Here is a 268,686-nt window from a genome sequence, read left to right as displayed (position 1 = left end):
CATCAACAGCGTACATTGAGGACGTCCTCCGTTTGTGCCGCCGAGTTGATGCTGAAATGGCCGAAGACGAGAAAATTCGCCACCTCTTCAAGGGCATCTCGCAAGAGCTCTTCTCCGTCGTGGCTCCGAAAGCACCTGCTACAACAGAGTGCTTGATAGCGGAATGCCGACAGTACGAAGAGCTTGATAGCGCACGGATCTCCAAAAAACCATTCGAGCGACTCCCTGAAGTGTCCCAGGTAACAACTCCCGACACAAACCTTGCTTCGCTCATCCGCACCATAATACGCGAGGAGCTTCGTACCTTCGTCGCACAGCTACAACCGTCTAGTGACGAACACCAAACAAATACTGACGTACATGGCATAAAGGACGCAATTCAAAGCGAACTGCGCGCTGCTCTGGGGCACGTCTCGCCAGCAGCCTCTCCTTACGCACCAGCAGCACCCGTCCCAACTTCGATCTGCGCTTATCAGTCCATCCCTGCCACGTATGCCGCACCAACCCCTCCATGGACACAACCACAACCAAGGACCAACATCTGGCAAACGCCAGATCAGCGACCTGTGTGTTATTATTGTCACACACCAGGACACATCCTCCGATGTTGTCGCCGTCGACTTAACAACACGGCTCGCACCTCGCCGACCAGTCGTGTATACTCCACAGACTATACTGACTACCACGCTACTCATCGCACTCCGCCCATCGACGAATTTTCTTCACGTTCCCACACGTCCACTCCCCCCGGTCATGAACAATTTCAAAACAGTCGCCGTCCCTCTCACAGCCCCGAACGTTCCCCACCGCCACGACGTGGCCGCCCATCATCGCCGTACCCGCCGCGACGCCGTTCTGTATCACCCTTCACCACCGACGCTCCCGGACCTTCCCAACAGTCAAACTAGATAAAGCGGTCTGCAGCTACGTTGGAGGTCAGGCTGCACACTCATCACTATCCGCAAATCCTCCTCATTTAGGATCAACATCAATTGTACTCAAAATTAGAAATCTCAACTTCACCGCCTTAGTCGATACAGGAGCCGCGAAGTCTTGCATTCCTGAACACATCCGCCGTCGCCTGCACGCAGTACTTACTCCGCCGTTACAAGGACACTTGACGCGCATGGGCAATGGCGATTTGGTTCCTCCCCTCGGATACTGCACCCTTACAATCCGGATTGGTAACAACCGTTACGTTGTTATGTTCATAGTGCTTCCTACCTGTATCACCGACATCATCCTGGGATGGGACTTTCTGTCTTCAACAGAAGCACTCATTGACTGTGCCAGCCGTGAATTGCATCTCAACTCTTCAGATACTGCCGAGGTTGCTGCTGATGGTTCGCTCCTCGCCCTGGTAGCCGACACTGACATACTGCTGCCTCCGTACGCTGCCACTGTCGCCACACTCGTACCGACCCTACCCACCGCAGCAACTTCTGGTCTCATTGAACCCATCTCTACGCAGCTCGTGACCAAGGGCATAATCATTCCCTATTCGCTTGCTACACTCACGAGTGGAAAACTTCAGTTATGGGTAACCAACTGTTCTTCCGAAGCCCAAATCGTTCCTTCCGGAAGTCGTATCGCTACAATGCACTCAACAGTGCATCACCAATTTGCCAGTCTCCTCCCCACCACTTCAGACGCGCTCCCTACACCACCTGATTTCAGCAAGCACGTGGAAAAAATGATCGACCCCCGCCTACCACTGAACCAACGACATATATTAGCCCGTCTTCTTGCAGACTACGAAACCCTTTTTGACATTAACCCCGGAAAGTTGCCGCAAACTTCGCTTATAGAGCACCGAATTGATACTGGCGATTCATCACCCGTTCGAAGCCGACCGTACAGAGTTTCCCCAGCCGAACGCCGAGTAATTCAGACACACATAGATGATATGCTCCAAAAGAAAGTAATCGAACCATCTTCTAGTCCATGGTCTTCACCCGTTGTTCTTGTTAAGAAGAAATACGGCTCTTGGCGTTTCTGCATTGATTACCGCAAACTAAACAAAGTCACAAAAAAGGATGTTTATCCACTGCCCAGAATTGACGACACTATTGATACGCTCCAAGGGTCTTCATATTTCTCTTCCATGGACCTCCGAAGTGGTTACTGGCAGATTCCTGTCGCCAGTCACGACAAGCCCAAAACCGCATTCACTACTTCAACTGGCCTGTATCACTTTAATGTGATGCCATTTGGACTTTGCAACGCTCCAGCCACCTTTGAGCGTATGATGGACTCTCTACTACGCGGCCTTACGTGGAACATCTGTCTGTGCTACCTCGACGACGTCGTCGTGTTCGCCCCGACTTTCGACGAGCCCCTACACCGGCTGCGTATGGTCCTGCAGTGTTTCCGAGCCGCCGGTCTACAACTTAATTCCAAGAAATGTACGTTTGCCGCTCCACAAATCAAAGTACTGGGTCATCTCGTCAGTGCTTCCGGCATCAGCCCAGACCCCGACAAACTCCGAGCTGTGGCTGAATTTCCTGTACCACTGAAAGTGAAAGATGTCCGGGTCTTCCTAGGATTATGCACTTATTTTCGAAAATTTATTTGTGGTTTCTCTGACATCGCGGAGCCTCTCAATAATTTACTAAGGAATGGTGTACGCTTTCAGTGGACCAAGGAGCAGCAGGACTCGTTCGAGTCCTTAAAAATAGCGTTGACCTCTGCCCCCATCCTTGGACATTTCGTCGAAGGCGCAGATACAGAAATAAGAACAGACGCCAGCGGTCACGGTGTGGGAGCGGTTTTGGCCCAGACCATTCAAAATGAGCAGCGAGTAATTGCGTATGCCAGTAGAACTTTGACTACCTCTGAACGAAATTTCTCAACGACCGAAAAAGAATGTTTAGCGGCTATATGGGCAATTACAAAGTTCCGCCCCTACCTATATGGTTCACCATTCCGCATTGTGACTGACCACCATGCCCTCTGCTGGCTAGCAAGCCTCAAAGATCCAATGGGCCGTCTTGGACGGTGGTCATTAAAGCTTCAACACTACACTTTCACGGTCGTCTACAAATCAGGTAAACGCCATCTCGACGCTGACGGTTTGTCCCGATGTCCACTTTCCACCGATCCTATACTCCCATCACGCATCGGCACAGCAGACCCAGCAGCAGTCCTCGACAATGTCGACATACGATCGGCACAGCTGTCCGATGCGTTGTTGAAACCTATTATTGACACCCTCCACGGCACTCTGCGATTCCCAACCCGTCGTACAGAGCGCCGCGCCCGCCTATTCACTCTTCGTGAAGGTGTTCTTTACAGACGCAACTATGATCCCCAAGGACGACCGTGGCTGCTCGTCGTGCCACGTCATCTTCAGAAAGAACTCATTCGAATCCACCACGACGACCCTACAGCCGGACACCTCGGGTTCTCCAAAACATATTTCAAAATTCGGGGAAAATACTTCTGGAACGGAATGCAACGCACCATCACGCGATATGTTCGCGCGTGTCACCTATGCCAGACCAAGAAAAAGCCTACAACAAAACCAGCAGGATCACTACGGCCCATCCCTCCGCCTAACCGCCCGTTCGAACGCATTGGTATTGACTTTCTTGGCCCATTTCCACTCTCGACCTCAAATAACCGTTGGGTAATCGTCGTCGTCGACTACTTCACACGCTATGCCGAAACAAAAGCCGTGCAAGCCGCCACAGCCTGCGAAGTAGCTACCTTCTTCCTGCACTCCATCGTGCTTCGTCACGGTGCCCCTCAGTACATAGTCACAGACCGCGGTACTCCATTCTTAGCTCACTTGCTTCAAGAACTCCTCCATCTCACTAAGTCCGTGCACAACATCACGAGTGCGTATCATCCACAAACAAATGGCCTTACCGAACGTTTCAATCAGACTCTAGCTCATATGATCTCCATGTACGTCGCAGACGATCACAAAAATTGGGACGTCATTCTTCCATACGTCACGTACGCCTATAACACCAGCCGCCAAGCCACCACAGAATACTCCCCTTTCTACCTCTTATACGCAAGAGAGCCACTCTCAACCTTGGATACCGTTTTACCCTATGTTGATGACACTGCACATGACGACCACACCGACGAAGTTCTTTACCGCGCAGAGGAAGCAAGACAACTGTCCAGGATTCATACACTACAGACGCAGCAACATCAAACCCTTCGTCATGCCGAAACCCACACTGATGTCGCGTACCAAGTAGGCGACGAAGTTCTTCTCTGGACGCCGCTACGATCTCCTGGGAAGAGCGAGAAACTTCAAAAACGCTTCACTGGCCCCTTCAGGATCTTACGACGCCTCTCGTCCACCAACTACGAAGTTGCTCCAGTTTCGGCCCCTCGTGATCAGCGTTCAAGATCAACCGACATAGTGCACGTCGCACGCATCAAGCCCTACTACCGCCAAGCACCATAAACACACGTGCCGGCGGTCCAGCACTTTCCTCACCGGGAGGGTAACTGTTAGGAAAGACGACAATGTGACGCGAGTGGCGCGCTCAAGTGTCGGCCGCAGAGTGCCCGCGCGATTCGATTCAGACTGACTTCGCCTGACTGCGCTGCGGCACTGACCGTCATCTACAATCCTCCGATCATCTCATTAAACCTGCACATCGTTGCCTCACAATATATATATATATATATATATATATATATATATATATATATATATATATATATATATATATATATATATATATATTGTGAGACTTGAGAAGGGTTGATTTAATGGGGTGATAGTTGACTGAACGATGGCCGGTCTCTGACGAACTGACTTCTTCTTCCTTCACCACAGTTACTCCTCCGTGCAGAAAGCGCCGGAATCCGGCGTTAGGTTTGCAGGACGGTGGTAACGCTTGAGGCGTGCAACATGAACGATGTCAGTTTGTTTTGAGCGATGGTCCGAGTGTGAGGAAACCGGGGCGACCTCGTAGTTGGTCGCTGAGATTCGGCGAAGTATTTGGTATGGCCCCTTGAACTTTTTGAGCAGCTTATCGCACTTGCCTGGCACTCGAGACGGTGTCCATAAGAGTACCTCTTCACCCACTGTGTACTCAACCGGAGTATGAGTGTCGGCATAGCGGAGAACTTGCTCTTGCTGACACCTTAATGTGTAAATGCGCGAAAGTTGGCGAGCTTCCTCCGCACGACATAATATATCTTCAGCGTAACTATCAAGGGATGTGTCATCAAGGTAAGGCAAGAGGGTGTCCATCGTTGACAGAGGTTCACGTGCGTGTAAGAGATAATATGGAGAATAATTGGTGGTAGCTTGGCGACCAGTGTTGTATGCGTATGTGACGTAGGGCAGAATTGTGTCCCAATTGTCGTGGTCCTCTGCGATGTACATCGAGATCATGTCGGTCAATGTATGATTTAGGCGTTCGACGAGGCCGTTGGTTTGAGGGTGGTAAGCGCTTGTGATATGATGGACAGTGCTCCTGAGGCCACAAAGCTCATTGAGGACTTTTGCGACGAAGGGAGTGCCACGGTCGGTAATTATGGCTTGCGGGGCTCCGTGCCGTAGCAGGATGGAGTGCAGGAAGAAGTCAGCAACTTCAGAAGCTGTAGCGGCTGACACTGCTTTAGTTTCAGCGTATCGGGTAAAGTAATCGATGGCCACTATTATCCATCGGTGGTTCTGTGCCGAGCAGGGAAAAGGGCCTAAGAAATCGATACCAAGGCGTTCAAAGGGATGATTTGGCGGTGGAATGGGTCTCAGGACTCCAGCAGCCTTGGTCGAGGTTTTTTTCTTCGTTTGGCACTGGTGACATGCCCTGACATATTTGTTAATTGAGCGGTGCATACCATTCCAGAAGTATTTTGTGCGTGTTCTGAAGTACAGAGCGCGACACTGTTAGCGCGAACAAGCGATCGCCGGTTTTTCCAGTTTTTCTCTTTGAAACCAATGGATGTCATCCAAGTTATTATTTCTACAGAAAGAGCTCATTTAGTTCTATACTGTAAGCGATAAAATTTTGTGCTCGCTAATACCTTTTAGATGTAAAATGCGAAAATGCGCCGATGTCGTGTTCGCGCTAACAGTGTCGCGATGTGTACGTCTTGGCGAATCCCAGATGACCAGAGGTTGGGTCATCGTGATTTGCTTCAATGATTTCTTTTTGGAGACGGCGGGGGATGACGAGTAGCCAAGGTCGTCCTTGTGGCTCATAATTTCTTCTGTAGAGGACGCCTTTGTGAAGTTGGAAGAGCCGGGCGCGACGCTTGATGCGCGGGGTGGTGGAAGGCGTGCTGATTCCTTGAAGATAGAGAATTAGTGGTCTTAGTGCACCATCTTCCAGCTGACAGGAGTGTATATTGACGGTATCTAGCGTGGCCGTGGCAGTAATATCGAGTGTAAAGGAATGCCTCGGACCAGGTATGCTAGAAGGAAGTGGACATCGGGATAAACTGTCAGCATCGAGATGTTTTCTGCCTGATTTGTATACAACTGTAAAATCGAATTCCCGTAGTTTCAACGACCATCGGCCAAGTCGTCCCGAGGGATCCTTGAGGGTAGCTAACCAGCATAGTGCATGGTGGTCTGTTACTATCCGGAAGGAAGAGCCGTAGAGGTATGGCCGAAACTTTGAGATTGCCCAAATGACGGCCAAGCACCCTTTTTCCGTGGTAGAAAAGTTTCTTTCAGACTTGGTAAGAGTGCGGCTTGCATATGCGATGACGCGCTGCGTGTCGTTGATGACCTGAGCGAGGACAGCCCCGATGCCATGGCCGCTGGCGTCTGTTCTTATTTCAGTATCCGCACCTTCAATGAAATGACCGAGGATAGGAGCGGATGTTAGAGTTTTCTTGAGTGTGGCAAAAGAATCCTGCTGGGCCAGAGTCCAGTTGAAGGGAAATCCAGTACGGAGCAGCTGGTTAAGTGGTTCGGCAATATCTGAGAAAGCCCGTATAAACTTGCGAAAATATGTGCATAGACCCAGAAATATCTGTACATCTTTTACTTTTTTCGGGACTGGAAATTCGGATACTGCCTGTATTTTCTCAGGATCCGGGCGTACTCCCTCAGAATTAACGAAATGGCCCAAAACACGAATTTCGCGGGCGCCAAAAGTGCACTTCTTGGAGTTTAGTTGCAACCCAGCGGCACGGAAGCAGTCAAGGACCTGGCGGAGCCTTTGTAAGTGGTCGGTGAACGTGGTTGAAAAGACGACAACATCATCAAGATAACACAAGCATATGTTCCACGTGAGTCCTCTCAGCAAGGAGTCCATCGTGCGCTCGAAGGTCGCAGGCGCATTACAAAGGCCGAACGGCATTACGGTGAATTGATAAAGACCTTGGGATGTGATGAAAGCAGTCTTGGGTTTATCGGTATCGGCAAGCGGAATTTGCCAATAGCCACTGCGCAGGTCCATTGATGAGAAATAAGAGGAGCCTTGTAGAGTATCGAGCGTGTCATCAATTCTGGGTAGCGGATAGACATCTTTTCGGGTGACTTTGTTGAGTTTGCGATAATCGACACAAAAGCGCCAGGAGCCGTCTTTCTTTTTTACTAGCACAACCGGAGAGGACCACGGGCTGGATGATGGCTCAATAACGTTTTTCTTAAGCATTTCATCGATCTGTTGTTGAATGATTCGACGTTCAGCGGCGGCAACCCTGTATGGTCTACTCCGAACGGGTGGTGAGTCGCCAGTGTCAATGTGATGCTGTACAATTGGTGTACGTGGCAGTGTATCTGTGCCGAAGTCAAACGTGTGACAGTACTGCGTAAGGAGTTGAGCTAAGGTTCTCTGCTCTTGTGTCGCCAGGTTCGAGTCTATCATGCTTGCGATTTGTTGAGAGAAATCGGTGGAGATCGTGGGAGCAGGACTTAATCTTGTGTTAGACAGCGCCGTGAAATTGTCTTCTGTATGGGCGTTAAAGTTAGCAATACGGCTATGACGAGGAAGGATTTGGGGCTGGGACAAGGCGTTAGTGATCCATACATGAAGTTTGCCTTTTGTTACTGATGCAAGAGAATAGGGAATTACAACACCTTTTTGGACAAAAGTAGTGGGAAGTGGCTCGATAAGACCGAATGATGTTTCGAGAGTCTTGCTTGGGATAAGGACAGCTGCAACGGCTGTCTTCGGTGGTAGGACCAAATCCTCTTCAAGTTGGAGGACAGCGAGAGTCGAATTGAGGGGAGGGTGGGCATAGTCAGAATCCGTCAGGTGAAGTTCACGGCTAGCACAATTAATAAATGCGTCAGCGGACGACAAAAAGTCCCATCCTAGGATGACATCGGCGATGCAGCTGGTGAGCACTGTAAATATTACGGTGTGATGACTTTGACCAATGCGTATAGGAAGGGTACAATAACCAAGCGGTTGAACAAGGTCACCGTTTCCCATACGCAGCAAGTGTCCGGCGGTTGGAGGTGTGAGCACCCGATGCAAGTGAGAGCGAACACGCTCTGATAAACACGACTTAGAAGCTCCGGTGTCGACTAACGCGTTAAATTTGTGTCCTCCGATCTCCACTGTAATAGTCGACGGTACACGGCAGGAGGATTTGCGGCGTATCGTGTAAGTGCAGCCTGACCTCCGGTGTCGATGCAGGTTGCTCTCTTCAGTTTGACGGCGGCGAAGTCGATGGTGCGGCGTCGTTGAGGGGCGATATAGAGCGGCGACGAATTGGATACGGGGACAAGGATCGGCCACGGCGGCTTTGGGATGTGAAGACGGGACTCTGGGAGCGGCGAGTGGAGGGACGGTCGTTGTCTTCATAGGTCGGTGAACGGCGTGTTGGGAGGCGAGGGAGCGTAGGGCCGTCGGTGGTTCGGCATTTCCGGAAATACGGCGCTGTCGTCAGGACCGTCAGTGCGGAGAGTACGGCCGAATGTAGAACGGTGATAGCCAGCGTCATGCAGCCGCCGACGGCAGTAGCGCAGGATGTGGCCAGGTGTATGGCAATAGTAGCATATAGGTTGCTGGTCCTCGGTCCTCCAGATGTCTGTTCTGCGACGCGGTTGATTTCGTTGAGCTGGCGGGTGCGTAGTGGGGAACGTCTGGTAGGCGCACAGCGAGGTGACTGCGGGTGCCGCTGGCGAGTAAGCAGGTGACGTGGTCGTCAAGGGGTGCAATGCAGCACGCATCTCGTTCTGGATTGTAGTTCGAAGACTTTGGAGTTCTCCGTGGGACTGCAGACCATCGTGAGCTGTCCGTAGCTGCGCCTTAAATTCTTGCAGCTCCTCGCGAATGATGGTGCGTATCAAGGTAGTAAGACTGTTGTCCATTGGAATGCTGTGGGCCACTTCGGGAAGGCGGTCAAAAGGGCGTTTTAAAATTCGTGCGCCGTCGAGTTCCTCATATTTTCTGCATTCCGCAACAAGGATGGTGACGGTTGCAGGGGACTTCGGGGCGACGGTCGAAAAAAGCTCGTATGACAGTCCTTTCAGCAAATGACGGACCTTGTCGTCCTCGGTCATCTGGGGGTCTACTCGCCGGCAGAGGCGTAAAACATCCTCGATGTAAGCGGTAGCGGACTCGTCTTTAATTTGGTAGCGTCGGAGCAATTGGTCCCTGGCCTGCTGTTTGCGATGTTCTGGTTTGCCGAACGCTTCGGCAAACGGGGCCTTGAACCCATCCCAGGAGTTTATGGTGTCCTCGTGGTTGTCGAACCAACGGAGCGCCGTGGCTTTCAGAAAAAACACGACGTTTGCCAGTTTGAAGGAATCGTCGCAGTTGTTGTGGTGACTCACCCGTTCATAGTTTTTAAGCCCGTCATCGACGTCCTCATCTGAAGTTCCTGAAAATGTTGGGTGGTCCGCTGCGTGATGGGTTGGTCGGTGTCGTTCCCATTTTCTTCGGGCATAGTAAGTCGCGCAGTTCGGCCACTGCGAAGCTCCAGGATGTTAGCGAGAGGTGAGGAAGTTGTTCGCACCTCCACCAACCTGTGAGACTTGAGAAGGGTTGATTTAATGGGGTGATAGTTGACTGAACGATGGCCGGTCTCTGACGAACTGACTTCTTCTTCCTTCACCACAATATATATATATATATATTTATTTATTTATTTATATATTATTTATTTATTATGTGCTCTCTCCCGTGGTGAAAAGCGATATACTGAAAGTATGCTAATTATGCACTTTTATAAAAGACGTTGCAAGTATCCCTAAAGCACACGGTACCCCCAAAATCGATTTCTTTCCTTTTTTTACAGTAAAAATAAATTACGCGTTATTGAACGCTCATTTTCTGCCCAAATAGAGCCCTAAGGGTTCTAACTAGATGCCAGTATTTCAGCAAAACTAACGGCTATCTTACTCAAAAGTATATGTGAATTTAATTTTAACTTTTTAAATGAGATGACGGTTAGTTCAGAAACCGTGGCATCTGGTTCAAACAGCATCTGAGCAAAAAAAAAAAAAAAAAACGTTCAGCGGTGTCTAGATGTTTTTGTTCAAAAAAAAAAAAAAAACGCTTTTTATTTCTTTTCGAGAGGGGGTTAGCGTAGCACGTTGTACACTTCCAGGTTACGAGAAGTATATAGAACATTGACTTTTCATATCACAGCTTAGTTGTCAGACTGGGTCGACGCGCGGACATATCGCGGTTAAATTAAGAGGTACACTAAAGGTATGTTAAACGTATACTTCAGACACCATAAAGCATATTAAAAATATACATTATTTTTTATACAAATGTACAAAATCGGTACGCTATTTTCGTATTGCTCTTTACGAAGGGTTCCTTTTCTTGCTTAAACGGATAGCAAACCTGCACATCAACTGTGCTTGATGTTCTTGTATTTCTGTATATAAACTCAAAACAACTACAACTTGAATATGGGTCATTGCCTTTTACTCTCACATTCTTTCCCCACCTTCTGTTCAACATATTGGCAACAAATGAAGATCTCGCAAAATCGACGCGTTCCTAACGGCGTAGTGTCGTTAAAAGTGCCTTGGGTACCAGAATTGTAAGCAGTGAGAGAGTGCAGGCGAGCTGGTAATCAATCGACATCTTGTAAACCCTGAGATGGGGAACGATTGGCCACCGTTCGGTTTTTCCATTTGCCAACCCCACTTCACGACATCCCGTTACGACCAAATACAGTAATGGCATTGTCGCATACGTGGCTATTCTTAAGTTTAGAATACTTTAAGGTGTTGCCTACAAAAACAAACAAAACGCTGTTGCACTTCTTTTTCGAGGGAAAAGAAGGGTAAAGGGGGGGGGGGGGGGGGTTGCTCCTTAAGTGCCAGAGAGTTTGCACGCATGCAAACAGGACTACACTCTAAAAAAATCCTTGCGCGTCTACTTACCCGTAAAACACTCGAAGAGCCATTCTCTGCGATCTGCGAAATCAGCTCAGCGAATGATGAGGGGGAACATCCGTTTAAACCTCAAAATTAAGTCTGCGCAATATTACGCAATGCAAAGCGTCGTGCTAACATAGCGTAATGCCACAGGGCATACTTCATTCTTAGGTCTAAACAAATGTTCCGCCTCATCATTCGCTAAGCTGATTTCATAGATCGCAGAGATTAGTTCTTTGAGTGTTTTGCGGGCAAGTAGACGCGCAGGCATTTTTAAGAGAGTACGAAGGCACACATAGAAGTATACTGGGCCGGGCATCCAGTTCCATCCTCTCCTCAATGGGCTTCTTAAATTATCCGTGAGCCGGAAGGATCATGATCCACATTGGGCTGGTAGCCAAGGCCGCCAGAAAAGTATGGGACCCGGCTGGCCGTACCTCCACCAACTTCTCCCTAAGACTAAACAAACCCTTGAAAAAAACGCTGCTCTGGAAAAAAAATTAAAAAACACGTATAGCACAAAAAAAAAAAACTTCTACCACGAAAAAAAACTATTTACGCCGCCAGACGCCATTTAGGTGCAAAATAGGGAGGTCGCTGCCCGCTAAGCCCCGCCCCGTGCTTACAAGGGGCTTACATATCTAACTGAATGGGGAAATGATTGACGCGAGAAAGGTTGGTTTCAAATTTGTATCTCCGTGCCGTAATAATATTTTAATCGACTATTTTTTTTTTTTGTTTGAGAAACAAATATTATAGACATAGTCAATATCGTTTTCAAAAAATACCCCAAGACTGCCTTTCCACTTCGGTTTCAAATATGGAGGTAGAAAGCTTCTGGAAGTGACATGACGCCACTAGAGGGGAAGCCTGAAGTGTGGAGGGACACACCCCAACGATGATCCAAACCGAAAGACGCAAAGGAGAGCCATCTCCTTCTCGTCCCATTTCGTCCAATAGGGGCTGCGTGCGGTTGCGGTCCTGGTTTCGGTTGCTATTGGCTGACAGCGGTCCTGGTTTCGGAACATGTTCCCCCCATCACCGGAGAAGACCTCGATGTGTTGCAATCTTTTATTGATTTTTTTAATAGTGAAATTGAAATCGACCGCGTATCGTCATTATTTAGGGGCTTCTAGGACGTTTAGAGCCAACAGAGTGCCTTAGTGGCATATTTAGGCGATATCAGAAACCTTTTCAGGACCCTTCTAAAAAGGCCCCATGAAACGATTTCTCTGCTTTCGCTAAGTACTACTCAGAATCACTTTTTAACATTAATAACCGAATAAGCTTGCCTTAGTTTTTCTTTCTAAGTAATGGTAGTCGGCAAATAAATTCGGGAAATATGAGCATCGTTTATTATACCTCAACTCGGAGCTAGAACAAGCGGCCACGTGGCCTGGAACCTATCCTATGCCGCCAACATTGGTTCTATAGATCTTAATTCGGGAGGGGGGGGGGGGGGGGTCCAACGGCATCATTACCCCCCCCCCCCCCCCCCCCCCAATGACGAAGCAGGGTGTAGTCGGCAGTACGGACGCTCGCGCAAAGATTAGGGAGGCGCTGTTCAGATAAAACAGAAAAGCTGTAATGTCAATTTTCAAAATGGAGCAGGCTTCATTTACAGGAATACGGGCATGGTCGATCACTGTTGTACTGTCGTGGTAGTTGCGGCCCATCAACTTTAAAAGCTTCCTCACAGCACACAACTCCCTCCTCTTTTTGAGGTGCCACTGCATTACTAACGCGTGCCGGCCAGACGAAACAAAAAGATAGCTATACTGTCACAAAACATTTAACAACAACACACACACACACAAAGAAAACAATCTCGACGCTGAAAAATTAGAGCAAGCACTAGGCAATATTCCAAGCCGCCATTCAAATGGTCAGGACTGCGGAAGTTGAAATTCGGATGCCGCGAGTAGCAAGTCGGCAACGTCACCGCTCTAACATTCGCGCTGAAAGCACGGAAGAGCATTTTAAGCGTTCCGTGTTCCTTCCTATCGTTGATTACCTGATCACACAGATGGGAGATTGAAAAAGCGCCGGCGTACGTTGTAATTACTTTCGACGCTTCTGCCTGCAACATCTTGAAAAGCGGGGCAGGTCTCGGCACTGACGAGTTTTTGGAGCTCTATTCAGGCTTAATTTCAGTTCCTGCACTCCAATGTGAGCTGCTCATATGGGCTGCCAAATACAAGAGGGAGAAACGAGAAACGAACGTCACGTGTGCGATACAGGCGGTCGTCTCTGTCCGGAGGCCCTATTCCCAAAGGTCCATCGTCACCTCAAGATCCTAGCAACTCTGCGCGTAACAACGGCGGAAGCTGACCGCTCGTTCTCTTCACTACGGCGGTTGAAAAAATACCTGAGAGCGTCCACTTCGAATAAACGACTGCTCGGTCTAGCACTTTTGAATGTGCACCGCGACATTGAAGTTCAACCGGTGTACATCCTAGATATTCTTAGCCGCGAACGCAGGCGGCTGCATCTTAACATGTAGGCGCTTGACATAAATGAAATGATCAAGAGTGCCTGCAAATTGCTTTCTGAAATAACTAGTCACAGTTATTTTTTTTATTCGCGGTAATTTGTAGTCGAAAGCACGTAATTCTGATCAGTGCACAAGGTGTGCGTGAGCGCAACGCCACGCGTTGCTTACAGCGCAGTTGTCTTTACAAATCATCTAATATTACTTACATCACTGGCATTGCTTTATATTATCCCCATGTGTTCGTTTTATTATGTTCGCTCTGGTTTGATTGAACTGTGTGTTTTAGTGAGGATAGTTTGTTATGCTTGGCCTTGAAATTGCCACCCTTCACCCCAGAAATGTTTCAAAATATCTGTTCTCTATTTATCTGAGATCAAATTCCGCATTTCGTCAAATAGACATGAATGAAGAAATATTGCCTATTTAATTTATTTGAGCATTTTCTACACCACAAACACTTTTCCCGAAAGCATATGGGTTGAAGATAGTCCGCGCTCCCCCTCTGCTACATGCCCCGTGCAAAACTGACTGCGTGAGCAGAAGAGCAAGCGGGCCCCCCCCCCCCCCCCCCCCCTTTTTACCTACGACACTGCACTGAGGTCGGCAAAGTAGAAAACGCGTGCTGAGCTCGAGGCATTGTTAAAAAGCTTCTGACACGCCAAAAAAAAAAATTTTTTTTTTCATGCTAGGCGTTGAAATGGCATATGTCAGGACATTACAAAAAAAACTGTTTCACTATAGAGGTGCGTAGTTTTTTGTTTTTTTTTATAAAAATAGAAATACGAGGCCCAGTTCAAAGTTCCCGCCAGTGCACTGTGACGTAACAGTGTACCGTAAGGTGTCGGGGCGGTCAGAAGAGAGGCATCGGCGGAAGTCACGTGAGTTGTATCCCTCCTCGTGCCTACCGCGAACGCGTGTAATATTTTTTAAATATTTTTGTTGTTCTCCGAACCTCCACGAGCGATCCAAGCAGACAAGGTTTCCTTTATCTGCTTTTCATCGCTTAATGTTGCTGTAAAGGTAGAAGAAGAGGAGTCAGTGAATTGACGTGATCAACTACGATGCCTAGAAGGTGCTGTGTGAGGGACTGTCCCGGTATTACAGCAACTGAAGAGATAGATCACACTGCATGCATTTCCGAGGGACGGCAGGCATCTTCAGCCTGGAGAGTATACGATGATTCGACGACCTCGGTGTCCGAACCTTCAGCAATGCAATTGGGCGTGTCGTACGCAAGCAATCCTAATTTCTGCGAGCGTTCTAATTTTTTTTTTCAAGACTTGATAGCTTCTTTTGCGGCCAGTATAGCTCCGTATCATCAGACTGATCGCATGCACTCGTACACTGGCTTGTACTCGCAACGCTTTCATCATTGACCTTACTGACCCTTTTTCCTCAACTTTTACAGCACGCAAACTAATCAAGGGTGCAGCGATAAAGAGCTAGTGGAACTGAAACTTCGTTTTCAACAATCGCTTGTACAAAGAGCAGAAAAAAAAAGCCTTAGGCACGGTCGCGGAGAGCACGAGGAGTGAAACTCACGTGACTTCCTGCGAACCCACTTTTAGTGACGTAGGTCGATGCCTCCCTTCTGACCGCCCCGACACCTTGCGGTACACTGTTACGTCACAGTGCACTGGCGGGAACTTTGAATTCGGCCTCCTATTTCTATTTTTATAAAAAAAAAAAGTACGCAACTCTTTAGTGAAACAATTTTTTTTTTTTTTTTGTAATGTCCTGACATGCCATTTCAACGCCTAGCACGAAAAAAAAAATGTTTTTTTTTTGGCGTGTCAGAGGCTTTTTAAAGTTAGGTTATTCTTATCACCACAGTGCATGGTTGGACACGAGCTACTGCCCGAGTGACACCCGAGGCATTGATTGTTACAAGCCTAAGTCGAGTGCTCGCGCAGTTCTAGTGTCGAATCAATTAGCCGCGCTCGATTGTCATCAGGCGGGTGGTTTCGGTCCCACAATCATGTCATCATGCTTTGCGAAGGCAAGACTGAGAGAAATAGTCCCCTTTTATATTGGCAATTTTACCGCGACAAAAGAAGCTTCTGAATCCGTGGTAGTATGCGCGAATATACTTGAGTGAGACTAGGACCAGCACTCTTCTGCAAAGTGAGGAATATTCCAACCCGATATCGTTTCTTGACCCTTTTAAATTTTTTTTTTTGTTTAACCTTAATTTAATTGCGGCATAACTCAAAACCGCCAATTTTATGCCATGCTCATTATTTACCTTGGAAAAACCTCTCTTCAGCATTAATTTCTTGCCTCACTAATTCAGGGCATCTTCGGAATTCACCCCTAAGGCCGTGGCATTGTTAGGCAGTAAAACGACCACGGCTCTTTCATTCTCCCACTTTTTGTTTCCACCCTCCAAATAATTCGATAAAAAAAAAAAATCGGGAATTCACTCGACGCCAGAAGGGGCGAGAATATTGGACCCTGTATACCTCATTAGCATTATTGATCACGAGAGTCGAGCGTCCTTTCAGACTTAGTGAAGGGGCTTTCTGTCAGAGGAGCAAATCTTCGACGCCTCGTAATTTCCGGCGATTCACACGCGCCCACTCGTCGAGTACAATTATAACCCTCGGACTTTTCTGAGGCTGTCTCGCTTGGACGCCGTTGACGCGAGTCGACTTCTCGGAACAAGACGCCCTCAAACTGTTACTCAATCGAGCACGCGTGTGTCGATCAACTTAGCAGTTGGGACGGGAGACACTCCTGCACAAAAATCTGGTCGACATTAATTCTCTGAGCCAGCCAAAGCAGCTTTGAGAGTATTTTGGTCGGCTAAAATGGGTAAATTTACGGGACAATTTACAGTCATAAGTGGTCCCGAGCACGAGGATAAGCAACTTAGGCCTTAATTAAAGGACATCTCCGGCCTAGAAATAGCGATGGTAGGTCTTCACGCCTCGCACAAGTTTACGTACCTTTAATTACGCTGCTAAATTGTCAAACCCAAATATCTAAGATTTCATTCAGAAATTAATCCAAAAAGCTCAAATTTTAATAAACGCATATTCGTTTCGTCATTCGACGAAACTCGTGGCGCAACAAGATGCTATAGCCACTAATTGTGACGTCACACATTTTTCGGTTTCCGTACGCCGTTTCAGCTTAACTCCGAGCGTGGCCAAAGCCACGAGTGGCCGGGGCCAATCAAACGCTGGCGATAGGACGCGACTCGTCCACATTTCGTAGCAGTACATCACTCTGCGCGGATTCTGCGCAGAGGTGCAGAGGAGTCGAGGGCAGACATTTTATCTGCTACGGGAGTATCAACAGCATCGTCTGCTACATAATTAAAAATGCCCTTTTGCGTCCTGGAATAAAACTCTGGTTCAGTGCGGTGGCTGCTGAGCACAAAAGCGGATCCAGAACTCCATTTTTTTGTGTTTTTTTTTTTTTTTTTTTTTGGGGGGGGGGGGTTTGTAAGGATACTATTCTCCCATTCTCTCTTGTGCACCTGGGAGTCCACTCATGTCCAATTGCCCTCTGAGAAGGGGGGAAGGCGGGGGAAGAAGGGGGGGAGGGAGGGGGAGTTGACTTTGCTTGGGGGGCCCGGCCGCCCCCGTCACCCCTCCCCGCCTTCCCCCCCCCCCCCCCCCCCCCCCCCCCCCCCGCCCCGTTGGATCCGCCCCTGGCTGGGAATCGCGGAGGGGGCCGCCGCACTGCCGGCAGAGGAAGGCCATGGCTGGAACACGGAAGTTGGTAACGCTCGGTGCCCAGACGGGCCTTCTTCTCTGCCGCGGTGCCGTCCGGAGTCCACGGGAAAAGTGGACTGAGCGAGCTCTCTGGGTAGACTGCCGCCCTGTCTCTGATTTCGAAAAAAGTGACGCGCTCTGTCCGCAAACGCAACAGCAACAAAACCATACCGCGTCCCTCCGGTCGCGTTGGATTACGCGTCTTCTCGGCGCTCCACCGACACCGCTTGGCTTTGCCTCTGACCGCCGCCTCGACACCTGATTTTGAGCCGCTTTTCATCGGAGATCGTTCCCCGACGTCGGTGGATCAACTTTTCGTCGATTTCCCAACGCCTATTAGCTCCCATGTTCGTTGAACAACTACGCGGTACGACGCGGTTTGGAACTCCTGACAAAAAAAAGTACACGATCTCGCGCCTGACGCCCCAAACGGGTCTTTCTCCTTATTTTGCGTTGTCGGTGGAAATTAGGAAAGCAGAAAACCAAGGGATGTCCAGCAACTTGGCGAGGAAAGCGTCGAACTTGAAGCCCACGATTTGGCCGTTGAGAACACACACACAAAAAAAAAACGCAGAAAAACATGTAGTAGTCGCATCAGTCTTGCCAGCAGGTGGGCGTTTTTGGTAGAAGGGTATTTATTATTATATTATAAAGAACGTGGAACGTAATTTATTTCATTTATTTTTTGATAACCAGTTCATTGCAGGACACAACTGGAAAATTGTCTAATGTTTGCACACGAACCAAGTATTTCTAATATTTTACTTTTGCGAAGTACCTCGTGATGCGTACGAATGCTCTTTTACAAGCGGTGAACCGTCCCCCAGCCTTTGGCTGCGCTCGTAGCTAAGGTGAAACGAAGTATACCAACGTTTGTAGACTAGGGTCGGTTGGGAAAGAGCAAGCACGTAACATGGCGACGGAGCGGGGCCTGGCAGTATGCGGCGAATCGGTGGCGCTGCCATCGAGATAGGACTTAGGACCGGTTGCCAGGTTTTTAATGATAAAGCATTAGCTGTCCCATGGAGCGAAGTCGGCGTTGTCTTTACACGTAGTATGTAACCGTCTGTAGCAGAAAAACAGCACCTAAATTCTCATTTCCGATAAAACACAAAGAAAATCACAGCAACACATATGCCTCGTCACGGAAGCCGGCGGGTGCGCTAAAGGCCAAAGCGGACGCGCTTCAGAAATAAAACACAAAGAAAAGCACAGCAACCCAATGCTTCGACACTGAAGCCGTCGTGAAGCCGGCAGGGTTCGCCGCGACTGCGCTGTGGGGAGCGTGATGTCACCGCCGGAGCGCCGTGTGCGAATGGCAGACGTGGCGCGCTGCTCGTAGAAATGCGCTGTGAGTAGAAATGCTTTCGCATTCCTACACGTAAGAAGTCTTGATTGTCTCTGACGAGTTTGTTTATAACACCTGCCTTGAAAAGCGCAGCCAGCGCGCCCGTAAGACTGTTTAAGCGCACAGATGATGAATACAATTTGTTTATGGGAAACGTGTCTGCACAAGTAGTGTAAGTGCCGGTGTATTATTCCTCGTCTGCTAACGGGAACCGTTCGCATCGCATATCTCTGTATATAGGAAGTACGAAGCACGTACGGTTACTAAGGTTGATCGGCAGTAATATGCGCGACAGAAAACCATCATAGCATTATATGACTTCGAAATTTAAAGTAAACTGGTAGCGTACTAGTGACAGTCGCGCAGACATGCAAGGAGTGGTGGATGCTTCGAAGTCCTCGTTCTTGAATATTTTGCTTGGCGTTTCTGTATGATAAGCACAAGTTCCGCTGAGTCAGCACCATACAATCCGTGCTTCTCCAGACGTTCTGAGTTTTCGAGGCAGTTGTCGATATTGAGATAGATGGCGACAGGCTGCAATCAGCACCTGTTGACAGTTTTAGAGAATCGATGTAACGAAGAAACAATGCTACTTTACTTAAGCTTGAGAGCTGCATCTGATTATCAGTACCTTTCTCGCTGTAACTGCTTGCAAGTGCACAAGCTTGCCCCTTGAGCTGACGGTAATCTTCAAGTCCTTTTTGACAAGTATGGCTATCTTAATCAGCGCACATTCTAAGAAATGCTTGCGCATCTACTTACTCGCAAAACACTCAAAAAGTCCATCTCTGCGATCTATGAAATCCCTCACACCAACGCCAACGCCGTCGATCGCAGATTGGATGGATGGATGGATGAATACGGCTGAGCCCTTTGGATCGGGCGGTAGCTTACGCCACCTAGCCATTTTGTTTTACCATTTAAGCTTAGAATATTTAAATGTGAAATCTATATTCACTCCGCAGTGCAAAGAAAGTGAGGCTATGAAACCCCCTTGCCATCAGTGAATAAGAAAATACCTAGTTTTCTCTCGATTTCAGCCAACATTCACTTAATCTTTGCTTGGTATTCTCTACAGTCTTGAAATCCACTCTCCCTTCGCTGTCTCTAAAACCAAATGACTTCATTAAATCTATGTTGTCTTCGGTAGGCATAGGGTGAAGCCCTTTACAGTAGAGTATCAAGTGCTCAGCCATCTCGTCCTCCTCTCCACAAGCAGTGCACACTGTATCAATTTCCTGGTACTTCACTCTGTATGTTCTGGTTCGCAGAACACCCGTCCTCGCCTCAAACAGCAATGAGTTTCCCCTAGAATTGTCATAAATGCTTTCTTTGGCAATAACTCTTTTGTTTAATCTATAGCTTTCCAGAGCCGTCTTTGTCTGCATTCCCTCTAGCCACCGATCTCTTTCTGTGGCCTTAACTTTCTTCTTAACTGAGACTTGCTCTTCCGTATCTTCGATATAGCCCAAAAACTTTTTTCTTAATTTCCTAGTGCGTTGTCTCCACTTTGTGTCTACACTCCTCGTGTATAAATAGCTGAAAACCTTTCGTGCCCATTGCTCCCCATCCATTTGCCTCAACCTATCCTCAAATTCTATCTTGCTCACCGCTTCCCAGCTCTCAAATGACGCCCATCCCGTGTCTCCTTGTACTCCCTGGTTTGGCGTTTTGCAATGTGCCCCCAAAGCCAGTCTACCTACTCCGCGCTGTTTTATTTCTAGTCTCGCATGCACTTCGGATTTCATGCATAGCACTGCGTTTCCAAAAGTCAAGCCAGGCACCATGACCCCTTTCCAAATCTCTCTCACCACCTCGTACCTGTTGTAATTCCAAAGTGCTCTATTTTTCATTACAGCTGCATTTCTGTTGCCCTTACCTATTATATACTTTTCATGCTCTCTGAGATATTCTGCACCATCACATATCCATACTCCTAGATACTTGTATTTACTAGCTCTCTCAACTGTAATATTCTGTATCTTCAGCCTCTCAACTTCATCCTCGTTAAAAATCATGACTGCTGATTTTTCGCTACTGAATTCTAAACCTAATTCCTCTCCTTCCCTACCACAGATGCTCATTAATTCCTGCAACTCTGTCCTGTTGTTAGCATTAGTACAATATCATCCGCATACATCAATCCCGGTAAGGATTGCTGAATTTTTTGGCCTAGCTTACTGTAAGAAAGGTTGAATCCAAGCACAATCTTCTCTAGTCTATCCTCCAATCCTCTCAGATACAACATAAACAGCAAAGGCGATAACGGGCACCCCTGCCTAGAGCCTCGTCTTATCTCTATTTTCCCTGTCGCCTTTCCTTCCCATGTTATAATCACCTTGCTATCTTTTTAAATGTTCCTTAATAGTGCTGTTAGTCCTTCAGCTAGGTTTAAGTTCTCCATTATGTCCAAGATTGCAAGGGAACGCCAGCGCCGCCTGTCGGAAGCGCTGCAAAATGGGGCAGCCTCCTAAAGGGAGTTTCACAACTGACCCAGTCTACAAACGTTGCCTTCTAGCAACATCGAGCCGCTCTTTCGAGACACCCGAGATGTATGTCGGACAAGCTGGCAGATGTCTCAACGTTTGGCTGCAAGAGTATCGTAATAACGCGGACAAGAATATATCACTGGCCATCTAGTGATTCAGTGCCGAGACTGTGATTGTCATGCCCAGTTCACAAAATGCTCAGTATTGGTACGGAGAAGATCGCGCGACTTGATCATAAGTGTATCAGCGCCCCTTGCGTCTCTTTATCTCAGAAATAAATATACTACTTGGCGTAGTAGTCAATGTGATGAGTGCAAATTTCAAGGGTACTTTAAAGAAAAAAATTTTACCAAAGTCCTGTTTTTTTGTTTTGTTTTAGAAGAAGAAACGTGACTTGTAAGTCATCGCTGTGTTTGTCCTTCTGTGTGCCCTCTCCTTTGGTCCTTGTTTGTAACACGCTGTTGCTGCAAACATGAACCCGAGATGCATTGAGCGACGCAACGTGGCCGACGCGGTGACAACAGGCGGGACCGAAGGAGGCGGAGGAAGGAGAGTCCTAAAGAGACGGCATCCTAACCTTGTTACGTCATGGCTCGCTTGACGGAAGAGTTACAATACGTAAATTTCCAGAGACGTTTCATATCCTTTATTCTCCAAATCGCGAGCTCAAATTTGTGGACATTTCCAAAAGGAGGTACTCATACATGCGACAAGGGTTTTGTATAAAACTAACGACCCCCATTTTAGGCTGTTGGGAGGCCTTATAAGAGGCCACTGATGGCTTCAGAATCTCCTAACTAGCCTTGAACTTAGGGCATTTCATTTCTAATAAAGTTTTCTCCTTCTCCTCAGAATCTCTATATAATTTTACTGTCTCGAGCGCTTCATGATGGTGTTAAATAACAACAAACAAACAAAATATGGGATGCGCAGCAAACTTTTTAAAGGGCGCCAACGCTTCTTTCAATATACTACTCCACATGGGCTCCTCTTGTGCTCCTGCCTATGAAATGGCGTACATGGCGAACAATGTCAGACGATTCAGAAATTAAATTTCTGTAACATTTATTTATAATATGGATTAAACATAATTGCAACGAATGAACCACGCCGCTTCTTTCGAAATATTATAAGTATAGCCCGGAATTTGCAGAGAGAAGTACATGCACCCTCTCCTTGCCATCTGCTTTTTCTCTCCATATGGCGAGCTTCGACTGCTCAACCAGCTGTACTCTGAGTGATCGGAAAACCAGCGACGAATTTGTTAAAACCTGGCAAAATGGACAATTGGGCGAGTAGGTAAGAGTTCATTAAAACTTGCAGCGCGACTGAGACAAGGACAGACAGATGAGAAAACACAAAACAAGCGCTGAACTAGCAACTGATTCTATTAAAAACAAAGCAAAATACACATGATGCTGCTGCTGCTGCTCGTGCAGGCATGCCCTTCCATGGCCCTGGCGCTTTTTCTTTCATTCAACACGAAACCGGTCGAGTTATCCAAGATCCAAAAAGCTGATCTCACTGCTCATCAAAGTAACTGTGGGCCGGCTCACACACAAGGATCTGTTTTGTGTTATGTAGTACGTCTCCATCATTTCTCGGGGTAGTTTGTGCTCGTGTCGGAACATCACTGTCGTGTTGGTGAAAGGGGGTTGGCACCCGCAATCCCGGAAATGCATCGCGAGATGCGTGTAAGCGGTTCCTTTCATAGAACTGTGGTGTTTTCGTAGTCGTATTTTAAGGCAACGCCCAGTCTGCCCTATATACGCAGGAAAACGGAATCTTTTGTATCACGCCTCCCACGCAGGCGACGAAGGGCATTCCGTCTTTGACGCTGCATGCACCCGCTGTGAGACGCTGGATCGTCTTTTCTCGCCGTTTGTTGGCTGCGGAGCACACTGAACTGAACTTGTGGCGAGCGGAAAAAACAACATTCACATCGTATCTCGGGGCGACTTTTTTGAGTCCGTGGGAAAGGCAGTGGATGTACGGTATGACTGAAATTTTGTTCTTCCCTTTCTGCTCGAGGTCACGTTGCTCGATCTTTGAACCTGTTTTAAGGTGTTTCGCAATATTTTCGCCAGTTGAATAGATGACCGATTTAGGATATCGCGAATCCCTGAGCCGCTGAATTTGGGACATAAAGCTGGAACCCAATTTGCGGATGCATGCGCTTGTTGAAGCGAACGCAGCGTATGCGTTGCGTTCGCTGCGCTCAACGTCGGAGTATAACAGAGCCTTAACGCGTTTGATGAGCGCAGTGAAAAAAAAGGCAGCTAACTTTATGTCTACCCACTAATCTATCCAATCAGAGCTCGACGTTCTGACCTCCCCGCGCGCTCGCGGCTCCTCCTCAACCTCAGTTTTCGGCGATTACTCTAAAAGATCTAAAGAGTCTAGTTTCCCTCAAACCACGCGGAGGGGGAAAAAAAAAAGGGGGGGGGGGGGAGGAGCAGTTGCTGCTTTACAGTGGTAAATGACGAGGCTAAAGTATGTTTAGACATAAAACGGAAGTCTGCGCTGTGGCACTGAACATTTGACGTTTCTCCATGCACATGAATGCAGAAAAAGCGGGCATCCTTTTCTCTTTCATTTTTAAACATACTATGAGTTTTGTCACTGACGTAGTTACAGCAATTGGTTGTCCCAAATGTTTTAGGGGAAATAAGGCGCTCCGAGTTTCTAAGAGTGTGGCAACTGAGGCGAGCTGCTGATACATGTTCTGCATACAAAAACTAACAATGCGATTCGACGCAGACATAATGGAAAGAGCCGCGGCCGGTCACTTGTCAATTTTCCCGCAAAATTGAGCTGGTAAACTGAATCTGTGTATAGGTCACGTGACATCAAGCCGTGACGTCATTTTTTTCTCTACATTTAGCGAAGAAACTGGATTAGTGTTGAGATCATGTGACGTAAATGTTCCCGCTAAATCTAGCGGGGAAACTGAAATTGTGTATAAGTCACGTGCGACATCGTGTGACGTCATTTTCCCAGATAAATATAGCGGGGAAAAAAGGTAACTGGAAACGCAACTGAAAGTGGCCCGAAGATCCTAAGAAAGCTAATTGATTTGACAACCGTTTTAAAAGCGCATGCGGACATGTTCAAACCATATACGTGCATGATGCGAACGCGTTTTAAAAACGATTAAACCTTGCCTGCAGACAGTTTCGTCATCGTGCCTTTAGCGAACACGGCGTTTTTTGTACGATGTATGACCCCTGCGGCTTTTGGGCTAACCTTTTCCCTCTCCTTTTTTTTTATTCTTACTGTTCGTCATTTTTCCCGCCTTGCAAAAAGATTTAAAAAAAAAGCCAAGTTAGGTTTTTACAGACTAACGACGACAGCTGCACTGTGCTAACGAAACTGGACGAGTCGCAGATTGCGAACGAGATCTGGGTATACTCTCGGGACAAAATAAATGGGGCCAAAGAATTACCCTTGTTCACGAAAAGGTTGAAGTTCGCGACAGGCTGACAATGAAACATGCGCGATGGCTGACTCGTGCCGCTATCTACGTTGATACAATGAACAACGCAAGGATAAGAAAGGCAATGCAGATTTATTAAAGCTATCTGGGCCTCGTAATTCGCTAACGTGTTCGTTGCCTCCCCCCACGAGCCAGGTGCGTGAGTTTTGTACGTGAAAGTCAACGTAATGTAAAGTATCAGTCACACTGAAGGTTCATGCATAGTTTTATTTACTCATATATAAACCTTTCCTTGTTTTTGTTCAGTCCATGGATCTTTCTCGTGTATTTCAATAATCACCGGCCCACAAGCTTCAATCATCATGTCTCTCTCTCTTTATATATATATATATATATATATATATATATATATATTTTTGCAGATTGTTTTCAAAAAGAAGCCGTGAAAGCTACACTTATGCGGTTTGTGCGAGTGAGTTATACGCCCAGGGGACATTATGTGTGTGGCTACTCTTTGCAATAAGTCGGCTAATTCATTAAAATTCACTAATTAACTTTTTAATTAGTGAAAATATACATATGGTTCCAATTAGAGACTTGCTGAGCGTCGTCCGAAACCCCTAAATAAGTAATTTTCAGAAAGACTTTCAGCGCGTGAGAAGCGTAGTAGTGCACTAAAGTTATCACTCGTGGAGCAGGTACAAGGCTAGCGGTTGCGGTAAGGCGCCCGCGCAATTTTTCCGTCTCTTATCTAGCCCCAGCTTCGTACCTGAACCACGAGTCGTAACTTTAGTGCACTGCTACGCTTCTCACGCGCTGAAAGTCTTTCTAAAAATTACTGATTTAGCGGTTTTGGATGTCGCTCAGCAAGTTTCTAATGTATTTTCTAGAGTATTTTCACTAATTAAAAATTAATCGCAAAGACTAGCCACCCACATAATGTCCCCCTGGGCGTGTGACTCACTCACAAAAACCGCTGAAGGGTAGCTTTCACGGTTGTTCTAAAACAAATCTGAAAGAATAACAAAAAAAAAATGTTACCTACATCTCTAAGGGGGGGGGGGGGGGGGGGGGGTTCTTAATACAAAGACGTTTTTCCACAAATACCAGGAAAAAAAATGTTTTTTTAATCACAAATATTAAAGGAAAGCATGATATACATACGGGAATATTGTAAAAGAGAAGCACACGCTAACAAGAAGGCATAACTTCGCACGGAAGAAAGTTGTAGCTTTAATATAAAAAGGTAGATGACGTTGAATCGGAAGTTCCTTCGACGCCGTATTCTGGCAGACAATTCCAGTCAAGTATCCATCTCGGAAAAAAAATTTTGAACAATTCCGTTCTGCACCCAACCTCTTTTATTTTCGGTTGATGATCTAGCCTCAATGAACTGTAATCGGAGGTATGCAGATCTTTGTCCTTGTCACTGCCTGCAGGCATAGAAGAGACACAGCGTTGTCTGAGGACATGATGAAACAATAATCTCCGGATTCGCCTGAAGCATGTCCGAAGCACGTCTGCAGAGTTTTTGTACGACCAGTGTGACCATCCTATACGAGGAAAGAAACACGCCTCGGACGGTAGAGAGTTTTAGGGAACCGTATCTGCACACTCGATACGGTGCGATGGGCTCCCGGTATACACTGCGCATATGGGAGACTTCTGTGGAAGCGCATGCGCAGTTCGCACCACACTGGAAGTGCGAAAAGGGTTCTTTAAAACTCTTTAATGTCTGCGCACTGTCTTTTGTACGATGTATTAGCAATGTGACCACGGCCTTAGACTCCCAAGTGGGCCTTCGCTCTGCTGCAGTCCATCGAAGTGATCAGATCGTCTGTTTACGCATTTACCTCAAGACAAAAAGTAAGACCATTGTAATAAGTTAGGACTGGTCTACTTACTCCGAATTATGGAACTAATCATCATGGTTTCAGGGTAGAGAGCGATAAGTTAACGAAACGACAGCTCTGAAGTACAATCATATCGATCCTATTTCCGTCAGGTTCGAAGCCTTATGGCAGTCCAGAGGTGATTTAATTAACCGGGGAAGGCGGAAGCCGGGTTCATAAACAGTATAAACTGCCAGCTGTGCTGAGGACCACGTCTTTATCTATTAATGTTTGGCGCTGCGTCCCTCTCTGGTCTTGCGCCAGCTTCTTGGCACCCTCGTCCGTTCAGCGCTTACCTAATTTCCTGCAGTGCGTACCGTGCAAGCGCGTGTGCCGGCGTTCATTTCGCTAATTTTCCCATTCATGCGCAGCGGCTGCACGCGTACGTGTGGCCTCTGCTTTACTCGTGGAGCATCCGGCGTAGTCGCATGCCTGGGATCGATCAAAACACGGCGCAAGAAAAAAGAAGTAGAAAGTGGTTACGGCGCAGTAACGTATACATCGTCAACAATCGCGTGTAGTCGTTCAGAAAGCGTCCTCGGTTTCGAGCACTAGACGCGATCGTCAAATGGCTGAATGGGAGAGCGACTGCTTTTCCATGTCAAAGGCTCAAGTACGGTCGTACCTATACGCAAACGCCTCTTCATGGGTGATGACATTTTGCCTATTTCGCCGGCTGGTCAATTTGTCTTAAATCATTAAAAAATGCGAGCGCATTTTATAGCGTCTCTCGGCTCAAAGGCTCACAGGCAGGTATGGAGTTAACTACTACTCCATCCTTAAACAGTTTCCTTCAACTTCTCGGCACATTTTCCAAGCTACTCTGTCGTCAAGTTCTTCGGCACTATAGTCTATTCAACTGCTCATGCTCATTTACATGCCTCTCAACACAAAACAGTGGTTTAGGTTCTGGAACTTTCAATAGTTCAAATTGAGCCTTAAAACGAGAAGAGGTCACATTCGATGTGTGGTTATCTGCTCTTCACCCGGGTGTATATTTGTCTCGCGATGATGTTTTACCTACCACGATCTATTTATGTGTTTGATTTAGCATGCATTTGTGTCACGTGATCCAACAAAAGGTCCTTTTCACCCTCAGACAAAGAAAATTCAAGGCACCCTATGAATTGCTTTCCTCCCTGTAACGTTAAAAGTGGGCATTCAGATATATACTGCGGTTCATTACCTTTTGTGTTCGGCTAGTAACCGAATTCTTTATTTAGAGGCATGTTTCTGTTGCATGCCTTCGAGTGGTCATTGGTGTATTTAAAGACTAATCATAAAGTAAAAGTCAAAGATGCACACGAAGAACTACTCTGTTAGTCCAATGTCGGAATGCCGACAGGAAACGCAGTAGGAAGCGCCTGTTACCGTACAGTATGCGCCATTATGAATCAGAACCAACTAGCCCAACTCGTAGTCTTAATACGCGTATTATAAATTATCTGCTTCCCATAAGCTTATCATGTCGTATTACACCTGAGACTGCGGTGGAAAAAATCGGAAGAACTTTCAGTAGAAGGAACGACACAGAGAACAGTTGAGACGTTCTCTGTGTCTGTTCCTTCTACTGAAAGTTCTTCCGAATTCTTCCACCGCAGTCTCAGGTGTAATACGACATGATTAGCTACCACCGGCTCGCCTGCACTCTCACCGTCTTTTCCCATAAGCTTGTTATTTTTGATGAATGCGTTATGATGTGAAACGCCTGTGTTTTACACGTGCCGTTGGTTCAATTAGCCACTGCTTTCTGACTGATATCCCCCCTCCTCCCCCCACTAGCAGATCAGAAAGCCAACGCCGGCTACGTTATATTTTATGTTTTTATTTTCGTTTTATTTACTACACTGTGTCACTGGATTGACGCAATCGTGAAGAACCGTGCTCGCGCTGCAGGTCCCAGGGATCCTGGGTTCCATCTCCAACCTTGCCCGTTTCAATTTGGATGGGCATCGTACTGGCGTGCGATCACGTGTATCATTAGGGAGTTTTCGTAGATCGTTTTCGACGTCCCGCAATGCTCTCTGCAACCCGCTGCGATACGCGAAACTATACAGTCAAGGCCATCGGCGCGCAAGCGCAGTAGCGGCTGCACGCCGATGTATATTTCGTTGGATAATGCAAGAAAGGATATTTTAAACTGAATTAAACTATAACCATAAACCACCTGGTTTTGGGGCATGAAGCTTCGACGGAATGTCGTGACGGCATCGGCCTCCGACGGCAGCGCCACCATATCGGAAGTGCGCTAACTAGTACAGGTTGCTCTAGGCCACAACGTAATACCGAAGGTTTGGTGAAGAAAGCCAAAGCACAGTTGGCCACCTTGGATTCACTCCACTAGCGAATCCCTTCCACTCATTCTTTGACGTCACTGGCGTCAGGGGCTAATGCACTAGCTTGTTCAACGTGGCGCGCGCTGTTTTCAGCGTCGTTCTCGCCGACGGGCACGGGCACCTCGAAGTGACCCGGGTTTACGTCACAGAACTGCGCGGGTATCCGCTTTTGTGCGCGGTAGTTTCTGCGTTACGATATGACAGGCACGTAGCCAGGATTTTATTTCGCTTGCTCTGTTCCGCATGCTTCAAAGCTCTATCGGGTTTGTGCACATGACTGACTCTTGCTAAATGTATTAAAACGTCTCGAAGACCCATACGTTCGGAAGAGAAATACGGGAACGACAGGGATGTCTTTCAGCTGTCTGACATTAGCGCGAGTCATCGCGTGAATTTGGAGCGTGCTCGAGCTGCTGTTCTGGAATGCACCCAGGCTTTATTGCACTCGAGCGGCAGGAGTATCACGTCTACCGGTTTGTGTTTGTAGCTCAGTGTAATAAACGCAGCGTACTCGCACTGGATGCAGGCCAACGGGGATGTCCTTGTTAGGTTGCACAAGCTCGAGTTTAGACGCGCTAGTGCAAAGAAGATTGAAATAAAAACTTACCGACACAACGATTCTTGAGTGATTCACGATATTTTTATCGCATAAGGTACATATGAAAAGCGTCAACGAGCGCCACAGTCATACTTTGCATAGAAGACTAGCTAAGGCGGTGATTTTAATGTTGTAAACAAAACCACAGGCAAGCAGCTGTGCGTTATTATACGACGAAAAATTGAAAGTTGAACAAATTAGTTGGAAAGTAAGCGCATATTACTCTAAACAACACATTAAATCTTAAGAATATTCCATTTGCCTTGTATAAAATAAAGTTGTAAATGTATTTGGCGTTAGCAAGATAAAATACACTCACGTTTCCTCAAGATTAAAAAAACAAAAACAAAAACAAAACAAAAACACTACAACGTGTTTCTTTAAGACGAACGAGATATTGCCGCGCACGCAGGTGACCAAGCAGGCAGCGCGCTCGTGGCATGGGATTCCACTTCCGGGCGCCGAGGCGAACGGACGTGATAATCATGAGCTCCGGCGGAGCGGTGAAAACGGCCGCGTCAGGCCGTGGTACGTCTGGTTTTGAAAACGCTGACGAATATAAGATTATCCTGCCCCAACTGCCTACCGGTTATGTTGTCACCAACGCGGTCTTTTTGCACTGCGACGTAAAAGGACGGCCCTATCGCATTCAAGACTTCCGCCTGGAACTTCAACGGCTGGACTTGCTGAAGGACTTGGCCTCCGCTGGGCCACATCAGATGAATCACGTGTGGCTACTGAGGATGCAGTCACCTGCTGCCAAGCAAAGGTTAGTGGAGGCGCAAGAGCTGAAGATCAAGGGGGGGGGCGGTGCCTCGTCATCGACCCGGCGAATACAGCTGTGAAGCTTAAGCTACACTGGGTCCCGTACGACGTGCCAAACGGCCGCGTGAAGAAGGAGCTGGAGCGCTACGGCGAGGTGTCCGAGGTAGCGAGGGATTTTTTCCGGGAGAAGGGGTTCGAGGCTGTCGAGTCCAACACCCGCAGTGTACGCCTGACCCTCATGGAAGGCTACACGGTAGACAGCCTCCCCCACGAGATGCGCCTGGAAGGTTGTAAGGTCCTGGTCGTGGTGCCTGGCCGTGCTCCGCTCTGTCTTCGGTGCCGTCGTACGGGCCACATTCGCCGAGACTGCCGCGTCCCCCGCTGCTCTGACTGCCACCGCTACGGCCACGACGCAGCAGACTGTGTCAAGACCCGCCTCGATAGCCCGGGACCGCAAGTTGGACGACAACTCAGAATACCTAATGGATGGCGTCGAGGCGGAGGAAGCCGTGGGAGGGTCACCTCCAACCGCCCTGCAACCGGCGGAACAGTGTGAAATGTCTGCAACCAAGGACGACGGTAACCCTGATATAACGTCTCCAGAGAGGAACTCCGAGGCCACGACGGAGGGACCAGCCACCCCCGGCGCAGCGGCCACGAAACACCTACCCGAGGAGCAAGCACGACTCGAAGGTGGACCTTCGGCTGCATCGAGCGGCCTTCCCATCGTTGAGAATAACGACGCACCAGTGGTCGACGGGCAGGACAACGCCATGGACTTCACTCAGACAGTCAAGCGTCCGAGGGAACCTGTGGCTGCGCCAGCTAGCACCTGCGGACCGAACCCCTACACGGTGCCTGTGCCAGGGTCTAAGAAGTCGAAGGTCGCGGTGAAGCCGCGTGTCCCGCCGGACGATCGTCGTCGAAAAGACTCCCTGTGAGTGTATGGCTTTTCCGTCTGTACGTGTCTCTAGCGCTGTGCTTTACCCGAGTTCTTTTACTTCTGTACGCGTGACTTCTCCTTTTTTTTTCCGCTCTTACCTCGCTCTTTGTCTGCCCCACCCCCTTTTTTTTTATTAACCGTTCATGAACCTTGAGCAATCTTTACGTGTAGGCACTTTAAACGTGCGCGGCTTATGTGCCAGGCGTCGCCAATACCAGGTGAACCGTTTGTTTATTGAGAAGGACCTGGACATAGTCGCGGTTCAGGAAACGAAAATGGAAAGCGAGGCTCAGACGGAGAGCATGGTACGGCTTTTTGAAGCGAGGTATGACGTGTGCGTCAGCCACGCTAAGGGGACGTCGGGGGGGTGTCTTTTATTTTTAAAGAAGTCAATGGCGACCGTAGAGCAAGTCATTAGCTGTGATGCGGGGCGCTTTGTTTTGTGCGATTTTTTTGTTTCAAATGTCAAGTTTCGCGTGCTTTGCATTTACGCCCCTACGAAGGCAGATGAACGGTTTTTTTTTTTTCGAGTTCATCGAACAGTATCTGCAATCGGATCGCATCGTTATTTTGTTAGGGGATTTTAACTGTGTTTGTGCAGCGGAAGACAGATCGAACAGTATGCGGTTCAGGGATAACAGTACAGATTTCTTAAATGGCATGGTCGATCGTTGTGATTTGGAAGATGTTGCACTTTGCGCGTCGAGTGGGAGAGAGGTGCAGTATACGCATTTTCAAAACGCCAGTCATGCGCGCTTGGATCGTGCGTACGTTTCACTCGACCTTGTTAGAGCGTGTAGGCAGTATGCGGTCGACCACGTCTCTTTCAGTGACCATGCTCTTGTTTCTTTTAAAATTTGTTCCCCTAAAGAGGCTCCGAAGAAGTTCGTGTGGGGTTTATGGAAGTTTAATACCAAGCTTCTTAAGGACGATTGTTTTTCTAAGGCAGTGCGCCAAAAGCTGGGGGAGTTGGCAAGCGCGAAAGGGGAGGCGTTCGGCGTTAAATGGGAATTATTTAAACAGGAAACGAAGATGGCAGCTATCGAACGCTCCAGTTCCTTGAAGCACGATGAAGAAAAAGAAACGCGTAATTTAAACGAACTTCTTCAGAACTTGGTCCAGGAAGAATGCCTTCCGCCTGGTATCTTTTTTAACGAGATTACTAGTATCAAGAAACGCCTCGAGGTTCTTGATACCGAACGGTATAGGGGGGCTATGGTACGTGCGCGGTTCAAGCGGTTATCGTGCGGTGAGATACCCACGAAAAGGGCGATAGGGGTGGAAAAGACTTACGCCAGTAAGAATGACATCGGCGAGATTTTGTATCAAGGGGTTCTGTCACGCGATAAAAAAGTAATCGAACGGGCTTTTGTCGACTACTATAAAAACCTTTTCAGCTACCGCGCGCCCAAAAAGGATGAGTTTGAAGCCTATTATTTACCGTTAATGCCGCGCCTTTCGGATGAATTGCAGGAAAAGTTGGAACAGCCCATTATGTTATGGGAAGTTGAAAAGGCGATCGACAATTTGCAGATCGGAAAAGCGCCAGGACCGGACGGTTTGGGCGCCGAGTTTTACAAAGAGTTTAAAGAACAACTTGCCCCTTTTTTGCACTGCGTCTTTCGTGAAGCGTACAGACTTAATGTTTTGCCTCCATCGTTTTTATGCACGCACACCATTTTCATACCGAAGAGTGACGACCCTATAAAACTTCGTTTCGTAGGTTCGTACCGCCCGATCACACTAACGAACGTTGATTATAAAATTCTGATGAAGGTCTTAGCGGAACGTTTGCAAAGCGTTATAGGAGTTATCGTCGGCCCACACCAGACGTGTGGAATAAGAGGGAGAAGCATAGTTACAAACATACATGTCGCCCGCAGTATTTTGGAGTGCTGTGACGCTATGGTGCGAAGGGTTGCTATGTTACAGGTAGATTTAGAAAAAGCCTTCGACCGCGTGTCGCACGAAATTCTTTTTTCAATTTTAAGCTATGTTAATTTAGGCTCTGTTCTGTGTAATGGCGTGCGCATGGCGTACAAAAATTCTGCGACTAGACTGGTGGTAAACAAGTCTGTCAGCGAGCGCATTCGGCTTTTTTCTTCAGTGCGACAAGGCTGTCCACTTTCGCCTTTGCTGTTTTGTATTTTTCTTGAGCCGTTTTGTTTAAGTATTATTCGGAGTGAGTTCATCCGGGGGTTTCAGTTACAAGCTACTGAAGTGCGTATTTTGTCGTACGCGGACGATGTGGCGATTTTTTGTGTGGACAAAGAAAGTGTCATCAAAGCCATAGAGCTGTCGGAAATGTTTTGTGACAATACATGTAGTTCTGTTAATTGGGAAAAGTGTTTGGGGTTGTGGCACGGCAATTGGCCTTCAACGCCGGTTGTCTTTGAACGTGTTGTATGGACCGAATCGCCGCCTCGCTATCTTGGGGTTCCCCTCGAGTACTACCGCACCAACGACGAGTATTGGCGCGGTCAAGTTGAAGCTTTACGCGAAAAGGCGACCAAGTTGAAAGGTGGGGGGTTATCAATCTTCGCTCGCGCAGCTGTCTGCAATGCGTTTCTTGCAGCCAAAGTGTGGTACATCTTGCAGGTGCTGCACTGCTCGCGAATCAACGTACAACGTATGCACCGTGTCTTTGCAGTTTTTATTTGGTGCTCTGTATGGGAGCGTACGAGCCGCACTAATCTTTTTCGTAGTCTCAAAGCCGGTGGTCTCGGCCTGTCTCATTTGTTTGTGAGGCAGTTGGTCAGCAGATTTATTTTTCTCCGCGACCAAAAAGACCCTTTTTTGCGAACCATCATTCAAGTTCGGCTAAGCAGAGCGATTCCTAGTTTTGTTGTTTCATCGAGCGAGGACTACAGTGTCTGTGTGCGGGGTTTTTTGAAAGAAGTTGTGGGGGCGTATTGTTTTTTAGTCACTCGTTTCTCGCTTGAATACTTGTCCGAAGTGTCACGTAAACGACTAACGACAGATTTGATTGATGTACTTTTTCCCATTCCCACGTATCGTTTTTTGTATAGTGCAGGCCCAGGGCAGGACGTGTTAAAACGTGTCAAAAGAATGCTGGTGCCCCCGAACGTGAAAACCTTCTTTTTCAAGCTGCACAGTCAGACGCTTCCAGTCAAAGCCTGGTTGGTCGAAAAAGGCCTGCCAGTTGCATGGTCTGACAACTGCATCCTTTGCAAAAAGCAAGAGACCGTTGAACACGTCTTTCTAGACTGTTGGGACGCTGTCTTTTTTTGGGATGTCCTCCAAAGGACCCTCAAAAAAGACCTCCCATTAACGCCACATGGCATACGCTACTTAGCTGTAGAAGATGAAAATGGTGTTCCTTTCGACATGCTCCTGCTGCTCGGCCTGCACAGCATATGGCGATGCCGCATGGCTGTGCGACACGCAGATGTTGATGTGCGTCCTGTTTATAAATACTATGTAGAGCACATGTGCTTCTTGAAGGAAATGTTCAAACCACTGCAACCACCCCCAGAGTGGTTGCCTCTTCTTGATGGGCTCTCTGCCCTCAAGGACTTTTAACAGTTCCCGACGTCAGCCAAGTCGGCTGAGGTCTCTTAGTGTCTTATGTGCGTGTGCATGTTCAACTTGTGCGTTTGACCTACATCATGCAATAAAGAAAAAAAAAAAAGCGCGCTCGTGGCATAACGGTTATCGCGCGTGCCTTCCCCGCAGAAAGCCAGGGTTCGATTCCTGGCCGCGAAGACGCATCTTTGTTAACTTTAACGTAATGTTCTAGTAAATTCGAGAACCGTGTTGCTGATTCTAGGTTAGAATGTTCGACACGTCGAACCTTCTACGCCGATTGTTCTAGAAGCCCACGCGTGTACAAAAGGAACTCCGCGTGGCAAGCCGAAGTCAGTTTCGCCCCAGCGTTCGACTCTGCTGTCACGCCGACTTCGACGCCAGCGACGCTCTACTTTCTTCTGTTCCCTTTTCATTTTTGGGCACAATTTCGCCCCATTAAACGTTTAGTTTCTTCAGATATTATCTCCTCATCACTTTTCATTCATGACAATATGCATCAGGTCTACGTGCAGTCCAACAACAAACGTGTCTGTACCCATCGTCCTAACGCAGCGCCGCGTTCCCCCCCCCCCCCCCCCCCCCCTTTTTTTCCACCCTTGTTATTCTTATTCGTTTAGTGTTCGCCATTGAGACAAGTCCTGTTGCAAAATCTTGGCAATGCGAGCATTTTTTTTTTTTTTTATTTTTGTGTTAAGATGTGAGAATTGTACTGTCGTGTACTCTGCGCTCTGTGCCTTCACTCGGAAAATCGCGTCCCGTCGAAACCAGTGCAAGCTTTCTCTACGCCGATGCCATCCCTCCGTTCGTTTAGCGTTCGCCTTTGTGACCCTTGTGACAAGGAGTGACGCAAATTTGTCATGGTGTACGCGTTTCTTCGTGGTGGTGTCACAATACTCCGGTCGCACCACTATCGATGCGATATGCATGCGCGAAATGGCTCGAGTGATGCCATCGCCGTGCTGTCTCACCGGACTCGGCCTGCTTCCCCCCTCGCCTTAATAAATGAAGGATGCCCAGTGGTATGGCGCCTATAAAGCGATATTTATTTTCCGTGAAGCTGGCGCCCTCGTCGAGTCTGGTCGTTGTGATCAGCCGGGGGTAAATCAGGTCAGCAGCAATTGCCTGGTCCTACCAATGTTACGCATGATCCTACCGTCACTTTTGACTACATGAGGTAGGAAATCCACCAGCATCTCGCCTCGTGCGAGATCAGAGAGTAGCCGCCTCGCGAAGATGTCGTCCCGTTCAAAGAGCAGCGAGGTCGCGACCGAAATGAGGTTGTCGATGACGCTGTATCCGCCAAGTCGCGGAGTAGACGACGCGCTACGTGTTGTCATAGCACGCACGACTCAGCCGGCTCCGCAATCGCCGGTGAAATGTTACATCACTCGGGCACTCTGACTAAGCGAGGTAGTAGCGCGTTGACGCCACCAAGTGTCCATGATCATAACCACGGTACGCTTGGCCCTAGGGAGGCCGATGGCGTCATGGCAAGTCAAGGGCGTGCCGGATATCCAGAGACGCACCACGCTCTTCGAAGGCTGATCATGAAGCGATCGTAAGAATCGAACATCCAAAAAAAAAATAATAATAAAGCCATCTATTTGAAAAACAAGTTTGTGATTGTCAATGGAAATAGAGTTGATCATGTTTAACTTATTTCTGAACGTGAGAGGTATATTTTAAGTTTTGATTCAGAATCCCTTGAAAGATCCTAGGCTAGCGGTCGTGCTCTACTGGCTAAATGTCTCGTCTGCAGTGGGTAACAATGTCGCCATATTCTGGCAGACTAAGCTCCTGCTGTCTAAATGGACTAATCTGTTCTTCTTCTTTTTCTTTCTATATTTCTATAAATTCTACAAACTTAAATACATTCGCTTTAAAATTAAATGCCCATTATTCTTCAGCGAAATTCAGACCGCCGTCTTTATCAATCTGTGTAGCGTTATGTAAGGTGCTGGAGCGGAAGCAGAACTGATCGGCTAACGGCTTGGTTCGCGCAAGCGCACACGTGAGGAAACCGCATTGCAAGCCCGCGCGCTCGCACTTAAGCCTCTTACAACGCTGCACAAAGTCAGGGTTGTGAGTACAGCGTGTCTAAAAAAAAACATTTACAAGGTTTTTTGTTTTTGTTTTTTCCACAAAATAAAGCTACGCATTGCCGAACGCTCATTATCCACCCAAAGTCGCGCTATAGCGGCCCGATCGGATCAGATGCAAAAGTTTTAGAACTACCTAGACGTTATGTCGTTAAAAAGTGCTCTTTCTTAAATGCTCAATGCGAACACGGGGCCCGTTTTCGCCCTTCATTCGTTTTAGGTGCCATAGACATCGATGTATTCGAAAAATCCGTCGGCCACCATTTTTCCGTTGCAAATTTCGGAACATAATGTATAACTTTTGAATAATATAAAGGTCAGTGTTGAAACTTAGGCACTTGGTTCGGACCGGTAGCCCTACATTTGGGGGAAAATAATCTTTCGGCGATGCGGAGTTTCTTTTTGCGGTGAAAAAACCTGTGAATTATTTTGGGTGACACTTTGTATATTGCTAGCCACTGGATTATAATTAACCTTTGTTCGTGAAATGATTAAAACAGAAACTGTGCCAATAAACATGGAAGTAACTGGCATTGAAGTTTTTTTTGTTTTTTTTTTATTTACTTAAACAATATTTTAAATCGTTATTAGGAGCGGTTACAAAAAATAGCGTTACAAGCTTAACTGAAAAAGCATCACCCTAAATTCTTAGAACAACCTTGTCAGAAGCGTTTTCAGGCAAATAATTTTGCAAATATTTGTACCGAAAATTCCGAGACTCGCAACAAGACAGCGTCATCTCTTCATTCTGGTCGGAAATGTTCTCCCGGTTATTCGTCTGCCAAGGTGACGAGCGAAATTGAAAAGCTGAGATGCCAGCGCATCTCAGCTTGTGAAGGCAGGTTGTTTGAAGGTTGAGAAACGAAAGTATTTGGACGACATTTGTTTATATCTACTTATTCATAGTAACAAAATCAAGCATGCTCAACACTATATGTCGCTGGCACCTAATGTATTCTGCGGTGCTGGTGTACCATTACCAAAACAAAAGAGAAAAAGTAAGTAAAAAAAGACACCAGCATTGTAGAGGAAACCACCACGTAGGTGTTGGTTTATTCTACACTGTAGCATAAAACCGTACTTTTATAGCGTTTGTATTTAAGGGGCAACGCCGGTCGAAAACGAAACCAAAATAAATGACTGGTATCGCTTTAGTGGCACGAGACATGATCACAGCCAAAATATTACGTCAAAGTAAAGCCGGTAATCTTCTAAAAGCGATTTTCAAAATGCGATCAGCTGCTCTTTAGCGCGCGGCAAGCGGGATAGCCTTTAGTCAAAGAACATTGGTGTAGCACCCTCGTGACGTCACGTTGCAGTGGCGTTGTGATTGAATGGCTGTACCGCGTACCGCAGAACTTCGGTGACGCCACGTCGCGGTCGTACTGCTGATGATCAGTGTTGCCATCCCTCTAGCAGATAGTTTCGCTTTTGCCGTAGCTGCCCGAGACCAAGCTTTCAGTCGTGATATTTATAAAACTACACAGAAAATCTACAATAAAAAAAAAATACCTTGTGGTTCAGGGACACTTCTTTAGCCGAAAACTGCCGTAATCTCAAATTCAAAAATATTGACCGGAGTTGCATTTTAAGAAAATTCTGTAAAAATATAAAGCTGGTAGTTCGTACACTGTATAGATCTGTATCGGACAAACCTAATACTAGCCTGGAAGGACAATTAAACAAATTCTCAACACGCACATATGAGGTTTAACCCTTCCGCTATTCGATTAATGTTAATCTGAATAACAAAAACCGATTTTGCTAGCAGTCCATAATAGTTACATCTATTTTATTCCGTATTAGTCTGTTGCGCGCACTCGTACCTCTTAGACACTTGCTGTCTAGATCGCGAGTGATTTGCTATCGCTTGTGACAACTCCAGTCATCTTCTTTCTAATTCAGCGGTTCCCCCTTCACCTGTTTTTTTTTTTTTTTTTTTTTTTGTACGCCTTTAATGCGCATGTTGAGCAGACTTGACTCTTTTCGTGCTTTGATCAGAAAATATTTTGGAAGCTTTGGTTGGAGTTATGTTTAGCCGATTATATGTTTGCGAAATTTCCTGGGATTTCCCGTTTCTAGTTTGTATCTTAGCGCGATACTTCAGTCAACATTACTTCAGTCAACGAAAGACCCTAATCTAACCAATGTCAATACCAAGTGCGGGGTACATATTGCCATTAGACCCTGCTTTTATGATTCCAACCCCGAGGATAAAAAACACCTCGGGGAAACGGACACCCATTCGAGCGCCGAAAGGCCTAATGTCTGGGTACTGCTGTTTTCAAAGTAGGGCGTTGAGGGATGACCCCCCCCCCCCCCTTTTTTTTTTTTGTGACGTCAGAGAAAGGGTTCGTCCTTATTGATCGACGTGGGGAATTCGTTTGCCCCTTAAGTATTTGGAGTAGGTTATGACGATAATTCAGTTAATGCAAAGGTACAAGCGAGCTGCACAAGAATAACGATAATAATCCCTGGAGAAGGGGAACAAAGAGTGCGAAGGGCAAACACAAATCTCCAAACACAGCCAGTTGTCGTTGGCGAGTGTCTCATGCGTTTCCTCTGAAAAATGATATAACGATTGCAGCGAAAGCTTCCAAAGCAGGATTATCGCTTCCTTCCCTCAATAAATATCAAGATAATTGCATTCCCTTTCGTGCGTTTCGAAAACAAGCGATTATTCGAGTCCTCGAAAACAAACGATTATCGTTTGCTTCCGAGGACTGACATTTTAGTTATTTCGTTTAAAGAGACTCTCAATCCTGACCCACGACAACAAAAGGACGGTTAAAGGCGCCATTTCGCTTCCTTTTTTTTTTTTTTTTTTTGCTTAACAATACTTCATTTAACTTGATCCCGTTTAATCACTTTGTTGCGATTCGATCGGATACGGTGGCAGGTCGACGAGACGGAAGGAATCCTTTAATTCAGTCTAACAGTCATCGAACCACGGGCAGCTATGTACCGTTCAGCCAATGTTGCAGGCGCTACCAAAAAAAAAGGAACAAAATACGGTACTCTTTACTTAAAAATAAAAGAAGCGCGTTACCGACCTACGTCACCTATAAAAAAAAACAAAAAGAAAACGTTACCTTACCTTTACGGTTAAAAAATGACGCACGTTACTTTTCGGTTACTTTTTTAATTATGAACTAACTTATTTTACTATTTTTGACGTTACAGGTATGCGTAAGCGCAATATTTCAAGAAACATCATACCCATTCAGAAACTGAACATAATTACCTTATCATTTTGCGCCATTCCCACTAAATACTCGCGAAAAAAGATACAAAAAGGTGCGAAAATCTTAAACATTTATTTGATTTTGCGCCTAGAAACACTAAAATTATTGAAGTGTAATTTTTCTTAAGTCTTTGGAAGAATATCTAACGAGTGACGTAACTACGTTGAACGTTACTCGAAACAAGTAACGTAATTACGTTACCCGTTACTCTCTTGAAAAAGTAACGAGTACGTTACAACGTTACAGAAAAAAGTAACCGGTTACCGGTAACGCCGTTACTTGTAACGCGTTAACGTTCAAATTGCGTTCAGTCAATGCCAAGCCGGCTGGATCGTCACGTGCTCACACGGCTATCTCAGGATATACTCCAATGTGACGTCCAGCTCTCTGTTCAACTTGAAAATTGGCAGACGCAAATCCTTCGTAACTTCCGTTTTCTGGCCCTGCATAATCACTAATACGATGAGAACAGCAGGAATGTATTTGAGTTGACCCGCCTTCAGCCCGATCTTCCTACCTTCGATAATGCTTCGGCGTCTCGTGAGCCTCGAGCGTGCAGTGTGCACCCAAAGCACGACGGAAGGCATCGAACGCGCGCTGGAGGTCTGGCATCAGAAGGAGGCGCCCTGCCGTTTTCTCATCCTGCCAGGGATTCTAGTTCTCTTAAATATTTTCAATATCAAGACCGTTGCTTCGTTCGTTACTTTATTTGTTTTAAAACATAAAATGCTTTTGTAGGGATCCCCTGCAATCCCAATGTCTTGTTTGTCCGTCGGTCCGTCTGTCCGCTCGTTCGTATATTTCCCGCTAAATTTAGCGGGGAACTAGACGTCACGCGAGCTGGCGCTATGTGACTTATACGCCAATTACATCTTCCCCGCTGAATTTAGCGAGGAACTGTACCACGTGACCTATGCACTAAGTCAGTATCCCAACTAAATTTATAGGGGGAATTCGCGTAACGTGACCTCACGTCACTTGCCCTATACTCCCATTTATTTAGGCGCTAGCGGGGTATTGACGTGACGTTATTTATACCTATGCACCGCTCGTTTCCCTGCAAAATCTTAGCAGGGAGAATGATAAAAACCTAGATCCTTCTACAATCCTGCAAATGACTGTCTTCGCAACACATTTAATTTCTAGATAAAAATCGCTGCCATTCTTTTCTCATATATATATATATATATATATATATATATATATATATATATATATATATATATATATATATATATATATATATATATATCTCGAATTTGCATATTGTGGGGACCACACGTTCTTCGCGAGTAACTCTGTGTCTGTTCATTGTCGCACTTGGGTCAGAAGAGAGTTATAATCTTGACGGGCGTTGAAACGAAAGATGATTAGTTTGTTTTCCCTTCTCTTACCATAATTATCTCAGCCTACACAGTAACGCTCACGCCCCAGGCTAAGATCTCGAGCTCGATAAACGGGGAGGGCGCAGAAGCAGCACGGCATTAGGTAATTAAAAAAAAAAAAAAAACACTTCCGCGGAGCGGTGAAAAACAAGAAAACTACTCTGGTTGATTTGGCGATAATTAACCGTATCGCTAATTTCTCCGTATACCTTTTGCCTTCTCTTCGCTGAAAAGCACGCTAAGATCCGTTTTAAAAGCTTCCGGCAATATTGGACTAAAACTTGGGTTTGGGCGAGTTGGTTCATACTAATTTAAAAGGTTAAAAAGTGCAAACAAAACAGGGACAATGAAGGACAATAGCACCCGTCCTGTCGTCTTTGTGCCTTTATTGTCCTTGTTTTGTTTGCGCTTTTGAACATTTTTTTTATATATTCCAGCTATACTCCGTTTCACCTTGCGTTGCACCGCAATGGATGCTACAAGCCGTCGCAACCAGTCCAGCGCTGTTAACCTGTCACGTGACTACGAGCTGCCTGCGAGCTGTTGCACCTTTCTCGAAGGTCATGTGATACACACATGGTATTGGAGTGGATACGTATTGGATTAAAAACAACGCCTCGCAGCGTCCTCTGTTGTTCATCGTAGGCAACGACGCAGGCATTGCGCGAGACAACTCACAAAACACACGTTTGGTTTTTCTCTGGAAAGCTCTAGCAACGTCACTAATAATCAATGAAAACACTAAGGCCACAGCACCTCGTTCTAATGCTTACAACTATGCAAGACCATCTAATGACCGTCGACGCTTATCATGCGTGTTCTCGTCGCTATGAGAAGCGTGGGTATGAAAGCTAAAAGTGGCACAGCGGACGCAAAGGTTATTTTTCTTTCCTATTTAATAATAGGGCAGTGGTTGCTACGCAGCTTGAATGAAACATGACACGAACGAAAACTCGCGTGACATATATATGTATAAAAGTCTTTTCGATCGTGTCCGCTTTCTTATATATATATATATATATATATATATATATAAGGTAAATATGAAAACAATGGACCGGGAAAAGTTAATAAGTGAAAGAGGCGTACTGTCGGAGTTACTAATTCGAAGTTTATTACGACGTTTCGAGCGGGGACCGCTCTTCATCAGGTAGCGAGTATACAGCTCGCGAATGTTTATATACCCCTAAGAAGAAATTAGAGGGAGTAAAGTGCCGTAGAAAATGGAAACAGCGTTGACAAAACAGATAGATTACACAGAAAGGAGAGGGCACCAAAACCTGACAATCATCAAAAAAAAAAAAAAAAATCGGTTTGCAAAAAAAAGATTATTTACGCTCGCGCAAAAAAAAAAAAAAAAAAAAGTTGTTGGTGGAGAGATTATTTCCTCTCACACAAAAAAATAAAAAAATAAAAATAAATTTACTCCCTCTAATTTCTTCTTAGGGGTATATAAACATTCGCGAGCTGTATACTCGCTACCTGATGAAGAGCGGTCCCCGCTCGAAACGTCGTAATAAACTTCGAATTAGTAACTCCGACAGTACGCATCTTTCACTATATATATATATATATATATATATATATAGACGGAAATAGTATACAGTGTGTTATTTAACTTTTTTTTATTACTCCTGGGTTTTATTGCCGCACTGTTCATTTCGATCAATAGCTGTGTGCGGTCATGTAATCGCTACTGTGTGTTACACGTTAAAAACCTAAGGTTAATAATCGTGCTACAATGTATATATTCTCCATCTATATGGCGGAAACAACAGGGTCTATTTTAAAGGAACCGTGAAATCATATTGGCATCGAATTTTTCTAACTAGCTAATGAGATTTGAATTCAATCAGGACTGCGGGGTAGGGTCTTTAGATTTGCTTGAAACAAAATATACAGCAATATTCAAAACGAAGAAGCGGATCTAAAATGTGTATTTAAATCAAACTGTAAAATTCAGAAACAAATTCCACACATCACTGGGAAGAGGAAGGTTCGAAGAATTTGAAAGCCCGCCAACCTATGCCTGCTACTTTTCAGGATCTGAAATATTAAATTGTTGAAACTGCATTCAAACACTAGTGACCAGCTGACTAGTGTGTGGCAGGAAATTTATTACCGTTCTATTGTTTGTCGCGCAACAGTCAACATGCGTTGACTGTTGCTTTTGTTGTTGTTGTTGTTCTAGAAAGTGCGTGTTCATTCTCGCCCCAAGCGCGCTACGCTCGAACGTTCCCCGCCGAATCTTCGATATAGTGACTCATTCTAGATAAGAGGCCGCCCGCGACCTTGTCGAGTCAGTCTCGCCTCTGCGCTCGATCCTGCGGTTTCGCCGACATTGACGCCCGCGACGATCTGCTGTTTTCTTTTGTACCCTTTTATTTTTGGCACAAGTTCGCCACATTAAACGTTTATTTCTTCTTGTTCATTTTCTGTTTTCTTTTGGTCACCACCCGTGACAATAGTTTCCAATAAAAAGTCTGAAATGTCACAAAGCAGACTTTGTAAAAATCTTAACTGTTTTCTACACTTCAGCCGTTATTTGGAAAATATAGACTTCAATGAAAATACCAATATGTACATAAAAAATAAGAAATGTTAAGGACTGTTTTAGCGTAAAACAGCTAATTTTTATTCTTTTCGTATATATTGTAAAATGCTCCCTCGCAGCCCATAGCAAATTTGCCTCCAATTCAGATTGTTGTAGCAAACGACTTTTAACTCTGACACGAAACAGCTATGAATGCGTAGATATAAAAATAAACTAGCAGGTGGTATAAATGTTCACAACTGTAATATCGATTAAATATTATATCTCGCTTTAAATTTGTTGGCAGCAAATCTCGCGAGATATTTGTTGTCTTACGAACTCAAATTCCTTTTAGATGTTTTTTATTCGTTTCCCGAAAAGTGGACATGAATGAATAAAAACACTGTTTGATTAGTTTAGTTTGTTCTAAAAACAACCAATTAAATAAGGTGATTTTAGTCGTGTGCCGATACCTCCGGTTCTAGTATGCTGGATTCACCGTAACGTTGCTAGTTCGACTAGAAAAAAACAAATGTCATAGAAGACCCCTTAATCGCGAAGTAAAGCAAGATATACCATTCTCAGGTTCCTAAGACTATTCTTAAAAAGCTTCAAGGATATATTTTCTTCTTCTTTTATTTTTTTTTTATTTAAAGAGACAATAGGTGTTTAATTGAAAACAGCGAGGTCAATCAACGCCTTGAGCCTGCTTGCTACGTTGTGAGAGGGATAAGAAAAAAATAACAATATAGGTTACTATAGACAAGCAGTTCGGTTCAGTATGGTCGCCTATTAGCTCAAACGCTTATAGAGTGCTCAACGAAACGCAAAAAGACCAGCAGAGCGCTTGGCCTCGCTAGATTAACTGCATATTCACCGCTTGTTGAGCATCTACAGTTTTTCTAGTATAGAGTAACCGTATGGCTCCGCCTTTTAATTTCTCAAGACATCGCTAGACTAACTGTATATGCGCGAGGACCCGCGCACCGCTGGTCCGTTTCGTTTCGTTGAGCGCTGAACTCCTCTGGCAGAGAGGGGAGTCCGTTTTATTACGCGTAATAACTAACGTGCCGAGGCAAATTTAATTTAAAAAATAAACAAATGGTGCCATCCAAGCGAGCACTAAGTATACGCACGTACAATCAAAACACCTCGATTTAAACTTCGAGCAACAGCTTTGATTCGTGCCTAGAAAACGATCAGACCGCTTACGTGACCCAGCTGCAATCAGTGACAACTTATGAAACACGGAGAGTGGTAAGTCTCGGACATTTTACATCATCACCCGAAGCCGACGAGGCTGCGGAATTAGCCGGAAAAGCGAAACCGCCAGAAGACGAATCGCTATATATAAATTCTTCTTTTGGCGGTTTTTGTTTTTTTTTAGCTAATTTTGCAGTTTTGTCGGCTTCGGGTGATGATGTAAAATGTCCGAGACTTACCACTCTCTGCGTTTCATAAGTTGTCATTGATTAAATGCTCACGCTAGCTGTCTGATCGTTCTCAGCTCAAGAAATAAGCAAGTTTTGTGCGTTACTTATACGCCGCGTGAAGTAGTTAGTACAAGATTTGGACTTCGGAGGAAAAATGCAGTGCTTTTTGGCATTCGAAACGAGTACGTCTTGATAGGATAACATACTGTATTTACTCTAAAATTCACTTACGTATATCTTGACTAGGGTCACTGTATCGGTTCCCAGAGTAACGAAATTTTGAAGGTTCGTTTTAGAACCGCGGCGCGGCGCTGAAACCGAAACCATAGCGCCGCCATCTTGGGTCCACGTGTCGACGGGGGTATGAGGGCAGCAGTGACATGCGTTGAAGCGTGTTGAAAGAGCTTTATTTAAACTGGTCGATGCGCTATACAAAAGCTTCTGTGGTGCTCTGAGTAGCTTCCGTAGATAATTAACATTACATTACATATTTTGCTCTTTGACCCTTTTTTGCTTGGTTGCGATGACAAGTCCGGCGCCAAGAATCGTAGGGACTGCGCTCTGATTGAGGAGCTTTCTGCCATCGCCTCTGTGCGTTTCCAATTGAGACTCTTCGAAGTGATCCTAGAAGTCATTGCAATAAAACGACGCAACATGTTGAGGCAATCTGAACGGAAAACACTGCGATCTAAATGCTATTCAGAACCATTTCACGAAACTATGAAAGCAGCGATTATATAAACTGCATGAAAGATTTCTTCCCAGAGTCACAAGGACCCGCTTTCGCTCGGTACGTCACTCTAACGTGATGCAACCGCGTGCATGCGACCTTCGATGGATTAGCTAAGTTTGCTAAACATCTAAAATTGAGCGACGCGATATGCGACAGCAAGAGATCCGACCCAACACCGGTTTAAGCTTAGCCCGTCGCTTACCAAATCGCAAGAGCGTCGCTCGTGCGAAACCGAACGCAGTTAACGCCTGTTCAACTGCGAGGCAACGAGCGACGCGGAATGAATCAGTTGTGATCGGCACTCGCCTCACAAAGCTTGCTTGTTGCAGTGGGCTCGAAATATTTCCGTTTTACTATAACCAGGGGGGCTATGTGGCGCTTTTTGCACTCCCAGGAGACTATAGCCGCCTCGGTGGCTCCGAGGCGAGAGCGCCGGCCTACGGATCCCCAGGTGGCGGGTTCGAATCCCGATCGAGGTGCCCGCAATGTGACGGAGGCTTATTGCGGAGAAGGCGCCGTGTAACCGAGGTTTCGGTTGCACGTCAAAAGATCCCCAGGTGGTCGAAATTAATCCTCAGTCCTCTGCTGAGACGTACCAGATGCCCGTCGTAAGTTTGGCACGTAAAACCCCCAAATTTGACTTTTTTGAGACTAGGGAGAAGGAAGTGACGTCAACAACGCAGCAAATGCAGATTGGATGTTGATTTTGTTTCTTCTGTCAACATCCAATCTGCGTTTGCTCTAGTCGTTGACGTCACTTCCTTCTTCCAGGTCTCCTGGGAGTGAAAAAAGCGCAACATAGCACCCCAGCCAAGCCTTCTTCCTCCGTCTTGCAGTTGCGTTCTTTCCAAAGGGGATCCGGAAGAGTCTCTTTCCATCCTCCGACCTGCTGCTGCACCCAAAAGCGCAACAAGCAGGCGTTGTGCCACTAAGTACACAACCTCCTTGCTTTTGACGTCGGTAACCGCGTGGAAAAGATGGCGCGCAGCAGAGCGTGCGTGTGTGCGGCTGTTTGCAGGACCCACGATGGTGGCAATTAGAGCCTCTTGAAGCGCTGATGGAGGTGAATCTAGAGGTGCTTCTGTCAAGTGATCGCTACCGCTCAATGATGCTCACCAATCCAAAACATGCTCGGCAAGAATAAGTATGTTGTCGTCAAAACGCAAAAAGAAAAGGAATGCGTTACTTTGGGAACCCGTATACAGTGACTCTAATTTTGACTCTATACACAAGAAAGGAAATTAGAAATGCTCTGCGAAAAGGCGGACTATTTTTTTCTAAATTTGTCTGTGATTAGAGGGATCGCCGGTTTTGGGAAGTATATTTTAAGCACGTTATACTGAAAGTACTACTTCAAGTAGGTTTTGAAAACTTCTCCTTCTACTTTACTTGAAGTACATTATCTGAGTATGTATTTGTACTTCACTTAAAGTTTCTTTTTTTTACAGCTACTTTTTGGGGAAATCACAGCTCCTGACTTTAATGTACATTCCCCAAATTTGAAAACAAACAATCGGCGTATCGTCATGTGAAAATGCGCTATCGTCTTCCAAAACGTCATCTAGTCATTTTGTTGCGTGCGATAAAGGCGGCTTCGAGACCTATACGAATAAAATTCCTTATGAGCGGATTGTGTACAGTTCGATCTTCAACGAGGGTAAAACAACTACTTTGTGTACAGTACACTTGACTCTACCCAATATTGGCCGCTATTTCTAAAAAAAAACAGATGCACCTACGATTACCCCTGGGGCAATGCATACCAGTTTAAAAACACTGCGGATACGGGAATGGAAGGCAATCATAAAAGACTGTGTCAAAATGTACTCGTATATTACTTTGAATCAGGGAAGCCGAACGCGGACGCAGCAGAAACTTGGGCGCGAGTCGTGCCCAATCTGTTCCCCGGCGCTCAATCAAGAAAGGTGAAGCAAAGAATCCACTGCGCGTGCCTTGTGTTGGTAGACACAGAACTTCGGGGAAAACAAGCCAGACGTAGCGCTCCCTGTAGTTCGATCTCTCGTCAATACTCGTTTCAGCTCAAGTACAGACACAGTTGACGCTACGAAGTAATGCGACCAATGAACGAGCATCAAAAGCGCAAGTCACTAGATGTTCCCTGTGATTGATTGGTCCTGCCGTAGCCTCCTCTATACTCACAAAGCCAGGCAGTTCGACGACGGAGCCATAAAGTGCCCGGTCGCAGGTTTGGAGCGCGAGGATCTGGTAGCACAGAGCATCAAAGAGCCCTTTCTACGAGAACCTAGAGTTCCTAGATATGCTCCTTCGAAGGGGGAGCAGAGTTGTGCATTTGTTTTCCCCGCGCCGCCACTCCGCTATTCGCCGAGATCGACCACGTGAGGAGCAAAGCATCCAGCGCCGTGCAAGAAAGCCACCGCTACGGCCGCTCCGCCGACGTTGCACGCGTCCCGGCGTATGTTCCCCTCCTTTCACCTCCTTCTCCTCCTTTTCTGTTTTCCATGCGCGGCGCCGCTTATCGCCAACTTTAGTCACGTGACGAGCAAAGCATCCAAGGGCGTGCAGGAAAGCCGGCGCTACGGCCACCCGCCAAGGTTGAATGCGCAACTCTGCTACCGTAGGTAGCTATACACGTTTGCAAGTCCGGCTTCAGGGCGCTGCCATCTTGCCTGTCTGGGGTGCGCTTGGACCAGTCATAATCCGATTACGAAGCCTTGCTAAGGCGTCGTAATCGGATTATGGCCGCTCCCGAGAGCGCACCCCACTAAGGAAGATGGCGGCGCCTTGAGACCGGACTTGCAAACGTGTATACAGGAACGCTAGGGGAACCAGGACGTCAGCGCACAGCTTTTGCAGCGGCGAGGACCCGAAACACTCTTGTTCGCTCGGGAGAAGTGTGTTTCGGCGTCTCGCCGCGGCGGGGCGCCAGTCAGGTGGCTCTCCTTTTATCCGTTGTCTGCCGCTTCACCTTTTCCACTGATTTCGGCGGCCACTTCCCGTGACGATTTGCCAGGCTTTGTCAGTATATAGGAGGCTATGGTCCTGCGATGATAGAACTAATACCGAAACATGACGAACGCCATGATGGTGCGCTTTGCATACTGTCTGATTGGTTCAATCAGCCGGTAGCGCTGTGTCTCGACTTAAAGTGGCTACCCAACTAACTATATTTTCAGAATCACCGGCCTTTCCGCTATGCTATTTAGTATCGCGAAATTCAGAATAGTTAGTGTGGAATCGGCAAGTAAAAGTGATGCTGAAACGAACAGTCAAATATACCCGTGCTTTTCAGTGTGGTGAAGTCAGGGGAAGAGATGCTTGCAGGTAGATCGGGCAGTCTCAAAATGAACTAGGCCGAGCATTTGATTTGTGCTGTTGCGCGGGTGCTGGAGCGAGCTTCCATATCATTCATTTGACAACATGAAACTCCCTGTAATCACTTGGAAACAAATTCTAAAGTCTAGAGAGTGAACCTCTGCCTTCCCCTGACGTCACTTTTTTATTGTTGTCAGTAGAGACTTGCATTAAAAGAACACGGTGTGGACCAAAATTGTGAATGCAATATCCTAGCGAAAAAAAAAATTATTTTGTCCAAATATTGGGGTTACTTCAGCGATGTTTGTTTGCGTGATTAGCAATTTTTCTGGTAAATCGGGTATTATGCATGAAGAAGACGCCGGGTTCTAGGGATACTATAACAAACTTTCGGCGCTCATTTTTTGGTCTACACGTGTTCAAAGGAGCAGTATCATATCGGACACACGAATATCTTGTTGAAAAGACACGAAGAGGAATTTTAAAACAAATTAAACGATTAGAAAAGAGCACCTTGTAGATGTCGCTAAAGCCTCGTTTGTAATGCCCGTCTAGGAACCTTGATAGGTAATGACGTTAACTGTCTAGCCTAGAACTATTCATGCTTTGAACCTGATGTCATGCCGACAGCACTATGGCCAGCACAAGAAAAGAGGGGAGGGAGGAACCCCCAAATGAACGGGTCTCCCTTTTGTAAGTCCCACACGTCGCCATTTTCCTACAAGATTATAGAAGATTGACCCGTCCCTCAATATTCACACAAAATCAGCTTTTCGGTTAGTTGCGGTGGCCCATCGCTGGCGTGCTTCGACCACTTCGGTGGCTTGAACGGCTAGGGCATCCTGCCGACGTCAGCTTCGCCGCAGCTTTGTTCATCCCGAGACAAACTACATCACGATTGCGCCGGATGTGACATGAACTCCGAGCGCTTGCCAGAGTAGGCCGTTTATAATGAAAAATACAGCCACCAGGCTCAAAATACAAACGTGCGATTCTCATTTACGCATATTGTGGATCATATTCAGCCTATTTCTGAACATGACGGGTATATTTCAAATTTCTACTAAACTGCGATTTGAGATCCTCGTTTTATTATCGTAACTCAATCTACGAGCTCTACGCACCCGAAAAAAAATTAGATTCATGCGCGGCTCATTTACACATTAAAGAAGTGATCAAAGATTGCGACACTTACCGTCGTCGTAGAACGACAGATGGCGCTACCAAACCTTGCTGAATATGGTCGAACGGCGGACGGTGCTCGTCAGCCACTTGAGAGCGATTGGTTCCCGCGTGGATGAGCGAGACTGGTCGGCCACTTGTCCACGCGGGAACTCTCGCCCTCGAGTGGATGACAAGCGCCGCCAGTCGTTCGACTATCTTGAACAAGGTTTTGTGGCGCCATCTATCGTTCTGCGACAATGGCAAGTAATGTTGGATCATTTTCGATATGCAAATCGGCCGCGCGCGATTGTAATTTCGGGTTATTATATTTATTAAAATTGTTTCATACCCCATTCAGCCCGAGTTTCTTGTCTGTGTCTCCCACGTCCCCTGATCCCTCGCCTTGTGGGAGAGCGGACGTCCGAACTCGCCGCTGTGATTATTGATCCCTATTCTATAGGGTAATAGATGGCGCATAGCTGCTTCCCGAGCCTGGTGCAAGTGAAGTCACCGGAAGTTCGATGCTTGTCCTAGAAGTCGGGCGTCTGTTAGACTTTTTTAGCGCATTCAGTCGATGTTTTGGTCTGTGCTTTCTCGTGTCCTTTAGTGGGTTTTAATAATCCCGCTTTGTATTAAATCAAGAGGATAAGCCATTTGAACGTGGAACGGATGCACAGTTTATCAACTAGCATCTAAAAATGTTCACGTCGAATGGCTGCTACTGCGCAACAAGCAGGCCTCTTCAGGTGAGAAGAAAAAATCCATCGCCCTGGACTCTGCTCAAACCAGCACTCGGAAAAGCCGAAGAGCCTGTCAAGCGCTGACTTACGTGGCAGGCCGCTTACTTTCGGTGGCTTCATACCTGTTTGCCCAATCCAGCCCCTGGAAATCATGGCTTACGACCCCGCTACAGGTAAACAACCAAACATTTCGCTGTATAAACATGGTGTCTTGATGTTAAGCCTAGTATTTTAGACTGCTGCGTCTAAATAAAATAACAAGTTCTGTTTGTTTGTTTTTTGTGACTTGAAAATAAAGGTGGACTGTACAAACCACAAAAATAATACTTGTTTTACAAAAAGACAGAACAAAATGGGGAAAATAATAATTATATTAAAATTTTAGCGGTTCAAACCTGTTCGAAATGGTCCGAACCGGCTTGAACCGCTAAAATTTTAGTATAGTTCCCCCGTTTTTTTTTTTTGTTTTTTTTTTCTCTTTTTTGCCGTATGGAATTGAATTAAAACTAAACCAAAAGCCATGAATCCAAACCCGAACCGAAACCAATTTCGGTTCAATCCTCATTGAGGCCACGATTATTTGACTCCTTGCTTCAGGTTAGAAGTTTGGATCAAAGATGAAATCAGATGTATTCCTAAAAGCAATGAACCCGCTTCCCCCCATCCCCCCCCGCCCTCTCCCCCTACCTCCACCACAAACACACACAAGCACGTACACACAATTTACATTACTTGTTGTCATTGCACACAATCTGAGGGGTACGCTTTTAACAAAAAAAAAAAAAAAGGATATTTTTCTTCGCCAATTTTTAGCGTTCTATTTTTATTACATGTTTCCTGTTCGGCCTCGGCCTCCCCCCCCCCCCCCCCCCCCCCCCCCCCCGAACCCCTTATTGGCAGTGCCGAGGTAAGTGCGGACATGAGACTTTCGGTTGTTATTCAAAGGAAATAACACATTGAGAAAAACAAGTTTTTCTTTTAAACCTTGTGAATTTGCTCTGTTGAAGAGAACGTTTATTAGAAAACCATGTTTCAAAACTATCTTTACGTTATTTAAAAAAATCGAGGCGTTTCTGAAGTGGTGTATGATTCGCCCTCCTAAACCCACGTACGTTTGGTCGAAAACAAAATGTTGCGTCGAAACACAAGCACGGGCACACGGAATGCTGGAAGGCATAACTCCTGAAGCCTACATGTAGAGCGAAACAGCCGATATCATTTTATATGATAGGCATAGAAGAGCAAGTAGAAAAAAAAATGCAATAAAAAAAATGCGAGTGCCTGTTTACTGCTGATAACCGCGATAAAGTGTCCCCTTTGCCTCTTAGCTTGAGACGCAGATATATGGTTGATATGACGCAAGCATAAACTAACAAAAAAGACGATCATAAATTTAACTTGTTGTGAACTTCGCTGGAGCGGAAAATCACTCCACTTTTCGCCGAAAGTTGGGAAAGATCTAGTCACAGTTCAGCGGCCACCGTACGGCGAAAATGCAATTTTGACCGAAAGACCGTGCCCTCCGGTAACTGAAGTCTGCCGTCTTGAGTCCTATTTTGCGATGTAGTTTCTTTTTTTCTCTCTCTCAAAATGACTATTTTGTTTAATTGTTGCGCTGTATCAAACTTTCTCCAAGTATAGGGAGCCTGCGGGGACATATCTGTTTCTGAAATGATGTTGGGGTGACTATCCATATTCGTACGAAACGTAAATAGAAAATAAAAGCTACCTGGCAACTTTTCAAGGCTCTATGCTAACCCCTCTTATAAAATTAAAAAAAAAAATCGACAAGTGAACGAGCAACGCGATGCAAGGTGAAAATTGTAATCGCTAGTTGAGCAGGTTTTACCACGTATGCGATCCTATCGTTCTTCAGCAAACATAAACGAAACGGGGAATATTTGAGTAGTACAGTTTAGTAAACACATTTATTATCAGAAAAGCAGGTTCGCCCTTTCGACCTTTAAACATTTTTTGTCTTCCTTTTTACATTATTTTTTTAAAATAAAACAGGTGGATCCGACAACACATCAAATAATAGACGTATTCTGGACTCTCTGTTTGAAAACATGTAAGCGAAATATATGCTGCAATAGACCTATTGCTAAATTGTCCAAGCATCGAGAAAAATGCTGGGAATGTAGGTTAACGCGCAGCACGCGTTCGTCTTCCCCATATAAAATAATCGAAGTAAATAGCCGAAATAAGGCTTTGACGAACACGCGTGCGAGATTCCTTTTGGTTGAGGCTTTTGCTTTAGAACAGTTCGTGCTGCAGACGCCAACACGCGTGGCGCGTAGAACCACATTCTCTGTATTCTCCTTGATGCTCGGGTAATTTAGTCATAAGTCTATCACTGGCGTTTTCGCATTTTTTTTTTTTTTTTTTTTTTAGCGCGCTTGTGTGTTCGTCGTTTAGAGGTCCAAAAGCTTTCCTTCCAATAGTGAAGTCAGAATAATGTCCGTTCGCTTGGCTGGACGAAGCATGAAACGAATCGGTGAAACCTGGCGCAAAATCACGCATCGAGTTACGTCACGCATTGTTAGTTAGGCTCTGCATTCAATACCACCAACAGAACGTTGACATGAATAGGTGGACATAATCAATCTCTTCGTTTACGATCCAGTGCTCCAATTCATTTTTTTTTTATCTTGTTTTTCGTCATTTTTTTTTTTTTTTCTGTTCTGTTTAAGAAGCTTTATCGGGACGACACATGAGGGGAGTGTATGACCGCGGCTGAGCTGAAAACCAACACGAAGAAAAAAATCGTGATGCAATCGCGAGTGCTAAAAAAAAAAACAAAAAAAAAACGCATCAACTGAAAAAAAAAAAAATTTAGTCGAAAAAGTCACCAACATGGAGCAGAAAAGACGGGGGCTACGAGTTAGATTGCAATTCGCTGCAGGTTCCCCCACTGCTGCTGTCTAGCAAATGCGTTTGCCATGGCAACATGGTGAAGGAAACTTTCCACTTTCGGCTGCGCTGTCGCCGCACGTAGCTTTGCTCTACTGATAGCTACGCGCTCAAAGCGCTCAAAGAACGGGATCGATACACTCGAACCTTGGATGTACCTGCGTGCCAACGCTTCTAAATTAAATAATGGTTAATGCACAAATGCCGCGAATATTTAATCGATAAGCTAGAACTTGCTCTGAGCGCGTGCGTTGCGCGATTGCGTGCTCAAGTGTTAGTGCCCACTTAATACCGCATTGTCTCATCTTAAAGGGGCCATGAAACGAATTTTGGGCTGGGATAAATGATTTTAAATTGGGACTTTACTAATCACACATTGTTTAGTCGCCCAAAAGGAAGAGGGTAGAAAGTCGAAAGCCAGCTTTTCGGTACGAACATTTGAAAACATAGCGGACTATTTTGTACCTTCTTTCCTTCGAGAGCTTTCCGCCTTTTCACTATGATACATCCGTGGTGCCAACCTGACGTTAGCCGAGCCCAGCCCACGTATTGGACACGAGAACTGCGTCACTCGGACGTATGCGCTCGTCAACAATCAATCCGTCGACGAATGTTTGGATTCGCGTTCGTGACCAATGAATGCCCTGACGGAAAATATCGTCACAGGCGAATGAAAAGTTCTATGGTGTGCATAAAAAGCACGGTGGAAGCTAGGAGTCATTGCGACGTTGCCGAAGAATGTCACGACGACGTGATTTCACAATTCGCGTTTGAGTTTAGGATTAAAGCTAAGGAGGAAGAAGTAGGAAAATCGTTTCATGGACCCCTTTAAGTGAATTAGGAAACGTACTTTTACGTTCTGCCAAAGACCGTTTAGAGGTAACCCCTGACGTCCATCATTAAAGGCAACAATAGCAGTTAGCTTCACGCTATCGTTTTTTGCAGAAAACAACATGTATCTTAACCCACCACCAGATAGAGTCAGAAGTCACCGAGTGTGCTGCATGTTTTCAGCTGCTCTGGATGTTTATTTAGGAGATTTACCGAGCTCGGAAGGCACGCTGCAGAAAATAGAAAATTTTAGTACATCGTTTCGATGACGCCATAACGATACCCGGTACCCGCCGCCGCCTTTACGCATGCCTCGTATCTTTATCGCGGGTGTCAGAACGATATACTAAAACTCTCCATTATGTTTCCCCACATCTCTCTACTCCGTTTCACCTTACGTTGTACCGCAGCGAAGGCTAGAAGCGCGAGCTCATAACGTTAGCAGCTGCCCTTAACGCACGAGAGCTTGTGCCGCCGAGATGTGCTATAGAGCAGGGAGCTCGGGCTTGTAGCCTTCCCTGCGGTACAACACAAGGTGAAACAGAGTATAGTGTTGTGTCCACGGTGGTTGTGTCTAAGAGTAAACAGACGGAACGACGAGGAAGAAGCGAGCTCGAGCTGACCGACGCGAGCCAGCGAGCCAGCCGAACGCTGACGTCTGCCAATACCGGAATCACCCTGATTGTAAATAGTTGTTTCCATGTGTCCTAAAGGTTTATTCGTAACGACTACGATTACTCCATGCCCTTAGATACACAACATATAGAATTAAGATACAACTAAATTTGTTCTGGTGCCAGGAGACGGCGTCTAGGCATTTATGCAAATACGTATCAAGGTTTTTTTGTGTTTTTTTTTTTTGCAATTGATTTACGAGGAGTTTCCGCAGCTACTTGTTATTCTTCTTCTTCTTCTTCTTCTTCTTCTTCTTATTATTATTATTATTATTATTATTATTATTATTATTAATATTATTATTATTATTATTATTACTATTAAAGGCAGGCGCGGCAGCTCGTGATCTCTTACATGATCGAAGACTATGTACGCACGACCACGTGGTTCACGCGTGGCGTTTTTTCTTAGGCACGTACTTAATTTAAAACAAAAAGGGGTGCTTTTTGCCGAGTATGGGGTGCCTAAAAAAAAAAATGAGGTCAGGAAATCTCGTTGCTATGCCCATACGACACAAGATGAAGTGCATCCAAAATGACATCATTGCTCATTGGTACAGCAGCTGTCTATGTGTCCGGTGTATCCCTCAAAGGGGGCGAATCCGTATACACTTGGTATCGTCACCCACAAACGCGCCCCTTGCTTTCTGATTGGTTATTCGTCGCTCTTATACGTAAAAGCCTGATTCATGCACGGTGCGCTTTTACTTGCGAATAACAAAACGCGTAAACTGAAGAAAATTTATTCTGTTGAAAAAGTCATAACATTTAGCAGAAAAGACGGGAGCTACGAGCTAGTTAGCAATTCGTTGCAGGTTCCCCCACTGCTGCTGTCTAGTAAAGAAATGTGTTTGCCATGGCAACACGGTGAAGGAAACTTTCCACAACGTCAATCACTCGTGCGGAAAGAAAAATAAAAGCATGGTCGAAGCTGCGGTGCTCACTGCCGCATCATGCGAAATTGCGAGTAAAAGCGCACAGTGTGAATCGGGCTTAATGACGACTTCTGATTGGCTGTGAAGCGGCAATAAGGACTCACCACGCCATGGCGCTTCCTATTGTAAGCCGTCGGTGACTGTACACCGACTCTCTGACGCGTCACGCCGCAGCGGTAGCGCTGCTGTTGGTATTGCGCATGCGCAGACGCTTCCTCTCACGCCATCATGGTTTCTGCGCACGCGCATTGCTCACGCATGTTGTCGGCACACGTGGGCTTGCATGTAAACAGCGTGTTGGTCTATAGTCTCTACGTTATACTCGGTTCGCCCTTAAAGGAATTGTCCGGTTAAGTGTTGTCTTTCAGAAAACAATTAATTTATATTGGCATTGCTTTTAGGAAAATTAGCCGCGCAGTATTCAAATTTCAATCCTCGGCCGCACAAGTAATTCAATCTTAAACAAAGCCCAACTGCTCAGATTGCACCTGCAAAACAGACGACGTTTTCGTTGGCCACAGCGGAAGCTCTTTCGTAACATCATACAAAGCGAGCCACGACAGCTCTTGACTGATGTGACAATAAAATAACTTCGTTCTAAGACAGACAAGATTTACGGTATTGAGGGAAGCTCAATTCTTCAACGATCATCTTTTTACGCATCATCAATCATGTTGACCAAAACCAGGACTAAGACAACGCACTCGCCTCTGACGTTACCATGCCTGACGTGGCGTCACAACACGACCAGCCATCCATATTTGCGAAATTTGGAATGAAGTTTCGTATTGATGTTAATAATTGATTTAACGAATATTGGGGCGTCATTTAATAAAATAAATATTGCATCTAACTATATTATATTTAGGTTTTCTCTACGTGACCAGCGCAAAAACTTAGTAATTTCCGGATATCACCGGACAATCCCTTTAAGCTGAGACTACAGCCAATGCAACAAGCGCGAGAGCACGAGGTTGCTGCTTTTTATAGTTCTTCCACAAAACGAGCACTGGCTGTCGGCCATAGCCGTGTGCTCGACTGCTGAGCGCGTAGTGGTGGCGGGCTTCCACAGTTTTTTTGCAACGTGCATTCTGCACCATCGAGACTGTCGGTCTTAGCAGCCTATTAGTGTCAGCTCGTTCTACGAGCGGGCGGACGGGGCCGCGAGGGCACTGCTACAGGCAAATACTCAGCCCTCACAAGGCCCGGTCCTCGCCCGTTCCAAGGGACGTCTTTGATCTAACCCAAAAGAAGAAAGAAGAACAAAGAGCACGAAAAGCGCGCCTTAAAGCGCTACTACCTCCTAACCCCAACCCGATCCCTCGCGGGCTTCCACGATGGGAGCAAGTGGCACTACACAGGCTCCAGACTCGGACTATGGTGACTCCCTTTTGGTGTGCCAAGTTATACAAGCCTACAGATGAGAATGACATAGGTCCTGACCCTGGATGTTTACAGCGCGGCGTCCCTGCGACTTGCTACCATCTTGTATGGTCCTGTGCAGGGACGTCACTAGAACGAATAGCGGCAATTAACACCTTACCACCGCACCTTAGACCAATGACCCTTCGGGAATGGACACATCCGAGAACCTCAGCACCCGCAGAACAAGACCTCATCTTCACATCAATCATCTCCTACCTCCGGTCCTCCGGGATCGGACAGTACGTCTAATCCATCACCATCATCACTACCCCTTTCCCACTTCCCCTTCCCCCATGCCGCATGAGGTTCCATAGAACAGAGGCATGGAAATTAAATAAACGTTTCAATCAATCAATCATGCGTTCCCAACATCGCCCTCAAATATAGCGTCCAGTGAATAAGAGGTTAGCTCGCGCTTGTATTCTCAGTTTAAGAGTGTTGGAGTATAGCTGATCGCTTCTGTCTCAGTATGGTTAGAGTATGGTGCCCCATGTGCAAGCACGTGCAGCTTGCGCGTTGATATAGCTAAGCTTGCCCGCACGAGCGGAGACATGGCGGTGGCCAGTCGCCTTGCTTGCAACTGTCTATAGACCGACACGCGGAGCGGCTCTGTTTACCAACACGGCCGGGAGGCCGCGCATGCGCGGTAGCTATGTGGGCAAAAGCAGCCCGGCTGTCCGTGGTTTCGCCATTGCGCTCTATGGCGTGCGCTCGTTGTTGACGCTGTAGGGACGCTTGTATCTTTATTTGTGCGTCGTATTTCCTCATAACGTATGTCGTATGCTATGCCCGACTATATTTGAGCTCGTTGCCCGAGCCCGAACGGTAGCGGTATCGAAACAAACTGTGCGTGGACGGCGTTGCCTACGAGGATCCGTACGCCGTAAACAAGGCCTGCTGGACTTCCGACGTAAAGTTGCTGCCACGGAAGTCGACGGCTCAGGTCGTCGTTTATTTAGTTTTTTCGCCAAGCCAGTTCACGGCCGACACGGTGCAGGCGTACAAGTCTCTCGAGGTCTACGATTACATTGAGTCGGTTTCCGCACTGCCGGCGGGATCGGCAGACTGTGGGTCTGCGGAAGTGTGTGTATTCATTAATTGATTAAATACACAGAGCGTCTTCAAGTCAAGGTATGATATTTTTCATACCCTCATGACCACAAGGCATTACAACCAGTAAAGTTTGTCCGTTCTGCAGTCTTGGCGGTAACAGGTTACAAGTAACGGCATTACCAGGAACGCGTTACTTTTTTCAGTAACGTAGTAACCTACTCGTTACGTTTTCGGCACAGTAACGGGTAACGTACCTCCGTTACTATTTCAAGTAACGTAGTTACGTTAGTCGTTACTGCTTCCCAAGTCTTAAAGAAATTACACTTCAATTGTTTCCGTGTTTTAGGCGTCAAGCCATGTTTTTCTTTGCGTTTTTTCTCGTAAGTATTTAGGTGAAACCGTGAAAAGAGCTAAAGTAATTATGTTCAGTTTCTGCATAAACATAATGTTTCTTGATATATGACCTGTATCGTCAAAACCGTAAAATATGTTACATCATAATTTAAAAAAGTAACGCAGAAGTAACGTGCCTTACTTTTTATCGGTAGCGGCAACGCGTCCTTTTATTTTTAGATAACGTAGCTCAGTAACGCGTACCTTTGATTTGCAAGTAACGAGTAACGTATTTCGTTACTTTTTTTTGGTAACGCCGCCAACAGTGCCGTTCTGTCGTCGATCCCCTTCTGCTCGGTAGCACGGGCGTATCGAGCCTCCGACGACCGCTTGGGGGGGTGCCCGGGTGCGTTGTGCGCTAACACCGTGGAAACAAAATCCGGGTGGTCTCGATCAGACAACTGTTTCCCTGCACATAAGCAAGCCTCGGGACGGAGATTGAAATGGAAACCGCACTTGCCTCCAAGAAAGTGTTTGCCGCACAAACGGTCGTTCGCGCGAGGCGACCATTCTTTTCGATCCACGGATATTATCCACCTTCTCTGCGTTTCAGAGTCTGCCGGGAACTTGTGAAAACTCACTCCACTGCTTTTCTTGTACATTTTGGCGCAATTAACGGCAACACAGCTTCGCGGCATGCTGAAATGCTATGACGCCCATGCGAAACGTGCGCGCTTTTGCCCACACCCCCCGGCTCCGGCGCGATCGCAGCGCCGCCGCAGCTCCGTGACGTCAAGCCCGCGTGTCGGTGTATACGCGGCGAGAAGTATGGGTATCGCCGCCGATCCAGAGTGAGGATACTTCAACTTCGTCTGCTAGCGCAAGCACGTGCAATGCAAAGCTTCTATGCACTATAGACGACGAAAGCCTACTGACGACTTTCGTCGTCAGTAGGCTGGCGTACGTCCTCCCTTTCCTAAAACTCGGCCTCACGGAAACGAACAAGCTCAACTGTCTCATCAGAAAGTCCTACAAGAGAGCAATCGGCATCCCGGACACCACCTCGAACGAGAAGCTCGCGGCTTTAGGTCTGCACAACACGGTAGAGGAGATCATAGAAGCTCAGCGTGTTTCGCAGCTGGAGAGGCTGACGAAGAGTGCCACGGGCCTCCACATCTTGGCCAGCCTTGGAATCCGCTACGAGAGGCAAACAGGGGAGAAGGCCGACGTACCTAGACGGGTCAGGGAAGCCCTCGTCATACCAAACATCCCAAAGCAGATGCACCCGACGCATCACGCGGAACGCAGAGCGGCGCGAGTCAAGGCGCTGCAGAAACGGCTAAGCATCGCGGAGGGCGTCCTCTATACGGACGCTGCTAGAGCCGGGGGGGGGGGGGGGGGGGGGAGGGGGGGGGGGCGCCATGGTCGCAACAGCGGTCAACCAACAAGGAGAAGTGATCTCGAGCTGCAGTATCAAGACGTCGGAACCGGAAGTCGCGGAGGAGGTGGCCATTGCCCTTGCGATCCGAGTCCGGGGGGCACGCATCGTCGTCAGCGACTCGCAGCAAGCCATCCGGCAGTTCGCCAAAGGAAGAATCTCTACAGCCGCGCTCAAGGTCCTGGGCGACCCCGAGAAGACGTCAACAAAAGTACAGCTCATATGGACACCGGCGCACTCGTCGCTCCCCGGCAACGAGAAGGCACACGGCGCGGCCCGAGAACTCGCTCACCGGGCCGGGGAACCGCTGGACCCTTCTCTGGCTTTTTCTTCGGAGGGTGACAGGCTGGTCACATTCAGGGACATTCTCGATCACTACACTGGCGAGAGGTTACGCTATCCACCCGCGCACCCCTCGCTGGACAAGAGGACGTCGGTGGCATGGCGCCGCCTCCAGACGGGCTCCTTCCCGAGCCCCTCCCTACTCAATAAATGGTACCCCGACAAGTACAAGCCAAACTGCAAGCTCTGCGGCGGCTACGCCAACCTCCGACACATGGTGTGGGAGTGCAGCAAGATCGACCGTAAGTCCCACCCCCTACTGGAGAAGATCGACAACCAGGAGAGCTGGGAAACCCTACTCCTCTGCTCCGACCCCACGGTGCAGAACCAACTAGTCCAGCTGGCCGAAGACGCCGCCAAAACCCAGAGGGTTCAGGCCGCCGTCTGAGGGGTGGCTGGCGGGGCGACCCTACGGGTCTCCCGTTCAGTCATTAACACATGCTTGGGCAAATAAGTATTGTTTACTACTACTACTATGCACTATAGAAATTAAAACACAATCGCGAGGGTAGCACGTGCACTACCCTTAGTGAGGAAAACAGCAGCGCCCCTAGCGAGCTTCTCGCCACGAATAAGTGTTCTCCGAGTCAAAATATGTTTTGCAGGTTGTATTTTTCCTTTCTTGACTGGAGGGCAATTATCTGGTGGTTTAAATTCCATCTTTTTATTTTTGAATAAAGATGTAACGATTTACAGTGAAAAGGTTACGTGAATATGTAAGGAAATTACTTTAAAATTACTACAGCCAATATAAAATGATTAATTATTCCGGTACAAAATTACTAATAACTGGATTACAAGTAATTTCGTTATTGTAGCGGAAGAAGCACTCACGCGTGGATGACATCTTCCTACCACTAAATCTTGGCCGTTTCCTCATCACAAACCCTTACAAATCAGAAACGCTTCGCCGTCAGTCTTTGAATTCCTTTTGGTCACGACGTGGGTGAAATTCAGACCGGCCTGTATTATCATAACCACTAGCGTTTTCTAAAAACAACATCTATCGAGATGGAGTACGTAAGCTCGATCTCGTACGCTCCTTGCATGCTGGCTCGCAAGGTTTCATGGCGCTGAGCATTTCTTGAATACCAAAGACCCCAAAAAATGGCGGCTATACCAAACTCCATGGCGCCTGTATGACAATAGCGCGTCGCCGTAAAGGGCCCTACATTTACGTGTCGGCATACTCCGCCAACGTAACAATAAAACCAGAAGCCTTTTGGGGGAATGCGAGTGCGCTACACTGCATCGCGACCGAGGGTCGTGCCCTTGGCCTGCTCATAACTAAACTCCGTGTCTTTTTGCGATGGACCGCAGGGCACGCCACGAGCCATCAGACCCAATCGAATTCCCTGTGAGTGTCGCGTGACCTTCTGGAAGGGCGCAGTGACGAGCAAGGGCACGTGGTCAGGTGATATGTTCGCAGCGCTAAATTGGCTGCGATGACCTGCAGCGTCCACCGTGGTCCATCGAAAGGTAGAACGGAGTAGAGCTTCGAATGGAGCTCGCCGAAGCGCGGAGAAACGAGGGTACAGCTAGCTCGATAAATGGAGGCCCCCTGCCTTTGACGGAGGAGACACTTAAAAGATCGCCGAGCGGCTGCCGCCGCACACAATCGGGGGAAATCGCGATACGGAGTGATCGATCTTTGATTATCTCCACGCGTTCTATGTGGGCACAAAGACTCCCTTTTGGCTCCAAGCACTGTTATGTCTCTTCTTTTTTTCTTTTTTTTTAGTTCCCTACGTCCTCAAATCTCCACAACAAAGAGAGGGCGGCACAGTTTCGTCGGCTGTTCGTTTCCGAACCTTGACATTCAAGTTTGCTCCTTTCTGATTTCGGTGAAGCTATGCGGGGTTCCGCGGAACAACCAGCTTCCGAGTGTCCTGTATCGGGAAGTGAGTGTGCGGCCACTTTCTGAAATAGCCTGGCGCGGAGGGGAGTGCTGGGCCCGCGGCTCGTCATTAATCTTAGAACAGCCAGGTTTGGTTGTTCCCACAATGTCCTGCCCGGAGCGTAATAGCGCTCCGGGCAAGACGTCTGAGTCGCTCTGTTGTCGACCAACAGGCCTCACGTCCCCACCGTGAACGATTCTTTTGATGACGGGGATGAACGACCTATATAGTTATCGGGATGATGAGGACGACGGGGTGTCTCTTCCGGAGGCACGACGTCCACTATACGTGCTCGTTGCCATCAGTCCTGCTCTGGATGCGCGCGCACGCTCGAAGCTCATGAGACGCCGAAGCCTTATCGAAGGTAGGACGCTCGAGCTGGAGGCGGGACATGTGAAAGACCTCACTACCGTTCTCCTTGTGTCGGTGACGGTGTGTCGGTGTTGGTGTCTAGAACTAGACTTAAGAGGATGTTCACGCAGGTGGCGCTTGTCTTGAGCCCCAACATGCGATCTGGTACGCTGCTTAAAATTTTTTTTAAAAAAGCTCGGCTTTTTTTGCGTTTTTTTTTTTTAATATTTGGTAAGGACCACGACATTTCCTCACTGTAAGTCTAGGCATTGGTGGTTGTGTCTGGCTTTAAATGTTGCGCTACTGCATCCGTTTTCTTGTTGAGACTCTGCAATTTAAACATTAAATTCCACGAAGAAAGAAAAAAAAATCAAGTATCGATACAGCGTCGCGCGAGAAGATATTTATGGCGATGCTCTGAGCTTTCGAATTACTGAGCTAATGACAATCCGCAGCACTTTTTTTTATATCCAAAATGCGGACGGAAGCTTCAGAACGTACGCAGAGCAACCACTGCCTCAAAGTACCACAGCACAGCACAGCACGCAAGACTTCATTTCGGCGAGTGTCAAAGGTGTTAAACTAACAACTACAAAGAAAACAACAAAAAAAAAAAGACGAAGAAAAGGTCCGGAAAAAGTAGACAGTATAAAATATGTGTATCACTCTCCACAACTTTCTGGGAGATGAACACCTCGGCGCATGCACTAAAATGAGTATATTAAACATACAACAACAAACATCGTTATGTTTTCCGGAATATTTTTTGGATGACAATCATAAAAGATCAATAAGTAGTAATTAAACTTTTGGACAGGTAAAGTTTTTATTCCACGGCTCTACTTATTGTTTGCATTTGGTTACGTTCACAGAATTGTCAACTTCTGTTGTTGCTTTTTTTTTTTTTTGAACGAAATATTGTAATGTTTTTTTTTGGGGGACTATAATTGGCCTGGGTATCACAAAACGCAAATAGTTTACATTTTTTTTTATATTTCCCCGAAGAACTTTTATACCACAGAATGTCCCAGTAAGTTGGCCACGTGTCAGTTTCTTACTTTTTTTCTTTTCGTCGAACCACTCGATTAAAATCTGAAAATATTGTTTTCAAGGTGGCTTTGGAACCTCAGTGATATAATTTTTAGTTTACTCTAGTTGGTTGTACCAGATCTTGCCTAAGACACTACACCATAGGGGAGCTTTGTGAGTAGTAAGTCTCGGCGCCACCACTAAGCTGAAAGGGAACTGAAAAAACACGACTATTCTACGTGCATATTCACAAAGTGCCCAGTCGTCCATAGCAATGCCGTGCAGGGTTCTTCGTGTGTTAACTATAGGCTGCGGCTAATCCGTAACGGTATTCCAATTGATAAATAACGAACTAACTATATTTATAATTTCTTCACTTCGTCCAATTCGGCGTGCACATACATTGTGTTTTCCTTCAAAAATGGCAAATCACCGAACACTAAAAATAAAAAAGTAAAAAATTATTACAAGCCATATTCTTGTTCCTATTAAATTTTTATCAAACTTCACGGTACATTATGATATTAGTATCTCATTTACTTCACCCTACGATTCCAAAGAGCAGTTATTTAGCGCTCCCGGTGTATTATCCTGCTTGCGTCCAGCATGAATGCGGCTTCGCAATTTATAGTCCGTTCGTGCAGGATGGCAGGTTTAGTGGTGCGAAATCATGAGCGAAAGAGATGCGCGCTTTTCCTGGAACTTCTTCCGCTTTGGCGAATTCCACTGGTGTGTTTAGAGCGATGCGGAAGCTCTCCACACGTGCGCCCTAAGAGCGCTTATATTCTAGCCCGAGCGCGCATGCGCATGAAAAATATACAGGCCAGATCATGCTGACCAAGACCAGGTAGTCAATGTTTTGCCTCTCGTTCACTTGATTTCCCAGGACACCGAGAGTCTTGACTATCTGGAGAACCATGCTTCGTTTATGTAGATGATAATGACGGAGATGAACAGGACGAGGTGACACCGATACGAATGAGGGCGATGCTGGGAAGTCGCTCTTGGTGTTCGTTATCGTGGATCACATTTTCGTTTTCTGGTGCGAGTGCTCCTACAATTTGCAATCGAGACTACACATCCGGTTCCTACATACGCTATTATTTTGTATCCAGCTCTAAACAACAATTGACAGTGTTTAAGGCACAAAAGATTATCAAGTTTTTCCCAAGTACCGAGATTAGTCCTCATATAATTGATAGTTTAACTGGTAGACCAGCATTCGTGACAGTTCATTGGTCAATCTGGCTGGAGGATGCAAGGCGTTAAAGAAACACTGAAGTTAATTTCAATCTTGGTTGCTGTTTTGCGGTAGTAAAAAAAAAAAAAACAAAAAAAACACGGAAAGTGCAGGATAAATTTACGCTTAATGTTATAAAAATTAGCGTGTTTTGCGAATGCGAGAGGGATCAGGAAGGTACGGTATAATGACTTAAACGTTTAAAAAAAAAAACTTTTTTTTTTTTAATTCAAAAACAAAAATTGAAAAAAAAAATTTTTTTCTTCGGACTTCTTTTTATGTGTCTGAGCTATCCTTCTTTTCACCTTACATAAAGTTGTGCCGCCAAGGCGCATATCATTGTCATCTGACGCTGTGCTGTTCAACTTCTTCGTTTCCAGAAGGTGTTCTTACCACCGAATTCAGAAACCTCACTCAAGCTACACTCAAACTGAAGGGCCCCTCCACTCCCTCGAGGAAGGCGCGAGGGCCGGCGCTGGCCAATCGCGAGGACGGATCCGCCGTCGCGATTGGCCAGCGCCGGCCCTTGAGCCTTCCTCGAGGAAGTGGAGGGGCTTTTTAGTTTGAGTATAGTTTGAGTGAGGTTTTTGAATTCGGCGGTTAGTAATCAGCGCAAAATAACACTCATAGACTCGCTCCGGATGTGCACTTGAGAGCGTATTTCGAAGCGGCACTAACGAGTTTGCATGCTACGAAAAAACGATTTGATAAAACTCGCCCACTATCTCACAAAGTGGTAAGGCAGAGTATGAGGCTCAGTTTTCGAGAGACCCTCAACAGCGCAAACTATTTCGTTCTTTCCTCGAGGCTCAAAAGATTTGTCCCGTGGTTTTGCCCTGAACGAAATGCGACTGTCTTCCATACTTTCTTTCCAAAGTTTGCTTCATTCGTTTTGTTTTTCGTTGTGCCATATACAGTCCTGCATTCGAACGCATTCAGATTCAAGGAGCGTTTCCGGAAAGGATGGAAATGATATCCTTCTTCGAACTTGCCGAGCTCAGATGCTCGGGGGAGGGCTTTACTCGCGACAAGCCTCATTCGAGGATTTGAGAGATGATCTTCCGCGAGGCATGTCTGAACGCATATCTCAACCCACGAAGGTAATCTTTTTGGGTGAACGTAACTCAGTGTCCTCTCAAAGAAGTGCTTCAAACGGTGCTCAAACTGTAAAGCCCTTGTAGCGCCACCGAACAAACACTCGTCGACGGAGAACACTGAGGCAAGATACGAAACGCATGTCAAGAACCACAAAATCAGGGCGGGTTTCCGATGAGCTACGTCTGGTGGAGAACAAAAATCGTGATCTAAATCAGACCAGTTTAACTATGATAATTTAAATGAAACCTTTCTCGCAAAAATAATCTCGAAATTTTTTATTTTTTACTTAGCACTCACTTAACATTTGATGCCTCCTACGTGCAACTGTTTTGTATGTAAATCAAATAATCACCAAACAAGAAAAAAATTATATCAGGCTCAACACGACCGAAAAGCAGCGCTCTTCTGGTCAAATCAAAGCATTGAGCATTCTTTCTGGCTAAAACTTCCTTCGTCAGTTACGCAACATACTATGCGGAGCGCAATTTTGTCTGCTTCTTTTACAAGGGTTGTGGTAACGTCAGAACGCCGAGTTCTGATCAGTTCTGATTGGAAGGATAGTGAGTAGACATCAAAGCAAGCTGCGTTTAAGCCTACCCACTATTCTTCAATCGGAGCCAATTATGACGTCGTTCTGACATCCTTACAACCCCTACAAAAGAAGCAAACGAACTTGCTTCCCGCATTATAAGCAAATGAGTATCCGAAATAGAAAGAAAAGAAATGTTTTTAACTAGCTAGAAATCAAGCTGTTTTTGTTTTAGTGTATGGCTGAGTTTGCATCGATAAAGAAGTTGCCAATTAAAACTTTGGGTTGCATTCATTTGGTCTTCCACATTGTTTTCAGTGATCGTACGGATTGATCAATCAATCTGCATTGTTTAAAACTACATTCAGTGACAAAGATCACAACTTTTTAGCTATTGGGAAATAAATCAAATTAATCTTACTTAAATGAAATAATCTGATTTTATTACTTTTTTTCAAACAAAATATTTTTTTCTCTCTTTTTGGCTAAGACTGCGTGAAAGAACGGTCCAGTTGGTAAAGTAAACATTGATCCTGCCATTATTTTGTAGGACTTTCACTTCAACATACCTAAAGTGTTTTATAAGCCAAACTCCAAGTGGCGATTCAAGTGGACATATCGTCTACGTTACTGTTCATATCTTTTTGCCCATGATGCACCTACATAAACCTTCGTGATGTTGAGGGGAAAAAAACAAACCGCTCATATATTGACACTAGAACGATAAAACGAGGCATAAGCTTCGAGCTTCTTGTGAGAACGACGTCATAAACACTGAAACGACGTCACAGGGTACTCAGCCCAAGCCAATTTGAGGCTGAACCGAAGTCGGTTAATTTCCCTTCATAAATCTTATACGCTGTCAATTTATATTCCTTCGCAGGTTCGTGTCCACGGCAGTCTCAGTCTTTCGCCGGTGTCGCCTTCTGTAATTTATTGACGTACTCCCTCACCGGCGGCGATATGTCCCTTTCGACGAAGGTTCTTCCGCCGTTCTTTGTTATATATCGTGCTTGCAGAGAAGCTCTTTATCTCCTTCCGCGTTATTTTTACTGCCCTGACGTGCACCGTTCGTTGATGATTTGCTTCGCGTTCAATCATTAAACTCGGCTTTGGATTGGGGCCAGCTTCGTCCTATCCGCGACGGCAATCGCCGAGTTTATATTTAAATTAACCCCGAGCGGCGCTGAAGCGTTCCTTGTCTTCCGCAAACTGCTTCCATTGCGTCGGTGTCACGCTCCTCGACATTGGCACGCCCCCAGAAAAGAAAGGCTGGCACGAGAAGTGGTGACGGTGTGGAACGCGCGTGTTCCGAAATGTTTCGCGGGAATTCCTAGGCCCAGTTGCGCGACAGGTAACGTAATGCGTGCATGCAACGGAGCTTCGTCCAACGGCGTTAAGCCGAGGACACACGGCTAATGCATCGTGCAAAAAAAACAGGCTGCAGACATTGGTCATACAAAAACTGTCTGCGGACATGTTGGAAGCATGTATGAAGCAAAGGTGCTTCGGCCATGCTTGGCAGGGGTCTGCAGAAGATTCTGTCATCCCGTCTGCAGATCGTGTCTTTTGTACGATGTGCGAACCATGCGACTGCGACTTTAGTCCGCTTTTTCTCGCATCAGCCAAGACTAAAAGTCTCCATAAAGTCTTTATATTTTCATCGTGCCAGATTCTGTGTCTGAGCCCCCGCTGCGCTCACTCCATTCATCCCGATTATTTCATTTTCTCTCTCGCTGTCTTTCATGTTCAATAGGAAATTGAACCCACGGCCATTGTGAATTGGATAGCAGTGATTGGCTCTCCGAGTGTTGTAAAAAAAAATCTCTACGCGCGGGAAATTTTCCACGCTGTAGAGGTGCCACTCTTTTATGCCGACACGGGGATTGGGGAACTCGAAAAATTAGAAGTGAAGATGGCATACATCGTATGTAACATCCCATTTCAAAAACTTAAACTCCCATTTATTAAAAAAAAAAAAAAAAAAGCTTTTGTAGTTTCTTATGACTTAAAGCCGCAGTCACGATACTCACACATTTTATAAGAGACACGGTGTTTGCTGCAGAGGCACTAGAGAGTTTTAGGGAACAGTTTTAGGGAACAGATGAGCGCTCCGATACGAACTGCGCATGCGCAACCACAAAAAACTCGCATATGCGCATTCCCTATTGGAAGCCTCATCGTACCGTATCGGACGTGCAAAAACGTTTTTCTTAAACTCCCTAATTTTTGTATGACCATTGTTACAGTACCGTCTTACGAAGGGGAAAAAAACGCTTCAGGAGTGTCTGCAGGCTGTTTCTTTAATTCCGAGCATGCTATTGTACCGCCGCGCGGACAGTCCGCCTGGGACATAGGCCGATAAGAACGCCAAATAGCGACTGCCGAAGCAAGGGGCGCGAACATGATAGGCTATGCCCCGCGTGTCTTATGTTGGCAGCGGCTACACGCCATCACGCTATTTACAGACATGCCCGCGTTTTCCCGAAGATAGGTGACGGGGCACTGCGGGTGCCCAGAAACCAGATTCCCGTGATGCGACGGCGTGACGTGAATGGCGTAACGTCAGAGAGTCCAGTCATTTGTCCGAATTAAAAACGCTGGCTAGATTATGCGGGCGCTAAATACCGCCGAATTTAGGGACTGTGCATTCGTCAAGCAGAGCAGAGCAGAAGGGACGTTCCTTTTGTTACAAACAACGTAAAATTTAAAAAAAAAGTTTAATGGGCATATTTTGGCGATTAAAGCTGCAAGAAACTGACTGGTGCATCAACAAATAGCGGAAAAGTTGTATATTTATTCTGACTACTAAAAGAATCATCGGGTGAACCGGAATCAACACATTGTAGCGTTCCCACAAGTCCATCTATCGCGGAAGCAACTCGTATATTTGTATGTGTCTGGAGTGTCTGGGTTTTTGGGTTTTTTTTTTTTTTTCTCTGCTGTCCGCCAGATTCTTCTTTCTTCGTCTTTAATATGTATTAAAAATAATAAATGGAGATGTTAGTCGTTCTAAGCCGTGACCGGCTACTCCATTACCATTCAAGAAAATATTTCCGACATAGAAATTAAACACTTCAAACATATAGATGCAGCTATACACCTCAACAGGGACTTTTAGTAGACCGTGTGTCCCCCTCCGCTACGAAGAAACCGCCACAGCGCTTGCGCGGCGATGGCCATGGCTGTAGTGCTCCGGGTAGCGGAGGGGCATAGCGGAGGGGGAAACACGGTCTACTAAAACTCCTTAATGTCTCCCCCCTTCCCCCTCCCCACCTTTCCTCTACCTATAACGGAACAGAATGAAAAACCGTCTAAAGCTGAAGTCACACCGCCCACAGACCCCACAACACTCAGCCCGCAGACATTGCCCGCCCCAACACGCGGCCCTGACGTCATGCAGCTGCGGTGGCGCTGTCGGCAGCACAGCGCATGCGCAGACGCTTCACTTATTTCAAATTCGGTTACTGCGCACGCGCAGTGCCCACACCTGGTGTGGGCAAAGGCGGGCTTGTTTGTAAACAGCGTGTCCGGAAGCATAACTCCGCTTGAGCATTCATATTAAAAATAGCGCAAAAGAGACGGGACAAAAAGACGAAGAAGCACACAGGACAAAACGCTAACTGGCAACTAAACTTTATTGAAAGCTTCCAACTTTGCTATCGCCATGCACGCGCTTAGTCTCGTTCAACAGAGACAGGGCGTAGCGCCAAATCCGCACAATCATACCGCCCACCGCCTGTTCCAAAAAGTCAGCAAAACAGCTACATCACCCCGCCGCACAATCCGAACGAGAAGAGAATAGAAAAAACGCCGCGTTAATATTGTCAAGTTAGATAGTGTTAATGAAATGGTACTCTTTCTGCTGCATATACACCGATGCGACGCTTATGCAAACGTCTTTGTCACAATCACGTATTTTCGCTGCCTCCAGCAACTCTCGTTCCCTCCTTCCTTTGTTTCGTCCCTCCACCTTCGCACCGTCCAGCTTGGGGGAACAACCACAAGTTCTACAATGCCCAGGTAAGTGGGAACCGTAATTGTTGCCAAGAGAAGCCGCATGCTCTCGAAGTCGACCATTTAAGCAACGTCCCGTCTGCCCTATGTAAACACGGCCACACGTTAGAGGAATCCTGTAAACCACCTCAGTGGCACAAGGTACAAACTTTGTCACGTGTTTCTTGCTACAAACAGGTTTCTTCACTTTCGGCCCGCTCACCATAGCGCACAATTTTGACAATCTGCACGGCGCAGTGAAGACAACGTCCACGTCGAACTTTGATGCTATCCTTTTCAGATTGTGCGACACCTTATGAATATAAGGTAGCACTACAAAATTCTTTGGTTTCCTCTTAGGTACAACGGAAGAGCATTTCAACTTCTTTAGAAGGGATTCCGCAACTCCCTGTATTAAAACCGAGGGAAACTCGGAGTGTTCCAAGCGAAGTGTCTGGAGGTCAAAACTTTCACTAACTACATGCGGACAGGACTTCAACAGAGCCGACCGGAGGCAGAGCGATGCGATGCCCCTCTTTATCAATTTAGAGTGGGCTGAGTCAAAGGCTAAAAGGGCCTTTTTTGTGCGTGGCCTGTACATCCAGCACACATGGTCAAGGGAGTTAAAAGACAACCGGACATCTAAAAACTGTAAAAAACCTTCCAACGGAAGTTCGTAGGTGAAATGTAAATGCTTAGAAGATTTGCTAAAAACTTCCAGAGTAGTCTCGACTAAAGAGACCAGGCTTTGCTCTGCAGGAACACTAACAAAAATAATAAAATCGTCGACGTACCTACAAACCTTCACAACGGGGATGTCAACCAACTCATGCAAAACCGAGCGGTCAAACTTGGCAAGAAAAATCTCACATAGTGTGCTTCTTCGTCTTTTTGTCCCGTCTCTTTTGCGCTATTTTTAATATGAATGTCCATTACCAACTTGCCCAGCAGACCAAGCTTTTACAATCCGCTTGAGCGACGCGACTGGACCGTCGTGCAGAGAGTCGGAACGGGGAAACGTCCCAAGCGTTACCCGCTGGCCGCGCCCCATATGCGATAGGTACGGGCTGCGACGCCAACTTCACACTGACAATGATCCTTGAATAATAACACGCACTGGTTCTACAATAACACACGTGCGCACATACATAGACACATACGATGAAAACACTTGATGAACGGCACTTATGTTCTTGGTATGAAGTGTCACTTCGAGTCTTACCAATTGTCCCCAGATTGTTCACACAGACACAGACATTGCTATATTCACTCATTTTACAACAAGGTTCAATATTATAAACTCGAAAGCTAGTATTTGTCGATTATATCACTGTCTTCCAGAAACCTTTTTTTTTTTTTTGCCTGGAGAGCCTGTTTCTACATTATTTGATTGGGTCGTGGCCCTAGTAATTTACTTACGGTGAAAGGCCTTTTATCCAGGATATCAAGCCACACTTTTAGTTGGAACCGACTGCGATTGAAGCTAGAACAGTTCAAAAAAATGTGTTCAATAGTTTCGACATCCTGACCGCAAGAACATTTTGGGTCCTCAATTCCATTAATTTCGTAGTGAGATTCTCTCGTGACTGCAGCATTCAGTCGCAGGTGGTGAAGCATTGTTTCAAATTTTCTCGGTATATCGCTTGGGATATAAAACCGTAATTCTGAATCCACCACGAAGAGAGTAGACTGCCGTCCTGGCTCATTAAACCGTATGTCGACTGCCATTTCTTTGGAGTGGCGTGCAATTAAATACTTTATGTCTGTTTTGGAAAAGGGAATTCCTCGATTTCTTTCTAAGGTATGTGCACTTGTTGCTAGTTTGTCTGCCTCAATGTTTCCGGGGATTTCGCTATCCCCGGGAATCCACTGCAGCTTTAATAATTGACCGTTACTTATGGCCCGATCGATCATATCAGCTAGCTGGTAGACCAATGCATATGCCGAACTTCTAGTGTTTATCGACGAAAGAGCACCGAAGGCTGCTGTGGAGTCAGTGCAGATAACCCACTGGTTTTAAGGTTCTACGTCCTTTATATACTCCACTGACGCAAAAATTGCATAAAGTTCTGCAGCAGTAGAGGACGTTCTGTGGGACAAACGAATACATCTCTTCACTTCCTTTGATGGAATTACGAAAGCTGAGGTTGAGCCATCATTTGTCGTAGAGCCATCCGTGTATACATGAATCTGGTCTCTGTAGTAATCATGCAAGTATGACAACGCCGACTGAGTAATGACAAATGAGATGTGCTCAGGCTCTTCTTAAGGTTGAGTAGTTCCGTGTTAATATAGGCGACGCGAAACATCCAGGGTGGTCGATCTATAGTCGGAACCCACGATGTGTAATCCGGCACGACGACGCTCGACGATATCAGTGTCGAGGAAATATGTGAGCCCGTCCTAGTTATCAAATTCTCTGCAAGTGCGTGACAATTATGTATGGACAAGCGTAGGAAATGACGTAATGTCTCATTTTCGCGTAAAGTTGGAATAGGTAGCTCGCTTGTTTCTGCTAAAACCAGTGTTCCGCGAGTTGGACGCGGGACGTCCAAGCAGATCCGAAGACTACGGGCAATCATTAATTGCAGTCTCTTTTCTTGTGTTGCAGATAATTAATGGAATGCTGAGGAGTGAATATATAATAATTTGCCGAACTAGGGCAGAATGCAGCGTAATCATGAATTTCGTTGAGGCTCCCTAACGAACTCCAGTAAAATAACGTAAAATGGTGATTCTTTTCTTCACTTTGGCCTCCAGCATATCGATGTGTTTTACCAAAGTGAGGCTTTGATCTAGAATCACTCCAAGAAAGCGATGATGCGAGACACGTTCTAAAGTTTGACCTTGTGTTTTAGCTCGAATCCACGAAGGTGCTTCTTCGTGAACGGAAGCATTACTGATTTTGAAGGCGCAATATCCATACCCCGTTCACTTAAGAACTCGTTTAAGACGTTCAGTTCCGCTTGAAGCTGATCCTGTAAAGTATTTGGGCATGTGCCTGAGGCCCAGATACAAGTGTCATCCGCATATATCGTCACATGGAGTGGTGAAGGGAGGCGACCTGGAAGCAAAACCATGACCGTATTAAATAGAGTAGGGCTTAGTACACTCCCTTGAGGTACGCCGTGTCGGAGATTTTGACTCGTGCTATCTCCATCTGCGGTCTTTACAAACATTGTCCGTTTTGAAAGGAAGTTTTTTTATCCACCGTACGAGTCTCCCTCGAATTCAAAGTTGTATAAGACTATATAGAATGTGGATTTGACTTACGGTATCGTACGCGCGCTTCATATCTAAGAATACAGCTATTGTGATTTTTCCGAGCGTATACGTTCATGTTCTATGTACGTTACCAAATCTAAAACGCAATCCATCGTGCAGCGTTTCGGACAAAACCCTGCTTGTCCTTCCGGTAACACTTTACTTGTTTGTAGCTACCATTGTAGTCGTTGATTAATTCGCTTTTCGAAAAGCTTACCTAGGCAGCTTGTAAGGCTGACCGGTCAAAAGGAGGCTAGGTCCATGGGTGTTTTTCCCGCCTTCAAAAGCGGTATGACCTTAGCGACTTTCCAGTGGTCTGGTATTTCTTCCTTGACCCAGAGAGTTGAACGTGCTCAAAATGAAGTTCAGCGCACTTGGACCGATTTTGTTCAATTCATCCCATCTGATCAGGTCTGGGCCAGGTGACCTACCCTTACATGTCACTCTCAGTGCGTTTTGAAGTTCCCTCATTGTGAAAACACAATCTAGTTACAAGTGACAGGATGCAAACTCGTTATCAATTGTTTGTTTGGCATTGACACACGAGGCAAAATATTTAAATGTCAGAGATGCCGTGCTTGGTCGAACCAATAATTTGCAAAACTCGTCTGTTATTGTTAGTTCTGATACGCCTCTAGATAGAGCCATTTCACGCAGCGGGAACTTTTGAATAGTCGGCGCTTGGAGAGCTCTAATAATGTTCCCCCTTCTCATGAGGTCACTTACAGCCAGTAGCTTAGCACAAAGTCGCCGCCATCGATGTTTCGCAAGTTGCTTAAGTTTACGTTGTATAAGGCCATGAACACGCTGAGCCTCCTTATAGTCCTCTATCCATCCCTATTGGCGGTATCTTTGTTCGGCTCTGCGTCGAAGCATCAACACCTCTATAATAGGATGGAATGGATACCCATCTTGTTGCGCGGTCAAAATTTTCTCTCACAATCGAAGTAAGGTCGTCCTACGTATCAACGCTTTTACAGTTTAGCGTATTCAAAGATCGAAACATACGCCAATTTGTAATTTTAACTGCATCCTCCATTGCGCGGTCTCGCTACCTTTCTGTGCTTGACGAGTTTGGGCAAATGGTCGCTTCCATGGGGTTCTGTATCAACATGCCATGATAAATCCAGGAAAATGTCTTGAGAACACATTGTCAAATCCAAAACACTTAAATTAGCACATTCACATAGAAATGACTGAGAGCCATCATTTAACACGCATAGGTTATATTTCTCTATTACATTGGCAATCAGCTTCCCTCTCCTATAATTTTGTGCGCTTCCCCACAATCTATGGTGCGAGTTAAAATCCCCACATAAAATGTAGGGATCACTAAATTTCGAGGACATTGATGTTAGATCTTCCATTGTCACTGGTGTTACTGGCTCTATATATACGCAGGCTATAATAATTGTGGTCGTACCAAACGTGACCTTGCACGCGACGTATTCTGGCGCTTCAGATAATGATGAACACACAATACCTGATGGTATGCCTTTCCTCACACAGAGCATTGCTCGACTGGGACCATCCCGACGGGATGAGCCATACGTGAGGTAGCCAGCTACCTTAGTTTTTGCATCTGTATGAGCTTCAGATATCGCCAGAACAGGGAACTGGTATTGCGCAACGAGCTCCCTGAAGTCTCCTATTTTACTTCAGAGGGAATTCACATTCCATTGGAATATAGTCGTTTCACTGTACACACTACTGATTACATTTCAGGAACCCTTGTCCCCACAATAAGGGATTCCATATTAAGGATCGCCTTTACCTCTGAGATGTTGACGGCGTCTGGTAGTGATCTGATGGTCGCTTTCACTGTCAAAAACAGTGGCCGCATGAGAAATTGTCGATCAGTTGCTTGGCTGTTTGCGTTGACCTGGGAATCTGCATGGCATGTAGCAGACGGCGTCTCCATTGAGGGTGTCATTTCTGATGCAATGGGTCGTGGAGCCCTTCGGGCACCAGACGCGGTAAGCATTGAAGGTCCTGACTTGCGCTTTTCGGATTGAGTAAGCGGCGCTGACGTCATGGAACTATTATCTTTCTTTTTTTTTTTTTAATGGTGTTTCTCTTACTTGGTTGTCGATGTAGCTCGTCTGAATACGTAGGCTTGGATGTCGACGATTTTGTGTCGTTTAGAGTTTCAGTCTTTAGGTATTCGCACCATCTCGGGATTTGATGGTGGAGATCGTCGAGTAGCGTTCTGCCATTTATAATTTGTTTTCTTACTGCTGCCGCTTTTTTACTGGAGCAGCCGGGAAACGTTGCCGCGTGGCCTTGGCCGCAGTTGGCGCATTTAGGTTCAGCTCGTGAGCTGCACTCTCGATGGTGATGTGGACCTGCACATATTTGCAACAGCAGGCACCGCGGGGGGATCGGTGGCCGAGTGGTCTAGCGCACACCAGCTCGGAGCACCTGGAGCGAAAGCTCGCGCTGCAGAACCCAGGGATCCTGGGTTCGAGCCCCACCCCTGCCCGTTTCGATCTGGATGAGCATTGTACCGGCGTGCGGTCGTGTATCACTACTGCGTGATGTACGTTAAAGACCCCAGGCTAGCGGCTGTACCGCACTGGCTAAATTTCTCATCTACAGCTGGGAGACTCGTCGCCCCTGTGAGGCAGACCAAGTTCTAGGCTGTATAAACACACACACAACCCAATTTTTTAGCGGGCACCGCGGCAGTTCTTGGCATATGTCCAAATTGTTGACATTTGTAGCATTGAAGGGGAGAACCGAAGTACTCTTCCACTGGCTGGCTAGTGAACCCCAAGTATACCTTAGGGGGGGAAGGGGGGGGGGGTGTTATATATGGGACAAAGGGAGTAAGTACAACACCCACCATTTCTGAGAGTGTATATTCACGTGAAAGGAAGCGTCTGCGGATGCGCCATGTCGCGACAGTAGCGCCACCGCAGTGGCGTGACGTCAGAGCCGCTTTTTGATTATGGTAATGAGGGCATACGAATAAGAATCATATATTGAAAACATTCAAGAACAGCTACTGTTCTCTGAAAGACGTTCTAGAACAGGTACTGTTCTCAAAGAAGACCAAAAATGACACGGACGTCAAGTAACAGACTAAAACGCCACATAGAAAAGGAGACGAGAATGTACGTTGTCCTTGGTTTATGGCCAAGGACGCCGTCGCGAACCCGGTTATATAAATTGCATTCAACGAGTACACGTGATCGGGATCGTTTACGGGCAGAAACGTGCTCTGTGAAACGGTGAAGGTCCAAACGATTCGGATTGACATACTGGGAACAAACAGTACATCAGAGTGAAACCGTGAATATATGTTACATTATGTTTCATTGCGCCTAAGTAACGATACGAGGAGCCCATGGGATCATTGTAAGCATATCATGACACTCCGTGTCCCCCCCCCCCCCCCCCAAACCTCTCCATATCCCTCAAAAAAAAAAAAAATTCATAACTGAAGTTGCCCTTAATCAGGGAGTAACAGGCACGTATTTATTCACTTCGTACCAAAACCATGCATCCACTATGGCGAATTCAGCAAAACTGACGGTCCCTAACAGCAAGATCAAAAAGCTGTGGTGGCAAGTTCGCTCGTGAGCCTTCTCGAGCGAATCATACGTTCACGGCGCCTGGTGGTCTAAAGACGAAGCCGTGAAAGTAGGTTTGCAAACACACGATTAAAATGGCTAATAGCGGAGGGTCAACATTAACGGGGGCCATATTAAGAGAACATAACTTTATGACTCTAGTTCACTAGGACATGCGCCAAGCACCAGACACGGAGCTATATCTTCGACTGCCACTGAAACTGATTTTAAGATTGGCAAATCATACAATGGTTAGCTTCGGATTCAAGAATTAGCAAACATGGCTGCTGGCTTCGGCGGAGTGATCAACGAACCCAGCTCGTCGAGCTCGTCTATTTTTATGAGTGCGAGTCGTTCGGCGTTCACCGAGGTGTTTGGACGATCTCCTCAACCGACCTAATTTGCAGCAAACAACTATCGCGCCTTCTAAAGCGCTGCTGGCGCTGTGCGGGTGCTTGAGTTAGCAGCGGGACTGGCCTAAACATAGCGTCCCACTTTAACTATGTTGGTTTGATCTATCTTGTTGTTGTTTTTTTTTGTTTTTTTTTCTTTTGAGCGCGTTAATGCTGAATAAATATATTGGCTATTGTAAAAGCGGCCACGCTGCTCTGTGAATGGAGCGACCGTTGTGAGTGCGACCATGGTTTCAATTCCGAGAACATACCTACACAGGTAAGAATTGGCGAGCGAGTTGGCTGGAGGCAATCGGGCGCTCGGCTCGCATCAAGTTTGTCCAGGTTTGTTTCCGTCATTTCGCTTCTATAGAAAAGTAGCTCTTAATTTTTGCAGCGCACCTGGCAGCGAATATTTTTAGCTCTCGTTTTAATTGTGCATCATGATGCCCACCCACCTTGCTCGCTGATGCCATGCAAAAAATAACGACAAAAACAGCAAAGCTGGAAGGACTACATATTTATTTTGTGGATTGTTGTTAGTGCTCTCGGTCGCTTTTCTGCGCATTGAAAGACGCTGACAGGCGCTTGAATTAGACCGCGGCTCGTGCTTAATGGAACACTAGAACACCACTTTCATGGTCCCGTCTTGCGAGTGTTACAGGCGATTTTAGACGGGGGCGGAATATCAAACGGACGCAGGCAATGGTAGATATCGAAGCGCCACTTTCATTGTACCGTCTTAAGGGCCTTGCAGATGCCGATGGTGGTGGTGGAATAGCAGAGGGTGCCGGAGGATGTCGCGCGTCTGCTCGCATGACTAGCAGACGGTGTCAGACTTCCAGACTAGACGCACCGGACGTCGGGAAGATGAAGACTATAGGCTTCCGAGCATGTTCGGCCGAGCAGCCAAGCCAATCCAGTAGTAATGGAATAGGCCATTGATCTGTGGGTGGGGCATAGAACTGGCCGTGACTTCCACCTGAATTGCGCCTGAACGTAAATATTGCACAAAATTGTTTTCAGTGGAAATAATATCTTACAATAAAACGTATCCCAGCTATGCCCTTCACAACCTGGTGATGGTTTAACATTTTAGACAAAACCCCGAGACTGGAGGGAAATAAAGTACAACACAACAGAAAGTTTCAAACACAGCTAAAATGAATTATATCAGTGTTTTTTGAAGTCCGGCACGCGGGCACCCAAGAAACACGTTGTGACAAACATTTCTTGGGCTTGATGTCCACCAACTTCCCACAGAAAGCACCTTATGTAGTGATCGAACAATGGGTACTGTAAAATTTTACGTTGCTTGTTAAAAAAAAAAATCTTCTTTTTTTTGGTCTGTCTCTTTGAATTTATTGGAAGACAAAATCAACGTTCATCTCGCGTGCCGCAAATCACCAGCACTGAGTTTGCGCAAAAACCAGATTCGCGTGAGATGAAGCTTCTGCGCAAGCGCAGTGCCGACAGCAGCGCCTTCGCAACGGCGTGACGTCACAGAGTTGAATTGGTGCATACACGAGTTGTATGCTTGGCTTGGAACGTTCTGTCAAAGCGCACTCAGCGCCAAGTAGCATCAGCGTTGTAACATGTCGGGCATTCTTATTCGATTAGATTTTTTTTTTTTTTTTTTTTTTTTGTAACGCATGGGATGCTTTATAAATTATGTCAAAACGGAATCTCCTACCTCCAGAAGTTTGTGATTCGTGCGTCGGTTCGTCCATGTAACACTGTATCGCGTGAAGTGACACAGAGTCACGTGACATCACAGTCTCACAGGACACCACGAAATGACGCCATAACATCACGTAACGTTTAATAGCTTCTAAACAAAGTTAAACAATAGCTTCTTAGCTACTGTTTATTTCTGCATTATAGAACTTTGGAGATAAAGGTCACTGCCAGTATTTGTCTTTTTCCTTGCCAGGCGATGTTTGCACTTGGAAGAAGATATTGTCAGGGGCTCGGCCAAGTTAGGTTTGGTATCGTACGATGATGTCTAACCGAAACCCAAACGATCATTCCCGACAAAAACCGAAATGGAGACGTCTATAGACTGCACGAGAACGGGACGAACTGCGTACTTTACCGTGTTACGGCAGTTCCGTTTTGGAGCAGCAAGGGGCAGCAAGGAGGAACCTGCAGTTCCCCATCTACATCAATGACTCGAGCAGGAACTTCAAATTCGTTTTCTTCGTCATTTTTATTCAAAGCAATAGCGCCGTTTTCAATCTTTATATTTCAACGGTGATGAATGCCAATGGATCAGTTTCACTCATTCGGGACAACGAGCAAATATGTATTTTCGGTTTTCAGTGTGGTGACCCGTTGAACTACAAAGGTCTGAATGTACTTACAAGGTCTCACCAAAAACGTCATAAACGTACAGAAAAATTCGAAAAGCCACAAAGGTATTAGTGGACAAAAGTTTTGGGAAGGGTCTTCTCTAATGAAAGACACGTCCCAAAACTTCCATTCAATAAAGCATTTGTTGCCGATCGAAATTAACCATAAAGGTAACAAAAGTTAAGATACACCATCTACCCTTACTTAACCTTTTTAAAATAATGTATATCGAAACAAAAAACCAAAAGGACCGAAAGGGGAAAACGCTCGTACTAATCTAAACTCTTCACAGCTCCGGGCTTCAGAAACGAACGCGCACAATATTGACGTGTACACCGACACAACAGTCGAAAATTTTATCTTCACTCCCAGATAATGATTTATCTACAACTAGCCACCCTTGCCGGGACCTTGTGCACACGGCATTCACATGCCCAGAGTTGCAGAGCAAACCTCGGTTTAGGGTTTCAAGGGTACACAAAAGTCCTATTATTTCGACTACTCACGCTGATCCCTGTGATCAGTTTTGCCCTGCTCTTTGTGCAGTTTGCGTGAACACACGTGAGCTCTTGTTTTCTTTATTGTTGCTCTTCCTGTAGTCTTCTAAAATATGTCTGAGGCTCATTATGCAACGGGCAGAAAAATTAACCGGGTTCTGTTGACGCTAACCCTCTCTCCTCTCTTTCTTTTTTGTAACCCACCGGGCACTCCAAAGAGAGAAGCCATAGTGTCAGTATTGACTTATGAAAACAACGTCGGCTTTTTTCAAGCGAAGATGGACGCTGGACGAGCGATTTAACGTGGCTGGCCTTGCAGCGGTCTTTTTACGAGACGCGCGAATTTGCATGACAAGCTGTCGGACGAGTGGCGCGTGAGCACAGAGCGCGTGACACCATGCGTCTCTTGACGCAGCTGGAGGAATCTTTTCTTTTACGTCGATGCGGTTTATAAACGCACGTCGTAAAGACGTCGTGGACGTTGTTCTCTGTAAAAACGACACAAAAACATACAAAGACATGGCCTGAGAAACTGCTTGAGCAACTGCTTCTATAACGTTTTTTTTGTTTTTTTCGTTTCTTTATTTTGCGAGGAAAAAATATGGAGACGCACTTTTATAACATTGTTTACGAGAAAAAATGTGCGATTCTGTTGACCGGGCAAGAGACCAAGGGTTCACGCGATGACACGCAAGGGCATCTCTTCGTAATCGTTTTCCGTTGCTTATTATAGTTAGGCTTTTGTTTCACAAGGTGGCGTCTAGAGACGAGTAATTTATTCGCTTTATTGGAGTGCCCCTTTTTAGTGAGAAGAACGTACCGCATTTTCCGGGATATAGTCCGCGGACTACGCATGTTTAAAAGTTTAAATTTCCGACTGTGCAGACGGACTATCTACGCGTGCAGGAATTTTGTTTTTCAAAATCGTTCATTATGATGAGACTTGACGGAATTTGTGAATGATAAAGTATGTTAATGATGATTTATGCATAATACGAGCTTCTTTGTGAGCTCAGAAAGCAGACATCTGTCAAGGTGTGCAGTGTATGAGATGATTTTCCGGTCGACTAAGCACCTGGCGCGGACTATGCATGGCATGCGGACTATCTAAGCAAAAACTGTTTTTCGGGTGCGGACTATACCCCGGAAAATACTGTAATTATCAGGGCTTAAGAAATGTAGAAAGGTGTGTATAGCAAAAAGCAGTATATACGGGCATGTTTGATGTCGCCAGTTTCTGGGCTAAAACTAAAGGCAATGCCTGTTTTAACTTGTACTATTTGAGCGTGTTGGTGCTTTTTAAACATTTAGAAAATGTAGACACCCAAGGGACGATACAGACAGGACAATCTTTCAAGATTGTCAAGTCTGTACCGTCCCTAATGTGTCTCCACTTTCTAAATGTTTATAATGCTTGTTTGTTTGTTTGTTTACTTTCGGGGGAAAGGGGAGATATTTTATCTACAGGATATTTCTTTTCTTACTTTTGAGCACGAGGTGCGTCTTCTAACAACTGTTTGCGCATATTTACAATTAAATACATTAACTTTTATGGTGTGCAACTTTTGGTTGCTGTAACTTGACCAAAGCTACATGGCATTCTATGCAACAGTACACGTGCAACAGAGAAGTATCGATGCTTTGTAAATCTACCTAATGTAACCAATAAATATTAATATTATCAGCAGCGTCTGAGCAAACCTCGTTGTTTCCTTGAGTATTTTGATTAAATGGTTGCAATCTTGGAATCCGAGGACGACTGCATCGAAAAGTTAGCGCTGCACACTTGCACTGTACGCAAAACTGAAAGTTGTAATCGTAAACGCCATCAACAGTAACAGGTACAAGGTGCTACGAATGATGGCAGCCGAAATTTATGTTGAACAAGAGCCAAAGGTGTGATGCTGCCACGACATTAGCACGCACGCAGCGTGGAGCTCCGCGTTCTTCTTGCATATTAAATCTCCCGGTTATCTGGGCGCACACGCGTCGGGGAGTTGGCACCGCATCGGCGCTTACCCTGAGCATGTCGAACCTCCTCCTTGGCGGTCTCTTCACGTACAAGTAGCCCTGTTTCACGATGTCCCCGGAGGAGGAGTTGCAGAACGCTTGGTCCGCCATGAAGGAGATCCACACGAGAGGGCAGCGAACGCCGCGCACGTCCTTCGCTTCACCAGTCAAGGATATCCATTCGGAAGTGGCACCACGCCGGCCGGCGCTTTCTGCAGAAACGCCGTTTCTCGCGGGCTGTCGCCGTCATCGATGCGATGCGGACGGCGCGCGTTCATCGACTGTGCGGACCTGTGGACTCTCAATGGGCGTGGTGTGCCTCCTCTCTCCGAAGACAGCCGCATCGCCAGCGCCGCCAGTTCCAAGTGGCTATGCCATCTGGCGGTGTTCATGGTAGTTGCGGTTTGGGTCGCGGCTCTGGCTCTCTGGGTTCTCTTTGACGCCGGGCGGGACGGTTTTACCTCACTTTCGCGCGCGAAGGTTTGCGAAAGGGAAGCGGGGATGATATATTTCTTTCGCTGTTCATCATGTCGGCAGCTCGTCTCTCGTTGTGACTTCTCTGATGCGCGTGGAGTCCGAGTTGGGAAAAAAAGTGACGTAAGACCGTGTCTCCAGAAATAGTGAGGACTCCGTCGCGGGCGCATAAAAATAAAGCCTGCGCGTAAAAATAAATATGGCGGAAGGCGTGAGAAATTCAGTTGGCGGATAAGGTTCCATTGGCGTAAGCAACGCGAAATACAAAAAAAAAAAAGAAATCCTTTCTAGAGAAAACTTAATTTGGACTTGCACTCTTTGTTAGACTAACGAACTTAATGGCGGTTTTCATGGTATAGTGGTTTATCATACTGCTAAGCTTTCCCCAATAACAGAGTTCGTGCGTGTTTCTGTGCTTCTGTACGTGGGCAGAATTTATTATATAACAAAAGTAACACATGTAACTTTATCACTCTCCCAATTGTGAACTGAATTAGGGTGGCGTTGTGGGCCACTTAGTTCGTGATGACACAAGGGCAAACAGCGCGCCAAGAAACAGGCACAATGTAAAAGAAGTGCACACAGGACAAGTGAAAGTCAGCTGCGTGTCCTGTGTGCATTATTAATTTGTCCCGGTTTTTTGCGCGCTGTTTGCCTTGGGGGCAATCGTAAACATTGCTACAATCCCTTACAATTATATTTCAGACATTTTATATAAATCCTTTTTATACTTCAACGACTCCTTCAACGCCCTATTCAGCCACGCCGAATCGACAGTTTTAAAAAGATTTTCTACAACTTTTCTTTCAACCATTATACATTACAGACGCCAGAAAATCTGCAGATTTACATCATCAACCCTCAGTAGACTTTATGCCGCCATATGTCTAAAAAATCTATATGGACTAGACTTGATGGAATAATAAGATGCAGTGTGGAGAAGCTACATCCCACCCAATTTGGAACTTTCTTGCAAAAAAGCTTTGTGTGCGACTGTGTAGAATACCTATCGCTTTTTGCAATGCATTGTATCTGGATATACAGTTCATGAATTCTTAGAAAGGAAGTTTCTTATTAAATATTGGCGAGTAAAAAGTTACGTAATTGTAGTCCTTCTAACTTCTGAGGCGTTCCTCGTTCAAATAGCACCCCTTTCTAGTGCACGGTGTACATAACACGTAGAGAAGTCAACATCTATGTATCAGGACTCATGAGTGCTTCGTGGATTTTTTTTTTTTTTTTTTTTGTATTTAAGTGTTTTCGGGTGTGCACGTGTCATATGGCCAGAGCATGTTTTGGGGCTTGGGATTAGTCAAGTTGTTTTGCAAACAGCGTTTTGCCCCTTAACTACCCCAACTTTGTTTGTTGAAAAATAAAGGAAGTATTATTATTATTGATGTAGTGCGACAAGCCTAAATGTAAGTTTAAGGGTTTATATTTTCGTCTGCGAAAAAAATGACCGATTAAATGACAGATATTTGGAATATATCTGTTTGCTATACAATATCTATCAGGTCTCTACTCATTAAGTTATATAAAGAGTGCAAAGTAACGAAGGAAATAAACAGTGGACACGTTTTCTTCGGAATATGCATAACCTCTATCCGCTGCTTTCTATAGAAATTCTTCAGTCAGTGATTAAAAACTTTGCAGCAGTTCGCTTCCACCTGTGTTCATGACGTAGCAACTGTAATAGCGCCGTGAAACGATTTTTTTTTTTCGCTACATATACTGCTAGGAGTGAACATCTGGCATTTCAGGAGTGCCCGCTGACACACTCGTATGTGCTTGCACTCGCGTCCGTGTGACGCCGCTTTAGATACGAAAACAAGGGTGACAATAAAATGCACATTAAGGGGTTCCCACGGGCAGTCACCGCCGAAAGCCTCCCGAGGTAATAAACCTTTCTCTTGGCAGTCCTCGCTTGGCCTCCTGCGGATAGCGGCGAGGCTAAGCGCTAAGCCGCTGCAATCTTCATAACCAACGAAACAGGCCTTACTTTTAAATACGACATCACATCTTTAGCTTGAAGCCACCCCCCCCCCCCCCCCCTTGAAGAATTCTGGTCGTTACATCAAAACGCATGCTCATGCGCGGCTGTAGACTCTAAAAAAAGGGTATCACTATGTAACCTTTACACCGTTTTGTCCCATATAATGCACCGCAAAACTTCAGTTCGACGTACAGCTCACTATATTCGAACAGACGGCCCCAGATTTCACAAGGGGCTGTCTGTGCGATATAAATTATTAAATAGCTAAAGTATGTATCAAAGACCACAGAAAGAAAACACTGAGGTTTTGCAGTAGAACAAAAAAAAACCCGATTTTTTTTTTTTTTTTTTGTTTTTGTAGTTAGTAACAGGTACATTGACTATTTTAATCAGTTGTACCACACGGCTATCAAGCCTCTCGTGAAAGTTAGTACCGTCAGATCGACGTCAGTGCGCTGTTCGTCGAACTGAAGTTTTGAGGTGTCTTATATGGGACAAAGGGGCTGTGGTCCAAATCTTACTCAAATAGATCCGAGTTGCCCCTGCGGGTTGTGTCACGTGACAACACAGATTGAAAAGTGCTGGACGCGGGGAGGTTTTGGAACGTCAAGGTACAAAACCGCTGCAATCCCTGGAGTAAGATGAAGTAAATTTTGGAACACAACCAGGGTGTAAAAATACACCTTTTCTTTTTTTTCTTTTTTTTAGAGAGTAGGGATGTTCATACCCGTGCCACACGGGCAACTCGAACGCCCTTTACAACGAATGACGTTTGTGTGATCGGCGAATCAGCTCGCAATTTGTCGCGCGTGGAATGCGCCACGCCCGGAGAGCCGCGCGCTGATTGGCCGTCCGCTCAAATGTCATTCGTTGTAAAGGGCGTTCGAGTTGCCCGTGTGGCACGGGTATTAGATAAGCTTGCTCTTTTCTATCTTTAACGCGCACATGCGTGAGTTACGTGACATGGCGCTCACTGTGTCTGCCGCAGTTTTAACAATGCCTCGCAAGAGGAAGGAATGATTTGGTAGTCGTACATAAGCGGCGACGTGCTGAGGATGTTCATATTTATTTAATAAAAACGTGCGAAAATGTGATGCTTATGTTACCGGCTATGCGTAGTGCAAGTTCGCCTGCTTCTAGCGCAGGGATCGTGGTTACGTCAGACCACCAAGCTCTGATTGGCTCTGATTGGAAGGATACTGAGCAGATCCTAAATGCTAGCTGCCTTGAAGTCCACCCACTAAAAAGATAGTGGGTAGACTTCAAGACAGCGGTCATTAAAGTCTGCCACTATCCTTCCAGTCAGGTAGTGGGTGCACCTCAAGGCATCTAGCATTGAGGTCTGCCCACTATCCTTCCAGTCAGGTAGTGGGTGGACCTCAAGGCAGCTATTATTGAGGTCTGCCCACTATCCTTCCAATCAGAACCAATCAGAGCTCGGCATTCCCACCTCACTGCAACTCCTGCGCAAGAAGCGGACGAACTTGCGCGCCACATAGTCGAACTTTTATCAGCGAAATACAGCCTTTGTGAAAGACAAACAAATATATCGCATTTTGACGTCTGCAGGGAAGCGCCGCAGGAAGAAAACATCTGCAATAAAAATAAAATGCTAAACGACTTGTTGCCTTGAACCGGATGTGAACATGGTTAGGGAAAGTGCAAGACGAGTGCGCAGTGTTGTGAGCTACGCCGGAAAATATCACCGCGGTAGTATTTCTATACCCGATATAGCGAAACTTCTTTTACGAGTACAAACACACGTCCTCATAAATACGAAAAGATAAGAGATCAGATAGGAAAACGTCTGAAACACAGTTACGAGTACCAATATTTATCGGGTTCTTGTACTTAGTCCTAAGAATGATTACTGCAGTGGACATGGTGCACATTAGGTATGTCGCAAGCCTGCGAATGCTTGAGTTCGACCAGGTTCAACTTTTCTTTTCAAAAGTCCATCAAGCAACAGGGGCGGCCGCCATATCTTGGGCACGAAATGTGTTATTGGATCCGAGTCCTCACCGAACCCTGACGTCATATTCGTGTTCAATAGATGCTCGGAGCACTTGACCAAACAATGGCTGACTCGGAGAATTGGCGCGACAGCTATTATGTGCATGCCCGTAAATTAAAACGAGCTGACGCAACCTGAGGGTGGAGTAATGCAGCATTTTAGCGATCTAACTATATTATTAAAATATATATTTATGTTTGCTTTTACGTTGTGTAAAGATAGATTTTGTACTCTAAAATGTGAAACATGCTGTTAAGTCATTTTATTTTATTTATTGTTATGATTGTCCTGTAGAAGTTGGACAACACTGTTCAATAAGTATAGAACTTCGTTGAATTTTGTCAAAAAGTTCGAAAGTTTGCCGAACCAGCCGAGCTTTAGGTTCAACAGACGTTCACGATATCCGTAGTGAGCATCCGCACTTAATTCCTAAACATCAAAAAAGCAACTCGACAAGTTAGTGTTTCAACAGAAAGACATTTCACGCAAATAGTAGAGGCCCTCGCCCTGCCATACAAGATACCCCGACAGGAATAAAGTAACTCTTAATTTCTCTCGCGGTACTGCTTTCATTTTAATGCGAAAGCATTAACTGTCCCATGGAGCGAAGCCGGCGTTGTCTGTAGCCGTCTGTAGCAGAAAAACGGCACCTAAATTTCCATTGGCTGCGACGCGCCATGTGGCTTCATAGCAACGGCGTCATCGTTGCTAAGCAGCCAGCCGAACTGCGGGAGGCGCAGCGGGAGTGCGGACGCGGGTATGCGCTGGCCTGACGCTAGGCCTAACGTTAGGACTAAGCTTTGAGGTCTAACCAACGTTATTAGGTTAGCTTAGTTACAAAACTGCTCATAGACGCTGCACGCACGAGCAGTACCACCCCTCACTCACCACGACTCGCCTCCCGTCATTCGATGCGCCGGACGGCTGCTTTGGAAACTGCATTGTAGTCTATGGGATGCGTACGTTTCAAAGCGCAGCGTCTATATGGCGTTCTACCGTACTCTATAGAATACACAGTTCGTAAACGAAAATCTTGATGGCGCTTCGAGCTACGGGAGGCAGACTGAAGTGAGTGAAGGAGGGGGGGGGGGGGGGGGGGGTACCCCCTTCCGCGGACAACTGAGGTAATCTAGTAACGTTGGGTCGAACGTCGTCAACGGGTACCCGCAGCTAGGGCGAAGATGATGATGAGAGGGCGCGTGATTTTAGCACGCGCCGCGCCGAGCTTCGCATTCCCGCCGCTGCCTCACCCAGCGCCGCAACTGCCACCAGCGATCCGGGGCGGTCTGCGTGGCTCACCGCCGCACTCGTTGCCAGCGCTGCGGCCGCTTCTGCTCCTCCTGGCGCCGAGAATGCTTTCGCATTCACCACTCATAAAAAGTGCTTAGGTGTCCTCGGTTTTTTTAGAGCATAGCTCCTAGACGCCCATTTCCGGCTTGAGCGGCGTCGCCGTCGCCGTCGCCGTTGGCGTAACCGCGCGTTGCATTATGGGACGTTTCCCATAATAACGTCACACGTGACGTCACGTGGGACGTCAAGAGGGTCACGAGTGACGTTACGAGGGCCAGGATCGGTCGCCCTCATGACGTCACATGGCTCCTGAATTTGGCGGGAAATGTTTTCACTAAATTTAGCGCAAAAATGTTTCAACTAAATTTAACGGGGGAATTTACGGGGAAATTGTCCCACAATTTCCCGGTAAGTTCCCCTCCGTACTCCGTAGCCTTGCCCCCTCCTTTTCAAGAGCTGCGCTCTAATTCGGCATTACAGAGAATTGCAAACATCTAATATTTTAACAACTCCTTTATATTTCTCTCTCTCTTTCTCACTCTGCGCTCATGAAAAACACAAAGTGGTTTTCGTCTCCGGTCTCATGAACTCAGCTGTAACCTGTGTCCCGCCCACCCTCTGCTCTTGCAGTCTCATCTCAGTCCGAGGGAAGTCAAGTTATTTGACTGCGAACGTTGTTCAACTCTCGAGCAGCGTTATCGAAGGTACAGGGGCCAAAGTGTAACCCAAGCAGTTAGGGAGGAGTGGAAGTATAGGAACTCCCCTTCTACTCGCACCCTCTTTGTGTATCTCAGACGAAGCTTTTGTCCCCCTTCAAGACTAGACTGTCACTCAGAATTAGTACAAAAGCGGCCTTCCTTTCTGTCCCGCCCTTGGCTTCCATAGCAGAAAGATTTAATTAGCCTAAAGTTCCAGAATAACATCGGCTTGAAGATTCACTTGCGCTTTAAGCTGATATTGGGGTGCTAGGCCACAGTAGCTTGGGTTCGGGTGAAAGTGTCAAAGCACGCTGCCATTAATTTATTTTCCTTTCTTTTTTCGCCATCGCAAATATTGGAATGTAAACGTCGAAGCTTTCGGGATCGTATCTTGTTAGTACTAACTTTACTGGGAATCAGTGAGCATCTACCCCTATATTTGTGGCAAGGGAATTATTTTGTATTGCCTGGTATAAAAAAGTTTAGTTCAAAGAGTGGGCCGTGTGGTTCTCTGGAAAAACGACAGAACAAGTATAGTCCAATTTTATTTACATTGTTTTCTCAATTCCGTCATGTCTACACATTGGAATGTATTACTAGTTCGAGCTGTAGAAGCTGCGATGTTACGACTAAAAGACAAAAAAGAGATCTCTTCAAACTACTTAAACCCTTACGTCCACGGAATGATCTTAAAGATCAACGAAAGACTTTAGACGTCCTCGTCTACACTTTTTGCAGCTTCGAAGCCGGAGTCACACCGCGCATACATCATACGAGAAATATCCTTGATGGCCTCCGACGACTCATCTCGTTCTGAGACATGTACAGGTATACCCGTTGAAGGCAATATTGTCGGCTCCACGTGATGTTGAATGATGAATGTAAAGCTCTGACTTGAAATATGTGACTCGAAGCGCACAGGCGTTTCAGAACCCGTTCATTAGGTTTCTGTTGGGTCGCCAGCGCCGTTGTAGCAACAGCTTGTTGACCTTTGTATTTGTATGTTAAGCGCTTTATGTTCCAGTAGTCGCCATGTAAAACAGAATCTTGGCTGACCGGTCCTTACATTCCACCGATGCGTAGAATGCTTCAGGTACTTCGATGCATTGACAGGAACAGTTTAGCAGGTCCCCGGTAGTGGAATGATCTTTGCATCGTTGCCGAAGTTTTTTTGAAAAAAAAAAAAGTGTGCTTTTGATGATATATACTGAGGAACTTCTGTTCAAAAGAAACGGAAGATGTCTACCGTAGATGTTAACGTTGATGTATATTGCCATCCGGGAAAACGTAGATACATGGCAGACCTCCTCTTCGTTATCCTCTTCGTCCGAAAAAAAAATCCTGGATGCACGCGCGGCTTTGGCAGTGACAAGGCTGTGCCTTCCATGGCACATGCGCTGGAGTGTCCATATCGGCCGTAACCACTGCTCGTATTTCCTTGGGCCGGAAAGGTGTCGTAAATTCGACAGTGGTCGACACCGAATGCACAATTCGTGCTAAGTCGATCGACGCGATGGGCGTAGACCATTCGAGCGTGAAACGCTCGGTGCTCCGGACTACTTACTTTTTGCAGAGTTGATCGCAGGTAGTCATACGACAGGGAGCTGTGGTAGATTGTGAAACTTACTCACTTGACTCTTAGAGGAACGGTAAACTGCGCAGTTTATCGTGACAACGGGAAAAGTTCTGCCCGTTTGGCTCATCCAGTTATCTTCCCACTCTTTTTTTTATTGCGTAGTTTTCTAACAATTTCTTTCCTGTTTTATCTCTACCCCTCCGAATGATCGCAATATTTGTTTTTAAGTTCAATGACACTCGTAAATCACGCAGTGTGGTTGTACTATACTTCGTCTCACCCTACGATGGACTAAAGGCAGAAGCTACGAACCGCCAGATCCAATCACGAGCCACTTAGACATTGTGTGGTATTTCGCTTCGAAGCTCGTATCGGTGCCCACGTCTTGGATGACTGATGGGAATGGGCCGACAGTGGATCGGATCGAGCAATGAGTGACTCAGCAATTTTACATTGCAAAGAAAGCCACGGCTTACTGGCTCATTGCAGTGTCGAAGCTATTATGAAAATGAAGCAGCGTTTTTGGGTTCGGAGCATTATTCGTCCAAACCTAACCAATGCTAAGCGTGTCATAGCTTAGCGTGGGATGTGACTGGACCTGGCGGCCCGTGGTTTTGGCCTTTAGTCCATCGTAGGATGAGACGAAGATAGACCTTTCCAATAATCGCCTTCTGCGCGCTGCTATATTTGTCTTCTGGGTCGCGGATGGCGTTCTAAGCGTGCGCAGTAGCTCTCTTTCACGAAACACGAGACGCCGCGCATGCGTCTCAGTGACTCAGCATTTTTCGCCTCGGTAATAAGCGCTAAAAAGGTGTACAGATGACCCCATGACGCTGATCGATGCGACCGGTCACGTTTGCGCGCCCCATCGTTCACATGCCAAGCTCTTTGCCTGACGTAAACATTTTCACAATACAGCGGGATCACAGCCCTTCACTTTCAAGGAACTGACCTTTACCCCGGCTCTCCCTGCGACTCCAGGTCACGGTTGTGCCATCTCGAGTTGGGGTCACACCGCTGATACATCATATACAAAAAGACAACCTGCAGCCACTGCCCGAGGCGTGCGCTTCCCATGGATGATGGTCGTACAAAAACTGTGTGCAGACGTGCTCCAAGCACATATATGTGAGAAGCAAACATGCTTCAAATATGCTTGAGGCGTGTCCGCACATAATTATGTTAGCATGTCTGCAATGAACAGCGCGTTTTCTGCACGATGTGCCAGCAGTCTGACTGCTAATCCACGGGATGCCGAAAAACTGGGGAATTAAACCACTCAGCTGTCAGGGATCACCGGCGGCCTCGTACAGTTAGCCATATGGATAGTTTATCTGCGCATGTTCACTTATATATTAATTTTCCACAATGTGCACAGTCCACTAACCTGGCGAAATTGTTCAGAAGTCAAGGTATACAACGATCCTGTTCCTGTCAGAAGAAGAGCATATATTTTTCCTCTTGAATTCGTGTAAATTTAAGTCCACAATGTTAAGGCGCTCCGAATTTCCACTACGGACAACAAAAACGAAAAGTTATCGAGTTCTACGAACATGCCAAAATAAGCCTCATCTGGTTGTCTAACCTCAATATTGTCGGGGATGGAAAATGGTAGACGGACCAACCTAAAGCCAAAAAATAAACGTGTAGTAAGGCGCATTTGTGCCTGAAACTATATAACAGCTACATCCTGTGACGGCGACGGAAGGGTGACTGACCGATGCAGCTCGTTACGACTGATTTTATGCACGCTTTATGTCCAGGAAGTGTCTAAGCCATGAACGCACGATAGCGATCAATAATGGAACAAACATGGCTGTACTGAGGGCAACGAACGGCAAAAGTTAAGGCAGGTGGAGTTCGAAGCCGCGTACGCTGCCAACTCGAATAGGCCTGCGGAAATGTAACAAAACTACAGGCCTATTTGTTTTGTTTTTTGTGACAATAATGTTCATGTGTGTGCTGTAATGCTATCAAGACATCCTGCACAATTTTTTTTTAATCTTCTGAATATTTTTTTACGCGCACAGCGATATCGATTTATGCACTCTGAATTTGATGACGGCGTTAATTCATGCCTGCTATTACTGACCGCACGTAGAAGTTCGAAAATAAGAACACGTTTATGAAGATGATAAAGTATGATAAAGTATGTAGAAAATAAGAGCTGAACTGCTCTTCCACTTTACTCTGAACGCAGGCGGTAATTAATACTGCGCCTTTCTTGCAAGCTATCAGTAACTTTGATATGTGTAGTTGAGCTAGAGTAGAGTTAAAGTACATCTTGGACGCGCTTTTCTTTTAACACTGCCTCTGTGTCATAGGCCATGAGAGTCGCTATTTTATGTTCCATTTTCCAGTTGCCAAGTCTAGATTAATCTCTAAGCACTGGTTTCCCGGGATACTGTTGCCCTAGACAAGCAGCACTACATCGGCGCGTACAATCAGCGTTGCCCAATTCTGAAATGTAAGCCCCAGCTGCGACCACAGGCCGAGGGGAAAGAAAGCAACCAGCCGTCGGCTGATCGAAGTAAGTGAATCTGGGGTTCAGAAACCAGATATGGGTTACCGGTTTGCTTCCCTCCTTCCCTCAGGAATTGTTCTCGGGACGTACTCCTCGGGGATTGAGTGTTTCTTTCTTTATTATTATTATTTTTTTTTTTTTCAAAAGAGAGAAGAGGGGAATTCTTGGTATTCGAAGACGATGACCGTGGTTGATGCGTGGCAAGACCTGGTCACGGTCACGCGCGACTCCTTTGTCCACACAAAGTTTACAAAATTTCCGAGGTGGAGGTACTGCTGCTGCTGCTGCTGTTTAGAGGCAACGAGAACCACATACAGTTTTTACATATACACCCTAAAATATTCCCCAACCTTAAGGGGGTAAAAATGGTGTTTTCGACTTACACTCATGGCGACACTCTTTAAAAACCAATATTTTGAGTATTACATTACACACTCTTTAATCGCAAAATAGAATGGTGTTGCAGGGAACACCTAGCACTTTAGAAAGATGTAAAAAATGTGTGGAAAAGGGTGTTGCTGTGCAATGCGGTGAAGCAATCCATACACTTGCTTCAAACAGCGCTAGAGGTGGTTGTTTTAGCCACAACATCGAATATGTATTGCCCGCGCGAATTTCTTTTACTTCGGGATGCATTCCTTGAACTTCGCGATATTACACTCTCTTTGAAATATTGATGAGAACAAAGCAACATACTTGTAATCTTACATAGTTGCGAAGGCGGTCCCCTGCGAAGGAGCATCTTTCACTTGTCGAGTACACATGGCTTGCGCGGATGTGCCAACAGCATGACGTCAGTGTCGTCTGATGTGACATCAGCACTGACGTCACATCACAACAAGCATGAATGGCCACCAGCATGATTCGATGACGTCACGGGCAACCGTGTATATAAAGCCCTGGGGCCGTTTTTATTCGTGGTTTCTGTGCACGAGACAAAAGTAACTGGTCTGTTCTGCTGGTAAAAAAAGATATCTAATTATACTAAAGGGTGTTTATTAACACTCTAAGGCTGTTTCTGCAACGACCTTACGTGTTAGCCCTGAGTCAAGTTGATTTAGGTCCTTGAGCCGCGATTACTGTTGTTACAAAAGGCAGTATGGAGGCCCTGTCTGAGGCCAGTTTCCTCCTTGCACGATGCTTATGTCACTGTGATGATACAAAAAAAAAAGTCCACACACATGTTTAAACCATACACGAAGCAAAGGTACTCGGAACATACCTGAGGCGTGACCGCTGTCAAGTCTGCAACACACACCGTATAAGTTCTGCGTGAAACTCCAGGAGACTTCGCCGTCTGCTGGAACCTAGGCACCAGCAACTGCTCATGTTTTTGGCGTGAAGACGTCTTTAACAGCTTTCCGAACCTCCCTACGTTTCTGACTAAGTTCAGTCACCTGTTCACTCTCGAACTGGATCACGTCGGAGGCTACACTCATACAGTGAAGATAAAAATGCCAGTGCAGCCCGTGAAACAGAAAATGCGTCGCATACCATGGAAACCTGTCTTTGAAGAAATCAAACGCATTGAGACCGTGTATGTGATCGAACGCATCAGTGCCTCAGAGTTGGTTTCACCGATTGTAGAACTCTAAAAGAAAGATGGATTTATACAAATGTGTGTTGAGCTCAGAGAAGCCAATAAGGCTGTCGTCATCGACATTTATCCTTTTCCGCATGTTGAGGAACTTTGGAGTGTGCTACACGGCGCAAAATGTTTTCCCGAATTGAACTTGGAGTCAGTCTATCACCAGGTTAAACTTAACTCTTGGTCTCGCGTCTGCACCAGAAGAATTACAACAGATGATGGCTACGGTTCTGAAAGGATTCCATGGAATCCTTATTTACATAAATAACAAGTGTGTTTTTGACATTGCCGAACTCTGATTTTTTTTGTCATCACGGCAGCGGAGAAGGAATTGCTCCGCTTAAACGAAAAGTGCATGTAATAACGCGGCTCCCATTTCGACGAAGAGTAAAAAACAACAGGGCAGGTCCAAAGACAATACCGACAGGAGGCGAGGAGCAAGAACACCGAAGTTCAAAGTCGGACAGTTGGTTCATTTGAATAAGCCGGGCTCTATTCAGAAAGATTCAGCAACATTCAACGGCTATGTTTTTTGTTTTTTTTTTTCGAACAATGTAACTTGTGAGACGCTGGACATTTCCACTAAAAAATGGAAGGGTCTGAAAAGCTTTCAATTTTATGACAGTTCCGTGACCACCCTTGTTCAAAAAATACCTCCATGAGTCAAGCATTGAATGTCGACGTAAAGAAAGCAAATCGTAGCTCGAAATCAGCCGACCATCACAGCTGGCAGCCAACACCTGCACCGTCATGCTGGCAGGACCAACTCAAATTGCTGAATTCAGCTCTATTACCTCTACCAAACCGACAACTGGCAGAGCCACTTCCGCGGCGCGCATCTCCTGCTGAGGGTGTACGTTAAACGGCATTTCCACCACTATCAACGGGATTGGCGCCTGCGTCCAGACCGAACACACGTGGTGCCAGGTCAGAGCGACCACAGCGAGAACGACCTCCAGTGCAACTCGGATCGAAGGACTTATCATGTGAACCATTTTATTTTGGTCACTTCATTCGCCTATAAAGCAAAAGCTTTATGGGCAACACTTTGCAGAGATTTCGCCCTCTTGCCTTGTCGTCGCGGCGCGCGCAGGGAAAATGGAAAAACTCTTCTTGACTGGGTACCTAAATTTACTCGATCTGACTCCGCAGTAACAGTTCCATACCGTGGCTGCCGTGGCGCTTCAAAACTTACTCGCGCTCAGTACTCGATGACGTCAGAACTCGCGTTCCAGGAGCGGATTGTTTACTCCAAAGTAATTACTGATGCTACATTCCTCGATCGGAGGGTAACGTCGGATCAAGTCGAGTAAATACGCCACGTGATCTGTTCGCCGTCTGCTCGTCTGCTTTCTGCGACGACATCCGTCGAAGCTCGTTTCCTCCGTTGACTTTGCTGGCAGACGTTCGAAATTGCAAAATATGAGATGCAGCAATTTATGTGTAATTATTGCGACTTTCTTTTTTCAAGTCAGGAATTGGCTGTGTACCACATTCAGACTGCGCACTTTCCCCGGGAAGGTATACCTATTGTTATTATCAGAGTGCGAGCGTAAACATGGAACTTCTCCACATCCTCGTCCTCGGCGTTGGAGGGAACTTCGTATTCTTACGTTCAAGGCTGAAAATGTTCGAACGCAGTAGATGATGTGGAGGTATTTTCCCCCCAGAGTGTGTGTAATGAGAGGATAACGCTGGTAAAGCAGTGAAGGATTCGAAGATTTTATAATGTGACCAGTTAGCAACCCCATCATCCTCCCAAGAAATTGCCAATATTGCGGTTTAGAAGTTCTCTCTATGATATTTCAACATATTCGTAGCGAAAAGGAACATCAGTTACATAACACTTTTGAGAAAGCCTTCTGCGCTGTACTAGTTGCTACATCGTGTGGAAGCAATTTCTGCAAAACGTGATCGGTGCATATTACGATCAACGAGCTTGAGTCTGTGGGTCGCTACCTGATCGACGCCCGATCGGGACGTGCCTCGCTCGCTCCCCAAGAAGTCACCCACACAGTGCGTGTTCAAAAGAGTTTACTCAAACTCACGTCGTTGAAGAGCCGCTCGTCGCTGTCGTCCCGATGGCCTCCCTGACCGGTCCCTTTTGAAGTCGCCAGCCCAAGACCCCTTCCTTTGTCTCCGTTCCCCTTTTAAGACCTTCCCAAGTCCTTGTCCCGCCGACCGTCCAATCGGGAACCTTGCCGCGAGCCGACCCTCCGACGTCAGCGCTGGGTGAGGGGGCGCTTGCCCCGTTCCTCCCGGAGAGCTCGGACGTTCCGCGACAGGACGGCGACGGAAAACGGGAAGGTCACGGGGAACGAAGGAGCGCCCGACGGTACGGCGGCGGGGACCGGGAAGGTCACGGAGCGCGGGGGAGCCAGGGGGAGGGTCCCCACAAGTCTTACCGTAGAGCGGTAAACCGGAACCCACTGCCTGCAGCGGTAATGGCACCCCCCCCCCCTGGTTGCCGCCATCTTGCCTGTTTGCCACATTAGTGATCACGTGACGTTAAGATGGCTGCACCCAAAGGTGGGCCAGATCAGATTGGCCAGATCGCGGTCAGCAGATGGGCACTCTGGCGCTGCGTTCGAATCTTACTCGAATGGCGCCGAGTTAATCCGGCGGATGAAGTCACGTGACAAGACAGCTGCAACAACGCTGGACGCTGGTAGGTTTCCGAACGCAACGGGTACGAGAACTTCACCGAGGAGTGGGATAGAAGCTGCGTTCGATTTACTTGCACCTCCTGCACCGGTGCAGAAAAGTGTGGGGCGGTGTACTTCTGGTTGTATCTCAATACATATACCGGAAGTAGACAGCCCTACACTTTGCTGCACCGACGCAGGAGGTGCAAGTAAATGGAACGTAGCTTCTATTCTCACTCCTGGGTAAAGTTATCGTACCCGTTGCGTTCGGAAACCTAGCCGCGTACAGCGTTGCTGCAGCTGTCTTGTCACGTGACTTGATCTGCCGAATTAACTCGGCGCCATTCGAGTAAGATTCGAACGCAGCCCCAGACTGCCCATCTGCTGACCGCAACGTTACTAAAACACTCAGTTGGGAAACTCGCCGTCGAAACCTGGGCCGCTGGCGTCCACCGAGACCGAGCTAAATGCGACAACAGCGCCGCTCTTTTTCGTTTGTCTGTACTATGGTCACCTCGAGCTTTTTGAAAGCTTGTTTTTGCGTAAAAACAAACGGAAAAGACTCTTTTTGTATGAAATTTATTGGAGTTTAGTACCAAACGATAGGTGCGTGATGTTTTTATCATCTTTAGTTCGCAAGGTCTTGGGAACAATTAATATTGTTTTTATACAACCATGCCTCAGCGGGCCTTTCAGGTAGCGCGTCCCGACCTAGGTGCATTCTAACGAAAAAACGAAAAACAAGGTGAAGAGACATAAGAGAAGGTTTACCGAAGTGTCATTGTCCTCTTGTCATGTGTGTTTTTTTTTTTTTGTTTTTTTTTTTTTTTGTAGAGACGGCGTTGGAGATGGGGTATATAAAGCGTGTTCGAAATAAACTTTGCAGCTGAGTTTGAGACTTTGCCTCCTCTTTTACTACCTTCTGTTGTGTTCTCTTCCTGCCCCAGTCTCAGGTTCACAATCATGTGCATTTTAACTTCGGTAGTTGAACGCGGCGCGTCCGCTGGGGAGACGGAGGTGGCACCCCTGTAACCTCCACCGCAAGTCACGTGCAGTTCCTCGAGTGGCCGCTGCGGGAGAAATGGTGGCGTTGTGCTCGTCATTAGCTCGGTGCTCGGAGACAGATTGGGGCCATTTTTAGAGCGCAGCTCTTAGGGGCCCGTTCCCGCCTTGAGCGGCGTCGGCGTCGGCGTAACCAAGGTCATCCCAAGGTCACGTGACCCCCAAGGTCACGGGACCCCCAGAGGTCACGTGACCTCCCCGATGACGTCATCGTCACTGATGATGTCACCGGCATCCGCATCGTCATCATCACTGATGACGTCATCAGTGACGTCACTGATGACGTCACCGGCATCCGCATCGTCATCATCACGGATGACGTCATCAGTGACATCACTGACGACGTCACTGACATCCGCATCGTCATCGGAGTCCGCATCGTCATCGTCACTGATGATGTCATCAGTGACGTCACTGATGACATCGTCGGCATCGTCACGTGACCGCCCAAGGTCACGTGACCCCCCAGGTCGCTTCATCCCCCCCCCCCCCAGTACCCTTCCCTCCTCCTCCTCAAGAGCTGCGCTCTAATTCGGTGTTGCCGGGAGTTGTAAACGGCTTTCACTTTTTTTTAGAGCTGTCTTTATGGGGGTTTCCCAACTGAGTGTTTTAGTAACCGCGATCTGGCCAATCTGATCTGGCCGACCTTTGGGCGCAACCATCTTAAGGTCACGTGATCACTACTGTGGCAAACAGGCAAGATGGCGGCAACCGGGGGGGGGGGGTGCCATTTTTGACCCCTGGTTTACCGCTCTAAGTTTACTCAAGCTCGTTGATTACGATGCGTGGAACATATCGTTTAGGGCACCTGGACTAAACTTACAGCGATCGCGCTGATTAATAAAAACAAATTGCCATTTTTGCAGTGTTTACGAGTGACACAATTTGGAGTCTCAAAACTTGTAGATTCTTCTTTCAATATAATTATAACTTTTTTTTTACTGCTTTAAGACTTCGTATAGAAGGATTTAAGTTCTCTAAAAGTGATTTTTTTTATAAACTAAAAAGTTTTGAGTTTTGCACCTTTGACAAAAATAGGTGAAGTTTAAATCGAGCCAGCTGTCGATGTACAATTAGTATTTAAGGCATTAAAAATATAAAATGATAGCTTCTACACAAGCCAATACAATTATTATAATATTGTTAATATATGTATAGTTTATATGGAAGAAACAACACTAAGCTTGAGAAGAAATGCTAAAAATACAAAATTCATTGCCATTTTGAAAAAATACCGATTTTTATTTTTCCCCTTTTTTACGTGAACAGTTCTTTATGTGTTCTAATATATGCAGTTAAAGTTCTTGGACATACTTGGTTTCGTCATATTGAGCAGTGCGTTTGAAAATAAGACATATTGTTACCTCCATTCAAAGATAAAACGATACTGGCCGTTGCCAAATCTTTTACGTAATTATATATATATATATATATATATATATATATATATATATATATATATATATATATATATATATATATATATATATATATATATATATATATATATATATGATTGTAACGTGACCCTAGCATTTACGATATACATTATGTACTATTTAGTAAAAATGAGGAATGACTGGTATTTTATCATTTAAAAAAACAAGTTCATGCACATATCCAGTTCACTTATAAAATCTTAAGATTCACAGCTTTTCTTTAAATAAACTTATTGAAACGTCTTTTTTTTTTTTGTTCATTTAAGAAACATAAAAATTAACTTTTACAAACCTCTATATCAGGCAATGAAGGGGCGAGATAAATTATTGTCAGAAACCCAGTGGGCCGAGTGCAAAGTTTTGCTTCTTTCATGCGGCCGCATTTTCACGTGAGGCTGGCCGAGGCTCGTTTAAATTTTACCATAACGAAAGAGCGACATGGAAGACAAACAGACAACACAGGCTTTGTTGACTATCTTTTTCTTGACTTTCTTTTTATTTGAGGCAATAGCAAATCATACAGATAAACGGAAGAACAGCATAACAATAGATAACATTTTTTTTAGTATTATATATATGCCCACAGTAACGTCTATAGCAGGGGTGGCCAAGCTGCGGCTTAAGAGCCGCATGCGGCTCTTCGCGTGTTATAATGCGGCTCGCGGCTCCCTCTCCTAACCCCCCTCCCCCCCCCCCCACACACACACACACATACACTTCCTCGCGTCCCTCCCGGTCACACGAGCACTTCCCCAAAAGGGAACATGGAACGCGTTTTAAATCGAAAGACAGGTTGCGGTTTGGCAGTCTTGTGCTACAGCTATTTTACGTGCAGTTTGACGGCTTTTCACTCGGATAGATAGAAAGTATTTAGTTCGAGTTTCGTTTATTCCTCTGGACAAAAGTTTAACCCCCCCCCCCCCCCCCCCCTTGCGGCTCTTGGAAGTTTCGTGGTTTTGTTTGCGGCTCTCAGACCGGGTCAGCCTGGCCATCCCTGGTCTATAGCAAGGGTCACAAACACACGGCCCGCGGGCCGCATGCGGTCCGAGACTTGCTAGGACGCGGCCCGCAGGCAACCGGCTACGAGTCCCAGTTTCAATGTCTCAAGCGCTAGAAATTTCATGCACCTTGGTGATCACATCTCGTCGATTTATTTTCGCTCTAACCGCTCATTCACACTGGAAGCGGATCCGCGTTCGCAAAGCGGTTGCGAACGCGGTTCTTTAAAGATCCAGTACAATTGCACGCGCACTCGATGTCATCGAGTGCGCGTGCAATTGCACTGGATCTTTATACAACCGCGTTCGCAACCGCTTTGCGAACGCGGATCCGCTTCCAGTGTGAATGAGCGGTAAGGGTATCTCTGCTCTTTTAAGGTATTAACATAGTTTATACTTATCTGTGTTCATTTGCCCTTTGTTTCGCTTTATAGTTTGCTTCACAGCTTTTTGTAACGTACAATTCCGTTACTATAGGCTGCAAGCGCGATGTATTCCTTGAAGGGTGCATCTCGGCTGCGCGAACTCTCGATCAGCACGAGCGACCGCCAAAGGTAAAGCTACGACCTCGGGATTCTCGCCTTCAAAAAATATCACCATTAAAAAACAAGTATTTGTTCAGGGTGTTGTAATAAAAATAGTCAGGAAAGCAAAAACTGCCAAATTACCTGTTTTATAGAAACATGTCGAGCTTGGTTAATTCCTGAGCAAACTGAGCAACGGGAACAACGGTGTACTTTCTCTTTTGTTCAATTAAAATACCTGGCGGGGCGGTGTCGTTTTAAATATTGTTATCAAATCACGTCAGGGCCGAAGTCAGTCATATAAACAAATAAAATCAAAGGATGTCACTTGCAAGACTATAAATTTTTAAAATGCCTTTTTGATCTACGATAAGTTGTTCATCTATTAGTAAGGGGGAACGGACGTATCCCTTTTTGTTTGTTTTGACGAATTTCCAGGATTCTTGAGGGTTCATTTTTAGTTTTGAATCCAACTCTTCGTAATAACGGGCCTTGGCGCCTTGCACTGTTGTTCTAAAAAGAGTATTACTTTTTTCTAACTTCGCCTTGTCGGAAGCTCCCCCGTGATTTCTATATCGAATGTATGTTCTTCGTTTCCTTTTAATTAACTGCCTCACCTCTTTTGTCACAAAAGGCTTGTTTTTTGTTTTGTTTTGTTTTTAGATGATTGAATTTCAGATGGAACGTGTTTGTCGACAAGGGCGTGAACACTAGATTTCAAGATTTTCCAGAGCTTATCAATGCTTATGTCATCTGCCAGCTCTAAGAAATACTGAAAGAAACGTGCCAGTCATCTTTTATATCGTCGTAATTTCCCTTATCATATTAAAACACTTTCCTCCTTTGGAATTTTGTTTTAGGTAACCGTGAATGAACCAATATGTCGCTGTCGCATTATTATGGTCCGAAATGCCAGGAATCACACAAACATTATCCATGGCACCCTCGGCAAGTTACACAGTAATAAATCTACGATGTTTGAAAATGGCGTCCTCTCCTTGCCGTACTGCGTTAGTTCGAACATTTCTACAATAGAATTATATTTTACATGAAGCGAGTTTTCCGAGCCGACGGCTTTGCCGTCCTCCCAAATTAAGTCAAGGAGGTTAAAATCCTCTCCTAAATGAACATACTCCCGGGAGGTAGCGAGGATAATATGAGTTAGTTCTTTGAAAGATTCCCTGTTCCAACCTGGGGGACGATAAAAGACACCTTATGAAATATGTTTTTTCATTACGACACATCTGACACCACACTGTTTCTATACTAACAATTTGTATGTGGATTGGCGTGGTCTGTATATGTTTATCTACAAGAATAAAGACTCCTCCGACATGTAGGTTTCTATCTTTTCTATATAATGTTTAATTAACTGGAAAAATTTCGCCCGAACGTACAGTATCATCCAACCAAGACGCAGTGCCTAATACAATCGCGGGCTTAACAGTTTCAAGTAGGCCAATAAATTCGTTAACCTTATTTTTAATACTTCGGCAGTTGATAACCATAACTGTTCCCATGTTCAAATTGTTCGTGTTATTTATCTTGGTTTTAGGCCTACCACAAGAACCGAGATATCCAGATCGCATACAAGGGTTTACGAGGTAGTTCGGTGCGTTAATCTTTTTTAGGCCAGATGCCAGATGAAATGCTAAGGGAAGCTCAACAAGGTCCAGTGGTTGTTACAGGTCGACCTCACGGACTCCTTTAGTTTTATAATCAAAGATAAAACATTTGTCATTCATGTGCACTCTGTCCATTTTCAAATTGGAACGGCAGTTTTGGGTTTTTGCGAATTCGACTAGCTTCTTTCTTGCCAACTGGACAGGTCTACAAAAATCCTCACCTACTGCAATACTAGTATTTTTAAGCTTGTAACCGGAACGCAGTATTAATTCTTTCTGCTTGAAAAAACAAAACTTGACTACAATGGACCTTCTCTTATTTGTCTTGAACGTGCCAATGCGATGAGCTCTATCAATTGTTGCCGGATCAAGATTGATGTTCATTTTTTCGGCGCAAAGCTTGGCGATAAGGGTTTCGGATTCCGCCCATGTTTCCTCATCTTTATTTGGCAGACCAAAAAATAACAAGTTCGATCTTCGACAGCGGCTTTCGGCATCATTGCACCGCGAGAATAGTGAGCTCGGCGTGCGCTGTCTCCAATTTGGAATCGTTTTGTGCTGTTTGCGGATCTGACCCGGATGTACCTTTACCAAACCTATAACTGGCACAGTCACCTCCACGGTGAGCCGGCCTGCGTCCAGACCGGACACACGTGGTGACAGGTCAGAGACCACAGCGAGGACAACCTCCAGTGCGATTTGGTGGCATGTGTCACAAGGTGAACTGCTTTGTTGGAGGACACATGATGTGAACAATTTTATCTTGGTCACTTTATTCGCTGTTTCTTTATTAACTACATTATTTTATCTTTTCTCTCTATTTTTTTCTTATTTTACGTTGTATATTTGCATTGGATATCTAAAAATGGGAGCGAGGAAATGTTCCGTCTTCACTCCTATATATTCATTTAAAACCATCGAAAAATTACGCGCTCTTACAGTCGATCGGAAAATACTGCAAAGAAGCGTGCGCAAGAAAAATCGACAAGCTGGCAAGTATCAAACTAATATATTACCCACTTTCAAGAGACTGTATACAATTGATAGGCTTGCCATTTTTATGGTGTCTTTTGCGCACAACACTGCAGTATTTTCCGATCGACCGCAATAGGGCATAATTTTTTAAAAGGTCTATATTCTGGTCACGTCGTCTTCTTCTATACTGTCTATTTTAATCCTTCTTCTTCGTCTTCACCTTTGAAAACAGTCCCGTTAAAGCAGAGCAGTGGATCGGACGTTCCTTCACTACCCGCCGGGTCCGCCGAAGGCTCCTCAAAGCTGATGAAGGTTCATCGGACGTGGCAGCAGGTGCTCATAAAAGATCACCAGGTGTTTCATTGTCTCTGCTCCCTCTCCGCACGCTCTTAACACAATGGGCTCCACCTTAGGGTAAAAGCGTTTGCGGTAGGAAAGAGAATTCCGAGGTCCCCCGCTCGCGCCTCACACAGAAGGCGGCTGCCGCTGCCCAAACTATTGTCGTAAATTTGTGTTTCTGCCGATATGTGTTGTTTTGCACTCTTTACAGCTCCAGCGTAAGCTTGGTTTCGGCCGCTTCGATCCATTAATGTACTATCGCGAAAAGTATGAGCGGGAATGCCGGAGCACGTCGCCTTCGATATATGCTGCACTGCAGCACTAGCTCTTGGACGATGAAACTGTGAAGGGGAGAGGGGCTGCTAGACTGTGCGCTAACTCCTATGTGCACACCCTCGCAGAAACAGCCTCTCCCCCCCCCCCCCCCCCCCCCCCTTTCTCCCTTCTCCATAACGCTGTTTTATCAGCCTCGAGGCATCGAAAACGCGCGCTGCGACGTTCCCGATCGTATGGTTCCTTATAGAACCTCACTTTTCATCACCCTCTCCGTCACCTCAGTTATCTATTTCTTTCCCTCCGGTGCCTCCAAGGGCTCCGCAAAAAAGACGAATTCTTGTCAAGTTGGTATAATCGCCTCGGAGTGATTCCAAGTCAATTCATGCAATGATGGTTTGAGTCATATGATTTTATATTTCTGCAAAAAACTGTATATGTAAGCCATGTCTTTGGGAGGGCTATTTAGTTATATATGAGCCCCGTAGCTAATCTTTTCGCAGATATACAAAATTGAGAAGCTCGAGGCATGGGGAAACGACAATATTTTACATGATGGTGTGAAAACACTAACGGCGATATGAAAGTTTATGTTTATTATGCAAACGTTTCACATGCGTGCAGAAAAAATTATTAAATTACACTCAAAATTGCTACAAATAATAAATGACAAAAACGTCAGGAAAGCCCAATTTAAACAGATTTTAAGAAATTATTTTTATTGAATATCACGGCTTGGTGCATTGGGGTGGTTATTCAAAGGCGTTCGGGATCCGCAGGGTTCGGCAGTCTGGAGCCGCTCGGTCGAGTCCGGGCAGGCTGTGGCATTGTGGCTGCCCTCTTGACACGGACACGGCACTTGGTCTCGCGGGCTCGAAGCTGCGTCCAATCGTCGTTGTGCAGTGGGGGCCAGAGTCGGGGCCAGCTCGCTCATGGGTGCCGGGTCGCTTTCCGGTCGCTTATGTGGCTGCCTCAAGTCTCGGTTGAAGGCGAGCTGCCTCCCAGAAACGTCTCCCCCGTTCCCCGAAGTCTTCCCCTTTCCTTACCCTCGGGAGAGAGCGAGAGAGCGAGAGAATTGCCACCTCCTCTCCCTCCGCATTGCTCGCCGTCTTCTGTGAAGCGGGGTCGCTTGGCTCCTAAAGGCCTGTCCAAACAGGACACTACAAAATCGTCAGGCGACACGGCTCCGACAAATCGTTCGACGCTCCGCTTCCGGCCGTTTGTTTTTGCAGGGGGGAAAGTTCCCCCCACAAAATCTCCCCCTCGCTTCCTCCAGGGCGTCCTTGATCTGCTCATCACGTGGGTCCAGAGAGCCACTCACACGCTCTGTTGGCTGTCGGTCAATCGCTCAAGGCCTCAGCCGTTTTTCAAGTCCCGAAAACGGGAAAGGGAATGACACGAAGGTGTTACTCCTTTTCCCAGCGGGAAGCGAAACGCACGCTTCGACGCAGGAATCTCCCAAATCCACTCAAAGCCGGACCTCTTTGGCCTTACAGCCGAGGCGACGGCGGTAGTGAGGTCAGCGAGCCGCGGGAGAACACCAGTGGCAGGTGGCGTGTGACGTCAAATCTGACGAGCACTGACGTCAAAGAAAAGTGGAGGAATTGAGGAGAAAAGTCGTGATGTTGGCTTGGCCATAAAAATCGTCAGGCGATACGACTCCCGCAAAAATCGTCAAAATTGAAGCGACCGCTTCAATTTTGACGATTTTTGCAGGAGTCGTGCCGCCTGACGATTTTTGTAGTGTCTTGCTTGGACAGGCCTTAAAGGGGCACTTACACTATAAAATCATATTTGTTTTTTATTATCCGAAACGATTGAAAACGATGCCGGAACATTACCCTCAAAATTCGAAACTTGAAAATCTAATATTTGTAAATTAAAAAAAAAAAAATTCCAAATGCCGAATTTTAAGTTCCCGCGCGATCCGCGCCAGTGCAGTGAGTCAAATTTTGTAGTCTCCTGCGACTCGACTTTCTTTCGGACCTCCGCTCCATGCTATGAAGCAAAGCGCCGTTGCCACCGCGACCCGAAGCGAGCAGGAGGTGAGAAGGCGGGATAGAAGGGTGCCGGCGCGGGAAAAAAACCGTCTTCTTCCCCGACTCGCCGATCATGCTCTTCTCGAGCGCCGCCAAGTTTTCCGAGGGATGATACGAAGCGACATCACACCGAACTCAGATTTTTGGTATTTCAAAAAGAGGCCCGTAGGGCGTTCGCAATCGCGTTAAGAACATGTTTTACGATTGCCGTTATAAAATGTTATAGAAATGTCGCCTACAAAGCTTCTAAATTTCCTGATTTTTGACGTCACCGATCAAAAGAAACAAGGAGGTGAGGGCGGGAGATATAAACGCCAAAAATAAAAAGGCGCGCGCGCGCGCTCAAAATCTTTTTCGCGATGCAGCTTTTTTTCTTTTTTTTTTTTGCGTGTCTTTGACTACAATTTGCATTGTTTTAGACAATAAAAAAAAATACTACCTTTGGGGTGTCAGTGCCCCTCTAAGCCGAGTGAGCCAGTCCACGGTCACGGGACATTGTTCCTTCCCCAAATCGGCAGCGATGGCGTCAAGGAGGCTCGCCCTGGCATTCCCACTCGTCACAAGAGTCTAATATGATCCGTTTCACCTTACGTTTAGACGCAGCGGACGCTACGAGCTATCCTAGCCAATCCCGCTCCGTGGATATAGCCCGTGATACGTTTGCCGCTCGTCGCTGTGCGACGCGCTGCAAGGTCAAGGTCACGTGACGCTCACACGGCCTTGGATTGGCTCCGATGACTCGTAGCATCCGCTGAGCCCGACGTAAGGTGAAATGGAGTAATGGCCTACGGCGGTTCTAACAGCAGATGAAGTCCTGTTGTAAGTAGGATAGTTGTAAGTTGCTACATAAGCAATAGGATGTCCGTGGCATCCTATTGCTATGGAGGGGGGGGGGGGGACACTTGGGAAGAGTCTACGATGTTCACAGCCAACATTCTATAGGATTCTGCTACAAAGGTAATAGGATGGTCGTCCTAGGCTCCTAGGAGGAGCCATAGAGCAAGCTGCTGCTAAAACAGACACAAGGGATTGATTTCAAATCTCCTAAAATTTTATTACACACAGACTATTCCGTAGACAAATACAATCGTGCAAGTGATTTGTGAAATGTGAAGAGATCCTGCTAAGCTGTTAAGGCCCGTTCACACTCTTGCGACCGAGTACGACTGGGAGAGACGAGATCTCTTAAAACTTTTTAAATGTTTTTAGAATGACGGAACACACTGGCATTGTGGCGCCATCTATGCGGTGACCCTGGAACTGCATTTCACAAGAGCGAAGGTTTTGCGGGATTTCCGAGGTCAAATGTGCGTAATACCCATAGAAAAACTCGTTTATAACATTGCCAAAAAATTTTCGAGCCAAAAAAAAACAAAAAAACAATGCGCGAGAGATAAAAAAAAAAATATATATGCCGGACCGCCGAGTTTACACTGCTTCCCCATAGATGGCGCCAGTGTGTTATCCGGTTTATGAAGTTTTAAGGAACCCAGGTTTAAGAGGTCGCAAGAGTGTGAACGGGCCTTTAAACAACAGAGAAGATTTCAAAGCAAGCAAGATCTGAGGAAATTCTGCAGGTAATCTGGAAGAGTACCCATAGAAGAACAGTCAATCGTCGCAAAGAAGTAGATTGTAGTGTACTTACAAAGAAATTTTCGGACTGCAAGTATGTAATTCGAGATCTATGTCGACACGGGGACTGCACAACAACAGAGTTTTTCAAGATTCGTACAACGTTGTTTTTTGTTGTTCTTTTTTCTCATTTTCGAGCTGTCAACGCTAATGCGGATGATAGCGGTGCGGTCCTTCAGTGCAGTATACAATTGAAAGAATGCAATGAATATTTATCAATTTGTTCTGTGTGATCAATTCACTGCTAAACCGCCGTCTATATCTAGCTCTTCAAAAATACGCCTTCCAATAGTTCACAGCGCCCTCATCCGGCGTTAAGAGGGGGGTAGGAGGTGAGTCGATTCTGGTTCCGCAACGTATGGGCAACGATTTGAAAACAGTTCCGAAAACTTTGCCGTCCATGTGAGTTACTGTTGCATAGAGAGTATTTCAACAGTTGAATTTCAGGGCTGTACTTTTGTCGCAAAAGCTGTACCGTTGCCAAAATGCAGTCCAGCTTGTTTCTAATTGTTGTAAAACATGTAAGGAACTCCTGGAAAACTATGCCACGAAAGTTGTGGTGTGAAAGAATCTAGCAAAAAAAAAAAAAAAAAAAAAGATAGCGTTGCTTAGATCATGGGAAGCAGTGTCGCGAGGAGCGCTGCCTCGTCATGCAGTGAAAATGGTGAGAAGATGCATGAGGCAACATATTGCAAAAACTGAAGTATTCCTGCAGTCCTGTTGTGGCGCGCAACTTCTGCCTAAACGTTTTAAACAACAGTTCACAAGCAGTGATGTTCAGCGTTTCTACAGTAATTCCACAAAACATCTATAGACCTTTTCACCCTCCGTGGCATGGGCGCTGCCATCTTGGAATCACGTGATGCGGCCGCCATTAGGTTGCTTCAACTCGTCGCTTCGCTCTCCCCTCCGCGCTACTCCGCGTCTTGGCGGATGCGTTGAATTTGTGTTTTTCGTCGCGTTTCACCGCGTTTCTTACCCCACTCTGTAAAGTGTCGCCTAATACTTAGATATTTACCGTGTAAATTGCATTACACGATTATGTGAACAACTTCCGCAGTTAATTTTGTAACACGTTTTGACTATTTTTACTGTCGGCGTGCCGGCTACGTGTGAAGAGGCTATGAGCACATGAATCAGCGTTAGCGCTCACGTACATTGAACACATATAGGACTCTAAGACAGCGCAAAGGGTCAAAGGTCAATAACTTAGGAGAACTCAGGTTTGCTTACTAATAGTGGCGGAACATTCGCAATAGGAAGCACGATGTAAGTATATAATGATCGCGCATTTGGGATCTCAAGTAAGGTGACAAAATGCTCAGTGTAAATAACCACGTGTTTCCTGAAGGCATCGTGTTTTGTATTTATAACAAAGCGAAAACAGTGACTTTTTTGATTATATAGGTGAAATCGTGGACAAGGTAGGTGTCATGTAGTGACAAGGTATATTTGTTGTTATCGTTGTCAGCGCCAATCACCAACGCAAGCCGCGTTCGCTTATCATAACATGCGCAGTGTATATAAACGCTCATACGGAAATAAACTGTTGTTCTGTTCCCACTGCGCTGTCTGAAGGATCTATTACATTGGCGACGAGGATGGGATCCTCAGTGGCTGGCCGTCGAGGCAACCGGACAATACGTTCGCGCCTTACGAGGTAAGGAAGTCCGAGTTGTCGTTGCATCGTGATTGCATACTGTGGGGAAACCGTGTGGTCATCCCGCAAGTGGCAAGAGAGAGGGTACTTCAGTTGCTGCATGCAAACCACCCGGGAATGAGTGCCATGAAAGCTTCAGCAAGAGGGCTTATGTGGTGGCCAAAGATGGACAGTCAGATTGAAGAATTTGTGCGGTACTGTCAGCCGTGTCAAAGTAACCGCCAAAGCGACCCCAAGGCTCCAGTGCATTTCTGGGTCAAGCCAGATCAACCATGGAGTCGTCTACACATAGACTTCGCGGGGCCAGTCAAGGGAGAAGTGTTTCTAATTGTAGTTGATGCGTACAGCAACTGGGCAGAGGTAGAAATCATGCCATCAATGAAATCTTCAGCTGTCGTCACCAGCTTAAGGAAAATGTTTGCGACTCACGGGGTACCAGACGTAATCGTCTCTAATAATGGCACAGCGTTCATTGGTGCTGAATTGCAAACATTCTTGAAATTGAACGGTGTTCGTACAGTGTTCGCAGCACCTTATCATCCCGCCAGTAATGGCAGGGCCGAACGGATGGTAAGAGAAGTCAAGGAAGCTTTGAAGAAACAACAGGAAGGCACAACTCAGTGCAAGATTGCGCGGTTCTTGTTTAAACAACACACCATGCAGCATTCTGTCACGGGAAAGTCACCGGCAGAATTGATGATGGGGCGGAGGTTGAGGACAGCCTTGGACAGACTTCACCCAGATCGTCAGCGTGAACCTGAGGTTCAGGCGTCGCCAACAAAGTGTTTTGCTGTGGGTGACGCGGTCTACGCAAAGAGTTTCAATCCAGGACCCCGGTGGAAAGCAGCTACCGTGGTGGAAGTGCGAGGCCCGGTGTCGTACACGGTCCAACTGGACAACGGGGAGCGCCATCACAGACACCGGAACCAGCTGAGACGAGCCTGGACGGCGCCTCAAGGGGATGCCAGCACAAGGGTGGACTATCACTTCAGGCTCCCACCTACAGCGGGAACGTCGCAGCGGCCGGAGGCGAGCACGGAGTCAGCAACGCAAGCTCCGGCTCCACCACGAAGATCAACACGCAATCGACATCCTGTTGTACGCTATGGCATTAATAATTAACCAAGCGTTCTTTATTGTTTTGTGCATCTAATCGTAGGAGAAAGGAGTGTCATGTAGTGACAAGGTATATTTGTTGTTATCGTTGTCAGCGCCTATCACCAACGCAAGCCGCGTTCGCTTATCATAACATGCGCAGTGTATATAAACGCTCATACGGAAATAAACTGTTGTTCTGTTCCCACTGCGCTGTCTGAAGGATCTATTACATTGTAGGGAACAAACTTTTAATTTTAATTTGTTGTTTTATGCAAGAAATAATGGTACGTCAACATCAGAGAATTTGTTTGTTGACAATATCCCACGAATGTATAGCAGACACGATGTTCTTAATCGTGTCTGCTATATAAACATTCCCCTGATCGGTTTATTTATGAATTCCAAGAAACTATATACTGTGCGTAATTAGGGAAATGCCTACAGTATTTTAATTGTCGAACTATTTTGTTAAGATAACCAGTTCAATTCAATTAATTGATTTCAACGCAAAGGTTTTGACTTCCCGCGTAACAAACTGTCACAGACAGCTTGAGAGTGCCTGGGGTCCACAATATGTGACGCTGAAAAGACTCCGTCTGCATTAAAATCGTACGAATGCAGTGTTGTCGACGGCTATTATAGATTTACCTTTAGCAGCTGGCGACGCCAAAATCTACGAAGCGCATCGGTTCAAACCAGTAAAAAGCTTTCTACACAGGTTCATTGTGAGGCGCCTGGCACTCCACTTCACCCAAATTTAAAAAGAGATCACTTCTTTTGCGGTCTTTAATTCCATCTGGCAAATTTTACGGGAAAGTAATGTCAGGTATCATTTGAGGGGTCTGTCACTTATTTCATACCTTGAGGACGTCGTAAGCAAATCGACATACAAAAAATAATCTATTTCATCGGGCCAATATCATAAAATCTTGTTAATGAGTACTTTAGTTTAAAAAAATTTTTAGTCGGCCATAGGTTGATCTATTAAAATATTTCTCGAGAACTTAATTTATTTAAATAAAACAGGTCGAGAGAATAAGTTTTTTTTTAATATTATCTACTTCATTATAGGAGACTTCCAGTCTGTGAAGTTCAATAATTGGTGTACGAAACCCAAACTGTAAATTTGCCACTTCATATGTTTTTCGTGATTCGGCACATTTTTAATCATGTAGTGGACCTGATTCTTCACTAAGCACTCATGCATTATAGTCTGCTACAATATAAGATGAGCAGTCAAATCTTTGACATGAGCTCGAGCCCTTCCATACCACTCGGAGCACGCGCAGCCAAAGCCCGACGCCTGACGGTAGGCAAGAATTGCGTGCTGGACGCGGAGCTTCTCCAGCTCTTTATTTATTTATTTATTCTAATAACTAGCGCCCGGGGTACGGCGGCCACGGTAATCATCTCTGTACACCAGAACAGTTGTTGCACCGCCGAACCTGGCCGAAATTGACGATTGGACGTAATCAGACGCATCTGGGGTTCATAAAAGCGCTCGCAATTTAGGCTCGAAACCAAAACGCGGTTCTCCAACTGACTCAGCACCATTGTGTCATTTGCTGTGTTGCACAAAAAAGAAATTTGTATCACAAAAGTAAGCAAAAATGGCATGAAACAGCAACACAATCGCGTGCGCGTTGGAACCGAAACCAACAAATTGAAGCAACCTCATGGCGGCGAGTGCACCAGCGCCCTCTACCCGACGGTCAGCCAACTACTGAAATAAAAAGGTCTATACTAACCTACCCCAAATCTGTTGTGTCGTACGGTTGGAACATATATTAAAGTAATGTCTGCAAACTGCATTGTACCAGTATAAACCCAAGCTGTCTCCAAAACTGTCATTGCAACAGTTTGCAGATAGCGCGAAAAATAAAGGACGCTTACAAATCTCTTTAACGCAAAATTAGAGCGCACTCTTGAGGAGGAGGAGGAGGGAAGGACACGGAGGGAAGGGTACGTCCCTCCTCCTCCTCCGCACTTTCCCCCTTTCCTCTCATCCTCGTACTCCTCCCACCCTCCTCATCTCCCGCTGAATTATTTGACGGGTGACGTGACACAAAGTCATGTGCCGTCATTTTCCCCGTTAAATTTAGCAGGGAAACTTAATTGTTTTGAGGTCACGTGACGCCAATTTTTCCGCTAAGTTCAGCGGGAAAATTTTCACGTTAAATTTAGCGGGAAAATCGACGTCACGTGACCTCATAGACAATTCAGTTTCCCCGCTAAATTTAACGGGAAAACTGTGACGTCCAATAATGCAACGCGTGCGATTACGCTGATGATGCCGCTCAACCCAGAAACGGGCGCCGAAGAGCAGCGCTCTAAAATAGACGCTGCGATAACCGTTTACAAGCTGTGTTTCCCGAAAGCAAAAAAGAAACGTTTCCACGTAATCTTCGAATCAGAGGGCCCGATGCTACTGCAATATTAGTAGAATAGTAGCAAAAGAACAATTCTGCACTCTCGCAAACGCATCATGACCATGATCATGACTTTGTTCGGTTATGCTGGTGGAACTTGTGTTGTGAGATAATGTTTCGGCTGCAGTTGTGCTGGTTTTTTCAGGAATATTTAGCAACATGCATCCATTTTGATGCATAAAAGCAATGCGTCGGTAATTGAAGCATTGTGAAGTCACGTGAATGGTGAGGCTGGACGGAGCTCGCTCCCGCCAAACTCCCCAGTCACGTGGACGTGAGAGGTCATGGACGTGACCTCTCACTTAGAGACTAGACTCACCTCTCACGCATCACCTGTCACGTCCATGGCCGCGCTTGCTCCGTGCAAGGGACCTGAAAGGCGAGGCCGGCCGAAGCCAGCCCCCCTACCACTACCATTACTACCACTACCACCACTACCACGACCACCACTACCACCACCCCCACCACCACCACTACCACCACTATCACCACCACTACCACACCTAGCACCACCACTACTACCACCACCACCACCACCACCACCACCACCCCCACCACCACTGCTACCACTATCACTACCCCCATTACTTATTACCTTGCTTACTTACTACTCTTTTGAAGGAAGACAGATTCACCGGTACCGCGAACGACAGTTTTGAAGTAGAGGTCCCACGCCCGTCGTCCGCTGCTATCGCCGTCCAGCCCGCGAGTCCCACGATACGCGATACGACGTCATGGTGAGAATTACGCATTGAACGCACAGAATGCTTCCGGTACTCTGTGCAATTTTCTTTTCAATCAACGTATTTGCAACTTTTTAGAAGCCACAAAAATATGGGTTTCGTGTTTTTTTTTTTTTGTTTTAGTATTGAGTGTGTACCTTCAAAGGCCCACGACTTTGATAAAATTTAGCGGTTGTGTCTAAACCTTAGAAAACGGCCCGTGACAGCGGAGAAGAGAGTGAGCGCGACTCAAACCGGCCAGTTCTCGATCGGCGGTTTTCGGTCGGAAAGGAACCGAATTTCAAGCAGCAAATCCTGTTCTGGGTAGTTAGGTTCTCAAATTGCATGTACGACTAAAAACCACGGCGAGAATAAATACCCTGTCAGTGTACCTGTAAAAAAACGCTGACGCCCCCGATTTTTTTTTCATGCGAATAATTACTGTGTCGGAAGACTACCCAATCAATGTTTTGGTACAGCGTCATGTATATTTTGAATCAAGTAAAAAAAAAACGTAACTGCTCAGAAGAAATACCGAAACTATACAGGGGGTGGTGAACAAATATGGAGGAAGAGAAAGTTACAGGAAGTCACGTGGCTGTGCAACTTCCTTCTTTTTTTAATCAACGTAGTTGCAGAATTTTAAAAGCCACAAACAATAAGTATATTATTTTCTGTCTATTTTTAGTATTGTATGTGTGCCTTCGATTACCCACGAATTTGATTATCTTTGGTGGTTGTGTCTAAACCATAGAAAACGACACGTGACCACGGAGAAGAGAGAGAGCGCGACTGAAACTGGCCGGTTCTCGATCGGCTGCTTTCGGGCGTAAGGAAAACGAATTTCGAGCCGCCAATTGTTTTGTGGCTAGTAGGGCTCTCATATGTCATGTACAAGTAAAAATCTTGGCCAGCTTAAATACCCTGTCAGTGTCCCTTTAAAGGGATATGCTACAATGAAATTTTGGCCCTTAATTTTTTGGTCTATACGTGTTCAAAGGAGCAGTATCACATCGGACGCACCAATATCTTGTTAAAAAAGACACGCAATTAATTTTAAACCCAATTAAACAATTAGCAAAGAGCACCTGGTGGACTTAGCTAGGAACCTTGACAATTCGTGACACTGTCTCGCCTAGAACTACACGCTTGCATGCTTACACATACACACTACAAATACACACACACATACACACACATGCTTTGGTATACATGCTTTGAGCCTGACGTCATCCCGACAGCTCTACGGCCAGCACAAGAGAAGAGGGACGAGAGGATCTCCCCACTCAACGGGACTCTCTTTTGTGTGTCCCTATACAAGATTATAGAAGATTAATCCGTCACTCAAAATTAACACAAAAGCAGCTTTGCGGTTATAGTCAGTTAAAACTCAAGACGGTAAGAGAAGCTCCTTTCACAAGCGTGACGCGCCCGTTTCGAATCCCTCCGCAGTAGAAAGAATAGTTCACTGGAAACGCCCCTTGTTTTGCGACAAGGTGTAAAGTTGGGCGAGTTGGTTGATGGTCATACTGAATAGGATAAAACCCATTCAACATGACTATGTACCGCTTTAATGAAAAGATATTGGCTAGAGAGTGATGCCAACTTGCCTGCGACCCTCACTTTTTAAGAAAGTGACCTTCGCATTCATCGGAGAGGGAACCGAGCTCTGAAAGTAGACTTTGTATCCATCGGAGGAGAACCTACACGCCGAAAGTCGTATTTGTTTCTATCGGGGGGAGAAAACTCTAATCTCCCTCTCGTGGCTTCCACAACGCTAGGCCAAAGTCGAAAAATTAGGCAAATATTTATAGGAAGGCGAGAAACTCCTCTCGCGTTGGCCGCGACGTCACGGGAACGATGGGACGCTATTGGATGCGGAGGTGGCGGAGGGATATATGAACTCCTTTGAGGGGCATTTGCCGCTACCTTCTTGACCTGTAACTTACTATAGTTGCATTGACCCGATCGTTGACGTGCTTCGACTGCTTCGATGGCTGGAACGGCTAGGACATCCTGACGACGTCAGCCTCGCCGCAGCTTTGCTCATCCAAAGACGGACTACGTCACGATTGCGCCGGATGTGACGTGCTCTCCGCTGGCTGCTCTCCGAGCGCTTGCCAAAGTGTGTCTAGATAAGAGACAGAACCGCTAGCCTTGTACCTGCTCCACGAGTGGTAACTTTAGTGCACAACTACGCTTCTCACGCACTCAAAGTCTTTCTAAAAATTACTGATTTAGTGGTTTTCGATGACGCTCAGCAAGTTTCTATTCAGAACTACATGTCTATTTTCATTAATTAAAAAGTAAATTCACGAATTTTAATTAATTAGCCGACTTATCGCAAAGATCAGCCACCTACATAATGTCCCCCTGGCCGTATACACGAACTCATCTCTGTTACGTCACGGCGCGGTGGTGGCGCGCCGGTCGCACTTCCGGTCTGGGACTGTGGGCAGAAGTCCCCATGCCAGACGTGTATTCCTGCGTTGTTTTGAAAGTAACCAGACAAAAACCTGCCTTCTCGTCAAAACGCCGCGACTGGGGCGTACCAAAAGTTTCGAGAAAGGTTTGAAGGTCAGTTTTCGCGTGCTTGGTTCGTCCGAGAATCTGGATATGTGCCGTGAAAAGGGGAAAGCAGACGACGTCGGACAACGATTGCTTGGGCAGGAAGCACTTTCGGTTGAATTCACGGACACTTATGGTCATCAGATTTATTCGTTTCCTTCCAACATGAACGCCAGAAAACCGTCAAGTTGTGCGGACCAACTGCGGACTACGTTTAGTGCGCCTTCAAGTTCAAACGGCCGCCTGATCGTTCGAACTGTCGTCTGCTCTTTCAGACGTTTCTGCTTGTCGTCTGTTCTCTTAGACGACCCCGGCCCGTACACCAAATGTTGGCCCGGTACTTGCGATAAGAAGTAAGTGCAGGCATCAAAAGACTTAAATTCGAAGGTTGGTAAGCAGGCTCGGTGTAAACAGTAGATACAAGGAGATGTTGATCGTTGTTACCAGTGACCATCACCGACTTGTTAGGCCTAAATCACTTGGTCCGATTCTGCTTGCGATTTTCAGTATCAACGTCGACTATCTCAGGTATACGGTTCACGCTTTTGCAGCCCGAGCGGCGTCGCGACTGAAAATTGCGAGCGAAATCGCATCATGCGAATCAGGCTTTAGCGTACATACTGCGGCGTTTACGCGGAATGAATCGCCACATGTCACATTATTCACGCGAAGTTTTGCGGTGTAACGAGCCTCGGTAATTTCGCTGACGCCGCTCAAGTAGTCAGACATCGCCAGGAAAACGTAGAATCAACAATTCGAGCGCGAAAAAGAGCAGGGGAACTCACACCGACGCCGACAACATCACGTTCCAATGGTTTGTTTATGGGCGACGGCGAACTTCTTGCCCACACCCCCATCGCGCATGCGCGGCGCCGGTGGCGTCCGCTAGGGGCGCTCCGGTTTGTTTGTAAACATGAGTTGGTGTATAACTCACTCGCACAAACCGCGTATGTGTAGCTTTCATGGTTTTTAGAGCGCAGCTCTTAGGCGCCCGTTTCCGGCCTAAGCGGCGTCGCCGTTGGCGTAACCGCGCGGTGTATTATGGGACGCGTGACATCACTGGTGATGTCACTGATGACGTCATAAATGACGTCATCGGCATTGTCATCGTCACTGATGATGTCACCAGTGTTCATAACGTCATCAGTGATGTTACTGGTGACGTCACTGATAACGTCATCAGTGACGATGACAGTGACGTCACTGATGACGTCATCACAATGACGCCACACGTGACGTCATCGTCATGGCGTCATCGTCATTGTCACGGGACCTGACAAAGGTCACGTGACCCCTGTGAGGTCATGTGACCTCGGTGGCGTCACATGACCCCTGTGAGATCACGTGACCCTCGCGAGGCGACGGCGACACCGCTCGGAGGGAGGAGCAGCAGACAGGGTGAGAAGGAAAGAGGAGGGGTATACCTTCCCCTCAGTACCCTTCCCTCCTCCTCCTCAAGAGCTGCGCTCTAGTTCGGCGTTACAGGGAGTTGTAAACGGCTTTCATTTTTTAAACAGATTTGAAATAATAATAAAAAGACTGCATATATATATTTCTTCTTTTTTGTTTTAAATTTTTAATTATGGGTTCACTGTTAAACTGGCGTTCTTTAACTTCACTTTTAGGAGTCTTTGCATCTTTGCGGCATTCCTGATTACATGGTTTAGGGAGTGGTACAGTTTTTGTTACGTGTACACTTGGGCTGGACATTTAATCTATTAACCTACCGATTAATTAATTAATGCTTCAATCGCGATTAATTTTTTAACCGGTTAATCGGTTAAATTTTGACAAACAACAAACAGGACACATTGTACGCTTTCATCATGCAGATGTGGACGAAAATATCTTTGAGTGCAAACTTTAGGTGAAATTTTGACCTAAAGCAAGCTGTATAGGGGCGAAATTTGTAACTCCAAACAAGTGTAGAAGGTTATACGTGTCCCAACTACTTCATCGCCGTGTGATTAGCGGAGCAGTCTTTTGTGAACAATCAAAGCTAGGAGTCGCATTGCCGGAGAATATCAACATACCTCTTTGCCTCGGCTGCTGAGGTAGTAACTTGAGCGTGGGTGTCTTGTGGCTGTTCTCAACTACACATCAAGGTTGATTTAAAATCCGAACTTGTGCATTGCTTCTTTTATCACATATTTATCAAACGCAAAAAAAAAAGAATTATTTTAACTTTTTAAAAGTTATAGACTAACTTAACTAGCTAACTTTTTAAAAATTATTATACGTGTGAATAAACGGAATAGATTAATCGATTAATTAATCGATTAAAGGGTGGTGATTAGTCGTGTTAAAATTTTAAATCGACGCCCAGCCCTAATTGCATTATATTTTTTTTTCGTTGCGAAAAACACAACTGCTGTTATCAGCGATTTGCGCTACGACGGCACTGCTTATTTCTGGGCAATATTGTCTTTTTTGCATTCGTAAGTTCAGTCATGGCCTCCGTTCAGTTTATAGCATTGTCATCAGTAAACAACCTCTGCGCATCAGTGTGACAAAATATGGTGGGGCTTTGGGCTCGAAGAAGCTCAAACAACTTTATATCAGAAAAAAAAAGAACAGCAACAACGTTTGTTGATTTCTAGAATTCGCAAAATAGAGGGGTAGTATGGCGTCCATAGAGTGGTGGCGCGAACCTAAGGATTAAATAATAGTAAAAAAAGTTTCGGGTATGTCTAAGCAAAACTTGTTTAAGCAACAAAAAAAAAAAGTGTCTCGGTTAACGACTTTTCTCCTGTTTATGTTCAACTATAGCAAGTGTCTATTTACTTTCTATATAACCAAATATTCAACATTCCTGTTTCATTTACCTTCTTGGGAAAACATATATTGTTTGCTTGATTATGCCGGCGGTGCGGTAAAGGCGGTGTCACACTGCGGAAACAGTCGGAGGACTATGTCTGAGAACACGACGGAAACACGTGTCCGGCTACCCTGTCACATTGCGGCAACAGCAACTTCCGGGAAACATGTCGTTGTCGCCCGGAAACCATCTCCGCCGACTTGTTGTCCGACGGTCGGACAACAGCCTGTCACACCAAGAAAGCATGTTGAACGACACGAAGTACCCCCTCCCTCACCCCTCCTTTCCTACCCTTCCTCTCTTTCGATCATTTGCGCAGTGCGCGAAGTGCAACCGGAACCATCGCGTCGAGTCGGTGCGTCCGCAGCAGGGTGGCCAGTTCCGCTTATTAAAAGCGTATTTGTTAGTGATGGGACGAATCACCAGAGATTCGGATTCGGACAGATTCGGAAATTTCCGAACTTCCCGCGACGAATATTCGGCAGATTCGGAGATTCGTCAGGTTCGTCGCTGGTTGCAGACGGCGGCGTGAACACTTTCGTAAACCTCGCGAACGCGATCAGCTGTGTTCTTTTTTAGGTACTGTTACTGCATATAACCAGATTTCTCTTATTTACTTCAACGTATGGTATGTACTGTACTCTTACTCTAAACCCTGGCAGGCGCCCAGGTCCAGCCGAGCTGATCGGTGTGGTTGGCGTAGGCCTAACCAATGCAAAGTTCCGCGGTGATCGCTAAAGTAAAATGTAGCAAAATGCTGTGTGTTATACATAATGTGGCGCAACGCGCAATAAATATATTTATGCAAGAAAATGATTCGTCTCCTCTAGAGCTGCGTAAGACGCGAGAGCGATGAAGTGTGTTGCTCATCCCAACTTCGACCGCCTACCGACACCGACGAAGAAAAACGTCGCACTGTCGTTTCTCCGTTCTCGGCAGCAAGTTTTGTATACGTGAACTTTATTTGATGAAAAAGAAACAACACAGGGGTGTCCACCGCAACTTTATTGTTCAGAAACAAACACCAACTAATTCAGATACCGTATCATTAAACAGAAAGGTACAAATGCAGTACAGGAGAATAGTACAGCGCAAGGAGTTTTAGATTGTTTCCCGTGTTCAGATAACAATACCGGAGTGGACACACGTTGAAGATAATCGAATCGAACATACTTACTTGTGTGGGGTGTGCTACTATGACCGTAATTATGGGCACGAAATGTGTTTGAACCCGGTCGTGGTTTGAACCACGCACGTATGGCATCGATCTCTTCCGGGGTGGACTGCTGCGAACCTCGGACGAGCACGCTGGACGTCTTCGGTCTCCGGGAACCCCGGAGTACGAGAACGTGACCTTCGCGCAAACATCACCTCGCGCTCCGTCGACCCGCCGCTGCACCGGCTGCACGTCCGCCGAATCCCGCCGGGCTGGGGCGACCACGCCAAGCCTGACGAAATCCACGAGGAACTTATCGCGCTTGCGTTTCGCCGCCGAGGCAGCCGCGGTGGTCACTGCCATGACCCCGCCGACAACGCCGGAGGTTCCTGGTGCCCAACAAACTCTCGTCAAACCGCCTGTCCCACAACCGACTGTCACTGAAGTTCGAACTGGCCGAACCGCCGGGACCGGGGCGATGAAAACATGCGCTTGTATTTCCACGTGCACCAAGCATGCCTATTTTGGTCGTAATCCGGAACCGAAACCAATTTTCCCGCGATGTCTGGTTACCGTTCTCGACAAACATCCGAAATATTATAAACAAAGCGGAACATTTTATTTATTACTATGATATTATATTACAGCAATATTTTGTGCACTTCGTGGAATTTAGTGAATTTAATATCACGAAAAGTTGAAACACTCATCAACGTGATCTGGACACCATGGCAACGCTCCGAATTTTTCCGAACTTTTCCGAATCTCTCGAGATTCGGCTACTTTTCCGAATCTTTCCGAATCTTCAGATTCGGCTCCGAATCTCGATTCGGATAAAGATTCGTCCCATCACTAGTATTTGTGGGCTTCTTTTTTTTCCGAGTCGCTGGTAGATTTTTCCAGTCGCTTGTCTTGCTTTTTGTGCTTATCCGCGTTTTTCTCGCAAATATTGTTATTTTATTGCTCGTCGTGCTCATTGACAGCGCGTTTGTCGTCAAAAACGCGAAAAACAGCTTGACCGTTTGGCGCTGCGGTTAGGTGGCGCAAGCTACCGTCCGGGGCCACCCTGGTCCGCGGCGTTCATCGTGCTAGAGCGAACTCGCTCGCGTTATCTTGTGCGCACTTGCGTTTAGCTCCCGCCGCCGTTTGCCTCAGCTCTTCGGGATGGCGCACGACGTAGAAACTGCTGCTGCGGCTGCTTTGGTGCTTTTATGTGCCGTAGACTCAGACGACGAGATGCCACCAACGAAGAAGCCGCGATCAAAGTGGACCAGCCAGTGGCTGCAAAGAGTGCATCAACAAGGCGCTTACGAGAATCTAATGAGGGAGTTGGCCTTAGAAGATTCAGAAGCATACCGTCGCTGGATCCGAATGGACACTGGCTCCTTTGAGGAGCTTCTCGCAAGGGTTCGACCTTTAATCGAGAAAAGGGACACGAATTTCCGGTTGTGTGTCCCGGCCGGAGAGCGGCTCGCAATTACATTGCGATATCTTGCCACTGGTAAGTTTCGGCCTTGCTTTATGTACGAATTCGTGCTGCTTCAGCAGCCAGGAGTTCCCTATTTTGCCGGCACATTAGCCCGGTAAAATTATTGCCGAAGCAGCCTCCCTTTCTTTTGGGCCGCGTCTACTTTCACGTGTGGCAGTCTGCCGGTGTCAGCAAAATACCCCCCCCCCCCCCCCCCCCAAAAAAAAAAAATAACAATAAATAGAGTAATGCTATATGCACTCCGGAGTGCAGCTCGGACGGAAATTGCTATACGCACTACGTTGGGTCTCGTATAAAACGAATGGTGAAAATCGGTTTCTGCAGCGGTGGTGTAGCGTAGTGGAAAGGTGTTTGCTTTACACACAGCGGACCCGGGTTTGATCAAAAACTAGGAGGTATTGGTTTGATTAACGGTGGGTGCTAATTTTTTTTTTTTTTTTTTTTTTGGTCGAAGCGACGTGAACGCAGGCGGGGGTGTGGGTTAACACGCGTCCCAGTAATACACGCGCCGTCCGATCGGGGTGACCCAAATAACACGAGCTCTTCGCATTTCAGACGGAACTCTAGTGGCGACTATCGTTCCGTCTGGACGGAACGCTAGCCACACTTTTTGCGGTAATACAGTATTTCCTAGGTATGCTGCCATTCCCTCACTGTTTTATGGCTATTTCCTTTTTTCTTTTGCGGATTATGTTTGCTAAAACGACACCAACTGGCGGTAGAAAGGTAAAAATTAACATTGTCACAATCTTCTATACTTATTTTCAGAAGACAGTCAGACATCGCTGCAGTACCACTTCCGGAGGGCGCACAACACCGTGTCCAACATTGTGGCAGACGTATGTCCTGCAATCTACAGTGTCCTCAGGGATGATTTCCTAAAGGTATTATAGACATTCTTTTTTCATAGATTTCCGAAGGATAAAAATTATAAAACGCGAAATGAAGACACAGAAACACGTAAATGCTTGTGCTTATTTGTCCCTGGATTTGTCCACACTTTGATTTCCCAGATTTCTATGGCAATACGTACATGATTGTAATGTTAGGATTGTTCGAGATTGTAGAATGCCTTATCACTTAAAAAAGGGAATCTCAGAAACTTCTTTAGTGCCCCTTTGAGGATTAAGGGCCATGAAAAGTTCAAACTATGTCTGAGGTGGCAGGTATCTCCCGGCTGATTCAAAGAAACAAAGAGCAGTGGAGCTAGTGCAATCGTGTCCCTGCGGAAAATGTCCGTAATCGATCTGGCTTCACTACTATAGCTGCCGAGAGGTTAAAAATGAAGTAGAAGCCCCACCTTTCATGCAAGCATTGTACTCTCTATAACACAAGTGCGCAGGTGCTACTAGAGCATGGTGGAAAACTAGCGCATGTTGGAGGCAGGGCATCTACTACTACGCAAACGGCACTAAGCATTCTAAATGTGAACCTGCCCATTGAGGGTCCGGCACTAATTCACTTTTTTGATCAAAATCTTCGGGCACACGGTGGATAGCGGACGAAGCTGTCGGTTGAAGAACTTAAAGCGCGTGCTTGGGGTCACGAACCGACTATTGCAAACGTGGCATCTCTTGCATGCATAGGGCACCAGTCAAGAAAGCACCATCATGCACGTGAAGGTAGCTTTGGCAGGCTTGAATTTGTGCATGATTGCCTTCATTAGCAAAGGCATATGGCAGGAGCCAGATGCTTACTTGTAGCAGATGAGGGGCTCCCAGGTTTCTCTGACTTTTGCAGTATGTTTAAACACAATGTGATACCTGCCCCCTCCCACAAACTTGCCGTGCATTGAAAATAATCCAAAATGTATCTTAATGGACAACAGACTTCACACGCCGAACCTAATAGAAAATAAAAGTTTCGCCCACAAGTCTGGCTAACTCGTTACACCAAGATGGCCTGTTGGTTAAACCGGTTGTCATCATTATCGGGTCTAATTCTGAAGATAAGCTGACAACCTGATCAGAATAAGCTTTCTCGGGTCAGCCACCCATCCACCCCTAAATGCCCAGCCTGGGTTTGCCATGCAGGTCAATGTTACATCTGTTACGGTTGTAAGTACCTTTTCCTTTTATTTCAGGTGCCCAGTAGTCCTGCAGAGTGGAAGGCTGTTGCGCAGGGCTACCAGGACCTGTGGCAGTTTCCGCATTGCGTTGGTGCACTGGATGGGAAACACGTTGCCCTGGTGCCACCACATGAGACTGGGGCACAGTTCCGAAACTACAAAGGATTCTTCAGCATTGTTTTGATGGCACTGGTGGATGCAGACTTAAACTTCATATTTGTAGATGTCGGCCGAAATGGTCGTATGAACGACAGCGGCATCTGGGGTGCCTGCAAGCTTAAGGAGACTCTGGAGAGGCAACCCTCCATACTTCCGGATGCCGAACTGCTTCCTAGGTCAAGAGACTCGGCACCCTACGTCATTGTGGGGGATGAAGGCTTTGGGCTAAAACCCTACTTGATGAGACCGTACCCTGCAGCTGAGCTCACCACTGACAAGCGGCTGTTTAACTACAGGTAGAGTGCACTATTGTGGATAGTATGAGCCGAGTTATATCCCCATGCTCATTTGGCATACCTACTAGTTTTGGAAGATACTATGGGGCAGATTGGAGATGCAAACAGCGCACCTATGTTTGTATGCGCAAGGGATCGGTGCACATAAACAGAGGCAAAGAAATCAGGCGTAGAGATTCACCCGTAAATTATTACTGTTGGTTCAGTGGTTATGGAGAAGTGGACAAATGTGTGATATAATGCATGTCATGTCACTTCAGCTAAACATACAGCAGTTTGAGACTTCAAGGGATGAAGCATGCATGAAAAAGTATCATGGATAGCACATCATTTTAATTTATGTGCAATCTTGGACTATTCTTTTATATGCCTGATAAATATGAGCTACGGGCTATACACTTGAGGCAACCTCAATAATCCATTTCACTTATATATTTATATATATATATATATATATGGTGAGAAGGGTTGTTTTTGACAAGTGCAGCCTTGAGTAATGTGCAAAAGAAAGGGTGAAGGGGAAGGAGTTTAATTTTTTCATTAAGCTGGAAGGAAAGAGCTGGCAAAAAATTGGGCCAGGAGTCGCAATTAAATCCATAACCTCTGCCTAAGCGGGGCAGCACCTTAATCGATTAGGCCATCCTGAGCCACTGGTTTCGACGGGCTGAAGTTTTGACCAGATGTTTGAGGGAAGTTAGTTTTGATTTCAGTTAACGTGGAATACGTCTGCCAATGGCTGACGTAAGGTCCTGTTAGCTCCGAGTGCTGCAGCAGTGACATGGCACGTCATTTCGGCTCGCAATGTCAGAAAGGCCCGTCTAGGTTGGGGGATCACACGAAAGCACTCCAACATTTTAGTTGCTTAGTTGACACCTGTGCACTTTCTTCTAGGCTTTCACGTGCCCGCCGCACGTCTGAGAATGCCTTCGGAGTGCTTGTGAACCGATGGCAAATCTACCGGTCTCCCCTTCGCCATGACCCAAAGCGAGCCACTGACATCGTTCTGGCCACAGTGGCTCTCCACAACTTCCTCCGGTCAAAGCGGATAACTCGGCAGCTGTATACCCCACAGGACAGCTTGGATGTCGAAGACATCTTGACTGGTGTGTATACTCTGAACCACTTTTATATCCCGCAATGGGATGATCAGCGTATGTATGACACCGCCATAACTTCAGTTCACAGGAAACAGGCTGCAATGCATGAATTGCTCGTGGTATGTCAAGCTGTGCAAGCGCACGCCCACGGCGAGGTTGTTAAGTGCACTATATAGCGCCCTTGGCGCAGAGTAGTGCAGTCCATGGCCGACAGAGCAGCGCGTAATGAGTCTCGTGGTGCTCCTGTTTCCTGGAGGCATCCCCTTCTCTTCCCCTTACGTGAAAATGCATGAATGTCGACGAAACAACGAATTAACATTCTATTAAAATACAGGAGCCGCGCTCACACTTTTCAACACTGTTCTGTCATGAAGAAATGACTCGAAATGACTAAAGGGGCTCAGAAACTGACTAGACAAAAGCTCACCGATCTTGCATGTAAACATCAGAATAAATTTATTTGCTTTCCTTTGCCCCCCCCCCCCCCCCCTTCCCTCCCCCCGCCCCACCCATCTTTCAAGTTTAAATGACTAGGCACCCCATCCATTTAGCGGCCATGGGATTGCTGCTGCTTATGTCCTATCTGGGAGAGGGACATTAGCTGATATAGTTGTTCTAACCTGTAATATGGATGCCCATGTAGTGGTCTTAGTGGAAATTAGCAAAATGCTCATGCGATATAATCTGCTGCGATATGTTATTATGTGGGGCTCTCTGAAGGATAACGTGATAAAGGCATTTCACGGATTCTTCTCATACAACTCTGGAGTCGCTACATACATCAAATAGAAGCTTTTAACTCAGTGAGGCTTCGTCATGGAACATTAATAGACTGGTACGCTTTTGTCCACGTAGATAAAGTCGTGGCGAGTTTTAGCCAAGGGATCAGTGACACACATGGCGTTAATTTAAAGCTCAGTAATATTACTGACGTGCTAGAGTGAGATCCTGTGGCTAAATCTCACATGCATTGCTGTAGCAGCAGTGTGGTCGCCAGGCGGCAAAACACTCTTAAAATTGTGTGTCTCAGTAACATTTCTTTATGGCCCACAGGCAATGTGCGAAATGGATCATGGAGACAGGGGGTGACTCCCGCTGGTGCCATGAGACAGTTCCGAAGAGGCGGAAGCAACTCCAGTGACACTGCCAAGGCAGTGCGCAACTTGTTCATGAACTACTTTGTCAACGAGGGACAAGTGAGCTGGCAGTGGCGAATGATCCCCTAAACAGGTATTTCTTCAAACGGTCTGACAAAATTTTAATATAAAATGGGAAGTCACAAGCACAAACTTAAAATAAAGTGGTGATTTCAGATTGAATCATTGAATAGAACTTTGTTTATGATAAAGCAGGAGCCTCCATTTTAGGTTGCCTGGAAAGACTGCTAGTTCACTACTAAACAATGAATCGTAGTAGTTATCTTGACCGAACCCATGTTCACCTAAGCAACCACTTGTTTGATGAGCATTGCCTGTGCATGAAACGGCGAAATATCATACTATGGGCTTTTGTCTGGTACAGACCCGTCTCGTCAACACATAAAGCAAGAATAGTGATGCTATTTGTCATTGCTTCAAGTAGGAATGCAGCGTAAAAGTAGACTAATGCGTAAATTTAAGGGCCTACAGACACTGTGATAGTGTGTCGCTGCGGCACCGAAGTCAAATATGCGCCTATATATTGGTTGATGCAGGCATGTAGCCAGGATTTTACTTTGTGTGTGTGTGGGGGGGGGGAGGGGGAGGAAGAGGAAGGAAGGCAGGCAGGGAGGATAGGCCCCATGGTGCAAGACAGACAGTCGGCTGGTCCAAGAAGCATGTAGCTTTCACCGTGCTTCCACTTATGGGTGAACAGAGTATGCCCGATGTCAAACAGATTATGCAGATAGCATGATGCCTTATCAGAGACACAGCGGTGACCGATGAAATGAATATGCAAATAACTTCAGGATATGGGAGGACTTAGCACCAGCCCAGTGTGACTTTATTCGTCAGGCGCCACCTGGATAATCTCGGGCCGAGTGTTAATGTTTATGCTATACTTGACGACAGCTTCGTGCGCCAGCAGGCCAGCCATTTGCCTGTGAGGGCCCTGCGGCACATGCCGGAGCGCATTGGCCATCATGACGCCGAAGTCGTCACATTCGTCCTTTTGCTTGGTTGCCTCGACGGCCTTACTCAATGCCTGTGTTGCTGACTCAAGAAGCAGTCTCTTTTCAGCGGCACAGTCATCTGGCTGCTTCCTTTTTGCAGGCACACTTGGGCGTCCACTGGAACTCCCGGCACCGCTTGTGCTAGCTCCGTCGCTTGAGCCTCTATGGCAGCTGCTAGGGGCATTGCCTGGGCTGGGCGCTTGGCTGCAGCTGCTCAGCTCATCTTCCAAATCGAGGCTTGAGGGATCTACAGGATCGCTCCCTTCCAAGTGCCCCCAAGGGCTGTTGTCAGCTCCCACTTGAGAGCTTCGGCTGTCCTGCGAGCATGGTTCAGCCTGCAAGTATGAAAATGCTTGTATAGATGACATAATTTTCTTTATTTGCAACAAATAAAAACACACAGCATATAGTGATTGTTGGCTTCTAGTTTTCTTCCCATGAAACTATTTTTATGAGAAATCTGGTCCTTGTTGAAAAATGTCATCGGCCTTATGGCATTGAGCTATATCTGATGTCCGTAGATTATGATTGGATTATAATTAAGTGTAGTACTCATCACAGCTAAACATTGCACTTTTTACATTGCTTACTCACAGATATCAGCAAGAAACCTTTGCTGTGCCAGAGATGAACGACGTGATAATTAAGCATCTGACAATTATCACACTGTGTGGATGTTTTGTTTACGTATCTATGCAATTTTACAGTGCTTCATCTCGTGCATTGCCAGCAAAACAATGAAGTGTGCCACCAACTCGCTGTAGTTCTCATGGAACCGAGGTGTCCAGTCTGTTGGCACCTTCCAACAGAATCTACACCTACCATCTGTGATTTCATATTTGCTTCTCGAATCTTTAGTGCTGGGCTATTGAAAGGTCACTTCGTAGCTGTGCGAACGTGTACATTTTGCATACAAAAGTAATTGGGACAAGCAATCATTGTCAGTTATGGAGTGAGAAAAATGGGTGACTGGTTACAGCTACTTTTTGTCACTTACATTTGGGGGGACCATGTTTGACTGGCTCTCATGTTGGGGACACGCACTCTGTAGGAACAGGAGGTCTACATAGTGGCCCCATCTGGGCACATACAGGTCGTCGAGACTTGCTCCAGATTTGTTGCTGCCCTTTACCTTTCGGATCTCCCGCTGAAATTGCGAGCGCAGGTTCGAGAACCTGGCTTTCACCGCTGCCCCTGCATGAACCACAAACAGTTATAGGCTACAAAAAACTCTGCAGGGCAATCGGGCACACAAGCATGTTGTCTGTGGCTAGTACATTGTATTTCTGTACTCGACGCTATCGCATGTCAGTAAGCTTTACATGACGTACAATTGTCACCTTGTTCCAGAGGCGAGATAGCAGTTGGATAAGCAGATTTCACCAGGAGAAAACAGAAAATTTGCTTTACGAACGACAGTCCAGAAGGTGAGACTGTCGTTCTCACACCTACCAGTACACGCAAATGTTTGTATGTGTATTTCTCGAAGTTAACAAGCCGCGCGAATCGGGTACAAATACGCATGTGCCAAAGCAGCTGAATATGTGTCGCTTATTATGAGCTGAAGTAAGCTAAGCTAAGGTTTGTAAAACGCAGGTCTGCTGAATTTACGCGAAAACGACAGCGCAAATTCAACACTCCAGGTCCCTCGTTTTATGCATACCTGTAAAACCGGGCCCCAGCACACTCGCGACGTCTTCATAGGCCTTGTCCTTCAGGTCTCGTCGGTGGTAGCGCGCGTCCTTCGCATCCCACAGGTAGCGGCGTTCTTGGATCAACCCGATCATTTCAGTCTCGTCGGCTTGCGTAAACGACACGGCTGGGATGGTCGACGGCATCGTGAGGAAGGTGAGAAGACTGCACTGACTGCACCAACTGCACTACTTCGCTCGACAAAGCAAGAGAAAGAAGCATGGGCTAACGCGATATCGATTGGTCTTCAATTTGAAAGTTTACAACCCGCATAATTAAATATTTAGAAGATACCGCACGTCTCAGCCGTGAAAAAGCACATATGATGTTGTGTTTCCGGCGAAAAAATTCGCTCACCCGCCGACCTGGGCAACATGCGACGTCCAACACAGTTTTCTGCTTGTTTCCGTTGCTAAAGCTGTCATATCAAAGCAACATTGTCGCTGTCGTCCGCCGTGTTTCTCTGTTTCCGCAATGTGACAGGACTGTCGGGCAACAGGGGGAACGCCGAACAAGTTGATCGACTGTTCATGAACATGTTGTGTTGCTGTTTCTGTCGTGTTTCCTCAATGTGACAGCGCCTTAAGTATAGAGGTTCCAAAACAATGCTGATGTTAATTATGAATCCCAATGACAAAACTGGATGCCGAAGTGGGCACCTTCGGAGTTTATAGGATTACAAAAACAGCCACATAATTTTTTGCCATCAATCTAGCTCATACCCATCCAGTGACTTTAGCTCACAGGATGGAGAGAACGTATGGCGTTCCTCGTCCAGAACAGGATGTCCCTAGACTCACCCAGTGGTAGGATGTTCATATACTTGCACAATTCTAGGATGTTCCTCGGGGTATTAGAAATGAAGAAGAAACGCTTCCGAAGTTAGGAGGTCTATAGAACGTTGACGCGTGGTGCTAAGGACGTCCTAGTTACCGTTGACGGCAATCCAAAAGTGACTAAACGGGAAATCAGCATGTCCATAGAAATCCACCCCCATACCATAGAATTGCCATAAAGGCAATATAGCACGGAGGTAACCAGTTCATAGAACGGCAAGATCAATTTTTGTAGGGTTTGCAGCCGCGTTCGATTCAAACTTCGTCACGCACGCGGCGATATGATAAAATACTGCAGTCGGTCTGCGCGCTGCAAAGTTTGAGCAGGGTCACATCGTGACAGAAAGTGCATCAACCGGCGGAATGCATAGCTACGTTTTTAGATGCCAACCATAGGAAACCAGCCTCAGCAGCCCAAAACAAGAACTCGCTCACAGTAAAATCGTGCACGTGTGAGGTAGCTACTTTACACCCTGAAGTGGTCCGACTTTTACTGTATCCGATCTGAATGTAGGCCTACTCAAAAAAATTTTTTATCGAGATATTAAAGGCGTTAAGAAAAATTAAAAAAAAAAGTGAAAGCCCTGTAACGCCGAATTAGAGCGCAGCTCTTGAGGAGGAGGAGGGAAGGGTACTGGGGGGGGGCGGGGTTCAACTAACCAGGGGGGGTCACGTGACCCCCAATGCCGATGATGTCATCACTGACGTCACTGATGACGTCATCAGTGACGATGACAATGCTGATACCGATGACGTCATTAGTGACGTCACTGATGACTTCACAAGTGATGATGACGATGACGATGCGAATGTCGGTGACGTCATCAGTGATGATGACGATGACGATGCGGATGCCGGTGACGTCATCAGTGATGATGACGAGGACGATGTGGATGCCGGTGACGCCATCAGTGACGTCACTAATGACGTCATCAGTGATGATGACGTCATCAGTGATGATGACGATGACGATGTGGATGCCGGTGACGTCATCAGTGGCGATGACGTCATCGGGGGGTCACGCGACATCGGCGGGGGTCACGTGACCTCAGGGGAGTCACGTGACTTCGGGGGGTCACGTGTCCTCACTGGAGTCACGTGCCCCCCACGAGGTCACGTGACCCCGGTGGGGGGCTCGCGCGGTGCATTATGGACATTTCCCATAATGCACCGCGCGGTTACGCCGACGGCGACGCCGACGCCGCTCAAGCCGGAAACAAGCCCCTAAGAGCTGCACTCTAAAAAAAAAAAATACGTTTTGAAAAGAGTTTTCTTCTTCAAATGTGTACAACCGACAGCTTCCCAACGTTTTCCTCTCAGGGCGCCCGAGAAAAAAAGAGAAAGAGAGAGAGAGAGAAAAGACAAACAGGGGAGGGAAAGAAAAAACACAAAGACAGAACTACATGCGAAGATCTTACCATGACACTGTAAAGAAATCACAAAATTAATGAAAATAAAATAGTGAAAGCCGTTTACAACTCCCTGTAACGCCGAATTGGAACGCAGCTCTTGAGGAGGAGGAGGGAAGGGTACTGAGGGGAGGGTAGACCCCTCCTCCTTCTCCTCCTCCTTCTCCTCCTTCTCCCCTCATTCTTTAATATGCTCCGGGGGGGCCACCTGACCTCGATGGGAGGGTCACGGCGACGCCGACGCCGCTCAAGCCGGAAACGGGCACCTAAAGGCCGGTTCAGACACTTGCGTTTGAGTGCGTTTGACTGCGTTGCGTCGAGAACTGAAAGTGAGTCACCGGCAGATCTGTGCTTCGTATGAAACGTGGAATCCAATTCAAGGAACCCTTTTGGCACGCGATATAAGTAGCAGGATGTCCTGGTTTCTCGCAGGCGCAACGCAGTCAAACGCAGTCATCTAAAACGATAATAATAGCGAGACACAAGAAACGCCACACTATCCATGACTTGAAGCTCCAGCAACTTGTACTCAGAAGAGTAACAAGCTATTAACCATGACTTCAGAGATTTTTGACGCGCCGTGATGAACCAACGAGTACGTCTGATCGTCGATGCTTTCGCCAGGAGCAGCCAGACGATCGTAGTCATCTTCTCCCAAAGCTGTTGAAATTCGCCCTACAATACGGCTAATCTGTCGGAGGTCCTTGCAATGTAACCGTTTTTCAAGATCGGTTGGAATTCACTGGACGCCATATTTGAGCACGTCGTTCTCGGCGCACGCTCAGAACGATACCTCATTTATAATGTGCCAACAAGCTCCCCCTCTGTGGCGTGTAATGAATTTTTCGGAGGCGTCGCCAACGGCGCCCGCTCAGCAGCAACGGACTCCGCCATTGCCGCCAGTATAGGCGAAAAGTTTTCAATTTCTCGGGGGTAAAGCAACGGATCCTCCCCTTCCACTCACCCACCCACCCCGGAAAGACGCATTACCAAGTTACAAATGCAATTTCGTCCAGCGAACAATTATTCGAAATAAATCAAATCAAGCTCTAGATACAGGAGCAGTCGAATAAATATACGAGTCTGCTTAATTTAGCTTTGTCACCTTCTTAGTTTTGATCGCAAACATTACTCTATGCAGGTTACTCCGTCCTAGTACTAACTAGCAATTACTATCGTTTTGTTTGTAATAACGGTATTAACATGCGAGGTCCCACATTACTCCTTTGTGTCTTGAATGTCGAAGTTGAAGGGAACGAAGACATTGAGACTGTTGAGGACAGAAAAAATGCAGAAAAAGGGATTGCCTTAAACAAAACAAAAATAAAAAAAACACGCTTACTTGTTTGTTTATTGTACCCTCAAGGCCCGAGGACATTACAGAGGGGAGTAAGTTACAAAAGGAAAATCACACTTAAAAAAAATAAATGACTACCTAAGAAGATAGAAACCCGAACATAGTAACCATTAACTTAGAAAAGTGGTTAAATAACACTTAAACATAAGGGAATCTGTTACATGCACAACTGACGATAAAATGTGGTTCCACGTTTTGGGAATGAACTAGTTAAAAAGTAGTGGTTTTACAAACACGTATAGATCAATTTTGTGTTAGTGATATACGCGTGGCGAGACACATGAGAGAGGAGTTAGTAATTTATGACGCAAGGAAGGATTGCGATAATAAATTTTATGAAACAGATAAAGACGGGATAACTCGATCATGACGTGAGAAAAGGTTAGGTAAGTTTAAATGAGATTTCATACATGTTACGCTTGCAGTACGGTGACAATTAGTAAGAATTATAGCGAAAAGATCTATTTTGAATACTTTCGACTGCTGTTGTAACTAAGTCAGTGCCGGGATTTCATATAGAAGGGGCGTATTCCACTTTAGAGCGGACAAGGGTTTTATAGAGTAATAGCTTGAGAGACACAGGGACAGATGGAAAATTACGTTTGAAGAAGCCAATCATGCGGTTAGCATTGCTTGTTATCTAGCGAATGTGAGGCTCCCATATAAGTTTGATGAAATGTAAATTCCTATGTACTTATACGATGGTGCACGCTGCAACAAAACACTGTTAAGATAGTAGGAAGAAGGGTGCAAGTAAAGTCGAGAAACAGTCATTACAATAGATCCGTTGCTGTTAAGCTGCATATTCCATTTGTTACACCAATTAGAAACACAATCAAGGCCAGACTGAAGAATAGAAACATCAGAGGCGTTAGTCATTTCACAGTAAAGAACGTAATCATCTGCAAATAAGCTAATAGAGGACGAAACGCATGAACGTAAGTCGTTGATAAAAATAGGGAAGAGCAGGGAAGCTAACACCGAGCCTTGAGGGACACCTGATGTCACGGGAGCTGGACTTGAAGAAGTACTATTCACGAACAGAAATTGGGAAATCGGTTACTAAGGAAAGCACGAATCCATAAAAGTACATCCTGATCATTGCTAAGTTTGCTGAGCTAATGGAGTACTAGATTATGTGACACTTTACCGAAAGCTTTAGCGAAATCAAGGAAAATACAATCTACCTGAGAACTACGATCAGGAATATGGTGAAGCTCAAGAGTGAAGGTAAACAGCTGGGTTTCACATGAAAGTGATTTACGTAAGGCATGTTGAGCAGGAGCAAAGAATGAATTAGTTTCTAGGTGTTAAGCGAGGTGAGAAAAAATAATATGCTCAAGACTTTTACACGGACTGCTTGCTGTGGAAATGGGGGAGGGAAGAATGATAATCACGAGTTTTATGAATGGGCACCACTTTACGCACCTTCCAATCGTCAGGTAAACAGCCCAGAGTAAGTGATTGTTCAAATAATTTAGATAGTATTATCGAAGAATACTCTTTTCTGCTTTGTAAAATTATCTTCGTCATTCTTGTCCAGCTCCTCTGCACCTTCGGATTTAATTGCATTATAATTATAAAAATTTAGAATTATTTTCGTCGACTCCTGCGGAGCAGGATATTTTAAACTGTTCAATTATATTTAAAATTCCACTTGTTTGAATTAAGATGGGGGACATGGGCAGAAAAGCACGTTGTTGAAGTTGAGGTAAAGTTGAAGAAATACTGTTTGAAAATGAATCAAGAAAAGTAGAATTGAAAACGTTTGCACAGTCATCGGAGGGAGCAAGTTGGCCTGTTTCTTCCGGTGATGCTGGTTTGCCTCTCCCCCAACCTGATGCTGGTTTGACTCTCCCCTAGCAAACAAAAAACAAAAAAAAAACAAAAAAAAACGAAAAGAAAAGATTTTTTTTTTTGGCCCTTCTCATCGTAATGTTGAGACAATAACCAAGTAGAGAGCTACCATGGGGCCAGGCTGGCTCTCGGTGGGTAACCCGGTGCAGGCGACTCTTGAGTCCGCGATCGTCGATCGCTGAAGCTGCTTCGCTTTCTCGGTCGTACCCAGGGTCGTGCCTGGTGGCGCTTTCGAATTTCGCCCCTTGTTGCCGTCATGGAACAAGAACACATCGCCGAGAAGACTTATGCCTCATTCACACTGGCGGTATGAACCGCGTTCGCGAAGCGGTTGCTAACGCGGTTGCTTAATGATTCAGTGCAGTTTCACGCGCAGTTCGTGAAAAGGAGCAGACCCGCTTATCGGTAGCGATTCGAACGCCAGTGTGAATGCAGCATTAGATGTTATTTTGTCTTTTATGTTCGCTTTCTCTTTTTTTTTTTTTTTTTTACAAGCCGCCAAAGGCATTCCTCAAAGCGGCTTTAAGCGTCAAAAAAGGCATTTCGCTGCTGTCACTTGTGCGAGCGAGCGGATCACTTTTCTTTTTTCATCAGTCCCTTCGTCTTGCGTCTGCTTTCTTTTTGCTTGCGACACAATTGTAAGGTGTCCAAGCTGTCTAAGTTCCTTTTTTTGCTTTTCTCTGTTCATTTTGAAGGGCTAGAGCGTCTTAACCACTTTAACAATCGCCGTCGCCGAGGGAGTCTTTTACTTCGTGTTTCCTGCCGTCTGCAGGCTTGTTTCCTTTCTCGTTGCACTGACTCCTGGGAGACACCTGTCGATACTCGAAAGCACGAAACGGCACACATATGACGTGAATGAGACGTAGGTCCGGGGGGCAAGTGTACCTCCTTTTCCGAGGAGCTCCCGAAAAGGGGGGGGGGGGGGGGGGGGGGGGAGGAAGGGGGCGGCATTTTTTGGGGGTGAAGGCTCTGCACAGGCTGCAAAACTTCAGGGGGACCTCAGGCCCCCGAGCCCGCCCCGCAGTCGACGCCTATGGCCGCGAGGAAATGCATCTCTCGCGGAAAAAATACAAAAGTAAGCCCAAAATGCCTACGATGCCTGCGAACTCTCTAATCTTCAAAATGAATATTCATCATTTTCTTCTGGTATGCTCTTTCAACGAATAAACTGTAATGATATTTCATTTTCAATAGAAGGATGGCGAAGGGTGGAATTTTGGTGATTTACATGCCTCATGGCGCAGCCTGCGACTGACACTTCCCTTAAAGGGATGCTGAACCGAAATCTGGATTCCACAAAACACGGCGGAAAAATCGTGCAACGAGATGCTACAAACACGAAAACATCACTCAAACAGCGATATCTCGAACGGATAACTGTATTTATTTAAAAAAAGAAGGCGCATTTGATAGATATGTTTACGTCTCGTTTCTCCGAGAAGGAGAGGGAACTACCTCACGTCTTCTCCGTCTCGTCGCCTTGAGGGGGCGAAGCAAAAAGAGGAGGAAACGAGATATGTTGACGTCACGCGCCTCGTCGGCCTCGTTCAGTCTGGACCTCTTTTTCCAAAAATACGGCAGTTCATTCGATCTATCGCCTTACTAGTAGCGTTGTAGGGGTTGTAGCGTCCCGCCTACAGCTCCTGCATTGTTTTCTGAAATCCAAATTTCGGTTCGCCATCCCTTTAAGGGAAGTGTCAGTCGCAGGCTGCGCCATGAGGCATGTAAATCACCAAAATTCCACCCTTCGCCATCCTTCTATTGAAAATGAAATATCATTACAGTTTATTCGTTGAAAGGGCATACCAGAAGAAAATGATGAATATTCATTTTGAAGATTAGAGAGTTGTCTAAACGCTGTCTCGGACAGACCGAGACAGCGTTTAGACTACGCTTTAACAACCACAAATCTCACTCTAAAACTAATCCAGGCCTCCCTCTTTCAAAACACCTCCGTCTCCCAGAGCATTCTTTCGATAAATTATCTGTGCCATTACTGGAATCTGGATTTAGATCAAACCGGAAGCGCGAACAGCGAGAGTCATACCTCGTATACAAATTCAATACTATAGAAAAAGGAATAAATGAGAGTTCAGGAACACTTGCATCAATAAGAGCATTAACCTAGACTACCCTTTCATAGTGGTACTGTATTTTCGACTGGAATTGGACCACGTGATTATTCTATTACGACTCCTATATTGTGGATGTTATCTTCTATGGAACAGTGCTGTTCCCGTGCTTTTGTCTTACACGCGTGTTTCATGTTTCATTAACCATATCTCACAAACGTACCCTCTTCCCCCACCCCAACCACGTATCCTCTCTCTCCTTTTTTTTTTTTTTTAGTTGCTTTTGCTTTTGGTTTTCTTGACACGCACGGCGCCTGCAGGGGTGACCGTCGCCGGGATGCATTGACTCGTTAGGGGCCATCAGCCAAGAAGACGTCGCCCGTTCACGGCCTATTGTAGCCACCGTTGGCTACAATGGGCCGTGGGCACTACAAAGTGCTGAAGCGCACTTTGTATTTCGCCGCCCCGCAGGAGGAGCGGGCTCAGGTCTAGTTGTTTGCCATTTGGAAACGCGTACACCCCTCCCCCCCCCCCCCTTTCTCTCTCTTTTTTTTTTTTTTTTTCTTTCTAGTTTTGCACTTTTTTGCCGCAGCGATATGCCCTCACTTCTATGTCATCTCCTGACGAAGCCGAGTCTCTCGGCGAAACTGTCGATTAAACTTCCGCTGTCTGTTGTTTCTCACCGTGAGTTTTTCACTTCGTTATATATATATATATCCAGGTTTATGTTGCAGTTAATGGACCTTTTCCACATACCGACGGCACCAGGCGGTGGCTGCACTAACTAAAAATCGATGAAGTGACCTACCTGCGCTACCAATCGATAATGGGATCTACGCTACCAGTTTCTTCGCTCTCTGAGCAGCGGCGCCTGCCCAACGTGACTTGAAAGAGGGGCATCCGTGGCGTCCACCCAAACGTCGTGTTTTCCTTTCCGTCGACGTTCTTTTTTTGTGTAACACAATTATATATATGCTGCAGTTACGTGTTCTACTCGCTGATATACAGCCTCCTTCCGAATTTCCTCGATTTTTCGTTCCGACTTCCGCCGCTTGGCATCGGGCGCTCGCGCGTGCGCAGAACGCTTCTCGGAAAAGGTCCATTACAGTTGACGGATTTCTGTCTCGAGGACTACCAGTACTCAAGCACCGCATCCAGAGTGGCCGCACTTGGTCATACTATTCTCCATACTCCAGTGGCATGGCTAATACAGCCTATAAAACCCGAATTTTGAGGCGCGTTTGGTCCTCAGGGTTGTTGTACTTCAATAATTATATGTCCACTGCACAATCTTCCCCTACCTTCCTAGGGTAGTAATTTGATGTGGATAGTCTGCTGACGGAATGTTCGATTAATTTCTGTCGACATCACTATACTCTATTTTCAGTTACGATGGAGTATTAGTCCCGAGAAGTTCGCGTGGCGCCCTCTTACGGCAAACCGGGGTGACGTCACGGCGAGGAGAGAATGCTTCCCCCGACTCGCCCCGCTTGCCCTGTGGAGGCTGTGACGACGCTATCTGTCGGCGTGCTCCTTTCTATTTAATTTTTTTTGGCGTGTTTTTCGTAGGAAGTGTAAATTTTTATATGTGCCTTTATTGAGGTATGGCCTGTAGCTACAGCCGAAACTTCAACCAACATTTTAAGCATGGTTGACAGGGCAGGCAACGCATGAATCGGAGCTGGTATATGAAAATAAAAAAATACGGCCACAATTGCAGGAGCATCACTATAGATTTATATCTCGCACAATAAATGCTGCTGATGGTCTGAATGAATTGGCAGGTTATGCATATTATTCTTTTTTTTTTGTATATGTGTTTTTAAACAAGATCGCCGAAGCAGAAAAGCTGCATGCTGCTCGAACAACATGCTAAATACAGTCTGGGCCATGGAGGGAGAATCACAAGAATCACAAGCCCAATAAGTGCAGGGGCAAAGTAAAAAAACAAGGAACATTTATTATATACAATGCTCGCATTTGACCTCTGCTGGATTCCAATAGTATTTCAATGGACTACACGGGTGGTATCTGTGGGTTTGTTTATATCAACCCTCAAGTAATGTATAACAAACCTAAGCGAAGGTGTCTAGCTCGTTATTAGTCCCTTAAGCCCTAAAATTGAGATTTTACTTAAATCGAATTGTCCTGAAGCTAAAATACCAGAAGCTTTTTTCACGCAGACTGTCGCCCTTCACAGGATCCACATTTTCTGCTACTAGTGCTGCATCTACCACTGGACAGACGTTCGAATGGTTGCTTTTAATCCTGTTTTCCTCTGTTGTCAGAGAGTCCAGCTGTTGGGAGTTTGGAGGCTGAGGAAGATTTTGGGGACCTGCAGCAGTGTCTCTTTTAATTGGAAATGACCATTCAGACTAAACGGTGTATTTTCCGAATACCCAAGGCTGGGATAAAAATGTCAGGAAAAAGTATAAACATTCCAAATTACGGCACTATTGCTGTGCATATTTCGGGCAGTTCAATACATATCATACAGGCAACTGGGGCCAATTCGGCCGTCTTTGCTGCTATTATACGAACTAATTTCCAGTAATTGTGTATATTCTAAGAAATATGCCTGCATACGTGTATAAACTATATAATTAATTCACGAAGAAGCTACATTTCTGTAAAACAACCCTATTCCACGAGCACTTCAAAGATAATCAGACACAGGGCCTATCTGCGAACCAGCGCATGCAGAGTGGCAGCGCAAAGTCGGGGTCGCGAGCTAATCTGCCGACCACCCAAAGGCCCATGATATAAATGCCACTTCAAGTGCCTTGAAAGCGGGATGTAATATCGTCCTAAATCATGAACATACAAGGAACAGAATTCCAGCGTTTGAAACACTTGCGCCACCGCCTAAACGATCCATCGCAAAAAATTGCCTTGTGTCGTGTGGACGGCCGGGGCGTTCATCGGCGGAATTGCCTCCGCCGATAGCTTTCGGGATTTGTAACCCAATTTTGAACGTAAAAGGGACGAGCAGGCTTATAAAATGTACGGAAGCACGTCAATATCGGCCTAACTCAACGTCTTGAACACCGTTTAAACGAAGTCCAGCTTCTCGAAGAGCTTGCGGCACACCACGCCGAACCAGGGAACCGGTGCTGGGAAGCCAGCCGATGCGAGATCGCGGAGCGGAGTCATCGCCCTGACGTCACGGTACACCTCACCCAATCAGGGCGCGGCGACCGCAGCGACGCTTGCGTTCGCTCTCGGGGCTAATAGTGGACGTTACGAGCCACTTTGATGAGTTGTACCAACCTTTGTATTACGTCCCCCTTATGTAATACCCGAAAGGGCCCTTAGGTTTAAAATAAATAAATAAAGAAATATCACAGCCAGTTCGATGCATCAAGTGACAAGGCGTCACTACACTCCTCTCAAATGTCACCTGGCATTCACACTGCATTGGATTGACTTGGATGACTCGTAGCGCCCTACATGCTCCATTAACGAACTATATATGAACAGGCGGAACCATAGCAAGCTGTGTCTCCCCCCCCCCCCCCCCCCCCCTCTGAAAAAAAAAAATAAAGGTGAAGGGGTGGAAAGTTTGGTAGCGTCTTTGATCAGCGTTCCGTCGTCGCGCAAGTGATGCCTCTACCGGTGTTTTTAACGCCACTGCACATCGTGAGATGTCAACACAAGGCAGCGGAAGGCTCTGTGCAGACTCAAGAGGCTCCGCAGAGGGAATGTATCTCCTTCCTCAATCATATATGCAACATATATTTCATGGTAATGAAGGCCCATATAAAGTTACATAAGTGGCAAAAATTAAAACAATTTATTTTTTTTTTTGTGTGTCAACAGTTGTTTTTTTCGTACGGATGACATGTTTGTGCGCCAATATCTGAATAAAGATTTCGTATAAATACCTGAGACCCATATCGTTTTATACCTGTGTGTAAAGCAAATATCATAGGAAAATGTCCAAGCATGTGATACAAGTATCTGAAAAATAGAGCCCTGGAAAGTTCGCAGACAATCGCTCAAGGTGTAATCTAAATTATACATGACGCCTTGAGCAATTGTCTGCGAACTTTCTAGGCCTCTATTTTCAGATACTTGTATCGCATACTTGAAATTTTCCTATGATCTCTTTTACACACAGATATAAAATGATATCGGGTTCAAATATTTATGATGTCTGAGAGTTTTTTTTTTATTATTTTCTTTTTTTACAAAATGTAAACGTAACGAGATGAACAAGTTATATTATTTAGGACAACTTACCCGTAGGCAAACATTGTTTTTCAAAATTAATTAACTTCACCTAACCTCAAGTTTTACAATAGCGTACCAAAATGCTCGCCTGTGCAAAAAAAAAAAAAGGTCTTTGCGGTGCGTTAATTTTAAGAATAAAACGCGGTTTGGGCTTTGCGCATGCGTACTGGTTACGACTCTATTTGTTTCCTTACGCAAAGCTTTTGGGTACTCTCTTCTAAAATTACCAGATAGTTTTGTTTTGCGTCCCGCGATTTTCCTGTTTTCCATCCAAAATTATTTTGGAATCATTTATACCATACATTAGGCGCTAACATGTAAAAATATGAAGTGAATTAAAAATGTCGACCCAACATTATACCAAATATATTACCAGTCTGTCGTTTCGCCACCCTCACGACCGTTTGGAATAGAAGCTTCGTAACGTTGCCCGTTCTTAGCAATGCCTAGAGTATTTGCCTAGAGTCCTCCCCCCCCCCCCCCTCCTCTCCACTAACATTACTTATAAAAAAAAAACAAAAAAAACTCGGGTATTTTGTATAGTGCTCCATGGTGTCTGGACGATAATGCGACCAAGTACGGTCACTGTGGATGCGGTGCTCGACTATCTTCTAGTCGTTGATATGTCGTCTGCTTGACAAGTGGAAATGCCGCCCTGCGCAAGCTTCCCCGCAGTGTTTCTCATCTTGTCACGTGATCTACCACCGCGCAGCGAACAGCCAGCGAGGACGCTGTAGGCCGCCGCTCTGCCGCGGCGAAAAGCAGTTCGGTAGCGGAAATCACGCCGTTCTGGGAGCAAAATCGCTGCATCTGAAACGCCCTATACTTTAAACATGCAAAGGCGATTATAATTTCTAAATTAATCTAAACGTTCATAAGTCAGTTCCTAAAAAAAAACACTTGAAACAGACATATTATTTTGCTGTTGTGATTCAAAGAGGGTTTTTAATTCAATAGAAATGTATAAACGTTTGCAAACATGGGGTTCCTGACTGGTGCCCCATACGTGTAAGCATGTGCAGCGTGCTCATGAGCGTAGGCTTGGCAGGCTTGCACTTACACGTGGTTGCTCACGCGAGCGGGAACATGGTGGCGGCCAGGCGCCTTGTTTGCAATCGTTTGTAGGGGGTATTCACTGGCGGCCATAGTTGTGTGCGCGACTACCGAGCTTGTGCTGGCGGCGAGCTTCCACAGTTTTTTTTTTTTTTTTTTGCAACGTGCATTCCACACCATCAAGATTGCCGGTCTTATCAGCCTATTAATGTGAGCTCGTTCTGAGCGTGCGCTCTAAACGGCGCTATCAAAACACAATTGCAAATACAAAGAACAAATTGTCTGACGTTACCGGTGAACGTTCTAGAAGCCACTGATGGCAGAGCAGCTACTGGCCAATGAGCTGCTGGCTCGTATTGTGGCGGGTCTTTCAAAACGATTTCGCTAATGCATATCGCATCGCACTCGTGGGAAGCCCGAGGTAAACAGAAAACCGGTTGTGTCGGCGAAAAGCGAGAACTCCCACAAAGGATGCGAGTGTCGAGGGTACCATTTCTGCGGTAGTTTTTTTTTTTTTTTTTTTTACTTGTTTTGTTTTTAAGTGAGGTTCCGGATGTTTCTGGTTCCGCGGTCGTTGCGCGCGCCTGTCCCCACGCCGCGCCCTTGTGTGACGTGAACTATATGCAGTGTGTAACTATGTATGCTCCCCTATTTAGTTACCCAAATGTGAGGCAGAGGCCTATATATGACTGACTCAGACACAAAGTTAATCGCTGGTTAGCTGTCCTGCGCCACCAAAACGTATATCTCCCCACTCCGTTGCAAAAGAAAAAGCTAATGCGGTAAGGACTTGGGTTACGATATATGTACGGGGTGGGACCGTAAGACCAACGTATTTTCCACGCCTTGGAAAATTCAAATTTCAGACGTACATACCTGAAATTGGGCACTCGAACGTATTTTTGTAAACAGCTTTAGTACTATATTTTTAGGGCCCAGCTCGGGTGTTGTGAAATGTTAAAAATAAAGCAAAATAGGAGGCCATTTCAGCCTGAGTTCTCGTCTGCATACTGGTTTATGAACTCGCTCCCGAGTCCCGGGTGGCTTGCCGAACGCAAAAACGCGAAAAACTAATGATAGAGTCTGGCAATGAGCAAGATAATTGAGATAATTTTATTATTTTAACGAAATATGTGAACTAGAGCCACTAAATAAGCTGCGCTTAGAGTATCGGCACTCCGTTCCCCTACATTGTTGTGGGCGCCGCCATTTTGGCTCGTATGCAGAGCAGACGCAACTCCCGATCGTCATGATTCGAAAGTGCGACTTCCTCAGCATTTGATTCGGTGTTACGAAGGTCATGTAATATTGCTTTGCTCTGCCGCGAACTGTCTAAACATTTGTGGAGGGCGGAAAAGCGTTTCCTGTGATTTCAGATAAAGCTTCAGATAACTGGCAACCATGATTTTAAGACACAATATGGCCAAGTGTCGTTACTCTGAAGCGTAGCTTATTTAGTGGCACTAATGTGAACAATGACACCTGGGAGCGAGCTCACAAACCAGTATGCAGACGGCGAACTTCCGTTATAACTTATAAGGCATAGAAAATGCATAGCCGCTGTCTATGCTCTATTTTTAATATTTTACCACCACTGACTTGACCTCTAAAAAAAAAAAAAAATAGGACATAAAACGTTTTGCGAAACTACGCTCGCATGCCCAATTTCAGGTATCATACGTTTGGAACTCGAGTTTTGTAAGGCGTGCCAAATGTGTTGGTCGTTTCTTACGGCCGCAACCTGTGCGTATAAAAAAAAGAAAAGGAATACTGTTCTCCTTTTTATTTATTTTTATAGTTATGTAGCTCAAGTCACTGAAGGTGGTATTCACTGAGCCTGCATGTTCGATTTTGGCAGGGGCGCCACCGTCGATCCGCCATCTTCGAGGTCGCGGTTTAACGTTTGACTGGCTTGGGTACGCGGTCGCCCATTGGTAGTGTGTGTTAATTTCCTATCGTTGAAGAAACTTCGTTGAAGAGAAAAGAAAAAACAGTTCATCTCGAGGGCGGGCCGTTTTAATTCCTTCGTTGCCGCCTACGCCTAGTACTGTGTGTAAAGACTGAACCGCATCGACGACCCGCTTCGCTGTCGTTCGGTCACTCGCGCGACGAGGCAAACCGCATGAAAGTGACGAGAGCAAGCGACCAAGGCGATGATCGACGATTTCTAGAAATCTAAAAACCGAACTATGCGACGAGCGACCGTGAGAAATCTCCGTCGCTCGTCGCTGACTCTCGTCGCTGTCGCCGTCGCTCGCTAAATCGCTTACATGCGGTTCACCCTTCACTGTCGCTCGTCGCGTAGCTCGGTTTTTGGATTTCTAGAAAACTTAGCGCTCATCGCCATGGTCGTCTGCTTCCGTCGCTTTCATGTGGTTTTCCTCGTCGCACGAATGACCGAACGACAGCGAAGCGGGTTGCCGTCGCTTGTCTCGTTGCTCGCTAAATCGCTTGCATGCGGGTTTTAAATCGTTCAGGCTAATGAAAAATGCGGCGCATTTTCCATTAGCTGCGCACTCGGTGAGCCGCACGGTATGATTCTGCACAGGAACAAACACCGAAGGCACGACTTACGACATGGAGGCGATGGAGCAACGGTTACACGGCCGTAGTGCAGAAAATCCGCTAGAGAAAAAACACTAAGGAAACTAGCAAAACAAAGCAAAGAGTAATCACACCGTGCTACAAAAGCCCCAAAGTAGAAATATAACAATTCTTGCAAAAGGGCTACACTCTTAGAAAAAAGGGAGGAAAAAAGTAGCAACGGCGCGTCTTCCTCCCTTCTACTGACGCGCCCCCAAGCGGACACGAGAAGAACGGAGGAACGAGACGTTTTCCTCCTTCTCCAGGCAGACGGGAGAAAGCTTTCGTCCTCCCGACTCATCTTTTTTCGGTTTCGTTTTTCGAGCACGTCGCGCACGTTGTTTAATAAATAGCTGTTGAGTTGATTAAAATTCAGTGGCAGCGGAGGCCACCTGTAATTCCGTCTTCTAGTCCAAACGTGCAGAACATTTCGGTTGCATTGACGTTTTTACCACTAATTTTATCAAACGAGCAAACGAAGCCGCTAAAAACAGCGAAGTTCCGGAGCAGTGCCAGCAGCGCCACGTACACTGGGGGATGGCCGTCTCCGGAATGCGGGACTCGCGTGGCGCGGAACTACAGTAGCGAAACCACGCGGAACTGTGTCGACGTTTTCGGCGTTATGGAAACAGCAGGAACTGCGTCCAAGACAGGCAGGTTTCGCTGCCGGCTGCCTGGGTGCCTTCCCCCCTGAGTTCGGTTCTGTTTTCCGATGCCGAGTGCAACCGGCGTTCGACGTGGTTCTGTATTTGTGCGTGTCAGCAACATAGCTGCAACATCGTGATGGCAGTGTTGTGGGTTGTGAACAGAAGACTGGAATTATCGCCGATGTGACCGTGTGTTCGCGTATCAGTGGTGCAACAAGATGAGATCGTAAACTGTCGGGCATTGCATGATGCCGTTGGTCGGGCCGTGATCGGAGGGGACGGGCTGTCGCAGGTTGACATTCCGCTTTACATTAAAAAGTTTAATACCACTTGAGGGATTACGTGCAATCGATCAACGTGCGGATGGTCATGTTGGAACGCTGGTCTGAACTGTAGAAGCGCCTATCGCTGTCGTACAGTGGCCAATGTGACTGTGGGAATTGCCTCGACCCCGAGAGCGATTGCGCTCTGGGGCAAGGACTGAACAGTACGACATCGTGACGGAAAGTACGTATATTTACAGTATGGAATTTCGGCATTAAAAAACAATAGTAGGTTAAAACGAAAAAAAAAAAAAAAAAAAAGCTACCCTTTATTTTGCTGTTTAAATATACTACGGTTACTGGAGAAACTGCCCTCCAAGTGGCGCGCTGGGATGAGCGCTAGAAGTTTTCGGGCTCGCCACGGCGTAGCTCCGTACACTTAACACATGCCGCAAGTCGCGGCTTTGACTGCATTCAAGTTGATCGAAAAGCGATTTCTTAGCCCGTGAAGTATCACTTCCAGCTGAGTGAATATCTGCTCTACAGAGATTAATTCAAAACGGCAATTGCAGCTTTGCGCGAACATCACAAATAGAAAAACCAATAGAAATACAGGCTACGGCGTGCCGTGTGGGGAAACAAACTCATGGCTTCGAACCGCATTGGAGCGGGTTGATTTATTGGCTTTCAAATAATTACGGCATGATCCAGCGTTTACTTTTTAATAAGAGATTAATCCCCTGAGCCATTCAAAATACTCTCAGAGGTATGAGATTGCTGGGAAAGAATTAACATGCTGGGAATATTTTTTATTTCTTAGGGAGTCACCGAAAAGTTCCGTACGTTCAAAACTACCAGTATAAAACACGGAAACGCAGAGCACGGGTGTAGTGTTCAGGTTAGTGTGTTGTTCCGTTGTATCGGCCTTTGTGTGTGCCGTGTATGTGCTCCATGTATGTTCGCCTGATGCTTGTATTGTGTGTATACCGTGTATACTGTCTATAGCAGAGCAGAGCCGTGTATTAAGAGAGTTTGGTCAATGGGAGGCGCGGGCAGAGTCAGGGCGTGCGGCAGAGTCGGAAATAGGGCTTGGCATGTTCTCTTGACCAACCAGAAGCCGAAAAGAATCCCCTAGCGGTGGTAGCGGCAAACAGTTCTGATCAAAAGTCTATGTTCGTATATGGTTTTAATAAACGCGTAAGAGTGAAGTGTAGTAACTCTTTGTGGTTGAAAATAAGGTTCACGTGTTGTTTTGATCATAATCATGCAGAAAGATGTAAGAAACGAATGCGCCGCGCAACCCTGTTTTGCGCGGACAGAGTGTGACCGTTCGGACGGCAGATTCCCGGCCCTGGGCGCTTGGCGTACGGATCATGTCGATCGTTCCGCTAGTCGCATCCTTCCACCATCATTTTGGATTAACGTGATTGAAACATCACGTGTACCATATTTTCAGCCATTGAGAGTTACTCCAATGCAGTTATCAGGTTTGTTTCTCGCGACCACCGCCAGGATATTATTTCCGGCTTCTGGTTGGTCACATTCGAATTTCTGAAGACGCCCTGGAACACGCCCAGCCCGCTTTTGGCCAATGGCGCCTCCTCATTCGTCTTCTATACTTCCCAACGAATGGCCAAACTCTCTACATTTACGGCTCTGTAGCAGAGTATCCCCAAGCGCAGTAGTGTCCTAAAAAAAGCAAATTATTTTTTGTAGAACATGAATTGGGCGGTACCTAGCGCCACCTAGCCTAGCTACTTGCAATTAATTACTCTGCTTGACCCCTCCATCTGGTGGCTAGCGATTTAACTTTTCACGCCACGCGATAAACAGCGGCTTCGAGTTTGTTCTTTCGAGGGCGGCTTTTGGTTTCGCGGATTGAGTTTGCCCTTCTCTGTGATATGCGGTTAACGAAGGAATTGTGACTCGAGGAACACCAAGGTAAGACGAAAAGTGCGCGAAGTAACTGGGTATCGGCTCTCTCCGTTTAACATCGCAGTGCTATCGACGAGAAGACTGAGTAACTGTTTTCGAAACGCAAGTTTCTGTACCTGTGGGGGGAATCTGGCTTCGGAAATAAACACAGTTTGCGGAAAGCTCGTGTTACGCTTTTATTTGCTGCTGCTCTCGTCCCGTACAAGAGACGTAGCGTCCTCGTCAAGCCTTATTGGGCTCGATTCGCTCGATTCGGGGCCGCCATAATGAGATGCAAGCGACGGAGGAACTTTGCTCCCTTGCTTCAGGGACGAACGTTTCTCCCTTTCTAAAGGAACATAGGTTACAAGACCGTTCCTCCCTTCAGGGAGGACTGTCCATACCCTTTTTTCTAAGAGTGTACCGCCGTGGGCACGGCGCGCGACACGGAGCGCTGCATGGAGCCGATAGAGCAACGCGGCCGCGGTGGAAATCCAATAGCTTCAAAAACTGACTAAAACACGCACAAAAAATATTTCTACGTTGCTTCAAAAGCACCAAAGTCTAAGAATAACCCCTAGTTTCGGCCAAAAAGACCCTTTAAAGTTGTAAAATGCTGCTAAGCCACGCTGGAAGGTCCGGCTAGACGACTCCCGACACCTACGTGGGATAGAGAGACCTCGAAGATGGCGACCGTGGTAGCCGGTGGCAGCGCACCTAGCGAGTGACGTCAAGTGAATGGAACTTATTCCAAGCGCGGAGCCAAATTTAACTGTACATCCCCAACGTGGATCATTAACAATTTAACAAACAAATGTCTGCGTAAAAATTAAAAGGAAGAGTTTTGGTTATTTGCCTCGTCCACCAGTTTTCGTTTGTTACGCCTTTCCATGTAAACTGTTACCAACGCAAAGAAAGAAAAAAAAACTGTAAGCCACGTTGTTTATACAAATCTTCAATAACCTACCGCTTTCGCTAACAATACGCGATTACACTGTGATACATAAAAATGCAAAGTAACTTGGAGCTGTCGCATGCATAAAACGACGAGCACACTTTCATACAGGTGAGCTTAGACGCTTAATTCATATAATGCAAAGTTATCTGCAACAGTTCGTTACCTTCTCCGTGGTAGGAGTCTAACACATTTGGGAGCCGAAGCCACTTGACTTGCTAGCGTTTGTGGGAAACGCTATTTGCGTGGGCGGATGCAGGTGTTTCCAGAGGGGGGAAGGGGAGGGGGGGGGGAGGGGTAGAGCGTATTATATGTTTAAAAAAAAACCAGCGCTCCCCCCCCCCCCCCCCCCCCCGCTTCTCTTTAAACGCCCTAAAATTTTACACGTGCTAAAATCAAGGGGGGGGGGGGGGGGGTGTTTCCGTTTCCGTCCTCGATGTTTTATATTTGCAGATCACTTTGGTAGGTACTCACTCCTCCCAAATGTCCGAATATTTTTTTTTTACTTCAAAAATTGATTACGTTTTGTCAAATGTGTAGTCTGTGCCCAAATGTAACGCTAACGATTCAGGCCAGATGTCAAATCATCAGGCATTTGAAGGTTTCGTCGGCCGTCATTTCCTCACTGAAAATTTCCTGAAAATCGCTTATAACTTTTGAATGTACAATCAGCCGCATTTCTTAACACCGGCCAGTCCTTCTGTCTCACACCCAAGTTGCCCTTAAACCCACTCGTGAAAATGCCATTTTAGACTTGTTCTTCGCGACTCTACCAGAATATTTGAAAACTGTGTCTTGTCTCGAAGAAATTATTGAACACAAAGCAGTTCTTATTGATTTTAATTAACACGCCTCTAAGTAGTGAATGCTTACAGTCAAAAGAAATTCACGACTATTCTAAAGCAAACATGGGTAATATAAATACTGTCTTAGAACTCTTTACCTCAGAATTTCAAAACAAGTTCGACCTTCGCGCAGTAGAAAAAATTGGCTAAGAAAAAAAAAAATACTAAGAAAAAAGTTAATCAGGTCCCTGCTACTTTCGTTCCTAAAATAAAAATTCCTGATGAACCAGAAAAGCTGTTGCTTTCTAAAGCTTTAAAACAATTCTGAACACGCAAAAAACACGTTTATTTATAAAAGCATGAGCGCGTAATGCTGACCCACTATGGTACAAATACGACAGCCACGCAAAGCTATGCAGGTTGTAAATGAAGGCTGCCAAAAATATTTTTATAGTTGTTATTTCAAAAACTTGCTACTTAGGAATCCCAACAAATTTTGGAAAATACGGAGTCCCCCTAAAAACAATAAAACAACAAGACATAAACACTGCACTACATTAGCCGAATACTCTTTCAATAATAATACTTTTAGGTACTCTTTCTTTCCTTTAGCTGTAATAGATTGAAACAGCCTTGATCCGCTATTTTTTAATATACAAATGTGGATTAGTTCATTCAAGCTCCTGAACAAGATATTCTTAGTAAATTCATGCGTTAGTTCTTTCTGTTATGTTCTGTTTTCTTGTTTCAATATGAAATAAAGTGACGATTTCTTTTTTTTTTTCCTTTGCGTGCCTCAAAAATGGTGTGTGTTGTTTTTATTCGTACCATACCTGCTATATTCCCCTAATGGGGATTCGCAGCATTGTAAACTATAAAAAAAAAAAAATAATAAACATTTCTACTGATGTTTTGAATATGCATGGCAATAAGATGTTATTGTAGTGTGTGCAAACATTTGTAATGATTGGAGATGTTTTCGCCGATGAGTCATTCCCATTACCTGATTGTAGCTTTGCCCAAAATCACTCTGTTTTGGCAAAGATTAAAATAGACCCTGATGGCATCGAAGTCGAAAAGTTTGTAATGTAACATAAACATTGGGCTACAATATTTTTTTCGACAAGCATGCATTTTGATGATAATGCAGTGAATGCAAAGGTGCAAACGAGCTAGGCAAGAACATGATTGTAAACCTGAGACTGGGGCAGAAAAGAGAACACAACAGAAGGTAGTAAAAGAGGAGGCAACAGAGGAGACGTTGCCTCCTCTTTTACTACCTTCTGTTGTGTTCTCTTCCTGCCCCAGTCTCAGGTTTACAATCATGTTCAACTTACACCAGCTCGCCTGCACTCTGACTATTTTTTCGTTTAGGCAAGAATGACGACAGTAATTCCCGGCGAAGGGGAACAGAGGGACAAAGGACAAAGGAGATTTGTGTTTGTCCTTTGTCTCCCCCCCCCCCCCCCCTTTCCCCGTTTCCCTTCTTCAGGAATTATTATCGTCATTTTGAAGCGTGCCTGTCCTAACCAGGTAAAATTTTTTTTCTAGGTTCAGTGTTTTTTTCTTTTTCTTACTTGCACAGCTTTATCAACAATCTATAGATCAAGGCGTTATATTATATGACTGGAGACAAGCCACCGTCAACCTTGTTCACAAATCCGGTAGTACATCCCTGTTTTGTAATAATAGGCTGATTTATCTCACAATGAACTTCCTTGTTGATAACGATTTATATATTATTTACCAGCAGGGGCTATGCATTCACGAGTTCATACAGACGCTCTTTTTCTCTACTTCTCCAAAGCGTTTCACCATGTACCACGCCAAAGTTTCTTTAAAAAAAAATTGGAGTGGCAGTCTAGGAGTTCGCCAAGCCCTGTCTGTCAGTCAAGCCAGGCAAGTTGTCTTTTTTTTATAGATTGAAAAAAAAAATCGTTCAAATTTTCGGGTGAGTTTCTTCATGTGTATGTCAATGACAGAAGACTACTTGACATTAGCCATTTATTAAATCATTAGCATAATTAACTTATACCTTTCTTTTCCCCTCACAACGAACAGGGCCCTCTATCACCTCCGCCGATCCACAAGGGGTCCGCGAAACATCAATGGTTGAGGAGGACCACTGGTCCAGTTTCTCTAACAAATATAACACAAGCAGTTACTCTTCAAATTTATATCTCTGAAATTTCTCTCTGAAATTTCTTTTGTCCTTCGGGTACGACTCTCCCGTGACTTTCTCCATCCTACTCATAGCGTGATCTACAAAAGCGACCTTTTCTTCCGGGATGACCTTTCTGGCCACAATATGAGTGGTAGACAACACGTCAAATCTCGAAGATTTTACATCTAAACAACACTTCGGTCCCTTGGCTAACACTTCCTCCGACTTGCGTGTAAATGCTTCCCCACATGGATTTACAGGAGACTGTCGGGACTTGCACCATACATCACCCCCAAACCACGTTTTCCGAACCCCATTATTTACAATTTTCGAATTTTTTAGACTGTCCATTACATGTCTGCGCTTCACATACCGTAATCGGTCGAACAGGGTTCTTTTGGTGCTGGTCCAAAGACCATAAACCTGAAATGCCTCTCCGTGCAGTCATTAATGAGAACGGAACTTGGCAGAAAGTAGTTTCAACGTTTCTCCAGCGAGGGTTGATATCGCTAAACGTGTTGCCATTTAGTTGTATTTACAAATTAAAAATAGCTCAAACAGTTCGTAAAATCATAGAGTCCAATGAACCCCTTTCTTTGAATTTATTTCGATCTCCCAGGAGACAAACAAGGGTTGCAGCGAATTATATGTTTAATTTACCGCCATGCCATAATGCATATGGACAAAGGCTGATAGAATTTTGTGGTGCTCTAGTTTGGAATGAGATACCCTATTAATTCTATTATTATAAAGTTGGAAAACAACTTTCTGTCCTCCTTAAAACGATTCTTTCGTGATTATGAAATGCAGTTAAGCTAATTACTTCCTAGAACGTGATTTCTTTTTTCTTTTTTTTTGCGCATTGTATGAGTCTATTGTATTCTGCCGCTTTTTGAACCTATATTACGATTGGACCCCTGACTAGCCTGAACGGCTATGGGTCCAAACAGTCTTTGTGTATTTTGAAAGCAAGTTTGAAAATAAAGCATTGAATGAATGAATGAATGAATATATGCATGCCTAGAGAATTCATTGTCTCTCAAAAATTCAAATGAACGGATTGACATGTTGGAAAAGTTTCATGGGCAGCAAAGTTCTGTTTTATCCATGAATATTAAGGACCTTTATTACTCCCTAGAAAAGACTCAGTTGATGCAGAGAGTGAGAGAGGCATTGAAGTTGAATCTCGTAGTTCCAAGCAGGTCCAGGTTATCGGTAGAGAGTTTGCTAACGATCCTCGAGGTTTATCTGAAGTCGACAGTAATCGAATACGAGGGAAGGAAGGAAGTTAAAAAATACGGTGTTTGTATAGGTTCGCCGGTCGCACCGATTTTAGCGGAAGTTTAAACTCCTTGGATCGAGTAGTGCATAATGGACTGCAGGAAAAGTCCCGGGATATGGACGACATCATAGTACGCACAGTAGCGGATGATCTAACAGGCCGTCTGGAACGTGAGATAAGATCAGCGGCTCCGGAATCGAAGTTTACCACGGAAAAACCGGAAAGAGGGAGGGGTCCTAGAGTTCCTAGACTTACGTATTCTTGTGAATCAAGGAATATGTTGCGAATACGGAAAAGAAACTTCTAAACCGGTGTTGCCAAGGATTAGCTGTCATTCGAAGATCGTAAAAGCTGGGGTTGTAAAGTCGTTGGTCAGAAACGCGCTAGACAGATCGTGTGTTCATTGCATCACGGGTTCGGTTGAAAGACAGTGCAAAAGGTTGATCAGTGTAGGGTATAAAGACAGTTTTATCAAACGGCAGTTAGAAATGGTTATCAAAGGAAGGAGAGAAAAGGAACAAGGTGAAAGGACTACATTTGTCGTGATCCCATATTCTCATGAAATTTCGCACAACTTGAAGGAATGCGCGAAAAAGTTTGGAGTAGACACGGTCTTTAGCTCGGATTTTAAACTCAGTAGATTGACACCATTTCAAACAGGTGCGAATAACTGCAAAAAGAACCATCGAGAAAAATCGGTAAATTGCGAGAATGCTACGTGTTGTGTATGAGATACCACTGGAATGCGGGTTTAAAGGGCAGACATCACGATGCATCAACGACTGATTAAGTGAACACAAAATAAACGTGAAGAACAATGCACCGAACTCAGAAATCGCAAAACATGTCCACGAATGTAACGACTGCACTGCGATTTGGTCGGAGACAGAAATCATTCACAAGGAGAGGAATGATGTAAAAAGACTAGTAAGGGAGACGGTGCGCATAAAATCTCTAGGTAATTGCATAAGTCGGGCTTCATACAGTTCGTTCAAAATTCCAAACGTTTTTTAAAAATATATATTTTTTTCTTTTTGTTTGGATGTGTGTACTGTACACCTTTGCCCCGTTTTAGATTCAGTGTGTGTCATCCCTTCATCGCTGGCATTAAGTTTTTTGTTTTTGTTTTTTGTGTAAAGAAAACATGTTTTTTTTTTTTTTTTTTTGGGGGGGGGGGGGGCGGGGGAACTGAAGTAGGTATGATTTTTTTGTTAAATTTTGGGGGAGATTGTAGAGCTATCTTTGTGAGTCGGCATGACTACTTTGTGTATTGGAGGCTTTGGCGTGTGAACTGTTTAGAGCTTGTCTCTTTGTGCAGGTTGTGGCTGATTGGAAGGTTTGGCGTTTGAACTGGTTAAAGGTTGCCCCTTTTGTGTTCGTGGTGGCTGGGACTAAATAAACCTGGTAGCTGAGTTTGAGACGTCGTCCTGTCCTTATCTGTTCCTTCGACTTATTTGTTCACTTCTGGACCAGTATCAGGTTATTCAACATGGTATAACTTCACCAGCTCGCCTGCACCCTTACTATATTATCTCTAATATTTATTTACTTGGCACTGGGGTGATTTGCAAGGTGCATGAGCTTCACCCTATTTATTGACGGAGAAGATACGTAATATTTAGACTCCCGGACAAACTTAAGCCAAGAGGGAAAAGTCTAGGTAACCCGGCGTGAATCACTGAAAATAGAAATTAAACCTAAACACATGACTAACTGGTTTAAAGCCTTATACGCTACGAAATGCTCCTTATTTTACGAAAAGGTCCGTATGTTCACAAAATAACCTTACCTCCTAAGCGTCAGATTCTAAATCGTACTTATCTATATGCACTAAATTTCTGTTTGACATATGAAAATACGACAATTACATATCAAGTTCGGTATTTCAAACTCAAACCTGAAAGGAAAAAGCCCCAGAGGAATTCTCTAACGGTCTGCATTCCCCTTAATTTAAAGGAAGTAAGCGCTGTGCCCGCACTTGTGGATACGGACTTCTAAACTTTTTATAAGTGCACCACTCCAAATTTCATTAATGTTTATGGTTGGATATTGAGATAGCTGCTAACGAGAAATAGAAAACCTTACATAGGCCAAAATTCTGCTCAGCAGAGCGCCTGTGCGAAGTCCCGTTCAAAACGCTCATATCACGAGATTAGAATCTTAATAGCGGCCATAGAAACAATATATTACAATTTCTGTCGGTAGTTCCTGTTAGACTATCATATTACCTAACTGTGAATAAAAAATAAAATAAATAAAAGGTGTTTTTTTTTTAGAAAATCGACTCCAAACTTGCCAGTTTTTTTAAGTATTCGTTTTTCAGGCACATGTTGCGCATTATATATTTATCGAAAATATTCAAATTATGCTCAAAAGAAAGAGCTTACTTGGACCTTTACGGTGATGTAAAGATCATAAAAATATGTTGATTAGGTCACACAGCACAGCTTGCTAAACTTCGTCAAAAGCATATGTCTAGAGTGTTCCCAAAAAGTTATATTGATGTAGCGTAAAACGTAGGGAAAAGGGATGGAGTGAAATATGGCACCCCCGATAAGCTGAAAAAACGTAAGTATCCACCTTGGCTGCTTTCAACGGTCCATAACTTCAGAACAAAAAATCCGACGAACTCGCCGTTTGTGTCTTCTTTTATATTAGGAATTGCCCGATAAGATATGTTATTGTTGTGGTTTTTTCTTTTTTTACGAGAATTAAAAGTTTGATCTAAAATTTGTGTCAGAGATGAAATCGCCCTTAGCGAAAAGCTGCTCCCCCCCCCCCCCCCCCCCCTTTCCTTCTCTCCTCCCTCTCGCACTCCCCGTTAAAGGGATGCTGAACCGAAATTTTGGGTGGAAATTCTTGGTCGCAATGGCAAACATAGCATGTCCTTTACTTCTAAATGACGTTGTTTTGAGCGAGAAGGCGTATAAAATTGAATAAACACGAGAAATACAATTTTACACGACCCCTGGTGAGCGTCGTGGAAAGCTCGCTTCGTGACGTGCGCATTCTCATTCGCCTGAAAAGACAGACGGAGCCAAGCCAAGCCAGGCGCTAAGCCGGGTGGCGTTTGTTATTGTTAGTACCACGCGGGCTCTGCCCGCGTGGTACTAGTACCAGCCGCTTTGAGAACAGCCGCCAAGCGAAGAATCAAGGCGAGCACCAACGAACGAAGGGAATGCGCGGAGGCACCAGGGGCGCTGGGGGCGCCGAGAATGCGCACGTCAGTTCCGCTACGCCTGCTTTCAGAAGGACTCGCTCGCGCCGGCGGCTTCTGGCCGAGGATTCGCTCTTAATTCAAAGAAATACAATAATTCGGGCCCCATCCGTCTGATTGAATATCGTTTTTAGGTACAGTACCATCCCGTGAAGCCCGCTCGGGCAATAATTAGGAGATTTCAAATATCGGTTCAGCATCCCTTTAAGTAATCTGCGACCGAACTCAGAAATTAAACGACACTCAAGAAGAAATTAAAAAAGTACGAGCGCATCCTGTTTTCATTCCCGAACAACCACGGAAGAACGGAAGCGCTTCCAGCGCTCGTTTCGGCCGTGGTTTCGGCACTTCAGCTCGGCATTTGTTTGTTTCTTTTTTTATTTTTTTTAGAGGGAGAGCTTAGTTTCGCTTTGCGCACATTGTTAAAATATACAACAAATACTATAAGAATTACTTTATAATTGTCAACTCGTATTTTATGGTGCATAATCAAACTCAATGGATGGTTTCTAGAGCTTGAAGCATTCATTGATTTATTCGAAACTTCGGCTAAATATGCCTGTTTGCTATCCGTGTTTTGATGTCAGGAATAATGGCGGTTGAAGTGATCTGCGGTGTTAGCGCAGAGAAGTAACGTCCGCTGCTTGGCCGTGGATGGCCGTAGAGTGATCATTTCTTCGAGTTTCCGATGGCGAAGTGAAGACAGGAAAACAAGGTATTTGCTGCCATAGCTTTTATAACATTGCTTTCCGCGCCGTGTTTTCTAACGTACCTCACTGTGTCGGCCGCCACAAAAGGCCTAGAAAGGAGTCGCCGTACCCAGCATTTTCGCGTTGGAGGGTAACCGTTGTTGCAGCGAAAAAGGAACGACGCATGTGTCGATGTCTGTCGCAGCAATATATTTTCTGCGAGTTCATTTTTGAGCTGGTGTTATCGTTTGTTATAGTTATGGTTTGCTTGTTTTGCACGCGATGAAAAAGTCGGCTCTTCTTTTTTTTTTTTTTTCTTTTTTCGCCCCTGCTACGTGGGTCATACCTCGTTATCATAACTTCCGTTTACATTTAATGGCGGTTGATCTATAATATATCTTTAGTCATCAGTGTCTCTTTGAGAACCAGTACGTTTGTCCAAAAGCACGTAATAGCTCTGGACTGGCTGCTGGTACTCGCAGGAACTTTAAACCTCTCCTGGGCAGAACACGCGTGGCGGCGGGAAAGGTGGTTACATAACCATGTCGCGATCCTTGGTTGCCCTGGGCCTGGCTGTTCAGTTCTGGGTTTACGTTCGCCGGTTGCACTATAGAAGATTCGCTGCGGAAGCTAACGCTAAAAGTCTTGATTTTGTTGCGAACTCGAAATCTCGGTAACAAATAAGCACGGCTTCGGACTTGTATCCGGCATTGAATCGAACAAACTGCTTCAGGCAATATTCTTCTTGGCTTCTACTTTGCCGACAGCCGCACTCCGAGCTCGTCGATTACTTGTGTAACTTGGGATGGTCCACGAAATTGCGAGATCCAAAAATCTTTGGGAAGTTAATTCGTTGCTTGAGCCATTAATCGGTTAGCAGCTTGCCACTCTCAATTTTCATACTTAGCGTACAACGCTGTCAGAGCTTGTGGCGCGAGCTCGTGGCATCATATCCGGATAGGAGTCCCTGCAAGTGAGTGGCAAGATTAAGGTGCGCACTCGCTCCAGCAGTTTGGACTGTGTTGTACACTAATGGCTGGTCTGTACATTTGTGTTGGTTGCCTTTCCTGGAACCAAAACGACTGGGACAGTCATGACACATGATGGCTTTACGAAGTTACTTCTTCCATTGCTGGCCAAACTGCATAAGGCGAGCACTTCTCCCTGTGACTTTGTCGTTGCTGTCGCATCGGTCGTTTTGAACACAACTGACTCAACCGTATTAGCCAGGCTTAAGTATGATAGGCAGTGTAGATAGAACCGATAGCCATGTGTGTTGAAGATAAGTGTGGAACCCATCTGTATCGAAAACTGACATGAGTAGAGGATTGTAATAGATTATCGATCAAAAGATAATTGGTTGCCATGATGGATATGACGCAAAGTGCTTGCTTATGGACCCCAGTAGGCGGGTTCGAATCCTGGCTGAAGCACCCGTATCGTGCGACTGGGTCTCATTTACACATCGGGAAGTTCTCGACTGGTCTAAATTAATTGTCTGTCTTTCACTTTCAGCCTCTGTTGTTTGGCTCATGTGACCCCCAAGCTTTTGTTTGATTTTATGGCGATTGAAGTTAATAATACTGAAGTTGTGTCCACTGAGGAAATGGAAAGGTTCATACATTCCTAGATAGAGACAACAATCATGCAGATTGTTGTCTCTGTCTATTTTTGTTTTATTTTTTTCTGTTTATGCATGTTTGTTATCTTTTGGCATTGGAGATCTCAAGAATAATAAGCCATCTGAGACAGATCTTCCTTAATCAAAAGTAATATGATATCTAAAACATAATTATGACCACCAGAACATAGCAAACCACATTTACTCAAAGAAGACTTGAATGCATTGTCTCGCTAGGTTAAACAGCTCCTGTGCTTTCCGGTGTGTCTGATATCACGTTCCTCTGCTTGTCTTCGGGTTTTGGTTTGACCTAATTGTTTGTTGTTGCACACACACAACTCTGTAAATAAAATTATAGGGACAGTGTTTTGGCAGCCTATTCTGGCACCTTGTGCTACAAAGCAAATATTTCTTGTGTATCGAAGGCTCCTTAATGGGGCACAGCAACAACTTTTTGACTGGTTTTTAATTTGCACCGAACCTGAGCGCAGTGAATGTCGTAACTTAATTAAACTTTTCTTTTCTCTAATTTCACTTTATTTTAGAAGTTATGGGCAAATTACAATTACAAAAACAAGCAAAAAATAACCTCCTTCATGACGTCCTTGGTCGCTTGAGTGGCCGTGAACTAGAGGAGGGGTAGTGAGCTCAGGGAGTGCTCGCAGCTGCCACACTCCGTGTCGATGGCTTGAGAGGACACCATTAAGGCATGTTCTGGATAGACTGGATGAAGCGGGCGGGCTCCTAGGGTGGCTCGTATTGCATTTGCTGTGCGATGGATTACTAATTCGGCATGACACTTTATTGGTCACAAACGATCGCAAACACGGGGTAAAAATCAGTTCAGAACGGGAGCCACTTTGCACTGCCAAACGGCAAGCCAAACCTGCTCTCCGAAGGCCTTCGGAATGCTCGGAACCGGTTGAATCCTCGAGCCCATATGACCGCAGCGCTGCATACATCCGGGGCCTTTCTACGCTCGCCGCTCGTCAGTGCCTAATCCCACTACCCCTTTCTAGTTTGCGCCGCCTTTTTCATCGCTTGGTGGCAAGGATGTTGATGGGTCATTTCTTGTTTTCATACTTTATAAACTGCATTTGTTTCTTTTCTGATCTAAAATTGAAACGGTTCGCGCTATTTATATATTGTATTTCGACTAAAAAAAGAAAAGTTTTTAGTGGCTTTGACCAGTAGTAAGGCCAGGACCAAAAATGTTGTGATGTCGTCGCATATGGCGCGCTTTCGGCACCGCAGGTTGCCCCCGTAGGTGGAGGAGGTTTCCGCGTCGTCTGGTTCAAATATGACGCACTGATATTTAGTTACTCTCTCTGTGCCCACTGGCTTGCCCGAACCCCAAGAGATGCTGAAACCGCAAAAAAGGTAGACGCCTAAATATGATTGCAGGGCCTCTTTAAATAATTATTCATGCAAAAGCTGTAAGAATGTGCCCATTCTTTTCTATGTAGGGCCAATGTTAAGATTTGCGTGCACCATGTGGAACGCATCTCAAATCAAACAATGAATCAAGAAACGTGCTGCTTCCTGTGGCAGCACAAACCATTCTTTAGGTGTGAATAGTATAATACAGGCTCCCATACTCCATCCGCTAAGTTGGCAGGGCAGTGGAAGTGACATGCTCGTTGGAGCAATCAACCATCAGTCTTGTGCCACATTATTATGCTCTCTGCACACACTCTACGGTATAGAGGGGTCGGGCGAGAAAAGGCAGACAGTTGTTTGGTCCTGTGTCCATGTTGCTTCCACTTCTCCATAGACACTTTGCACACATGCCAGATTACAGCCGCCATTGCTTACCTTCTCTCGCCTTGCAGAGATACCTAGCCACTGAAGTGGGCATTGACGAGCGTCCACAAAGGCCAATGCTGGGGAGAGGGATACAGTTGAATCTAAAGTGGCTACAACCTGCCCTGCTGTGGTAAAGATGAAGTGAAGTAAACATAAAAAGAGGAAACAATAACTGAAGGTTGGTTATGGCGGCACCCGTGCACGGCTGCTTCAAAACGTCTATAAGCTTAGTGATGAACGGAGTATAGGACGTTATTCTTTGGCATATTATCCGAGGAAAAGCTTTCAGTTATAAAGACTGTTTGTGGTAGAACGAATGGTATGTAGGGCCGTTTCTGCTTTCAGTATGGATGAATTCAGAAAGACAACATGTTAAAAATACCCTAATTCTTTTCCAGAATAGTGCTTCATACATTAATTTGTTTAGTAGAAAGCCTCACTAGAAAAGCTATTTGTGTGTCAAATTAATGCATATCTTTATTGTTATATCTGCCTTCTACAATAATGCCTGAGAGGTGCCTTTGGGGGCTATTTCTTATGTACTCATATCAATGTGAGATTATCCAGAAAAATTCAGTCAATCGGTATGTAAAGTATAGTTTTTATATTCTTGCCTGGTTGCATTGAATTAAGGCACTGTTCTGTTTCATAACGTTCCTGCGAGCGCGAAAGGTTCGATACCTGTGTGTGCGTGGGCCTCTGTTTTTTTTTTTGGGCTTTTGCCGGTCCCAGTGCATCTGAAAGCTGCGTTGGTTTTGTCACCAGGGCTGCCTCGTCATGTCCAAGTTTGGGGCCAAGACTTACGGCCGCAAGCACGACGTCCGCCTGACCCCGCAGATTGACCAGATTGTCCTGGACAAAGGGGACAGCAAGGCAAGCTCTGCCAAGATGTCGGTAGCAGCGGTGCACCGATGGGGCGTCACTTCGTTCACATCTCTGCGCAAGGCAAGCCAGGTGCACCCTGCATCTTTTTTATCAAACAATAATGCCCATAGTCGTCGACGGTCCCTTGTGAAGATGTTCGTTTGTTGTATTACTCGTAAGAGCTTGTCCTTTTATCCAGGTGTAGCTAATTGCATTATTGTTTATGGAGTGTCTACCTCACACACTGACAAACACAAAACTATGACCTCACTTTCGTCTGCAGGCTCTTCGATGGTGCCGCTTGGTTGCAACCATGGCTTGGGAGAGGGGAGATTGATTTTGTTCTATCATACTGTATTTAATCTTTTCTCACTGTTGCCATGATCTCTTAAATATTTTTACATTGGGACATGTAAATGCAGCATGTTTGGGTTTTACTTTTCGATTTAGCTAGTTCTGAAAACAAAATTATCAACGATGCTTTATAAAATGCATGCAAGTTAAACACTATATGACTTGAGGACATGTCTTGTCAAATTTATTTGTGCGTCGTAATATTTCAGGACAGCAATTATATGGTGAGTTTTAAGGTAAACACCTTTTGTGTTATTTGGTGCATTACCTGCTGGCAGGAAAACCTAGATTTGGATATAATTCTTTGTCTCTTGAATTTACAACAACGAATTTTGCCATTCAGTCTGATCTCCACTTTCTTAACAGAAGCAAAGTAGGCATATGTATTGCCGTCATTGTGCCGACGGAAGCTACACGGAACTGACGCAATTGGCCGGATTTAGCAGCCTAACGTCCCCGCTATGTTTAGCAGTATGCAACTACGGGTCCCCTGGTCAGGGGTGTTTGGTGCCACTATGGGTCACATTGTCATATGGCTAGTGCCACATGAGGGCACGCAATCATATGACACTTCTCTGGTCACACGCTGTCGCAGCGCAAAGTTGCGCGATGTGCCATCAAGTTGTCAACGACGTTATTAAATCTACTAGCGTCGAGTCACGGTGTGACGTTAAGTTTTGTCGCACGACCACATCATGGGATGTCAGGTCACTTGGCACACGGCCCGATGGCATGTCACACGTCAGGCGGTCAAGTCCTCAAAATAGTGTGCATGTAGTTAGTTGTCTTTGTGTTGCACCCAGTTTTGCACGTATAACACTATTGCGTTCTGTATATGGGACGTATGGGCGGTAGATTGTAGGAGTGCCTTAATTTTTTCCCACGTTTGTTGCGAGTATTGCAAGAATTTCGTGCCATTGACATAATAAAAGTAAACTCTCGCAAACCCTTTTATTTTTTCAGGCAAATGGCCAGACCGCTGAGGCCAGCGACGAAGAGCCGTTGCCTCTCGACTCGAGGGAGACCCTGTGCACGTCCGCCTTCAACGAAGATCCCTTCAGCTTCGACGGGGAGCAGGAGGAACTGGTCACCTCCGACTTTGTCGTCAGGGGCCAGTCCTCTCGTCTGTCGAGCTCGCTCCAAGATCAAGCCAATTGCGTGCAGAAGACAGCGCCGAAGCCGAAGAAGTTCTTCAAGAGTCGCAACAACACCCTCTCGTCGTCCACCTCCCTTGCCTCCCAGACGTCCGCACGCGCCGTGGCGCAGTTTGACAAGTTGCGGTCTGCATCCAACTCCGTGACCTCCAGGTCCAGAGACGGCAGAATCGAGTCTTCTCAGAAGCCGTGGCCAGTTCCGAGCGACGACAACGTGGACTTCCGCTGTGTCAAACTGGAGAAGATCAGTCGCGCCGCTGCGCTGTCCAAGGACTTTGCTGCGCCGGCCATTCCCCCCGTGTCGGTGCGGCCGCCGAGTTTCGTCGTCCTGCCTCCAGCCGTGCAAGCACCACAGGGTCTGCAGCCAGTCGGGGAGGAGGTCAGGAGGCGCTCGCCGAGTCCCGAAAACGAAACGCCGCCGTTGCGTGGCCCCTCGTCGGCGATACGGACATACTCGAGAAAGAGGAACGCCGAAGCGACAGATCTGTCTGCAGGAGCTGCTCCAGCAAAGATGGCTCCGGTCGTGCCGCCTTCCCACCCGAGTTCGGCGACTTCATCAGACCTCGTGTCCGGATCCAGCAGTGTCGTGTCGCCGACGGTTCCCGAGACGAACTCGGACACACCGCGCGCTAACGACGTCGAGGAATCCGCGGATGACGGCTCCCCAGATGCGAAGCTCGACGACGTAGCCGGGGGTTCCGGTGACGCAGCACCTCTTCTGCCGGAGGACAAGCCCCCGGAGCCAAAGGCATCTTCTTCCAGGTGTATCTTCAAGAGCAAGAGGATATTTCAAAGTCCAAAGAAGGTGAGGTGATGCCGATTGCGGTTCTTTTTTAAAGCGGTGGTGTCATTTGGGAACCCTTTGTGAGCCTTGCTTGCTTATGTTGGTGTTGAGGGAGAGTGTCGTCAGCAAGGCTGCAGCTGCTAGTTTGGTGTCATAGAGCGCACAACCAAGGGCATGGCGCCGCACGGAGTGGAGTCAATGGTGCGCCAACACTCCCCTCTCTTCTCCCCTTCCACTGAGCGGGGGCTGCATAGTAGCAGAACAATTGGTAGGAAATTAATGGAACAATTAGTAGACAAGGATGCATTTCAGAGAAAATTATACAATGCCTCCAAAGAGCTGCTTAGATGAACAAGACGAGAAGTCCCTTATACACTCATAATTTCTTCCTTTCGCATTGCATGTCATTCCAATAGCAAGGGCCCCTAAATTGAAACCTCATCAAGTGGTGTTGCATCTTCATTAAAGCCTTTGATCCGGGCCGGTGGGCTGGGGCGTGCAGGTATTCCGTCTATTGGGGGGGGGAGTGAAATCAGATTATTGCCTCAGACTTAGTGTGGAGCAGAGGCCCTGGAAGTTCGGTTGGTGTGCATGTATTAATGCGTTAGCATTAGTACCTGCATGACAGGGAAAAGCTGATGGCGTCCGCCTGTAGAGAAAACAGTGGAAAATGAAATGTGCCATGTAGAGAGGAGGAGGGTAGTGAAGGACAAAGGCCAGAGGGAGGCGACGTCGCAGGGCGGAAGCTAATGCTTGCAAGGCGGGCAAACGAGACAGAAAAGCGAAAGCAGCATCTTGCTCGGCTGGCTGAAATGTGATGCAAAAGCGGCAATCCTAAGCAGGTCTGCGGCGAAGCGGGCTCGATAAGCTCACTTCACTGGAAAAATTAAAGGAAGATTTTTTGGTGGATCCTTAGGGAATGCGTTCATGACCCTTGGGAAACGCCACACACGTCCCCCTTTGGGAAATGCTAACGCAGAACCCGTAACGAAGCCAAAAAGAGGCAGCAAAAAATAAAGGAAGCAAAAGAGAAAGACAAAACAGAAAGACAAAACAGAAAAATGAAGGGGTCAGCATTAGCATTTCCTAAAAGGGGACATGTGTGGCGTTTCCCAAGGTTCATTCTAATGCATTCCCTAAGGATCCATAAATGAATCTTCCTTTAATTTTTATATAGAATGAACCGTGTCACAGCATTCAGTTATGTGTGTAACAGCTAGGCTTGTGTGCTTTCTGGCTTAGTTTAACAGCCAGGTTGCATGCCTGGCTAGTTTTTTATATATACCAGACAATCAGCTTTCCCAATTTCTAAAAATGTTACACTCTAGTTGTTAATGCTTGATTTGAGTTCGCGACTCTAGAATACTACGAGAAAATTTAGGACCAGTTATATCTAAGCAAATTTTTATAGTGAAAGGTGCTCCTAAGGGAACCTCCTTAATGATGTTGCCTTGTCTTGCTCCGCTTTGTAGCCAAAGGCAGTTTACAAGATGCGGCATTGGCAAACGCCAGATTCCGAAGAGGCCGAACAGGAACAGGTGAGTGTATGTGCACATCCATGCAAAAGAAGCACGGTACTATGTGTATACCCTTTTCTGAATTGCAATTTCACATCGATGCCTGACTACAGGATGCTCAGAGCAAGAGCACGCTTGCTGAAGAATTTGAAGATGACCTTTTTGATGAAGACCGCCTCACAAAGGAAGTTCACCAGCCTGCCAGGCCTTGGCAGGATGCTGTCACTTCTGTCAAATGCCCCCGAAAGGCCAAAGAGGTGGGTCTCCTGTACTGAAATTTATTACACCTTAGGGATATCGCTTTAGGCACCATGTACTTTCTGTTCCATCATGAAGCACCCATTTACAGTGTAGACCGCATATAACGTATGTTGCGGGAGTCGGGAAAATCCGCACTATAAGCGGTACCGTGCTATAACCGAAACATCAATTTTTCAGGCCAAAATACATGCCATGAGACAACTTGCCTTTGTAAAAGAATTTATTTTATGTTAGATGAAAAGTAAAGTTTAGTTTGAGGAAAGTCTTTATTCCACCAGACTAGTACACTTCTCTCTCAGGTGTGTCACACATTTTGAAAGAAATGAGCGACTTTTGCCTGGCGCAGCCTTTTAACGGCGTCGCGGGTTGCGGACGGACGTTGCGAGCGTTCAGGATTGCTAACCCTAATCACTTTTCTCCGGTGATGAAAACGCGTAAAACTTCGCATCCTTTATACGGTACGCTCCAGTATACCTTCAACTTGAGCACAGGCATGAAATGCTCCAAATAAGAAAATTGGGCGATGTTCGAAAACACTAATGCTTAGAAAGCACCACTGTAGTCGAAGTAAACAAACACGAAGACACGGGCGTTTCTGCCGTCTTGAGAGTGCCGCCACAACATCGCCGCACAAGTAGGTGGATTTTCTCTTCTAGTACGTGCTGGGTTATCATAGCGACACACAACGAAAATTCAGTCAAGGATAGCGCTTTTACGCGGAACGATGAGCATCCACCACTCCGTTAAAGTAAACTAGAACGCCGTCTACGTCGACGATCACAACCGACGCCATGTTTGCGGATAGAAGCAGCCGGCCCGCGACCGGCATGCAACGCGCGCGAACACTTCTCCTCGACGGTTGACCTGCGATTGGTCTGTCGTTGCGGTTGTTTTGAACAACATGTGCCACAACCGGTCTCGACGCGCGCGTGCGCTCGAGCGTCGAGATTGGCCGTGCACGTGTGTACGTCCCTCCGTCGCTATGGCAATTGAAGCCTCTCTCTTCGCTTCTCCCCGCTTCTTCGAGCAACCTCCTTGCCCCGCAAGTGCCGCTTGCTGCTCGCGCCATTATCTAGTGTCGCACAGGGAAGCGTGCTCGCTGCCCCGGTTGTTCCGGAAACCGGACTATAACCGGTATTTCCCTTTGCGTGCCTGCATTTTAAGCGGTATGTAATTACATGGAGTTCTATGGGAGGCGAACCGGTGGTTTAAAAAAGCCGCGTTGTACCCGGTCCTGCACTATAAGCGGTTACGTTGTAAGTGGTCTTTGCTGTATTTCACCAGACTAGTACACTTCTCTCTCAAGTGTGTCACACATTTTGAAAGAAATGAGCGACTTCTGCCTGGCGCAGCCTTTAAACGGCGTCGCGGGTTGCGGACGGACGTTGCGAGCGTTCAGGATTGCTAACCCTAATCACTTTTTTCCGGTAATGAAAACTCGTGAAAATTCGCATTCTTTATACGGTACGTGCCAGTAATACCTTCAACTTTAGCGCAGGCATGAAATGCTCCAAATGAGAATTCCGGGTGATGTTCGAAAACACAAATGCTTAGAAAGCACCACTGTAGTTGAAGTAAACAAACACAACGACACGGGCGTTTCTGCCGTCTTGAGAGTGCCGCCACAACATCGCCGCACGAGTAGGTGGATCTTCCCTTCTAGTACGTGCTGGGTTATCATAGCGACACACAACGAAAATTCAAAGTCAAGGATAGCGCTTTTACACGGAATGCTGAGCTTCCACCACGCCGTCTACGTCGAGGATCACAACCGACGCCATGTTTGCGGATAGAAGGAGCTGGCCCGCGACCGGCATGCAATGCGCGCGAACACTTCTCGACCTGCGATTGGTCTGTCGTTGCGGTTGTTTCCAATGAGCAAAGGGTCGCACGCACGTGAACGACACATGCGTGCCTCCTTCCGTCGCTATGGCAACTGAAGCCTCTCTCTTCGCTTCTCCCCGCTTCTTCGAGCAACTGCCTTGCCCCGCGAATGCCGCTTGCGGCTCGTGCCATTATCTAGTGTCGCACAGGGAAGCGTGCTCGCTGCGCCGGTCGGTCAGCGCGGTCGGCGGGCTGTTCCAGAAAGTGCGCTATAACCGGTATTTCCCTTTACGCGCCTGCATTTTAAGCGGTATGTAATTACATGGAGTTTATGGGAGGCGAACCGGTGGTTTAAGAAAGCCGCGTTACACCCGGTCCTGCACTATAAGCGGTTACGTTGTAAGTGGTCTATACTGTACCACAATGCAGCAATGCTGCACTGTGTCATGTTGGCTACGACAAGCACAGCTGACACTGGCACTAGCTATGTTGAGTACATTGCACTTTTTCTTTCTGTTCACCCTTTGGTCAACCTTTTCACTCTACTCACAGGCAGTGTGCTTGACTTGTGTTGTATGTCGCTGATGTCGACATGTTCAGCATGTGCAATGTGAAAAAGCATGGATAACAGTTTGGTCAATCGCGTCCTACCCGGATCCGCAGACTTCGTATCCACATACAAACCACATCCGCAAAGCTTTCAAATAATTATATCCGCATCCGCAGACTTTGTATCTCCATCTGAACCACATCTGCAAAATTCGGAACAGCATCTGAACAGCATCCGACCCTCAATCCGCGGATTCATTCTATATCATGAAATCAATCATGAATAAAAATTAAACAAAATAAAGCATCTGGATGGTATCCTATGAACCGTCTGCTTATCTTTGTACATGACACTTCATGTCAAAATACGGTGAGTCATTTAATCATATCCTATTTCATCATATTTATAAAATAAGCGATCAGTCTTCCAGAGGCACTTTGCATCGCTGGAAAGATGATCACAGTTAGGAGGTTGTTTTGAGAGTTTGTGACACTGACACTTTCTCCAGAAGATGAGCTCAAAAGGAAAAAAAATTGTAATATTTCTTTTTCTTTTTGCTTCTTAAAACCCACTTCAAGAAGATGCATATTTTATAAGCATGAAAAGTAGCAAAAGACAGAACAATAACATTGTGCCATTTTATTTAGGCCAAACAATAAAAAAGTGGGAGCGGAAAGGCGCTTACTTACCGCAGCAAACTACTTGTGTATATAGAGTAAGGCATGGGTACACCACTGAGAAAATATCACAATATTCAATAATGGCAATACCCCCTATCGGTTCAGTTTTAAACACAAACCCTCAACTGCGTGCTCGGAACCATATACCGTATTTACATGAATGTAGGTCGACCCATTTTTCAATTATGAAAATCTGTAGTGGGGGGGGGGGGGTCGACTTATAATCGAACCAAAGCATTCCACTGCCGATAAAATTGAAGGAATCGCGATATCAAGGACACCTTGGCTTATTATGCCCGTGTCCCACTAGAGCGACATTCAGAAACAAAAGACAACGACAAGCCTCAAACCAGGGTCTTTCGCAATTTGAGAGGCTTTGTAGAATAAAAGAGGCTATGCTCAAACACGAGCATCATGCACCTGAGGGTATCTTTGGCAGGCTTGTGATTTCTCGTGCTTATTTCAGGAGCACCGAACGACTAAACACCTGCCAAAGGTACCATCGCGAGCATGCTGCATGGGTTTGAGGATTGTCGCTGTCTTTTGTCTCTGTCTGTCGCTCTAGTGGGACACGAGCATTACGGGTTCAGCCGCCTGTACCTGTTGCATTGCACAATTCTTTGCCTGCAATTTACAAATTCTTTTTTTTTTTATTTGCGCAAACGAGTATTAATGATTGCGATGCGCAAATTAACCCGAATGTACAGCGTTGAACAGCGCGCGGCGCGCCCGGCTTCGGGGGGTAACGGCACTTCTTGTGAGAGCCACTCTGGAGGCCTCTGGGACTGCCTCACGTCTCACTTGGTTCACTCCCCGCGGCTTATTTTCGCAGTTTTCGCACGGTGCACGTCGTTTGATCGAGTGTCAAGATCATGCTGGAGCGCTACGATTTTTTGTATTGACACGCGTGATCCGGGCAGCTAGGTTTTCGGTGTAGGTTTATGCCCATTCTTCAACCAGAAGCAACCAACAAGTGCGCCGTTCGACGCAAGTTCGACCCGTCGAGCGGGTAATGCTCCAGTGGAGTCTGCAATGGCGCGGGATCTTAAATTGAGACAGCAAACAAAGAGGCTTCCACAGGCCAAAGTCTGGATAGGTGGGCATGCCTTTCGGAGTTGGCGATCAGCCTTGCAACGTACGCCGCAAAAGTGCGCAATCGGTCCCTACTTGGACGGACGTGCAACGCGATCGCCAAGCAAGCGCGGAAGATGCGGTTGATGCTGTAATTTGCGAAGTGCGAGATTTCGTTGGACAACGCCGACGGCGTGCTTTGAGAACATAGCAGTGATGACGACGGGACTGACATTACTGACATTACGAGTAAGGGACGAGTTGTAGTCTAGTCAGTCTAGTCGCGGACGTGAGAACAATAGGGAGCAGCTTCAGTTGTCCCGCCTCCAGTGTGAACTTCCGAGTTCCAATAGCGCCTGGATATCTCGTGCAGCTTCAGTTGTCCCGCCTCCAGTGTGAACTTCCGAGTTTCGATAGCACCTGGACATCGCGTGCATGCGCAGCTAAAGGCTAGAGCAAGCCAGAAGGCATCGATCGTGTGTTGGAGGCTGGGCTTTCAAAAGAGATACTTTGCCGTTCTCACGTATTCGCAATAAAATGCACATCTAAAGCTTTTTTTTTTCTTTGCCGATGTGCAATTTCGGGGAGGGCGGGGGGGGGTCGATTTACAATCGTGAAAATACGGTACTTAAAAACAACCGTGTCAATTGTCAAGAAAAAGTAAATGCACACGTATGCAACGTTTCACCTGTCGAGGTTGCTGTGTAGAAGAATCAGAATTTCGTCAACATGGACGGATTCAGACTGGTTTGCCTCTCTAAAATTTTTATTTTCGCTAATGAGAAGCCTTTCTTTGTTGGTGACTTGATGCTGTGATGCACGAACTGCGCCGCAAGAATAAGGTGCGGAAACTCGTACTGGTGCAAGTTCCACCATTCCAGAGGAGCAAAGTCAGTCTCCTCGATCTACTGCGAAAAAGGCCACTTGCAGGTTTCTTCTACTTGCTTGTGGGTTGTACGTTTGAGGTTTTCTTTGCTCAAAGAATGTTTTCCACTCTTCCCCTGCCAAACAAGAACACGCTTTCTCGCTACGATTGATGCTTCTGCATTCTTTACTTTTTCTAGGGACAGCATGTTTGGCGAGATAGAACATTCTAAAGCAATCTTTGGTGAGAATCAAATCTTTCTTGACGTAAAGAACAATTTTCTCCCCGATAGGCACTTTTTATGTAAGAGAGTAGTTTTCTCCCGCAATACATTCAATGATGCATTTCATAGCATCATTCACTTATTCACTCTACACTGTGCGGTTGCACATGTTTTTGGCCGCCTCGACAAAAATGTAGATTCGGACTCGGAAGATATCTGCATCCAATCTGCATCCGCAGCCCCTGGCATCCGCATCTGATCTGCAATCCGCCAAATCTGATTAATTTTTATCCCCATCCGCCAGTTTACTGCGGATATCCGCCGATAATCTGTGGATATGCAGGTCTCTAATTGTGATTGAGACGTGTTTGTTGGAGCAGACTAATCCGCATTCCTGAGCCAAAAATTAGCGGGGTATATTTAATGACCTCTACGAAGTATGTAGATGTATGTCGCTGCATTTTGCGTGCATTTTGAAGTCGGCTTTGAAAACGTAGGAGGGGTGTAGCATATTAGCTTACACTTTCTTTTTCTGTTGCAGATATCGGTCACTTAGAAATCGCTAGATGTCTACCCCCCAAAGGCGAATGCACTTGTGCCACCGGTGTGCCAGCCACTTTGTGCCTTGCCAGAACCACTTTTTTGGTGGTGCATCACATTCATGTCTGGATTACTGCATCCAGCTCATCAGTGACTGCAAAATGACTTCTTTGCAGAGATTTCCATGACCCCAGATGGGTGATAATCACTGGGGGCCAGGTTGGGCCTTACACTTGCGCAACTTAACGTCTGACGGGTCAAACAATGCATTGGAAAGATGGCCCGACTCGATCGAACGCCTGCCATTCACGGCCTCACATGAATGCATGTGATGCCGGGATTGGCCGGCACCCGATCCGGTTGGGCCATTTGTCCGACGCGTCGTACGACTTGTTGAGCATTTGGTTGTGCCTGTGTAAGACCCGACTTGGCCTCCAGTGATTTTCCCCTGTTCTGGACCATCAAAAGCCCTGCAAAGAGGCCATTTTGCAGTCATTGATGTGCTTCAAGCAGTTGTCTAGGCATGGGTGTGACGCTCTACCAAAAAGTTCTTCCAGCAGGGCACGAAAACGCTGCCACACCAGTGGCACAAGTGCATTTGGCTCCGGTGGAATATACAGAAAATATTGGATACATCATTGGACATTGGACGTCTTAAGTGGCTGGTTTCTGCAGCAAAGGAAAGTGTCAATATGGTGTACTACAACAGATGTTCATTGTTCCTGCATAAAATGCTGTAATTGCTTGGGCAGACATTGTTAGACGTATCAAAGCTTGTGAAGCACAAGCATTTGTGCTGCATCCATTTGGGGGGGGGGGGGGGCGTCATATGAGCATTTATACCAGGTGGGCACGCCATGTGGGCTACGGCATGGGGCGAACATTACTCGCTGCAGGTAAAGTTTCAATTTGTTTTGTGATTATGGTAAAGCAAGATTGCACAACAACATTTTACTTCCAGTTGAACATTTGTATCTCTATAACTAAACAAATATTTGAAGGCCAATTATTAACACAATTAAAGCTGTGGTCATACATGATCCCAAGATTTTCCGTATTGAGGGGAGTTCCTCTTTAATAAGAAACTTGAGGCAAAACTTGGTAGGTGGTGTAAAAGGCTGCATTTCTAGAAGCATACAACACCTAAATGCTGAGAAGTGTACTTGAGCGACAAATGCTGTCTTTGGTAAGGATAATCATTGAACTGAAATGCAGCATGGTGAAGTGGTGCTTCCAACAGAATGTTAATAGAAAAGTACCATATTTACCGAGTTTACAGTATCAGGTTTACCTAGTTTACATTGACTGTCTCGCAAAGAAAGCACACATATCTACTTTCCTGTGGAGAACACAAAGGCAGCTGGGAATGGAGTAAAAAAATTACGTGAGTAAGACTGTTCACGTGTAGGAAGGCAAAAGCCAGTCAAGGGTGCTAGGATGACCTCTAGGACAACCTTAAAGGACACATGCAAAGAAAAAAAACATTTTTTTTAGACAGCTTAGATGGAAAAAGGATGTCATAAAACAATTTTACAACGAAGAAACAAAATTTTTAGAGCTATATTTACGGCGCTATACAAATTTGTAGTTGGCGCTCGCGGGAGCCGCCGCTGGTCACGTGGTAGGCCCGCGTGCCGCTGCGCTGCGTCGCCGCCGCACGCTGAGCGTTGTGCGAACGCCGCTTCAACGCGTTTCTCCACGCCGCCGTCGCCGCCGCCGCACAAGTTCGTCTGCTTCGGGGCGCCGCCGCCGTCGTCTGGCCGGCGCACAGGTCTATCACGTCTGCTTGCGCTTTTTAAGAAGTTTCCTTTGGGCTCTAAAAGTTACCTATTTGTCTTCTTTTTTTGTTATACTTCAAACAAAGATTAATAAGTTACTTTTAGAGGCCATAGGAAGCTTCCGAAAGAGCGCAAGCACCACGTGATAAATAAAGACCAGTCACGTGATAAATACAGACCACTTTTCCGCGGTGCCCGCGGGCGCCAATTACAAATTCGTTTTGCGCCGTAAATATAGCTCTGAAAATGATTTTTCTTCGTTGTAAAATCGTTTTATGGCGTCCTTTTTCCATCTAAGCCGTTTAAAAAAATTTTTTTTTTCCTTTGCATGTGTCCTTTAAGCACAACGTCGAGAACGATGCCTAGAGGACGACGTCTAGGATGACCTTTAGGACGACCTCAAGAATGACCTCTAGGATGACTTCTAGGACGACGTCCACAACGATGCGTAGAGGAAGACATATAGGACGACATCAAGAATGGCGCCTAGAGGAGGACACTTAAGGAAACTGTGGCGCAAACGTAAACGTTTCAGTACTTGTCATGTTGCCGACGTGTTTTCGCTCAAGAACATTGAAGGTCGACTGAATGATGAGACATATAAGGCTTTCGCCCTAATAATGAGACTCTTTGACTGCAGAGACAGCCGTGGGTTGGTGACTGACGAGGCACCGATAAAATGGAGGGTCAGAAACAGGATCCATTCCACGATTTGTAACACATGAATGCCATACCTAGTCTTCCAGTTTGTGTGGTTTTTTTTTCTGCAATCCTAACTGGTACTTCATTCTCTGGGTTACTTCTCTCAGTGGCAGTGATTGGCTCTCCACATTCTCTGTGTAAACTTAAATATGCTTTGATCATAGAAAGGGTTGACCCAAAGTCTGGTAAGTATGTATAAGACAACTTACTTAAAGGCCGACATACACTTCGCGCTTTCCACTTCTTCCCGCTTCCTCCTTTCCTATATCCTCTCCGTGTTTTACTTTGCCCCAACTTGACTGGCCTCCCAGCTTAGGAGAAGGGAGCGCTGAGAGGATTATCTTCCCTGCAGAAAACCGAGGTTGGTACGTCGGCCTTTAAGATTGATCTGGGCATTTTCTTAAACTTCATACTTTATTTGATCATGTGCTCTCGAAGTGCTTTACGTGTTTGCGTTAGCAGTTCTAGCTCTTTTAGAAGTGCCACGTCCTGCTGTCCAGTGGCTGACATTTGTCTCCCTCCCTCCTCAGCTGTACACCGTGGTGCGGAATGTGAAGCAGGCCTACCAGTGTCACGAATCGGGGGAGACGCAGGAGTTCAATGACGACATTGATTACCTCCTGGAGGGGGTGCAACCCAGCAATCCGATTGCGGCCAGGTGCCTCAGGTGAGCCCTCGGACCACGGGAAAAGAGACATCGGGGCCGGTTTGGTGATCGTTGCGGGTATCTAAACCGGTGGGCAAAACAGCTGCAGGAGGGATTTCTAGGGTACGGGAGAAACTTTCTAGGGTTTTCAGCCGATCTCCAGCGGACTCAACTCTCGCCTGTCGTTCGCTTTCATTCTTGCTTAATACGACCTCCCCCAGAGATAACTGTAACGTGCTGCTTCTAAAGTACACAAATGCCAGTCGTTTTACTTTCATTTCAGGCCTCCTCACCTCTTTGCTGCACGTTGCAGCCATTTGCCAGCAACGCTAATTACCCTTAGTTTCTTGTCCCTACATAGTGGGTCACGTGACGAGAGAATTCCTCGTGCGGCTATTTTACCTGCTGGTTCAGATACGCACACAGGTCACCAGATCGGCTTTTGGGTAAAAAGACACTTAAACTGCAAGCTTCTTTTTTTTTTTTTTTTTTTTATAATACTTGTTGGGAGAAGTTGTTGATTTTCGCTTGCCTCCGCAAACGGAGCTAGTCAGTAATGCTGCTGCAAAGCATTAACTGATCTGCAAATTGCAAATTGCAACTTTTCCGGACGTACCTTCAACATTTTCTTCACCAAAAAGATGTGATAAAGCAGCCTCCGGATCAGCAACACCCGACTGCTTGGTGCGGAAGGTGATGTGATAATTTCTTTACTCCGTTCACCCTTAACTGACAGTGCGGTGGGAGCTACGCGCTTGCTGATCGATCAGCCGCTTAACCTTCGTCCCATGACCCTGTTTTGTGCATGTCGGTATGGGCAGGAATTTGAACCTGTGGCCAAAGATAGACACATGACTGGCTTCAATGAGCTCATAGCAACCGCTGCACTGTCAGCTTAAAGGGACCATGAAATGATTTTAAAATCGAGTTTCATCCACCGCACGTCGTAAAAAGTGTGAAAAGAAACACAAAAATAGGGAGCCAAAAAAAATTATTTGCTATAGAACTTTTAAAAGAAAACTGGACTCTTTTGCGCCTTCCTTCCTTCGCCTGTTCACTACAATGCATCCGCGGAAATGGAGCACGTCGGCCAAATCCAGGTCGCCTATTGGGTAAGAGCCTACCTCACCAGCACCGCGATCGTAAACAATAAATAGCCGGCGAATGTTTCCTAAAAGTTTTGTTAAATAATATTCAGATCCACATTTTGTAGCATAATTAGAGATGTGTGGCGAAAATTGCCAAATTTGATAATGCTGAGAGCCAGGCGCCATCTATCGTGTGGTAAACGAAGCAACTACTGCGCGTGCGCAGTAGGGTAGGGCCGACAGTTACTTGGGTGGCGGCCAGCGACGAACGTTTATTTTCTTTGTTTTCCTTCCTCTCAAAACTCTGACTGACTGAACGTTTATTTTTCTACGTGTTCTTCCCGCGCGTGCCGACTTCAAGCAGCAAGAAAACAGTACTTAAAACAGATCACGACGAACAAGAACGCTGGATCCACCGACTCCGACGAAGCGTATAGGCCTAGCAGGCATTCCGACTCGGCGCTGCGTTGCTTCGTCGCAAGACCGTCTGCCTACGATCGGCTGGCGTGCTAAATGGAATATGCCCGCGCGACCCTTGTGGACCCTTCCCGTATTATAGTTTGATCACTGACCTCAATTCTAGATTAAGAGGTGAGGTCAATCTCTTCCCCTTGTTTTCCGAGGCAGTGTTGACGAACACTCGTCGAAAAGGGACTCTCGTCGATTCTATCTTCTTGTTTTGTGTGATATAGAGCTGAAATAAACGCCGTATGGATTACCTTCGTAACACGGTATGTACACTTTGTTATTGGTATGCCATTTTTATTCTGACAGGTCGTGGGAGGTATACTTACAACCCCGGTCCAACCTTTCTTTGCCGAGTGTCGCGTCAGTATCGAGTTGCAATCGTAAAAGAACAGTCCTGAAGCGCTTACAAACAGCTCGAATACAAGACTTCCATCAAGCGCGCGCGTCCGCTCCGAGTGTAAACAGGTATTTACGTGGCTCTTGCTGACACTCGTAGTTCAAACGTATCTTTTTTAACGTCGGCTCGCTCCTGCATCTCCGAGGCCGCGAAAAACGCCATCTACGTCGCTTTGCAAACGACTGACACGGGCCGGCCCTTCTGCCAACAATGACGGGGTGGTTGACTTCTGGAGTCTTCACCGGAAGACTCGCTGCACTTCCCAACAGGCATACCGGCGTATGGGTCTAGTCCCATGCTGTCGCTGTAGCGCAACATATCTCATTGAATTTCGCTCAGCTGCGATGCGGCGATGAGAGGCGCCGATTCAGGAAATACGTCGGTGACATCAGCGCAGTAAAACCTACCGGCGCACCCCAACTCGTTGCCGCTTACACTCCCATTCGCCTACTGCCGAGAGAACTTCCGGTTCCGGAAACGGCCTACGTCACGGCTTGTTTTGCGGTCAGTTGGAGAGAATGAAAAAGTCGATATTTCAATCATTTTTTGTGTAGAAGTTAATAAACCGAGACGAAAATGGATGCCTGTTCGGCATTCAGTGAACATTGACGGTTTAATGTAAAAGTTATCTGGAAAAAGCAAAAAGGTCATTTCATGGTCCCTTTAAGGGTGAATGGAGTATGGGCCTATCGGTTTCATGATTTTCACAATTTTACTGTCTGAAAGCATACCACAAACTATGGCATATTTGTTGGCATCAATATATTCGATGGGAAAAACACCTCATAGGGCTAGGTAATGCCTGAAACCGAGGCTTATTGGCCATACCTGCTGCACAACCACGTTCACTTCTGTAACCTCTGTGGGGACGGTGCAGTGACACTTGTGCCGGCAGCCATGCTGGCTTGGTTGAGCTCAGCTTGTTCCGTATTTGCCGCTTAAATAGCTTGGGCACTGTCGTGCACCGTGCTTGTTCCCTCTTTTTGCCAACTACTCGCAGAGATAAAAGCAGTAAAGTGTGCACGGGTGCGATCTAAGCTTGGTCAGCATAATTGCGAGGCACATGCTCCTGGAGTTGCTGGACTTGTCGGGCACAGAAAAAGACCCTACGAATTAACCAGTCCCAAAGGTGAAACTTAGTATTACTGCACATTGTTTCCCCTAAACTTGTATGAGTGGTTGTCGGGATGGCACCTCCTGCTTCGAACTAACCGAAAATTTGAATAAAGTGACTTGGAATTATTGAGAGCCGATTGCACCCCCAGGGTTTGCTGTAGGTGTGTGTTTCTACTACACTTGCATTTGGGCAGCTGTGACATCTTCTAAAGAAAGGAGCTTGCTTTCATAGCTTACACTTTGCTGAGGTAAGACGGAGTAAAGCAGCGTAAAAATTCCGTAGCGTTCCCTAAAAAATGTTAATCCTCTATATCTTGGTAAAACATTTGTCTAACTGGTGCCGTATTTATTGGTTGTGTGTACACATGATAATATTACAAAAAACAAGGTGGCATGAATGCAGTTTTTTTGGTTTCGAGTGAAATCTGATTTCAGCCATTACCATAGAATACCGCGCATCCGCCCGTACCACACTAAGTGCCCATAACCAAATTTGTAAGATCTGAGAAAATATGCACAGTACATTGATATGTCAAATTGATGACCGGACAAGCGCCCATCCCCCATTTTTTCGAGATTGTCTCTAAATTTTGAGTGGGCACTTGCCTGGTATTTTATGAGTATTGGAGTTGGTATTAGCTCTGTTATTTCTTCACGAAACTGGAAAGTGACAGACTTTTGTTTTGAGCTTTTTTTTATAACTGTTTTCTAGACTTTTACAGGAGTCTGGTGTTTCCATTCAAGACAACCGGGTACTTTTTACAATATTTCTGCAGTGCTAGCAAAGACACACAGGCAGACACCCCTCTTTCAAGATTGTACTCTGTTTCACTTTAGGTGTGAGCATGGCACAAGCTACAAGAGCGAGCTTTGGGCTTTCAGCGTCCCTACCAAGTATGCATGCTTGCGCTGTGCAAGCCTTGTTCAGGGTCACATGCTTGTGCTTGGAGCTTCTGCCCCTCTCGCTAAAGCGAAACTGAGTATACGTCCCCTGCACAAGGGCTTGTGCGAGCAAGACATTCCTCGGAGCTATAATCTCGTATCCATGCAACTTGTAGCACAGAGTATTGGCCTCAAGATCGACCTAAAGGTGGCGCTACCGTTGCGCTATCATCATCATCAAAGCGGGGATACGAGAACGGCCGCCCCATAGGCTCTCCACGTTCGCGCGCGAGACGGCGTAGATTCTTGCGTTTATTTTGTCGCATACTATCGGTGGGAAAACAATTCTTGCGGAAAAGGATGCAGTACTGTTCGGTGCTTCAGTGAAAATCGAATCGTGTTGCCAGCGTGCGGCCTAAATTTATATAATCGCTTCTGTGGGTGCGCCGTCTGCTCTACGCAGACGTTGGAAAGCGTGGATCACCACGACTGATGCCTGTCTCCAGCTGAACTGGAATATTTATGTTAAATATTTGTTTCTTTTAAAATGGATGTATTGGTTCATCATCGTGGGAATTAAAAACAATAATAAATTCCAACCCAGATAACATAATCATAGAAGCTGTGAAATCGCAGCTTCTATGATTTTTTAACTTCTATAGCTTTTGCAGCAATATACATATTTAGAATAAAGATAAGTTAGCGCTGTATTGGAAATTACCATGCTATTTAGTTCCTCTGCCCTTTTACTGTGCGATAGTGTGTGTAAGTTTTTTTGGAGTCTGAACAAATCTACTGCGTTGCGATGAGGAGAGAGAGTCTCTTCCAGTTAAATTCTGCAAACTGCACGGTTGACAGGACAACTGAAACAAGTGAAACAAACTCTTCTAATATATATGCCGTGACTGTAATAAACAAGTGTAACCGAGCAGCGCAGCAATGTTCCTGCTATTAAATGCTTTTCTCGGTAGTGTGGGTTCACCCGCTTCAATTTTCTTGGTGAGGGCCGCGGATGTCAAGAGGCTAATACTATAAATTTCTGGCTATATAAGTTGTAGCGGCAGCTCTCGGCAGCGATCTAGCGCTTGAACGGCGAAGGGCCCCTCGATGAGGTAGTAAAAAAGAACAGTGTAAATATTGTAAATAAATATGTAGAGTGTGATTTACCGAGCCTCTGCTCCTACATAATTTTGTAATCAAACACAGTAGACTTTGCAACCCAAACAAACGACGCGCACCACGACAGAGACAGCATCGGCCGCAGCGATACTCTTTTACTGATGAGGGCTAGCGACCTTCACGAGACTTTCCGATCACCCTCCGCCCTCACCCAACGTATATCCGGACTAGGCAGTTCGTCGATTAACTTTCAGATTATTCAAGGAATGCTTTAATTGCAATTTTTTTTTGCCGGATAGTTGGAATCTTGTGCTGGAGAAAGTCAACAAGGAGTAAAAAATGCCTGCTTCAATATTTTTTACGTCTTTATTTCTTTTGTGGCACAGGCTTGCACGGTGAACCACTTCAGCATGCTTGTCATTTCGCCGAGGGTGATTACACTGTTTAAATATAAATAATAACTAAAAAAATACTTCATTTTAAAAGGCTTAATTCCCACGTTCATATTTATGTAAGACTCACAATGTAAAGTTTAGAATGGGAATGCAATATGCCATTTATGGCATAGTAAAACCAGTAAAAAAATGTGTAGTTTTAACCTCTTTCACGCATTATGACCGGCGAAAAATCAGCATACGGATTCATTGATTGATTAGTCTATTAAAGGATAACGATCAGCCTGGTTAATTTTCTACTCGAACCACAGACCCACTCAAGATTCAGTGCTTTATGAAAGCCACGGTTTGTGCGAGATAACAAAAATATGTGGGACCAGCGATTGTATACAAACCAACACACTAAGATTATGGAAGCTTCCGACTTAATAATAATCGCTTTGCTGAATTTTTATCCATGGGAAACGATACAACACAACCTTTAGTAAGAAGAAACGGCAACAAAAACATAAAAATTTAATAAGGAATGTCAAGCTCAGCCTGAAACTGGCTTGCATCGTCGAGATCCATGCTTCCGAGCGTGCCCGTAGCAGACGACGCACGGCGGTATCCCCGCTTTCGCGCGTTTCCGATTTCGGCCGCACGGTGGCGACACGGTTCGATCTCGAGGTGAATACTGGTGATTTTCTTTTTACTGCTGGCTGTCAATGGTGGGTTTTGGAAACCACGATGCAGTTTTGGAACAGTGCTTGTTCCATGAATAATTTGTTACATATAGGCTAAGGGAAACCTTCTAAGGTTAAGTAAAATTGGTCTGCATCATCTTTAGTAAAGGCTGTACTCTCAAATGTCACACCACATTTGGAACATTGCAGGGCAATTCTTGGTGCTTGAGGCAGCTTTTCTCTTAAACAGGGCACCTTGTTTGTACCGAAAGTTTCTATAACAAACATGCCTTTCCTTTTATTGTATCTGTGGGCTTTCTTTTCTTCTAGTGTGGTGAGCTTGGCATCCAAGTGCATGGTGCCAGCCTTCAGGATGCATCTACGAGCCCACGGTATCATGTCCAAGTTCTTCAGTGCCTTAACCGACGCCCCATCTGATCCTGTGAGTTCTGAGGGCGTTTGGGCTATTGTGAGAGATTTGCAGCGGGCCATGCTTAGGTATATTTGCATGCCTGTTCTTAAGGTTGGGAATAGCAGTGAGCCATGCTTATATTTGCAGGAACTGGGGAAATTGTCGAAGAGTGTGCAACTGTTCGGTATTGATGAGGCTTTGCTCATAAATTTATAGGTGAAAGAGCATAAAGGGAGAAAAGCCCTGCCCATTTTGACTTGGATGAGCATCATACTGGCATGTGGTATGATGCTTATACTGAGGTCTTTAATGTGATGCACATTAAAAAACCCAGGTGGTGGTGGTACAGCACCAGCTAAATTTATCATCTACACCTGAGACACCAGACACGCACTGAGGTTGACTAACTTCCGGCTGTCTGAACGTACATGCAGCACAATTACAGTGATGGAAGTGTTGCGCCAATTGCATCATAAACGAAAGTCTGCTGCTTCTTGCACCAAAGTGCCCTTTTTGTTAAGAATTGTGCACACCTGTGTCGAGATAGGTGAAAGCAAAGCGAAAAATAAAAATATTTATTATTGCTGGGCTATAATATTCAGAGAAATGGGAGGAAAACAAAAAACTTTCAGCCTTTCCACTCTGGTGAAGAAGGAAGACCAGTGAAGCTGTACAATGGTGGGAATGAAATAATGGCCGGCTGCAAGTTGGCAAGCCAGAGTGGAAAGACTGGGAAGGTTGCCGCCATCTATGAGGGACAGCGGCAACCAGACAAGCCAGTTGTCTGGTTGCCGCCGTTGCTTATAGATGGCGGTAGCTGTCCGGAGTGTTGTGTCGACATTTATTTGCTGGCGGACACGATCCTGGAGAACCTAGCCCTTAACAGCTCCGCTGTAAAATGGTACAGATATGTATTTGACAGCATCTCTACTCGGAGTACAGTCAAAGGCTCGAACACGTACAACCTCAAGCACACATACTAAAAGTGCAAGTCACGGGACATTTGCTGCACCTGATTTGTGTAGTCGATGAAAGAACATGTACAGGAAGATGGACGTATGCCATGATGTCGAACTCTTGCCGCTGTTTTGTTGGTCCCATCGGCTTGTAGCGTCGACTGCGTTTTAAATTAAGGTGAGACGAAGTATAGAAATTGCTCGTCAACAGCACTGGCCAATGGATGCTCTGGCAAGTGGATTGCCGACGTCCAAATTTCCGGACAATGTCAGCGATATGGGAGCTAAATGTCGCGAGAAAGCATTGCAAAATAGTAGGGTGGTGGCTAATGTGATAAGACAGAACCAGAACGTTGTACTCCGGATGAGGTCACTTGATTATTAGTGCGAAAGCATTAACTCCCATGGAGCGGAGCGGGCGGCGTCTGTAACCGCAAAAAATGCGAAAGAAATGCCCATTCTCCCATTGGCTGAGAAAAACGGCTCCTATACTTTGCGACTTTTCTTGGCATTTTCAGGGAGAGGAGGAAAGCCCGTGAGCTTTATTAAGCGCTCAGAATGGGAGATGGAACGCGTGTCTGTACCGTCCACTGCATTGCCAAGAAAAGTTGTCGCGGAGTATAGATAGTCATTGGCGGCCACTTCACGAGAGCACGCGCTCGGCTGCCGCTCTCGTGTCGGGCGTTGCCAGAGGAGGGGGCTGCAGCCACTTTACGAGAGCTCGGCCGCCACTCTCGTGGCATGGGCTGCGGCCGCTTCTGGTGCTCTCGGCGTCAAGGAACATGGTGGCGCCTGAGGCCTCTATATCGTCGGCGGTCGCAACCTCGGCAGTAGTGAAATGTGGCTGTCCATGCCAGTACACCACAGACGAACTAAGGGAGCGGAAGAACGACATTCATGCTTTTGCATTTACAACTCATAAAAAGTGCTTAGGTGTCCTCAAAATTTCTTCTTTTTATGCCTGCCACATGCCTTCGTGCTGCCTCTTATTAGCACAAACCCGTGTTGGGCTTCACTGCTTTGCAACAGAGTGCTAGGAGTAGCGGCTGACAAGAATGAGCGCTTGGGTTAGTTCGATAATCTCGGAGATTATGCTCATTACTATTAAGGGCCTACCTTCTTTTGTCTTGATGGTAGGTTGATCTTTAATCATAAAAAGCTGCATCAAAGAGAAAAAAAAAATGCTGGTCTAGTACTGGTTTAAAAACAGTTGTCAAGGTAGTTCTCATGCAGCTGTCGATTGAAAGAGCAGCGAACTTAACTTCACAAAAGTCGCAAAGCACTTTATTTCACTAACCCCCAGTTGGTCATGAATGGTTTTGCGCCATGATGCTGCCAGATCTCGAACTAGACAAGCTGAGCTGCTTTGATTGATCTGCCCAAAGTGACGGCCGGTCGTTCAAGGACTGGAATGCTTTAGAGGAATGTATAGCTTGTGCTGCAAATGCTGAAACTTTCTTTGCATTGTTATTTTCTCCCCGCAATAGTGCCTTCCAGGAGGTGCAGGAATTTTCTGAATAAAGAGTAAAGGTGAAGCTTGATCCGCAGATTCGCAATGATTCAGTTTCTACTTTTTTGCTTTTTGCATCTGATGCATCTAGAACACCTATTGTGCTGATTTCAACAGCTGCACTCGATATGAGGAACCGTGGCTGTATGTGAGAAAACTTTGCCGCTTTCCCACACTACGTGTCGTGGCAAGGGCAATGGTAACAGACTGTTCCGCGTGTTATTTTGCAGCGGTGTTGAGCAGATTAAATTGGTATGCATTTCATGCCTTGACAGCACAAATACCGTCGTGCGTAGCACCTCTGAAAGAAAGCCCTGCCTAAGCTATACCAGTGGACAACTTTCTCTGGCGTTTCGGAACTGAAGAGTGCATGTGCACTGCTTCGATCTGCACCCAAGGTGCTCGCGCGCCCGTGTGCACTTAGCTTCGACTGCATAGCCACATAGAGCCGTTCCCGAGTGTAGCGCTCTAGCGGGAGTGGGACAGGAAGTTCACGTCCCGTGCAGTCGTACACCCCAGCTTTGTCCCTTTTATTTTGTGGCTTCCCATTACTTCCGAAGGATGTGCTTCTTCTCTTCCCTCACCCAACACCTCTAAGATAGAGGTACACTCACGCAGTAATGTTTCAGTGCATTTGACTATGTTAACAGGACCCGCATCGAGCTACGCTGCGAGTCACTGGGACATTGTGCTTCTCACAAAGCATGTTAATCTACTCGAGGAACTTGGCACAAGTGTATCGGTGACTTGGGGCTATATCACAATGTAACATAGTCAAATGTTGCTGTGTGAATGGGCTTTAACGAGACCATAGCGTCGTGATTTCTATGTCGCCTACCGGAGGCCAGCCCGCGGCATGTATTTGACGCGAATGTTGTGTTTGTAATCGGCTGAGGCTCGTGTTCAGCTCGGGAGGACTTGAGCTCCAGCCTGTGGAACATCTGGTTATTCCAGTAAAGCTCAGGTTGAGAAGTATTCCGGCTGATTACATGGGAACTCCTTTATTCACTCTGTCCGATGGTTGTCGTCCGCAGTGCCTGTCGCTGTGCACGGCGACTCTGTTTTTTGTGCTGAGCCAAGACCGGCTGACGATGGACCTGGACGCATCAACGCTGTCCCTGATGCTGCAGCTCTTCGAGTCAGACCCCCAGCAGCAGGGCACAGCCAGGCTGCCACTCAGCACCCCGTCCTCGTCCTCGTCTTCCTCTTCCGAGCTCATGGAGAGGCACCGGGAAAAGGTCCAGCAGCTCTGTGAGCAGATGCAGCAGAAGGGGCATGCCAAGCACCTCAACCTAAACAGAGTCAATGTGAGTCCTGCTGCATCACCGCCCTCCGCCTCTGTTATGTTTTCTGGAAAACAAACTTCCTCTGACACGCTGATGAGATGAATCCAGAATTACCACAATGAAAGTGCAAGAACCCTAGCACTTTCTAGTGTTCCACCATTGCTTTGTTTTAACTGGGTGGAACCCACATTATGGTACGCCATCAAAGACATCTTAGGTGGGCAAGTTGGTGACTTGGTGAATTTATGCCGATTGCACAGAAACACTGTTGCGGCTGTTCAGATGGTGGTATTGACATTGGTACTTCTATCGCAGTCCTTGGATGATTATTGGGAGAGCTTTCCCCTAGGGACACACCAAACTGGTAGACGTGCTCTCCTGACACCAGGAAGAAAATCCATTGGATTTGGCAGAAACCTACTAAAATTCTAATATGTCTGCATCCCCCAACCTTATCCTTGGGATAAAATTGGGGGACGCAGAATGTGCAGCATTTTCTTTTACCTCCTCCCAATTTTATGGTGACAACAGTTTTGCAGCAGCAGGAATACTGCATATATTACAACTAAAACCATGCACACGAAAGCCGGAGGAAAAAACGTTCAGCCTTTCCACTCTCGTGAAAAAAAAACAAAGGCTAGCGGAGCTGTACTCAAAAAACTGCCGCAACGCGCACGCGCCCAGCGCACGCGCCCATTTCCCGCTTTTTGTCTGACACGCTGTCGATCGTGGATACGTCTCCGGCGAACCAGAGTCAGTCGCACACGGCGCACATGACGCCAAACGGGTCATCCACGAACTCCTTCCGGAACCTCACCGTCACGCCAGGAACTGTACAGCCGGCGTGGAGTGCAGTCGCCAGGCCTCACGCTTGCGCTTGGCCTCCGTGGCACGATCGTCGCTGGTTCTGTTCTCGGCGGAGGCTTTCCAAGCGAGCGATGTGCTCTTCTTTGGCAAGGGAATCAGCGCTCGACGCAGTGGAAGTCGAGGCGACAGCGGCTTTGCGGTGGTTGCGGACCCATTCGCGCTGCTGCGTACGTCGCGGCTCCTTCCGCAGCCAGTCTTCTTTCCCCGAAAGGGCATGCGGCCGACCCATCCCAAGTCCAAACCGAAACTGATAAGAGCGTAGGAACCAGCGCGCAAAACAGACGAGGACGAAGAAACATGTGACGAGCTCTGCGCCCGTTACGTGTGCTTCTGCTTTGTCGTCATCTGTTTTTCGCGCTGTTTCCTACGATGAATTCCCACCAACGCGCCCAACTATTCATTCTTTTATGATAGCTGGAAAGGTTGCCGCCATCTACGAGTGACGGCGGCAACCAGACTGGTTGTGTGCTTGCTGCCGTCGCTCATAGATGGCGGTAGCTTTCCAGGTAGGTTTGTGTCGACAGGCTTTTGATACCGGACACGATCCTGTGGAACCTAGCCCTTAACAGCTCCACTGTAAAAAAAAGCTGAGCGTGGGGAATAGGGTATCGGGTATTGGATTCCTGAGTGTGAGGTCATTAGTTGAATTCCTGCTGAGCGATGCAGTCTTTTGTAAAGACTCCTAACCGTTCTATCATACTTCTACAGCGATAGCTGTTACGGGCTCTTCCCACTACTGGAAATGACGTCCATTTTTGATGTTGTAGTAGTTGTTGTCTTCGACCTTGATGTTATAATTGAAGTTGTAGGTTGTCCGTCGTCAGACACCCTACAAACCCTTGAAAAAGGTTGCCTGCAGGAATTGATTATCGATCTGCTCTATGTGAAGCGGAGGCGTTGCCATTGAGCTATGCGACAGCGTTAACAATCTGCTCTATACACCGAGTCTTTATTAGTACCCAATGCCCACTGCACGCGCTCTCTAGAAAAAAAAAAAAAAAGTTATCTGCTAACAAAATGTTGTGTCATTGTCAGTGACAAGAGCTAATGCCAGGAGAGGCGCTTCGGAACAAAAAAAGAAACAAAAGTGTTCTGAACAAAAATGTCAGATGTCTATTTTGTTTTTGTAGCACTTAATGCCTACTGCACCCAATTCCCAGAAAAAAGGCATAGCAAATTGCTGGGCAATTGTGTTGAACGTGAAACATGTGGCATCTACACTCTCGGCACTCTTTATTGGTTAGTTTAGCGATTGGCTTAACGCGTGGCATACACACTCGATAGCGATTCCTGGAATGTAGATACGGGCACTAAGCTGGGCTTTAGAAACCTGTGACAGGGTGTCAAATTGCTATCTGTCAGATACAGAGCGGATGCACCACAGGGCTTTCCCGCCAAATTGCACCTCAACTCAAGGTGATGTGTCGTGACATGCTGAAAAGACACTCGCTCAATAATCTAAATGGTCTGGGATTGAACCCCGCCTCATGCAAACACTTCTTTTTAACTCTATGGCCTCTTCCCTTCCCCACCTACTCAAAACCAGTCAGTGTCGAGCCTCGTGACCTTGTTCTTATCCAATATTCACTTTTGGACTTTACAAAATGCCGAAGACCTAGTCAAGGAATGTTTTGTGTTAAAGAAATGGTCAATAACGAAATGCCGTCATAACACTTTCAATCCCAAGGGCTCGAGACAGGAGACACGCTTTCATGTCCTTCGGAACAAAAAAAAGAAACGAACGCGTTCGGATTAACATGGTGAGATGTCTATTTTGTTCCAAACGCTTTTGTTCATGCACGTGATGCAGATGCCCTGGGACTTCGTCGTGACCTGTCGCAGCTATCACTGTGACTGTACTGTTAATTAACTCTTTAAGTGCCGGGTTTTTTTCGGCCCGACAGTCCCACTGCGCCGGGTTGTTTTTTTTACTGCACGAACAAATTTATTTTGGGCGTAATAACTCGTTTACATGCTTCAATGTGTATGTTTATTAGCATTGTCACTGCCAGAAACATGTACACGTCGTTTGCGGGGACATTCTTCCATTGTTGCATGCGCGACTGCTCAGACGGCGAACACGAAGCGATCACTTGTCGGTAATGAAGGTTTCTCTACGCAACAATTACATCCACAACATCTGGGGGAAATAGGAGCTCAAAGTACTCCAGTTCACCTGAGGTGACGAGACGACGAGTCAAAACTGTGAAGAATGGGAGCCCTGCAGTCCGCTTGTAGCCAGTGTCGTCGAGTTTTTTCTTTTTGAGTAGTCTCTCAGGTGGTGTCGAGTCGTCGCTTTTGTCACTCTCCAAAGTACACTCGGTTTCACTGTCATCAGATTCTGAATTCGTTAGAAGTTCCTGTATTTCAGCATCCGTCACGGAGCGCGAAGTCGAAGCACGTCCATTCGCCATTGGAAAAGAATGTTGATGCGGCAATGCATACGGAAGTTGCCTTTACCCTTTACAAAAATCTCCACTTGCCGTCAAGAGGCGAAACCACCACTTAAAACATTGATTCAATTGGCTGTCCATAGATGGCACTTCCTGTTCAGAAAAATACTGTTAGCCGGAGTTTAAAGGGGTCATGAAACGCTTTTCCAACTTTTCCCTGTTTAGCTTTCCTCCTCAACTCATAAATCGCGCATTCCACCAAACAGTTCAAGAAGACGAAAAGCGAGGAGGCCCCTCCTGCTCGGAATCTGGTTTGCGCACCCGGACAGAGCCATTGTCCCCCTAGAAGATTAGCCCGTCGCTCAAAATTCAGACAAAAGTTGCTTTCCCCAACCCGTTCACCCCGAAGCTGACAGTGCTGTGGGAGCTATGTGCTCGTTGGGCCAGCCACACTTTTGCCACGTGATCACGCTCCTTCGCGCATACCCATGCGCAGAGAATGAGGTCAGGTGATGAAAGGGAGGCGGCTGGTTAGTCCGGCAAGCGCGTAGCTTCCACCACAATGTCAGCTTAGGGGTGAAGGGACTAAGTGAGGTCCGGTTTCGTGTGACGTGCGTTTGGACTTGATGACGCGTGTTTGGGACCGCGGATGTATCACAGTAAAAAGGTAGCGAGCTTACGAAGGGGAGGAGGTACGAAATAGTCCGCTGTGTTTTCAAATTTTCGCACTGAAAGTCAGGCTTTTGACTTTCTACATTTTTTCTTTTGACCCACTGAACGATGTGCTATTAGTAAAATCCCAATCTAAAGTGATTTATACCAACCCAAAATTTGTTTCATGGGCCCTTTAACCGGGAGATGCAGGGAGTAGTGTAAATTGAGAACCCGAAATGAGTATACTCGGGCGCGGCAGGGAGTGTGCAGGGAAGCGCGGCACTCAAAGGGTTCACGCGGGCCTGCTCAATTTTTCTTACAACATTTTGTGGCACTCTTGGCTTGAAAGGGGCACGGAAACGAAATGACGTGAGTGCAAGCTCTCTACCCTTCGCTTCAGAGTAAGCCTGCGAGAAGCGTAATGTGTATCGCGCTTGTGATGTCAATAGCTCTCGCACTGTCAGGGGTACTCTAGTTGCGAGCCTTGCCACTTGGTGGTGTCAATGCTTGACAATCTCGTCTAGTAGTAATATTCGAGAACTGTACGCCCTATGGCCTATACATAGCTCGCCCTTAACATCATTTTGCGGCCATGCTGGTATTTTATGCTTTTGCTTCACCGTGTTAGTTTCTTACCGCAGAAGTAGTGGCTCTAGGGAACCAGTAAGCAGAAAGAACCGTCAGTACCCAGCAATGGCATATGGTTGGCCTGACAAAGGTCTCCGCATCCTCAGATCAAGCTCGTACCAACGTCTGCAAACAATGGTGATCTCGATAGTGTGGAATGCATGTTGCAGAAGCAGTGTAAAGCTTAAATTGCAGCCAATGCCACAACCACGAGAGCTCGAGGTCGCTGCTTTGAAGCGTTGTTCTGCAGAATGATTGAGCGCTCGTGCTAGAAATGCATGTCTCAAAGCCAGGAGTGCACGCTAGCTCGCACTTGTCGCTCTTGCTGTAGTCTCAGCTTATGAGCGTTCTCCGCCAAGCCACATTCAGGACTAAGTAACTCCACAAGAGAGCCATACTGCTGCGAACTGGCGCTGCTTCCTTGGGAGCTTCATGACGTGACGGCATTCCAACGGAGCTTCACAGACTTGCATTAGACGCAATTTTAAGATCTGTTCATTCGTTTTAAAATTAGTTTTCTTGACTTCCCTCCCTGCAGCCCAGAAACACTAGTCTAGGCTAGTGTTTCTGGGGGGCCGGCACAGCATGGACCAAATCTAAACAAAAAAATAAAAGTGCGAACATTTTGTTTCTGTACCCCTTTAAATCCACCCTTAAAACAGATTTTGCATTATAAGCCAGAGCAGTGTTTGTACACACCTCAATATATTTAGTCACTTGCAGTACAGTAAAAGACTTACTTCGGATCTCATGGGACCGGCAAAAATGTCCAAATTATCCGAAAGTCGAAATATCAAAAGGACAAAGAAAACTTTGTGATAACGTTTCCCTGTGACATATCTTTATCTTGAGAAAAATTTGTTATTGCCGCCTGCTTTCTGGATGACATTTCGGCGGAGACGACAACTTTCGCGGTCAGGTGCTCCATCGCACTTGCACTGTCAGAACTGCGTATCCTGTGCGCTGACGATCCACGGCAGCAAAGGCCTCTTCTAGTTTTGGGTGCACCACCTTCCGCAGCCGCTTTCTTTTCGCATTGAACTTCTCGCTCTCAAAAGCCTGTAGGGTCTCGGCCTTATTTTTGATGTACGTGGCCAAAATGCCTCTCTTGACGTCGTAACTTTCCATCACTTGTTGTTGAGAGACAAGTGATTTCTACTTTCATTGCTACATTCTTGGCCTGGTACAGCTGCAATAGAAAAAGAGTAGCACAAGTGACCGATGACCGGAGTGGCAAAATAGCGATACGCGGCGCTATTTTTTCCCATGTGCGCCGATAGGGAGAGCACCAGCCATGTTGCATGTTTCAGCGCGGGGGTGGCTGGCAGAAAATTGAGGGATAAGATAGCTGTTAAAATGGGGTGGGCTTTAGGATGGGCTGCTTTCTGCCGGCCACCCCCACGTTGAGGCATTTAACACGACTATCGGCGCATTTTGGAACAATAGCGCCGTGTGTCGCTATTTTGCCACTCCGATCATCGGTCACTTGTGCTACTCTTTTTCCGTTGCAGCTGTACTTCTGCCGCTCTACGCCAAGAGACTAGCGCACGGATGCACGGCAGTCCAAAGCAAAACTGTTGCAAAACACTGAGAACCGGAAGACCGAAGAACCATGGGAAAAACCGGAAACCACGTGTGCACCTCGGATGGATAGCGGTCATACCCTTTGGAACGGACGGTAGCTTGCGCCACCTGCCGAATTCGTCCGAATTAACCATAGCGCGCCACACTCCCTCCGGATTAATGAGCGTCTGGTGCCATTGACTAATACACAGGTTTTGACGGGACCGGATTGGTAGTTCAACTTATCCGAATTTCCAAATTAGCAGGGAGTGAATAAACGAGGTTTTACTGTAGTTTGTCTTTTTGTGTTTGTTGAAAGTTGGTGCATGTTTGTCTCACAAAAAATGACTGACCGTTTCTGTGTTCTTTTTTTTTTTTTTATGCTCCTATTAGACTGGAACTCTAGCACTCGAGACACTCCTAAGTTTGACGTCTAGAAGAGCCGGGGAATGGTTCAAGGAGGAGTTGCGGTTACAAGGAGGACTCACGCACATAGTAAACACTGGTGAGTTACTCCTCCCCTTGAAAGAAGGACTAGGAAGCATTGGACTGCAGGAACAAATCTCAGTTTATACTGTTTCATAAACTTTTGTGTGTAGTGTCCAATATCAGTTTTCTAAGTTCTTTGTATTCTTTTATTAAAGTAATTTTAAAAGATATTAGTTTTCAGAAAATTTTATGTAGGGCTATCTACTATCTGTTCATGCATGCTCTGCCTGTTCACTTTGTGATTCTTTTTTTGTTTTGTTTTCTTTAGACACGCATGAGAGTTCTTGAACTCAATGCATCCTTTCTGTATTCTTTTTTTCAGTGAGAGACTGCCTATTCTATTTTGGAGAAAATGTGACCGTACTCCAGAGTCCCACTGAGTTTCAACTGGAAAAGCTCAGAAAGATCGACAGGTGTTCTCGTGTCTTAGAAAACGTAAGTGAAAGCGCAAAGTCTTTTCTATCTTCTACCACACATTGTACAGCAAATTGTAACATACCTAGTAGAAATACTATAGTCACTAACCAGGTGAGAACGGCGGGGCGTGTCTTTTGAATGCCCGGCCTCCAACATGCGCTCGTTGCATTTCGCTGTACTCTTGCTGCGCGCACATGCTCGAGGCTCGTGAGCCACCAAAGCGTCATCAAATGTATAAAGCTTGTGTTGGAGGTGGGACACGGTGCAAGATATATGCAGGGTGTTTCACGAAAGGCTGACAAATTCGATATTGCAAAAACTATGCTTTGCAACAAAAGAAGGCTTGTGTCATTTTGGTCCTGGGCCAGGGGCCTATTTAGGAAAATGATTGAAGTCCGGGATAATTAGATTGTTAACTATTTTTGTGTAATAAACTTTTTTAATATTGTGTTTAAGGGCATGGTTTCAATTAGAAAATTGCTCAGCACCATCAAAAAACGCTAAATCAACAAATTGCAGAACGATAGAATGCACGCAAAACATTTTACGGCTTTCTGAAAAACCGCAAGAATTCGAGGGGTTTTTAAGTTTCGGTTTGCTATCGGAGCGCATCTTGTCCCCGGCGGCACCGCGCCTCGTGGAGAGATAGTGCGACCCACCTCTGCTGTGCTGTCATCGCGCTACTCGGACGCGCTAATAGGATTTTATTTGGTCTATCGCATTGCGGCATTTGCTGTGCTTTTTGTCCTCTTCGATATATCTTATGCCGTGAAGGGGGACAACTGAATCACCTCCCTGCCTTTCCTACTCTGTTAGTGAGTACAGTGTAGACCACATATAACGTATGTCGCGGGAGTCGCGAAAATCCGCACTATAAGCGGTACCGCGCTATAACCAAAACATAAATTTTTCGGGCCAAAATACATGCCATGAGACAACTTACCTTTGTAAAAGAATTTATTTTATTAGATGAAAAAGAAAGCTTAATTTGAGGAAAGTCGTTATTTTACCAGACTAGTACAGTTCTGTCTCAAGTGTGTCACACATTTTGAAAGAAATGAGCGGCTTTTGCCTGGCGCAGCCTTTTAACGGCGTCGCGGGTTGCGGACGGACGTTGCGAGCGTTCAGGATTGGTAACCCTAATCACTTTTCTCCGGAGATGAAAACGCGTGAAAATTCGCATCCTTCATACGGTACGCACCAGTAATACATTGAACTTGAGCACACGCATGAAATGCGCCAAATAAGAAATCCGGGCGATGTTCGAGGACACAAATGCTTAGAAATCACCACTGTAGTCGAAGTAAACAAACACGACGACACGGGCGTTTCTGCCGTCTTGAGAGCGCCGCCACGACATCGCCGCACGAGTAAGGTGGATCTTCCCTTCTAGTATGTGCTGGGTTATCATAGCGCCACACAACGAAAGTTCACAGTCAAGGATAGCGCTTTTACGCGAATGATGAGATGAACGCCGTCTACGACGACGATCACAACCGACGCCATGTTTGCGGATAGAAGCAGCCGGCCCGCGACCGGCATGCAACGCGCGCGAACACTTCTCGACCTGCGATTGGTCTGTCGTTGCGGTTTGTTTCCAACGCAGCGGAGGGACGCGCGTGCGTCCCTCCGTCGCTATGGCAACTAAAGCCTCTCTCTTCGCTTCTGCCCGCTCCTTCAAGCAACCTCCGTGCCCCGCGAGTTCCGCTTGTGGCTCGCGCCGTCAGCGCCGTTATCTAGTGTCGCACAGGGAAGCGTGCTCGCTGCTCCGGTTGTCGGCGCGATCGGCGGGCTGTGCCAGAAACCGCACTATAACCGGTATTTCCCTTCGCGCGCCTGCATTTTAAGCGGTATGTAATTACATGGAGTTCTATGGGAGGCGAACCGGTGGTTTAAAAAAACCGCGTCATACCCGGTCCTGCACTATAAGCGGTTACGTTGTAAGTGGTCTATACTGTATAGCACACAAGACAGTATGTGGCTGTCACTTCTTTAGGCTGAAAACATTTCTGTAGAAGGACTTTTGAGAAAAATTAATTTTTTACTGGGGGGTAACATTGTCGGCTGTGGCAAATATCGGAGCTCGATTATAATGTGCCAACCAATGAACAAACTGACTAGGGCTGGGCAGTATCGCGATTCAAATATATCGCAATAATATCTTTGAGATACTTTTGAGTATCTGTATCTCTGTATCGAGGTTCATTTGAAAAATGTATTTGTAACTCAGCAGTGAAATACATTTCAGATGTATCACTTGTATCGCGATATATTGCCAGACTTAAGTATCTTTATACATTTGTTGTCCTTTTTAAGAAAAATTTATAAGAGAAAGAAAAACATTTGTTTCGTGCAAGTTGCTTCCGAATTTATGATATGAACCCGCCCCATAACATGATCCATCTCGGTCACCAACATAGAAATAATCTAAGGTTTAAAGAAGGTTACTTGCAAGAATAACAAAATCAGCTCCTTTTAAAAGCCCTCCATTATTTCCATTTTCAATTTAGCAGAGCGAACGCTGAGGAGTTGAGTGGAGAATAGTACGGCCCTGTTGACCGATCTCCCCACACTTTGGGTGACTCAGAAGCATATAAGACAACAATTTTAGGTGCGCCCTCGCGTCAAGGGATCATTTCGGGCAGACGCCTTTTGTCAAGCCTGGTACGCAGTCTTTACCGTTCTGTCACTGTGTGGTTTAACAGGGGTGACATGCTTTTTAGTGGCATTAATCATAATTGAAGAGTTCAAGGTAAGGGGTGGTGCATAAATTGGCACAAAAAGAAGAGCACAAGCATAAATTGCCCTACGCATTCGCCGCCAACTACACCCTCCCCACGTAGCACTGTTCGGGAACAAATATATTTCTACAAGTATCTGTATCTGTACTCCGGAATACTTTTTCGTTGTTTCTACAGAAGTATCTCAGGTATGTCCCGTTACACAAGAGACAAATGTATCTCAGTATCTGTATTTGGGCATTAAAACGCATGTATCTTAGTATTTGTATTTCCGAATACTTTTTGGAGTATCTCTGCCGAGCCCTGAAAATACTCAACAACAGCAAACAACTTTTCGAACACTGCTCCTCTTTAACAAAGTTTTTGTGAAAAAAAAAAAATTTGAACTTAGTCATTTAATTTATGAACTAAAGAAGTATGAAATCAACTTTCCGTTTGTTGTCGAAGCTCACGATCTTGCCAGACAGCTAAGGAAAGCACGGGCGCCATGCAGACTGTTGATTGGAGGCTAGAAACGCTGTTCGATGGTGGTGACGACACAGTGGTGCATTCCGCAAGAGCTACAAAGACTCCAAACTGCCTGGAAAGGGCAGTTTGGAGACCCTGGTTTATGTCAGGTTTAAAGCCAAGCTGAGTCAGATCCATAAAAAAGGGCATGTTGGCAGTGCGCGGTTTTTGGTCGGTACCGGTACACGTGCAGGGGTGTGACATCTGCGCCAATTGCGCCATTTTGATACAAACCCAATTTTCTGTGCCTAGTTGCACCAAAAACGCAAAATCGGTTGAAATTGCGCCACACTGCGCCAAAATCACTCAAAAACTAAAAAAAAAAAAAAGTTTGCGGCGACGTTAGATTTAGCGGGAAACGAGAGCTTGGTTGGCAAAATTCAATCTCGTCGTAGTAAAGTACATGGCACGGGTACAGGGGGGTGCAAGCAACCGGGTTGGCAACATACAATCTCGTCGTAGTAAAGTACATTGCACAGGTACAGGGTTGTGCAAGCAACCACGGGATTCAAAGATTTCAGCTGTAGTACCCTTCTATACCTATGATACGTGGTCTTTTCCCGATCTTCCTACTACTTTCGGCTGTCATTTGTGACTGCATACTAACGGTGCGCTGTCACGCGGTCTAAGTGTCTGGCCGCGGGAGGTACGACTCACAGGCTATCAAGATGAGCAGACCTAGTATTTCGTTTTGAGGGTAATTCTGTTCTTAAAAGTGCTATTGAACGCCTCCATTGTGTAATTGTTCATTCGTGTCTGTAATCTCAACAAAATGGACGGCGCCGTCGCCGTTAGTACTTTCGGTTATCACACGCGTGCTTCCAGTGCATGAGCAATCGAATGAATCGGTCACACACCCGTATTTAGTGTGCATGTGGTGCTCATAGTTTTTCTACCACTTCACTATTTACCTTGTGACTCACTTTTGTGGAGAGTTTTTTTCTATCTGCACGTGCTCTCTACGAGCGTCCGATAGATGTCTGGTTGTAGTAAACCAGGGGTTCTCAAACTGGGTTCCGGAAAAGCAGGGGTTCCACGAGCTGGTCTCATGGGTTTCGCGAACACCCAAATTGCAACCACCCCCCCCCCATGGCGCAGGCTGCACGGCAGGACCATGCAAAGCGCCTTCATCTCACTTTGTACTGACATCGCAATTGATATGGTGGGGATATATGGGAAGCAACACAAGCAAAACTGCCTACAATTGTGCATCTGTTGCTTCTCGGTCGGTAAATATGGAGGAGGGGGGGGGGGGGGGGGAGGAGGGTTCCGCGGCAGTTTTTGAGGCTTCCTGGGGTTCCGTGAGACCAAAAAGTTTGAGAACCCCTGTAGTAAACCATGCTCCCCTTTTCATGATCTCGGATCACCGCTTTAAAAAGTTCTGCACTACAATTGTGCTTTGGCACTAGTTGGTATAAGCTTGAGGTACCTGGTGCCCAGCTAACTTTGCAGCAAGCCTGTGTTTCCTGTCCTCATCTATGCGCATACAACGCGCATTTGCCTTTTCCGTTTTTTTTTCTTCTTTTTATCTTGGTGCGTATAGGCGCTGATGACTTATTGGAACCAGGGTAGACAAAAATAATGATTAAAAAAGAAAAATCTGATTTATGTGATTTATATGTGATTTTTTCATGGTTTAAATTGCTGATAAGCTGCTCTCTGCTCCAAATTGTAGACTTTTGTGCTTCGAAGTTGCTCCAAAATGCATAAACTGCTGCTCCAAAACGAGAATTTTGTGCTCCTAAGTGGCTCCAAAATCCAGATTTTTCTGCTCCAAGAATTGCTCCAAAACCCGTTTCACCTGTCTCACCCCTGCACATGTGATGTTGCGTGACGCTTTGGCACAATTTGCAACTGAAACAGGTGGTTTCAGTTGCAATTGTGTAACAAGCATGGTGCAATTGTGTAAGAAGTTTTATTTCTCTTGAAAACACATTATCGCCTAGGCGGCGAGTGGAAAAAAGAAGGTATATATTGCGGACAATTTGACTTTTGTCTTTGCCCAAGATGAGAAGGTTAGCCAGTGCAGTACTACTACTGCTAGCCTGAAGTCTTTAACATGCATCACGCAGTAGTAGTAATCCATGACCGCGGGCCAATACGGTGCTTATCCAGGCCAAAATGGGCAGTGGTGGCAACTGAATCCAGGATCTCTGGGCTCTGCAGCTTGAGCTTTTGCTCCACATGTTCCGAGCTGCAGTGCATTAGCATGTTCGGTCACCGATCCGCCGGTTATTAAGAAAGAGCGAAGGTCTGTTCATGAGTTCCTCCCAAACATTGCTCTTGTGCAAAATTGGGATTTATATCCTGCCCCCAGTAACAGTTCATAAAAAAAAGAAAAGGTTTCCCTTTCCTCTTCATAGAGAAGAGGGGAATTTTCAGTTCCGTTGAAGAAGATTTTGCAGGGTAACTTTTAATGATGAATGGCATATTTCAGCTCTTGCAAGCGATCAAGCATTGAATTCTCCCCCTGTTTCAGGTCACCTACATGAACAGCGACAACCAAATGTACCTGTTGGAGTACAAGGATTCCCTTATGGTGGCTTCTTATATCAGGTAGGGCACCAGAGTCTGTCGAACTGATGCAACTATGCTAGTCGAACTGATGCGGCTATGCTAGGTTCTATACAAATCTTTATCTGAAATTGGCCTTCCCACTACACCGTGCCTATCTACACTGTGCCTGGCAATTTACATTATCGACGTTCCAGTGCACACCACATATGAAGACATCTGTAATAGAAAAGTGCTTGTTGGAGGCGGGGAATGATGTTGCTCAGGTTCGCTGTGTTGTGCTGGTCGACGATCGACGAGGCCTTCCTGGTGCTGAGTAGGAGGAGTGCATAGAGGCTTCGTGTCACTACGGTGCTAACTATTTATTTACGCCACGATACACAAAAACGTTTGATACAAGCAATGTGCACACATCGTACACAAACTATGATGTCTTTTGTGTCGAAACTACCTACTGCTAGATTCACCCATAGCGACGTCGAGAGCAGAAGCCGCTAAATTTGACCGGAAACACGGACATCCCTCTCACCCGCACCTCGTTCGTGCGAACGGCGAAGCTGGTTATGGAGTTGCGCCTACTGCAGACGTCATGGAAGTACCTCCGCAGATTCCACCTTCGTGCGAAGGCCACTTGAACTAGTATGAGAACTGGTTCAGCTAGTTCGGTCAAAAACAGGTGCTTACCTCAAGCATCTTCATATAGCGACAGCAATGCTTGGTGAGGTTTCACAGCAGATTTTGGTGCGTGTGCAGTGTGGCTCCCTACATTTAGCAGGAAACGCATCCCGGAAAGTTTAGTGGGGAATCGGGGTGTCACTTTTGAGTGACATTTGACGTTTACCCATTAAATTTGGCAGAAGCATTTCTCCGGCAAATTTAGCAAGAAAATTGCGACGTCGGATGACATCATCATCTGCGCACTTTTGCCTCACTTTGTGTGGCGGCTTGGAACGGTTGTGTGTAGTCTGTGTGCAATAGAGTGTGCAATGGCTCAGTTCATTTGAACTGAGGCAAAGGAGCCGGCAGTTTTTTGCGCTAACTTGTTCTCGTTGTAGGTTGCTGCTGTTGTGCCAGTCGAGTCTGATGGTGCACCACGTGAAGCTGGCCCCTGCAGGCCAGGGCGGGGGGGCAGACGTAGCCAAACCCTGCGAGAGCCAGACCACCTCGGTGGTGCTGCAGAACACCCAGGGACCCGGGGCCGTCTTCTTTTCCTGCCTCCTCTCCGTGCTAAGGGTGCTGCTCAACATCACCCACGAGAGCCGTGAGTCTTGCCAAAGGGGCTTCGGTTGCCACGCAAAGGTCCGGCGGGCCTGGCTGCCGCACGCCGCCAGTAATCAGTCAATTTACAAAGCATCAACTTTTTTTTGTTTACCGTGTCTTGTGCGGATTATACGGGGTTTCTCGGATTGTACTGAAAACATTTCTTAAGGGACGAATATTTGAAATTAAGTTTCGATTCCCTCAACTGTGGCAAACGTTGGGACAAGGGGAACACGATTATAGGTAGCTAACTATAGCTAACGATAGTTGCACAACAACCATCTAGTCGGGCAACCCAAATGTGCTCGAGCTGCTCGGTTACAGTAGTGGCCGGAACTGTCGTCGCCATTGTGCCTAGAGGAACTGCCCGACGCATCGTTCGCGTGCTTTGTTGCCTTGTTCCGGCGAGGTGTGGACCAACGAGACTGCCGCGTCAATGCCGATAATGTCCGAAGCTCGTTTTCCACTTCCGCGACAGCTTCTCTCTTTTTCCGCTTCTTTGGCCTGCCTGGCCCCTGTCCACGCTTCCTCAAAGCCAAGTTTTGCGTCGCGTAACGGCCGGTCGGACGGGTATGTGTGCGTATCGAAGACTCTACGACGAATCTGTCATAAATGAGGCGTGAATGGCTACTAGCTCGGGAAATTCGGCATAGTAGCCATTCACACTCTGTCCTGCCTGCTGATACCTTGAGGACTCGTAAACCCCGTTCGTTGGATGTAGGAGGTGCTCGGAGAAACACTTCATTACGACATCTCAGTCTTTTTGTCAGGCAGCGTCTAGGCCGAAACTGTTGAGAAGGGTGGTGCCTCAGCGCTCGTACTGTAAAGGGGAGTTAGAACCCTAGCGCCTGCCGACGTCTTGCAAAGACCCGAAGCGTAGGCACGGTCCTCGAAGAGGCCGAACCAGACAAGCCAGGAGTCGATGCGTTCGAAATCAAAAGGGAATTTGACTCCCGCCCCCGTCGAAGTTTTCATCATGCTAGTCAAGCAGGCTTAGCTTGCGGCGTGTAAACGTAAGCTCAGCGTGTGACGATCTTCCTTCTGACATTATTTTGTGTAACGAACCTTGTTCATTTTGGTGAGGCCACTAAGTTAGTTGCACAGTACCAGGAAGATGTAAAATCAACAATTCTAGCTGCAAAATGAGCACGGGTACTCGCACCTACGCCGACAACATCTTGTCCTAATACAGGCTAAGCTCATTACAACAGACATTTGGATAAAACATACGGATTTGTGAAGTTTGGTTGGTTTTCCTCTACATACCATTGACTCAACTTCATTTCTGCATACAACATACTCCTCTTACAACAGACCGAAATCTTGGTCAAAATCAAGGTTTTTTTTATAAGGGGTGTTGACTGTAATTTGTTGATGGTGATGCCACATTTCTCGCCCACACCCCATCGCGCATGCGCACTGCCGCTGGCATGCCACTAGGGGTGCACTGTTTTGTTCTCAAATGTGAGTTGGAGCACGGAGTGTCTGCACTTGTGGCCACTTCACGGGCATCTTTTCACCTCTCTTATTGACGTCCTTTTTCAGCACTGGGCAGCAGTGTGGTTGGCAGCCAGCCAGGGCTTCTGTGTGCCATCCTGCTGTGCATCCTCCAGGTGCCCAGGTCGGTGCCGAGTGAGCAGCGATTCGACCTCCTGGTCCTGGTAATTCTTCTTTAAATATTTGTTTCCTCCAGGTACGTTGATTACCTTACAACTGCGTGCATGGGCCGCACTTGCGTTGAAGGCTGCACTCCTCCCTATTTAGAACAAAATATTTAAAAAACAAGATTTAGAAAATATTTTTTGTGTATTATCTGCACCCCCGCACCATTTCCTGAGGCGCGCCGACCTTTTGCACAGTCTGATGCGCACTCCGTGCCTCCGCTCCGCCATCTTTACCCTGCCATGTATATGCCTCTGCTTGCGCATTTTGCCGTGTTTTGAAGTGCAGAGCAGAAAGATTATGGGATAAAAGCTTTAGAAATCTATTCTTTTTATGGTTTTTGTGTCGTCTACGGTCGCCTTCTGCCCATGTAATAATGACTCGTGGGAAATCAGACCCTCGGGTTTTCAAACATAATGTTTGCGAATGTTTTGTTCTGCAAAGTTGGTTAATATGGGCCCGACAACCTGAGAGCAGAGGGCAAGTACTTTCAAACTTTCACTTATGCCTTAGAGCGCGGCAGATGTGCAACAGGTCGCAAATACAGTATCGATAAGATCTGCGTACGGTGCTGGACAAAGCGTGCTGTTCAAGGCGGGCTCGCTCTTACGCTGCAGCCACTTGACGTCGGCATTGAAAGGAACGTCGAGGGGGAATTCTATGAAATAAATCACTTATGCAAACTTTGAAAACGCGCTTACTGGACGGCTCAAAAGAAAATCTCTGGCCACTGTTGACACTGGTCAGACTCGAGCACCGAAGATACTGTAGCTTGCAACGATCGAGGCCAAAATAAAGGTGCTCAAGCACATCCAAAACTATTTCGTTTTCATCAGTGTATGCACCTACAAAATTAGCCCTAAAATACAAAAAGTGTAGTCCTTACTTTTATATGCTATGTTCTCTTTACGCAATGGGGATTTACACTTAAAAAATACATAGAACGCCAAAAATGTAACTCCTGTGCCTAATTTTCGGTGAGCAGAACCTGTTCAATGAATTGGTATGAGTGGTGGAACAAACCCGATGAATTTGTTTGCGTTGCAAGTAACTTGGCAAAACTATCAGGGTTTCGGGATGTAAAAGCCTGATGGGTGGGTGGTGACACGAGAAATTGTAGTCTTAGTGTGTGCTCCATAGTGCGCGTTGCGATGTGACACCTTTCCGTGCTGGACTTGTTTTACTTTTCGAACTTGCTATTGTCATCGCAGGTAACTTTGTCACTGCGGAAATGACTCGTAATTGCGCGGGTTCAATATAAAATAAGCAGCCACTAGATTTAAAATAGTGCCCTTAAATGGGATAATCTGCCGCGCAGCCACCTTCGGCGACTTCGAGGCAAATTGTCATTCTATAAAAGGGGAAGTGGTGGATCTAAATCCCAACCGACGCTGCCTGCAATCTGACAAAGGCTCACTGCGGTGTGCTCATCGTACAACTGAGGTTTCAGCAGCATTGTCCACAAAGGGAGGTGGGGTCAGGTCCAAATGAATTACCGAACCCTCATGTCAATTTGGAACAAAACCACCAGGCTAATTTTTATTTTTTGTGTAGAACATGCTCAAAGCAAAACTTGAGGGAGACTCATTTCCATTATGCTCTGCGTGGGGAGAGCTGAGAACGAGTCTTAAGGCCCGTTCACACTCTTGCGACCTCTTAAACCTGGGTTCCTTAAAACTTCTTAAACCAGAGAACACACTGGCGCCATCTATTGGGAAGCAGTGTAAACTCGGCGGTCCGGCATATTTTTTTTTATTTCTCGCGCATTATCCTTTCTTTCTTGGATTGAAAAACTTTTGTCAATGTTATAAACGAGTCTTTCTATGGGTATTACACACATTTGACCTCGGAAATTCGGCAAAACCTTCGCTCTTGTGAAATGCAGTTCCTGGGTCACCGCATAGATGGCGCCAGAATGCCAGTGTGTTCCCTCATTCTAAAAACATTTAAGAAGTTGTAAGAGATCTCGTCTCTCTCAGTCGTACTCGGTCGCAAGAGTGTGAACGGGCCTTTAAGTGAAACTCTCGGAATGGATGGATGTAGTGTTTTTTCCAGTGTTTTTTCTGGTGCTCATTTTCAATGTCCCTGTCGTCTGCAGTCGCTGGGGCTGCTCATCAACATGGTGGAGCACTGCGAGAGCAACAGGGAGCGGCTCGTGAACACGGAGACCGTGGGCTCGTTTGAGTCAGTGTGTGATGAGATGGAGATGCCTGCCTTCAATGCCCTCATGGATGTGAGTGGGACTGCTCTCTTTGGCACTAGGCCTCAAATGGGGCCGACCGGTTTCTTCATGAGCTGCCTCTTGCTAGTTTTGGCAGCATTTCCGTGTTGGTAGAGCAACATTTTTTTTCTTCTTTTTTGTCAATAGACGTGTTTTCAGCATTCATAATTTGCAGGTGAGGGAGTACAAACAAAAAATTAATGCGCACATTAAAAAAAAAAATTATTTGAAGGGAGCACGGTGCTGCTTGCTGAGTGACAAGATTGGGAAGCATTCAATGGAAATATTGAGGGTGGAAAGTTTCCTTCCATTGGGTTTCATTTTGGTGCATTTAGGGAGAAGGGATGGGCTAGGCTAGGTTAGGTTAGATTAGGTTGGGTTAGGTTAGGCATTCATTATGTATGCTAATTTTTTAACTTAATTTATTTTCGAGCTATAGCTTGCGATTGAACAAACTTCAACGTGCTTTATTGAGATTACCATGCTGCACATGCAACTCAAAAAAATCAACCAGTTTTGGAATTATTTTGCCCGACCAAATTTTCATTATCTATGGTGTAGTCCATGGGGTAAATTAGTCGCACAAGAAATTTTTCTTGATTATTTTAAAACCCCGAATACAGCGAATCGTAGGTCTTTACGAAAACCAAGTGGTTTACCTTATACCATATTTTCCAGGGTATAAGTCACACTTGCATTTATTGAGCCGTTTTGACAGGAAAGTTAGTATATAAGTCGCACCTTCGTATAAGTCATACCTCTTTGCACAATTCACGCGAGGAGCTTTTTTCGTTTTACGTGCATCGGTATCGCGAAATAGGAGTTCCGCACAATTGGCTTGACTTGGCATGACCTAGCGTTTGGCAACTTACTTGACTTGGTGACTGGCTTAGGTCGGACGCAGTTCAAGACTCAGAGTCAAACGATGGGGCTGCATTCCTTACTTGCAGGGCGGGAGAAAATTGAAATATTAATGACCGTTGTGGGGGCTGCATTCATTATGCGAGTAAATACGGTATATGCACTGATCTCCACTATGGGGCTGGATGGTGCATTGAGCAAACAGGTATGAAGCCACCGGAAGTAAGTGGCTTCTCCCGGAAGTGAGCGCTTGACAGGCTTTTCAACTCTTATGAGCGGTGGTTTGAACAGCGTTTGGAATGCTGGATTTTTTTTTTTGTCATCTCAAGAGAGCCTGCTTGTTGCAAAGTAACTGTGCATGCAGACCCAAGAAGCCTCTCAGGAAGCCATTGGATGTAAAAACATTTTGGGATTCTAGTTGATCAAGTGTGCATATGTCACACATTCAGATGCCTTGTTATCGGGATTTAATTGAAAACGGGATTACTAAAACCCACTTAAAGATGCAAGAAAGCGTGAACCAAAACATTGACTGAATACACTAGGAAGCCCAGCAGATGCCCGACTTCCGGGACAAGCGTCAAACTTCCGTTGGCTTCACCTGCACCAGGTTCGGAGTGTAGCTATGTGCCATCCAGCCTCATAGACCCTTTTCGTGGCAAATGCCACCAGTCGGTACTCCAGTTTTTGACGTCCTAGAGAACTTCCGGTTTATGAAAAGAATAAACAGAGCCCACCTTAACACTGCTGCTTGAAGTGTCTGTAAAACATTTAACCCCAGGTGAATGCCAAAAAAAGAAAAAAAAGAAGTGTGAGATACGTTGAAAATTATTGAACATTCTTGTAAACCAACTTGCTCCCTCCAAGACGCTAAATTGTACAGCCGAAGGCCCTTGTTACATCTACAACCTTGTTATGTGTGTAGCATTTATGCCTTTTCGCACTGGCGACATAAGCAAGCTCGACAGGCTTGCAAAGACACAGCGACCGGAAGTCGCTTGGGACGCAAGCGTCGGTTCGTGTTTGTAAACAGCAAAAGGATCCATAATAGAGATCAGTGGGTGTATGTTTTCGGTCATTCGGGGAGCATGCGCATAAACCGAATACTTGGAAAACGTTTGGTACCAATGAGAGGAGGAACCGGGACATGGGGCATTCTTTCCGGAGCAAGGAGTAGTCTTGTGGACAGTTCAGTTGGTTCGGTGTTCAGGGTTAACACAAAATGAAGCTTTGGATGGAGGTCTCTTCCATTGAATCTCGAGTTTTTCTCATTCGGGGAGAGCTCTGAGCGATTTGGGGTTTTTCAGTTTCCTTTAATTTGGATGAAAGCAGCTCGGAGGTTGCTTCTCGCGGTGTGCCGGTACAAATCGAAAACATGAAATCCCGCTTATAAACCGGTTTGGTGTGCAGCTGTTCACGGACAAGCTGGACGCTGCCAGGCTGTCGGAGGAGCAGGCGGATGAACTGTTCAACAGCCAGGAGCAGAAGGCAAAAGCGTCCCTGGAGGCCAAGGAGGGCGAGGCGGCGCAAGTCAGCCAGACATCCCAGGCGGACGACCTGGAGGAGACCATCATGAAAGGTTGGTAGTAAACACTCTCTCCAAGAGGCCTCGTGACGATCGTCGCTGTGGTTGTGTACGATGCTCTCGGTGTGGGCCACGTCGAGCCGGGACGCACATACCACCGAGGAATCCTTGCCTCCAGAGCTGAATCGTCGCTTCAGTGCAGCTGGTGAGGTGCCACCAGGCAAACTGGAGGTGTCTAACAGTGCACCACATTCATAAAGGTTTTGTCAAGGACCAAGCAAGAATGGTGTGGATGCTTACTGAAAAACTCCTTTGTATCTAAACTTTTGTTAGCCCTTTGAAAGTGGCGCCTTTGGGATTTTTAATTACAAGGGTGGAACGGCTGCGCCATTTTGCGCCATTTTGCGCCAAACGCATTTGTCTGCTCCATCCTGCGCCATTTTGCAGAAACTGCACCACAGCCAATACCTCGCGCCATTGTGCTCCAAATCGCTCAATGTGCGTCAAATTTTTTTTTTATTTTGTCTTGGTTTCAGAATTTAAAATATACCTCTCAGATTCAGAGATAAGTTAAACGTGATCGACTCTATCTGCTACTGACAATCGCACACTTGTATTTCAAATGGATGGCAGTATTTTTCTTTCTGGATGTTCGATACTGCCAAGCGCTTCAAAATAGACCATCAAAGAGTGCGGTGCGTCTCGAGATATCTGTCGCCCATGCGGCTTGCCCGCGACGTCATCGGCCTCCCTGGAGTCAAACGTGCCATAGTTATAAGCATTGACACATGGCGGCGTCAACGCGTTTCGACCTCGCTTAGTCTGAGTGCCAGGGGCTGTAACATATCACCAAGAGATTGACCGGGAGATTGTGCAGCCGGCGGAGTCGTGTGCACTATGACGACACGTAGTGCGTCGTCTGCTCCGCGACTTGGCCGATATGGTGACATCGGCAACATCGGTTTTGGGCGCGAGCTCGCTGGTCTTCGAGGGTGACAACATTGCCACGAAGCGGCTAAGGTACCTTGTTTACCTCACACGAGGTGAGAGGCTGGTAGATTTTTTACCTCATGTTGTCTAAGGTGACGGCAGGATCATGTGTGATATTGGTAGGACGAGGCAGTAAATACCGCTTACCTGATTTACCACCGACTAATCACAGCAACCAGACTTGGTGAGGGCGCACACTTCGAGGATAAATAAATATTGCTTTAAAGGGATGGTGAACCGAAATTTGGGTTTCAGAAAACAATGCAGGAGTGGTAGGCGGGACACTAGAATCCCTACAACACCACCCATAAGGCAATATCTTGAATGGACGGCCGTATTTTTGGAAAAAGAGGTCGTGATTGAACGAGGCCGACGAGGCGCGTGAAGTCAACATATCTCGTTTCCTCCTCTCCCCTTTGCCACCTCAAGGCGGCGAGACAGAAGATGCGAGGTCGTTTCCTCTCCCTCTCGACTTTTCTTGGAGAACCGACGTAACATATCTGTCAAATGCAGACTTGGACGTAGTTCAACTACTGTACTCAAACTACTGTAGTTTAACTATTTTTCCGAGTAACTTGGTAACTTTCAATTACAACTTTATTTGGGTAATTAGTAGTTTAATTTAACTACGTTTTTCCTTTAACTTCTACTCAAATTACTAACTACTTTCGAAATTTAATCCTATTTTTTTTTTCATCACAAAAGTTTGAGTGCAGAAATAAATAAGACGCTGGCAGATTAAGTGGTATTCACGAACAAGGGGCCACCTCACATTCGGTTCCCACGCACTTACACTCGGCAGCCCTAGAAACTGCATCACAGGCGTCCTTGGGCCAAGGTGGAGACGACGGGCAGCCAAAACATAACACCGGCGCGCACGAACGCAGTCAGAGATGCTTCACAAGCCTTGGTCGGGTGTTGGCCTAATCCGGTAATGCACGCAAGCGCCGCGTTTCCAGCTGCAAACGTGAAAGACGGGGACACTCCGAGGGTTGTTGTTTTTATGGTGTGCCTTTAGTGAGTTCTGACTCAAGTGGTAGGTTCCACGGTAGGCGCCACTGGGATGACCTCACAGCTGGGCGCCTGTGTCACGGTCGCCTCATCGTCAGCGCATACTCCATTGCAAAGCGCGGACTCCCCCGCGCATAAACGCAGACATGGATAATCCGTTCATGGGAGCACGTTCCCGCTTCAGCTGCAACTGTACGAGCGCCGATGCTTGTTCACGTAATCCTTCGCGTTCTTCCGACCTTCCACGCCAGGGATACCTCCTCTTTGTTGAAAACGTTTTACTTCTCAGGCGCGTCAGGATACCGTAGTCGCCGGCGAGGATTTCGAGTCACCCTTGGGAGATCCTTTTGTTAAACCCAATGTCAACAACAAAAAACAATTTCTTTTTCTTTATTTTTTTTTTTAAGTGGCGTAGTTATAACATTGCAAAGAGACGCGCAGTCATCCGGATGATGTCATCAGCGTGGCGCGAGACTTGATCCCTTGACGGTCAGGTGCACTCGCTCGGCGAAATCTCCGAACGTCGTGAGAATAAAGAGGGGCCAGTCATAGCAATCTCAACTTTTCGAAGAAGGATAGGAAAAAAAAAGAGAAGAGTTTGTTATGAAAGACCCTCTAGCCGAGGCAAGCCTCACATGTTTCGTCATGGACACCAAAGATGCCGACACTTGCTTAACCGACCCTGCACAGCCTGCTTCTGAAATTGAACGCTGTCTTTGCATCCAGCGCCACGGTGAAACGTCTTTTTAGCCTGACCGAGGACGTTATTAGAAGGAAAATAGGAAAACTCTCCGATAACAACTTTGAAAGACAATTGCTTCGGCGAGCGAATAAACTATTTTGGAAGTCATAAAATGACTGCATTTATTTCCGGCTCGCAGGGTTTTTCACTGATCAAAACTTCTGTTCAGTTTGCTGCCACAAAAACATAAAAAGCAACTTCGAAAGTAACTTCAAAGTAATTCGCTACTTTTTTTACAGTAGTTAGTAGTTTACTCAATTACTATTACAAATGCGTAATTTCTACTCTACTTCAACTACTTTTGGCGTCGATACTCAGTAACTTAACTACCTTTTTTGAGTAATTCGTACATGTCTGGTCAAATGCACCTGTCATCCGTTCTTGATGTCGCTGTATGAGTGATGTTTTGGCGCTTGTAGCATCCCGTTGCACATTTCTGCTGCTGTGTTTTGTAGAATCCGGATTTCGGTTCAGCATCCCTTTAAAGGCGCCATACCAGTGTGCATCCTTCACTTATTAAAGCGGGCAGGGAAGCAGGCAGAGTCCGGTGATGCAGCATGGCGGTGGCATCATTTGAGTATTTCACGCACCGTATCGCATCAATAGTTGTGTGACCTCATTATTGTCACGCCACCGCAAAGAAACCCGTACACCATGACGATTTCGCAACATTTCTTGTCACAAGGGTGAACACTAAGTGAATGAAGGGAAGGCATCAGCGTAGAGGAAGCTTGCGCTGGTCTCGACGAGACGCGATTTTCCAAGCGAAGCCAGAAAGTGCAGAGAACATGACTGTACAATTCTCACATCGGTGCACAAAAACTACCACGAAAAAATGCTTGCATCTCCACAATTTTGTAACTCGACTTGTCTCAATGGTGAACACTAAACGAAGCAAGAGAAGTGATCAGTGCCACTTCCGTCAGTCTCGTCCAACAAGGCTTACGCGATCGTCCAAGCTTGGCACGTTGACGGCGACTAGATTGGTCGGCGAGACGATTGCTGATTTCTCACATCATCGCACGGAAACTATCTTGCATAAGAGCAGATACTGGCACAGCTCTGCAACGTAAACCGGGGTAACTTCGAGAGGTCGGTGTTGCTTAGCAAGAACGACGTTGAAGGCAGTGCTTGTCATGTTGAAAAAGGTCATTTATCAGCCCCTGATGTCAGTGACGTCGAAGATTGAGTGGAAGCGATTGGCTGGCGGAGTGAATTCAAGGTGGCCAACTGTGCTTTGGCTTTCCTCACCAAACCTTTGTTATTACGTTCTGGCCTTGCTAATGAGTAGTAGTGAGCGTACCTCCCATATGGTGGTGCCGCCTTCGGAGGCCAATGCCGTCGCAACATTCCATTGAAGCTTCATAACCAACAACCAGGTGGTTTCTTGGTTATCGTTTAATTCAGTTTAAAATGTGTTTTCTTGCTTTTTCCAACGAAATATTGATGTTTCTGTGTTTCTACTGCCACCTGCGTCATGTTGAAGCAAGAAAATGAGCTCCAGAATTCGGTTTCCGTACCCCTGTGCAAAAACATGTTTTTTTTTCTATGTGTGCATTGCATCTGGAACTTTAAAAAAAAAAAAAAAAAAAAGCTATATCGAAACGAACATTAGATGAAACACTGACTGTGAAAATATAGTTATCGTAAACAATTTAAAAAATATTTTTTCCACTTGGCGTATGTTTTCTTTAAACTTGATCTAATGAAGCTGAGGGGAGTCGCGAATTACATTGTCAGATCGGGAACTTTGTTAAATTGCGAATGATATTTATTGGAGATTAAATTTGATAAACCTAGTTTTAATTTAATGGCATCGAGAGAGCAGTGATAAAAGTGCTGCGCCAATTGCGCCAAATTGCGCCAAGGACGCAATCCTGCTACATGTAGCGCCAAATTGTCATTTTATCGAAGAATTGCGCCATGCCTGCGCCGAGATGAGATGTTGCTATAAAAAATAAAAATTGAAATCTTATCAGAGCGCTTGGCGGTACCGCGGTATTTTCCGCGCCGCAACTGTTACGCAAACCGAAACTGCAAGGGCGAATTATCATCATCATCATCATTGAAAGGAACAACGTTAGCAACATCTGAGACCAAAGCCGCAGAGGCTAAGCGAAGAACCATCCCACTAAGCAGCCTATTAAAAAAGAAACAAAAAAAAACAACAAAAAAACGCCGAGTTTGTGGATGTTTTTAATGTTGGCCCGCCCTGCTCCCGTGCGCTAGTTACCAGCGAAGTCAAAGCTAGCGCGAGTCCAATGCTCTGTGCATTCCTGACTCGCGCGTGGGCTCGTGCAGTGTGGGCACGGTTACGGGCTCCATGTGCGCGCTTGTAGCTTCGGCTGCGCTCGCACCGAAGCTGAAACGAAGTATAGTTGAGTTGCACCAAACTCTGGATGTAGTACTGGTAAAGCCCCACCGTCCTTTTCGGAGCACAAAGCACTGTGCGACTCGCGCGACTGCGGTGTCTGCTCCGCGGGTGTCGCTTCTCTGCAGCGCGTCGGTGCATGCCAAGGAGCGCACTCAACGGTTTAACTCGCCGTGATCCGATCGTGACTTCGCCAGCACATCGAAAATGAATCGGAATTTTTGAAGCGAATATCAGATACCGCAATATTTGAAGCTGCTGCCCGAAAGACAACTCTAATCTGAACTAAAACATTCCACAACAGTGAGGGTCGTTAGATGCTGCTACAGATACCTTAAAAGAAGTGCAGGCTGATAAAACTAAATATCCTGTACCATCAGAACTCAGTGTGACATATTTAATTGTATTTTTTTAATCTGACGAGCAGATAAACTTTATTTTAAAAAATGTTTCTTTTTTGTGTTTACTTTGTTGAATTTCATATATCCTGTCTTAAAAAGGCAACAGGCACTGTGTTCCAATATTAGAGATGGGCTGTATATAGCAATGCAGCATTATTTCATTTTCTAGTAATATGCCAACATATGCCGGACCCTGCTTCAAAAGGGACACTACCTGCTCCAAAACAATGTTTTGCCTGCTACAAGGCATGCTTAAAAGGTCAAATGGCACTTCCATCACTGAGAGAGCTATCGTGACACTGCATACCCAAAACGCTCAACCGCCGAAAATGTACTTTACACGTGTAAGAATTTAGCCCATGAAGACAGCTTGTGCCACAAGTGCATGAAGGGAACCTTGGAACTCCTGAGGATTCAAATTGAGGCTATGTTTCTGACACCACAATTCGTGTCACTGTATCAGCAAACTGTGAGAGGCAGCTGAGGGTCGCTTGGCCTCCCCCCCCCCGCCCCCCCCACTGGCTACGTGTCTGGTAGTAGAGTAGTAGTAGTGTATGTTTATTAATTGGAAACAAAAACCAAGATAGCTTGACTAGTGTCATCTTATCTGGCGGGGATGTAAGATGGGAAGTTGGATGGGGTTGTAGGGACAAATCAAATTTACTATGTCAAGTTCACTGGCCTGACATAGTCAAGGAGCGAGTCCGTGAATGAAGCACCATGAAAGAGCTAGCGCCATCTGATAGAGCTCGGAGTGCTGAGTTAGTCTTTTCGTAAAACCAAAACTAGGGTTGCTCTAGTTTATTACTGGCATGCCGGCAGCAAAATTTGAGGCATTCTAAACAAAATAAATTTTAAAATACCCCCTTTTGCACTTGTTTATTGCTGGGAATGCTTCATTAAGTCTGGTTAATGGCCAAATTTATTTTATTTGGAGTTCACAAAAAGAGCTTACGGGGAATCTATGGAGGGATTAAAATTCGTTTGTTAAATCGGGAATTTGGTAAAATCAAGTTTTAACTGAGTAATGAGACTATGTTCCCCTTCCCTTTGCTGCACCCCTCCTGAAGGTCATATGGTACTCGCAAGGCTTTGGATTGGCTTCTGTGGCTTGTAGCACCCTCCAGGGCCTATTGTAAGGTGAAACAAAGTATAGTGGCTCTTGAAGGGCTCTACTTACTGTCGGGGTAACTCTATGTAGCTTTTACGAGAGTGTAGTAATTTTCTCTCTCTGCTCTTGCTGTGCAGCCCTCCAAAAGGCTGGCAAGCACATGGAGCACAGCATCATCTGTGCGTACATTGCCCTGCTGCTGGGCTGTGTGGTCCAGAATAACAAGGTGAGCAGGGAACCGGCCCAGGCAGTTTGGGTGCGCCCATCAGTCTGACCGAATTGCCTGTGGCATCCAAACCTTTTTTTTTCTGTGCAGGAGTTTGCCGAGAAATTACGAGAGCACACTCCGGACGGAAACTTCGTCGTGCTGGTGGAGGCACTCAAGAAGTTCCACAATTTCATCAACCTCACGGTGGGCGGCTTTTTTTCTGCCTTCATTGGGTGTTTAAAACTCTCTATACCACAGGGAAAAGTGGTGTTCTTTAGGGATGGACAAAGCACTTTTTTTAAGAAGTAGCGAGCATATGACTCAGTATGATCCATCAATATGTAGCCAATAAGCCGCTCTTTGGAAGAAAAAAAGGTTTGCACCAATGTCTGGAAACAAGATTTGTCTAATTTAAATGGTGAACTTGGAACTTGTGCAAAACTGAGAACAAATGTCTAAATATTGAGGCTATATCAAATCATACTACAATCTTGAAAAAATCCTGAATGTACAAAGTGTGCCTCATGCACACCACTATCACTTCGGTAAGATAGAAATCTTTAACCAATACTGTCTGTTATTTTTGTTTTTGTTGGCAAGTGGATTTCCATGGGGTCATGTCATTTAAGGAAATTGCATGTCCTCCAAACACTTTTTTTTTTTCACTAAAGCTTAGTTGTTTATATTTTCCTGTGCTGCTGTGTTTATGACTTTCGGCACAAATAAAATGTGTGCCAGCTCAGGAAAGCCTAGAAAGCTAGAACAATGCCCTCTAATGAGCACCCTACAATATTGAGCGCTTCAGAGATGAAATGTCGCTGTAGGAGCTCAAAACAATAGATTCAACATCATCCACAGTCCTCACTGCTGCTGTCATCCAAACAGCAAAAGCAGTTATAAATCACGCAATTCAAGCTGTCTTCGTATTGGTTTCCAGTACAGTCTAAGCTCCTTACAACAGACATTTGGATATAGCATACCGTTTTGTGAAGTTTGGTTGGTTTTCCTCTATGCACCATTGACTCAACTTCATATCTGTATACAACATACTCCTTTTACAACAGACCGAAATCTTGGTCAAAATCAAAGTCTGTTATAACAAGCTTAGACTTGTTGGCAGGGCGCCACGTTTGATAAATGCCACCGCCTCGTAGAGATTTATTTCCGATGACTCAGCAGCTTGGAAGAGATCGCAAAACAAAATCAAAACCGAATCTTTAGTTCCTCGGCTCTCCACCGGATGGCACAAATCGTTCCCGCACACCGAATTTTAATTTTGGCGATGCGTGGGAACCATAGATTGTGTGTGGTAAATAACCAATAAGTGTGGTATAAAAAAAAAAAAAAAACTACAAAAAAAAAATTGTTTTCTTTTTTCTTTTTTATCAAATTTTGGTACAGTGGAGCCTCGTCGATACATTCCTCACTTTATGCGCTTTCCCGGATTTTACGTTAAGAAGCGCCGGTCCCGCCGAGCTCCCTTAGGATCACACATTAATTCCCTGCTTAGTGTGTTTGCTTTGCCGGTTCTTACGTCAAAAAGCTGTCGACATGGCACTGACGGCGCCAGCCAGTTTACAGGAAGGACCGATTTGCAGACGGATCGATCACAAGAGAACACGTCCGCGGATCGTCCACCTCCCATGCACAATCATATGGAGGGGGAGACGACGGATGGCAAAGGCCGACCGAATGACTTAACGACTGCACAGCGGTACCGTCGTCCAAGAGCTAATGTGACGTTTTTTGCTATGGTTCCGGCTCTGTCACATTAATACGAAAAATATTTGCGCACCGCTGTTACATGCCGCTCAAAACAGAACATCCTTGAGAGGCTTAGCACAAAGTGCCACTAGCTTGACTAACCCGAGGCATAACACAGGTGTGGTTCCGCTCGAGGAGGGTCAGAGTTGAAACGAGAGTCTCGGACTTGCTAAAGGGGTGTTCGTCCACGTTCTCATCCCCGCGCGCTCGCGTGCGTGACGTCTGTATACCACAGGCACAAAAAAGACTTGTCCAACTTTGTCAGGTCTCGCTCTTGCCTGATGAGATGCCAGATAAATGTGCAGGGCAGAGTGCGATGTGGCAAACGAGTTTTGACTGAAGCTTCTCGATGCGGGACCTGGAAGAGTACTGGAACCCGCATCTTGTCGGCCGGGAAGAGATCCTGTAGCTTTCCTCATGCGTGGAACCAAGAATTGCGCGACAGAACAAGTCCATGAATGAACAAAAGGGAATGATGTTGCGTCTTTTTTTGCTTGTCAGAAGAAAAAGAAGAAAAAGTGTTGTTGCCAGACAAAACAGTTTTCGAGTAAACCTCCACCAAACATTCGTGAAAAGCGCAGACCGAAACAGCCGAGCGCATTTTCACTCGCATATTTGTTTACTTCAACCACGCTTCAAATATGTTTATTCAGGCAACGAAAAATTAAGTTATTTTTGAAGAGCAGCGTGAAGATGATGCATCATGGTGCTTTGTTCTTTTGTTAGTTTGCTGGTCCATGTTGTCGCGCAGTTCTTGATTCCACGCATTGAGAAAAGCTGCAAGAACTTTGCTTGGCTCACGCGCTACAGGTTTTGGTATTCCTACTATAGTCGGTTACAAGTCAAGAAGGTAGGAGAAGCTCCTCCCACAAGTGTGATGCGCCCGTTTCAAATCTCTCCGCAGTCGAAAGAAGAATTCACTGGAAACGCTCCTTGTTCCGCTTCAATAAATTCCCACTTGTCTCCGATCCCACTTTTTAAGAAGGCGACCTTTGTATTCATTGAAGAGGGAACCGAGCCCCTGAAAGCAGCCTTTGTATCCATCGGGGGGGAAGCTAATCCCCGAAAGTCGTATTTGTTTCCATCGGTGGGGGAGAACTCTAATCTCCCTCTCGTGGCTTCCACAATGCTAAGTCAAAGTCGAAAAGATAAAGCAAATATGTACAGAAAGGCAAGACCCTCCTCGCGCGTTGTCCGCGACGTCACGGAAACGGTGGGACGCTATTGGATGCAAAGGTGGCGGAGGGATATCTGATTCCCTTTGAGGGGCATTTGCCGCTACCTTCTTAACCTGTAACTGACTATAGTCCGTGTAAAGAATCTTCTGTCAAAACTCGTCTAGCACACCATGATCACCTGCACGTGCACTACAGCATGTCATCCAACGAGACCTTTTTGCGGCTTTGGTGTACTGAAGTGTTACGCGCTACTGCACAGGGATGAAGCGACGAGGACGTCGGCTAACGCCCCTCCGCAAACCTACAACTTCATTCCTTGCCTCCGTTTCAGTCACCCAAAGCACCAGGTGGAAATTACTAGCTTTTTCTGAACGTATTCAAGATCACACAGATGTATGTTTACAAACTTTTTCTGGAAGTATTTGAGATCATGCCTACAAACTTTTACAGTATGTTTATTTCAGTTTACACCTACAGATGTTTGCGAACTTTTTCCAAGCCAATTTTAGTTCACACCTACGAATGTTTGCATGAAATAAATTGTTTTGCGACAGTTGAAACCTGTTTCATCTCCAGCACTCCCCAAATGGCGATCTCGTTCCTTATGTTTTCCTGTATCGTACATTATATTTCCCCGGTCGGAGATACAGTAATAAGCATCTGCAATGCTCATTACTGCATCCACAAATTCACAGTCTTCATCCTTGCTTTCCGGGTCTCCAAAAGGGGAAGTAACGTAGACAGGATGACCCGACGGTTTTGGTTGCCTTTAGCAGTTGCCAAATGTGGCCAGCACGGTGAGCTATAGCGGTGCGACATTCTGTGAAGGCAGCCGTCCCGGACAATGCCACTTGTACGTCGTGCGAAAATCTTCTCTCTGGGAAACTGCAGGGAATCGCCCAAGCTGTCAAGATAGGATTGCTGCACCGAATGCTCCGAATGCCATCGCCATGTGCGGTTTACTTTTGCTTGTATCCAACATATAAACGTGCAATCCTCTATAGACTGATTTTATGTGGTATAGCGTCGTGTGCAATATCGTCGTATGCAGATTGCACCGTTGCATGATATGTGGGTGGACTTTTGGCTGGGAGTAGTTTTGAGCCGGGGTCGGTTTCTAGCTCGTAAGCTCATCTCGTGTGCTTCCTTGCTTCTGTGCAGGGCGTCCTCGGAAACACGGCGACCAGGAGCATCCAACGTGTGATAGAGGTCCTAGAGGACAGCTGATCGTGTCCTACAACGTGCAACTTAGGTCAATAGCATGACGCCACCCCGAGGACTAAGGGCGACCCGGTCCGGTCACCGCGCTAGGACGGTCCCCCCCTTCCCTCTCTCAATCTCTGTAGATAACATGAAACATCCATTTTATTGCAGTCTCGTTGTTTTTTGTTTTGGTGTGTTTTTGGCAGTTGTGGTGAAGGTTTGCACTGCGGCTCCCGTAGAAGACTAGTTCTTTGTGTTGGGATGAGACGTGGCTTGGGACGCGACGTGATTAGAGAAAATGCGCGAGCATAAAGCGACGAGAGGTTTTCGTGTCGGGTTGTTTGCTAACGTTCTACCGAGCCGCTCAATTTGGGGGTAAAGTGTCGCGAATACTTAACTTCTTATGTGGCAACCTGTAAAAAGACCCAACTTTTTGTGTCTTTATTTTTTTTTGTCTATTACGGGAGTTACGTTTTGAATGCTGTTCGAAATTTCCCTTTTGGAAGAATCCCCTTCTTGTAATTTCTTTGCATTCGCATTTTAAATTGAAGTTGTTTTTTCTCACATTGTGTCCTGTTTTTGCCCGCATTTTGTTAAATGTTTGGACATCAGAAGGCATAGGGAAAGTAACCAGTGTTCATTCAATGCACTTTTTAACCGGTATGCCAGCTGGTTGTATGCACTTCAGTATTTTGTGTAGTTGGCTCATTTTAGTTTTATCGGTGTTACTGCTCATCTTGGATTTCAGTCGTGACACTGCAGTTGGTTTTGCAACGACGTTGTCTTTACCGGTGTTGGGAAGGCTTCGAGAGCAGGTTGTGCCTAATACTGTAACGCGGTTTTTGTTTTACGCGATGCAAAAACTGAACTTTGAAAAAGGGAAGACACCCGGGAGCTGTGACCGACAACTGGGTTTGGCTCTAGATTCCTGCTTCCCAAGTACAAAGCATTTTCTTTTCAAGTTTGGATCCAAAGAAACTTCATATTCAATAAACCCTTTCTTGAGTGTTGGTTGTTTCATCTAAAAACTGACTTATTGAGCAGATAATGATCCCTGTTAACAATTTGTGGGGTTTGCTTTAATATTTTACTTAAACCGGGTTGTTTACCTTGGTTAAGATTTTATTTCGAAATTTTGTGAGGCCCCTTGTAACGTTTCGTGGCGAACTTTTTGTTACTTATTTATGCACGAAGGATATCCTAAAATGCTTCAGAATCCATTTCTTAAACCATTGCCGTGCAGCTCTTTGTCGGTTCATTGTTTTGTCGGACTCCATGAACTTATCAGCATTTTTGTTTTATATATATATATAATGGGTGTACTACTCTTCCCGTGCCCTGGTCTCGTAGTTTATTTGTACAAAGATAGGTTTGTAAGGGAGTGTAGCTGGGAGTACCGAGGCATGCACCGTGCATTCTCATGACGCACATGCTCTGACCTCCCGCCTGACTGCCCCAACACAGGACTAGGGTAAGAGACGAATCATATTATTCCTTCATTTTACTCTAGAAAGAAGCCGCTGTGCAGCAGGCTGGCTCCGAGTACAGAAGAGGCCTATTTTTTTTGTAGAATCGCACAGCCTGCTGGCCAGCCAGGCGACATGTACATATAAAGCCATCAGTTCCACCCCATTTGCTTTCTTGTACAAGCGTCGCACACACACACCGGCTATTTATTGACTGTAAACACCTCGGTTCATTGGAAGTTGCCTGCTTTTTACAGTTCTGTGCACCCTGTGTTATTCTCGAAGTTGTACAAAGTTCATGCTCCCGTGAACGTGCGCATGGCGTGTGCTTCCCTGTTCCATTATTTCGTTTACCGAGGACACGGTGTTTGTATCGGAATATTTATCTACCGGACGAGGAGCAGAGCATCCAGCGTTCTGAAAGGAGTCAATAAATTTTATCAAAAGATAAAAGATGTGGCTTTTCTCTGTAGGTTGCAGTCTCCACTTCTGAAGCTGAAGTTGAAGAACCTTCCACTATAGGGTAGTGGCCGAGTCAATTGATCGGAGATTGCTTCGTTCCAGTGGTTGTGAAGGATTTGTTTTCTAATCTCTGTTCGGTGGTTTCTTTTGAAATCGAATATGCGTGACTGGTTGGGTGGTTTGATTTTTGTCAAAAATATTTATTATAGCCCCATATCTGTAATGAACAAAACCACTCTTCATCCAAACTTTTAGAAAAAACTTTTTTTCATCAAAAATTTTGAAGTGGAGCAAGGTTGGGAGCTAGGTGAAATGCTACATTCTAGCTGCTTGATTTGCGTACCAAGTTCTATCGGTTGTAAATAGATAAAACCGAAAACATTCACAGTAATTTTTCTTGTAAATATATGACACATGGGCTATTTCCCCCCCCCCTCCCCCCTTTAAAGTAGTAGAATACCGCGCATCCGCCCGTTCCTCATTAAGCGCCCACTCCCAAATTTGTAAGATCTCAGAAAACATTCACAGTGCATTGATATGTAAAATTTATGACCGGACAAGCGCCCATCCCCCACCTTTTTAGATTATCTCTGAACTTTGAGTGGGAGCTTGCCCGGTATTTTATGGTAGCCTGCTTTGGCATATTTTATGCCAGAAATAGAAAAAGTGAAACGTATCATTTTTGATGTTTTGGTGACATGGAGCCTTGTATCTTAGGGTTCATCATAAACTTGACTTACAAAATATATGCCTGTGAGCCTATACCACTACTTGGATATATGTCACAAAATGTTTTTACAACTTTTAAAAATAAATTTAGCTAAGATTCGAGCCAGCTTTATTAAAATTAGTTTTTTTTTATTTGTTTATTTTCTATTGTTTTCAATTAAGTTCACTTTCTATTTGCGACTCCGGCGAACTGTATGGGGCGCGCTAGTAAAGAAAGATGGGGGACGAAAGGAGGTCGTTTTCGTTGTTCAGCACGCAGACATCGTACATTTCTTGGACTACAGCGTAAAATCGGTGTTACATATTAAAGCAAATCAATTTTTCAACAGTAGGAACCTTTTAGTCAGTGCGTAGGAATGACACGGCGGAAGCATAAAAAGAATTCCTGGAAACAATATGTTTCTATTCTGCCTATGAGGACCAAGAAGCGATAGCAGACAGCAGAGTCGAAACGACCTTCTCTCTTGAGCTTCTCGGCGTTGCCACTACTCGGCGTTGATTTCGCTGGAGCTAGACAGAGGTTCATACTCTCGCATCAGGGAGATCAATTAGAGGGAGATGATGCGATACAATATATAGGAGCAGTGATGGAGGAGAAATTTCGGGAACGGGTACATGTGGAAGATAGGAGAACCGAAGGAAGTAGCAGTCCAGTTTGTGACATCGCGGATCGTGGACATAGAGAATGGGAAAAGGCGGAACGAAGAGTCCCTAGTGGCACGTCGACAGGCACAGATGGTATCCCTATCAAGCTGGTGAAGAATTTGGGTCCTAAGTCTAAGGCAAAACTAAGGGAGTCTAGTGAGTGCCATGATAACAAAATTAAATATTCCAGATGAATGGAGGCTTAGTAGGAATGAGTATGATATATAAGGGAAAGGGAGATAAGTCTGATATTAGGAATTATCGTCCCATAACCGTGACACCGGTTATTTACAGGTTGGTAATGCAGATTATAAAGAACAGACTGGAGGAATGGGTAGATTGCGAGGGCATACTGGGCGAGTTACAGAACGGGTTTTGGAAACAAAGAAGGTTGGAGGACAATTTATTTTCTCTAACACAGTGTATAGAAATAGCGCAAAAAGAAAATAGACGGCTCTGGCTGGCATTTCTGGATATCAAGGGTGCCTATGACAATGTGAACCAAAGGAACCTGTGGGACATAATGGAGAGCTTAAACCTAGATGAAGGACTAACAGCACTATTAAGGAACATTTACAAAGATAATAAGGTGATTATAACATGGGAAGGAAAGGCGACAGGGAAAATAGAGATAAGACGAGGCCTTAAAGGCGGGGGCTCAAAATTTTCTTCAGCGTGGCAGAAGATTCCCCCTCTTTTCTTTTTTTCCTCCTCCCCTTTCCTCCTCCATTTTCCTCCTCGCTTTTTACGGCCTTCTCGCACGAGTGCTAATGGGCTTACCGGCCCCCCGACAAAATCTCTGTAACCCTTCAAGGTTCTCTCCTTCAATCCCAAAAACCAGGGATTAGTTAGGCAGGCTGGATGTGAGCTCGGAAGGGTAGTTCGGCGTGGCTCGCTTTTCTTCTTTTTTTTTTTTTTTTTTTGCTCTTTTTCTGCAGTTCTAAAACACACTCAGATAGTCAACACCAACTAGCCCAACAACAAGTTCTTTTACATTCAGATACTTTCGCATGCGGCCACACACGCTACACCACCGCATATTTATCTCGAGTGAACGGAACTTGAACATCACAGCAGAAGGAAAAAAGATGGGTATTTTTATCCGAACTTTGAGCTCTACCCAGAGAGTTGAAAATTTGTCGTTCTAAAAACGGCACACTGAAGAGTGATTATATCACTATTGTGTTTTTTTTGTGTTTTTTTTTTGTACAATGTAATAATCATGAGTAATTACAAGTCAAAGATATTGCAGTCAGAGGGACCTAGTCTGACCATTTCTGGGGCATAATATATAGGTTCGTACTACAGGTGTTTTCTAGAGTGACGGCCGCCTCGTTGAAGCTACTAAGAAGAGTAAAAACAAACTTCCATAAAAACTGAAACGGTTTATGGTTTATTTCATCTATCTTCAGCCTTTGAAAAAAATTTCTTCGTGGCCAAACGTGCATTTAGTTTCTGTCGACAAACGTAACTGAAAACTTCTCACCCGACAAATATCTTGCGTGTCAGCAAAGAGAACGGGAAACACGGAGATAGAACCGCAAAATCACAATTTTCTTCGCGTAAAATAGTGCAACTAGCAATATTATGCCACTAGCAATATTATGCCATTTATTAAAAGACAGCAGGTATTACGAAGTTTTCATTCTCTTCTGTTCGCATTTGTTCGCCGATGAAGAAACGGAATGCCCAGATAGCCTCTGCAGCCCTTACATAATTGTTTGGGGCTTTGTCAGGGTGGGCGAAGGCCATCTCCAAAAAAACCCAGGAGTTCGGAAGGTGTACTACCGCAAGTTTTGGGGCTGCTTGGATAATTTAGGCGTCTGGCGTTCCCCGCCTACTTAGAAAAGGAGTGGAACAGCGGTCAGCTCAACGTCGTCACCAAGCGGGAAATCATGCCGAAATGTGTCCTTGAACACGTGCGAGATCTTTACCCGAACCCAGCCGGGATTCGCCACAATTAATCTACGAAAAAAATTATAAAAAGGGGTAGGCTTAAACGATTTGGCAGTTTTTGAATATAGTCATGCGGACTAACTGTCCACAAGTACGGAAAGAAATGCAGTAGAGATGCTGAGCTCTATTGTGTTCTTTATGTCCATACTTGTCTTTCGCGCTGTACGCCAATTAAAATGAATTCTGCAATATCTGTAGATTATGCCTGGTTATGTTGTCTTTAAAAGAAAAGTAATCAAGCAAGTTCGGTATCGTGCCACAATTTGTGCATATACAATTTTATGTGGAATTCAAATTCAAAACAGTACTTCCGCGGGAAATAATGCATCCGTCGTTCTTCGTCTTCCTGAAGCTATGAACTACCGATCCCGGCTACAGGACTTTTGGGTCCACAAAATATCACGCTCAGTAGAAAATTCGCCTTTTCTACCAAAAGTACTGAAAATTATTTATTTTTCAAACAGGTCGGGTGGTGATGCGTGTTTGAGTGTAGAACCGTTGACTGGGCACTGGTTTGCGCCAAGAGTGCAGTGCTTCCTTCCATGCTGCCCGCGACGAGTGTTGAAATTTGAATATAGTAGAAACAAAATCAACTGACACCCTTAGAATTATTTTAAACTTGCGCTTTTTTCAGGCATTAATATTTTTATCGCACCTTTTATTCATTGTCGTCTTCGATGAGGGAACAACTTGCCGAGGAGGCCGCGCTGTCCGCGTACGCGCCTTGACAGATAAGGTCGCGAATGCTTTTCACGAATCTTAAAAGACCAAGCATAAAAATGAGAGACGCAGCCACTTTACGCCAATGAATTAAGCCAACTTTATGTTTTGGGTAGACGTCTTGCGAGAGTTGCAGTATTTTTAATTATGCCTAATAAATTAAATGTTTAGGACTAAGTACCAAACTTTTTTAGATGTATTAAGAACCAAAATGTCAATTGGAAAGTTCTAGAGCTGCTTGAGAAACACCCGAATTAGCTGTTTGCAACGTGATGCGGCTCGCGTGGCTTCCTTCTGACTAGTAATAAAGCTTATGAAACATGACAAAATACCCCGTGATAAAGCGCCCGCCCCATCATAAACTCAATTTCGAATGTCCCGGGATTTGTTTTCATAGGCCGGAAAAAAAAAAAAAGAGATGCATGCAAGACGCGTGCCCCACGCTTTATTTATATCAGAAAAGAACTGCCCTCTATTTTATATACAACGTTTTTTTGTGTGTGTCTTTTTTTTCACCTACTAGATATTAGAAAAAAAACGTGGAAATTAACGTTTTGTGGATGTGAGCTAAACGGCCAGGCGAAGATTGGGTTCAAGAAAGAACGCAACAAAAACCGACTGATTACCTAACATTTGTTAATAAACTTTTTGATTATAAAAGAAAACGGGATAGTTGATTTATAAAGTTGTTGGGCGTAATCGAAAGCCACCAAATTGTCCAGTGAAAATTAGCGCCATTGCGGTTTGTGTAGGTGAGCTATACGGCCAGGCGAGGATTAGGTTCAATAACGAACGCAACTAAAACCGACCGATTGCCTAAAATTCGCTAATTAACCTTTTAATTAGAAAAGAAAACGGCATCTTGTATTTAGAAAGTTGTTGGCCATAATCGCAAGCCACCAAACCGTCCATTCTTAAAAAGATGTAACGCGCGTACACTACTATACGGCGTCCTCCTAATTTGGGCGCGAAAATATAGTTCTGATTTTATGTGGGCTCCATCTCCGCGTGGCACAGCCTAACGCCATGAAGCTAAAGCGACAAATCATGCGCATCGCTGTGACAACGCCACTGTAGAAGGGGCGAGGAGTGCGGTGGCCGAAAAGATTGCGGTAACACGATTCGCGTCCAAATTAGGCTTTTTAGGACGCCGTGAGCCACTTCACGTCCACTACATCTCTTTAAAAATGAATGATTTGGTGTTTTTGATGACTATAGATAAGGCACAAACCGCAATCGCGTAACTCTGACGTCTTTTTTAGAAAAATGTCTAGTCGTTAAAATAAATCGCCCTGTATAAGCACGATTGTAAGGCAGTTGTTTACGTCCGGCGACATCATTACGGCATGGAAGGAGACGTTGACCACAGATCATACTCTGTGTATGATCTGTGGTCACTGTTTTTTTTTCGTACGAGAATGAGCAAACATTTGATACCAAATAAAATAGATTTAGCATTCACCAAATTCGGCTTGTATACTTGATTCAAATCGATATTTGATTTGATTACACTTATTTTGTACCCGCACACGCCTACTTTATTCCCTAATGAGTTACAAGTAATAATTACATTGTTTTTTGTATTTTTTTTTTTTTTGTCGTGCGAGGTCATCACAATTTATTATTAACAATCGGAGCAATGCGATTACGCGGAGGAGGCGCATTTGAAGATATTCAAAATTGTTCTGAATACACAAACAACTTCAAACGTCTTGCTGTTTTGGGTCGTTTCCTACACGCAGGACCAATAATAAAGTCAACACCTTATAGAGGAGACTATTTCTATCAACTCAACGCGCAAACACGATGTGAAACGTGTCTGCGTACGTTGGAAAAGAGATACTGGCGAGCAAACCATAGCGTCGAATGTCCATGCATCAAAATGTCCGTGCACCGAAATATCCGCTCACCGAAAAGTCTTTGCAGCAAAAAGTCCGTAAACTGAAATGTCTGTGCACCAAAAAGTCCGCACCGAAATGCCCTACAGCAAAACGCTCTACACCGAAAAGTGCTAGACCCACTGCGGATGGGATCCTCTGTCACCTCTGCCGGTTTACGAACCATGATGATTCAGAACCACTGGTCTATGGAGCGCCATCGCTGATATACAGAAAACGCCGCTCGTACTTCCCGTTGTCGCCATGAATCCGCCTAAACAACAAAAGATGCCAAATCAGATATTTAAATTAAAATTGATACTTCAATGACTACTTCTTTGAGCAGAACAAGGCATTTGTGCTCTCACAACAGCAAAGAATCATCTTCCAAACCAATGCTAAAAAAGAGCCAGTGCAACTCGTTGGGAAGAGCAAGTGCCAAGCTCGCTCAAAACAGCTACTCGGTTGGGGCAGCTCCTTGTCGCAGGTGTGCCGGCTGGCTTCTGGATAATCTTTTCAAATCCTCGAAGCTTTCATTTCCTCCACCCCAAACTTGTAAAAAAAAAAAAAAAAAAAAAAAAATCCAGGCAGTTGGCAGAAAAATACAAAAAAAAAGTCGGAAAATGGCGAGGAGGAAACGAGAGGCGATTTCCTCCTTTCACAGTGGCGAGAAGGAAAGTGAGGGTCGCGTTCCTTCTCTCTGCTTGCGGGCCGGCCTTTAAGCAGGGGTGCCCGTTATCGCCTTTGCTGTTTATGTTGTATCTGAGAGGATTGAAGGATAGACTAGAGAAGAGTGGGCTTGGATTCGACCTTTCTTACAGTAAGCTAGGCCTAAAAATTCAGGAATCCTTACCGCGATTGATGTATGCGGATAATGTACTAATGGCTAACAACAGGACAGAGTTGCAGGAATTAATGAGCATCTGTGGTAGGGAAGGAGAGGAATTAGGTTTAGAATTCACTAGCGAAAAATCAGCAGTCATGATTTTTAACGAGGATGAAGTTGAGAGGCTGAAGATACAGAATATTACAGTTGAGAGAGCTAGTAAATACAAGTATCTAGGAGTATGGATATGTGATGGTGCAGAATATCTCGGAGAGCATGAAAAGTATATAATAGGTAAGGGCAACAGAAATGCAGCTGTAATGAAAAATAGAGCACTTTGAAATTACAACAGGTATGAGGTGGTGAGAGAGATTTGGAAAGGGGGTCATGGTGCTGGGGTCTTGACTTTTGGAAACGCAGTGCTATGCATGAAATCCGAAGTGCATGCGAGACTAGAAATAAAACAGCGCGGAGTAGGTAGACTGGCTTTGGGGGCACATTGCAAAACGCCAAACCAGGGAGTACAAGAAGACATGGGATGGGCGTCATTTGAAAGCAGGGAAGCGGTGAGCAAGATAGAATTTGAGGATAGGTTGAGGCAAATGGATGGGGAGCAATGGGCACGAAGGGTTTTCAGCTATTTATACATGAGGAGTGTAGACACAAAGTGGAGACAGCGCACTAGGAAATTAAGAGGAAAGTTTTTGGGTTATAGCGAAGATACGGAAGAGCAAGTCTCAGTTAAGAAGAAAGTTAAGGCCACAGAAAGAGATCGGTGGCTAGGGGGTATGCAGACAAAGACGGCTCTGGAAAGCTATAGATTAAACAAAACAGTTATTGCCAAAGAAAGCATTTATGACAATTCTAGGGGAAGCTCATTGCTGTTTGAGGCGAGGACGGGTGTTCTGCGAACCAGAACATACAGAGTGAAGTACCAGGAAATGGATACAGTGTGCACTGCTTGTGGAGAGGAGGACGAGACGGCTGAGCACTTGATACTCTACTGTAAAGGGCTTCACCCTGTGCCTACCGAAGACAGCATAGATTTAATAAAGTCATTGGGTTTTAGAGACAGCGAAGGGAGAGTGGATTACTGTAGAGATTACCAAGCAAAGATTAAAGGCGGACCAGCAGAAATATTCTTCCGCCTGGCGGAAAGTCCTCCTCGCCCTCTTTCTTTCTTGTATTGTAGCACGGCGAGGCGAGCGGAAAGGTCCCCTTTTGCGCCGGCTTCTTCTGAGAGGATAAGCCGAGAAAATCCCCATTCTGAGCGACGGGCGATGGGTGCGGCAGCAGCGACCTCGTGACTTAGAGGTAGCTTCAGATCCTATCGCGTAATCTGCCCCATTTTTTGGCGCTCACCAAGCCTTCACGGGTGTAGGTTTTACGGAGCTGCAATCACCGAATTTCAGCTGTCGAAGGTCTTTGGTTTAGCCTGCGGCAAAATACACACATACTTGAGAGCTGCGATGCATCCCCGCACCCATTGAAGGAACGTGTCATGGATATTTTTGGTTCATCAAGGAGCTCAAAAGACATGCGCGAGAAGATGTGACTTGAATATGTAAGGATGACTTACATCTTCACAGAACATTCCATCTTTAAAAAAACGGCTTATCACGCTCAAACCTGCCTCAAATTGGGATCGATGGAAAAGAAAACGATGCACCAGGCGCGGGAATCTTCTAGAAGTTCTCTGTTTTCTAGCAGCGAGCACAAATTATTGGAGAACTTTAGCAGACTATGTTTTCAGGCCACATATATTTAGCGGAAGCTCGCGCTGCCACTTCGATGCATTCTCTGAAGCACGCGCCTGAAGTGGCAGCGGGCCTTTGAAAACGATTTACTAAAATGCCCTGTTGTGTGCCTAACTCGCGGAACATGATGGCCAGCAAAATGTATGAAATTCATATTTACACATTCCCAACAACCACCTGAGGTGAGAGGGCATCAAGGGTGGATGTCAATTTTAGAAAGCTTTAGTGGGTCACTTTTAGCCACTTAGATAACCGTACGGTCCGTACCCCAGAACGAAATGTAAGCTAGATTCGCTCTTTACATTCTTTATCGAGTGCGGCTATGGAGCGGAAAAGACAATATTAAAACCCTTTTTGGCGAGTCCAACGTGTCGTGTTATGGTTCAACGTTGCTTGTATCGGTACCATAGCACCGGCCGCCACTTCGAAGTATTTGTGTGTCTCAAAGAAACTAAAGCAAAAGCAGACAATTTTTTTTTAACGTGACACAGAATTGTATTTAGCATTGTAAAAAACTTTTAGGTACCCTACGCCACGCAGTTAGCACAAACAAACAATCGCCGGTGTTCCCCACTTTTTTTTTTCTTGTTAGAACTGAATGATGTTCAGGAAACTGTTAATGCGAGTATCCCAGCTAAGCGGTAGAGTTTAGTGCGAGTCGATACATTGCTGGGGAAAATAGCAAAAAGCACCGATGTCGTGTTTGCGCTAACAGTGTCGCGTAATGTACGCATACCGCTGCACAATCAATGCTAACGGAGTGCATCAGTAAATTTAGTGGCCCCCAAAGAAGTGGTGTTATTTTGTTTTATTTTTATGGTTGAAAAGTTGTTATTTTTAAACAAGCAATTCGGTAAAAAGAGTGCTTCCGTTGGGCACCAACTTACGAGGCATCAATTTGTTCTACACTAAATTCTGCATGGCCCTTGCGTAAAAATGTCAATATTGTGTTCGTGCTAGCTGTGTCGCGCACAGTAAGAAGACCAGTTCATTGCTCGAACATTTAAACAAGGCCTTTCTTACGTTTTCTTACGCCAAATAGCCGTTTTGCGAGTACGCTCCATTACTGGTGGTTCATAAAATAATCTACGTTGTTTATTTAGAGGAAGGAAGTGGTGGTGAGGGGGGGGGGGGGGGGGGGGGGGCGGATTGAATACAAAAGACGACTCAGGGAACCTCGAACTTTGTAAATATTTCGCTCAACCTATAATCCTGAGCTAATTAAATCACTTTTGCTTTGACTGTTTTAGAACTTGTTAACAGACGCGCTAAAGGCCAAGATGAGCGAAAAGTCAGATGCCAATGTTTATTTGAGCAAGAAGCTTATATATGCGAGATAGAACTAAAAAAGCGTACGAGTGTAACCGTAGCTATCTCCGACCAAGCCTGAACCTCTCTTTATCGCCATTTTATAGAAAGTCGTTTTATCGAATGAACGGACATTTCATCGAACGCCGTTTCATCGAATCGCTAAGGGCCGTTTCATCGAATCGCTAAGGGCCGTTTCATCGAATTTCTTTGTTATGGCTCTGTACCGAGTTTTGGGGCATAACAGTGCTTTATAGATGTTTCACCTTGGATTTGTTAAGACTAAGGTAGTCACTTGTGAAATTGTTTTGAAGGTGGTGTCAAATTACTAAAGATAAAAGCAATTGGCATAAAAAGAAATAAAAACAATTGGGTATGCGACTTACTGAAAATCTTTACTCATATACATATATGACTGAAACCACGACGCTGCAAATAAAGGACAGACACTTAGAACACGTTTAAGTGTCCGTGCTTTCTGTTTTTGCCTCATTTTTATATTGTTTTATGTGACATGGAGAGGGGTCATTGTTTCATGGAGGCTTCTTCTCGAAGCAGGAAATGTTCACGATGGAACTTATCTCGTCACTGCACCCAGTGATATAAAAACAGAAAAAAAAGAAAAAAAAAAAAAAGGAGAGAATTAGATAAAGTTTTGTATAAAAATTAAAGTAAATTCCTAAATATTACACACTGTAACGTTGTTCGATGAAAAGGAGTTCGAGGAAACGGCTTCTTTGAAACGGCGTTCGAGGAAACGGCGTTCGATGAAACGGTGTTCGACGAAACGGCTTCGATGAAACGGTTTTGATGAAACGGCGTTCGATGAAATGGCGTTCGATGAAATGTACGGACGCACTTATAGTGGTACGCGTGCATTACGTGGCACTTTTAGCCCGAACGCGACATCGGCGCTATTTACTATTTCTGCCCAGCAACATGTATTGTCTAGCACTGAGCTCTGCCACTTAGGTTGGATAGTTGCATTGACAGTTTTCTAAACATAATTTATTTCTAAAAAACAAAATTAGAAAGACCGGCAATAGTTTGTCCGTGCTGTGTGGCAGTATACCTAAAATGTGTTTGCAAAGACAAATTACAAACGCGTATCATGTTAAAAAAAATCGGCTACATTTGATTTATTTATTTTTTATTTTTAATGCCTCAATAATACTTTAAAGTGGCAGCACGTGCTATAGCACCGATTTAAGCAACGTTGAACTATAACACCAGACGCTTCGATAGCTGCACTCGATCAAGAATGCTCACAGAAAGGTTATAGCTTATATATTGTCGTAGGGTGCGGTTATCCAAGAGCTAAAGACGATCCACTAAAACTTTTTAGTATCGACACACACCATTGCTGTCTTCTCACCTCATGTGGTTGCTGGGATGCGTAAATATAAATGTCACGTACATTCGTTGGCCATCATATTGTGTAAGTTACGCACATAATATTTGTGCTCGTTGCTAGAAAACAAAGACCTTCTAAAAGATGCCCGCGCCTGGTACATCGCTTTCTTTTCCATCAATCTTAATTTGAGGCAGTTTTGAGCGCGATAAGCCGTTTTTTTTAAGATGGAATGTTTTGTAAAGATGTAAGTCATCCTTACATATTCAAGTCACCACTTCTCGCGCATGTTTTTTGAGCTCCTTGATCAACTGAGAATATCTATGACACGTTCCTTCAATGGGTGCGGGGATGCATCGCAGCTCTCAAGTATGTGTTTATTTTGCCACGGGCAAAACCAAAGACCTTCGACAGCTGAAATTCAGTGAGTGCGCGGGCGCAGCCTTGCAGCTCCGCAAAAACCTACACCCGAGGGGCTAGGCTTGGTGAGCGCCGAGAAATGGGGCAGATTACGCGATAGGAGCTGAAGCTACCTGTAAGTCACGAGGTCGCTGCTGCCGCACCCATCGCCCGTCGCTCAAAATGGGGATTTTCTCGGCTTATCCTCTCAGAAGAAGCCGGCGCAAAAGGGGACCTTTCCCCTCGCCTCGCCGTGCTACAATACAAGAAAGAAAGAGGGCGAGGAGGAATTTCCGCCAGGCGGAAGAATATTTCTGCTGGTCCGCCTTTAAGTGAATGGTGGCAGAAATCGAGAGAAAACTAGGTATTTTCTTATTCACTGATGGCAAGGGGGTTTCATAGCCTCACTTTCTTTGCACTGCGGAGTGAATATAGATTTTACGTTTAAATATTCTAAGCTTAAATGGTAAAACAAAATGGCTAGGTGGCGTAAGCTACCGCCCGATCCAAAGGGCTCAGCCGTATTCATCCATCCTTCCATCGCCATAGGCTTAAAGGGATGTTGAACCCAAATCTGGAATCCACAAAACACGGTAGCAAAAGCGTGCAACGGAATGCTACAAACACCAAAACATCACTTGTACAGCGATATCTCAACCGTATTTTTCTAAGAAAACGAGGCGCATTTAACATATGTTGACGTATTTTTCTTCGAGAAGGAGAGGGAACGGGCCTTGTGTCTTCTCCGCCTTAAGGCGGCGAAGCGAAGAGAGGAGGAAACGAGATATGTTGATGTCACGCGCCTCGTCGGCCTGGTTCAATCTGGACCTCTTTTTCCAAAAATACGGCCGTCCATTCGAGATATCGCCTTGTGAGTAGTGTTGGGGGGATCGGTGGCCGAGTGGGTAGTAGTAGTTAGTGGTGAGGGTAGCGGAAAGCCGGAACATGTTGGCCACTCCTTTTGGCCGAGTGGGCTAAAGCGCACACCCAGCTCGACGCGCGTGGAGCGAAAGCTCGCGCTGCAGAACCCAGGGATCCTGGGCTCGAGCCCCACCCCTGCCCCTTTCGATCTGGATGAGCATCGTACCGGCGTGCGGTCGTGTATCACTACTGCGTGGTGCACGTTAAAGACCCCAGGCTAGCGGTTGTACCGCACTGGCTAAATTGCTCATCTACAGTGGGTAACAATGTCGCCGTGTTCTGGCAGACTTAACTCCTGCTGTATAAACAACTAACGACTAATTTGTTTGTTTGTTTGAGTAGTGTTGTGGCGATTGTAGCGTCCTGGGTGCCTACAGCTACTGCATCGTTTTCTGAAATCATAATTTTGGTTTACCATCCCTTTAATCAAAGCTCCTCCTTTTCTGTGGAGAAAATTAGATTTTGTTTAAACTTAGAGTGGCCTTCTTCATTGTAAAAATCAAACTATAAGATTTTTTTTTTTTTTTTTTTGCAAATCAAAATATTTGTTTTGACATGCGTGTTCAATTTTATATGAAACAACCCTGTTGGTATGAATGCATGCATTTCATCTGCCAGTGAAAAAAAACATAACCAGAAATTAAACCTCACAATGAATAAAAAAAATCGCGGCAAAACGTTGAGTTAGCGGTTAAAATAGCCCTGTAAATATGTTTTCGACACCTCGTAGAATGGGCAGGGACACTAGTGGAAAACGGCGTAATTCACGGCACAAGATGAATACAAGTGGAATTTCATTAAGACACCTTTTACTCTATCCTAAAATAATAATGTGCACATCCCTCCCAATGCTGACACAGCGCGTCAGTGTTTGGAATCTAATCGTAACAGTTAAGCCGAACGCTGCTCCCGAATTCATGTTGTACCAATGGGTTTAGTTCTCAATTTCGCCGCTAGGGGCGTGACGGTTAAACTACTCCCCAAAGGGGTCTCGGCCTCCGTCGAAATCCATGAGGGGTTCGGATATCCTTCGAGACCCCCTTGATTTTAAGCACTGGGTGTACTAGAATGGGCAAGCTTCCAAGTTGCATCGAGGCTTGGCTTATGCAGTTTCCGATAGACTTTATCCCTTAATGTTTCTTTCACAACTCTTTTTATATCATTCCGCTCTTTATGTAGATCCTCCGTCTCTGCATAGTACAATTTTTGCATTCCTGAATCTGCTTTGCGATTTCTGAGTTGGACGCGTTTGTGCTTACATTTCTCTTGTGCTCTAGTAACCTGTCGTTAACGCATCTCGAGGTTTGTCCATGCACGTACTTAGTCATACTATCTACGCAAGGAACCGAAGGTTCACGATGAGCCTTCTGGCAGCCTCTATGGTTTGACTGATATGGCGTCAACCTGACTCATTTTGAAACCTGAGGAGAATACTACGCTACTCCAAACATTTTGGCGCAAGCCCCGTGAAAATGCGGCGTCACTGCTATCTTCTTTGTCTGTTCCTTTTTCTGATGGCCATCTTTAGCCTTTTAATGAATTCCTTTTTATATCCTGCAGCCTAGTGGTGCAGGCAGGGGGGGGGGGGGGGGGGGGGGAGGAGGGGGAAAGGGCTTCGGAAATCACCCCCCCCCCCCCCCCCCCCCCCTGAGGGCCCGCTCGCTCCCCTGCTCACACAGTTGGTTTTACACGGGGTAAGAAGCAAAGGGGGAGCGCGGACTATCTCCGACTGATATGCTTTCGGGAAAAGTGTTTGTGGCGTACAAAATTCTCAAATAAATACAATAGACTATTTTTTCTTTCATTTTATTTGATGGGATGCGGAACTTCATCTCAGATATATGTAGATAACGGATATTTCGAAATATTTGTGTGGTGAAGGATGACTATTTCAAGGCCAAGTATAACAAACTATCCTCACGAAAATACACATTTCAATCAAACCAAAGCGAACTTATATAATAAAACGAACCCAAGTGATAATATAAAACAATATCAGTGATGTAAGTAATGTTAAACAAATTGTAAAAACAACTGCACTGTAGGCAACGGGTGGCGCTGCGCTCACGCACACCTTAAATACTGATCAGAATTACGTGCTTTCGACGAGAAATTACCACGAATAAAAAAGTAACTGCAGTGTGACTCGTTATTCCAGAAAACAATTTACAGGCTGTCTTGGTCATCTCATTTATGCCAAGCGCCTACACATTAAGATGCAGCCGCCTGCGTTCACAGCAAAACATATCCAGGACGTCCTCCGCTTGAACTTCACTGTCGCGGTGAACATTCAAAAGCACTGGACCGAGCAGTCGCTCATTCGATATAGACGCTCTCAGGTATGTTTTCAACCGTCGTAGTGAAGAGAACGAGTTCTCGGGCTTCCACCGTTGTTACGGACAGAGTCTTTAGGATCTCGAGGAGACAATGGACGTTTGGGAATAGGGCCTCCAGACGGTGTGCGACCGCATGTAGCGCAGACGTGACGGGCGTTTCACGCTTCTCCCTCTTGCATTTGGCAGCCCATATGAGCAGCTGAACCGCGGCCTGAATGGAGCTCCAAGTACTATTCAGCGCTGGGAGCTTCCCCGCTTTCCAAGATCTTTGCAGGCCGAAGTGAGGAAAGTAATTGCAACGTACGCCAGTGCTTTCTAGATCTCCCATCTAACTGTGTGATCAGGTAAACAATGAAAAGAAGGAACACGGGGCGCTTAAAATGCTCTTCCGTGCTTCCAGCGGGAATGTTAGAGCGGTAACGTTGCCGAATTGTTACTTGCGGCATCTAAATTTTAACTTCCGCTGTATCAGCCATTTTAATGGCGGCTTGGAATATTGCTAGTTCGTGCGTGAACGCTTGCTCTAAATTTTCAGCATCAATTTTTTTTTTTTTTTTTTATGGCAGTATAGCTGTTCTTTTTGTTTTGTCTGGCCGGCACGCGTCGGTAATGCAGTGGTACCTCGAAAAGCAGAGGGAGTTGTGTGCTGTGAGGAAACTTTTAAAGTTGGGGTCGCAACTACGACGGCAGTAGAGTAGCCACCACGCCCGTATTCCTGTAAATGAAGCCTGCTCCGTTTTGAAAAATGACAACAGCGCCTTCCTAATCTTTGCGTGAGCGTCCGTACCGCCGACTTCACTTTGCTTCATCATTGGGGGAGGAATAATAATGCTGGTAAACCCCCCCCCCCGCCGAAATAATATCTTGGGTACGCCTATGCTGCAGCTGTTAGCCTCATCCGTTGTCCCTTCACCGCAATGCCCATAAAATGAGTGCACGATTTGCGCAACGCATTAGTTATTAAGAATATCATAACCCCTCCTTTTACTGATTTAGCGTGACAACTATTTCTACTTAATACCGGTTTTGCAGCTTTCTTTCCCATACTCCCAGCAAGAACCCTGTTCTATATGTATGCGTAAAACAAGAAATGCTAGGATTTCATCTTCACATTCTTCCGCTGTAAACCTAAGCTTTATGGCTGCTGTTCTTATGATCGATTCCAAACCCCGAGCATCATTCTCTTGAAAAGCACAGACAACAAATGCCGCAAATTAACCTGCAAAGCAACCACTCTGTTTCTTTTCGTTTAGCTTATCAGTTTCTGCTAACATCGGAGCCACTGAGAATTCGATGCACACGCCAACCCCCTCAAAATATTTCTGACCATTATATTCAACATCTCTTGTCTGAAGGTACAATTCAACAAGAGAAAAGAAACTGTCTACGGCGATACCTATCCTAGACTGTCTGGAAGTTTACCATATTCAACTCTAGCACTTACTTAACTCTTCGCAACTAGCGGACTTTCTTTAATAAATAGTATAAATTCTTGATGTCCATGGACAATACAGAACACAGTTTTCCGTGAGACCCCTCTAGAACATCAATTAGGGCTTCCGAGTTCCTTAGTGAAAGACTTTTCCAACTGAACAACATCCAAACCTTTTTGTAGAAACTTTCAGTTGCTACATTTCCACGTTACAAGTTTCTCGATCACCGTGCGAAGGGACATATTAGGCTTATGATCTTTAAACAAAAATGTTAGACAACGTAGATTTTGTTTGGTTCATTACTTATTTTCCTATAGAGATTCTATCCCAGCGTCCCTAGGGCAGGGGCGGATTTATGGCTAAGATTTGGAGGGGGCAGGGCGGATTTTTTTTCTCAATTGCGCGGGTTAGTAATTTTTAGCATATCTAAAAAGGAAACTATTAATCGTGTTCTAACGTTTGTTAGAGCCTAAAATGCCCACCAAATTTTTATTAGTTTCTTGTTCTATTTTATAAACCCGCACTTAGGTCCAAGATCAGTGGTTCAAAGATTCGCACTATGAGTAGTAAAAAAAAAGAGAGAGAGGGTTAGAGTCATACGTGTGCATGACAGAGTTTTAGCACAGACTCGGTCAAATAGGATACATCAATTTAGACAAAAAAAAAAAAAACCACCACAAAGAGCGGAAAACAAAGGATTTGTCAGCAAGTGAAATGCAAGAAGGACGAATAATATGGATACTTTCTGACTTCTTGATGAACGTGATCAAATTGCCTTGTTATTTTAATTGTTAGTCTATTGATTCACTCGAATATTTGCAGTTCTTGAAAATGGTGTGACGCGACAGGATTTTGAAGATTTAGGTGGAATAATTAAACTCTAATAGGGAAACAATGGGTGGGATTCCTCAGCGACTTGGTGTCTTAATGACTTGGTGTTTTACGGGATACAGCCAAACAAAAATAACTGTTTGATTCTTTATGGTATTGTAGTGGATGCGTGAAACCAATATAAAACAAAAATGTGGCCTCAAATGTTCTTCAGCGCAGTGTCTAGGCAAATTGCATGGAACAACACTAAAATTATTTGTTGAGCAGATTCACGTTTATCTAATGAGATGAAGAAGATAACCTTCTACATTTGGGTAGGACGGTATACAGACAATTATTTACACAAGTTATCAAACTAAGCAGGGTTCTTCACAGCACGAACACCGCCTTTTGTCGTCGTGCAGGTTCCGCGTAGCGATCTATCACCTTTTGTTGGTTGGTCGACGTTGACATCTCGATGGACGTTGAGGAGGGCAAGACCGCCCAGTTGCCGAATTTCAGTATCAGTATTTTAGCTACTATTTTAATGTATCCCAGTATTTGTATTTCCAAATACATTTTTGAGTATTTCTGCCCAACCCTGACTGGAATTTTACCATATTCAACTCCATTTTTCGCCACACCACGATCTAATCCAAGTCCTAATCTGACGAAGGGCATAGAAGGACCGCTCAGCCGTCGCAACACTAACTGGCAGTGTGGCGAGAACGCGCTGCAGAGTCCTGATGTTGGGATACAGCTCTGGCTCCGACCCTTGAAGTGTCTCCACAGCCGTCGATGGAAGAGGCCCCTTCTCTTGTTGTCGTCTCCGTTTCGCCACCCACAGTGAAAATTCGGCTATGAAGATGGCTTGCAATGCTACATCTCCCATTCCGATCGGAGCACGCCGTATTTCGCTGCCAGGATACTGAGCTTTGCTTGAGCTTCCTTGTCATTCACGTGGCGAAGCAAAAGTGTGTTGAGGCAGTATACAGCTCCAGCACCGCTTCCGGCAAACGCTGCTCGAGATCTTCCACGACGGATTCCACAAGAGGAATGTAAACATGTGCGCGGAAGTATGACTCGGCTGTCTGTGGAGGCAATTTCGCGCAGTTCATCTGTCCTTGCACTAGACGAGGCACATCTAGTTGGGCTCCCAAGTTCTCGGCAATGTCTTCTGCATGTGCTCAATTTCTTTGAAAGTCTTCTCGACGTTCAAAGGTTCCGCTTTTCGCTCAGGGCGGCCATCGTGTCTTTCACGATGTCCGAGGCACTGTTCATTTCGAGATCCGGCTTTTGGAGCAGTCGACTCAGGGAAAGCGTGGCTGAGAGAATGTTGTAGAGAGCTAGGGTTGGCAATGACGAATTCGGCATCCAGGACTGAGGTAAACAGGGATCTCGCCTTGACAGCCGAGCTTTGTTCTCGCCACTGAGAAACCGTTTCTAACGCCTTAGCGATGGTTCCCAGGCTGTCTCTGAAGTGCAAAACAGCATCGTGACGTTAGACCCAATGTGCGTTGGGTCAAACGCCAAGCTGCCATCTTGCGTTCTTCGAAGAAGCACCGCTTTCCGTTCGCCGGTACATTTCGCGTCTCGTTAACTTGTCCGCTCATCTCCCCTGCCGCCCCCCCCCCCCCCCCCCAGACACACACACACACTTTTTTTTTTTGTTAATTGAAATACCAAGGACGTTGGCAAGGAAAAACAGTTGGCCGAATCTAATGTCCTGCTTCGGCTGCACAAATGTAGTTCGTTGACCAAATAATCACCACTTGATCAAGAACAAGGCATTCTCCCAGAATTTTTTTATCCCACTTAGGGGTGTCGGGAAAAGAAGTGGGGGGCGCCCCCCCCCCCCCTCTTTCCTGAATTCGTCCCTGCCCTTAGGGTTGTAATAATTTTCTTTCTAATCTTCCTAATGTCCACTTTCCATTCAACAAAAAGCGTGTTGAGGGCCTTTTCTGACTTTTTCCGATTCCGGAACACTGCCTTCGGAAAAATGCCAAACATGCCACTTTTGCCAGTTTGCAACGACTGAAGCGATCCCCTTTCTACCTTTTTTGTTACATTTTTTGTACTTAATGCACTTTCTGGTGACGTCATTCCCACCTAGCGGATTTCAAAGGAATCGCGCTGAAAGGCACGCAGTGGGCGTTGTAAGCGCAACGCAACGTGTCACCTTTTGGTTTGCATCTGGCCGGCACCTTCACTTAGGATTTTTTTTTTTTTAATAGTGTGGCGAAGGCAGTGCGGCGAAGTACAAGCCCTGAACGCTGCTCGTCAAAGCAACCCCCCCCCCCCCCCCCCCCCACCTTTTTTTTTCCCCCGAAATACTGCTTTTCGTTAACAGTTGTGGAATCTTTGCACAATGGTGAACTTAAACTACAACGTCACAGCACTCTTTTCACGTTTGGTTGGATTAGAAGGCAGACACACCCACAAAAGGAATGAGCTCAGCGCAATGACGTTGCGCTTCCGACGATAGACCTGTAACTCCTATCGTTGGTCGCACTATCACGTTCGCTATTTTATGGAATGACTTGCGCGCTCCACGATGTCAGTTGTTGCGGCCTTGTAATTTGTCCAGTGGTTCCCACCTTCTAATATGACTTTCAAAAGGGGTCTGTTGACTACAAGACTGAGTGGTCTAAGCCGTGCGCAGCCGCAGGATCAAACAGCTCGGCATCGATACTCAGGGTAGCAAAAGGTACTTACACCGGTACAAAAACGATTTCTTCATTACATTTTCATAGCCTAATTAACTTAGCCCAATAGTAAAGAGCTCTTTTATCATAGTCAGCTTCATCAGTTATTTGAATTTCAATGTTAAATCTTTTACCACTTTCTCCAAGGGCTTTAATATCTAATTACTAATGCTTCGTTTCATTTTTTTATTTTTTTTTTTTATTTTTGCCAAACGTCGCATTACTTGTTAGCCTCCGCTTCCCTCCCGACAGCTCCCATAATGGCCCGTCAGTTTCCTTTCGACGGCTTCGAGCAAACCTGGAAATAATTATAAAGGTGAGACGATCAAGTACCTCGTCATCTTTCCCAGTTATCATTATGGTAAAAACAAACCGTTGCCTTATTGCTCGGCATTACATTTGTATCCTTAATTTTTCTTGTGCTCTTTAAGGGTTTTATGTTTTCTGTTCGTCCACTTTGTTGATGACCAGCGTTAAGGAATGTAAAGTATTGGGTTAAGGCTGCGGTCCCACGGCAGCCATCTTAAACAAGGCGTTAGTTCAACCAATAGATGGCGACACACACCCGTGGGGTGGCCGAAACATTGGTTCACAGTGGGATGGCTCGAACACAATCACGTTCCCCTCGTGGCCTTGCTCGCGCCGCTACCAGTTGTGCTCAGCTGGCTCAAGTACCGTGGCCCAGCAAACGGATGTATGCGAGAATGTCAGGCTGGGTATAAATTGTTCACTGATATACGGACATGCGGTTCGGCGGTTGTAACGGGCTTTCGCAATAAATCTTGCCAAGAGGGAATCAAAGTTGATTGGCGTGTCAATATTTTATCAATGAAAATTTCCTCTGCAGGAATGCACGCTCAGTAGACTCAATCTTCCAAGACGCCAGTGGAAGCGGACGTCAAGTAAACTGCTTCGCGATTTACGGTACTTACCATTTTAATGACGACTGAACAAAGGTCACGAAATATTATGTTTCACGGGGTCCGGAAGATGTTGTAAGGGTTGTTACATTATAGTTCCCAGAAAACAAACGCCGTTGCAATATTTTCGGAAGTACCGACACACATAATTTTGTAAGTACAGCTTAGGAGGAATATGATGAAAACCATCAGAAGAAGAAGGAAGACGTTTATTTGCAATGATGACGCTATGAAATGAACGGCGTTTAGCGACGGCAAATTATGAGCGTTCGGGAATTTATAAGTTGACGTGATTGCTAACTATGGACATGCGGACAATGAAGACCAGTTTTGTCGGGAGATGGTGTTGCGGTGATGACCTGATATCGGACGACTCATGGCAGACGTACCAGCAAGTTTCTTCTCAGCGAATGGTAAGTGTCCAGTGTCAAGCACAACACGTGGCTACCGACGTTGTCGAAGTTTCGAACACTTACCGCTTTCGACGAAAGTCCTGGTACCTGGGCTAACTTTGTGGAAAGACTCGAAGTCTTCCTTGAGTCCAACGCCATCATAAACAGTAACTGAAAACGATCCACTATTCAGTCGGTGGGTGGCGGAACGTATCCACATCTGCGGAGTCATGGGCGATGCGTACTCTAAGTGGCTGTAAGTTTACACGATGCCTGCCACGACGTCCAAACACGTCATTGACGTTCTACGGTCTCTTTTACCTACTTTTGCCCTACCGAAAATACTTTTCTCTGATAACGCGCCAAATCTTGCTTCAAATAAAATAAACAAGCTTTTGAAGAAAAAAAAAAAAAAAACCGGCATCAGGCATGACATTAGTGCACCATACCATCCTGCAACTAACGGGCAAGCAGAACAGATGGTGTGCGAAACGAAAAAAAGCCGTTTTGAAGCTTACGGAAGAAGCAGTTCAGTGAAGAGTCGCCAGGTTCTTGTTCCGGCAGCACGGGACGGTCTCATTTTACACAAAAAAAAAAAAAAAAAAACCGCCGAAGCAATATTCGGCAGACGAAGAGCCACACCCCTCGATCTCATGATACTATGGCCTACGAACGAAGATCGAGAGATTCCCAGTTCGGGAGTAATGGCGGTTTATTCGGTCGGACAACTTGTCTACGCGAGGAATTTCAGCGGAAGCCGGGCCTTCCAGAGAAGGCTCTATGTTGGTTGACCAGGAGGTGTCATCTATCTGAATACGTTAGATATCAATGTCCTTAAGTGTAAATATCACTAAATCACAAATCTCTCTTTGTGTATTGTGTAACTGCCCTTGTATTTGATAGTAGAAGCTATGGTGGTGATTTGGACCTTTCACACCAGGCTCCTTTTTCTTATTTTTCGCCTCATACTTCTTTGCGGTTTAAGTATGCTTCAAGAATCTTTTGGAACGGGGACGCTTTACGTCAACGAGGCCATTTGTTCCAAGTAGTCAATCAGGGAAGGCTGCTAGAAATCCGCCCCTCATCTTAACGAATAGCCCCACTTCTGCACAGTGCAGTTTTCCTGTTCTACGTACAGTTGTAAAGCAGCATCCTCATTGATTCTACCATATACTGTTGCGGGTGAAGAAAGTCTTTGGGTACACGACACTTGAAACAAGTCTGGCACTGTACGTTGTGGTTCGACACCCACTAATGTCGTCGTCCTTTTAGAGCCTCATCATTTAATCATTACCTCGTCACCTCATATTGCTCTGGATCAACAGTAAGTACAATAGGCTACCACCATATTACAATCCAAGAATTGAAAAATTTAGTCGTTCAGTCCTTCAACAAGTTTATTATTTATATAATGTTATTACGTTACATTACCTCGAGACGATCGACGTCCATCGTCGATCTTCAAATACTTATAACTGTATATAAATTAGACGCAAAGAGAAGGGGGGGGGGGGGGGGGGGGTCGGTGGCCGAGTGCATGGTCCGGCGCACACCAGCACGGAGCACTTGGTGCGAAAGCTCGCGCTGCAGAACCCACCCCGCCCCTGCCCGTTTCGATCTGGGAGAGCATCGTACCGGCGCGCCGTCGTGTATCACTACTGCGTGGTGCACGTTAAAGACCCCAGGTTTGCGGTTCTACCGCACTGGCTAAATTGCTCATCTACAGCTGAGACACCAGACGCCCACTAAGGCAGACTAACTCCCGGCTGTATAAACATACACACAACCATTTGCAATTAGACGCATAATAACAAAGAACACAGCGTTCCGCCTCTTTTCTTTGGATGCCTTTTTTTTAAACCAGCGCAAGCTCGTGCGTTCTCTCTTTTGAGACGGTTAGAACGGTCGCACATGAAACCCGCCTTTCTCCTACCCGCCCGCTTCCTCCTCTCATTATGGGTATTTGGTTATAACTAAATAAGCTATAATAATGGTGTATTATTCATATTTACTTTCAGTTTCAGTCAGGAAAAGGGAGTTTCGCGGGAACTAAGCCAATAAATGAGCTGCGCTTAGAGTGTTGGCACTCTCTTCCCCGACAGTGTTGTGAACGCCGCCATTTTGGTGCTTGTGCAGAGCAGGCGCAACTGCCGATCGTCATGATGCAAAAGTGCGACATCCTCAGCATTAGATTCGGTGTTAGGAAGCTCATGTAATGTTGCTTTGCTTTGTCGCAAACTGTTTAAAGTGGAGGACGGAAAAGCGTTTCTTGTGATTTCAGATAAAGCTTCAAATAACTTGCAACCATGACTTTAAGCCACAATAAGGCCAAGTGCCGCTACTCTGGAGCGTAGCTTATTTAATGACACTATTCGTGCTCTTGTTCAAGAGGCTTGTAATACCTGGAGGGGCCTAGGGTGCCTCAATGTCCTTCTGTTAAGGGTGATGCCACCCTTTGTAGTACCCGATGCCGACAGCACGCGCTCACGAGTAAAATACAAAGAAATTGACGAAAACAAAATGTCGCCATAGCACAGTGAGCGCCACAAACGCGTGCAGGGACACGCTCTTTCACGCGCTTTTGAACAAAAAAGAAAAATAAATGTGTGGGACAAAATGGCGAGATGTCTCCACCCTAAGCAAAGCGCACATGAAGGCACCCTAGAGGGGCCATGACGTAAGTTCCGTGGATTTCACAAGCCACTACATTTTCACACCTGCCTCTTCTTCATTGTTCCCGCTTGTGCCAGTAAATTAGCTACGGTTCAGAGTGGCGATATTGTGGCCTAAAATCATGGTTGCCAGTTATATGAAGCTTCATCTAAAATCACAAGAAACGCTTTTCCGTCCCTCAGAAATGTTTAAACAACCCGCGACAGAGCATTGCAATATTGCATCAGCTTCCTAGCACCGCATCGAATGCTGAGGAAGTCGCACTTTTGGATCATGATGATCGGCAGTTGCGTTTGCTCTGAGAAAGACCCAAAATGGCGGCGCCCAAAACAATTTTGGGGAACGGAGTGCCGATACATTAAAGCTCATTTAGTGACTCTAGGCATAAAAAGAACTCGGGTGTATTCTTTTCCTCTTCATTGTTTATTGATTTCAATCATATCGAATAATGAACACATTATATCACGCTACGCTTGTGTAATTATGTGTCTTAGATTTATTAGCCTGACCCAGTACTTAAACCATTCAGTTATCGATAGTAAATCTTCCAATATATTTTTTAAATGTGAGGTTAAAACGACACGGAGATTGATGATGATACAGACGCCAACGCCGCCCTCGGAGATTTTTTGAACATTAGAAATCAGCAGTTTGTCTGCCATACTCCAGGTAGCGCAACAAAACACCCAAACAGTTTTTAATTGTTTTTAATATTAGCTAAGCTCTACACCTATTCAGAAACCAAAGCAATATCATTGTGCAAGTTTAATACATCGCAATGTATAGCTATTCCAAACAGTAAATATTATTAGATGCCAATAAATATGTTTGATGTCCAAAAAAGATATGCGTCAAAAACAGGTAAGTTTGAAGGGCTCCTGGAGCGTTATGACTGTGAAAATGAAAAAAAGCCATCGTCCACCTCTTGGGCAACCATTGTAGCTCTAAATGTTATAAAATATTTTATCATAGTTCAATTATTTCCTCAGCGGCATTTGAAGTGCCATGACTCGAAGCACAAAAAAGTGCTACCTTTGATATAAAATATCTAAACAAACAAATTTTACACAACATTAAATTTTTTTTCTGCATATTACCAATTATAAGCACTACATCTCTAGCTAATTTCATTGCCTTAGCGCGTGTCATTAAAAACATATTTGTGCTGAAAAATGTCAATTTTAGGGCAATATTTGGAGGGATGAAAAAAACAAAGTAGTGCAAATACCAAAAAAGTGTATCGTCAAATTCTGCTCCGACATCATCTTAACAAAACTGCTATATTGGAACCGTGTTATCTTTAATGGATAGTTCATAAAACATGAACTAGCGGAGCAAGTAAGGGTCCGCGCCATCATATTCGCAACGCTACAAATGCGCATGAACAGTAAAAACCAACACAAACATAATATAAAAAGAAAGAAGATTGCATTGCCTTTCGAATGACATCAATCCCACAAAACAGTATTTAAAAGGAGATGAGTAATGACCTGCCAAAAAGTACCTAAACTGCCACATTCAGTGGGACCGTGGCCTTTTTGCCACATAGAGTAGGAAATTACATAACTCTACTACGAAAAGTAGTTTTATTACTGTAACTCTATTATCATGCTGAATTCTGAAACGACATTGATGAGGGTCACTATTAGAAGCGAAAGCCCCGGGGGCAGGCTTGGGGAGGGGGCGTATAAAAAAAGATGTCGCACAATTTTTTGTATAAAAATGACTGCCTGTCTAGCTTCAGACGCCTCAATAAAACATTTTATAAAACGAAGATTTTAGTTCGTTGTCCATTCTTCTTTCGTACATCAGTACCGGAGCGAATTTATCTTGGCGTTGGTAAACTCGCGAAGTCTACGAGTTCAAGCTTCGCAGGACGTGCCTTCAGCGCGGCGGAGACTGGGGCTTACTAAAACCACACAGGTACCAAATGAATAACAATTTGCAACTGTATTTCAATCTATTGCGTTAAATGACGAATGCAACAGCCAACGTCCAGTCTCGGCCATCCTTGCAGGTGCCGCAGTAGCTTTTCAAAGCGTCGCCACGTTCTCCACTGGTTATCACTTTTTTTTCCTGCCGCGAAACAGATGCACAGATTGAGGTATACGCGAAAGGTAAAGGCCAGGGGGTCATCGTGTGGGGTGACTCATGAGTCATAACTTGTTGACATGCGACGCCTGCAAACACGTGCAGTTGGTTCGCAGCGCAGGTGTTTCGTAGCTCGCCAATTACTTTCCACTCCACGAGCGACGGGTGCTCGCGAATTTTTAGTAAATAGTTTGGCTCTTGATATTCGCCTTACGGAAAGAGCCGAATAACTCGATTCGCTCCAAAGGCCCTTAGTCTTGCTGACGCGGCAGCCACGTCTTGGAAGAAACTCCTTCAGATCAGTTTGCAAATTAATATCGCCATTCCTGTGAGTCAAGGAACCCGACGGCCATGCTTCGAAGCATCTATATAAAACAGCGATGTTAGCCTCCGGCTCGAAAAATGTCGCAGATAGTGGATCGGATACGAACACCGTGTACCTCAGACGCAGCTGATGTGCGGTCTCCTGGTTTCGCGTTTTAGACGCACAAGGTGGCTGCCATGCAGCCAATACAACCCCCACTGCAGGGAAAGTGAACGGCATTCTTGCTTCGATTAGTTTATCGAAATAATTGGTGAATTCGCGAAGCCCTCGTTGCGGCATGCTGGGACGCTGCTCTTACCATAGCGTGCAATTTTCCGTTCATTTTTCCTGTACTGCAACCTCATTTGGGAACTTTGTGGTTCACCCGTTAATTTGGCTCATATAATTTCTTGGCGACACCTACTGTCTCTGTATGATAGTAAAAAACGTTTTCGTACAATGGTGTACAAGCAAGAGGCGCAAAATATGTGTCATTGAGAAATTTACGATTTGAAGAAGCACGCACGCACTTAAAGGAGCTGGGCAAGAGTTTCAGTGCTTTGCTTAAAATATTTGGGAGTTGGTGTCTCGGCCTTTCTGAAGTAAAGAACAAAAAACCGCTTTTGCCTGCATGTCCTAGTTTTTATTTTAAAAATGGACAAAGTTTGAGGTTTGCGGCACCTCTCAACTCCCTCACCATCTTCTGAGTCACGTGCGCTGTGACATCAATGGGGGTGGCGCGGGGCTCCGGTGAAGTTCTCTCTCCACAGCCATCAGTGAGCGAGGAATATTCTAATTTTTGCCTCGCGATTATGCGACGGAATCGCAACATTACGAAGGAAGGAGCTGTGTTTTTTGTCCTTTGTGACAAGGTGAACAATGTCAAAATAGATGATGCCAATCCTTTCGACGTTAAAATCGTTGCACAGCTCCTTTAACGAGCAACTCAAACGTGAATTCGCTTCTGCCGGGGGGAAAGTTCCTTCCGTCAAAGTGTGCTCGTCTCTTTTACGGCGGTCTTGAGCATGCTCATCACGTGGGTCCGGACAGCCACTCACAGGCTGTGTTGGCTGTCGGTCAATCGCTCAAGGCCTCCGCTGCTCTTCCGGGACAAAGGAAGGGTTGTGTCACAAATCTTACCCAAATAGATCCGAGTTACTCCGGCGGGTCGTGTCACGTACGTGATAACATAGGTAGAGTGACGCTGGACGCAGGCTTTTGAACTCAAAGCTACAAGACCGTTACCCTGGAATAAGATCGAGCAAAGTTTGCAACACGGCCGAAAATTCAGGGGCCCGGCAGGACATTTGGACAACACTGGCAGGTGCGACGTCAAGTTTGACGAGCACCGAGGTCACCGAAAAAAGGAGGAAGCGACGAGGAAAGTCGTGATGTTTGCTTTGTGGTGTTCAAACAGACATCGGACCGCCGGACTTCAGCCACTTCAAATTCCACGACTTTTGACGGAGTTGCTAATTCGCCTCACGATTTCTGAAGTGTCCCGTTTTGACAGCTCTTTCGAACGCGGAGCGCCGGCGTCCGGCTTTTGGCTCTCAGCTTTCGAACGCGTTCGACGAGTGCAGTGGCGACAAAGGCAGCTAAACTTTAAAGTTAACCACTAATCATTCGAACCAGAGCTCGGCGTTCTGACTTCCCCTTGCGCTCTCACCTCCTCCCCTCCCTTAGTTTCTCGGTGCATTAACATGCTTTTTGGGACGAGCAGCGCGTGCACAGGCAGCCATGTTACCTACTCACGCAAGTCTAAGGGATCAGACGCTTCCTTACTAACCACTTATTAACTTGGTTCGTAGCCGCTTTTATTTTAGAAAGCCTGTCAATTCCACGACGGAGCCACTGAGTGCCCGGCCGCCAGAAAAGGGCTACAGCAGCGCCGAATGGTTACAATATGGTAGCGCAGAGCCACTCCTGTGGTGACCCTTAGCCAGCGCCAAAAATACGAGCGGTGGTCTCTCCGCAAAACAACAACAAACCGCAATGGAAAATAAACAGAGGCTACCGACGTCGTGTGCCGGCACATGGAGAAACGGGAGAGGGGCGGAAAAGTGATCGGTCGACAAAAACTTCTCTTGCTCTCCGAAAAAAAAAAAAGAGGAGGTCGTCTGTGTTTTCGGATTTTACCACTGGGGAATTGTTTGGCGCTGCCTGAAAGACCCCCTGCCTGAAAGATTTTCTTTTCTGATCTCCTTTCCCCTTTATAGCGGTCACGTACTTTCGCGATTTGACAGGCTTTCAAAAATAAACGAGGCTTGCTTGGTCACATGGTGAACGTGAACCAAGCGTTGCACTGCTATACTTACAAAACATCCAGTTATATCGTAAAGTTTGTTCCGACCTCGGAAACAAACGTTAAGTAAACGCTCACTCGAGCACGTGAGAGTTCAGCGGTGTCACATCCTCGGAAGTCAAGAAATAACAGCACGGCCTGTTTAGGCCTTTAGCAAAATTACATTCTAAACAGATATTGAAGCACTCGTTAGAGAGGATCCTAATATGATTACATCTGTGACAAGTGCACGTGATCCAACTGACATCTTACGGTCCCAACGGTTTCCGAACTATAAGCGCCGTCGTCGTCATCTTGCTTCCAGTCGCCCGGACGTAATCGCTGGAAAAATAAATGAGCGTCGCGGCTTTATTCTATTAACGCCCGCGCTGCCACTGCGCAGGGAGGTGAATAGATTTCCATTCTCCGCCCCGCACATGTACCTAATCTCCGTCATTCCAGTGGATTGCCGCCGGTTTATCCTCCGCAGCTAAACGAACGACGACACGGTATTACGTAAACGAGCATGGGCCCCAGCGGGCACACGCGCGCCACGATCTTACAACTCGATACGCATGAAATGAGAAGGCCCAACTCCAGGCGCGCCCGCCCATCACGGGGAAGAAAAAAGAATCCATAAAACGCTCCATATTTTTGTCACACGCTCGAGCTAGCTAAAATAACGAGTTTGCACGGGCCACGAAAACTCAACCGCCCGATCAAATTGGAACCGTTCCGCACTTTATTTCTTAAGCCCTTCCCGCGACAACAGATGAGCTCGTGCACCCTACTTCGCCTTCGCTCGAAATTTAACTTTTGTGCCGTTTATTTTAGGTTCAATTGCGTTTCTCGCGAATAACTCGGGCCCATATGGCGGAGTATCGTACTCCCCACGTCGGTGAGTAGAGGGCGGGTTTTTGCGGCGTTTCCGAGAGGATATCAAAGGCGATGACGCATGCATGCCCGAACGCAGGAGGGCGAGGCGAGCACACCGAGCGTAAAATGTTCAAACCGTCCAAACTGTCGCGCGAGGAGACGTGAGGAGGACGCGGCGACGTAATACACATCGGCCGCCGCTGAAAACGTTTCCCCCCAATTCATCGAAGGGGGGGGAGATTCGGCGGTTCCCGGGAATAGATCCCTGAGAGCTGCCTCTCATATTTTATGCGCCTATCTCTCGCCGAGAGAGACGCGCGAGACAAGAAGCTGAAAGAAGAAGTAGCGAAAAGCCGAAATAATAAAATCGGGGATTCTAGCCCCGGGAGCAGAACTTGTCGAGCTGTTAAAGTGGCTGTCGGCTAAATGTCAGCTTCCATATCGCCGCGCCGGCTGTCGGCTCGTGTCAGCCGAAGGCTCGGAAACAAAAGCCCAAAGAGACAACTCACAACGCCAAGCCCGTAAAATAAAGAGGAAAAGAAAGATAAAAGAGAGCCGACCGAACGGATCACAGCGGTGGAAAATCGGAAGCTGTCGGTATAGCGTCCAAAGGGGGAAGACAAAAAAAGCAGAACGATAGAAATAGTTCTTTTTGACGCGTGACATGCCGACTCGTGAAACACGGATGTCAAAGTTGTCACCACCACTCAACGTCCGCGTTCGGGTCGTCAAGCGGAGGTGTAATAGGTAACTCGAAAGCGTGGACGCCGGGGGAGGCCTTCTTTTCCGACCTATTCTTCGCGTATACTCCGGAAGAAAGGCGGCATCGACATGCGCGATCAAGCTTCCTCGATGACTCTGCTTATGAGCCTCAAGCTGTTACCCAACGCATTTATGTGATCCCCGCAGCCGCGGAACGCGGCCAGCTTGTGGTCTCGTAATGCTCCGCCTTTCCGCCTCTCATCGAAAAAAACATTGATCAATTCACGGGGATAAGGGGGGAACCTAATCTGCCGTGCCGAACGCCCGAAGCTGACAACCCTACATCGTACGGCAAAATGAGCCAAGCCTCATTCTGAATCCGCATTTACATTGACACTTTCAGCGCGTTCGAGATCACAGCTATATATTACTATTACAGCCCTTCCGGCGTATTTTCGCCCAGATGCCGAACCACCGAAACTGTCGACGACGAACTTAAACGAAGGCCGCGCTGGTGAATGGAACACTCCCTATCGCCAATGACAGGGCGGGAACAGCAGGGAGGAATTTCAGTTGTCCCGCTCCCAGCGCGAGCTTACCATCTTCGATATGCTAGCCTCGAGCGTGTAGCGTGCATTGTTCACAGGAAAAATCACAGTAGTGAATGACAAAAGCAGATGTTGAACCTTCCTTAAAAATTTGCAATGTTTCTTTTTTTTTTTTGACACAGCAGAGGTTAGTATGGTTTCGGCTCAATACCGGTAACATCTGCCCATCTGCTCAGCGACTGTAACATCTATCTGGGGAACCCCCTTATAAAGCCGCTGTCGCGCTGCTAATACATCATGAAAATGTCGATAATAATAATAATAATAATAATAATAATAATAATAATAATAATAATAATAATAATAATAATAATAATAATAATAATAATAATAATAATAATGTTTATTTACGCGTGAAGTTCACTTCATAGTGAGGCCGGTCTGTCAAAGCCAGACAAAAGGCTTGTTGGACAAGACCCTACAGTTTGTGATAAAAAAGCGTCCCCACACACGTACGCTTCCAAGCTCAACATACATCACAATATAAACGATTATGGTCACACAAACACATGCACATACACAGCACAGTCAAAAACTTGCACTTTTAGATCGGAGCATTTGCTTCAGTTTGTTTAGTGAGTCCACAGTGTAAACATCGTCCGGTAGGCTATTAAATATATAGGGTACATAAAAATTCCGAATTCTTTTTCCGTAGTTTGTCACAACAAAAGGCATTTCATAGCGCTCGGTATGTCGAAGTGATCTAGATACGACATGAGGTACTCTGAAATTATCGCACCAAAAGTGTTTCAATATAACGGTCTGAACCAATAAGGAGTGGAACAATGGCAAGCCCAAGACTGCTATCATCTCTTCGTCAGTTTGCGATATGGACCCATAAACAATGCTTTTAAATATTCCTTTTAAGACTGAGTCTATTTTTTGACCCCATCGTCCTGGGCTGTGACCAAAAATAGTTATTCCGTAACGCAAAACACTGTATGCCAAAGCGTGGGCTATTGTCTTTTTCGTTGAATAAGGTATTAAAGATCTGGTATTGTACAGTAAACAAGATACACTTCTCAGTCGTTTGCAGAGTTTTGACAGATGAGAATTCCACGACAAATCACTTTCGAATTGAATTCCTAAATATTTAACTTGATCTACATAAGATATGGGACAACAGTTACAAGATGTACAAAGAGAGGTATGCATATATATAGGATGATTGGGCGTTAACATCTTAAGAGGATTACGAAAGCAGACAAGCTGAGTTTTAGATGCATTTATCGTAAGACAATTTGTCTTAAACCAGTCATTAAGTTGACAAGTGTCCTCTTGGAGTAATGCGATTGCTACAGGATAATCAAGATGTTTTGAAAGCAACACTGTGTCATCCGCATATTGGAACAATTTACATGTTGAAACTGAGTTAGACATATCGTTTACAAAAATGTTAAAAAGAAGAGGTGACAGAACAGAACCTTGGGGAACCCCAGCCTTTAAGGTAACTCGGGAGCTTCGACTATTACCTACAGAAACTAGCTGTGTCCTCTCAGTTAAAAAGTTTCGGAGAAGAGAAAGAAATGGGCCGCGGAACCAATGTTTTGCAATTTTGTCAGTAAAATATTGTGACTCACTGTGACTCACTCACCTTTGCTATATCAATAAAAAGTGCGCAAGCAATCTGATGCCTCTCGAAGGCTAGATGTAATTCATCTGAAAAATCTTCCAAAAGTGGCTGTGTCCCACGTCCGTTGACAAACCCATATTGACTGGGCGACAGAATATTAAAGTGATCAAGAAAGGCCGTCATAGTTTGAAAAATATGTTTTTCTAAGATTTGGACAATACAGGGCAAAATGGAAATTGGTCGATAATTGTCAAGTTTTTTATGCTCTCCCCCCTTAAATACGGGCTTCACTAGCGCACTTTTCAAATCAACCGGGATCATTCCGGAGGAAATAAAACCATTTAACATGTGAAGGAGCACAAGTTTTATAGAATCATAATTTCGGCGCAGATCATTTGCACTGATACCATCGATAACCGGGTGCCTTGTTAGTTTTGAAACTAAAAAGCAAAGTGCGTAGATCATGTTCAGACATTTCGGGAAGGAATGCGGAGGAAACATTATAATCAAGAAAATCTGCCGTGAACATAGTATCATCCCGAGCTACTCCAGAACATTTAGCGAAGAACATATTGAAATCCTCTACTAGTTTTGTCGTATTGTTCCCAAACACTTTCTCGAGGGAGGCATCTATCGATCTCTTTACACCCGTGCCTCGTAATTGATTTATTAAACTCCAAGTCATTGAAATATTTGACCTTGCTTTAAAAAACTTATCTCGAAAGTATTTTCTTTTTGCTGATCGAATAAGCGCGGTTACACGGTTTCGCATACTACGGAATTCTTTTTTCAAGTTTGTATTGGTTGGAGATCGCCGACATCTAGCCCAAAGAACATCTTTACAGCGGATAGCTGACAAAATGTCACTCGTTAACCATTCTTGTTCGCTACGACGTCGCCTCAGGGTAATAACCTTTTTAGATTTGCCCTTGAAGTAGTCAAATATATCTCTAAACCTACAGTACACTTCATCAAAGTCTTGAATAGAGAGTAAACTATTCCAATCATAGGTTTTAACCAAATTATCAAATCTAATTTTATCAGTTATTTCCAGTGTTTTTGTTATCGGTATTGTTGATTTCATCGTGAGTTGGGATGCAAGTTGACACGCCACAAAGTAGTGGTCGACTAATTTTTGCTCTATTACGGCCGATTTTGCAACAGCATTCGGAGCGCGCATGCTTATATGATCCAGACATGAGGCCACAAGATGATTATCCAAGAGTTCTTCTCGAGTTGGAGCTAAAATCAGTTCCTCCAGACCAAAATGGGCTAAAAGATTCAGATAGTCACATACAATAGACTTGGCGGGTTGAAGCGTATCAATGTTGAAATCACCTACTAAACAGATGTCGACAGACTGAAAATTGCCAAGCGTATTTTTTAGTTCTTCTAAAAATCTTAAAGGATTAACTGAAGGAGGTCTATAAAAAGCTAATAAAATCAAGGACCACTTATCATTCCATAGCCTCATAGACAAAGACTCGCAATGGCAAAACTCTACATCAAGTGTTTCAGTACGCCACAAGTCCTTAACAAATATCGCAATTCCTCCTCCTCGTCCAATCGGCCGTGTAAGAAAGAATGATTTATATCCCGGTATCCGGAACTCACCACAGAAATCGTCTTTAACATTGATCTCTGTTAGCACAAAAACATCAAACAGTGGTGACGTATTGTTTACAGTTATTACAAACTGGTCCCAATATTTACGAATACTTCGAATATTTACATGTAAGAGCCCAAGAGTACTATCACTAGCCGGTTCCGAGAAACGTTGAAATGAAGAAAAATCTGAACATTGACGAAACTGTACTTCCATTATTCGATGCGGTTGTTATCCACTGGTAGTTTTAAGCCGCTTAGCAACAAAAAGAGTTACACAATCAATTCCAGGTCGGCCAACCGGTGGATGCGAACCAGTGACGAGGTTCCTGACGTTTTTGCAAATAGCTTCCCATTTTTCACCCAAGTAAATTGGTACTGCTTGGTTCTTGCTTTCTCCCGTACCATCCAAAAGAGTTCCCTGTTCTTTCGCGTTAGGTTCTCGTTGAGGAAGAGTTTGGGCAACGAACCCTCTGCTGCCAGAGTTCTCAGCTTACCTCGCGTGGCGAGCCATTGTTCTCTTAGCGACACTGATGCCAATTTAACCAAGATAACTGGAGGGCCGTCGCGCCGCGATGGCAGACGATGCACCGCCAGTATGTCCCTTGGCTGAAAGATTTCAAGGCCTAGCTTGCCAGCCAACTCGCCCACAACGGAGACTAAGTTTTCACTTGGGGCATGAGGGAGTCCATGTATCTCAAGGTTTGAGAGATGACTGTACTGGTCGCTATCGTTCAGCTCTTCTTTCAGGTGCTCGATGGTCTGAGACTGCTCTGTTACCACGCTTCTTAGCAATGTTGTTTCCTCACGGAGCTCTGTTATCGCTGTTGAGTTGGTAGTGGCTGTAGACAGCAGAGAGTCGTACCGAGCCGACAGAAAGTCTACGGCCTTCTGAACCTCCGTTACTGCGGATTTCAGGCTCTCGACTACTGGCTTCAATGTCAGGAGTTGATTCATCTGAGTTGGTAAGTTGAGGAGGGTGTCAACATTGGCTTTCAGCAAGGTGAGACACTCCAGTTTAGCTTCCAGCGACCGAAGATGTTCCGTACCAGCAGGAGACGCGCATTGTGACGAGCTGGCTTCACTTCGAGACTCATTCCCGCTATGTCGTTGTCGGCACACACGGCAGCGCCAGACCTCTCGTTTTCCAACAGCCATGGCATTGAATGTGTTTTCCGCAACACCGGAGCAAAGCTTCCCCAGATGATACGATGCTCTGCACTCGGCACAGGACATGTGCCGACCATCGTTCACAATCTTCTCGTGGCATTGAGCGCACTTGAGTGGAGAAGACATAGCACACACGCAGAAGGGAAAGATGTGAAGTGCTGTACTCCCGTGTCACGTGCGTCGCCTTGATGTGTTGGGCAGGCTTGCGCGAGATGCTTTGCTCACCGTGGAGATCGTCGTGCCAGGCAAGCTCGCGCACAACGGGCGTTCTAGGAGCCGAGCCGGGCGAAGACGCAAAGTCACTTAGGCCTACCCGTTGGAATGCTGTCAGTGAAGACGTTGGGGACCCGATCTTGAGCAAAGTCGGTGCCCACCACGACGCAGAGGAATCGTCCGAGTCACAAAAAGCTCGTTGGCGTCAGATGTTCCGATTGAAAGCGATTACGAGTGAAAACTCGCAGAGCAGTAAAAAGGAGCGACGGTTCCTGGGGACTTCTTGATGATAATAATAATAATAATAATAATAATAATAATAATAATAATAATAATAATAATAATAATAATAATAATAATAATAATAATAATAATAATAATATTAATAAATAATAAAATTGTATTCAGGAACATTCATAAATTCATACAGGAGTGCGGGGGCAATCAAAGCCAACGGTGGCTTGTGTGACGCCGCCCAAAAAAAAAAAAAGAAAAAAGAAAGAGACAGAGGTTGAATGTCCAAGAACACAGTCAGTAAAAAATTAGCACAAAGAAAGCAGAAAACGGGAAAGAAAACGATCATAAAGCAGTTAGGGGTGCACAAGACAGGATGAATAATATATACACGAATGCAAATGTAGTAAATATAGAAACAATTGTGAAACGACCAAGAACAAAGTCAGTACAAAAATTCGCAAAAATAAAGCAACGTGGACGTGAAAAACAAGAATAAAGCTGTTAGGAGTGCACAAAACATGAATAATATGTACACAAATACATACGCAACTAAATATAAACATTATGTAATCTCTCCTCCAGAAAGATGAACTTTCATACTTTTCTTCAGCTGGCTCAAAGAATTAGCCTGCAGAATTTCAGAGTGCAAATTGTTAAACGTCTCAGGCACATAATATTCGCGCGTATTCCTACCATATCGAGTACGGACAAAAGGGACTTTAAATGTTTCTTGAAAACGAAGGGAATGAGTAGGTACGTTTTCTCTCTTGAAATCATCAGACCAGAAGTAACGTTGGACAACAGTTCGAGTAAAAAGACTTCTGAGACATGGGAATTGCAGGAAATTGAACAGGTCACTGTCGTCAGGTATTTGCAAGCCGTAAGATACACTTTTCAAAATATTTTTTAAAATGCTATCTATTTTACCATGCCACTGGGTAGAACCGTTTCCAAGCACTGTAATCCCATACCTTAATACGCTATATGCAAGTGTGTGGGCGATTATTTTACGTACAGAAAACGGCATAAGCGATTTGGTGTTATATAAAAGACAACTTACACTCCTTAGCTTTGCACAAAGTGACACGAATTGAGCACTCCAAGTTAGGCCGCAGTCAAATAAAATTCCAAGGTACTTGACAGATTCAACATATTCCAATGAAACACACTTGCATGGTACACATTTTGAGTGATGTAAAACAAAAGGGAAATCCAGACGCACGTATTTAAGGGGATTTTGGAAACAGATAAGTTTAGTCTTATTTACGTTAACATCCATAAGGTTTCGCTGAAACCAGTCCATGACTGTACTCGCAGCACACTGTAGTGAGCGGGTGGCATTTTCGAAATTAAGATGTCGAGTGACTATTACGGTATCGTCCGCATATTGATAAAGCTTGGCTTCAGAGAGAGATGTTGAAATATCATTAACGAACAGATTAAATAGAAGTGGAAACAAAATTGAGCCCTGGGGTACCCCTGCTCTTAGCATTGTTCGCGGACTGCGGGACTCAGCTGCAATTACAAGCTGTGAGCGATTTAAAAGGTAATTGGACAGAAAAGAAAAAAACGGGCCACGAAAGCCGTAGCTATGCAGCTTTCTCAAGAGGACTGAATGGCTGACCGTATCAAACGCCTTCGACACGTCTAAAAAAAGGGCACAGCTAACAAGATTTCTTTCGAAACCGGAAAAGAGTAAATCAAAAAAGTCTTCCAGCAGAGGTTGAGTTCCTTTTCCCCGAATAAAACCAAACTGACTAGGTGAGAGGACATTATGCACGTCTAGAAAGGATGACATAACTTGGAATACGTGTTTTTCTAGGATTTGAACAATAATTGGTAATATAGAAATTGGGCGGTAATTTTCAATCTTATTCGCTCCACCTCCTTTGTATAAGGGCCTTACAATAGCAGTTTTTAGTTCATCTGGAAGAACGCAACTCTCAATAAAGCCATTCAACATATGAAGCAATACATGCTTGATAACCTCATAATTTCTGCGGAGATCGGAAACTCGGATGCCGTCAATGCCTGGAGATTTGGAAGACTTGAAACTAAACAGTAACGAGTGCAGGTCGACATCATTGAGCGGTGGAAGAAAAGCAGAAGAGTTTTAGTTTTAGAGTTTCCCTACTGAATCGATTCAGTGTAGTCGAAAGGGTGTATGATGTAGTGTATTGTCCGTAATTTGTTCCAAAAATGGTACTTTCCATGGTTCTACAGTTCGCGTTGGATATGCATACACCTTTTTTGCTAGACTTGCTAAGTCTTCGAGATAATGTTGAGATTGATTTTTTTCTACCATATATTTGGAACATAAACGATATTTGTATAAATCAAAAAATTTCATTACTCTAAGTTGATTGAAAACAATGTTCATCCGATAATCCAGCGTAACATGAGAAATGCTTGTTAATATCTTTTTTGTAATATAAATATCTTTTGAAGATTGGTATATGCGGTGGTTGCCCATATAAGGTGGCCATAATTTATATGCGAGTAAAATAATGAATTATATAATAATAGCTGTTTTAAGAGGCAAGATCTGTGTTTATGACGATATAAAATACCAACAACGCTTGATAATTTAGATATGATGAAATTAATATGATCGTCCCATGACGTGTTTTCCAGAAAAGAAAATACCTAAAGTTTTAAATACGGGTACAATTTCAATTTTCAAGGATTAAAAAAAAAATATGTTCAGTAATGTAGACATATTTCTTTCTTGGTCGAAATAAGACTGCTCTTGTCTTATTGGCATTTATTTTTAGAGCATTACATTTACTCCAACTTTTAAGTTTTTGTAATATTTCGTGTGCGTCACGTATAAGCTCTGTGGCGTTTTCACTAGTAAAAAATAAACTAGCATCATCAGCGTAGATAAAAAAATTCGTTGCTGAACTTACGTTTATGATGTCATTTATATAGATATTGAATAATAAAGGCCCAAAATACTCCCTTGGGGAACGCCGGATTTAATCGGTTTTATTTCCGATGACTGACCATTTATATCTACATATTGTCTGCGGAAAGAAAAATATGAATTTAAAAGAATTGACATTTGGCCAAGAAATCCATGCTCATTTAATTTCCTAATTAGCAAATTATGACCTAGGTAGTCAACAGCTTTCGTGAAGTCGACGTATATACCGAGAGTAAGTTTTTTATTCTCAAAAATTTTAAGTATATGTTATTTTTGAACTAAAAGAGCGAGTTCGGTAGAGCGATGTTTACGGAAACCAAATTGACATGAACTGATTATGTTGTGTTTATACGGAAATTTTGAGGTTTTCTAGACCCTAGAAAATACCGATAGAATTGAAAAGGGTTGGTAATTACCTAGGTAATTTTTATCAACCTATTTATATATGACTGTTACCTTAGCTAATTGCATTCGATTGGGAAATACTCCGGCAAGCAAGCATAGATTAAAGATGTGCGTTAAGCAAGGAGAAATTTGATCAATAACATGCTTAACCGGCGTGATCTGTAATCCATCAGAATCACAACTTTTACCATTTTAAGGACATTGAAGACAGATATGACATCTGTATCAATGATAGGCGTAAGAAACATTGATGCAAGGCTTTGAAAACTTATACACTTGCACGCATTTGACTCAGTGCTTTCTTTAACGAGGTTAACAAAATTATTATTAAATGCATTTGCCAATGCTCGACCTGATAATTCCTGGCCATTGTTGTTTATATTTTCTATTTGTTTCGGCGCACAAAAACGATCCAAAACAGAATTTAGTTTTTTCCATACAATGTCGACTTTTTTACTACACCTTATAAAGAACTGACAAAAATACACTTCTCTAGCATTTCGAAGTTCTTTGTTTGGTTGGTTTCGATACAATTTAAAAATTTTAAGTTTTTCACTTTTTCTGGTTTTTACAAATTTATTATATAGCGCATTTTCGGTACGAATTCTTGTAAGTAATTCCTTTGTTATCTAGGGATTACGACTCTTTCTAGAAGTACGTAGTGATTTATGTGGAAAACAACTTTTATATAGTTTTTTTTAAATTTATTCAGAAACGTTAAATGCGGCATCGGCGTTCGTTTCTTGAAGGACGTCGTTCCAGTTCAGACAAGACAGTTTCTATCTAAAATCGCTCAAGCTATCCGGTGTTATGTTTTGTAATTTGATTGTCTAATTACTGTGTGTTTTGTTTGCAATTTTATTTTGTCTACACAAAAATATCCCTAAGTGATCACTATGTCGGCTATTACGACGCTAGATTTAGTATATGACTCATCATAACTTGTGATAAATAAATCAAGTAGTGTCGATGATTCAGTAGTGATCCTCGTTGTCGAAGATATAGTATTAACACATCCACTGCCCCTAATCAGTGCACTCATCTGTATTTTACATGACGTTTCAAGAAGCATGTTTATATTAAAATCGCCCCCTAAGATTACGTTATACTTATTTTCATTTGCATACTCAAGGAAAGACTCAAGGTAAGTAAATAAAGACGATGGGTTCCGACTTGGCGGACGGTAACAAACCGCCATAATAGTATAGCCTATGACTAAGGAAAGCATCTCGTAATCTTTATGAACACAATAATAATCAGAGAGAATCTCACAGGAAATGTCCGATTTAACCAAGATAGCCACGCCGCCTCTCCGAGACGCCGTGCGATTAAAAAATTGTTGTTATACATTGGCAACTTTAAAACATCAGTAGTATTCGTAAACCACGTCTCTGAAAGCATAATTATATCAAACAACGATTTGAATTGATCAAAAAATAAGTCAAGCTCGTCTACTTTATTTCGCGCTGATCGAGCGTTAATGTGAAAACACTTAAGAAAACTGCAATATTCACTTCCCAAAAAGGTTTTCACATTTGATGGAAGAAAGTAGTCATCATCTGACGGAAAATTCATAGCGTCCATTTTATTATTCAACAATGGATTGGCGTTCTCATCCATTGCAAAAAAAAAAAAAAAAACTAAAAAAGGCTAACATGAAAAGCATCCCACATGTTTCTGTAAATCATTTGAAGACTTAATCACGTGCACACGTTCACGTTCCTTCTTCTTCTGGGATTTTATTAATAGCACATCGTTCAGTGGGCCAAAAGAAAAAAGGTAGAAAGACAAAAGCCTGACTTTCAGTGCGAAAATTTGAAAACACAGCGGACTATTTCGCACCTCCTCCCCTTCGTAAGCTCTCTGCCTTTTCACTGTGATACGTCCGCGGTCCCAAAAGCGCGTCATCGGGTCCAAACTGACGTCACACAAAACCGGACCTCACTTAGTCCCTTCAACCCTAAGCTGACATTGTGGTGGAAGCTACGCGCTTGCCGAACCAATCAGCCGCCTCCCTTTATCACCTAACCTCAATCTCTGTGCGTGGGTATGCGCGGAGGAGCGTGATCATGTGGCAAGTGTGGCTGGCCCAACGAGCACGTAGCTTCCACAGCACTGTCAGCTCCGGGGTGAACGGGTTGGGGAGAGCAACTTTTGTCTGAATTTTGAGCGACGGGCTAATCTTCTAGGGGGACAATGGCTCTATCCGGGTACATAAACCAGATTCCGAGCAAGAGCGGCCTCCCCTCTTTTCGTCTTCTTGAACTGTTTGGTGGAATGCGCGATTTATGAGTTGAGGAGAAAAGCTAAACAGGAAAAAGTTGGAAAAGCGTTTCATGACCCCTTTAATAATATGCTGTATATGTTACAATTGAATATTGTCGAAATAAACGTTTCATAACCATATCCTCTCTGAGCGTAAGGGAGTGCGTTGATAGAAAGCGGGGGGGGGGGGGGGGGGGGGGGGGCGGGGCGGGGGCACTTTGGGGAAACCTCGCCCCCCCTAATGAAAAATCCTGCGCACGCCTATGCTTCGCTCGCACATAAGGTGAAACGAAGTATAGCTCTTTATCGCTGCACCGTTGATTAGTTTGCGTGCTGTAAAAGTTGAGGACGAAGAGTCAGTAAGGTCAATGATGAAAGCGTTGCGAGTATAAGCCAGTGTACGAGTGCATGCGATCAGTCCGATGATACAGAGCTATACTGCGCGCAAAAAAAGCTATCAAGTCTTGAAAAAAATTTTTTTACAACGCTTGCAGAAATTAGGATTGCTTGCGTACGACACGTCCAATTGCATTGCTGAAGCTTCGGACACCGAGGTCGTCGAATCATCGTATACTCTCCAGGCTGAAGTTGCTTACTGTCTCTCGGAAATGCATGCAGTGTGATCTCTTCTTCAGTTGCTGAAATACCGGGACAGTCCCTCACACAGCACCTTCTAGGCATCGTAGTTGATCACGTCAATTCACTGACTCCTCTTCTTCTACCTTTACAGCAACATTAAGCGATGAAAAGCAGATAAAGGAAACCTTGTCTGCTTGGATCGCCTCGTGGAGGTGCGGAGAAAAACAAAAATATTTAAAAAATATTACACGCGCTCGCGGTAAGCATGAGGAGGGATACAACTCACGTGACTTCCGCCGATGCCTCCTTTCTGACCGCCCCGACACCTTGCGGTACACTGTTACGTCACAATGCACTGGCGGGAACTTTAAATTGGGACGTATTTCTATATTTATATAAAAAAACTACGCACCTCTATAGTGAAACAATTTTTTTTGTAATGTCCTGACATGCCATTTTAACGCCTAGCATGAAAAATGTTTTTTTTTTTCCTTTTTGGCGTGTCAGAGGCTTTTTAAGGCCAAGTCTGGTACATCAAGCTTTTTGGCGACTTGATTTACCTTTGCTAGCAGATCTTCTTTGTCTGCCTGAGGGATCCCATGGATTTCTAGATTTAGTTTCCGGCTTCTCCATTCTATACGTCATCGAACTCCTGCCTTAGTCTTTTTATCTCCCCGTCGGCGTCACTTTTTTCAAGAGTTTCTACTCGTTTTTGCAGTTTTTGCCTCCTTTTTTTGTTCGCGGATATCTTTTACCACTTCGTCGCATTTGTCCTATAGTTCCTGCATAAACATTTCAATGCCCCCTACAGTTTCCTTTAAGTCCAAGAGACTATCTAATTTCGCATTTATGGTAGCGAACATGGCCGCCATCCCAGGCTCTATTTCTTCTTTGCTGCTCAAACTGCCTCCCCTGGATTTCACAGTTTTGCACGTTTGGCATTGCTATGATTTGCGGATAGCACTACCCTTTCACCTAAACGTCGCGTCGGTGACACCGGAACATGGGCTCACGTGATATGTGTATTCACATCCCGTACATAGGAGCCCTGAGTCAGCATCTGTCACTTCTTCATTACATTTTGGGCAAACAGTTTCCATCCTTTCGAAAGTACACAGTCTTAGCAACAGCAGCAGCGGCAGCAGCGGCACGAAAAAGCCAGAATACAAGCGTAAAAGAATTGAACCAACCTGCAACAGTAGGTGCGATTAGTCCTCTGGCTGTGCGAACATTGTGCGCGCTGCCGCCACTGCTGTGTGCTGCTCAAGCAAGCAGCAGATCTTTTTCACTGCAGCCGTTGATGACGTAGTCTTGCGTTGCGAACCTGGACCAACTGCGGCCCGGCAATGCTCGCACATGGGTTGGTGGCCTACGGCAAGGCACTGCCTGAGGCGTGTTCCATCTTTGTGCGACGGTCTTATCACGTTGGTACATACAAAAACTGTCTGCAGGCATCTTCAAAGCATGTCTAAAGCAAATGGGCTTCATGTCCGCAGCGAATAGCGCGTCTTATGCATGATATATGAGCAATGCGACTGGGGCCTTAAGTTAGTACGCTAATGAACATTGTGCCGTGCCAAAATTAGCAATGTAAAGAGTTCCCGAAAGTTACACTGGCAACTTCAGAAGTATACGCTGGGTGGCAATAAATTAATTGCCACCCAGTGTGAGTTGTTCATAATAACGAGAAAAAAAATGGGTGTATTTTCCCATATTATCCCCGATAATGGTGTCGATATAGCGGGGTATTCATATTAACGGGGTCCATATAAACGAGAAATAACTGTATAAATATGATTAAAAAATTTTCAGCTTTTCCACTCTGGTGAAGAAGGAAGAGCAGTGGAGCTGTAGCTTCTGTCCTCGGCGGAGGCTTTGCAGACGAGCGATTTCTGTTCCTGTTTCGCAGGGGAATCTGAAGCGCCCGACGCACGCGGCGGTTGCGACCCATTCGCGCGGCTGCGTACGTCGCCGCTCCTTCCGCACCCGGTTTTCTTTCCCCGAAGAAAGGGCACGCGGTCGACCCATCGTGAGTCCAAACCGAAACTGATAAGAGGGTAGGAACAGCGCGCAAAACAGACGAGGACGATGAAGAAACACACGTGACGTGCTCTTGGCTCGTCACCTGCGTTTCTTCGTCCTCGTATCTTTTTTGCGCTGTTTTTACAATGAGTTCCCACCAGGGGGGATCGTTGGCCGAGTGGTCTAAAGCCCCTCGATATGCTTTTGTTTGTCTTTGCAAGTAGCGCCAAATGCGCGAGCGCACGTGGCCCAGGTCTCGAGCGGCCCTTGGAAGCAAATGGCGGCGCAGCACTGAAATGAGCGGCCCTTGGAAGCGAATGGCGGCGGAGCACCCGCTCATGGCACGTGTCTTGCGCATTTCCACAACAATGGTTGGCGGTACTTGTGAAAACACCTTTATCAAGGGGCTTTAGAGTGGTCTAGCGCACACTAGAGGCTCTAGCGCACACCAGCTCGGAGCACGTGGAGCGAAAGCTCGTGGTGCCGAACCCAGAGACCCTGGGTTCAATCCCCGCCCCTGCCCGTTTCGATCTGGATGAGCATCCTACCGGCGTGCGGTCGTGTATCACTACGGCGTGGTCCACGTTAAAGACCCCAGGCTAGAAGTCGAACTGCACTGGTTAAATTGCTTATCTACAGTGGGTAACAATGTCGCCATGTTCTTGTAGACTAACCTCCTGCTGTATAAACAACTAACGACTAATTTGACTGTTTTTTTTTCTCTCCAACTCGCCCAACTATCCCTTCTTCTATGATAACTGGAAAGGTTGCCGCCATATATGAGCGACGGCGACAACCAGACTGGTTGCCTGGTTGCCGCCGTCGCTTATAGATGGCGGTAGCTGTCCAAAGGTTCGTGTAGGTTTATGTCGACAGTTCTTTGGTACCGGACACGATCCTCGGGAACCTAACCCTTAGCAGCTGCGCTGTAAAAAAATGGATGGCCCAACCCGTTGGCGTTGTCACAGAGCGACGCGCGTTTCAACTTGTTGACGAGAGCGATGACACGCGAAGAGGAGCAGCCTCGGGCATTAGCGCGGCGGCTCAGAGCAGCGTTCTCTAATGGGTGTGCCGCGGTCGCGCGAGCAAGCCCCTTCGGCGGCCGAGCCCGCGGAGAACGGGGGGCGAGTGCGGCGCGCTCGCCGTCCGCCCATCAATTTTCAATTGAAATTAAGCGTGGCGCGTCGGCGCGCTGTGGTTTAATGAAATGATCGACGAGCCCCGCCGTCGGGAACTTTTCCTCGGAACCATATTTCATGCCTGACAAGGACCCGTATTTCACGTCGGAGAGCGCTCAGAAAGAGCCCAAAGTGTCTGGGAGAAAAAAAAAGAAAAAGAGTGAGAGAGAGAGAGAGAGAGAGAGACCAACCCACACACATACGGGCGCTCACACACATACACATACACATGCTTTTGGGGATACGAGAATCGTAGGATTTGTTTTTATTATCGATTGTCAGACAGCATATACACATGCAGACATGTAGACGTTACAAAAAAAAGTAACCAAATACCGTTACTCGTTACTCGCTCAATAAAAAAAACTAAATTCGTTACTCGTTACCGATTCTGAAAAGGAACGCGTGATTTATCTCAAAAGTAACGAGTTACTTTTCACGTTGCTTTGACGACCGAATAGACAACTGTTTTTATTTCATGGTTTATTATTTTCTTTTTAGTAGTCGCTGCACTTCAGCAGTAGCTGCCTCTCGAAGTTTTCATCAGTTATGTTTCCCCGCTTCCTTAAAAATACATTTCCGGCGACTGACGGTTCTACTGACGCGCTCGAAGGAACGGCAGTGTTGTGCTTCAGGAAGAGCTGGTGAATCTTCAGGAACTGCGCCTTCATTGAGGACAGCGGGTATGGTTTCTGTGCCTTCCCGTGTTCGCAACCTCCGGGTTTACATTCGGTTCGTACCAACGAGGTAGAGGGGCTTAGAGTGATAAACCGGAAGTTCCGAAGTGGCACCCCCCCCCCCCCCCCCGGTTGCCGCCATGTTTTACGCAAATGTGACCACTCGTCACGTGACCTCACAAGAGCCGTGACGTCGCAGGTAAGATGGCAGCGCCCAGAGCTGGTGGATGCGAGTTTGTTCGGTGCGCGGCAGCCGTGATGTGCAGCGGTTTTCCGATGATTTCGGGCTTTTTCGTGCTCGCTGACGCAGGTATATTGTGAAAATATGAAGGAATGAGACTTTATACCCTTTTTGCGCAAGATCGCTCTGGATCATATGGATATTAACACCTGTGAGACAGCATCAGCCGTATCGCCGTACCGGTGCTCGGATTCCGGGATGTGTTCAAGGATCGATAGAACTTTGAGTGCTTTTAGCATGAAATTTTCGCGTTCTCTTAGCTTTGTTTGAACATTGAAATGGCTATGAATCGACGCGAAAGGTATACGTCGCGTTAGGGCCTAGGAGAAGTTGTTTCAGGCCTGCGTCACCGAATAACCCTGAGCAACTTTTAGCGAGGAAGCTCCTGCGCCCTTTGTGCTAATCGGCGATTCTACATTCGATCGCCTTTCTTCCTTGTTTGGTGAGTGCGAAGTGCACACTTATTTTCAGCTACGAGGATGACGTTTCATTGAGTGTGGGGATGAATAAATCGTTGCAGGCACCTGCTTCAAAGCTATTCGACTTGCAATAACAACAACTGTTTTGGTGTATGCATAGATTAACTGCACCTTTTTCTCTTTCGTAGGATTTATTGCAGCAATACTTTTTTTCATCAAAACTGCATTGTATTAGTCAGTCAATTATTTACTTGGTCCAATTACCTGGATAAGATGGTTCATATTTGTGTTCATCCCTTGCCTGAAGAGCAGTCTTGTTGAAAAATGTTGGCCATTCCTTTCGGTCTCTTCAATAGCCTTTTTTTGAAAAGTGTGGGTTGTCTATACTTCGTATCACTGTAACCTGGAAAAGGACAACCGCCACAGCCCTTTCGAGCCAATCAGAGAGACAGAGCGAAGGTGTGTGACAAATCTGTGCAGACGAGCACTCTGAATGACATGTTGTCATGTGCCTCTCTCCAACGTGCATATTGGCTCACCGAGACTGTAGCCTTTGCTGTTTGCCAAATTGTGATGAAACAAATTACAGTAGCTACTACTCTAATTACCCCAGGCTTTCATGGTCATTTTTTCGACAAGAATGTTACGTCCGCCATCACTGTGAACTCGGCTAAGCGCCCATTGGACTCGAATGCTGCATTAGCATTTGACGTGAACTGGGACCCATTTGTGTGCTTTACTTTGAAAAAAAATGGCAACAGTTGTGTTGCTTGATGGGTTTCTGCGAAGGGTCTACGTATAGGAAGTGTCCTGCTATATAACAATGCATCAACACATACGATTAAAGTATATGCTCAGAGGTGTGTTCAGGAAAAGTGGAATGAGTGCAGCCCAATTCAACAAGTCTGCCAGTCTGGTATGTCCCATCAATTAATAATGAAGGGTCAGAGATGCGAGTGTCCTCAAAAGGACCTGCGCGTGTGGTGGACACAATTCTTGGTGTATAAACTCTCAAGGCATAAAGGCAAGCGGAAATAGGTTTATCTGGTTAGTGTATCAAATGTTTATTTACACTGCATTAGATAATTATTGATTCTTAGTTAATGGTTCTAGAACGAGTTCTTTCTGCGACAGTCTCCTGTCAGGCGTTCAATCGTAATACCCGTGGACCTTGTTGTGGGATGACGCTCCTGGCACGTCGGTGTTCAGTTTGGTCGAGTAGCAACTTTAACCGACTGATGCCGTCTTGTAATCATACGTCATGTGCGCCTACTGACATCTGATGCACTGAAGCTGCAGGGCTGGCTTCTAATCCGCAAAATTTTCCTGGTAGTTTTCTGCATCAATGCAGCAAGCTCGGGCATGTATTGGTTATATGGCTGTGCCTTTTGCTGTACCGTTGACTTGATAGCTGGCAACAATGTTTGCTATCCAAGCCATTTCACTTTCATTTCGTAATGGAGATTTATTGTGCATCCCACGACCACTGCAACTTGTGCAAGTCTTGTGTGGCAAAGTGAAGTCTCGTGATGCTTGCAGTCCACTTTTGAGAGAAACCAATCATTCTATTCCTTAAGGTCACTGAGCGGCATTCTCCCTCAAAGTTGGAAATTGTGTGCTTCATGGCGTGGACACAGATAATTAGTGTCAGCAAATTATTAGGTATTGTCCTTGGGCGACAACCGACACCAGATCAACTCTCCTTGCATTGCCGCTCACCTGCTTTGTCGTGCTTACCTCCCGTCCAGATGAAGTAGATCACGAGCTTCGGGGTAATGTCGGCACCTGGGACAAAGACCGCCGAAGATAATCCTCAATCTTCCCCGGACGCTCGTCAAGACGTGGTGGAGGGTCGTTCGGCACGAACCCTTGCAAGCCAATTCATTGGTACGGGCACCTCCAGTAGACAAGGTCGGCCTCATGCAGTGGTAGCAGAGTGGTTTTCGGTTGGCCATTCGCAGTACCTCCGTCTTCCTCGGTGTACTTTGTTCAGCGCAGACCTACACTGGTTCTTCTCGATATCGGGAATGCTTCGGCATTGGGGTATTTCGTTTAATTGGCATTGAATAGTAACAGGTAGCCGGTGGTGGTCGTTGTGACTTTGTGTCATAAGTCGCCCTCGTTTCGACAGATGCCACTTCGCTCGAAGAAGTCTCCAGTTGAAATGCCTGTCAAACTTCTGAAAAAATCTCGGCGATCAAAATTAAAGCCGGGCAACTGATGGCAGGAACTAGCTTCCTTATCTCCTCCCGGACACCGTTGTGAATGATGTCACGGATGCCTGGGGGGCTGGCGTCGAAGTTGCAGCTGGACGACTTGAGTGTCGCGACGCTGGGGAGTTTTTAATAGTGACGTGCTCGGGCCTACAGTGTGCATTCAATGTTGGAAGCTGCATTGTCGAATCTACGACAACAGTCGAACCCTTCGACTGTTGTCGGGGGGTTGCGGACAAGGCTGCTGAAGGTGTCCCTCACATGAGGAACATGGGATTCTTAGCTTCTTGTCTTCTGTAGCATCAGGGTTGGCGTGGGTGCTCGATCAGAAGCAAAACATCCTCCACGAAGGTGGTGACGCTCTCGTTGGGGCCGTATGCTGGACAGAATCGGGAATTCGGCTCTCTCTTGTCAATGTTGGCTGATGAACATGCACTTCAGCTCGGTCTTGCAAACTTCCCACGACGTTAAGGAGGATTCGTGGTTCTCAAACCAGTGCCTCACAGTTTCTTCCACGAGAAGTATAGGTTCTGCAGGAGCTGGTTGTCCATCTACCCACTGTGGCGGGCGACACGGTCATATTGTTCAATCCAGCCCTCGACGTCTTGTGCACCTTGCGTGAAAGGGCATCGGAGTGCGAGGTGCGACGGGCATGCAAACGATGGTGGGAGCGAACGTGGTTTGCTGCGACAGGGTTGTCATTGTTGGCTTAGTCAGCTTCGGTTTTTCTGGCAAAAGACCTAATTCCGTTGGTTCTTGCTGGTAGCAGCGCCTGGCTTGGATTTCAAGTTCTTCGTGGTGTATTTCCGAGTTTCGCCCTTGTGGTACTCGCTCGTCTTGCAATTTTGCTGCCGGGCTCGGGATAGGACTTGGTTCACGGCTCGCCGGGGGTTTAAGACTCGGGATAATGTGCCACCCGTGTCTTGTTATCGGGCAACTCGGCTGAGGAGCCGCCAGGGTAGACACAGAGTGAAGGGCTATGGGAAAGTGCGCAGCACCTCCACCAGAACATACAATGACAGCTGAGCATGGCCTGGAACTTTACAGAATAGTAAATATTGATAGAAAATAGGACTGGAGCAAGCATCCGAGACAATATAACAAAACAGACAGAAAAGAGTCTATCCTGACCACTAAAGAAGCTGCACTGCTTTAGTGGCATTCTGTCCGAATAAATTCTCTCCTTCGGGGTCTGGCGACTACCGTGGACGAGCTGAACTGAAATCGATGTGAGACCACTTTTCTGGTAATGAGCCGCTGCAGACTGCCGTCGCAAAGCGGCGTGAATGGGTGGACTGGGTAGGTAACGCGCGCGATGAAATGTCCACACAGCTTGCAATTCGCGTAACGAGGGTTGAAACTTTGGTGTCGACGAAACGTGCGACAGACCAGCGGACTCAATACCAACTGCAACACCTGTGCTCAGTGAAGGTGCACGTCTACGCCAGAACAATTTAGTAGGCAGCACAGCATCACCTAAAGCACGGCACAGGAACTACCAGCTTGAAGGCAGCTC

General features: G+C 45.7%; 5 protein-coding genes across 6 annotated transcripts; 4 read left to right on the top strand and 1 right to left on the bottom strand.

Moving 5' to 3' along the window:
• Positions 1-1,204: 1,204 nt before the first annotated feature.
• On the top strand, positions 1,205-1,972 carry LOC120847829 (the record flags this gene model as incomplete). The annotated part of the gene is made up of 1 exon (XM_040219716.3): positions 1,205-1,972. A coding segment is annotated over exon 1 (768 nt), but the record flags the coding sequence as incomplete, so codon positions are not given.
• Positions 1,973-30,918: 28,946 nt separating this feature from the next.
• Positions 30,919-124,195, top strand: LOC120847811. Its single transcript, XM_040504279.1, has 5 exons — positions 30,919-31,298; positions 60,598-60,986; positions 61,051-61,719; positions 123,858-123,917; positions 124,071-124,195. The coding sequence occupies exons 1-5, from the start codon at positions 30,919-30,921 to the stop codon at positions 124,193-124,195; spliced, it is 1,623 nt and encodes a 540-aa protein (XP_040360213.1).
• A 1,134-nt stretch (positions 124,196-125,329) lies between these two features.
• LOC120847812 (protein ALP1-like) lies at positions 125,330-129,434 on the top strand. Its single transcript, XM_040219689.3, has 5 exons — positions 125,330-125,335; positions 125,386-125,825; positions 126,717-126,928; positions 127,976-128,152; positions 129,175-129,434. The coding sequence occupies exons 1-4, from the start codon at positions 125,330-125,332 to the stop codon at positions 128,146-128,148; spliced, it is 831 nt and encodes a 276-aa protein (XP_040075623.1). The 3' UTR covers positions 128,149-128,152; positions 129,175-129,434.
• LOC120847813 lies at positions 128,906-131,585 on the bottom strand. The gene is made up of 4 exons (XM_040219690.1): positions 131,567-131,585; positions 130,738-130,842; positions 130,072-130,268; positions 128,906-129,391 (listed from the first exon to the last, which is right to left on the bottom strand). The coding sequence occupies exons 1-4, from the start codon at positions 131,583-131,585 to the stop codon at positions 128,906-128,908; spliced, it is 807 nt and encodes a 268-aa protein (XP_040075624.1).
• A 26,373-nt stretch (positions 131,586-157,958) lies between these two features.
• On the top strand, positions 157,959-218,815 carry LOC8037388 (wings apart-like protein homolog). 2 transcript variants are annotated; one of them, XM_029994009.3, is made up of 18 exons: positions 157,959-158,108; positions 162,275-162,463; positions 163,691-164,686; positions 166,138-166,203; positions 166,296-166,439; positions 175,207-175,343; positions 181,783-181,894; positions 185,365-185,637; positions 192,114-192,225; positions 192,532-192,644; positions 198,354-198,430; positions 199,444-199,649; positions 201,194-201,309; positions 203,409-203,543; positions 205,803-205,971; positions 212,681-212,769; positions 212,860-212,955; positions 216,855-218,815. In XM_029994009.3, the coding sequence occupies exons 2-18, from the start codon at positions 162,287-162,289 to the stop codon at positions 216,918-216,920; spliced, it is 3,084 nt and encodes a 1,027-aa protein (XP_029849869.2). In that variant the 5' UTR covers positions 157,959-158,108; positions 162,275-162,286; the 3' UTR covers positions 216,921-218,815. The 2 variants fall into 2 exon arrangements, with proteins under 2 accessions (XP_029849869.2, XP_029849870.2); XM_029994010.4 differs by having other exon boundaries at positions 157,985-158,108; positions 162,275-162,454.
• The last annotated feature ends 49,871 nt before the right edge of the window (positions 218,816-268,686 follow it).

Source organism: Ixodes scapularis, unplaced genomic scaffold (assembly GCF_016920785.2).
Source record: "Ixodes scapularis isolate PalLabHiFi unplaced genomic scaffold, ASM1692078v2 PGA_scaffold3__209_contigs__length_174095766, whole genome shotgun sequence".
Classification (NCBI taxonomy): Eukaryota; Metazoa; Arthropoda; class Arachnida; order Ixodida; family Ixodidae; genus Ixodes; species Ixodes scapularis.
Note: the sequence above shows the minus strand (reverse complement) of the source record. Positions and strands in the feature narration are given on the sequence as shown.

Excerpts from the sequence above, each read along its gene's own strand:
- LOC120847811 (XM_040504279.1), top strand. The coding sequence starts at position 30,919 with ATGTCTGCAACCAAGGACGACGGTAACCCTGATATAACGTCTCCAGAG. Across the intron at positions 61,720-123,857 it reads CCAGGAGAGCTGGGAAACCC|ACGGAACTCTAGTGGCGACT; the intron begins TACTCCTCTGCT and ends TTCGCATTTCAG. Across the intron at positions 123,918-124,070 it reads CGCTAGCCACACTTTTTGCG|AAGACAGTCAGACATCGCTG; the intron begins GTAATACAGTAT and ends ACTTATTTTCAG.
- LOC8037388 (XM_029994009.3), top strand. The coding sequence starts at position 162,287 with ATGTCCAAGTTTGGGGCCAAGACTTACGGCCGCAAGCACGACGTCCGC. Across the intron at positions 185,638-192,113 it reads TCAACCTAAACAGAGTCAAT|ACTGGAACTCTAGCACTCGA; the intron begins GTGAGTCCTGCT and ends TGCTCCTATTAG. Across the intron at positions 192,645-198,353 it reads GTTCTCGTGTCTTAGAAAAC|GTCACCTACATGAACAGCGA; the intron begins GTAAGTGAAAGC and ends CCCCTGTTTCAG.
- LOC120847812 (XM_040219689.3), top strand. Across the intron at positions 125,826-126,716 it reads AAGCGGCTGTTTAACTACAG|GCTTTCACGTGCCCGCCGCA; the intron begins GTAGAGTGCACT and ends ACTTTCTTCTAG. Across the intron at positions 126,929-127,975 it reads TGTCGAAGACATCTTGACTG|GCAATGTGCGAAATGGATCA; the intron begins GTGTGTATACTC and ends TATGGCCCACAG.
- LOC120847813 (XM_040219690.1), bottom strand. Across the intron at positions 130,269-130,737 it reads GCTGGGGCCCGGTTTTACAG|GGGCAGCGGTGAAAGCCAGG; the intron begins GTATGCATAAAA and ends TGGTTCATGCAG. Across the intron at positions 129,392-130,071 it reads CAAACATGGTCCCCCCAAAT|GACAGCCGAAGCTCTCAAGT; the intron begins GTAAGTGACAAA and ends CCATGCTCGCAG.